The 275697-nt window shown below is 36.7% G+C and overlaps 6 protein-coding genes and 1 long non-coding RNA gene across 14 annotated transcripts; 2 read left to right on the forward strand and 5 right to left on the reverse strand.

Annotated features, from left to right (window-relative positions):
- The first annotated feature begins 1754 nt into the window (after window positions 1–1754).
- Window positions 1755–10551, forward strand: LOC109058353 (dipeptidase 2-like). Its single transcript, XM_042760306.1, has 11 exons — window positions 1755–1930; window positions 2941–3089; window positions 4387–4513; window positions 4926–5055; window positions 5995–6136; window positions 6306–6375; window positions 7129–7305; window positions 7458–7542; window positions 7615–7690; window positions 8032–8167; window positions 9296–10551. The coding sequence occupies exons 2-11, from the start codon at window positions 2950–2952 to the stop codon at window positions 9482–9484; spliced, it is 1272 nt and encodes a 423-aa protein (XP_042616240.1). The 5' UTR covers window positions 1755–1930; window positions 2941–2949; the 3' UTR covers window positions 9485–10551.
- On the reverse strand, window positions 10112–30080 carry LOC109058338 (solute carrier family 12 member 4-like). Its single transcript, XM_042760305.1, has 24 exons — window positions 29821–30080; window positions 22001–22098; window positions 21709–21840; window positions 21473–21619; window positions 19860–19914; window positions 19496–19626; window positions 19156–19397; window positions 18681–18895; window positions 18327–18491; window positions 17800–17898; window positions 17559–17616; window positions 17298–17472; window positions 16787–16905; window positions 16449–16547; window positions 16103–16222; window positions 15870–15974; window positions 14812–14980; window positions 14388–14583; window positions 14110–14279; window positions 13760–13891; window positions 13546–13653; window positions 12245–12432; window positions 11787–11920; window positions 10112–11597 (listed from the first exon to the last, which is right to left on the reverse strand). The coding sequence occupies exons 1-24, from the start codon at window positions 29957–29959 to the stop codon at window positions 11506–11508; spliced, it is 3288 nt and encodes a 1095-aa protein (XP_042616239.1). The 5' UTR covers window positions 29960–30080; the 3' UTR covers window positions 10112–11505.
- An 18016-nt stretch (window positions 30081–48096) lies between these two features.
- On the reverse strand, window positions 48097–70058 carry LOC109058357 (sodium-dependent noradrenaline transporter-like). 2 transcript variants are annotated; one of them, XM_019075559.2, is made up of 15 exons: window positions 69685–70058; window positions 64795–65209; window positions 63522–63653; window positions 62952–63189; window positions 56552–56690; window positions 56216–56350; window positions 55942–56045; window positions 54133–54257; window positions 53829–53941; window positions 53561–53689; window positions 53009–53108; window positions 51356–51456; window positions 50014–50181; window positions 49305–49376; window positions 48097–49193 (listed from the first exon to the last, which is right to left on the reverse strand). In XM_019075559.2, the coding sequence occupies exons 2-15, from the start codon at window positions 65069–65071 to the stop codon at window positions 49170–49172; spliced, it is 1857 nt and encodes a 618-aa protein (XP_018931104.1). In that variant the 5' UTR covers window positions 65072–65209; window positions 69685–70058; the 3' UTR covers window positions 48097–49169. The 2 variants fall into 2 exon arrangements, with proteins under 2 accessions (XP_018931104.1, XP_018931105.1); XM_019075560.2 differs by lacking the exon at window positions 69685–70058 and adding an exon at window positions 65455–66018.
- A 2198-nt stretch (window positions 70059–72256) lies between these two features.
- On the reverse strand, window positions 72257–86237 carry LOC109058358 (lysophosphatidylcholine acyltransferase 2-like). Of its 5 annotated transcripts, none has more exons than XM_042760310.1 (15): window positions 86111–86237; window positions 84837–84985; window positions 83764–83906; window positions 81147–81364; window positions 80727–80839; window positions 80332–80392; window positions 79476–79534; window positions 79176–79210; window positions 78665–78719; window positions 78426–78508; window positions 78184–78309; window positions 77885–78038; window positions 77619–77717; window positions 77153–77294; window positions 72257–72783 (listed from the first exon to the last, which is right to left on the reverse strand). In XM_042760310.1, exons 2-15 carry the CDS (start codon window positions 84945–84947, stop codon window positions 72599–72601), a joined length of 1584 nt encoding a protein of 527 aa, XP_042616244.1. In that variant the 5' UTR covers window positions 84948–84985; window positions 86111–86237; the 3' UTR covers window positions 72257–72598. The 5 variants fall into 5 exon arrangements, with proteins under 5 accessions (XP_042616244.1, XP_042616242.1, XP_042616243.1 ...); XM_042760308.1 differs by lacking the exon at window positions 86111–86237 and adding an exon at window positions 85445–85597; XM_042760309.1 differs by lacking the exon at window positions 86111–86237 and adding an exon at window positions 85093–85422.
- Window positions 86238–86678: 441 nt separating this feature from the next.
- LOC109047573 (72 kDa type IV collagenase-like) lies at window positions 86679–101416 on the reverse strand. The gene is made up of 14 exons (XM_042760316.1): window positions 100905–101416; window positions 100164–100390; window positions 97971–98119; window positions 97388–97516; window positions 97075–97248; window positions 96735–96890; window positions 95834–95851; window positions 95210–95383; window positions 94853–95008; window positions 94570–94696; window positions 91531–91667; window positions 90190–90349; window positions 89778–89887; window positions 86679–87668 (listed from the first exon to the last, which is right to left on the reverse strand). The coding sequence occupies exons 1-14, from the start codon at window positions 101055–101057 to the stop codon at window positions 87565–87567; spliced, it is 1974 nt and encodes a 657-aa protein (XP_042616250.1). The 5' UTR covers window positions 101058–101416; the 3' UTR covers window positions 86679–87564.
- Window positions 101417–101698: 282 nt separating this feature from the next.
- Window positions 101699–209020, forward strand: LOC122145641. Of its 2 annotated transcripts, XR_006160452.1 has the most exons (7): window positions 101699–101854; window positions 129795–129836; window positions 178257–178383; window positions 206039–206130; window positions 206987–207097; window positions 207900–207945; window positions 208258–209020. It is a non-coding gene; the product is annotated as an uncharacterized LOC122145641 (long non-coding RNA). The 2 variants fall into 2 exon arrangements; XR_006160453.1 differs by lacking the exon at window positions 207900–207945.
- LOC109073198 (iroquois-class homeodomain protein IRX-6-like) lies at window positions 150202–155370 on the reverse strand. Of its 2 annotated transcripts, none has more exons than XM_042760313.1 (7): window positions 154986–155370; window positions 153861–154124; window positions 153316–153425; window positions 152906–153201; window positions 152148–152786; window positions 151800–151905; window positions 150202–151251 (listed from the first exon to the last, which is right to left on the reverse strand). In XM_042760313.1, exons 1-7 carry the CDS (start codon window positions 155049–155051, stop codon window positions 151212–151214), a joined length of 1521 nt encoding a protein of 506 aa, XP_042616247.1. In that variant the 5' UTR covers window positions 155052–155370; the 3' UTR covers window positions 150202–151211. The 2 variants fall into 2 exon arrangements, with proteins under 2 accessions (XP_042616247.1, XP_042616248.1); XM_042760314.1 differs by having other exon boundaries at window positions 150205–151251; window positions 151791–151905; window positions 154986–155369.
- Window positions 209021–275697: the final 66677 nt, after the last annotated feature.

Below are 275697 nucleotides of genomic sequence, written 5' to 3' on the forward strand. Positions count from 1 at the left end.
CCTAGGACATATCTTTAAATGGTCTCTAAGATGCTTGTACCTGTGTGTTTTCAGGTCATGCTTTCGTTCCTAGCTCGAGCAGGACATGTCATGTCCCACATATGATGTCTGTAAATTGAAGTGGCAGTCATACCAGAAATGAGCAGGAGGGGGCATCACTGTCATTCAGTTCGGGCCCAGCTGCTGTGGAAAATACAGACAGAGCTCCATAGTCACTTCATCCATTTACATGGTACATTGAAAAATATCCACTTTTCATAGTTATTCTTCATATTTCCCTAATGGTTCTGTGGTTACATCTGAAGACTCAAAAATGAATCCTTCAAAATGTCAGTAGAGGTACACCTGCTTTTTATTATTCTTTTTAACAGAGTTTGATTATTGCTCTAAAGCTAGTCTTTAATCATACTTTAGGATGATTTTGATTTGGGTACCTATTTGAATTCACTTTGCCATATGGTGTAAATCCATTTTTTTTTTTTTTTTTTTTTTTTTTTTTACAGGTTCCCAGATTTCTTACTACTTGTTGTTTCAGTTGAATTTGTGAACTGTTCTAATATGATTATTCTACTGCAGGCAGATTACTCACAGGAAATAACGTTAGAAACAACATTGGCCATATGAATTGTTTTCTTTTGAAATAGTTACCATATTATGCCATACAATAATTACCATAAAAATGTTATTAATTCCCTTTGGCCACAGGTGAGTATTGCACAGATAATTAGAAAATTCACATTTTTATCTGACTGCCATTATCCATTTACTGGTTTTCAGGTACACCAGGAGGAAGAGATGTTTTGTCAGGTAGACTACCAGAGTAGTCAATTCTAAAGGTCCGAAACTAATAAAGAAGAATGTGCCACTGCATTTCTCAGTACCTCTCCTGACAGCTCACTGAGACCTGAGCTGGTAAAAAAATAAAATAAATAAAGAATGAAACAGTCAGTTCAAGTTGTTTGCTGGCAGAAACATTTGAAGGAAGTCTGTGAAAGTACAAGACTTTGGAAAAGTTCAAAAAGTGTGTATTAACACTATAAGGCATAGTCTGCCTTTCCCTTTGAATTTCTTGATGACACTGTTAATGACAAGTGTAAGTGAAATGCATTGTTTATTTTATTTCTTTATATTTATAAGCCCTAGTAGAATAACTGAATAAATTATTTTCTTCATAAAAACAGCGGCCTCTTATGGTTGCAACATGCAATTAGCCAAGTGTGAGCAAAAGTGCTTCCTGGTGTGTGTGTGTGTGCGTGCGTGCGTGCGTGTGTGTGTGTGTGTGTGTGTGTGTGTGTGTGTGTGTGTGTGTGTGTGTGTGTGTGTGTGTGTGTGTATGTGTGTGCTTTCTTTGAAAATCAGTTTGTCTATATCAAGCTAGGGTGGCTTTAGTGTGATGGATTTGTAAGTTGACATTTGTCATACATTTAAGCTCAAGTTCTGCTGCAGACCTTTTTATAATCAGCCTGATATATTGTGGTTTTGCATAATCTATTTAATATTTTGTAATTATTAGTATTATTTTTTGGACTTTTTTTTACTTTAATAAAGCTTTAATTAAACTATAATAAGTCAACCTTTTTTTATTTATTTATTGTAGAACTCTTTACATCATTTGTATATGTAACTGATTAATTTATCTAACATGTTAAAGCGTGTGACAAAATCAGACTGAACATTTGCTTTTCCAAAGGCTAGCGTTTTTTTTTTTTCACGTGCTTCCAATTACAGTTCATTCATGTCAGCGTTTATGTGCCTACGAAGAATACGCGGCAGGGGGCGACACTTCTCCAAAGGGCAAACCACCAAGAGTTATAAACTGAAACATACTGTATAGAAAAACACATGGGCAAGCAGAGAAAAACAGATTACTCCACACAGCATAAGCATCTCTTCACGTCCATGAGTATTTTAAAGCAAACCTCCTGACGCGGTGAGTGTTAATGGCATTTGTAATATTCTACTGTGTATTTTAAAGATGGACATTTCAGACTTGCTTGATACTAATTGACATAACAGAGTAGGGGGAGGGGGTCCGGATTTCTAACACTTTGCTGTTCACTACTTTCTTCCTCCTGGTGTTTATTTTCAAAGACAGTTAGGTTTACTGTTAGGATGCGCACACGTAACTATTACATAAATGTTTGAACATCTTTAGTCCAGGAAAAAAAAATATATAGTTAATTGAAGGCACGGTGTCTCATCGAGGCGTGTTCACATAACACATAAGAGAGAGATGCATTTGTTTGACACATAAAATAGAATGTTTTTTAACTGTATGATCCATCAGTGTTAGTAAAACATGAAAAAGATACCATCGACGTTTTTGGCAAGTTATCATTGAAGTGTAGGCTATATGCAGCCTGTGGGTTTGCTGACAATATCCTGTTGCCAGAAAGTGGTTAAAACGAGTAATTTTTGCAGTTTATTAAATCGAAATGATCCGGGGGAGTGTGCTACACCTACTACAAAGTCTGAAAGTTACTATATGTTTTCATAACATATGAAACAAATGTTTAAAATCATGGAAACAAATAAAGGGCACTATTGAAACAAGCCTTTATAGCATATATAGCCTATAACCAATGCTAGCAAAAACAAGTCCTTAATTTAAAAATTGTGTAGGCTATTTAAATAGGCTCTGAAAATGTGTGTGAAGAATAGCCTGGCTCTCCCTTTTCAGCCATTTCTCGCATTTAAAATCAACTTCTTAGTAATTCAACTAGTCAGTAACTAACTGAAATTTTCCGATTGTCATAAATATTTATATGAAATATCTCTTGATTCCTTAATTTCTTTATCTTTCATATTGAAATCTAATGTGATTAAGCTTAGTATATAAATTCAAGGTATTTTTTTAAACAGTTTTGTCACTGGTTACGCTTTGTCACTGAAATGCTTCCAATTATTTCTGATTTTTTAATTTTTTTTTTTTTTTATCAGCATCATAGGATGTTAATATATAAAGAAGCAAGCATCAGAGGTGCATGGATACGGTGGTTCATATGCACCCTTCTCTCACTTCTTCATGGAGTAATATCCGAAACCAACACAACATTGGATATAATGACAAAATATCCACTAATTGATGGGTACGACTTGCATATCACTTTCATTCATTCACACATCATTAATTAGTATTTTTAATCTGTGCTTTGAACATAACTGGTTTAAACTAGGTCTGTATACTGTGACCAGGGGTGGACTTGGGGGTTTGGGGGGCTCTGAGCTAATTCCCGGTGGAGCCCCAACACATTATGTTCTTCTGCTTTTGTAACCCTTATTCTCCTCTCTCTCTCTCATAGTTTATTTTATTGAAATACATTTTTTACCCATTTACAACTTGTCTGTGGGTTAGTAGGGCCTATAGCTAAATTTATTAGATATTTAATCAACCTGATGTTGTTTTAAAGCCGCATTTGGACCACAGATCACACACACACACAAAGAAGAAGAAGAAAAAACACTCTTGCACTTGTCCATTTAAGAGCAGTGAATTGTAACGTTCGGATTCAGTCATGTCATAAAATAATCCCATGCAACACGTCCCATATTCCAAGTGTTCTGAAGGCATACGGTAGGGTTTGGCGAGAAACAAACCAAAAATGTAATCTAGCTATTATTAAGCAAAAATCTTCGGTTGTTACACTTTCTTCTCTGAGGTGAATATCTGAGAGACAGTCAGAGGGTTGTCAAGTAAACGAATAATGTAGGCTACCTAACTCAGGCCTATTCTTTTCGTGTTAATAATTACAATGATTTAATTTACAACTAATTCAATAAATTAAAACTCAGCATTTAATCATTTTGTTATTTATAATTAATTCTTTGGCATTTACAGGCAGGCCCAATTCATGAATCAAAACACTGTTCTGAAATGAGTGATGGTGCTCTAGCCTTCATGTACACAGAATGAGGTTCCGTTATAATCAATAAAGCTCTACACTGCACAATTTACATCGTAGGCTGTCTACACTTTGTTACAATGAGAGGATTTGCGTGAGTGCACAGAACTTGATGCTTGACAAAAACTCTGGCGTTTTAAGCGATGAGTGGATTGTAACACCTTTGATTGGCCATTGTGTTCAATTAAAAAATCAGATATGTCTGTGATTGGCTGCATTGCTAAACACTGCAAAAACATTTTAAATAGAAACCTGTTTACAAAAATATGGACTGGAGCACTTAGCAAAAGTTGCAAGAGTTGCAAGATTTTCCGGGGCCCTAGGCGGTTGCTTACTTCACTTATAAGTTTAGTCCATCCCTGTGTATAACTGAGAATCCTGGACAGCAAATGGCTTCAGAGAAGGTTGTAGTTGCACCACTTGCCATAAAAATGGTGTTGTGATGTCTTTTGATTTCAGACTGCTTCTCTTTCTCTTTACTCAGACACAATGACTTGGCACTACGTCTGAGGATGCACTTTAAAAACAAACTGAGCAATTTCAGTATACACGACAATTCTAATTTTGCTACAGATATTAGACGCCTTGCCGCTGGTCATGTTGGAGGACAGGTAATTTATCTTGGCTGATCTTAATTATAATCTGTATCTTTAACTATCCTGTACAGCCTTTTGCTATTAAGTATCAATTATAATTTAAAGTCACAAACCTATATTTGTGTATACTGTAGGCTATATTGTGCTGAGCCTGACGAACAAGGTTGTTCTGCCCCAAATTCACACACAGCTTCTAATATTTTGCAGCTCCATGAGCAATATATGATTTTTAACCATTATCTTAAACTACACTCTTTTCTACTTACAATTTCTCACTAAGAAATCAGTTACTGAATTTTACTGAAACTGTTAATTTCTCCCAAAAATGGTTATTCTTAGACATTTTGGACCACAAGTGAGTGGCCAGTTTGCTGTTTTGGTACTTCTGTGCATGATTAGAGATAAATAAGTCCTTGATATTTGTCAGGTTTTTGCAGCGTACGTGTTGTGCACTGCTCAGGACAAAGATGCTGTCAGACTGACCTTGGAACAGATTGATGTAATTCGTCGTATGTGTACTGAAAACCCAGAGATGGAACTGGTCACCACAGCTGAAGGTACTATTGCACCCCAACCTCCACCTGACCTGAAGTAATTTCACTTTGCTGTGATTGAACATTTTTTATGTTTTCAACTTTATGCTGAACAGGTTAGAGAATTAAAATAATAGCCTGTTGTAGAGAAACCTTTGCTGTAATATGGACGTTTATAGGTTATGTCATCTCAAAATCTTTCTCAAAACAAACTGAGTTTGAGATGAGGGAGTTCTGCTGCAGGTAGAAAACTATAATATTATTCATTACAGTTTTGTCTTCCAATGACTGATTACTTTTTTAGTCTAGACATGTCTTCATTTTATCAATCTTTTAGAGCGTAATCAGTGAAAAAACGAAAAGCCTTTACCCTGTCATCTTTCATATATCTTCTAGCAGTTTGTTGCCTAGAGGGAAAGTTCACACAAAAATGAAAATTCTGTCATCATTTATCATGACTTATAATATAAAAAGGTATTTGGAGAAATGTTTTTTTTTCTTCTTTATACAATGCAAGTCAATGGTCACCAAAACTGTTTGGTTGCCAACATTCATCAAAATAACTATTTTTATGTTCTACCATAGAAAGAATGTCATGCAGGTTTATAATCTCATGAGGGTGAGTAATTGATGATAGAACTTTTAGCCTCTCCAAGGAATGTTTGATAATAGAAATCTTATTGACATGACAGTTCTTTCGGAAGTCCATATCCGGAGAGGATGTTATAAATTATAAAAGATTCTTGCCTACACATGTTTAAGTGAATGGAGAAGAGACTATTATGCGATCTCACAGCTATCTGCCTGAGGATATCCTCACTCAACATGTTTGGACCAGTGCTGTCCGTATGTAACACTGTAAAGCATCAAGATTGCATTTTACATATCAAAAAAAAAAAAGGTTAGGGTTAGAATTTTTTTTAACAAATGATAAACAAATATTTGTGTGTGTATGTGTGTTTGGAATGAGGAACAGTACAAAAATTGCATGTCTCATTAGTATTGAGGGAGGCCACTCCATCGACAGTAGTTTACCAGCACTACGCATGTTCTACCAGCTTGGAGTAAGATCCATGGCCCTCACACATAACTGCAACACCCCATGGTAAATACTCACTGAACATGTACAACATAAGCTTATGATAATAATGTGTACAAACAAGTTTAATACTGAATTGAGAGAGGAGCACAAATACAGCTTGTACTGCATACTTTTTATTTGTCCATTTCATATAGTTACATTATTAAACTTTCTCCAATGATGTCATGTTTAGGGCTGAGAGCTCAGCTAGTTTGTACCCAAACTACCAGCGGAAGAATAACAGCCTGACGGATTTTGGCAAGGTACGTTTTTCTTGATAAATCAATAGTTGATAAAACAATGTAAAACAGATCATATAAGAAGATAAAGTTTAATGCAAGATAGTTGAACCAAAGTTAGTTGTATTTGGTGGGAAATCTGACCTGGTATTAAAGGCCTCTTTCGTTCTCTTCTATATTTGGAAATCCCTGTCTTTTGTCCCTCTTTTGAACCCAAAGACTAGAGCCCAAAAAAATGCTGAAAGTTCAAAGACCGTTTTCTTTTTGCTTAAAAAATGCCTTTGATCCTGGAGTTACTAAAATATTCAAGATGGTGATTTGTATATCCTGTTTGCACAGTAGTTCATCATTAACATTGAATATTTTTTTTTTTCTGAGTGTATGTGTTTAAATTGCTGACAAATGACATAAAGATGTCTATTATAACATATATTATTACAGTATTGCACACAGTTAACCCATTATGTTATATGAATCAGGGACATTCAAAATCTTAAAGTACTCAATGAAAAAAAAATCATGATTATGCTGCATTTACTTAATGCATACTTGAAGTATAACATGACTATTATCAGAACCTGTTTTGTGGTGGAATTCACTTTGGCTCTGATTATTTGTGATTTACCTCAGAGAATTCACAGTAAAAATCCAAATGGGTAAAATTCTACAAATTTACCCTACCTACCCTGATTTGTAGAATTGAACTGAATGGAGCAGAACTAACTGCTTTACATGGGTAATTAATGAATTGAATCGCTTCATCATGTCTCTCCCCAGGCAGTGGTGAATGAGATGAACAGGTTGGGAATGCTGGTTGATCTGTCCCATAGCTCATGGGAGACAGCCAGATCTGTGCTGAAACATTCTACTGCTCCAGTTCTTTTCAGCCACTCCTCAGCCTATGCTATCTGTAACAATGTTCGCAACATACCTGACGACCTGCTGCTGCTGCTGGTGAGACCTCCATTTGTTTTGCTACATTAGATATAGTTCCTCCTCAATAATAATAATAAAAAAACTCCAAAATGCCAGTAACGGAAATGCCACTTATCACTTTGTGTTTTTGTCCACTTTTACCAGTATGATAAACTTTGCTTTCTTTCTAGAAAGAAAATGGTGGGCTTATCATGGTGAACTTCTACAGCAGTTTTGTAGCATGTTCACATAACGCAAATGTGTCTATTGTAGCTGGTAAGACTAGATTTCTTTATTTTTTTAAATTTGTAAATTTTTGCTTTTAATTTGAAATGTATGTTTTTATAGATCATTTTGATCACATAAAGCGGGTGATTGGAGCGGAAAGCATTGGGATTGGAGCAGACTATGATGGGGCACAAGGGCAAGTAAAGATCTCAAATACATCTCATCAATATTGACGTTACAGAATTTTGTTTACGCACACTTCTTTGCCTAACGGACCTCCATGGAATCCATGTTTGTGTAATTCTGCAGTAAACATTGTAGATTTCTACAGAATCTAAACCAAAAATAATAATTTTAAGCTACCAATATCACTGTAGTACTCTCAGCACCAGTTAACACATTTTACAATTTTGAATCCATTCCGAAATATTCATTGTGTGATCCCCAAGAATCACAAAGGAAAGCATGCAGATTATGCTTGTGGCCCTTATCTGTATGTCTGTGTGCATGTGTTTATGCGTGCCTGTATTATTACAGATTCCCTAAAGGCCTGGAGGACGTCTCCAAATATCCAGCACTAATTGAGGAGCTGATATCAAGGAACTGGACTGAGGAAGAGCTGGCAGGAGTGCTAAGACTGAACTTCCTCAGAGTGTTCCAAAAAGTTGAGAAGGTCAGGGAATAAATTCTTGAGTTCAGTTCCTACAGTAGTTTAATTATGTCAGTTAAGATGTGTATAAATCTTGGCCTCTTTAGGGGCAGTATAAATACTGCAATTGACATTAGTAAACATAACATAGCAAAATGAACGTGCATAGCCGAATTATTGTCTAAACTTTCTCACACACATTCTTACGTTTTATTCCTCTGCTTCTTCCTTTCTTGTACTACAATGGTCATCTTTATAGCCAAATGGAAATTCCTTCCAGTTCCTTTTATCTTTTTTTTAAAAACTCCTACTCCCTTTTGTCCTGCTCTCAGTGATCTCCATTCATTTATCTCATGATATTACAGCCACTATCTTCCACCTTCATCTAACCCTCTTCTTTTAAATTACAGTTGTTATTGAAACGTCCACTTCAAAAAGCACCACTACCTTACGTCTCAAATCTCTCTGACCTTATTAAACAAACAGACCAGAGAGAGTGTTTCTATTACATCAGGGCTGCCTATTCTCATGTGTTTGGCACTGTTCTCATGCCACACACCCAAAAACATAGAGAGCAAAGAGGACACTGGCAATGTGCTGACTGGTGAGACAGAGTAGGCAGCAGCGTGCAGCAGTGAGTAATTTAATTTAATTGTAGTTTATTTCCATGCATGCCGAGTAGTCAGCCTTCCTTCTTGCACTGTGTAAACAGGCAGGTCAGTGATTTGTGGTTACCCTCGGTCTTCGCTGAGTTTAGGTTAGTAACTAATATGCTCTGTAGACGACATAGAAGTAAGCTAGCATTAGCAAAGTGAATTTTTTGCACTATTGCAGCAGTTATTTTATATGACCACTATCAGACAAAATTCTGTTGATAGATTTTAAGTGTTTTGTTTGTTAGGTTTTTTTAACAAAAACCCATACAGCCCACCATATCTTCAAGTGGCCTATTTTGCTTTAAGTTCTAAATTGGTATCTTATATAAATTCTTTTATATATTTATACATGTAATTTCAAAACACAATTTTTTAAAATCAACATTCATTTAATTCACTTCTTATAGTTTGTATATTAAAAGTATTTCCCTCAAGTGTGTTTAGAGCACATATGGATATACAGTAAGTTAAATATTTCTCTCTCTCCATATGTTAAGTACGTGATGAGTTGCTGCACATTTCACCCAGTGAAGTTGAAATCTCACTTTCGGAACTAAACAACAGCTGTCGTGTGATGCTGATCCATCCAGGCTTGCCCAAAAGTAGCCATCAAAATGGAAACGCTCCATTGATGCCTGTGAAAGCTTTAATCTGCTTCGTCTTACTTTGGATCCAGTTACAGTAATATAACAAACAATTAATCAACCAACCAACCAGAGACATTATACAAAATTACTTTACCACAGACTGCTTAGCCAACAAAACTCTCAACAAGACCAGGAGTACATTTGAAGTCAATTTGCTGACCGAAACTGACACATTTATGTGCTTTGACAATTTTGGAAACTGTTATGTTTGGTAGCAGTTTATAAAGAGCATACTTTATAACGGTTTCTTAATATGCATTGCTAGTGTAAAGATCACATGAGATGATAAACTGAGGTAACAAACCGCATTGTTGCATTATCTTGCACTTCTTTAGCATATCAGTTAGAAGCATCTGTTTCTTTCGATCTGTCTGGTATTTCCCTTTTGCAGAAGTAGATATAAAAATATACTAAATATTTAAAAAAAAAAATAGTAAAATTTTTATTGAATACAAAAATATATTATTATTATTAAATTATTTCTTTCCAAACACATTTGTCAAACATTCCTCTTACCTCTTCCAGCATGGCCCCTGACTTGCTGTTTGGACTAATAAGTAGTTCTACCTTAAATTCTGATGAACTGCTCAAACTTGAAAAGGGATCTTTTGGAAGCACCTGAGAGTCATAGCGTATACTTGTATTTCTATGCAGATGACACAGTCTTTCGATAATACTAATTCATTTATTATGGGAGGGAAAAAATAGTCATCAACTTTACAATGCAATAACACCAGTTTTTTTTTTTTTCTAGTTTCTTTTTGTTAATCCACAAGGTGTGCAGTTAGAGGTTGTCTTCTCTGAGGCAAAAATAAGATCATATAATACATTTCATAGCAATTCATAGTGCACTTTATTGCAACTTTTTCATATTTTAGTTTTTAAAATGTTTTTCCTAATACTATACATAAGTCAACTGCATGTTTCATTAAGTGTTTAATCTTTATCTTTAACATAAAACACTGTACAGATGTAACACATTCCATAAATGCTGTTAGTCCGTACAGTCTTCCATATATTCTTCTATTTGTATAACAAATGTATATTGTCTGTACAGTAATCATGCCCTAAAAAAAGAATAAAGACTTTGTATCGGTATCCAAAATGTCTCAGTCTCAATGTGAGTTGTGTACTAAAATGCAGATTTTGAAAATTAATGGATCATTTACAAAGAATCTTTTTTCTCTTAAAAAAGTTATACAGTGCAGTTATACATTACAAAATCTATCCATCCCATTTCATCTCCTTTGGTTATTTTCTAAAGCTAATACTTTTAATATAACGGGGAGTTTCTACAAATAAATAAAGACAGAATAAATAAAAAAAATACAAGCACTCAAATAGAAATTTAAGTTTAGCACTTGTGTTCTGAATGGCAGTTTTATAGCAGGAAGCACTAGGTCTGTTACTTGGGCAGTTAAAAGTCAAGATAATCACATGTGCTCGTTTTTCATTAAGTCGCCCTGTACAGAATAATGTTATGCATGATTTTTTTTATATTAAAAGGATACGGAATTCTCTCCTAAATGAGCTACTGTTAACTGTTGGGAAATATTTTTCTTGGTTCTGTCCCAAGCCACAATATTTTCTGAACTATTAGCATGCTTGAAAGTGTATGTTGCTACATCAGCTATTCACATTTATCAATGGTGCCAAAACCTCATATATTTTAAAATCAGGATTGTCTACTTAACGTCATACGTAAGCAATGTTGTTGCTAGATTCATCTTGGTATTTTTTATTTTTTTTTATTTATTTTTTTTGTGTAGAAAACATGGTATAAATTCCAAAGTGATTCTGAATGTTATGGTGTGAATGTGGAAGGGGTTCAGTTGAAAAGGTACACAACCGAAACAGGCCAAATGTGCCATTGAAGTATTTAAAGTGAAATGAATTGATCAAATAATGCACTTTAGTGTAAAACCCCTTTTCATGAACTATGATATGTTTAGGCTGGCATAAGATGTTCAGTATGCATATTCTTTATATGCCACTTTTTGACTTGCACTAGATACAGTAACAAACGGTAACAGTGGTCTATGTATTGATCTTTGGCCTTTCAGGAATAGATAGTGATGACCTCACGACCTCCACCTCTTACAAGCAGCACTCTCTCTAGACCTTCAGTTAACACCTCAAGAAATTCCATATCTGAAATCGGAGTTAAAGAAACAGCGTGAGAAGCAGCAATACAATTATACCATAAATTATAGGGAATTATGGCCAAACAAGGCACATTTTCATGTTGGATTTATCTATATCTTACAAAAAAATGAAGCAAGCCAACAAAAGAAAGCTTTAATATAGTACTAAAAATATATAATTCTTTGGCAAGGATACAGTTTTCATCTCCCTCTTGGTTGCGAGGAGGTCCTGGCATGTTCAGCAGCACAAGTCTGGCATCATGCGATCTATTAACAATAACCTCATTCAGCTTCACAGCTGTGTGCATCCGCCGAACATTAGATTGGTCACTGTAACAAACACACAGACTTTTGATTTAAACTAAGGTGGATCAATACGTTTGGCAAATGTGTGGACTTTAAAAAAAATTAATAAATAAACTAAACTAGGACCTTTCAGGATTATAGGTAATACCACACTGAAAGTACACAAGCATGCACACCCACAGTTTACTTATGTAAAAAATGAAAATATCAACAAACCTCTCCTCTTTATGCTAACCATAAAAAACAAATAGGTCTATAATAAAAGCATAAAAAGTAAAACCTACTACTTTGTATCAAATACAGTTGCAGTGGCAGCATTCCAGCTCTTCTTCCTGCTTGCTTACTCACGGTTTAATGCTAATTAGTTCTCTGAAGTTTTCTGGTGCGTTGTTTCGGTTTCGTCTTTCTGCTTCCATTTTTTCACTAGTCCAGGTCATCTGGTTTTTCTCTGGTAATACTTCAATGGTTTCCTCTTCTTCATCTGAGTATAGACTGCCCATTCTTATCAGCGAGTGTCTGTCCTTCACTAGCTGGGCCTACAGTGAAGAGTAATGAGACCACACTTAAGAGAGCTGCTACTGCAGCTGTGTAACTTTTACAGTCAACAGGACATTAAATGTGTCACTAGCATGGAGCATGGAGCCTCGAGTATGACAGCCCTCATTTTGTGACATGAAATGCTGTATTTCATTACAAAATGTACCCTTTTTATGCATTTTGTAAACAGAAAGACAAAAGCCAGTTGCATGTCATCCCAGTTTGTGTACATAAATCTAAAGCACAAAATGCATTTTGTATTCATTTTGTAAATATGAACTCAAAAAATGGGTTGTTTTGATAAGGAAATGCATTTTTCCTACAAATTATACATTTCATAAATGTAATATGTATTCTGTACACAAAAGGTGTGGCCTGGATGACAAAATACTCGCATATTAACTTCACAAATAACAGTGTCAACGATCATGCCAAACACTGAGATATGCACTACATCACATCACTCTTGTTTAAACAAAAACAAAAAAAAAAACACTTTAAAAATACTTATTAAAAATGTAGTTAAAAGTTTAGCAAAAGTGCTTAGTACAAAGACAAAATGTTTGCAATATCACACCATCATGTGTCATAGTAGAATAGAAAAGAGTAGAATAGAGCAGAATATAGTATATATAGAATACAGAATACCGAATATAGTCATAGTTGTCACTGTCAGAATTTTTTATGCTTTTTTTTACTTTATTTATGATATTTTGTTTACAAAATGTACTTTGACATGCTGTCAAAACAAGGAAATTATTTCATTTGAAAAAAAAATGTGCTTGTGCTAATTTTCAATAGTTTGTGGTTTGGATTTTTTTTTTTTGGATGAAATAATACAATGACTACATTTCAGTAGACAATATATATATATATATATATATATATATATATATATATATATATATATATATATATATATATATATATATATTCTTAATACATTTAAGTAAATACTTTAAAATGACCATGGCAAGGGTCTATTGTTTGTCATTTCATAATATGTTTATGTATATATATCATTTTGCATTATTGGTAAACAAACAGTGAACATTCTGTAGCTACATTGTTAGTACAAAAGAGACATATTTCAAAAGTGAATGTCGCAGTACCTCTCTGTCTCTCTCTGCAATGGACAGCCTCATTTGTTTTAGCATCTGTGACCTCTGTTCCATCATCAGTGTCCGCTCATACGTATATGCTGAGATATCACTGTCATGCTGCAAATAACAACATTTGACATCATGAATTTATAATGGCATAAATACATTATGTGATAGGGTGGGATGTGAAGAATTAATAGTAAAGATAAAGTGTTCTGTATACCATCTCAACCACTTCCACCTCTGCTTCTAATCTGAGCTGGTACAAGAAGGTTGCCAGATCCTTCTTCATCTGAATGCTGTTATCGTCCATTTGAGCCACAGTGAAGATGCGCATCTTACATTTACGCCAGACCTGAAGTACAAGAAACCAAAAAATATATATTAGATTAAAAAATACTGTGCTGATTTAATGATTGTCAGAACAAATATATTGCCAGAAAGTATCTAAAACATAAATTACACAATAAATCTATTAATTGAGATCATTCTAATGAACTCCCATGAAGTCTTTTTCTAGCATTTAAATTACGTAATTTGTATTTTAAAAAGTATCAATGATTAATTGTTCACCTTATGTTGTTTGAGAAGGAAAGGCAGCAGCATGAGCATTCCACCATCATGGACAATCCACCACACATCAATATATCCATCAGAAAAGCGCTCATGATTGCTGGGATAGAATGATACATTTTTTGGGACCATCAGAGCAAGGTGGGCAGCTGTAGTGCACCGGACTGTATCTACAAGTGAAGGAATATGAAAGAGGAGCAGATTATTGTCCGTCTTTCTAAGTACTGTGCTTCAGTGCACATAATTCAAATAAACCTTTCCCAAACTCTTGTTCTTACTAATAAAGGTTTTCCAAGCCCGTGGGTCTTCACTCTGTCTCCAGCCATATGGCCAACCCATAACAACTGTATTATGTTTCATGCCTCCCAGACCACAGGACTGGATGAGGTGCGCGATCCCCTCTCTCACTTTGGAGGCGACCACTACTTGACAGAAGCCCTTCACCCGCTCAATCTCCATCATGTTCTTTATTGCCTGGTGGAAGGTAAACCTAATTTAGTGAAATGTTGCCTTTTACTATCTCTCAGCAAACTCCAGAGAAGCTCATGTAGAGCTGCAAAGACAGTAGACCTACAACTACAAATATTTAATATGACTGCAAGTTCATAAAGTAACCATCATTGTATTTGCATCTGTAATTTAGGATCACAGTTACAGTTATGGTGATGCTTAAAGTGTGTGTAAATCAGAAAACTTCCTCACCTGTTCTGACGCTTGTGTTTCCCCATAGCATTCCAGGAAGTTGCCCTGTATCACGGATCCTACTATGGTTAGACCTTTTCCTGCCTTCAGCTGTGAGGCAAAGGTAAGCATTCTGGGATACTTCACATGCAGGTCCTCATCCAACTTCAGAAGAACCAGCAGTTGTGGCCTATTAACAATTTCATTTTAATGAGATTGTATTGTAATTATTATTTATATATATATATATATATATATATATATATATATATATATATATATATATATATATATATATATATATATATATATATATAAATAATATAATATATAATAACTGCTTTTCAATATTTTATGCCTACATACACTACTGGTTAAAATAAATTCTTACTTTTAGTCAGAACAGATGCATTAAATTGATTAAAAGTGACTGAGATGATGTGATGAGTTATTAATGTTTCAAATAAAGGCTGACCTTTTGATCTTTATATATTTATCAAAGCATCATGGTTTTCACTAAAATATTAAGCAGCACAACTTTTCTGAACATTGATAATAATAGGAAAAAACATTTCATGATATTCCTGGGCACCAAATCAGCATATTAGAATGATTTCATTCTATCATGTGACAAAGACTGGAAGACTGGAATAATAGCTTTATAGTATTTAAATGATCAAATAAATGTTGTGTTCAGTCTTGGTGAGTATAAGATACTTCTTTCATAAACATTAGGAAATCTTACCAACCCCACACTTTTGAACGCTGCAATACTAATGTGTTACTGACAGTACAAACTCTGTTTGAAGTACGCCTACAGGAGTATGTTATTCAAACAATATCTTCTGGCTTCTTAACCATTATTTAACCAAATTAACTGAAGGTGTTCCCAGGTCATTTTCAAATGTGTGTGATTTGGAAAAATATCAACTGATAATATTTTAGCATTTATCTACAGTTTTTTTTTTTTTTTATCTAACATCTTTTTATATATTATCTTCAGTGGTTTGGTTTATATAATGTATTCTATGTACAGCAGTCATTTATTGTGGAAAACACATTGTCTGTGACAAACGAACCTCCAGTTTTTGGTGTGGGGTGGTCCAGCCTCCAGGCGAAGAAGAGAGTAACGGGCGGCACTAAGAGACAACCCGCGGATCCCGTCCCCCCATTCCTTCTCTGCTCTAAAAGCGAAAAAAATATACAAGCCAGAGATTTGTGAACTATAGATGGAGAATTCAAATGACTCTTCAAGTGTTTTCCAGTGATTTACTGTATGTTAGTTTAATGGATGTAATTGGAAATCACCTACCCCTGATACTCAATGTACTTGTAGATCATACCAGCAATGCCCATCGCTACAATGGCATAGTACCAAGAGGAGATGAACATAAGCGCTAAACACATACTCATGCCCAGAAAAGACAGCGCCCTGAGAGGGAGAGAACAGAGCATTTCATAAAAAAAGACCCATTATTTTACTCTACGCTATAGTTATAATTGCTGGAATTGTTTTATTGGAAGTAATTTTTAAATATCTGCAAGAAGTGAGATCACGTTTGACCTGAATTCAAATGTGACTACAAGAGAAGTTCTTTGGATTTGCACAAATAAGATACAAATGAATGTATGCAAACACAATTTAGATGCACACTTACCAATGGTAGTATCTGAACCGAGGCCTCCAGTTTGGCGTTCTTAAAAGTGTTTGTACTGCACATGCTAAGTTTACAAAAAGATAACACATCAGGAAAAACCTGTAAAGTGAACAAACAGATATACATATTAGAATAAGTGTTATGTAATACATGCAATGACATTTCAGGTGAATAAAAACATTTTGATATAAAATGAAACATGAATAAGCATCTTTATTTTTGGCTGGTAAAATTAATATGTGATATTCAATATAAAATTACATCTTTTTATGGAATTTTGATCATTTATTTTGTGTGATAGTGATGTATCTGTGTGTATATTTGTGCTTTGTCCTCACATGGAGAGAATAGGAGCAACCATATCCAGTGACGCAATGAGGATGCCGAGCTCAGCTATGAGTCCCGTCAGCAGCAGGGCCCAAGTGGGCTCTCCATTAGCTTTACCATGTCCAAAAACCTGTGCGTGTGCAAACACATTGACACACAGGGACAGAAAGCAGCAGTCAGCTGTTAGCATCACATATTTGCATTTTAGGAAAAACATTTTACATATGCAAATCCTTTCTTTTATTTCTTTTGTGGTTTGGCATTTCAGAAAAGGAAGCAAATATAAGGAACTGCATTTTCATGTTACTGAAATTCTTTTTAACTTCATCAGTCATGTTTTAAGGTTTAAAACACAGTAGTTCTACAGTACATTATGAACCACAGATAAAAGCTCAACTTGCTTCTATTTTATACTGTGTACTCAAATTGGTATTGTAATGAAGAAAAGCACCAGGGTGAAAAAAGATGTGGAGTGTTCATTTGATATATTTTTTTGCGATCATATATCAGGAGATCTCTTACTCTAAGAAAAGGAATGATGTTATCTTTAGCAATGGCTTGCAGGAGGCGAGGAGCTCCTGTCAGGGACTGAAGTCCTGCACCCACTGTGGAGAAGAAGGAGCCAATCACAATGACCCAGGGAGACGGCCAGGACAATGTGCCAACCACCAAGTTTTTATTGACAGCATCTCCAAATCTAAAAGGTGTATGCAAGAACACATGAGACACAAGATGCTTGTTTCCGTATTAAAATGGTGTATTTGTAATCTCTACATTACTTACTTATCTCTCAGCACCACACCCTCAATACAGGCCCCAAACAGAACCACAGAGCTGAAGTCTATCAATGGAGTCAAGGTATTCTATGGAGCTTTGAATGCTAAATAAAACTACTCTTGGAAAAAAAAAGTTTGTATAACACAAAAATACAAATGAGTCCTAGAATAACATACTGGCAATAAGAGTAATAGTTAAATTCTTGTTTTAAACATAATATCAGTACTACCAACAACAAAAAGGATACAGACAAGAGAAGTAGTTGTAATAGCCAGGATAGTCCCTATTGGTATAGACTTCTGTGCATCTCTCAGATCTCCAGATCTGTTTGATCCTGCCATAATGCCTGTCCCAGAGATGCAGAGAGGCAAAAATACTGCATTTCAAATCATTTTCCTTCAAGTAGTAGTTATATAATTGTGTAAAAAAACACAAAAAAGTATATTCAGCTGACAAAATATTTTCTCGATTATTAAACACATCATTCTCACAACTCACCACTCTGAAAACTGTTTTAGTGAGCTTAATGTCTACTTTTGTTTTGTTTGTGCATACTTTCTTTCATTTTTTCTTTCTTTCAGACAAATGGGGTCATATGTACTAATATTAATCAGGTAACCAAATGTTTGAATTTTACATGTAGCATAAAGTTGAAGACACTTCATTTTATACCTGGATTCTACGACTGACCTATCAGAATAAAGCATTACAGGGAGCTGTGTAATAAACAAATATTCTTATATTTCTTAACCAAACAGGACAGATGAGTTTTACCTGTGGCAGAAGGAAAAAAGATTCCCACCAAGAGGGTGAAGGATGTGGCGATGTCAGCAGACACATAGAAGCCAAAGGTCTCCATGGAGCCATGGACATCAACAGAAGGCAGACTTGCCTTTTCGAGAATCTGCCCTTTCTCCATGTAATCCCCCCACAAGTTTTGCACATAAACACATGCACAAAGAAATCCTAATGAAATAAAATGTGCAAAGCCACATATCATACATGTTAAATAGGAAGTGCCCACAAAAAGAGAGCCTTTAAATATATCTTGTAATTTTCTAATCTGTAATCTTTTCTTTCTTTTTTGACCTAGATGACATGCCATGGACCAAATCAGTGTCTCCCTACCTTTAATGATCCCACTGGCCAACCCAGGAATGCCCTGGATCTCTGTAACATTGTTATGGAGGAAGTACTCGTCACAATGAGCACTGCTGGAGTTCTCAGAGCTGCAGAAGTTCTTCCACAGCTGGCTGGGAACTGTGTCATTACCAACAACTACTGTCTTCCCACAGACATCAAACAAATCACGAGCCAATGTCCGGTTTCCTAACATGCAGATCCTACACAATTTAAATGAGAAAGAATAAAATCTACAAGTTCTTATCTGTATCCAATTATATTTTCATTCTGCATTAAAAGAAAACTGTGTAAAATAATGAATAAATAAGAAGTTATGAAGCTATGAATAGACTTTATTCTTTTGACATAGGCCTATTATATATATTATTTCCAAAACAAGTAACAGGCACAGTCGTTTGGCACATTAATCCACATATAACATTTTATGTACTGTTTTGACTATCAACATATTAGGACTTACGGAAACTCAGGAGGGTGGAAGATGGATTTGACAGCTCCGGCATAGATGGAAACAATGGAGATTATGACACATGCCAGGAAAAGGGAGGCTAATTTGTTGACATACTTGACCCCCACAAAGACAACCACAGCCATAAGACTCAAACATATTGTGCCGTACACCCTCATGTTATTCAGCATCGCACCACTCCCTGCATGAATATCTGCAGGATGGAATATGGCAGCCTGAGGAATCAGATATTTCTGTAGACAATAAGAGTTTGATGAATGATTATTTTCAGAGCTGGATCATTTTGGGGTTTGGATCATTGTGTGTATGTTGTCATAATAATGAGACTGACCAGAAATATTTCAATTGCTCCCAGTATGTACATGGCAGCAGCAAAGGTTGTGCCCAAATAAAAACAGAGACCAACTGCACCACCAAACTCAGGGCCCAAAGACCGAGATATCATGAAATAGGCCCCACCAGCTGCCAAAAAATAAGAACAGTAAATGAATACATTTTGGAAAATAACAATAGCTATTATCAATCTTGTCATAATCATAATTCGATCAAAAATTCAATATCTAAACTAAAATCTTCTGTACTGATATTTCTTTCTAATGTACAATATTTGCTGTAGGAACATAATTTTTAACAGTTTTCCTGGCAATGTACTGAAATGTTAATATATATAAAGGAGTACAAACATTTAAAATTACCTGGAACTACACCATTGGTGGCTATGGCACTCATCGAGATTGCTGTTAACATCGTCTGTTAAAATAAATAAATAAACAAATCATACATTTAAACATTTTAACTATATTTTGTTACACATTATCCTGATGGGGTATCTCGTGCTTTCCACATATTAAACTCAAAATGGCAGAGTTACAGAGCTCACACACTGCCTGCCTTACTAATCAAGAACAGCTACATTTGAGGGTTAGCCAGTAATAGTAGCAACATAATCTAATAAATTAAATAGATTCGTGTAATCTCAAATTAACTGAATACATGTTTTCCAGGCTAATGCATAACAGCTTATAAACATTTTCCTCCAGGTGTCTAAATATAGCATGTAAGCTTGCTATTTAAGTTAATATAAAGCTTGCATGGTTCAAAATGCAACTTATCAGATAAGATGTCTGAAAAAAAAGCATACAAATAATAAAGGACTGTACACAACCTGTGTGACACTGCTGTCTGAAGTTACCAGAGAATTCAGTTGTGCACAACCAGACTTAAGAACACTTTTTATCTACAGAGAATCAGGCTAGTGAAGAGTCATTAGTTTTTCTCCCATTTTAGCACTCTCATCTGCTGTTAAACTGACAGTGTTAACCTTTATTTACTGGCTTACTATTTTTATTTCTCCATATTATTTGACATAGGCTACTGTCATATTTTACCTTATTTCATACTCCCTGTGCAGTGGCGTCATGCACTCTTTTTAAACTATATCATGAAATAACTTGATTCTCAAATATGTATAACTAAATGCATTTTGCACCTTTTAAGATTATGTTAGTTGCATATCTATAATGGGCGATGGGCTAAGTATTAACTACGCATAAAACCCCGTCTTTTTACTTAAGTACCAAATATGGGTGACATGCCATATAATATTTTTTAATACGATTGACTTTGTATTTAATGTGAATGTAATAAAAACATTGTAATTTACTAATTATAACACTTTCATTGTACAGAAAGAAAGCAAAGAACATTTTAAGCGCTCTCAAAAACCCTCATAATCACTGAAGCTGTTTGCACTGTGACAGGAATATCCTACTTCGTACGCACATCTGCACTTTGTTGTTTCTGATGAGAGAATTGTCAGAGAGCAGAATTCCTTCAGCGAGCGAGTGAACAAAACACCGGCATTTCAGCGATGAATCCTCTGAACGCCTCTGATTGGCCATTGCATCCATAAACTCAACCGAATCGTGTGTGATTGGTTATAATGCGTAACTCTGTAAAGACGCGTCTTTCTCTGGCTCAGCGACAGCGAGATTTGAATTTAGCAGCTGATGCTGTGCCGCACTGCACCTTCTAATCACGCCTGTGTGATTGTATGAAATATAAAAAATATTATTCGGCTATTTTTTTGTCTTTTGGAAGCTGCATTCAAAATCCACTTGGCTCAAAAATCTGAGGGGGCACGTGCCTCTGTCCCTGTGTCTTGTTTTGGACAGTTGTCTATATTGTGAGTGTCAAACTGCTTTAAAACAATGCCAGACTGTTTGGTAACAGGAAAGACACACGAGGAAAAGAAAAGTACGAGTGAACCTGACGGTGTGTTTGACAGGGTGTGTCTGCAACAACTCACACAGGAACAGCACATGAGAACGATGAGGAAAGATTGGACGACACCTGCTGTTCCTACTATCCAGGTGAGACGCAGAAAGAGAATCACACCAAAGATGTTCTGCAGACATGGCAAGTACACTCCCATCAGTGTGCCCATATTTGGAGACTACAGAGAACAAAGTAGAAGAGAGAAAAGTCTTTCAGAACAACATTGTTGCAGATGTCTTGATTATAGTGAAAATAACACTTTGTAACCTTGGGCACTTGTCTTCTGGATGCATCAGCACTTTCTGCCTCTTCATGTTCTTTGGCTCCCTGAGTAACATTTGTGTAACTGACCAGCCGACTGAGAAGAGATGAGACCTTCGGCCGGATATCCAGCTCTTCCTATGGAAAGATACACTTCAGTAACAAACATACTAAAAACATATAGAAGAATTCTACATGTAACATAACATGAAAACATTCTCCTTTATTATAATATATTATAGATATATATTTAGTGGGAAATGTTACAAAGAGAAGGAAATTAAAATTAAAAATGAACCTCAAACAGGGCCAAGTTTTTGTCGTAGTAGTCACTCCTCTTAGATGCTGAGTCAGAAGTGCTGAGGAAAGGACTGTCTTCTTTATGATTGCCATGACCTGGAGGGAGGGTTGATATTTCAACTTTATTTATGGGATTTAACAGGCATATACATCATTGATATGTAGTGGGTGCATGTGGTGTCCATTAGCTTTTTATTTTATTATTTAATTAATTAAATTTTTTTTTTTATTTGAAGCTACAGATCATCATCTCCAGTTTGATTTAATTGGCTTTTATTATCCTTTATTATTTTACTATTATTATTATTACTACTATTATTATTATTTATAATTATTTGGTATATTTATTATTATACCTATAATTGTATTATCCTTTTCCATATTTTGTATCATCACACAAATATAATTAATTTTATCTGGATTGGTTTAATATTTACTGCCCATTCAACTGATGAGGGGATTTTTCTTTACCAGACAGAAAAAGAAAGAAAGAAATATTTATGCAGCCATTTTTTTCTCAGAATAACTTTAAGCTTTGCCCACATTCAGTAATGTAATTTCCTGTCCTATGCCCACTAAATGTGACCAATGCCCTGTTCTTTACCCTCTTACATTGTGTCATTGTGCAAGAACTGAATCAAATGAGATCATTTTTATTTTATAATAATATGTAAATAAAAAGTGAAACAAATTACAAATAAATGTATCAGTATGTAGTGGTGGAGTGTGAGAAACAAACAAACAAACACTGAAGCTCAATTTGTAGTCCTTTATAATTACTTCATTTAATAAAAAGTTATACTTGCTGGTCAGGTATGTTTGAACCCTTTTCTAGCATTGGCACCAAGCATTAAAGCCATTTTGTATTTATGCTTCTAATTTATTTATTATTATTTTTGGTTATTATTATTCCCTTTAATCAGGTCACTGAATCTGGACACTAAATCGTATTGATTGTTTTGTGCCCTCACACTCTCTGCTCTCACAACAAATGTCAATACTTACACTGCTAAAGCAAGGCTCCCAATACAGTGCCAGTCTTAATTACGCATGCTGTGACAGATTCCAATTTGTCAAGTTCATCAGAAATATGCAGTTTGTGGTTTATATCTGTATCCTACTTAGAAATATTTTGCACCAGAGTCTGACACCTACACTGAAAAGGCTATCCAATTATTCAGATTGTGTTTTTTGTTTTTTTTTCCTTTACAGATGCTAGAAGTCAGAAATCAGAAATTGAAAAGACCAAATTGGACGTGATATTTGAGAAAGAGATATTGGAATATATTCCATACAATATTAGTCTACATCACAGACTTCAATTAGCAATTAATCAGTTCATAAGCTCAAAAATAATGTGACCATATAGCCTATCCTTGTTCACAAATATAACATAAAAAAGGATAGTAACTGGTCTAATGTCAGGAATAAATTGAAATCTCTGCCCTTGTAGTTTGCTTGGTATAAGTCTCACTCACCTGCGTCCAGAGTTAATTTGCCAATATAGGTAGAATTTGCATGAGCATTGTTGTGGATTAGCATGTTTGTCTATGTACAGCGAGGCAGGCAGCACTCTGAGCTGTGCTCATAGTCTATATCCAGGTCAATGTGAACTATTAACTGTTACTGAGAGAGCGATGGGGATCAGAATTTACACACACACACACACACACACACACACACACACACACACACACACACACACACACACACACACACACACACACACACACACACACACACACACACACACACACACACACACCCATGCCAATGGTAAATTTGCTAAAATGTGGATGCACACACTTAACATTTACACATACACTGACCCTCTGGTTCACATAGCATCAACTGATACATCAGAAACCCTGAAACAGATTTAATATGTGATTTAGAGTGATGAACACACACACAAAATCACAGGAAAAGGCCATCCACAAAACTTTGAATCCAGAATGTTAACACAATTCAAACACTCATTTAATAAAATGCCTGAAAATGCAGAAATATGTTCTTTATTATCTGAGCTGATATTGGAAATCTAGGATCCAAATGAATCTGGGATACAGGGGCATCGCTACTTGGGGGAAAAGGGGGACAGTGTGCATAGGGCCCAGAGGTTGAGAGGGGTCCACAAAAGGGGCCCCAGGGCAAATTCAGTGCAATGGCCCAGAATCCCTAGCAACGCCACTGTTAAAATAAATAATTAGGTGAACTATTTTTTTTTTTTAATTGTTTTATTATTTTAATTTTTTTTAATGCATCAGCTTTACAACCAAACAAGGTACATAATCACATTCCAAAATAAATCCAATCTTATTCAACCTTGGTTAAGCATAACCAAAAGTAGAACAACAACAACAAAAAATAAAGCGTCAATATAAACCAAACTGAACCAAAAAAAAAAAAAAAAACACATAAAAGGAAAATAAGATTTAGTAATAAGTATTTTTTTGGTCACTAATCAAATTAGTAAATTTGTGACACTGAACATGTTCACTGCTTTGATAATAGACATGCCCAATACTATGAAATCCTGAATTTAAAATTTTACTAAAATTACTAAAATTACTTAAATAAATCAATCAATCAATCAATCAATCAATCAATCAATCAATCAATCAATCAATCAATCAGTCGTCATTAGGGGTCTCAAATCAATACCATAAAATTCCTTTAGAAGGCAACCAAGGAAAAAATGGTCAAATGCTGCCATCTAGCGTTATACGTAGACAAATACGTCTTCCCTTAATCTGTGAGATAAAATGTAGAACGTTTTTGAACACTACAAAGATGTTAACAATTTGTATCCTGAGTAAGAAAAGTTTGAAAGGAGCTGTTATGTATACCAGATATGCTTACTGGATTGTTTCCACACAAAGCCTAACAGAAATGATTTGACAGGCCCCAGAACGAATGTGTCTTGTGTAACTGCAGGTGGGGGAAGCAGGAGTTTTAGGGTGGGTGGCAGGTCCTGACACGTTAACAGGATTGTGCTAAAAGCTGCAGATCAAAGCCAAAACTACTAACCTCACACATGTGTTGTTTAAAGTGAACTGAGAGACTTTACATGCTTACAACAGCAGCATTTATCCAATCTAGTGTCAAGAACATTACTTGTACAGTCATATTTTTAGATCCTACATAATCAATCGTTTTGAACAATCTTAAAAAAAAATGACACACACAAGCTATTATTGCACAGTACAAGGGAAGACTCAGGCACATTTGCTAAACAGCTGCATAAGACAGCTCTGTTCAAACATCTGCAAATTACTGCTCAAACAATAGCCCAAAGGTAGACCAGCTTTTGTGCAAATAGTGCATTTACCTCCATAGTGGAATATACAGTACTGAATAGACAAAAACATGTTGTGTTGGAAAATGCAAACGCTGATTAACATCACAAAGAAATAAACTAGCTGGTAAGGAGGTTGTGTGAAATTGGCCGAACATCACATTTATTAAATATTTTAAGTTTTCATATTGAGTGAAAGTCATTCTGTTTAGGCTGATTTAGCCCTTTCTAGCAATGTTATGTGTTATGATGGCATACTTGCTTGCTTGATGTGATTTTAAAAATAATATCCGGTGTGTAAGTACATTGTTAACAGCAGGTGTGTGTTCACTCATGTGTGCTTCTGTCTGTGATGATTTGTATTAGTGTTTTGATTTTTGAGACTAACCATTGTGCTCATTAAGTTCTTAACTGCATAACCCACTCTGTTTGTCCGGCAAAGACACGTCACTCTCCCGATCCTTTATTACAACTTCAACAGCTCCAGTGAGTGTCTTAAGAACAGTCATATTAACATGATTCCTTTAATGCAATGTATATGATATTTGGGAAATTAGTGACTTTTACATTGCATTAATGCTTGCCATTTATGCATGTTTCATTTTAGCTGTGTCAATATCTTTTTAACAGTTTAAAGATGATGCTATTTACACAACCAAGCTTTTACCAGTGTGTTTTAGCCTTTACAAACAAAAGGGGTGGACTGCCACCCTTACGCCTTTTTCACGAAAAGAGAAGTTTGTTACACAATAGCCCATCACTGGTAATAGACTTTCAGAATTAGATGAGTACAGCTGAGTAATTCTGTGGAACATCTGTGTCAACATCTTTTTAATAGTTTAAAGATGATGCTATTTAGACAACCAAGCTTTTACCAGTGTGTTTTAGCCTTTACAAACAAAAGGGGTGGACTGCCCCCCTTACGCCTTTTCCACAAAAAGAGAAGTTTGTTACACAATAGCCCATCACTGGTAATAGAATTTCAGAATTAGATGAGTACAGCTGAGTAATTCTGTGGAATTGGACCCTGCTGGGAGAGCAGAATGTATGAAGGCTTTGATCAGTGTTAACAAGGGAGAATAAGCTGTACTGTACTGAAGTTCCAATAATTTAAAACATTAGCAAAAGATAGATAAAATATATACTTAAAAGCTCTATGAAAACAACACTGTGAAAAAGTAAAAAGTGGCAATAATGCAGTGCATTATTTATGTATTTATTTATTTCAATATACTTTAAAATATAAGTCAAATCAACAATAGGACTACGCTGAGTCTAATTTGTGCTTTTCCCAGCATGTACTGTGGCGTTAACAGTTAATATTAGTCTATTGCATTGTTTTTCTCTTTGCAGGTTTTATTTACATTGTTGAATTTGTTATGTTGGTTAGGAACCTGTTATCATGTGATGTCAGGATGAATTTGTTTCTCTATTTTTAAAAAAGCTGATTATTACCCTGGTTATGATTCATGTACCTACAGTTGAGGTGTGTGTTTGGTGTTGAGTGTTTTATAATGATTGACTATTTTTTTTTTTTTTTTTTTTTGGCTTTGAGTGTTTACATGATGCAGTCATTATTTTCAGACAGCAAACACTTTGCTCTTCACAATTTGTACATTTCTTTTTTTAACATGAGATGAAGCAGATAATATACATAAAGGTAACAATTTCTGTGTAACGCTTTTGTAAGTTCATACAGCTTACAACATCAAGAGTTACTTTATCTAAACATATAAAGTATTATACATTATAAATGTCTTTGTCACCTCTGATCAATGCATCTAGCACATTTGATTAATGCATCCTTGCCGAATAAAATAATTTTTCTTTTAAAAGTCATACCCAAACTTTTCCCAAACTTTTCAATGTTAGTGTAATTGGTATGTTGGGAGATATTGAGAGCTTGATTTGCCCCGATTCAGCACATGAGCTTAAGATGACCCGTCAGTAGGCTCCAAGGTGGACTGAATACTGCCTTTATACTGTACCTATTTATTAGCTCTGTTCCTGATCATAATATGTCCGCAAAACAATTTCATATATGAGATTATTAAGAGATAAGTCAGTTTAAGACATTCTGTGCCTGTCTGTCTTTCAACAAAAACTAATACAGGCCCTTTCAGTGGAAGAGGATGTTTCTTTCTTTCTTTTTTTTCTGACCTTGACCTTCTGTTACCTTGAGAAGCCAGAAACATTCTTGATGTTAAAGGCTGCCAGGCAGCTCCCACTCAAAAATAGCATTATGTTGCTTTTTCCGTGTCAAATAACTACTCCTTCAGGTTATAAAGAGGATGACCTCCCTGGTCATTAGTTGAGGTACACTGGGTTTGTGTTAAACCCAATCATTAAACCATAACAAAAACCTGATCCAGTTGTATTAGAAAATAATTTGTCAAAGAAAACCAGCTGGGATAACATCTTATCTGTGTAAGTATACAGTAAGAATACAGTTGTCTCTCCTCAACTAATGCTAATGATCTCTGACAGCTTATTGGGCATACTGAATAGAACTTTACATTATTTATTTCATATATGTGGAAAAAGTCTCACTTTATCTATCTTCCTCTCTTCAGCTATTTTCCTGTAAGTAATGTGGAAGTAAGGCATGACGTGGTTCAAGGATTTTACTGAGAGCTGATGCTTTTTCATTACAGGCCTGTTTCAGCACAATGACCGCAGTGTGCAGTCCTGCTCTAAACATCGCTGAGCTGACATGCTAAAAAACAAAGTTAGCAGTGTGAACACCCTCCTTCTGCTCTGCCCCTCCTAAAGTTAAATGATCCGCCAGTGTGACTGCCACATAAGACCACTCTTCTTCATCAACCTTCATCAACCTACACCCTTGCTTAGACAGAGAAAATCATACAAACTCATTTGGTATAAAGAGATCTACAGCCTCAATGACCACCCACAATTTCCGCTACCACCTTTTCTAAAGTCATGCTGTGCTGTGATGACACACACTTAAATTTTCTGAAGACTATGAGGTCAATAGGTGAGGCTATTGCTGAATTTTATTCACAAATGCAAACATATTAAGGCCATCACAGGATTTATTCAAGTCAGACCTGCCTTATCATAGACAAACACATCTTCTGCTAGGAAATGATAAACTTAGAAATAGGATTATGTAATCATACATTGTACTTCTGCAAGTTTTCCAGCCTGTCATCATTTCCATGCTCAGAAAAGTTGAGAGAGAGAGAGAGAGAGAGAGAGAGAGAGAGAGAGAATTTAAAAAGCCAGTGGTAAAGACTCCCAAAAATGCATGGGAAATGCATGACGTGAATATTATTTTGTGTATATATAGTATATTTGCATTTTTCTACTTTTCTGTGATTAAATGCCCTTTTTGAGTCTGTTTTTCATTTGGATTATATACCATTAGATTTTTTTCTTCTTAATGTTTGCTCTACATTTGAGATGATGGGGTTCTTTGTTGTTGCAATGATTCATGTGTGATTAGTTGTATAATTAATTATCATTTATGGAATGCCATAAGGCAAGAATCTGCATGTATGCATTATTTATTTATTTTTTTAATTACTGTAGTGATTCATTCAAATATTCAATTTGTTCATTAATTTTAACGTGCAAGTTCAGCATCTGCTATGTACTGATTGATGCAAGATATTATTCGTTTTTTATTTTACTTTTTTTCACAAAGCCTATAGGCAAAAACATGACAAGACTGGCTCCAGCAACACTCTCTTGACCTCACTAACAGTAAGCAATTAGTATATGGTACATTAGCTAGGCCTATATATTGTATGTGCATGTGTTGTACATTATGTGCATATCCCATTTACAAAAGCCTTGCTCCCAAATTTACACCCTTTTACTCCAGCACACAAAGGGTAAAAAGACAATTGTGTCTCCACAGACCTGGTGGTCTCTCCATAGGCCAGTTACAGCTGCAGTAAACAGATGCTGATGTCTCTTATTCTTGCCTTTGGGCAGCACATGTCTCTATCTTACAACTTGTTTCTCTCTTTAAAATGTACTAGAGAAAGAAACAAAATGGAGGAAAGAAATGCCAGTTAAACCCTCAGCTGCTGTTCTGGCACAAAGAGAGAAGGCTCCATCTTTTGTGTCCATGAATACTTGAGGCCTGTCCCGTTATTACAGACCTCCGGTCCCACCTCTGCTTTAGATCTTTATTGTTTTCCTTTGACACCAATGTGGTGTCTGGCATGTCAGTACTGTGCCAAGAGTCCCGGCTTGAGTTACTCTTAAATCCCTCCCCTTATATATATATATATATATATATACACGTCATTTTATGGAGATACAACTTTGCCAACATGATAATGCTCCTTCAGATTTTCCCAAAAACTGGGATGTAAGTGGTCAGTGGGGTTTGTCAAGAAAAATAGGGTTAAATCAAACTTTTAAACTGAATAAACTTTCAAATTCAGCTCCTGAGGTAGTTTAACCCAAGTTTTATGACTAGAGGACTGGTTTTCACAAAGTGATAAATGGAAAAAAAACAGCAACAGCAAAAAAAAAAAAAAACTTACCATCTGAGCTAACTGTGTCTCCATGTCCAGGGTATCCTCCCTGTCCTGTGTCTCTGTAATCCACCCAGTTTATTCCCTCTAGACTGTCATAGTTGGACGGAGAGTTATCCTGCACTGGTACCACGGTGAAATGGGGCATGTTTTCATCCGTTTAACATGAGTATCTGTCTCTCTGTTTTTCTTCCTTTGGCAGATAGCACGTTCCCAGCTGAACTCTCCCTCAAATCTCCAACACATTCCTATAGTCTTCCCTCACTTCCTCTCAATCCATTAGCATAGTCCCCACCTTCTTCCCCCGGCCCCTCCTCCTGTTCAGACAAATAGAGAGGCTCTGACACTTTGGCTTGTACCACAGTTTCCTCTTGCTCTTTCAGTTGTGTATAGCTCTCACTCCGACCCGGCTTAAAACATGAATCACAATCTTGACGAGGAAAATAACCATTATGTGTGATAAGTTATTTCATCTTTCAGCTGTTAAAAACTCAGATCTATTCGTGTTTGTATAAAGATTATATGCTAAAATTATTGTACCATTAATAGGCTAAAGTCTCTCTCAGAGTTTTCTGCTTTACAGGGAAACCTTCTATGGATTTTGTCTGCATGTCAAAAGGAAATGGTAAATACCTTGGCAAGACATGAGTGTACACACAGCAGTCTGTTCCAACAAGTTAATAGGTAACAGCTCAGTCACACACATTCAAAGAAGAGTAATAGTTTTGAACAAGACCAAATATATATGGGTGTGCACCAAAATTTAGACATCATACTGTAGGCATTATCAGCATATCTACTGATAACTAGAGTCTGTAACTTTGTGATTGTCTTTTCTTGCAAGATATTTGTCTTTAAGTGATACACAAGGGAGTTGGTGTCTGTCAGTTTAAACATTTACTTTTAAACAACTGCATGCAACAAGGCCACAAAAGATGTGGGATCGTTGTAGTAGTCTGTAATTAAGGTTTCCATTTTTGGTTGCCTAAAGCCAGATCCTTCTGTCGTCCTGCCCAAAGCAAGCTAAATGCATTTACATTTTTAAGAGACTATAAAAAGTATTTGTGACCCTGAACCACAAAACCAGTCTTAAGTCGCTGGGGTATATTTGTAGCAATAGCCAAAAATACATTGTATGGGTCAAAATTATAGATTTTTCTTTTATGTCAAAAATCATTAGGGTATTAAGTAAAGATCATGTTACATGAAGATATTTTGTAAATTTCCTACTGTAAATATATCAAAAATTAATTGTTGGTTAGTAATATGCATTTCTAAGAACTTAATTTGGACAACTTTAAAGGCGATTTTCTCAATATTTGGATTTTTTTTGCACCCTCAGATTCCAGATTTTCAAATAGTTGTATCATATCCAAATATTGTCCTATCCTAACAAACCATACATCAATGGAAAGCGTATTTATATATATATATTTATGACATATAAATTAAAAAAAAAAAAAAAAAAAAGATTTATGTTTTGTGATCCAGGGCCACATTTGCAAGACACTTTTGTGTTTACAGTCTTCAAACACTTATAATGTGTTTTCTACATTTAAATGTTACACTACCATTCAAAAGCTTGGGATCGATAATTTTTTTAATGTTTTTGAAAGAAGTCTCTTATGCTCACCAAGGCTGCGTTTATTTGATAAAAAAAAAAAAAAAAAAAAAAAAAAAAAAACAGTGAAAGATATTTTTAAATATTGCAATTTCAAAATAATTGCTGTGGACCTCTTTGCATTTCATGTTTGTACATATTTATTTTTATATATTTTTTTAAGTTATGATGCAATAAAAATTAATACAAGAAAAAAGTTATTGTTTACTGTTTTAAAATATTTTTCAATTTAAATATTTCTTTGATGGCAATGCTGAATTTCAGCAGTCTATAGTGTCACACGATCCTTCAAAAGTCATTCTTATATGCCGATTTGGTGCTCAAGAAACAGTGTTATCAATGTTTATTACAGTTGTGCTGCTTAACAATGCTAATGTAAAGGTTGCACTTTATTTTACAGTACATATACTTACATGTACTTATAGTGTACTTATCTAAGAAAGTTCTGGTAATACAAGGTAACTACATGGGGTAGGGTTAGGTTTAGGGGTAGGTTCAGGGTTAGTACCTAGTTATTACATAGTTATTGTAATTACTATAATAAGTACATAGTATGTACATGAGGAACAGTACTGTAAAATAAAGTGCTACCAATGTAAATGTATATAAAGTACAACTTTATATATCATCTAAAATTATACAATTGTAAAATATTTTTACTATAGTGTAGATGTGTCTACTTGAAATGTTACACAACGTAGTAGTATTTACCACTTTGACGTTTTAATTAGGGATGCATGAACTTGGAATTTTGCCAATATCCAATATTTTTCAACTCATTTTAGACAATTGCCAATACCGATATATATTTCCTTTTAAAACGACACCAAGTCTCTCCTGTGCAGAGATTATAAACAAATTTCTTTTAATTTAGGTTTGAGCAAAATAACTTGATAGGACTAAATAAACATTGTTAAAATTCTATATCTTTTTTAATGACAGTACATTTAAAGCTTTGAAAATAACACCAGTTTACTTCCTCCAGCAACCACAAGAGGGCGTTGATTGCTTAGTAGTGTTTACTGTATAGTAAACATTGAAGCACATGAAGTTTGACCCACTACTATTACATAAGGACAGATACAATCATATTTCTCATAATTTTTTATAAAAACATAATCTTAAATTATGTTTCCTACTGGACTTAAATCAATTGCTTTTTTGAGGCTGATTTTATAAAGTGCAGATTCCCAGGAAGTACAGAGGGTTCCAGGCTGTAGTCTGAAATGGCCTGTTGATCCGACAGTGAAGAACTGTCTAGCCAAAAGGACATGCTCGGCCAAGCAAGTGTGAGGCCCATCAGTTCTGTGGTCCTACGAAAGTGAGAAAAACATTTCCTATTTATCAAATTCCTTTATCACACTGTCATCTGAGTGACTTATCATGCACCTGCAGTCTTCAAATTAAGTTTCAACCTCTCTTCTCAAGTCCCACAGCTTTGAAACATTTTCTGAAATGATTTGTTGGAATAAGTCAACAAAAAAAAAAAAAAAAAAAAAAAAAAAATTATATTTAATTGCACCATAAGTCCCTTCAGGAATTTGCAGTCCTATTAATTCCCATCTAAACAGTCACTTTCACTGACAGAGTGTTATTCACTGAGAGCCAGATAACACCAAAATAAATGTTAGCTGGTTCCGCTTCAAGCAGACTTACAGACCAGCATTGTCTAAGAGTCTTACAGTGTTTTTAATAACTATCCAGGTATTAAAACGTACTTATATAATAAAGACTAAAGAGGACTAGGGTCTCTCAGATGAGGCTGTATAGCCTACATCATGGTGTGTTTGTAGAGGGTCTGCGTGTTTACATTACACTGCTGAACATCGCGCAACTCTCTCCAGTGTCTGAATTTGCTCTCTCGTTCACTGAACTATCCACAGGCTTTAACCTATGCCCCCATGACGCTTTGCGCATATTATGGTGGTAAAGAATAAACAGAAGATTTGTTCCGTAAACAGAATAATATGTAAGGGATAATCACCAGTAAGCCGTTGATTATCCTGCTTATTCCATGGTCATTTGCCAAGTTAGCCGAATAGGTAAAAATTGTGGTTATTTTCATCAGTTACGGCTCGCTAGCTCTAGCATTCTGCTCGCTTTAAATCAGAAACAGAGATGAAATAGTGTGGTAAAACTACATCTATGTGAATGAATTATTGCATTTATTTTAATGAATTATCGATTCAAGAGAGAGATGACAGTTGTGTGTGTGAATTACCTGCGTCTGTGCATCTCTTTCTACATAGGCCTACAATGATGTTTACTTCGATTTTACCTTGTTGCTTAGGAAGATATTGTAGTGATCTAGTATCTATGCTATTTTATTAATAAAAGTCAAGGGGCAGCACCAGTAAGTTACTATGTATGCGCAGTGCGATCTGCAATCTCCGACCCCTCTCACCGTGTTTGTTTAAGTGCGAGTGGTGTGTGTGTGTGCATAAATTAAATTCTTTATAAAAGTTAAGAGTCAACCACACCTACCTAAAACGGCTCGTTCTAACATGCCCCCACATGTCTACGTCACGATGTGGGAAGATTTGCATAACACTGCCCAGATGTTCACGCAAAGAAAAGAGGCGTAACTTTGATTCTCACTGTAGTATTGTTGCTGCCGCTGCCGCTGTGGAGATGCTGTGTGTTTCATTGTGAAAACGCAACTGCTTTGTTTGGCCTTTCAAAAGAGGACGATATCTGCTTCGTCATGCCTAGAGCTGATCCGTGCTGGTTGCTGAAGAAATACATCAACTTTGCACTGTGAATCACTGGATCGGCTCTCACTGTGGACAAAGCGGACTCCAGCCTGTGGTTGCCCACCGTCCGCTCCTTCGTCGAATCTACCAGCCGCACCGTTCTCAAACCCAACGGCCGCCGCTCACTCTAGCCTGCCGCATGTGACACTGTGTTTCGTTGTGAAAACAAAACTACTTTGTTTGGCCTTCCAAAAGAGGACACAACTAGAAAGCAGTGGTTAAGTTGTTTTTACAACACTGTTCCAGAACAGTTCAACCCAAATATTCAGATGTGTGCAGCACATTTTGCAGAGGATGGGGACTGTTTCCTGTGAGGGTAGCCTACAATGCCGGTGTCTGTTTCTACAAAGTCGGGCAGTTAAAACTTTGCAAGGACAGTCTGGCGCTTCTGACTCACGTTTTTTTTTTTTGGATTTAAAGAATTTGCCACTGATGATTCAGACACGAGTTTTGAGCAGTGTAGAGTAGTGCTTTGTTGTTTCTCCAGACATGGTTTCATGTTTACACAGCGCAATACACAATGCAACGTGTAAAAAGACAGTATAAGTCATTATAATCAGTAATTATGTCCCCACTGGATGCAACAGATGCCTCGTTTACAATGGGTTTTACTGTTTTTGTCTTGTCATTCCGAGCATCACAGTATGTTAAGGGGCATAACATTTCTGTCACATGCTTGAGGTATTGAGCCAATCACAACACACTAGATAGCTGGGCAATCAGCGTACACCTCGCTTTTGAGGCATAGAGGAGAAACAATCATGTACATTATGTGGAAAATAATGTGTTTTTTGAACCTTAAACTGCTTAAACACATCGCATTACACCAAATACACAAAATAATGTTCTTTTTAGCAACATCATATGACCCCTTTATGCAGCTGACTTGTTGCCTCGCTGCCTTATCAGTCGGACTTTGCAGGCAGCGTTTGTGCATGAAGGCACCTCCCTAAATTGATTTTGGAAAGGCTACTGAGGCAGCATAAACGTCTAAAGCACAAGACACACTGCATGATTTTCAGCTATCCCATGAAAGATTGGCGTCGTGAAATAATCGTGATTTCTGTGATTGTGGCTCCTAAATGGTGGTCCTACAGTATGTCTTACAGTGAGAGAGGTTCAAAGAAGGCTGTTGTCACGTCTTGAGACCAAAGATTTTTTTACCAAAGATTTTACATTTTATGACAGTGTCAGAAATTCAGCATTATCTTCGCAGTGTGTTTGCTGCTACGATATGTTGACTGACCAGCCAATAAAAATGCATCATGAAATCAACGCGGCACGATGCTAAAACATAAAACTTTCTCTTCCAAGAACTATGCATACTGAAAATAAAAGTAAACACATAAATAAAACAAAAATTTGCTTGCTTTATAACGTTTCATTGATAACACAGACTAACTAAGAGTCTTGTAGCCATGAACTAGCTCACCTTACAACTAATAGCCAAAACAGTAGCATTAGCTACTTGCATGAAAAATATAAAAACACAGACACATAATAGACATAATTTAACTTTGATGAGTTTAACTACAAAGTAGGGATTGCCGTCACAAAAATAAATGAAGTATAAAAAGTAACTTTCTTACCTCAAAATTACTTTCTCTCCTCTTAAATATGCGTTGTCTACCACAGGTCTCTACTTCCTCACATGTGGAATAAGGTTCCTTAACTTGTTCCTTATTTGATTTTTTTTTTTTTTTTTTTTGTAACTTTTTTTTTTTTTTTTTTTTTGTAACTTGAAATTTGTTTTGTGATAACTGTGTATATTTAATTACTAATTTTCCTCCAAAAATAAAATCAAAAGTTGTTAAAAAACATGCAATTACACAACCTGACCACCAACATTCAGACATCATTTTAGTCATTTTGAGATCATATGTCATGGGGGAAAAAAAACACAGGATAGTGGGATATTATAGAATACAAAACTGATCAGATGAGTCTATCTCAGTAAACAGGATGTGACACAAAGTAATCATAGCATTTGATGTGCTTCCTACCACTGGGCAGCATTTTCAGCTTTCTAACACTGTCAGGGTAAAGGGGCAACAATCACAACTATGTAATATTAACTATATTAAACATTTAATATATTGTACAAGCATAACATGTTAGTAATGAGTTCCACAAGTTTTCAATACCTTTGGTATATGATTATTAAATTTTAAATATTACTTTGTCCTTTTGTGGGATACTTCCTTATGATTGAATTTTGTGCAGAAATTTCTCACAATTTTTATTCACTGCACTACACTGCACCAGAAGTTGCAGTGCCCACAGAAGATATGTTCACACCAGGTGTAAACGGGACCAAGGATTAGCTGCTCTACCCTGTAGTACAGACAGGATAACAGTGTAACTTCCTTCTCTTGTGGCCTAGCAACAAAACTGAAGCAGCCTAGATGTGACTGGGCAAAGACAGAAAAATTCAAGAAAGTAAGTTGGAATGCAATGAGACACTTGTTCAAAGTTACAAAAGCACAGAAAGTATATTTTCTTTGCTTTCTCTGTGTTTCTGTTTGTCCCCTAAGCCTGAAGGGGTGAATATATCATCTGAATCAGTCCACCACCACTGTGGTCCCTGACATCCAGACTCCAGCCAGTTCTGTTTGTTTTCCTTTAATGTTGCTCTTTTCACAGATGTTGATGGCTTTTTCACATGGGGAAATACTCCCTGTGATGTCGCATCACATTTGCTGGTGTTTGATGATTATGTAATGACATGCAGTGTGATTTAGACATCTGATAACAGAAGTGATTGCAGTACCGTTTTATTCAAATCTCCCAAGAAAAGACCATCATTTTGGATTGATTGTTCCTCTGATGCTAGTGGTGGACTTCCCACCATCTCAGTGAATCACTCAAAGGAAACTGATTCTGAGAAGAAGAAGAAGAAGAAAAAAAGGGGTGAGATGTGGAGATAATGAGAAAGTGCATACAACATGAAAGTGCGCCGTTTCTTTTTTTCTGCAACCAACAACGGGCATTTGAGTGCTCAGAATTAACATTTAAGACCAGTTTCAAATGCAAAAACAGAGACACACCTTTTGATGGTTTATTAAAGTCAATAACATATATTAAAAACAATACAACTTTGACAATGATTCTGCCAGCAAGAATGTAGCAACTGAATTTGTAAGCTTTGTGTGAAAAGTTTAAAATTGGTTTTGTACTACAAATAGATGAACTCAAAAGTTAAATTAACAAAATGAAGTACCCCCAAATGAACCACTGAATTGCTCTTTCAAAAAAACAAAACAAACAAACAAAAAAAAGCACTCATTTCCCAATCCCATTTCTTAATCTGGAAATCAGTGAAACTATAATTACTGCTGTCGAGTTTACTCTGTGCTATAATTAGTTTACTTTGAAAGCCTCTTTAACTGTTACTACTAAATACATAACCAAGCTGGACAGTCATAGGAGACATTACACAACCTTTTAAACCTGAGGAGATGGTGACATACTTGGCCTATTTTCATTTTAGTTGTCACAATTAATAAGAATATTCACAGAAACATTTATAGAAATATTTAGATTTTTAAGGGTATTGACAAGTTGATGCTTCCCCTTGATAGATAGAAGTTGATAGACTTGATTTTTTGAAGCACACATACACAGGTTTTGGAGGAGATCTTTGTTATTTGGTGAACACCCTCCTCACTGTCAGTCTCAATGTTTGTTTTGGCTCCTGAGGGCTTCCTGAGTCAAATGTGTCTCAGGTTTGGAACAAGAACATAAGACTGCAAGTTCTGCCTTGAAACAGGGTTGTTATGTGTTTTTAGTTTAATTCCCTTCCAGTGAGCTTGACTTGCACTGTGATCTCTTGACTTATACTGAGACCAAACTGCTAGATAGTAACAGTTTTTGTTAATGTTGGAAAGTGTGTTGTTAATAGATAAATTGATATTTCATAATCACTGTTGACCAAATGAACTTTCACCCATTTTTTTCTTAATCACGTGCACTTGCTTACGTGAGAGACACGTGTCATGCCTGATGGCAAATGTCCACAATAACCTTGGGAAAAAAGTTCTGTTTATATCTCATTTCCTCTTGAGTTTCATCTCAGTAAATGTTCTTAAAGTCAATGTCATGCACTTTTGATACAAAAACATTTCAAGGCCATTTTTTTCCACTCTTTTCATCTGTAAACTTGAGATAGTAAAACACACTAAAATTAAACTAACTAAAACAGTGATGACATGTCCTTGACACTTAAGATGTGTCAACAGGCCCTCACAGCAGACAAAACACTAAACTTCTGTACCGGAAGCATGCATGCTATGTAGTTTTAAACAAACCTATGTAGTTTTGTAGCTGATGTCGTTCGCTGGCAGACAGCAAGTGTGCTTCCATTGCCAAACACTGGTCTGGTGTAAGAATGAGTAACTGTTCTACTCCCCTAGTGCTCGGACCAGGCGGATTTCCTTCTGCATTTGTGAGGCAGTTTTAAAGCAGTATATCAAAATAACCCCACTGAACAGACCAAGATAGAACATGTTATCAGACTAAACAGCTGATAGGATGTGTGATTGTTTCCTTTGGACAAGTCTGAACTACCGGAACGTCTTCATGAAAAGCTTTACAAAAGGCTTTCTGATTCAATGGACAGTTATTACGTCAATTCATGTTTTGTATAACATTTTTGTATAACTACAAATTCTCAATTGGAATATTTCTCCTTCTTTGTTTTCAGTTTGCAGTTATCCCAGTAGCTTAGCATAACACTAAAGTCAGCCTGCTAAAATCACGGCAGAGGGCCTCAGCAAACTTTCAAGGGGCCGCAGGGTGACTTTATTTTAATTAGATAAAAATAAAAATAATGTAATCTGAATTTGCATTTTCCTCTCCTTAAGTAGGAATACCTGAATCAGAATCTTGAATTATGGAATCACAAAATGAATTGTAGTTAATTGTTTTTCTATACAAACACTCCCAGTTTCTGTTAAGGAAAAAAACAACAACAACAACATTGTCATAATTACAAGAGAAATACTTAACCAGTATGAGGGGTCATGGATTATTGTGTTGGTGAAGTCAAGCCTTCAGATCATAAAGGCTGAGAACCACTGCACTATGCAATTTAGCACAGGGATAACAAGAAAAAGCATTTTGATTATCTAGAACTAAATACTTGCATTAAATGATTTTGAGTAAGCTTTAGAACAGGGCTGAACAAACTCAGTCCTGGAGGGCCGGTGTCCTGCAGAGTTTACTTCCAACCCTAATCAAACACACCTGAACCAGCAAATCAAGGTCTTGCTTAGTACTTGAAACTCCCTCACTCTCAGAAAAAAATTTACAAAAGCTGTCACTGGGGCAGTACCTTTTCAAAAGGTACACTTTTGTACTTTTTAGGTACCAATATGAACTCTTTAGGTACAAAGGTGTGCCATTTGAAAAGGAACCACCCCAGTGACAACTTTTGTACCTTTTTTTTTCTGAGAGTGCAGGCAAGTGTGTTGAGGCAAGTTGGGGCTAAACTCTGTAGGACACCGACCCTCCAGGACTGAGTCTGGTGACCCCTGCTTTAGAAGGAGCTACTGCTTGTGGCCTACTTTCTTAGTGCAGGATTTTGTTAGAAGACATGCAATTTGCGTCAATTTTTTAAAATTTATTTTAATTTTTTTTGAATCACGCATGCCACATTAGAGAGCATCAGAGTATTTCTCTTACATTTTATTTTAAATCATATATTATAATACATTGCAATTCCAGATGAAGTTACCAGCCAACTGAGTTTTATTTAATTGACTTTTATATAGACAGTTTTTTCTTACATTTGGTGCTTGTGGAGAGTTTAAATTTGGACCCTTCTTTTAATAAAATATGGGAATATACAGTAGGAATGTAGTTGTAAAGATTGTTGCCCAATCCCGTGTGTAACAGTACAACATTCTGCATTAAAGATCATTTAATCCACTATTTTACTTCTGAAGTAATTAGGGAAGACTGATCATTCAGTAAGTTTGTACACTCCTAAGATGAGCAAGAGTTCTGTGTGTCTTCTTTAGCTGGAGACTCAAAATTTCATTTGGACTGGATTACATGGACCGAATGTCTTAAAGTGATTTATGTCCAGGGATTCTCAGACAGATGATTGCAATCTTTAAAAATTCATAATAAAGACTAGAACCCAGGGCTTTACTCTGTCAAATTCAGATGCCCTGATGCACAGTGACGGTGCATCGTTTTCCATTGTTTATTATGTCTAATTGTAAGTTAAACTATTTGTTAAGCTACCTACTGTGGTAACTGTGGTCTGTGGTAAACACAATACGACAACTAGACAAATGTTTGAGCATCTTTTCTCCAAATAATTTACCGAATGCTCCATTGCTCCTAGAATGTTATTTATAGTCCAATGTTATGAGAGTCCAATTAGTCGTAGATTTTGGTTTAGTCCACAAAGTCTGTACTCAGTGCCATGTCTCCTTTTTAAGCCTCAGTGGGAGTCTATTTGATGACAAGTGTGCTTCTGTGCTGTCTTGTTTTATTAGGGCAGAAAAACAACTTTGATTGAGTGTGCTTCTCAGTTAACCATGTAACAAAAACACCCAACTCAGTGTTCACAACTTCATTTAGGCCTGTGTGTGTATGAACATACATGGGTGTCTCACTTTTGAACATCAAGATATGACAATTCTCTTTGTCTCTCTTTCTGCGTGTCTTTCTCTATTATTTCTAAATTTGATCCTATTTTTTTCTACCAGTTTACAACTGCCAATTACTTACACACCAGGGAGTCCTTGAGACAGGAAAATTCCCACAGCAATACAGTGTTTCTGATGTTATCAGTCAGAGCTTACATCTTTGTTGTAAAAAGTCTTCTGTCTCTGCTTTTAACTTGCGTAATCTCTGCCTCTGCTCTGCTCTCCTACACTCTCCAGGAACCAATGATCACATCCTATACGGAGAGATCAGCTTTCTTTCAGCAGATATTTAAACTTTGCCAGAACCCGTTTTCAAATATGCAAATGTGTTTCAATAATGTCTACTGTATGGGTTATTATTATTATCGTCAGTCATCGGCTGATATGGAGTAATATCCCACAGGCTGGGAAATGGACTCCACAAAATCCATAAATATTAACTGAAATAAAATAAAAATAAATTAATAATAAAAAATTAAAAAATAAATAAATATTTAAGCTTATTTTATTTCAGCTAGTTGTAAGAAAGAGAGCATTTCTCATTTTGTTTAGTTAAATAGCTAAAACTAAATTAACAACTAAAACAAAATAACAACATGTTAAGAAAAATTATAAAAAATGACAAAAACACAACATAGTTAAAAGAAAAGAGAAAATTTATAATATAATATCATATCACTGATTCTCAATACATGGAGCATAAATGTGTTAATGTTGAGGTAATTATATGTAATTATAAATTGCCTATCAATAAGTATTTATTTATTTAGATTTTTTATAACATTATCAGACATTAAAAAGAATGCAGAATGTAGAGTTCTACTTGTGTACAGTTTATTTACTACTAAGTGTCTCAAACACACTGTGAGTATCTGCTGCTTGTTTTGTGAGCAATATGCATCAGGCGATGAGCAGGCTGCACGTGGTCCGCAGGAGGAGGTTTGAGGTTTGAGAACTTTGTCTGAAGTCACAAAAGTTTTGGTGTTTGAGGGAGTAAACAGGAAACACAGCTGAACATCACCACCAATCTTTGCCCAAGAGAGCGGAACAGAATCATGGCAGAAAGGAATGGTGGGTAATTAAAAGCACCCTCAGTGGCCGCAGTCGCTATTACTGTAAATTCCACAGCATGCGTTGAGCCAGTTAGAGAGTTTTCTTCTGGCTGACTGAAACCTATCAGTCCTGCATTAGCTTCTCACTTTCAACGATCAGATAACCTATAATGCTAAGCTCTCAAGCTTATCTGAATCATTGAAATTAACCATACAACATTAATTAAAGCCTGAGCAACACAGAGACTCATTTCTGAGCTTGCATTTTATGTATTCTAAATATGCACAACATTTAAAATGTTTAGGTTATTAAAATGTTTTTCATTTTATTAATAGCAATTTTAATACTACTACTACTACTAATAATAAATTCTGTTAATAATAAAATATATTTTTATTAATAATTAAATTGAACATTTAATTATTATAATAATGTGATAGAATTATTATTAATATTATTATTATGAATAATCATCATTTGTATTAAAAAAATCAAACTCTGGTACTTAAAAAGTTAGTTTTCTTTAGTTGTATGTTTGTTTGTTTGTTTGTTTGTATGTATATACAGTTTTCCAGGAGACAAAATATATAACATTCAGATTGTAAATTACTTCATACATATTTAGGATTTTTTTTTTTTTTTTTTAAATGCAGGATTCGGGGAAAAAGTAATAGTGCATCCATTGTTTTGAATTTCTCCAGACAACAACAAGGCTTATCTGGGGGCTGCAGTCCTGCTACACATGCAACATGTTTGGCCCACTGCACTGGAAACTAAATGGAATATTACCATCTATCGGAAAACAAAATTTAATATCCCTCATGTTCGCCAGCATCAGTTAACTGCAATCAGCATTGCAAAGGTAACTGGCTGATCCACCCTAGCTGGACTATGGAGTCCATACTTTTACTCTCTGGCACAGCCTAACAAAAATAACCACTGGGAGTATTTACTCTGCTGAAGAAGACCATTGATTCCTGGCTTCCTCTGTTACACCCCAAATAGTCCCTGTTAAGGGAGGAAATGCCCTATAGTGACCCTGTTTTCTAACATTTAGAGATGTAGCCCTCTTACAAAAAGCCATAGCACTGGCAGATGTTATTCCAAAGGGAAAACAGTAATGGAAGTCAACTGCGTAATACTGCTGTTTAGAAATCTAATACTATGTTCAGCAGAACCTGTGACCTACTATTTGATGATAGAAAGGAAGCAAAAAAAATGACCTCTTATCAGTATGGTGCACCTGGATTATCATACAACATATTTTGTTAATTTAATTTTCTTGTAGTGTCAGATGCTCACACTCGGTCATTCACTTATTTACATATTCTGAGGAAATGCTCACATGGATTCTAAGTTGATCGTTTGTTAGTGGTGCTTAAATCGAAAATTCATTTACAGTCTTTGTGGAAAATTGTGATCTGTTAATTAAAAATAATGAGAGGAATTACTGGGAAATGATTTACCACTAGAAGCGTTTCTTGTTGTCAGCAGAGTTATTCATTTTTGCTTTTGCTAAATGTTGAATTAATCTTCTTTGGACAACAACACACTCTCTGTCTCATTTGCCGGATTTAGGTCTTCTCTGGCTGTCGACAGAAAGTATAGATTTTATCAATGCGGTCACATGGATTAATCTTCAGCGATTGGATTACGAGGAGAGAACAAGGCCCTCAATATGAAGAGAACCAAAAAACTCTTTAATTGCATTACAGCTGCAGAGAGTCTGCAATTAGCCTGCTGTCTGCGGAGAGCCGGCTTGACTTTTATTGACTAGGCAAATTTGATGAAGGTTTGTGGTTTTGACCTTTTTGGTGCATTGAGCAAGAACACAGAGCAGACCACAGCAGATAAGATGAATAAGAGTGGGGGAAGAGGAGAGAATGAAAGACATAAGCAGAAGGAAAGAGAAAGTGTTATCAGTGCTGAAAATCTTCCTGTATCAGAAGTGCTGGGAGAACGGAGTATGGGAATTCAGAACAGGTCATCTCTCTCTCATCAGGGAAGGACACACAGACCGGAATAAATTAGTTTAGGAGGATGACCAAACCACGAATAAAATAAAAGATATCCTGCAGCTGTATTCATGTTTATCCTTAGTTAGTTTTATCCTGGGAAACACTACACTAGACATCCTAAAGATTTGTAATTGATCTTGTCTCTGCTAACAAAGTTGCTTTGGTTGCTTTATTATAATTCATAGAAATTCATTAAACAAACTGTTACTGTACCATTCACATCTCATTCAACCCTCAGCATACTCTGGAATGACCTAAAATAATCACGAGGGAATAATTTCGTCTATCAGAAATACTGACAATTAATGCAATTCAAATAATTCTTTACATTAAAAATGCAAAAGGTCTGACAAATAATCATAATTATATTTAGCAAAAAAATCAATAAACTTGTCTTAAATCTATTTGAGTCAAATTTAGTCAGCATATTGCAGCAGTTTTCACCCAACAAGATCACCCTTAAATAATGTTAATCTTTTTTTCAGAACTGTTTATAGCTTGATTGGAGTTTTTACTCTCAATACACTCTGATATTGGTTGGTTCTTTGAGGTTTGTTCATAATATATATATATATATATATTTTTTAAATAATGTTTTTCCTGTCCCTTCAAGTCTGCATCCATATCTGTGTTGCAGAAGCTTGTAATTTTCTCTCCTTCATTCCTTATTTTCTTTCCCAAGATAAGAAACTGAAGCAGAATAAAGCGTCTAATCTCCTTTCAGGCACTTAATACCTGCTGTCTCCTGCTCATGTCTGTCTGTCTTTCAGACTAATTGGTGTCGTTCCCTTATTTTTATTTTATTATATATATATATATATATATATATAATATATATATATATATATATATATATATATATATATATATATTATATATATGCAATACCCCATAAAGCCTTACAAAATTGTCAGTTTTTTTATTTTTATTTAATTAATTAATTTGTAAATGGAACACTTGTGAGTCATATAGTATGATATATCGAGCTCATACTTAAGGTGGGGAAAAACTCCTCAGTTTTATTAAGCGGCCCAAACATATGCAATTTGGTGCAGTTGCTGATAATTATATGGCCAAAAAATAAGACAAAATTATGATAGCTTACAATGCAAATCAATGAGATCTTTTAATAATATAGCAGACATAAAGATGATAGTTTTATGATTTATAATTTATAATGACTGTAATTTTAGAATTTATAATGATATAAAGTTCCTTCAGTCCAGTAGGTGTTGATATTACTAATAATATAAAAGTCATTCTTAATTTTACTTTGGAAAAAAATAATAAATATTTCAGAGCAAAAAGACTGAAGGGGATTGTTTTTAGAATTACACTAAAAGGTCATTTACTTGCTAAAAAAGTATCAAAACTATCAATCAGACAACATTAGGCATATAGTAAATTGTGCCTAATAGGTTTTGATCACATTGATAATTTGGAAGCCTTAGATATTTGTGTATCAAATATGATACAGTAGGCTTTATAGGTCTGATTAAGCAGATAATGAGCATATATATGCTAAAGAGGGAGTAATAGATTGTCAGTTAAAAAAAAAAGAAATAATAAGATTGGTTCATAAAAATGCTTGGTCTAGTGTCTGTACTGCAAAGACTCATTCAAAACAATTTAATAGACTCTGTTAAGTGGAAATTATGAGTCCCACTATGGATCAGTCAACCCATCTAACCCCAACTTTCATTGAATGTACTGAAAGAGAAAAGAGGAGAATCTTCCAGCTTATGAATTAGTGTTGTGTGGCAGAAAGGGGACACACGGTCGGCATCTGTGTAGCTAAGGCTCGTTGTACTGTACATCCGGCAAAAAAGGGTAAACAGAATGCACACAAAAAGCAGAATGCTATTGAGAGAGAAAGAAAACAGCACTGTCAGCCTGTGCTCAGCAGAATATAACACTTTGTAGTCTATTTATCAATATGACCAAGGGTCACAAAATGATGAGCACTGTCACGTTTGTGTGGTAAAAACAAAATCTCAACAAAAAATGCTCTAATAAGAACAGACAAAACACTGATTTTTATCTGTGTGTGTATTGGAAAGGACTTTATTGTTATAGTGTGCATACTGTATTTGAACTTTTTCATATATATTGGTCACTCACAATCAAAAGGACAACTTTGTTGTACACATTATTCTGTAAGCATCACTCAGAAATGCCAGAGCTGCTCCATTTACATTCATGTGGTTATGTCACCCCTGGTTACACAAAATAATGCTTTTCTGAATATTTATATATTTATCGACATTACACAGCATGATATAACAGTAGACACTTTGCTTAAAATATAATACATTCACGTTTTATAAAGAAATTGATACATAGAATATTAGATATATAACAAAAGAATATATTTGTGTCTCTTTATATTTCATAACCCACATATGTTGTTTGCTTCCTACCAGTGAACAAGTATTTTTTTTTTTTTTTTGCATTTCAAATGATTCTTCACAAATAAAACACAAACCAACATAACAGGAGTTGATTTTGACACTTTAAAATGTTAAAACATTTCCTTCAAGCAAAAAAGCCACAGTGAACCACAAAATGTATGCGTCATCTTGAAACACGGACAACTGCATAGACCACTGATATTGACTGGTTTGAAAACCTAAGAATCCTAATCTGTTATCTATACTCGCACACAGACACACACATCCCATACAAGGCATGAAATTCTCAAAGGGACCACATGATAATGGGATTGTACCACAAGAGCTCAATTAAATGAATTGTCAGTGTACAGTGTAAATAGATTTTCAATGTTTTGTCAAACAGTATTTAATCTAAATAAGCTAAACCGCTGCCTAGTGTATTGTAAACACTGTGAACATTGCTGCTTTACATGGTCAACTGGACTGTCTTGGGTTTAAAATATGATGTTCTATGTCTTTGATATGTTGCTTTTAAATCTATAACAAAATCTTTCTCTTGAAGGGGCAAAAACATTTTTGTGCAAGGTATTCAATATGTCATAATAATAATTGTTGCTCTGATCCAAGGGATGCCACAAGTAAAACTTAAAATGTTGATCCATTGACTCAATACATTAAAATCCCTCAATCTCTCAATGGGATGCTTTAGTCATGTAGAACGTCCCTGCACTCTCTTTATGAGGATGAGTTGCTTAGTGATGGGAAGTTTATGGCTAGGTAAGGCACTCACACAGCGGTGTGTCTGCTTTGTGAGGTGTGTCAAAAAGAAAAAAGATGTGCTTTTAAAAAGTGCTTGGTGGACCCTTGATATAAGCCAGCTGTTGCAAAGCCAAACCATTCTTGGGAAACAAGGTAAAAACTCACAGCTGCGCCCTATCATATACTGTAGCAATGGCTCAAAACCTCCAAACCTGTTACATGGCATGAAAGATTTCTTGGAATATCAAGGGGGTTTCCATTTCTCAGTGTGTTACCTAAACCTCTATAACTTGCACTATGAAATAGGGTGTGAGTTAACCTGTCACACCCACTAACTCCATATAAACACACACTGAACTTCCCAGCCATACAGGATAATATAGCTTCAGAATGATTTTCTGCTTACATTTTCACAAACAACGAGTTATTACCATAACAAACAAAACTAGGACAAAAAAATTATAAAAAGTAAAATACCTGTTTTACCCAAAAACTTAAGTATTTTGAGGTCTTTTGAGAGTTTGGACTAAAACCTAAGGGTATGATTTAAAAAGAAGTACAGGCACAATATTTATTTTGCCCTATAATATAAAGTGGGTATAGAAAAGAATCACCCCCTTCAAACTCCCCTATATAAATCACAATAAAATAATTTTGTTGCTTTGCAGCCTGAAATGAAGACAGATAGTCTTTGTTTTATCCAGCTGTATTTTGACTTTCATCTGTGATCAGCTGTGGTCATTTTGATTAGCTCAGCATGAAAGAGCTTTCCTGGAGCATTTCAGTCCTTGGTAGTGTAACTGAAACAAACAGTATTTCAGCAGTATTTAGTTAAACCACCTTTTGCTTTAATTACAGCCTTTACTCTGTTGGGATGTGTCTCTGTCTCTACTAAATTTGCACATCTAGACTTTGCAATATTGCCCACTCTTCTTTGCAGAACTGCTAAAGTTCAGTTAAATTTGATGGTGAGTGTTTGTGGACTGCAGTTTTCAAGTCATTCCACAGATTTTCAGTGGGGTTAAAGTCTGGGCTCTGACTGCAAAGACATTCACCGTTTTCTCCTTCAACCACTGTGTGCTCAGTTTTGCTGTGTGATTTGGGTCATTGTCATGTTGGAAAGTAAACCTTCTTCCCATTGACAACTTTCTGACAGAGAGTAGCAGATTTTCCTTAAGAATTTGATGGTATTTTTCCTTCAAGTGCTCCAGTCTCTGCTGTAGAGAAACACCCTCATAACAGGATATTACCACCTCCATGCTTTACTGTAGGAATGCTGTTATTCGGAAGCTGAGTTGTGTTAGATTTCTGCCAGACATATCATTTGGTGTTGAGGCCAAATTAAATTTTAGTCCCATCTGCCTCTGAAACTTCAACGTGCATTTTGGACAGATGTGACTGCACGTGGCCTGTCTTGAGGAGTGGCTTTTCCTCCAGTTCTCATCCAGTTTGGAGTGACGTCCTGATCCAGGGAGGGTCTGTGTTTTTCCAAATACATTCCACTTCTTAATAGACTTCACCGTACTTCTAGGCATTGATGAAACCTTTGAATTTATTTTATTTTATTTTTTGTATCCTTCTCTTGACTTGTGCCTGTCCACAACTTTATGCTGGAGATCTTCTGATGGGTGCCCATAGATGATTGCTTCCGTTGCACTACCAAGGACTGAAATGCTCCAGGAAAGCTCTTCATGCTGAGCTAATCGACATGACCACATCTGATCACAGATGAAAGGCTTTGTGTGCCATTGAGAAGGTGATAAGCTACATCTATTCTGTTTTTTATTTGACATGTTTGTTATATATTTTACTTGGATTTTAGATGTTGCACTAAGTAAACACAGCTGCATAAAACAAAAACTGTGTCCATCTTCATTTCAGGCTGCAAAGCAACAAAATGTGATTACATTAGGGGGGTGGGGGGTATTCTTTTCTTTACCCAAAATGTCAACCACTGAACTCATGGAGCAGACTGGACAGTACAGTGTGTGTATTGTTGGGGAACACACAAAGCCAACACTCCACTCTACTCCACTCTTCTCAGGGGACACTTTTCTCTCTCACGCAATAGCATTTGATGGCACTTCCACCTGACCCCTTCATCAGATGGATAACCAATGTCTGAGCTGGAAAAACAAGACAAAATGTACAATAGAAAAACTGTGAGGATTTTTCACTGTGACATGTAGTTATTTTAAAATAACTGTTGGTAAACACTACCTTTAGCATTTTCTTACCTTGAACTGCCTGACATTACCCTCTTTCACCAGGTGATGTTCATGTTCTGGAGTAATGCCGTAAGCTATCCTCTGCAATGGAGGACATTAAAAACAAAAATTTGGTCTAGCAGAAATAAACACTCAGCAATAATGAACCATAAATTTAAACAAAAACCTAATTATCGGCTCAGAAACAGATGGCAATGTGGCATTTTATTCTGCATATGTTAGATGATTTCTAAAGCCATTTAAGATAGCATGCTGCTTGTGGAAAATATGAGTGTAAGCACTGAGCCAGATGTCAATAGCATGTTTGTGGCTTTGGGAAGTGACGCATTTAGAAATGAAAACATCTCTCAGTTTTAGGACCACACAGAGTCATGAAGCAGATTTAAGTTATGGACAGATTTAATGAGGGCATTCAATGTATGATGAGATAGAAACAAGGAATCTGTTGGAGGTTCTGCTAGAAGTTATATCTGCTGGAGTGAAAATTTAAGAACTGGACCTAAGAGCTACTGTATATATGAAACAGTGAGTCTGAAAATGTATGTATATATCTTATTTTTTCTTCTCTCTTTTTCTGTTTTCAACTATAAATATGCCTCTTGCCAATGTGTGTCTGTGTGTACCCATAGCATTAAACCATATTTTTGGGAAACATTTATAGCATTTATAACTTGCTGTATGTAAAAACAATAGAAGTCCTTATTTAGTGTTTACTAACCTCCTTGAAGGTGCCTGGCAAAATAAGCAGTTTGTAGATGGCGTAGATTGGTACAAACAGCATGGAGGACAAGGCTATGGACCAGCCCACCATATTAGACCAGCGAGGGAAAATATAGTCATCATATCTCAGGTCGCCGGAGGTAACAATGCTGGCAATTACCGCAAGCTGCACAGAAAAGAAGTCAGGAACTACAGAAACAATAAGAGTGATTCACTATTCTATACAAAGGAACCAGTTTTGTCAGCATAAGAAAATAAAGCAAGTTATTTTTACTGGTTGAAACTATTCCAATTGTTTCCGCTATGTTCCAAGCACAACTGACCTATCGGTAAGCCCCGCCCCCCCTTAGTTACTGTTGCTCACTCGGACAAATAAACGGAGTTGCTCACTGTCTTACAAGGACAGCTGTCAGTGAAAACCTTCTTCCGAGGTGTTTCTGATAAAATTGGGACACAGATGGACCTTCAAGTGGGACTTAAATATGCAATGGAGGGATATATAAAAGATATTACAATAAATATGTAAAAATACAGATCAAAATGCAAAAGGGATAATTATGTTACTGTCGTCATGATCGCAATGACAACATCCCAGATCAACACCGTTCATATACTGCAGAGTAAGATCAAATTAATTTACATTTAACCAGATTAATATGGAGAGGCACTCTCATATAGACCTTCGTTTATGTGTTTTTGACTTTCACGGCAAGGTATATTACATGAGAATAGTTCGCTATTTAGATTTGTACCTTAGCATGGACTCACTAACTTTAACGCTAACATTAGCTAGTTTCAGCCAGAGATACTTTGCTGAAGCCAAGATGACATTAACGTTCTGCTTGAGCAGCTGAAAAGTGTAACTTAATGAGAGTATGACAACAAAAAAAAACATTTTTGTCTTCATTGTGATTGGGGTTAAACGCTTAGGGACATTTTGCTCAGTTTTGTTTGGGTTTAGGAAATGTATTAAATTCTATTGCCCATCCTCTTAGGATACCTGGAATCAGTGTTACAAGTACCCTAGGCACATCGTTTTTCCATTTTTTTTAGCATAAACACCATCAAACCGATGAAATCTTCGGATCTTCTAATGTTTTTATATGGCGCTGAAACCTAAAGATGTCTGGGTTCTGCTCCCCATGCAACTGATACTTGACTGCCATTGGCTCATCTGTGTTTGAGGGGAGGGGCTTACCGATATTAATTGAGTAAATTTTTAGGTTAACGGACAAAAAAGATTTAAAGTGTAATCTAATCAGGGGAAAGACAGATCAAGGACACATTCCTTAAGAGTCAAATTGAATCAGGTGTTATGTTTATACACCCGTTTCACTCACAAGTAAGAACGCTGGACTGACGAACTTCCAGCAAAGCCTCCAGTAGATCCCTGGTTTGAAGCCCATCATGCGTTCAATGTCCTCACTAAATCTGTCCACGCCTATGGTACAAACGCACACACACAAAAAAATGGCATCATCTGGACATCATTTTAAAATAAAAGTACCCTGAGACCTTTCTCTGAATTGAGGCTTCGTTTATTACAATATTAATGATGATCTGAACACTGTGTACTGTAATCTTAGACAGCACTGTTTTCAAAAGTCATATAATACAGTGTAAAGTAGAAATTAGAAGTTTTGGATCTCAGGAAGTGATGTATCAGTATGTAGCAATGATAATCTTGACATTTTAAAGTCCTGAGGCTTTAAACTATTTGTTTATGCTTGCTCTTTGGGCGAGGCAGGGATACTTCATATTCATGAAGTAGCCATGGATCTTGCATGAGTAAATGTATGAAGAATATTAAAGACAATGTTTTGGAATGTACAGTATGCAAAATTTTTTTGTTTGTTTGTTTTGATTCACAGAATACACAGGAGGACCATAATAAATGACCTCCCTCTCTTTACATGAGATGTCTTGCAGTATCTAGGACTGCATATGCTTTGGAGTAATTACAAAAATATATAAAGTTGAGAGAAATTATAATTTTTTGGTCAGTCTTCAGGCTTTCATTGTCCGTGGGTTCATAGCTCTAATCTTACTCACAATGTAATGCATTAGTGTGTTGAGGCTGAGTTACAGACAAGCTAAAAAAGCAGTGTTTCTCAGTCCTGGTGGAAGATGTATTAGCTCCACTGATAACTATTCAAAAGTAGCTGTGTATGCATGATACACACTATGTGGACAAAAGTATTGGAACACCTGAATATTACACCAAAAGGGACTTCTATGACATTGCAATTTGGAGTGTCTTTCCACAAGAATTTAAAGTGTTTCTGTGGGAATTTGTGTCCATTCATCCAGTAGAGCATTTGTGAAATTAGGTGCTGATGTTAAATGAGAAAGACATGGCTCATCATTTCTGTTCCAATTCATGCAAAAGGTGTTTGATAGGGTTGAGGTCAGAGCTACACACGTGTGGGCCAGTGAAGTTGTTCCACACCAAACTCATCCAACAATGTCTTCATGGACCTTGCGTTGTGTACTGGGGCAAAAATCATGCTTGAATAGAAATGGTTCTTCGCCAAACTTGTTCCACAATGTTGGAAGCATAGCATTATCAAAAATGTCTTGGTATGCTGAAGCATTAAGATTTCTCTTCACTGGAAGTAAGGGGCCTATCCCAACACCTGAAGAACAGCCCCATACCATTATTCCTTCTCCACCAAACTTTATAGTTGGCACAGTGCAATCAGGCAGGTAACATTCTCCTGACATCTGCCAAACCCAGACTCGACTAAGTCCTAAGACTTAGGAGAGTAAAGAGACCTTTCTACTGAGATTTATGCCTATAAACTGCTAGTGTCTTAAGGACTGTTCCACAGGTGCATGTGGAATAATTATTTGTGCAAATACGAAATGTACTAAACCTGTTACAGATTGCAGAAAACATTGATTTTACTTGTAGAAGCAAGAATCTCAGTCAGTAGTGAGTCAGGAGTGGAAGATGATCTTTAAAGACGAATGTTTGTTTTATATCTGCTCACCATAGAACCACGATACTCCAATGGCCTCAATCAGCACCCCAAATAGAATGGACGTCCCTGCAGCATACCTATCCAACAGGGTCAACACGAAGATCCCTCCCTGTCATGACCGAGATATGACAAAGACAAAATACTGCTGAATAAAGGACTTCTATTGATTAATTCATAATTGTATTGCTTGTATGTTAATTTGTGAGTATTCATCCATTTTCCCTGTTCGTGATATTAGTAATCCAAAAAAAAAAAAAAAAAAAAAATCTGCAAAGTGCTGTCAATAAATGTTGAAATGCTCCACAGTGTAGTTTCAACTGATGGGATCACATGCAAATGGATCACACCACTGATGTGGAATAAATATTATACAGTAAATACAGCAAAATATACAGTACGATACAATCCATCTCAAAAGCAAATTAAATAGGGATTATATATATATATATATATATATATATATATATATATATTATATAGATTTTAGTAATTTGATGTTTATAATATAAACAAGTATTTTCATATTGTCACGCTACTAAAAAACAGACCCAACAAACTTACATTTGTGATGCACAGAAGGGCTATTAGGAATGTCCCAAATGCTACAGCAAATGTAAATAATTTTCTATTTCTCTTCAGGATTTTGAAGTCATCTGACAGCCCAGTGATCACTGCCTCCATGCCACCCATCTAAACAGGACATTACATTAAATAAAGGGAATATGCTTTAGAATCCTAGCATTTTTGTTGAAGTATCAATTATTAGCAATTGCATTGTTTTTGTCTATTAAATTTTATGTGAGAAATAACAAGATTACTTTGTACTCACAGAACTGTCAATTCCAAGAGTCAGAAGCATAATGAAAAACACTATCGCAAAGAATGTGGATCCAGGTAGAGTTGAGATTGCTTCTGGGTAGATAATAAATACCAGTCCAGCTCCTGCACACAGATATAAACAATCACCTCACAGATCAGCAAAGGGACACTGTACAACTCCAGAAAAATAACATTGGTTAACCACAAAAGAAGAAAGAATAGTGCATGATGTAAAACTGAGAAACATGAAAAGGTTGAGTAATACACAAAGGTTCAAATAAAAACAGGACAGTGAGGTTGTAGGAGTCACAGACCTTCAGTGGCCACGTCCTTTATGTTGACATGATGCTGATGAGCCATATACCCCAGTACTGAGAAGACGGCAAACCCTGAGAAGAAACTGGTAATGCAGTTTATAGAGCTGGTCAGAATAGCATCCCTGCAACAAAGCACAAGATAACAGTTTACAATACACCAGATGTCTCAAAACTGCTTGAACACTGCTTGAATCCACAATGAGTTGATGCCAAAGCTGTGGCTTATCCCCACTGTGGATATGCTTTGAGTTCTCATTTAGACAGTTCCTGTGCAGAGGAACTGTGCATTGTAAAGCTGAAGTTTGGCATTGTTTTTTGAAAGCTTGTTCCCTTGTTCTCACAATGTTTGCCAGATGCAATGACTAGACATTACAAAAGCCTAGTTCATAACCAAACAATTTATACAAAAAGTGGATCCAAAAAGAAAGAATACAACAATTCACGATTTTAATCATTTCAAAGTGTGTCCTAGGGTGGAACCATTCAGTGTAGTCTGTAAAGAAGCGCATAAATCTCAGCAACCATCTGCTTGCAACATATTGTCATGGCGGCCAAATGCTGAAGAGGTGAAAAACCCTGCTGAATATTACACTTAAATTACATTTAAATGTAAATAATGTGAACATGAATATTTCAAACTGACATTTTCATTGGTTTTCTTTATTTTCTGTTAGAAACAAAAGATAATATTTTGACATGACTGTAGATTTGAGGTCTTAGTAAGACATCTGTGCCCTGGAGAGCAAAAACCTGTTGGATCAGTAGGGTTCCAGCTTTAGACGTCAACATATTGTGATGTGAAATCAACAGTGCTTACTGTAAGTCATTAACATGCTTTAGATGTGTACATTAACAAGGCATCAAAAGAAAATGGCAAGCATGTTTGAATATTAATCTACTGTCATTTTACCCAAAGTAGGCATTGATTTTAAAGTGAATAAATGAATCAGACTTCAGTCTTTTGCCTCTTTATACCTTCAAAACACTTCATACATGAAAGGAATCACCTCATCCACTTCACCCACTTCCAAATATGTAATTTCCATCTCTGCAATTACTCAAAAAATGACAAGTTGTGTCATTAATTGTATGATGAGGTTAAATGCTCAGTGCACAACTGAACGAGTGTTGAAACATCTCAATCTACAGAGACACTAGTTGACAAGAATATTGTACTATAACCAGAGAAACTTTACAGACTGATTTTTTGACTATTGGGATACACAATGCCCACAAGGTGACTGCCACCTGCTGGCCCCACTAACAACTTTTTCTAACTTTTGATCTCTGGAAACAACATGCTGGTTTTCTCATGAGAACTTTAACCCATTAGCAAGCAAAGCCACAGCTTCACCGCATTAGCAAATTGAAATGTCTATGGGTTAACAGATCAGGCAAAAACTCATTCCAAGTCTTCAAGTAAGCTATTGCTCACACTGGAACCTGTTTGTAGTAAGAATCGTTCCATCATATAATTCTGAAGAGATGTTATTATTAAGGCCAATTCACACTGCACAGACAGACGCAGACCAATGCCTACGGTCAACAGATTACAATATGTCACTTCTCAGACGACATTCTCAGACTCTACAAGTTCAATCGGCGAAATCAAGCGCCAACTAATGCCAACAGATGTAACACACAACAAAACATCTTTTGGCCTTGGTTGGCGCTTGAATTTGCTGATTGAACATGTAGAATCCAGCAAAACCTGGCGAACATTTCTGTTGCCGTTTGTCTGCGTCTGTCAGTGCACTGTGAACAGGCCTTTAGAAAACGTACAAACTTATGAAAGATTTGTCATACCTGTAGCAGTTATTGTCAAATTTATTGTAGCTCGCAAAGGCAATGAGGACTCCAAACCCGGCTCCTAGAGAAAAGAAAATCTGAGTAGCTGCATCAATCCATACCTGCAGCAAAAAAAAAAAAAAGAGTGACAATCCATCTACAAAAATAAAAGTATGTATGACTACTGTACTGTATGTATGAAGTATGACTACTTTTTAAAGATCCATGATATAAAGGTATATATCTGGAATTAGTTCATAAAATAGGTCGAGCCCTATTAGCATGAACTTACTTGAGGATTATTGAGCTTCTTTAGGTCAATGTGGAGATATGCCCTAATTCCATTCATTGCACCAGGGAGGGTGATGCCTCGAATCAGCAACACCAGCAGCACTATGTAGGGCATAGTAGCTGTAACATACACCACCTGAACACACACTCACACCCACACACAAATAAAGAGCCATTCATTTTTGGTCCAGTGCCTTGAGATTGCTTTTCAATGACAAATGCTATATAAATTGAAAATATTATTAATAATCACAGATAAAAATGTGTTTAGATTCAACATAAACAGAATGACCAGAAACAAATACTATCATTTGAGATTTTAGCTGGAGTTTTGCACCTTTCCAGAGGATTTGACTCCCTTCCACAGGCTGAAGCAGAGGATGAAGACGACCAAAATAAGGCAGAGGGTGAGCTCCCAGCGAGGAAGACCCAGGTCATTGATGCCTTTACTCTCATGAATGTGCAGCACTCTGCGCCTGGAGGAGGAGAAATGGTAAGTGAGATTAAACAACTACTTCAATGCATTGTGTTCATAGTCACACTGTCTGAATAGAAAAAAAATGTTGAGAAATGTTGTGTTGTGTGCCTTGTTCAAGTAGTAGCAGTAGTAAAGGAAGTGTCCTGGGCCACAGTCCTCCTGGAACCAGGAGATTCTTTGAAGGGTTTTCCTCATCAAATTATGGAACACTTATCATTGAATCTCCATCCATCCATTATTATAATGTTCTCTATTCTTAGTCGTGCTCCAAGAGCATAGTGTAAAAAAAAATTGTCTGCACACAAAAAGTTTTTTGAATAAATATATGCTGCCACTATGCAGAGTTACAAACCACTGAAATTCTAGTTAGACTCTAGGGATTATATAGGAGCTACCTTGCCACTTGACGTCACTGCTCTTATGATACTGGAAAAGGGGTTATGTATCAAAATAAAAGTGATAAAAGTCAAAGTATGATAAATCCTTGCTCCAATAACTGAAGATCCTATAAAGAATCTACAACTACAGAGCATTTAGTCCACTCCAACTCTGTCTAGGGAACTGTATCTTGTTTTTATAGCACATTCTTACACCCTTTAATGTGTTTATATGTTATGCTTACGCTCACTCTCATTTTACGGCTGTTTCCACTAGACTGTCCACTCTGAATTGATGTTTATTATATACTAACTCTAACCTTATGTTCAGAGAAACTTAAATAGATTTGAAGAAAAGCATTTGGCTTTAACTAGTGTAACAATGGGAACTCAATAACTAGTGTGCACTGGATTCAAATGTAGTGTCTGTAAAGATATTGTTTTAAAAGAAAACAGAAACAAGAAAACAGAATAAGATCATCAAACAATGTTACTGTGTAGAGCTGACAAAGAGCACTGGAAACACACTGGGGTTACAGCATATACATAAAGCCTAACTGGATATGGGAACAGGTAAGAACAATCACGAAAAATACAAGAGGAAAGAGGAAACCAGGTACAACTACAAACTAAGAGTCCACATAACAAAAACACACAGACACAGAACCATTACAACTAGTAGAGCTAAACCAGTACAAACACACAATCTCAATACTGTATGTGTCACACCCCCTGCTGCGTCAATTGCTTCAAAAGATTTGCCAGATTGTAGATTGCCCATAAAACCCTTTTCCCCTCAGGTTCTTGCCCCCCAAGAGGGATGACCTTTGCTTTTAACATATAACAAGGTTGAATAATGGTTACGACCAAAGGTTTCTCAACCATCCAATGATGAATATTATTGCTGGTTTCTAGCAAAATATCTGGATACACCCAGTGAAAAGAGTCTCTGTAGAATGTGATCTAAATGATTCCTGTGCTGCACCTCCCAGTGAGTTTCAAAGAGCAGAAACAGTACAGGCCATTGTTCTTATATTATAAACAAACCCTTAAAGCACTGCCAGAACATTGCTGTAGTCTTTCCTTCTGAAAGACGTATCTTGTAAAGGAGAACGAATGCTGCTCTGTTTGAACACGCTTTGAGTTTAGAAGCCATGATGTGAATTAAAGCAGACTTGATCCATGTCTATTTACTTTGAAAACTATTTTAAAGACTCAGAATATTAACCTTAGGACAGTTGTCAAATGACTAAATGTCATTCCCACACGATTCCTATTTCGAATTTCTGATCAGCACAACTGATTAATCTCCCATATGTGTGATAATTCATATTTCTGTGTGTTTTAAAATATGCCATAGCATTATTTGATGATGTTGACATCAGTAAAGTATTAAATCTGGATCAGATGCTGCAGGTTTGGTTTTGCAAACATTCATACTAAGATGCTTGTATTTAAAATGAAAATTTTAAAGCTGGAAAGAGCTTGAGAATTGCTTAACTTACTCATCAAACAAGTCATTTGGTCATGCATGGGAATAAGGGAATAAACGTGAGTGTGAAGTCTACAGAAACATGGATGTTGAAGCCATCGTGGCTGAGTTAATGAAGAGAAGGAAAGCCAGACAAACCCTCAGGGCTCAAGAGACGGGAGACAGTCCAATCCCGTCATCATTGCCAATAACATCACACCGGGACCTGTCCACCCGCCTGTCCTGCTACAGTTTGACCTTTAATCCACTCTCTGTGACATTTCAGTTGACCCCTGGCCCTTTAACATACCTACATACAAATCTCTCGGTTTATATCAGGCTGTCATGACAATAAGTACTTTTACAAATAGCTCACTCACATTTGATTATTCATTTACTGGAAGGGCTTTTTCTCTAATCCTTTAGTAAATAAAGTTTTGACCAGATCTTTAAGAATTACATATGTGTGTTGCTATAAAGTAAAAGTACAGGCAGCAATTCTAACAGCGCACAGATTTTAATCTATACGCTGAAGACAACAACAGTGCATTAGGGGGTTTCCAAAGTCATCTTTTGGCTTGCTCACCAGGAACTATTCTACATAAAGCCGCTTTCAGAACAAAATGTTATTCAACTAAAACAGACATGACTTGACTAGTGCAGTAGACTACTGGTAAAATAAAACCTTCAACGTGACTATACAATGCCTACTGTACATACTGCACTATTCAATAAGCACAAGCAAAAAAAAAAAAAAAAAAAAAAACATTAATACGACTGAATCAGGAATGACTTCTATGGGCACTTTTTGGTTATTCTTTGACGTTGGACTTTCACATGCATTTTTATTATGCCTTGTGAAGAAAACTTAAACAAAAATTTACATTTTCTGAAAATGTACTCACCTTCAGGCCATCCAAGATGAGTTTGTTTCTTCATCAGAACAGATTTGGAGAAATCTAGCATCACTTGCTCAATGGATCCACTGCAGTGAATGGGTGCCATCAGAACGAGAGTCCAAACAGATTATTAACATCCACCAAAATACTTGTTTAGTACTGTTTTGGATTGTATTCGCTTATAAACAGGGCTTGATCTGTGCATAATTCTGTCCTGGTTCAGATGACACAACTTTTTTAAAGGAGAAAGCAATATAGAGGAATTACCCATCTTAATGATGGATTTGTTTCTTACAAACACACTGCTTTTTGTTTTAACAATATATTAATTAATAGATTGGATTTGTGTGGGTTACTTGTGGATTATTGTGACATTTTTATCAGCTGTTTGACTCTCAGTCTGATGGGACCCATTCACTGCAGAGGATCCATTGGTGAGCAAGTGATGTAATGCTAAATTTATCTAAATCTGTTCAAATAAACAAACAAACTCATCTCAGCTTGACTTGAATGGCCTTAAGGTGAGTAAATTTTCATTTTTGGGTGAACTATTCCTTTAAAGGATCCCATGCTTTGTTATTTGCCAATGACAAAATTGGTTACTGTTACATGACAAAAGTAACTGCCTAAATACATAGTCCAAAAACACACAAATAGAAACTCCTGGACACTTCAAAACCAGACATAACCACTCCTGTCATTCTGAGGGGAAGATCTTGAGCTTGAGCTCAGTCTCAGTGACAGCGGTTAGGTCAGGACAGATGTGAGCACAGCCTCCTCTAATTGAATAATTACATTTAATTGGCGAGTATCTTGACAAGCATTCCCTCTAGAGCTCTTCGTACATCTGATGTCCTGTCCTTGCCAAGCTAAATCCAAACACCTATGATTTCACCATATCCTCAGCTATGTACTCTGATCCAGACAACGGTCACAGAAGAGAACTCTGATGGCATGTGGGGTCTCATCACAGCTTGCTTAACTCTCAAGCAAATTCTATTTGTTTTCATAACAGGCACCAGAATGTCCTAAAATGTGTTTGTGAAACCGCGCATTCGTTGTGGTTATGGACCCCTCTGGCTGACACGAGTTCAGCCCTGTTTATATTTTTAATATTTCATTTCCTTCCTTTTATTTTTGGAATTATTAAAAACAAACAAGCACCGCAAATAAATAGCATCTGTAACACTTATAACCTTCATTTCACATTTTTTAAAAGTATTTACTAAAACACAACCATTTGGCACTTTTAATAAATCATGATATAAAAAAAAAATTCAAATAAAATAAGCACGCAACAATGAACCTATATTCTAAGGGTTCACTATTATGCTTGTTTGATTTATTATTTTAATTACTTTTAATGATTATTAATTGAAGGCCCAATAAGTATGGTGAAGATCTTTGTCTCGGCTTTTCAAATGATTATATTTTTTCCTCTAAATCCACTATTTCTGTCTTCATGACATCAGTCTGTTTTTAAATCTGAGACTGTGTGTTATGTACAGTAATAAGATTTCAGTAATGATGGAATAATTCGATTTAGGACACCCGCTGTGTAAAACAATACAACGGAGCAGTAACGGTTCATTAGTCTCAACAATCAGTGATTGACTCGAAAATGTCAAAATTGGCAGAGACAGCGTATAGTCAAAGGATATGTGGGTGGCAAGCTGATGAAATTTGCTTTGTTGAGCTTGTCATATTTTGCTTTTGTCTGGTTGTCGGTTGTTTTAGAAAGATGTGTGGCATGAAGGGTTCGTGTAAGACCAATAAACTTGACTGGGTTTTTATCAGGGGCTTCTGGATTGACAGCTGCTGGTTCAACACCACGTTCTGTGATTGGTTTCTAGCTCTCCCCATCATTTTAGCTATTCTGAGCAACACACTGCTTAATCTAATATTCAGTGTATGGCATACCTGCTGAGCATGTGAGTCTGCTGTATACGTGACAGTAATGAATATCCTCTAGTGCTCTGTGTGCTGTCCCATGATGGCAGGATTACTGGTGGCCGAAAACTATTATAATAGAGTGGCATGAGTGGGGAAAAGCAGAGGAAATGACAGCTTTCCACATCCCCTCACACACAGAAGATAGCTGGGGAAATGACACTTCAAAGCATTGCTGGTAGCATAGGAGAGGGAAAAAGTGAGAGAAACAGCTAAACAGACAGTGAGAACAAGACAAGCAGAGAGTACAAAAAGCAGTAGATCACCAAGAAAGACAGGAAAAGGGGTTGAGGGTAGGATTAATTAAAATATATCATATATTATATGTATATATACGATAGATAGACATTTGGATGCACATCCACATTCCACAGTGATGTTAGACTCTTTAAGAGATTTCATAATATACAAACATGCATAAGATGTGAGCAATAAATTTAAGGAATAAAGACACGGAAACCCTCACTAGAATCTGATGACGTGTCTCTATGATTTTGTCCATAACTGATTGTAAACAAATCATCAAGTGCTGTAGGTTCTTCATTGTTCCACACATTCTTCTGGTTTCCCTTGGCACGAGGAGCCACATTTTCCCTTAGACACGGAAAAAGACTGCTTTTCTTTGAAGTGCAAGCGGCTGCCTCTCTTTCAGTCTACATCAAGAGTTTCGAGTGCCGCATACATGTTTCAGTGATTCTGACCTAATTTTGAGCATTTTTAAGCAAAATTGTTCACATCAGATTAGCTAATAATTTTGCATGTGTTCTACACCAGAGCAGCAACAGGGTACAATACAATATTTACTCATGATTATCTCATGATGTTCCAAATCTATATACTTTACTCATCTCTGTGGAACACAAAAGAAGATATTTTAAACAGAACCTTGAAGGTTTTTTTCTTTTTTTTTTATATACATTTTTTTTTTTAAATAAAACTATAAATAAAATTACTCAGAATATCTTATGTTCCACAGTAGAAAGAAAGTCCTACAGGTTTGGAATGAAATGAGGGTGAGTACAAATTGAATTTGTAGGTGAACTTTTAGAAAAAATTAAAGATCTCAGCTGGGCTTGAGGGCCCCCAAAACTCTAAGCAGCGAACAGGGATAACGGAATGATTGCTCCATTAGGCGCCATTTCAGCAAGACTCCATAGGAAGCAACCAGTAATTGGTACAACATGACAAACTCGAACAATGTCGAAAAACATCACAGACATTGTGACGCATAAGGAAACACCTGACTAGTAAAACAGCTGAATCATTCATAACTGATTTAGTAAGTGGAAATGTTAATGTGTTTGGGACACCTATAAGACAAAATACAGTAAAAACGTTTGTTTAATAAATGGGATATTCATACTTTTAAGCAAATCTCGAGCGAAACGCATGCAATTAAATAGAAAGCCTATCAACTGTCTGCCTGAATTCTTTTAATTGACACTAATATTACGTCAGACTTTGCATTCCCAGACATTTTCATGATACTACTATACAACAACTCAAGTACAAGGGCAAGGCCACAGAGCGAAAAAAACAACAAAAATAAATGTAAGACTCACTCGTAGAACTCTGCAGCCGGTGTGTTCTTGTACTTGGCATAGGATGTTCTGTTTCCCAAGAAGGTGCCATTGATGTGTTGTGGTTCTGTGCAGTTGGGGCTGTTCCACGGGTTATCACAATTGAGCCAGGGCAGCTCACTTGTCAATGAGGCAAATAAGTAATACAATGACCAAGCTATGATGACATTGTAGTAAAAGCCCACATACAAAGCTATGATGATCACAGTGTAGCCAACACCTGAGGAGGAATGTCACAAATATTTTGTTATTATATGTGAAAAAGTTTTGCTTTATCTGTTTCTGGCCTCTCTTTGCTTCAATATATGAAATTAAATGTGTGCGCACTAACTTCAAAGTCCCAACAGAGTCACTCTATAACCTAGTTCACTGCCCCAATGAACACATTTGTTGGCTTTTGTTGGACCATTGAGTAAACCCTGTTTGTGTTTGTTGAGTCAGTGTAAAAATGAAACATCCAGAATGGGCAGTGAATTAATTAAATGTGTTGAAATGTGAGAACCTGGTACATTTCATCTCAGCATCTTTTATGTCTACAAATTTTGTGCATACCTTTAAATATAGGGCAGATCTTCCAAACTGTAGCTGCTCCTTCTCTGTTATACTGACCCAAAGCAAGTTCCATGTAAAACAGGGGCATCCCAGCAATGAACAGGAACAGAACGTATGGGATCAAAAAGGCACCTGAGGAAACACATTAAACAATAGGCATTTGTCACTGTATCTGCTAACATAGTGAATAGTCAATCAAAAGTGGCGTTAGATCCAGTTTGACATGGCCATAGTTCTTAACTCCGGCTTTGCATTATAATGTATTCAGATATAGAAAATTCTTCATGGTTAAACCTGTACATAGAGGTGAAAAGTCAAATGAAACTAAAATGTCACGTTACCTTCTCATGAAAGTTTCTGGCCCCATGACCTTAAGTATGTTTTCAAAATCAGAAATCTACCTGATCCCTGCTATATTTGTCTTTGCTCATGAAGTTTTTATACTACAGTTTTAATTTATGAAAAAAAGTGGTTTATTTTACTAAATATACAGCAGGCTGCTGAATATTGTAATGCATTTAAATTAATGCATTTTTTTTTCACAAAAACAAACTGTGAAAAATGTTGCAGTCATAAACACATTTCTTTCTCAAACCTGAGCAACATGTGAAAAAAAAAGTGAAAAATATATTTTGTTACTCATAAATTATAAAAGATAACAAAACTTCTAAACAACAGCCCACTAGTAGTTAATGAGTTCGCTGACATTCACATCTAGTTTAAGAATGACAACATTCAAAAGTCCTGGCAGCTCCAAACTGTACGGTATGTGTCATTAAATCATATAATGTTGACTGAAAAGTATATGTAATGCTTTGTTAAATATATAATAAAAATAATAATAATAAAAAAATCTTTGTAAACTATAGAGTAATTCATATTTTTACAGCTAAAAAAATATATAGATATATATAAAAAAAGTATAATCTTTCAAAATATATTTCTTTATATATGTTAAGATACCAGTTCAAATTAACAGACTAGCATTTTTGGACTATTGTTTTCTTTCATATATGCGCTCACTCATAATAGATTCAACTCAAAGAATTTCTAAATCACTGAATGTGTTTTAGTAACAGTTTGAGACTTAATGCGTATTGTACAAATATGCAATTCAAATGAATTTCAAAGGCAATAACAGCGTATGTGAGTTTGTAAGCTACTCCCCAAAATAGTTATATATCGAGAAGCCCACATTTTGTTCATCCGAGTTCGTATTGTAAAAAGCAGTGTAAAGGGTAAACCTCAGAATAAAAGGAAGAACCGATCTTACCTCCTCCATTTTTGTAACACAGGTAAGGGAACCGCCACACATTGGCCAGGTCAACAGCGAAGCCTATGACAGAGAGCAGAAAGTCCATTTTCTTGCCCCAGGTCTCCCGGACCACATCCTCACCGGAGCTCGGAGAGGCCACAACAGAGGAGTTCGTGTACTGGACCCCGTTCTGCTCCTTCACCAGGATCAGCTCAACTTCCTTTTTCTCCACGTTAAACTGTTTCAGCGGGGCCACCGAGGACAGTTTGTGCTCCGGCAGGACTTGGATATTCATCTTTGTGGAGCAAGTGAGGTGCGTGCCGCTCGCGCTGACGATAATGATGCTGATGATGCTGCTGCTGAGGATGATGATGAATAGGAAACGCTACAGTTACTCTCCCGGTAAGGTAGATCGTCGCCCACCTTTCATCAGCTGAAAGAAAGAAGAAATTAAAGTTTACTGTTATTGTGAGACATTAAAGCATTCCATGCTCCATACGGTTAACCAACCGAGCGCACAAAACGTTTTACAATGAATGTGCGAAAGCGGTCTGTCACGGTAAACGAGGAAAAGGAAACTTTATTTCCGTTGGACGCAACATACTTCATGGAGTAACTGTATATGTCTGCATAAAGTGTTGCTTTTCGAGTCTGTAATATATAAAGAGGATTCTGTACTTGTCAACATGAGGGGGTCCTTCCATGATCCGTTCCTCCTGCTTGATCAAGAAAACGGGAGAGTGCCGCTTCTCACGAAGTTTTACTCTCCCCTCCCTTTCAGCTGGAGGCTATAAATTGTTAGCATTTAAACCAACATCCAGTTTCTCCACACGTGATATTTTCTACATGATCATCATCATCCTTGTCTTCTTAATATTTTTTGAAGCTTCCTCTCCGCCCCGAATGTCACAGTCATCTTCAAAAACGCGGTGCGCCACCGCTGGACTTAAAAAATGAAGCATCTTACGCGGTGCTTTTCTTTCCTTTTCTTTCCTTTTCACCCCAAAGTTTTTCATACATATATTCGTAATGAAACGCAGTATATTATTGAATTGTTATGTAATGTAGCCTATACACTCCCCGCTAAGAGTGTCTATGAGCAAACAGAATATAATAATAGGACGTTTGTTCAAAGTTAGTTAGTTGAATGTTCGACTAGCGTTTTTAAACATTACTACTTTTTCAGAATGTTCAGAGAACTTTCAGAAGTAACATTCTCGTAATGCTTTTGAATGTTGAGAGATCGTTCAATAAAGTTTTCATAACTTAATGGGAAGATTAGCAAAACGTTCTGAGAACATATTTTTTTGTTAGCTGGGACGACGCCCCTTAAATAACTCTTACCAGAACATTTTTGTTGTTGTTTTTTGCTGGTGACATGTACATAATATACAATAAAATAATAAAGACATAAATATACAATGTCATATTGCTAATGTGTCATGTGCAATCTGCAAATGCGTTAAGATCAAGCAGCATGTGCCACATGCCTCTCTGGATCTGTCTTTGGATGTGCCACAACTTCCAAAGGCATGTGCCAGTGGCACCAGTGTGTAAGATGCCACTAAATGTTACAATTCTTCTCTAAAAGGAATGTTTACATAGAAAAACAATTAAACATTGTGCAGTGGGAAATACAATTTTTTTTTTTTTTTTTTTTTTTTAAAGGTGGTTTTTTTTTTTTTTTTTTTTTAAAGGTGTATAAGCAGTTGTAAATGTAAAATATGTTAGATTTATGTCGTATGAATCATCATCTTATTAAGTTGTGCATGATTTTAAGCATATGTTCAAAAATACTGCTCACTTTCCCCCTACAATTAGAAGGGTCAGATCACACACTGTGTAATTTGTCAAAAAGACTTAAAAATATTACATCTATGTTTGATCCATCTCCCATCACTTCTACAATTTTTTTTAAAAGTCTGTTTTTATTCGCCCTTGAGTTGCCTGTTTCTTCTCTCTTCTTCTACATAGATTCAATTAGTTGTTTTCTAAGAAGCAGTGAAAGCATTGTGTTCCACGTCTAATCCAATTCCACACCTGCTTTAGCCAAAGGCGACGATTTCTATTAGATATGGGCAATCAGTTCATCCCATTAAAGTCAATGGATGTCCCCTTAAAGCTCTTCAGCGTTTCTTTTATGAAACGTTTACAGACCTGTTTTTGTGCAGTTTTGTACATATTCTGGTTCAGATTAGATAACAAAAGTAAGGAGCAGGGTTTTAGAGGCCGATTTATATGTTCCTTAACACATTCTTCCCCCAAAGGAGCTGGAATCTCTAATTTCTATTTCAGTATGTTGCCATACATGTGGGAAAGGGTGATGCTAAAGAAGGTCACCTTTAGAGCAAAGCAACCTTTCCTTGAAGCATGAAGGATATTTGCATATTCTGTATCGATATTGCAATTAGTCTCCATTTGACAGGAGTAAGCGCTGGGATTCAGGGTAAAATTCATAAATATTATTTTTTTATGAAACCAAACCAAATGCCAGACAGTGCCAGGGCTCACAGTAAAATATCACTTATTGCACCAAATAAAGACCTTGATGTCAAGATATTAGTATTCCTGAATTCCCCTAATTATGCCATTTCCAGTTCTGTGACTGATCAATATCTTGAACATGGGGTCATGTGTGTCATTCAAGACTGATGAGCTAGGTTAGTTTTACCCTTTACGTTTTCTAATGATTGTATTTACATGTAGACTGGATATAATCTTGGATCAATAAATCTACTTTTCAGTGCTTTACAAAGCATATATTTGAACATTAAAAACATATTCACATTCACTGAGAGAAAATATTTGATCAAAAGCAAAAGTGAAACATTCAGAGTATTAATTAGTTTTACTATTACACATATTTGTGATCTAATAAACAGCCTTGGGGAGCATAAGAGACTTTTCAAAAACATAAAAAAAAATCTTTTAAACACTAGTATATATATATTCAGAACAATATAATGGAAATTTCTTAGCAAGAATAAGTTATTAACGCCTTGTCACAAGGAATCTACTTAACTTCACTGCATTGGGCACTATATTACTGTACATCATCTTTTTATGAACAAAATACTACAAGTCATACAAAAACAAGAACAGGTGTGGTGATGATATGCATGAAATTGAATGTTGTGCTTTGCTTATCCTGTCTGAGAGGATAGACTTGTGCAAATGAGCATGAATTCACCCAGCGGTTGGTGAAGGTTAAAGCATGTTTTATATGTGTTCTCACTAAGAGGAACTTTAAGATGCTTCTTGCCAAGGTCAGGAGAGAGTTAGCTAAGGTCTAAGGGAGAGAAAAGAAAAAGGAAAGATGCAGTATGCTGTCTCCTTCTAAGGGAAAAGTATTTGCTGTATACGTTGTCTACACATGCAATGGGAGTGAAGGGTCTGCGATTTGCAGCTATTTTGCAACCCGTCAATTAGCAGTGTAGCCTGTCGGCATTGACCTTTTCAGACAAGCCCCCGATCAGCCCCCTCATCTATTCCAGCAATGATAGCCCAGCCAAAGCCCTAACAGCTAACTCTTGTTTGGTGTTGTGCAAATAAAACCCGATTACTTGAGCTGATTGTCCACAATTTGACTAGGCAGACTCACCTCAGGCTGAAATAAAAATGAATGCTGCAATATTGTGAGCAAAAGAAGGGAGAATGATAGCATGAGAGCAAGAAGGACGGACATGGAGAGAGCAAAAGACGGAGAGAAAAAAACAGTAACAACGTGACTTAATTGATTCCCTGCAATCTCAACAACTGTGATTAAAATGAAATGCCCCCCTCATGTTTGAAAAGGTTAAAACAAATTGACGGTGGAAATCACAGCTGGTTATCACAGCGTGTGAAGTGAGTGTAATCCCATCCTTCATCCTGCTTTATCGGATGAGAGAGAGAGAGAACATTAGCTTCCCATAAGACATCATCATATCATCGTCCCAGACCTGCCCTCTGATGATATTATATTGTCAAAAGCACTCTGTAAGTCACTCGCAGAGTACGCTTACTGATTAACTTGGTTTTGATATACTGCAGCTCAGCACAATAGAAGGTACCTTACAGAAGCCACTTAATGATGAAATTGTTTCTCCTTTACCAACCTCCTTTATAACATTAAAAAGGACAGATATTTCATCCTATGTTGATGATAAGACGTTGGCAGGCACTGTGTTTGACTTTATGCTAAATCAATGTAATTCTAAGGCCCTGTTCTCAATGGTGGTCTGGCAATGGCTTCGTCCGTAAGCTGAAAACAGAGTTAGGAAGGAAACAAGAAAGATCTGAATCCTATAGTGTCTACTTAGTAAACTTCATTTGCATTGATATTTGAATGCAGCATAGATTTATCCATCACTGTCTATGATATTACTATCTGTAACAGGTGAAAGGTCTGAAAGTTGCAGTTGGTGGTTAGTTTGTGTAAATGTATATATTTTTGAACATCGTGAACTACTGATTTCATTTATGGCAAGAAATTATTGTTGTGGATAAATATATAATTAGTTATCACCAAAGCTCTCTCTATTTTTCTATTCACTACAAAACTTATCATTAAAAATTATGCTGTCTTAGAAGCTTGTCGTTTTGTGAGGTAACAACGTGCACAAACGCTGCCTGAGAAATTGCTCTCATGTCAGCGAGGCAAAAAGTCAACTGCCCAAGCATTTAGATGCAGAGACAGGGTGTCCTGTCATTTTGAAGAAAATTAATATGGGGAAGTTTCACTTTGATGCTTGTGAGGGGCACCCACTGGCAGACGAGCCACGAACACTTTTTTATGTTCTACATTTCATATATTTATATAACATATATTCGACATAAAATAAATAAATAAATAAATAAATAAATAAAATAACAAACAATAGTCAAAAAAAAACAAAAACAAAAAAAAAAAAACAACGAAAAACATACCTAATGCAGATAACCGCCTCTTAATCCGATTTGCGTAGATGACCACTGTCTTTCTTTCACTAACTCTTCTTTTCTGGTAGTTTTAAAGTCAAATCGTTCTCTAGCTGTCCTGTACCACTGAAGATCGGAGACAGATTCTCCTTATAACTGAGAAACTTTCTGATGTAGCTGAACCAGTGGGCTGCGTGAGTGCAAACTGCAAACTTCAGTAGTCATAAAACGTTTGGACATTCGTCCTTCCGTAGCATACTTCATCTTTAAGTTTCTCAAGAAGAGTAATCGGCGATGCGATCGCACATTTCACAAGCCGAGGGTGACTCTTAAGGCTTGCGTAGGCTATGCATCACACGCCACACTCAAGCCTATCGCTTCAAATCGCCGGAGCAATTCAGCCAGAAATGACTCAGTCCACCACATTTTATTAGCGGGTTTATAAAAAAAAACCCAATAGCGAATATTTGTTAACTTGCTTAAGTTATTATTGGCTCTCGTTCAGCTCCGCCTATGTGTCAAATGGACGCTTTATGACAACTATGCGCCCTCAATGGAAAGTTTTCCGAGACCGCATTGATGCTGACTATACTGCGGACTTCTACCTTACAGTCTGTGATGTTATGTCATCAAAGTGTAAACACTGATAACAATGGCTTATGCTGCTGGAACAGGGCTGACTGACTAACAGCACAGCAGGTGAACCCCTCTCCCCAGACCTCAATTATATGATATTTTATAATCACTTTTTTTTTCTTTTCGTTTTGTACGCATGCATTCTGAAACTCCTATCCACACTCTCAAAGACAAAAGCAGGAGTATATCCACTTCTATAGATGCACATTCACAGAATTTGCACATTTACTAAAGATTTGGAACAATTTCTTTAGAAACAAGGAGCGGTTTATGAAAACGATCAGCTTACTGTATATACTAGGAGTTGCTGTCCCCTAGTGGAAGTTTTCAGTATGAAAGTATTTGTTAGCAGGCTGCTAATCAGCAGTTTTTCTTTCATATCTCCTGATAATTCACAAGAGTGTACAAACTCTTCTAACAAGTGTTCATGCACTCAAACATAAAAGGGACAACAAATACTAGTTAAAATTCAAAGGATTTTTTAAAATTGCACAAATAAAAAAAGGCAAACTTTGCTGTGTTAACAAATTCATAATTGCATCCTGCATTGATAAATAAATATCACTGCAGTGGGATAATTTGGAACCAAGCCCTGTGGTGCATGCTACTGTGGGTGTGTTGCCTGTTTGCTCACAAATTGGCCTATTTTCAGTGGATGCAACAGAGTATTAGTCGAAACAAGCAGCAGGGACAGAACGCTAACTCAGCAACATCCCCTCTCAATGGGAATGCAAATAAAAACAAGATGCAAAGAAAAACCTTTGATTCCATTCACTTTATGTACCAAAGTCCCCGAGGAGAAATGAAAAATATATATATATAAAAAAATAAAGAAAAAGAAAGGGAACTTTGTATTTGTATAAGAATCTCTTTTGTAATATACACCGCATTCCAAATTATTAAGCAAGTGATATATCAATAGGATTTTGGTACAATAAAGAGTCAGATTTTTGTTTGTGTGGTTTTTCACATCTTTTAGGATAACTGGTATCAATCTCAGACAGATTTGTTCAATAGTTTGCCAGGCCTTCTTAGGTAAATGGAAACCCTGCAAATTATTAATCAAGTCACAGTTCTCATGAAATATGGTGAGGAAGAAAGATCTTTCTGAAGATGGAAAGTGTGAAAAAGGCATCAAAACAAACTATATTTTACAAAAATCAAATAGAAATTATTGAACATTCAAAAGATTAGTGAGTGACTTAGAACACAGAAGATCTTGGTCAGATAAAGATTTATTAAGGAAAGTTTCTGTCAAACAAATGAACTGTATTGTTATACCAGCTGTAAAAAAGCCACTGCTGAGCAGCAGACAGGTGTTTGAAGCTGGTGGAGTCTAAAGATCCTCTCCATGCAGACTGACAGTTGTGTGTTAAGCTGCGTTTCAGTCAGTGCTAACCAAACCTCACAAAGAGAAACCTGCACAGTGGCTGTAGAAACATATTTTCAAACTGTTTAGCACAATGGTATTTACGCAGCATGGGATAGTGTGTTGTCCTACATGAAAATCCTTTTATTTCTGAGAGCACTATTCTTCATTTTATACCACAGCAGAAAACGGTCAGTTATGAACTCCACATATCTTGTCTTTTGACACCCTAAAATGACCTTACATCTCACTTCCCAATATTCCAACCCAAATCGTCACCCACCGCCTCCTTGCTGATGTGGCAGTCTCATTGGAATAGGATGGCCCATCATCAACTATCAGAAATCCATTTATCTGAACCATCCATTGTACTGCAGTATTCGTAAGTGAAGAAAACTACAGCCACTGTGCAGGTTTCTCTTTGAGGGGTTTGGTTAGCAGTCACTAAAACACAGCTTTACGCACAACTGTCAGTCTGCATTGATATATCATTTGCTTAATAATTTGGAACACGGTGTATAAGAATAATAATAAAAAAATAAAAAAGGATCTCCAATATAATCAAAACTTTTCAAATGAGATTACCAAACAGTATATTTTATTAGACTTCATACAATAAAGTGAATACAAAACTGAGTTGGGATTATAAGTTTCATGTCTAAAAGCTGAGGGGTGCTATAACAACAAAATGATTTTTTTTTTGCATCAGAATAAGAAATATTTTAGCATGCCTATATTTTTGTAAACTCTGATCAGAAAGCCTTTAAATAAACCAGTCAATAGTTCATGAGATACTTGGTGGTGTAAACAGAACACTGCTGACAGGGCATATGACTGTGTTCAAAAACCTTCTGCCCAAGCTTAAGGCAGGTGTTCAAATGGCATGGCAGAATATGAACCTTATGGCAGCATGCTGTGTCAGTCATCTTTCTTATCAGAGGTACTGTCCTCCTGGTGGTTATGAGAAGCAGTACAGCAGTGAGACAAACTGGCCTCAAAGTCTGGCTCCTCCCCCTGGAGACCCTGGTAACGCTGTAGCTCGAGGTAGGTGGTGAAGAGCTTGGCATACTCCGGGTGGGTGAGAGCGAAGGAACAAAACTCATCTGAGACAAATGGAGACACTAAAATTACTAAAGATTTATTTACTCAAAGACAACAAAAAAGAAACAAGTAAGGCACTTGGCGGGCAGCAATGAATGAATAATAATGTGAATAATAGCATAAAAAAGGTTAATGTTAAATAGCATATTTATATAATACACTGTGTGAAAACAACCTTGATTTAAATGGGTCATATGATGTGATTAAGTTTTCCTTTCTGTTTGGAGTGTTACAAGTTGTTCGTGAATAGATAGTCTATTACATAGTCTCAAAACCCAAACAGATATTCTTAACAAAAGTTAAGACTCGTCCACGCCATTCTAAAACGCCTTGTTTAAACGCCCCCACGTCTACCTCACGTTTGCGGGAAGATTTGCATAAAGGGCTTTTCTTCTTTAAATATCCTAACCAAAACACAGTAAACTAGAAGGAACAAATATGTTGCTAAAACAGTAACATGGGTATTGCTCATGTTCAGTCTATTCAATGCTACATTCAGTGCAAGTGCGTGGCCCTCTATTCTACATTTGACTTGCTGTTTTCCAAAACATAATATCACCCGCCCCCAAGCTATCATTAGAGAACCTGTGTTCACCTCATGCTGCAGGAGTGTGGCGGGGTGCAAGGTCTGTATTGACCAGTGGATGGAGATCTCAAGGCAGTGCCCTAAATGCAGATCTGAAGATTTTGTCATCACAGAAGTTACAGGCCTATCCAAAGTTTTTGAAGTCACTAAGAGTGTTGTGTAACAGTATGCAATTTCCCACTTCCTGCAGTAACATCTAATGTTTTAATGTTCTTGAAGCCACTAAGAGTTTTGTGTAATTCTGTGTAGAACCATTTTCCACTTCCTGCAGTAAAATTTGTTCAGTTAGTTAGGTTCAAGCAGGCTGTGCGCAAATGTGATAGTTTTCTAAAACATTCCAGTTTTGTTTGCAGGTTTGTGAAGATTAAATAAAGTTTTTACAGATTTCATTGTCCGTCGTACTTACTGACGTACACCTCTGCATGCAGACACCTGTACAAATTAATTTATAGATTTAAAACCCAGTCCTGAACCTGGAAAACCATGTTCTGCAGAGTTCAGTTCCAACACACTTGCTTGGACATTGCTACTGATTCTGAAGACCTTGCTTAGCTTAGGTGTGTTTATTTGGGGTAGCTAAACTTTGCAGGACACTGGCCCTCCAGGAGCAGGAATGAGAGCCCTGACATTAGCTCTTTTACATACATTGCAGGTGATTTATCAACACCTAGTACATCTTAAAATACACAGCTCATGAAAAATAAAAGTTGCAGATTGACAAATATTAAATGCATAAACCAGTGTGAATAAACAATACCTTAAAAACAAATGTGCAGGTAGGTTGAAAAAGCCAGAATGGGAAGTTTTAAGTAGTTGTACAGCTTGAAGTGTGAAGTTAATTCTTGTACACAGATATGGCATATTCATGGCACTACACATGAAATTCATGTATTTATTTTTAAACTGATGTAAACAGAAAAAGAGTAGATTGGGTTTTTTAAACCTGTCGCCCCCTCTAGTGGACATTAAGTATTAAGGCCTTCATTGCTCAGATAACAAAAGTCAATAGGATTTTTTGGGAAGGTGAGTCTGAGCAGTTATACAGCAATGAGTCAGACGAGTCTGAAGGTCTGAGCTGAATTTGGTGAAACATTAAAGTTCTAGTCTGTGACAATTACTCTCTTAATAAATAATAATAATAATAATAATAATAATAATAATAATAATAATAATAATAATAATGATGTTTAAATATATGTTGGCTTTCTCAAACCCAACAAAGACTACGTAATAAAACTAATAAAATTATAAGGCATGAAAAATAGGGATTTTATTTGCCCTAAACCCTGTTAATTTCTGTCAGTACGGTGCGTTCACTGATTCTACCTTCTCTCTTTTCTATCTCATTCTTTTCATGTGAACTGAGTTTGTTACACATGCTTACATTCATAAATGTAAACGTTATTTCTAATTTATTTAATAAATTTAACTTTATTAATTTTCACATTTATTAATGTCACACACATATAGTGCCTTTTGACTTAAAAGACGAGAGTGGTAAATGTTACAGATAGATTATCATGGAACTGTTCAGTATATTATTGATTTTTATTTCCACTTCACTTTTATTCAAGGAGACAGAACTAGGCTATTTGCACTGTTTTTATCAATGGGACAATATTTATACAATACTATAATCCAGAAATAATTTAAAGGGGTCACTTTCAAGTCGCAGCAATACGAATTCTGTGCCCAGCAACACCTGACTCAAATATTACGCTAATTAACAGTGAGTGGTGGTTTCAGACATTACAGTTCCACACTCGTACTGACTCTTATTCTGCCTGAAAGAGTGAAAAGGCCGTGCTGAAGGCGGAGCGATTCGACCAATCAGATGAAAGGAGTGTTTCAGCGCCGCCCACAAGTGCGATCAAATATTGAAGCCATAAACCAATTTGTAAACGTCAAATGAAAAATGAGAAATCTAGCCAAAATCTAATTTTCCGTTTGTTAAACTAAACGGAAAAACGAATAAACGAGCCATTTTTCCATTTCTTATATTGCATTCTAAATAGGAAATGAAATGATCAAAACGAACACGGACCGAGAAGAGGATGCCGAGTTCCTGTTATATTTGGTATCTGTGAACAGATTTATTCTCTCACATGTTCTTAATATAATTTTATAACAATAAAGGATGTTTATGACGAAGCAGTGTGGCGTTATTTAACAGCCTACAAAGAGTGCATGTCTGCCTATTATAGAATCAAAATCAACTATTGATCACAATCGGAAGTTATCACAAGCACTCGATGGTTTATAGTGGGTTTTAAGCTAAAACAAGAAAAATCACATACATTTTAAAATGTGGCTTGATGCTAATTCTTCTTATATTTATTTAAGATGTAGCCTATTCTTCTAAGCATTATAGATAGTTTATGTTTCTGCTGTAGAACCAAACTTTATTTAGCTATATTTAATGCTGTATATTGAGCAGTGGACAATGTTAAATCTATGTATGAGATACATAGTTGAGTAAAAATGCATTGCTGGTCGGAGGCACCACCTAGCGTGCAGGCGTGAATTAGCAGAAGCCAATCAATCGTTTGGTGCTTGGTGTGAAAGCAACGTTCGTCGGCAATTCGCCTCACTTTTTCGCTTTGCGTTCAGTGAGAAACGGCCTTAACGCCACCAAAATGTTCACGCAAAGGCGTCGTAACTTTGATTCTCGCTGTTGCTGTCAGCGCCATGTTGTGGAGACGCCGTTTCGTTGCGAAAGCGAAAATACTTTGTTTGGCCTTCCAAAAGAGGACACAACTAAAAATCAGTGGTTAAGTTGTATTTAGCCTACAATACTGTTCCAGAACAGTTCAACACAAATATTCAGATGTGTGCAGCACATTTTACGGAGGACTGTTTTCTGATCCTGAGAGAATACTACAATGCTGGCTGTTCTGACTCACAGACTGTAAGTAAGTTTACATATGTAGAGGATTTGCCACTGATGATTCAAACGCCAGTTTTGAGCAGTGTAGTGTAGCGCTTGTTTGTTGTTCCTCTAATCTCAAATACAGACATTGTTTTATGTTTACGCGGCACGATGCAATGCAACGCGTAAAAAGAGAGTTTAAGTCATTATAATCTAATTATGTCCCCACTGGATGCAACAAATGCCTTGTTTGTTATGGATTTTATTGTTTTTGTCTTGTTGCGCGGTGTTCTGACCGGGACACACACACACCACAGTATGATAAGGAGCATAACATTTCCGTCACACGCTTGAGGCATTCGGCCAAATCACAACGCACTGGATAGCTGGCCAATCAGAGCACATCTCGGTTTTCAGACCAATGAGCTTTGTAAAAAAGCGACGCGTTTCAGAAAGGCGGGGCATAGAGGAGAAACAATAATGTACAGTATGTGGAAAATAATGTGTTCCTTGAACCTTAAACCACAAACACATTTCATTACACCAAATACACAAAATAATGTTCTTTTTAGCAACATCATATGACCCCTTTAATTTGGCATGCAGCTGATCGCCTGAAATCAACTCACACTTCATGACAACTTCCTTAAATTATTACAAAAGACCAGCCACCGTCATGATTCAACCTTAACAATAAATTAGATAAATAAAAAGCCTTCACTTAAAAGTGTTCATGACTCTACACAAATATTTTCCAAGGCATTTACATACACAGCATGGAATCATGTGGTGTTAACCATGATGATTTCATGTGCCAACATTTATTGAAAAACAAAGTATTCTCTGAATGATGGCACTTCTAATATGACTGACAATCTTATCACTGTGGTAGATGCTATATAGTTGGCATACAGACCATAAGTTATGTGTCCTGATCCATCTGCATCAATTTCTTTGAAGAGGCTGTGGACCTCAAGATCACGTACTCCAAGAGCAGAACGTAGCAAACTGCTAAACTCCTCTTGTGTGATACAGTTGTCCTCATCAATATCAAACAGCTGTAAAAGGAATTCACAAAAAACTAGACATCTATCCGCCTCATTTTTTAAATATATACATATGAACACTTTGACAAGAAATCATACAGTAGTAGTCCCCCATAGTAATGTTCTACTGTTGACATTGTCAATTTTGAGATTTCTTTTGTAAACAACCACTGACACTTCAGTACTAATATGGTTTACCCTCGTAACCACACCATATGATGTCTTCTTTAAATCTTTATAAAATGAAATCTTTTCATTTCTGCACAATCACATTCTGAGAATTCATCATGATTTTTTTTTTCACAATAACATCAACGCTATCTGTGATATCATTACCTTAAAAGCAGTCTGAATGACTTCCTCATTATTAGCTGGGCGGCACAGAACTGTGACACCAATGACATACTCTCTGAAATCAATGGTGCCATCGCCATTCTACAACAAACAGACCACAATGTGAATGAAATATAATGCTGTTTCATTCATCCAGTACCACAGATTTAGATGTTGCTTTTGAAATATGAAGACTGAAAATACATTCAGCTTCTTTTCTGGATCTAAGCAGTGCTCTTTTCCATATGGTTAGTTATGGACATACTCACCCTGTCAAACAGAGCGAAGAGCTCCTGTAGAGCTGGGCTGATGGGTAGTTTGAGAAAGCTCGAAAACTCCTCAATTGTGATCCTGCCACCTTTGCAAGAACAGGCTATGTTGGCAAAACTCTCCAATTCCTTCTTCACACTGTCCCATTTTAATCTGAATTTACAACAGAAACAGAGATTAAGTTTAAACTACAATACACTTAAAATATTATGTGTCATGTGGGCTACCAGTCTCAAAACGTTTACTAATACCAAGGATATGTTTTTTTTTTTTTTTTAAATACTATATACAGTCATACTCCAACTTCCTGCTGATCTTGGTAAACTCCACGAGACCTGCCTCCATGGGCAGGGTCAGTTCTCCTGCTGCAATCATCAGACGACAATCTTCGTAGGTGTGGTCTGTGACCGGCAGGCCCAGAGACCTAGTGACAGAGTGAGAAATTGTGATACAGTCATTAACACTGACATCGTATTGTGCACACATTGTAAATATCAGTTAAAATAATATAAAGAATAAATAGCAACAGGGCATGCTTACTCTGCCATCACCGCTCTCACTGACTTAGCAAACTTGAAAGGACACTTTTTCTCTATCTCAGTGGGAATTTGAGGGGGCAGAAACTAAAACACAAACACAATACATACTGTATATGGACTATAATACTTTACTTTTTGGAGATTAGTTATATATAGTGTGGGATTAGGTTTGTCATATTTTTTCAAATGGTGCAAAAAGCTGAAATATCATCATGAAATACACAAATGTTTCTCACAGACCTCAACCTCCACTGTAGTATAGAGCTGACAGAGTGTGAGCAGCAGTAGTCTGGCCCTAAAACAGGAACTGGTGGTGAGGTTCCAAACCAACAGCATTTCAGGAAGCACTGCTCTCGTTTTTATGCATGACTGTGCAACTGCGTTTCTTGTATGACATACTACAAAATGGTCTTAAAAACAAGCTTATCTTAGAAAGCGATATACAACACTACACATGCAGAGATGTCTGAATGTGTGAGGCGGAAGATGAGAATCTAGTCAGACAGCACGCTATTTTCCCTTTTTATTCGAATATAACATTTATCTGTATTTGTCTTATCTTAAATGCCAATAAACCAATGAAACATCCTTTTTGGCTCACGGAGTGTTTCTTGCAACATTATATGCAATCCTGGCATGTGAATCTGAATTATGAATTTGTTGTAACAGTAATTGGAAAAGGCCTAGTTGTGGAAGCAATTCATTAGCTGTGTAAATACTTTTGGCTTCGTTTATGCTTATCATTACTTACGATTTTGGGCCCTGCCAGGTCCATGTGACTGTGTCCTGTAAATATTAAAAAGACACTTTTGTAAGAACTCTTAAAGAGGTATGAAGATTGAGCTATTCACACTGACAGAATTGCAGAGCCTTTAGTTTGCTAGGTGGCCTATGCATTTGTATGCTTATTTTACAGTTTACAACAGTACTCTCTGCTCTGTTATTTATGGATTTGCATTTTACAATTTTCATGTTACTCCATTGTGTTTTCATTTGTCACCACAATTTGACCCTTCATAACAACAGTATAGGACCTTGAATTCATACTGACCAACTTATTTGGGTATCTGATCAGAACAGGCTGTACTGGGACCCCTGGGACAAAGGCACCTTTGGAGGTAAAGAGAACAGCACATAAGCAGCTTTCATTCATTCTCGTTCTTTTTGTACTGTGCAGCTACATTCATACCTCCTAAAACACTGCTCAGTACAACAGTTCCATCGGTTTACTTTGTGGAGTCATACACTTCAGTATGCAGTTAAAACCCTGTCTGACACTCCATTGATAATACCATGCCCTACATATCAGGTCACAGCTATTTGACTGGTTCTCAAGTGGACAATCAATGAAGCAAACTCTGTCCTAATGATATGACCTTAATACAGGAGAAAAAAAAAAAACTATAAAAACTAATCGATTTTACATACAAAACAACAATAAATATCACTCTGACCCACTAAATTAATGAAGCCTATACTGCAAACTGAGTTCGTTTTTATGAAATATTTAAATAAATGTCACAGACTCAAAGATAAAGTATTAGTGGTGTGGATAATACTTATTCATAGACAACACTCCCTCTCTTATGTGCTGCTGGTTTTGCTGGCTTCAGTAGACCTCATTCTACTTTAGTACACCAAAACAAACTGTATGCTTTGGAAAGCCCTAATACCACAATAGTTTCTTTTTCCCTTCTCTTGTAAACATTTGCATTACGAAAATGAGTTATCTGATAACAGACAAGATTTTCATATGGTGCTGTTCATACACAACCCTCATTATATACTGTATTATGAACCTTTGCTTACACACTATTTTTACCTTTATCTTAAAAGTTAATCAGCATTATTATAGTGTCCATATTATAATTAACATCTACATTAACGAAAATAAACAATCTGCTTACCTTGTTTAAAGGTAATGAGACATGATCTGTTTGTACATGTTCCTTCAGGAAAAATGAGTACCTAAAAAAGAAAACACCAGTGATATTTCAGTGGTACCATACTATCAAAATCACAGATCCAAACATACTTTAGGAACCGGACATGTTTTATTGTAGCTGAGGAAGTACAGGTCTAAGAGTAATTTCGTCCTTTTAAAAGGGGGATACACAGTTTACTTCTCTAGTTTCACATTGTGAAATTCACAAGGTATACTTTGTTTTTATTTTTTAACCATTTTAAAGACACATAAAACAAAAGTTAAATTAAATACTGGAGTGAGGCATCATAATCTTTCATGGATAATGTAAAAGCTAATTTGGGGTTTTACAGACCTTTAGGAAGTGGAGGCACTCACCTGTGGCCAGTGTCCGCCTGACTTTGCTCTGCGCTCAATCTCAAGGATAGTATTTCTACGAGAGTCTGGATCTTTGCGTGAAACAAGCACTGGCTGCACACAGCGCAAAAACCCTGGGGAACATAACATCATCTTACCCACTGAAGAACAAGGGAATGATAAGTAATGATAAGTCATTACACATGCAAAACATAACATCAATAATGGATATTTAATTATTATTATTATTATTTTTTTTTATCTGCCCTGATTTCATTTTGGTTTTTTTGTGTTGACGGTGGTATTTGTTCACAACTTTGCAGTAACAGAAACTAAACTGATAAACAAAGCACACATATTCAAAGCTACTGGAAAACATTATGAAACCATTTGGCATACGATTTTGGTTGTGTAGACCGATATTTATGCAAATATCCATACTGCCAAAGATTGGTGCTTCCAGGGACTCTGAGCGGGATACAGTCGAGGGTAGACCAGCTTCAATACAGACGATGGCATCAAAGAAAGAAGAGTGGGGGGCCACAGCTAGAATGGGGGCCTGTACACTGCTGGCCTGCTTCCCCTTCACCACCACCCTGAAGCCCATGCCAAAGAAATACAGCCAGCCTAGAAAGGTCATCACTCTTTTGTGCATGAACCTGCCCATTAACACACAAGCAAGCACACAAAACATGAGGAATCATACTGGGTAATGACATCAATGAGTCCATCATACTGACACATGCACACACACTCATAAGCACAAAAAGCTTTCTTGAATTGGCTTTTACACCGTGTCCCCATTTTGTGTCAGATCAGCATGTTGTTCTGCATCATTTAGGAGAATAACCACATCCCTGCAACAGCTGTCCTACCTCCTACGCTAAGACTTAATTAATCTGATCTGTGTGGTCAGTCTGAGAAGAAATGAGTTACAGCAAAATTTGCAAGAAAACATGTGGCCTGTTTGACAAGTGAATTAAACAGAACGGAAGGGCTCTGTAATGCAGCAAATGTGTATAACTGCTGATATGCAAACCACAAATTTCACATTACCAACTCGCATCTTAATACAGAGGAAACAAACACACACAAAAATAGACATTTCCACACCTACCCCACCCACAAAGCTTTTTTAGCATGTAGCAAAAGGAACGAATCAAGAACTTAGACAAAATTAAAATGGTCAGAGGTAGCGCTATCTGTAAGGCTAAGGTTTAAAGGGGTCATATGATGCGATTTCATTTTCTCCTTTCTCTTTGGAGTGTTACAAGCTCTTGGTGCACTGTTCAATCTGTAAAGTTCCAAAGACTAAAGTCTCAAATCCAAAGAGATATTCTTTATAAAAGTTAAGGGTCAACCACACCCCCCTAAAACGGCTCGTTCTAACACGTCCCCACATGTCTACTTCACGATGTGGGAAGATTTGCATAACGCCGCCCAAATGTTCACACAAAGAAAGAAGACCTCTGTTACCGCTGCTGCCATGTTGTGGAGTTTCTTTGTGTTTTGTTAAAATGAAACTTTGTTTGGCCTCCCAAAAGAGGACATGACTAGAAATCAGTGGTTAACTTGTATTTCAACACTGTTCCAGAACGGCTCAACCCAAATATTCCGATGTGTGCTGCGCATTTTATGGAGGATGAGGACAGTTTCCTGAACCAGTAGCCTGCAATGCATCTGTGGCACAACGGCTGTTTCTATAAAGTGGGTCAGTTCAAACTTTACAAGGACAGTCTAGCGCTTCTGACTCACAGACTGTAGGTGTGTTTTTTTCTATTTAAATTTGCCAATGATGATTCAAACGAGAGTTTTGTGCAGTAGAGTAGGCTTGTTTCTCAGATCACAAATGTAGACATGGTTTTGTGTTTACGCAGTGCGATACGCAATGCGTAAAAAGACAGTATAAGTCATTACAATCAGTAATGTTAATTATGTCCCCACTGGATGCAACAAATGCCTCGTTTGTAATGGGTTTTAATTGTTTTGTCTCGTCTAGTGACGTCAGGATCGCGTATGAATCTTTCTATGTAACAGGATCTTCTTAGTGAACCAGTCGAACCAGTTCACCAAATCGAACTGAATCGTTTGAAACTGTTTGCGTCTCCAGTATGCACTAATCCCCAAATTACTGAAGTTATTCGGTTTATATACATGCCTTACACTCCCTCTGACGCAAAATAAACAAATATCCCGAGTTGTTCAGTTACTCCTAACAGTACATTGACTGAACTGCTAAAAGAGAAAGAGGTGGAAGTCGTGGCCTAGTGGTTAGAGAGTTTGACTCCTAACCCTAAGGTTGTGGGTTCAAGTCTCGGGCCGGCAATACCACGACTGAGGTGCCCTTGAGCAAGGCACCGAACCCCCAACTGTTCCCTGGGCGCCGCAGCATAAATGGCTGCTTCGCTTGTGTGTGTGTGCACTTTGGATGGGTTAAATGCAGAGCACGAATTCTGAGTATGGGTCACCATACTTGGCTGTATGTTATGTCACTTTCACTTTCGAGAACCAATGATGGGATGTGCACGAGCAGAGCAGCTGGACTGAGTCTCGTGCTGCTGGCCTGGGAGACACCATAGTATGTTAAGGGGTGTAACATTTCCGTCATACGCGTGAGGCATTCAGCCAATCACAACACACTGAATAGCTGGCCAAATAGATCACACCTCGTTTTTCAGGCTGATGAGCTTTGTAAAAATTGACACGTTTCAGAAAGGCGGGGCATAGAGAAGAAACTATAATGTACATTATATGGAAAATAATGTGTTATTTGAACCTTAAACCGCATAAACACATTGCATTACACCAAATAATATTCTTTTAGCAGCATCATCTAGCGGTCAAGTTTAGTCAGTAAGCAAGCAAGTAAAATTTATAGATCACATTTAAATTCAGCTTAGACTGACCAAAGTGCTGGTCAGTGTAAGCTGACCTAACAGTAGGCCAGGAGAATAAGTAGCTTAAAAAAGGTGCACCTAAAAGGTGCATTTGGCTTGTGCTGAAATTTAGCAGGTGGTGTGTATCTGTGTGTAACGAGTGATCAGGGATCAGTATTTACCTTCTCCAGCCAGTCATGGGCTCCACTGCTCCTTTCAGAGGCTGTCTGAATGTTATCATGACAGAAATTGGCCACATGACCATGAGAACGAGAAGCAAGAAAATGCCACGGAGCGGCACAAGGATGATTCCTAGAAGAAAACACTACACGCAGACAAAAATAAAAAAATAAAAAATAAATAAATAAATAAAATAATGTAAAATATACCTTTTAAGAGAAAGGCTGCCATGTAATTGGTTTAAGGGGAAAAAAGAATTGTGTAAAGCAAATCATCACAACCTCCAATTGTAAATGAATAAAAAAAAAAAAAAAAAAAAAAAAATTCCAACAGAATATTTCATGAATACAGAGACCTGTTTAATACATTTAATAAATCATTATTTAACATACAAATAACCTAGCACAACTTCCATCCTCGGCTGCAATGTAAGTATTATGTGGACATGTAATGCAGTCAAGACCTGTCTGAAAGTACTTTAGCCATGTGTTAAACAATTATCAATCAATCAGATTCATGCATTCAGTAACCCTAAAGTAATATATATATATATATATATATATATATATATATCTATATATATATATATATATATATATATATATATATACACACACACACACACACACACATATACACACACACCAATTTTACAACAAATTTATAACAAAAATATTAATAACATTCTCTCTACCACATGTTGTGAACTGTGTGATTTTCACTTATTACAAAAACGGTAACACACTGTTAAATGGTAACATCAAAGAAGTAATATCATTTGAACACTCTCTGCAGCAAAAAGGCAATTGTAATTCTCATTTATTTACTAATCTGATAAAAAAAAAAATCTTTACTAAATTTGCGAATCCTGTTCCCTATTCAACCATGTTCCCCAATTTATTGTAAAAATGATCAAGACTAACGGAGGAAGAAAGAGAGCATGCAAAAAGTAGATGGAAACGAAATATTAGGCGAAATCACATTAAATGTGGATAAATGTATATACGACGAAGAATCGAATGACTTACGTGAATAATAGTACTAATAGGCATGTCATAAATAGAGCAGGACTCACTTTGATTTTATCGGCTTTGGTTAACTTAAGGTCGTGCACGAATGGGTTGATGACCGCGGGCAGCAGCAGGGAACGCTGTCTGGGCAGTGCGTACTCTTTCTGCGGAGCCATCTTTACTCATCACAGCAGCGCTTCAAAAGTGTCCAAACCTGTCAACGAAGAGCTTCCTCTTTACACACACACACTACAAGCACCACCTCACACATGACCCGATCTCTAGCGGTCTGCGGATGTGTTTCACAATCAAGTGAGCTACCTAAATAGAAAGAAAAAAAAAATCCTATGCGCTTTGCAACTTTGGGCATCCCGGGAGTCCAGACGAGTTGAAGTCAAAGTCGAGTTTCTGTGTGTGCACTGGCTGCCTCGAAATGCGCTTATAGTGTTCTGAAACGCTCTTTAACTATAGGGATCTCAGCTGGTTATTGAGACAAAGCCTGTGTGTTTACACCCCACCTCTTACGGACATGATCCTATTAGCCCTGTACAGTCTACATGTAGTGTTATACATTGATAGTTTACACCAATGGCGTCTCAAGCCCTAATAAAATCTTACTGACACATCATTGTTCAACGAAGGAGTATACGGGGCTGAGAAACAGTTTTCTGACCATAGGCTTCTTTATTCCATGATGTTCCGTTGGCTGTTCGGAAGCAGTGATGCTCGAGTCGAGAATTCAAGGAATCACTCGTTTGAGCCGATTCTTTTTAAAGGGATTAAGACAGGGATCCTCAAATCTGGACCTCGAAATCCACTTTCCTGCAGATTTTAGCTCTAACCCCTGATCAAACACACCTGAGCATGCTAATCAATGCCAATTAATGTCTTTGGGATCGTTAGAAAACCACAGGCAGGTTACTTTGATCAGGGTTGGAGTTAAACTCTGCAGCGCATTGGACCTCCAGGGCAAGATTTGAGGAAGGGCACACTGTTCACACTATAGCCTAACTAAGGTTCTAAATATCGTTCTCAATATTAAAGAATAGCAGAGTTCACACCACAACGGTACAGAGAAACGATATCGTTGGAATCACTTTCAGAACGATTTTTTTTTAATTGGGTGTCGATAAAAAAAATCGACACCCAATTAGAACCAAACGAGCTGAAGAATTTAAAGTGGCAGGCATGCGTGCGCTTGGAATAAACAGACGATCTCGTCTGCTGCTGTGGACGTATTATAACTTTATCGTTCTTGGTGGCCTTGCGGTCTAAACAGTTCAGACACGAACTGTATTTTTAAGCAAACATAGGACGTAAAATTAAGTATACAATTTACCTGCAACCATTCACACTAAAACTGCATTCTAGATTTAGACCGTGTCCTGGAGGTCCCCCTGCCCTGCACCTTTTGTATGTCTCTCTATATCTAACACACCTGATTCCACTCATCAGAGTGCCAATTTAGCAAGAGCTAAATTGGGTGTGTCTGATTAGGGAGGCATATAAAAATGTGCTGGGCAGGGGGTCATCCAGGACAGGTTTGGGAAGCACTGGAATAGACGAATTGCTTTAATTCAACCATGCATTTCTGTATTGCAGCTAAATATATTTTTCACAATAAAAAACAAACACTACCACAACAGCATTTAAGCTATTAGAAAATACAATTAAAGGTATTTTTTTTTAATTTATTTTTTTAACCCATATAAATAATTAAGAGGGGTAGGCTGCTACTGTACATAAATATATTGAGAGCTCGGCTTTTTATACAATAACCACTAGATGTTGTTGTTTTTTTTATTGTTGTTAGTGGTTTTTTAGGGGTTTTTTATTGTGGGAAATATATATAGGTTTTTGAGTACAAACTGTGTTAAAACTGAAAAGTTAAATGGCAAAATTCCATGTAAAGGATAGTTAATATTTATTTTGAGACATAGTGACAAAGTGCACAAAGCAAAATAGAAAATAATAAAAAATAAAACATTACAAATATAAACAGATTGCATGTCAATTAAGAAAAAACTACAAAAAAAAAAGAAAACTACAAAAAAAAAAAAAGAGTACAAATGATTATTCAGTAATTTCATGATATTTGCTTGACATGAGTCCATCATGCAACAAACCCTATACAGTCTTCAGGCAACCCGTGCCACGAATCTCTCTGTACCATGAGACCAAAGAAACAAGACTAACAAAAATGATATGTTTTGACAGTTGTTTGGTCTCTGTTTTTACACAATTATCATGTATAAAATGTGTCATCTTATTAAAGGCAGGATTTTTGTATTGGGTAGTATTTACTACAAAATAAAACATGAATTAAGTCTTTCATCTTTGCATATCAGTACTAGGAAAATTTGTGCTTTTACATACTGCCTGGATGAACTTATTCTGTGCAAATTTATAAAAAAAGGAGATACATCTCACTGACACCACTACCACATTTACATGTAACTGGGAAATGTCATAAGTCCTTTTAAATCTGATGATATACATGTAGGCTATATTAAGGGGTAGGAGCTAAATGAACAAAAGATATCACACAATGACAAAACAACAACAATTACAGTCTTTTCTGCCTATGTTTGGCATGCAAAGATGGTCCAGGCAGTGAAGGCTACCAGGCCTCTCTGGTTAGCCAAGGATAGGTTATAATCTAATAGGCTCTGACTAACCAGGAGGGGCAGAATGGTAAATTTGAGTGCTGTCATTTGGCAAGGTAATGCTGGCCTTGTTTATCTCATGATGAAGGTCATCACAGAGTGCCAGGGCTGAATGTTCTGCTGATGTTCAGCAACGTAGCCAGTCCTTTTTGATCTCCCCCACTTTAACAATTTTCAGAGTGTTGTCATCCATTTTGAGATAGTGGGAGTCTTTGAAGAAGTAGCTGTGACCTGAAAATATTTAATAAGTGTAAATAACAAGTGAAAATTAACTAAAGGTTAAAGTTTAATGCAGATTTACTACTTTCATTCCAAAAACAATCAAAAGTTTGGGGTTGGTAATATTTAAATGTTTTTTAAAAGAAGTCTTATGCTCACCAAGGTTAAAAATATTTCATCAAAAATACAGTAAAAACAGTAAGATTGTGAAATTAGATTTACAACAAATGTTTTTCTGCTTCTTTCTATTTTAAAATGTAATTTTAAAAACCATTTAAAAACCATAAACCATTCAAATATGCTGGTCTGAGCTTCTTTATATATATATAAACAGCATTTATGCAACATATATATATATATATATATATATATATATATATATATATATATATTTTTTTTTTTGTAGCAATGTAAATGTCTTTGCTTAATAAAAGTATTCATTTTTCTAACTCCAAACTTTTAAAGGTAGTTTAAAAAAAAGAAAAAAAAAGAGGTAAATTAAATTGTGTCTATTTAATACAGTTTAGTTAATCAATGACTCAATTTATCCATCAATCAGTGATCAAATAATTATAAGTTTTGAAGAGTGGGCTCTAATTCACAACATAGAGAAGCTGTTTTTACTTGCTCAGCTCCAAACAGCCTAATTAAAAACAGAGGAACCTTTCAGACACCACACAGACCTGCTCTATGAGGCATGTACATGTGTGTGTATACCTGTATGAGTGTAAATGTGTGTTAGTGGCAGCAGAGGAAAGAGCTGGGTGGGTGTAAAAGATGTATGTTAAGTAAATTCCAGTAAACCTAAACAAAACTAGAGCACCTTGCGTAAAACTGTTATAAACCCTTAAAGGGTTAGTTCACACAAAAATGAAAATTAGCCCATAAATTACTCACCCTCAAGGCATCCTAGGTGTATATGACTTTCTTCTTTCAGACGAATCCAATCGAGTTCTATTAAAAATTGTCTTTGATTTTTCAAGCTGTTTAATGCCATTCAGCAGGTGTTGCATGCATCAGTCCAAAAGAAGTAAAATATAAAGCACACATCCGTAAAAAAAAGCATCTCACATGGCTCCGGGGGATGAACAAAGGACTTCTGTAGCGAATCGATGCGTTTTTGTAAGAAAAATATCTATACTCAATACATAATAATCACTTTAATGTGGCTTGCGCTCACTGTTGTACATGGAAGCTGTTCTGGGGGAATTACGTGTGAGGTCCGCTTGGCGCATGCGCCACTCTGAAGTGTCGAACGTGAAAGCGCAGCGGAGAGATCAAAACAAAACAATGGTCACTAATTAGTACAAAACAAGGATTTGTAAAGAAGAATGTCAGATGATTTCAGTATAAGCCAAGAGGAGACTGGTTTTCCTTTGTTTCCTCTACTCCTGTTAACAAACGTTGGTTTTCACGAGACTCACATTTTGAATATGGATGGTTTTCTAACAAAAACACATCGATTTGCTACAGAAGACCTTTGTTTACCCCCCGGAGTGAGATGCTTTTTTTAAATGGATGAGCACTTTTTATTTAACTTCTTTTGGACTGATGCATGCAACACCAGCTGATTGGCATTAAACAAATTGAAAGATCAAAGACAATTTTTACTATTACTTCGTCTGAAAGAAGAAAGTCATATACACAGAGGATGACTTGAGGGTGAGTAACTTATGGGCTAATTTTCATTTTTTGGGTGAACTAACCCTTTAAGCTCTCTCTCTTTTAAGCATTTCTCTCGTTTAGAGGTTTTATGTGCTCTTTAGACAGAGGCTGTTACTGGAAAAAATGCCTCATTTTGAGCAGGGGGAACCATATAGCTGGGTTTTTTGTTATTGTTGAAGGCCTAAAGCCAGCAGTAATTGGGTTGGAGTTAACTGCCAAGAATGCTCTACCAGGCTCCACTTTGGTCCAGTTCACTCACACACATTGAGGACTAAAATGCAAGCAGTTATTGAAAGAAATCAGTAACTATATGTGAGATCTAACAGAATGTAGGTGAGAGAGGGGAAAGGAATGAGATGAAAGGTTAACTCATGGTAGAGGTCAGGTTTTCTCCGCAGAGAAATACCACAGACAAAGCTTGATCTGAAGCCAGGTGCTTGGCCATTAGTCTCTTACCGTCACTATTGAGACTGAAAGCAGTATCTACGTCATCAGGGATAGCACTCCAAGAATCTGCAATAAGTTTAGGGAAGCCTGGATCCATCTTTTTCTTGGCTTCATTGTATCTGAGAAGTCATAGAAAAGTGAACTTTATAATCAACATACTTCTACTTTTCCTTAACTTTGAAATTCCCTGACACTCCTAGGTATGTAGTTTTAAAAGTGTGTGTAAATTCCAGTTAATCTCAAGGATATAAGTCTGAGTTCATTTATATATAGTCTTGTCCTTATTATATCCAGTATCATTTGGCTTAAGTGGAAAAATACTTTAGTGAAAAAAGGCTTCTCAAGAATGTTGTGCACCTACTTTGTTAAGACATACTTTATTAAGTTCACAGATGCTGAGAGATATTTAAAAATAGATTACCTCCAGAACTTGCTTCCAGCAAATATGTAAGTCTTCTTGCTCTTGTGGAAGGAATAGGCAGCATCAATTCCATGCAAATCTGAAGGAAGACCCATGCTGGAGATCTTCTTGGGATAATCTCTCTCCAGAGTACTGCCAGAATATACCCACATCTCGTCACCTAGAGAAACAATTCAAATATTTTAAATACAAATTGTATTTAGAGGACACAGACTGACAGACACACACACACACACACACACACACACACACACACACACACACACACACACACACACACACACACACACACACACACACACACACACATCTACAATATTTTTCACCAATTTACAAAACCTTGCTTCCTAATATACCGACCCCATACTTTTGAAGGGATGTGTAAGACTTTTGAATGTTTTTGCTCACTTATGAAAGAACTTAGGCTCCCCACAGCTGCATTTTTTAATAAAAATATAAATATGATTTATTTGTAATACATTTCTTTATTAACCTAAATAGAGTACAACACTAAAATAACTGCTTTCAATTTTAATATAATTTAAAATGTAATTTATTTCTGTGATGGCAAAGCTGAATTTTCAACAGCAACTACTCATAACACATGATCTTTCAGAAACATTCTAATAAGCTTTCCCACTTGCTTAAGAAACATTTCATATCATTATCAATGTTGAAAACATCTGTATTGCTCAATATTTTTGTGGAAACCATGATGCATTTTTCAGGACTCTTTGAGGAATAGGAAAGTTCAAAAGAGCAGCATTTATTTAAAACACATTTTTGTGGTCACATTATAAAAGTCTTTGTCACTTTTGATCAATTGAATGTATCCTTGCTGAATAAGTGTATTAATTTCTTTCCAAAATAAATGAATAAACAAACAAACATACTGACCCCAAACTTTTGAACGATGGTATATATTACTCAGTAAGTAAATAAGTACATTTTATACACAAGAGACAGAAACATACCCACATAAACCTTAAACTTCTTTATTATCTTATTCTTCACTGGATTTGATTGATACCAGGTCCCAAAAGCATTTTACAATCTCAAGTCTAACAACTATATATATATATATCTGTTTATAGTAGCAGTATGTTAAGAGTGCGGGTATACAGAGATAGATAAAATATATAAATGCGTGAAATTTTAGATTTGGTAGTGGTTCTGTGCTAACTTAAATTGCTAAAAAAAAAAAAAAAAAAAAAAAAAAAAAAATTCTGCAACCTGTTATGATTTAAATTGGATTAAATAACATGTCTTGTCATTTCTGACCATGTAATTTTGGATCCACTGCCATCAAACACAAGTGTCACACCCAGTTCTGTCCTTTACCTGCAAAGAAGACCGTCTTCCCCTCTAGAAGATTCTCATAAGCTGCATCAATCTTCTCTGGAAGTTCACTCCAGAATGTAGCCACCAGCATGGGGCCTGTTGGCTTCCTCCTGACATCAGCAGTCCTGAAGAGGAATCTGTAACAGGAGGGGTTAGAGTTAGACAGGGCAACAACATGTTTGTGCACGTAAAAAGAAAAAGAGTGCAGTTCCAGTTTAATATTTCTAAGATGTTATAATATTCCATTCTATTACTGTGATGTTCATTTAATTATTATTATTGTTATTATACAATAATTTTTTATCTTTTTGTACATGTATACTAAGCTTCGGCAATATTGTATTGTTTACAGTCATGCCAATAAAGCAATTTTGAATTGAATGGAATTGAGTAAAAGAGGGAGAGAAGGGAGATAAAATAAGCAAGTAAGATAGAAAGAGACAGCATGTACTGAACTCTAGCTACAATGAGGTGATTCACTGAGCAGATGTTTCTTATTATGGCTGAAGAATGACTTAAGAGGCATTCGGACATGTCCAAACTTGCCTGCTGCCCCAGAATAAACCACAAAAACAATACCAACTACCCCAGACCTTTTTCCACTGACCTATTTTTCAAAAGGCTTAAAGAGTTCATCCTCAGAGAAGAAGACAGAGATCTCAGGTCTTTCAAGTGACTACAGCTCACTAGAGTGAGGAAAAGCTTCTGTGAGCAGCACACAGCCTCCGTCAGCAGTTGTTTCACTTTATGTTAAACTTCAGATCACAGCACTAGGTTAGAGTTGAACTGTAATCAAACATTTTTGCCTCAAAGTTCCACTTCTTCTAGTGCAAACACTTCTGGACATCCCTCCCCCTTCTCTGCCTATGCAATTAAACACGTAAGAACAGAACACTCTTGTAGTTAAAACACTAGCTGAGTTCAGCTTTTATTTGCAGCTGTCTTAGAAATGAAACGATGTGAGACAGAAGAAGAATTCATTTTATCAAATGCCTCAGTTGTGGCTTATAAATCTGAGCCAAAGATTAGATAAAATAAAGACTTTCAAGTCCAGCTGAATAAACAAAACATTAGTGAACCTTTTAGGGGTTCGCTCTGTGGCCTTACTCTCTACTTCTCCCTTTTTCTCTGTGAAATGTCTTAAACAGCTGTTGCATTTATCCAGCTGGGTGAATATCTGAGATCTCAAGTCATTTTGCCCACACAGTAAAGTGAGACTTGCAGCTCCAGGGAACCTCAGATTCACAGTAATTTGATCATAACTCTATGATAATGACATTTCCACTGCTGAACTATTTGACTCCTTGCCTGCACAGACAAATAATATTTATCAGTGAAAATAAGGAGAGAGGTTCAGACACTTGGAGAAGATTGATTTTTAAGCTGAACTACCACAGGCAGGAATCGCCATGATGCAAAGTTATATCAATAATTGGACTGATTGAGCCTTTTACTGTTTTAGAAGCATTTTGTGTTATAAATCTACAATTAGAATTTTAAGACTTTTTATATTCCTATAACAAACAATTATAATAGTTGGATATTTATTTTAAATAAACAAGCCAACAAATAAATAAATTAGTAGATAAATAGTTTTAAATAAAAGCATTGGTAAAACGAATAATGAGATGAAGGGGGGAAATGAGAATATTACATTTTCCCCCATTTTCCGCTATCAGAGAGAAATATGACTGTAAATATAAAGGAAAATACAGGCTTTATTTAGATTTTTGGAATCAACATGTTCTGGATACTTTAGATCAGTATTTCAGGATCTTGCTTAGAGGGTATAAGAGCCCACTGAGTGCAATCCAGACATCCAGCATGTGTGTGGTCCTGTGAATGATCACTATAACTGCAGCGCAGTCAGCTTTAAAACTGGAGGTGTGTGTAGAATAGTGGGTGGTTGTTTTTCGTTCCAGAACTCCTGACCCCTGAGCATGTTGCTGAAAACCAATGACAGCACTCTTTATACTCTCCTTATATTTGCTTTGGACACCCCTCCAAAATATAAACATGACATTTACCTCTGATTACATAAGTAATAAGTGTGGAGCATGGATAATATTTCAAAACTAAAAAAATACAAATGAGCAAATTCAAACAGTAAATTATATTTAAATGGACGTAATACATGTGTGTTGATTTATTTAGATTGTTTCTCAGGCATCCACATAAGCAGTATGACCCAAGTATCTTCAATACTGTAGTAGAATGGTACTATAACAGAGATTCTTGACTAATTATCAGTTGAGAGTTTTAAGGTAAACAATTTGTTATGTCTGTAGTCAGCGATGAGGAAAATGTTTACTTGGTCATGATCATGTACTACATTAAAACAGTCAGCAAATTTAATCTCCCACCTAATCATCCAAGAAAAATTCAGCCAGACAAAAACAATGTGCTCAAAGGAATAAAAATGCCCCCTGATATGGTAATGACTATGCTGCGGTATTTTGATTTTGGGATGTGGGATCAGATTTGTGGACTTTCCCTTGTCTACCCATTCTCGCCACCATTTACTTTGTTTGAGTTCATTTGAATTCTGGACTAACAATCTGGCTAAAGCATCAGCACGATTCTTCTCCTGTTTAAATCTTCATCCTGTTATTTCAACCACTATAAAGCCATTACTCCCATCCATACTGATTTCAAAAAGATATGCTGAAGTTTTTTAATAGGCAGATAAACTGGGTCATGAAGTTTTCCTCAGATGGCCATGGGGCCATTTCCTGTGCATGCAAGCAAAAAGTTTTTGAAACCACTGAAAACAGATGAACTGAGCATTCCCTGTCAGCAAACGCTAAAATGAAATAACTGCTACCCACAGTTGTGTACCTGGTATTTTCTGCTGCAAATCATGATGTTCTATTCAACCGGTCAAATTATTGCATAGATGTTTTGTAGACAAAAATCCAAAAGTAAGAAGTACTGTGATCCTGCTTGAACATACCCTGTTATTTTCTATTCACCTCGGAAATAAGGTTAACATTAACAACATCATTCAGGCCTTTCTCTGAACTGGGTGCCCTTAGTTACCTGTCCTTAAAGAAGTGGATCTCTCCTCTGATCTGGGCTACAGCATCAAATATGATGTTTTCATTGCAAACATCCATTGGTGTGACCGTTGGGAGTTCAGTGGGTAATGGTTTGTCTGTTGGTACACCTGTACAGAGAGAAGTATTAAGAGGAATAAATAAGTAATACTTTAAATATGAATATAATCATCAGAATAAACAAATATGATGAACTTAATGCAAGTACTGAATTGCATAGGTTGAAGCTGATAATTTCAATATTGTCTTTCACACTTCACACTCACCATAGAGGTCCTGGATGCCTTTAACATCATCATCAGACAACCTTAAGGTTTTGGTGAATGTGTACATGGGTGCCATGAGAGCTCCAGGGTCGTCAGAATGCTCCAAACCCAGGGCATGGCCAAACTCATGGGCCGCCACTAGGAATAGACTGTAGCCTGAGAAAAATAGAGAGAGAGAGACCAATTTATTAATCTGACTAAATTATATAACAAGTATAGCATCACAACAAGAGATAAAGAGACAGGAAGTGATGTGTGAGTGCAAATCTAAATTATTTATTTTTTTACACTACAACAACAGAATATATTTTGCATGCTACAAATTATACAAATAATGACAAAAAATCTCTATGCCACCTTGGTCAGGACAAAAGCCCCACTTGCGGTCATCATCAAAGCTTTTGGTGACACCACACCACATCTTCCCATCACTGCGTCCCGACGTGGTGCAGGAGTCGTAAGTATTGCCCAGAAATTTAAAGGGGAAGACGCAGGGTGCACCTTCTGAATTTCCTCCGACTGTTGACATGGCTGCCATTAAAATAAATAAATACCAAAAATGTTAAAGGTTGATAATGACAAAATTGCTGTAATAAAAGAATTGAGGGCTTAAAAAATATGAATCACATTTGATTTACAGCCTTCTAAACGTTTAAAAGGGCCGAGTTTGTGACAGCTCTTGATTAGGCCAAATTAAATAAATAAATAAATAAAATCTTACCAACAGCTACAATACTAAGAGAGGCAAAATAAGCAGTGATATGGAAACTGTTACGATTAAGTGTGCGTATCTGTTATATGATGTCACAAGCTATAACACAAGCTGTTGTTAGTGGTAAACCCACATATTAGATCAAGGCATTTGAACCTAAAGAAAAACTACATGAGCTAAGAGAAGCATCAGGGAGGAGTCCTTCTCAATTACACAGACTCAACAGTCTGAATCACTCTGAGTCGACAGACTCAAAGTGAAGGTCACACCAGTTTCATGGCATAAACAGAACTGTGTTTCATTAAAGTTCAGCTAAAGTATGGGATTGTATTCCAAAGCTCTTATTTAAAGTGATGGCTTGCACCACTGGACTAGATTTTGTGACTCTTTTACTCAGTACACACACACACACACACACACGCATGCACACACACGCACGCACACACACGCACGCACACACATGCACACACGCACACACACACACGCACACACACACACGCACACACACACGCACACACACACACGCACACACACACACACACACACACTCCCAGGGAATTACAACCAGATGAGGAGTTCTGTGCTCCTGACTTGCTTATGCCAGATCGGTAACACAATGGAAAATATCTCGTAATAAGAACTTTTACAGTCTGCAGAAAACTGAAGAGTGAATGGAGAACTGATTTAAAGCCTGACTGGCCTTAAAAACCAAATGCGTAGACAGACACATTACTGATTTAAAGTAACTGTAATGACTCCCAACAATTAGTTTTGTGATTGTGTCACTGTGTGTCCACTTGGATGAATGGTACAACATCTCGAGCATCATCTAAACATCTGTTGTTTTACATGTGTTTTTCCCTAGCCACTGTCCCCTTTGGCTTGCTTACAACAAGGTTTGTAAGGCACTATAACATGTTTTGAAGAGTATGCATTATTTTATATATTTTTTTAGGATTCTTTGATCAATATAAAGTTCAAACTAATAAATAAATAAAAGTATTAATTTCTTACAGATCTCATCAAAATATACATTTCTTAAAGACCCCAAACTTTTGAACAGCAGTGTAAGTTATACTTATTTTTGGCTTTCAAAGAAGTCAAAATAAATATTTCTCTGAATTGGAGATTTATAGAAACTTATATGTTGAATTGTCTATGTTATTAATATATATTTCTTGTTTGTGTCGTAATCTTCGGTAGTGGCACACCAACGGTACCCATCATCCCGGCCTGAGGTGGTGCAACTATCATATTTTTCCCCTTGGAATGTGAAGGGGAACTTACAAGGAGCTCCATCTGCATTTCCACCCAATGTAAACAGGACTGCAACACAGGAAGAAACAAAACTCAGTGAGTCAGTGATTGTGACATACAGTATTACGTTCACAATGCCACATTTCTTCCCCAAATGAAGTCTGAGACATAACGGCCTAAATGTTGCACCACTTTGAATGGGAAGAGTGTCAAATTATACTGTACTGTAAAACTTAGCATAAAGGACACTCACGTTCATGAGGACAGAAGCCATACTTTCCATCTTCATCAAAGTTGTATGTGGTGGAGCACCAAAGGAACCCATCATCTCGACCCTGAGAGGTGCAGCTGGTGTACTCTTTACCCATGAACAAGAATGGAAACTTACAGAACTCGCCCTCTGCATTACCATACTTCACCTTTACCACTGAATCAAGAGGGAGAAAGAGAGATATCACATTTGATAAACAAATTTTGTACTTTTCTGAGTAAAACTGTTACAAATCAAAAAACAGCTACTTGTTTAAAGAGGTAACAAGTCACCAGAAGCAAGAAAACTGACATACCTTGTCCCTCCCCCAATGTCCAGAGCTCATCATCATCGAAGTGAGAGTCTCCCCCAATACCAGGTCCAGGAGCGAAGGCATGAGCCAGAAGACCATCCTTCCCATCAAATGGGTAACCATCACCATGTTCTGTAAGTAATATAACACATTTAACTCAAATATTTGTTTTAACCCAATGCACCAGGGTTAGTGACTTGAGTAGGTAATTGCACGGTTAATAGGTGACTCAAGCATAGTTTAATTTTCTTTCGATTTTGTCCACTGTTTGTCATCTACAGCCCGCTCAGGAGAGATTTACACTGTGAGAATACTGTTGGCATTTTTTGTAATTTCCTTGTGCAGTCATGATGGTATTTCCAAAGACCACAATGAAAATCAATCTATGGTGCAGAAAGCTCCATACTAAAGATTTTCCGGAGTGACTGTGGTTAGTCTGTGACTTAGCAGTTAAATGTAAGAGCTGCGATTAGGAAAAGAAAAAAACCCGAATCTGAGGTTTGTACATTTACACCACAGTAGTTTAGAAAATTTTGTACAGAAACATATTACTGAAAGACATAGACCAAATGATTTTCTTAAATACCATTTCGGCCAAAGTTAACCATGATGTCAGCTTCTCCATCCATGATCCTGGTGAATTTCAGAGGTGTGACATCACTCCAGACTTTAAATGCACGATAGAAAGCATCATCAATTGTTTCTTCATCCAGATCTGGGGTGTGCCCTAAGATCCTGCGGAAAAAGAAAACAATATTGCCTTCTTCCCAGTTGATTATTCCATATTTTCAAGAAAATAAAGTAAATAAATATTTATTATGCCCTGTGTTTTTACCTATTTATGTATCTTTTTTTTTAAATCTCTATGTAACTCATTTACAGAATTGTTTGTCATATTGTTATATTAGATAAGCGGGTACTGCATTTGCTTTTTTCCTCATGACTTGAGTGGCTCAAGAATACATATGGTTAGGAATACATAAGCCCAGGCAAAAAGTCATCACTCATCATGTTTCACAATCGCATCATCTAACTCAAGTATAATATGCAATAAACCTTTGGATGCTTCCTATGCTTCTTTTGCCTGCCAATGGTTTGCCACCAACTCTTTTTTCATCACAAAAAGACATAGGGATGTCCAAGTTCCAAGTTCAATCCAATCATCATCAAGCTATTCACTCACACAGTGATCAGAGGACTGCGGGTTACACTGATCACCTGCATGGTCTGGTTTCTTTCTCCTAAGGAGGGAGCTCCGCTTCAAACCAAAACCAGGACTGTCAAATCCAAACCTGTTCTGGCATTACAAGGCAGTCTGAAATGGTCCCTACAGAAAAATGGAGCAACATCCAACATACTTGGCAGGTGCTAAAAACTAAAAAGGTTTTCTACTAATATTCAGTAAGAGAATCTCCAAAGCTCTTCAACAGTCCCAGAACAGCAAGGGGTGAAACACTGTTATGCTGACCACCCTGGGAGACACTGCTAGCGTCTGACAAAAGAAACAGCCTTTTACAATGTACAGTAACAACAGGGGCTGAATGCTCATCACAGCTCTCGCCAAAGTTTGGCAGCCTAGGTTTTATATTTAAATGACAAAACTTCATTAAACACTTAATGTTCTTTGCAGGTGCACACTTATTAAACCAACTAGCAAATGCTGACTGTACTTGTGGTGGATAATAGAGCATGTATCTTAGACACATTCAATAGTAATGTTATGCTATTTTCTAGTGCCAAACCACAGCACAATATTCAAGGACAATGGCATTCTACAAGGCAACAAGGGATAGATGTACAATACAAACAGATGAAACAGATGAAACACTAAATATTTGTTTTTTCCAAAAAACTTTCCAGTGGACAAAATAACTGTGGAAAACATGAGTTGTGAATGTGACCTCAATACAGCACATTCACATACTGAAGGGAGCATCCTGAGGTTTCAAACAGAGTCACAGCTGGTTACAACTTCACATAGTGTATAGAACAGCACACCTTTCGGCAATGATAACTGTCTGCAATGGCAAATTAATTGTACATTTTTTTTTAATTACAATTACTATTGACATTGTTTGTGCTGTTTAATGTTAATTAACATTTAATGAGGGGCTAGGCTTAATATAAACTTCTCTAAGAAAGCTCAATACTAAATCTAAATATCTGTTAAATTAGTAAGGCAGAGACTGGCAGGAAATCTAAGGCTGAGCCATTTCTTCCACAGATCTGTGTATGAGGTCTGAAAACTTTTTACTGGCAAAGTAACAGATGTGGTCATGACTCACTAAACACCGTCAGGACATGTTCGCCAGTAAATATCCTCAAGATCCCAACTCTGTCCTTTTTGTTATAAAAGACTATTGATCACTTATTTTGTGTTTGATTGTCAGCCAAGTCTTTCAATGACAGTAAATATTCTTTCATGGCTAAACATTTCCTGCATTTCCTGTAGTCAGCACAACTTTATAAGCTAATAAATTCAGATTTGTTGTTCCTTTTTAAGCTCCACCTCCAACATACCCACAAAGGTCCTGCTGAGAACATTCTTTAAACATATATTGATGATTATCTTAATGACCGACACAAATATGGTCCCTGTTTCTTTTTATAAATCTTTTTGTAACTGCAAAACTCTCACTCTCAAACTACAAAAAGATCAAATTTTTTATAATATAAAGGATTATTTGTAATAATAATATAATTTTTTTAAGGGTTAAAGTGACTGACAAACAGTAAGGAGAGGTACAGTAGCTCAGCACTGTTTGAGGTAAACACACACCTGTAGGTAACGTTCTTCTGTCCCCACTTGGGCTTCCTGTGAAAGAAATTGTAATTGGCCACATCAGGAACTCCACATCGTGGTTTCTTCATGATCTCTACTGTCTTCTGGTCAATCTCCCCTGTCTCAGGTAAAGCAAAAAAATTCTGCATCTTCTTCAGTGTGTCCTTCAACACCATCAGATTACACCTGTCTTTTGGGCAGCCATAGAACTTATTTAAGTAGTGCTGTGAAAAAGATAATTAAGGATACAATGAAAGAAAGCAAAGAGAGAGAGAGAGAGAGAGAGAGAGAGAGAGAGAGAGAGAGAGAGAGAGAGAGAGAGAGAGTGAGTTATGTCAACTTATCTGGATCTGTTTAACACATTAAACATTTTCCTAACCACCATATAAACATATGGTGTATTTGTGCTTTACATTTTCCATAGATATTTCAACAGTGAATAAAGGCCAAAAGATAAATACTGCACAAATAATTAAAATAATATAACTGTGTTAATATTAGTAAAGTTCTGAGGGATCTAAAATTAATATATAGAAAAACTCCCATCATATTTTAAATGTTAAATAAACACACACACACACACACACACACACACACATAAATATGTCTACGTAATATATATATATATATATATATATATATATATATATATATATATATATATATATATATATATATATAAAAAACACTGCTTTATTCTTTCATGAAAAATATTAAATGAAATGAAAATACACTCACCAGAGCCACTTCTTTGTCTGTGTAAGAAGCATCATCGCCTGGAAACTTTATGATGGGTGAGGGCGCAGCAAAAGTTTGCAAGGAAGCAAGAAACTGTACGAGGAAAACTTTGAGGACAATATGCCTACAGCTGAAAAACTTAAAGCACATCATTTTTGGTCTGGTTCCGAGATGCCCGTGTGTTGAGAATAGGTTGACAAACAGGCCTTTACGACGTGTTCTCCGAGCTCCAAGTTTCTGCGACTGCACTGCAAATGTTCTCTTTTCCTCAGCGACACATCTTGCTTTTGTGGATTATGGAATTGGTTCTGCTTGCACACGCACTTTTCTGATGCTGGGGCTTGAGCTGAGACTGCGCAGCCTCCGGATCAAAGAATTTGGGAGAGCAGTGAAATAAGAGACGCCAGCGGGAGCGCTCACAGATATATGTGAGTGCACGCGCACCACGGAGACACTCAGAGAGGCTTGAAGTTTTTGAATTAAATCAGGCCTGTCGGTTTTAAACACTTGAACCTGTGTTCTTAACCCTGTGTTTTCTTGTTCCATGTTTCACACTGTTCACATTTTACCCTGGGCTAATATTAAACCCCTGGTTATTCTCAAGAACAGTTGCAAACAGACTTATCGTTATGCAGATTTATGAGGTCATGACATTGACTGTTAACAGTATCTGTGCAAAAGTGGCAACGTTTTTCCTCAGTTTATAGCTACAAAGAGAATAGACCTCATTTCAGATGTGACAAATAATAACAAGCCGTGAAGTTACAGCGACTACCAATGGGAGTGCAGAAAGTGTTTTACCAAACAGCACAGCGTCCTCTAGTGAGTTCATTCCTGTAAATGCATATAGCAAAACAATCTGATTCCAGCCGTTTCTGCCATTCTGGAAACTAAACAGCGCGTGAAAGTGCATCTGATTGTAATAAGAAAGCACGTGAGCATTTAGTGAGGTAAGAATTGTATAGTTTATGATTGGTTTTCTGTTGCTAAACAACAACTGTAACCTTGTAGTATAGAGTTTGCTTGAGAAATCATGATGTGGCCTAAACGTGGACCAAACGGTGCTGAAAGATTCTCTTAAAACAAAACTAACCAGATTAAATCTCAAATGTGTATTGACACATATTTTAAAATTTTCGGTCTCCTGCATTATTAGCTGTAGAATTATGGCCTTTCAATTTTGCATATGCTCTACTGAAGGCCCTTTGTATTTTGGAAAGGTTTTGTAATCTGAGGCTACATGGAGGATAAGGCCATGGTGGAGGGATTACATATTGTGTAAATTATATTGAGTAATGTCAAATATACTTGGTCTGATTAGCAAAGAGGACTGTGGGGTAAGATGTGTCAGTGAGTGTGGCTGCCCCCTTAATCTAGTAAGGGGGCTTTGTAAATACCATATATTTACAAAGGCCCCTATGATTAAAAGTGAATATTTTAATGAAGAGAACGTTTTTTTTTGCACGCTAAGTAAATTTATCACATGCAATATCAATCATATTTTTATTTATAAAAGTTAACAAAGTTGTTACAATATATATATTGGTAAATATAAGTATATTTGTTTGCGTTTGCTATATGGTAATTACACAAGTGTTTAACGTTGTCATTTTATATGTCTATATTTTTTTGTACATTCTAAAAAAAAAAAACATGTTTTTTTTAAAGGTACTTAACACGTAGGAACAGTTCTCTTTAGAATCATATCATTATCCCGTCTTTTGTTTTTCAAATCTGTAACTCTCAAAGTAATTTTCAGCAGTCGTGGCCTAATGGTTAGAGAGTCAGACTTGTAACCCAAAGGTCGCGGGTTCAAGTCTCTGTACCGGCAGGGATTGTAGATGATGGGGGAATGAATGAACCGCATTCTCTTTCACCTTCAATACCATGACTGAGGTGAACCCTTGAGCAAGCCACCGAACCCCCAACTGCTCCCCGGGCACCACAGCAATATGCCTGTGGTCACTTCTGTGTGTGTGCACTTGGGTGGGTGAAATGCAGAGCACAAATTATGAGTATGGGACACCATACTTGGCCACACGTCACGTGCTTCCCTTCCTTTCCTTTCAACGTCATTGTCGATTTACTGGGATTCAAACATCCAACTGCACAGACTGTCAACACGCTTGCACCAGGTAAATTATTTCATTCTTAAAATACCTAAGAATTTTACTTTTCAAACTCTTAACTGGTTTTCTGACAATCCTTTGTTTGAAACATTCACTTTTTTCTCTTTGTATTTTATTTATTTATTTATTTTCACAGAACATGTAAGTGTGATCAGCTCTGATCAGCCTCCCCTCACTAAGTAACAAGATCCATATTGTTAGATTTTCGTTTAAATAATTTTCACTTGGCTTCATGTATAAACATAACCACAAATACTCATTCATGACTTTATATCACTTTCACATTTTAACATGGTACAAGGCTCACTTACTGTCCATTTTGACAACTTTTGACTTTCATAAACATTACTGTTTTTACATAAATGGAAGAGACACACTGTAACTCTAAACTCAATTCTGCATTTCAGATGCGGTCACATCCAACAACCTCATCATCTGCAGAGAGAAATTGCCATTCATTTACACCAAAATACACACATAATGATGGACTTAAGGCATCATAGAGGACTGTGCACATATTACACTGGAACTTTCTTTCCATTACATCTTTTTTTATTTTCTATTTTTTATTTTGTGTTTTACTTCAAGCATTTATTCATGTTCAGTGCCAATTGTCATTTATTTAAGTATTCAGCTTAGAATGGTTGTTAAAGCACTGACATTTTTGCTACAATTTCACATTTCAATAACAAATAAAAGTACCTAATTGACACAACATGCTGTTGTTATTTTTTTTTAAATGTAAATCCCTAATAGAGGCTACAAGATAAGACCACAGAGGACTATATATACATATTATATTAATAATACTAATATTGATAATACAAATAGACACATATACTAATATGAATGAAAATAATATTATTAAAAAGGTTACTTATAACACGATTAAAGTCCTACATAGCACTTTTAAAGTATGCTTCTTCATAGGACCTTATAAAAAGGATTCTATTTAGCAACAAAAAGGTTTCTGCCGTTGCTCCATCCAAAGAACACTAATGTTGTACTGTTTATAACCAGTTGTTATTAAGATTGTAGTATATATATATATATATATATATATATATATATATATATATATATATCTGAATAGTCAAAGTCAATATATTTAAAAAATATATATATTCTTAAGATTGATGTTAAAAGATATTCCATCTCACCTTTTGTTGTATCTCCTCTGTTGCATCCTCTGATGTATTCAAACAGTTTGGTCCTGTATCTCTCTCTGGACACTTTTATCTGTATAAGGTGCTCTCTCCTCATTGGTTAGCAGTTCATGACTTGGTACAAGACCTATCTGTTTCTTTCCAGCCCACAGTCCTAGTTGATGTAGCTGACTGTACTTGTGTAGCTTGGTCAATGCTATTGTAAAATTTACCATATAGGCTTATGCCCTCTCTATTGCAAATGACACAAATTAAAGTCTGACACTCGTATTTCTCTGTGACCTTTAAGTCTTATGAGCTGTTGATTCATTTGTCTTATGTCTTTGTATATAGCAGCTCTTTTTGTATTTACAGTCTGTCTGATAGGCTACTGCTGTGCACCACATTCATAGTTTGTGGTCATCCATAATTTGCACCTGAAATGTTCTGTTACTTACCAGTAAATAATGGTCATCGTAGGATATTAACACTGGTAGTAATATTACCAAATCAGTGTCCATAGAGGCGTGGGGGATTTGTTTTTATCTGTGAATCAAAACCTTAGTAAGTGTGCCCTCTGGTGGTAGACTTAGGCCTTCGCATACTTTGATGTGTCCTCAGTGGGGTTTATTGAGCTTCAGCAGGCCTGCAGTTCGCCCCTGGATTTCCTTTAACTCCTCTTGACGTCTCTGTTTTCCTCCAGTGCAGGGATTAAAGTCGACAGTATATTGATGTGGGCTCTTTATAGGAGAAAGCTGGAGGACTTAACATTGAAATCGAACAGTCTGAATGCTCTCAAAAGGGATTTCTGCTGCATATTTCACCTGTCAATTCTCCTTGCACTGAGAGGAGTTAATTTTTTATCGCTGAGTGTTTGCAGATGGAAAGAGAGAGCATAATGTTCATTTACCTGTGATGCGCGAGTGTTCATCTCATTTCATGCTTAGGACCGTAAACAGAAAGGAAACCATTTTTCACTGGTCTCGTTCTCTCTTCATTTCTTTCTGTCTGCCTGGCTGTGCCTCTCTCACCTCTTTTCACTCCTCCTTTTATGATGAAATTGACATTCGGCCTGTATCAGCGAATAGAGGTGTCCTGTTCTCTTAGGGCTCTGAATGCATCTGTGCTTATGAATGCACAACAACAGGCATAGGGAGACTGAGATGATAAACTTTGATTTGTATGCAGATTGTTTCTTTTGTTCTGCATTTGTTGGCTGCCAGAAATATTTTACTTATAGCTTGCTCTCTCCTTTTCTGTTTCTCTCTCGCTGATGCTCCCCCCTCCCCGAACACACTTCCTCCACCAGAATGCAAATGCACAACTGATTCATCTGTTGGTTGATAAAACATTTAATCAACATCCCGGGCAGAATTTAAAACTAAATAGGCTACATTCATAAGATGACTCTGTAGGAGTCGGAAAATCCTTTGACAAAGTGAAAACATCATATTTCACTCTGTCTGGCATTTCTCTTTAGTAAGTTCCTCAGGGCCAGTCTGTGTGTCTGTTCAAGGGCCATCTCGCTCTCTCTTCCTCTCACATTCTCCGTGTTGTCACTAGTGTAAGGGGAATGCTACATGAGGCTGGTGACTGTCCTCGTCCCCTCTTTCTCTCACATCCAGCTGGCCCTTCCTTCTCCTCTTGAACTAACAGTGTGATTTTTGACTCCAGACGTCCCAGCTGGTTGAATCAGGCCAGTCAACAGGCCCAGCTGATTCTGAGGGGCTTCTGAGGGGCTACTGCAGGGTGTTGGGGATTCATTTGGGTCATGTCAGAAGATCTGTCGACACATCAGTCCGTTTGGGACATGTTCTGTCCGTGTTCATATGTGCCACTGAGCTGTGACCTGCCCCTGCTGCATCGGACATTTGTGGTCCTGTTCCAGTTTGGATGTAAAAGTGTACAAGTGCTCACAACAGAGTGAATACATTTTTCGATGAATGTCAAGTGTACAAGTCTGACCTACAAAGTGAATTTAAGGGCAGTTCACTCGCAAATCATGTCGACAACAAGCATTTTAGGTTAATAATGCCATTTTTATACAGCATAACAGTGCATGTACACATACAGTTTAATGTTGGGCAGAGGCCTAAATCAGTGGTTCTCAACCTTTTTGACTCCCCTTTGTCCATGATAAGATTTGAAGGCCCCATGACTTTTCTAGTAACTTGTGGTTTACTGGATTTTAAATTTTAGATTTTTTTTTTCTATTTCTACCTGCTAAAATTGAATGGGTAACTCAATTTCTATACCTGAAAAAATATACAATTAGGAAAAATATACGAAAAAAAGTATGAATTCAAAGCCTAAAGATATCCAGGGTATTTTAAGATTTTATTATTATTATTATTATTATTATTATTTGCGTATTTTAAGTAGCCTACCTTTGTCAAGCTAATTTCGTGAATGCCGTTTCATTTACATGACATATTAGAGCGCAGTTTTAGAAATACTAGGATGAATTATTGATCATAAACCCATTATCTGTAGCATAATTTATTCATGAGCGCATTAACAAGCTACTCAAACGCCTCGGAGTGATTGTTTCTCTATTGTTGTCACTATTTTACTCTCAAAAGCAAATTATGAAAGGATGATTCCACGGGCTTTTGTTTGATTGGCATTTTGTTGAAGAAAACGGCCCAGAACAGCATTTGTGGAATTATTTTGATTTAGTGCTTCTTTTCCGCGTGCGTGTTTCTTTTTGAGCGCGAACTTGTAAACACTGATGGAATAACCCGTTCCATAACGACAGAGCGGGCGCGCGGAGTGTCTCCGGTGGCGTCTCTCCGTCTCAATAATAGGTCAACAGCTGTATTTAAAAAATTAATCACACTTCTTGGCAGTCGCAAAGGTTAGCTCGTCGCGCTTGGAGATGCAATCGGAGCACTCTGATCGGTGGAAAATCTCGGCGGAGATGTGCGGAGCTGCCTTTGATGAGACTAGCATGTAAAAATGATTTGTGTCTTTATAGGACACGCGTATTCTCCACCGGCGTGAGCGCGCTCGGCGGGCGCGTTTGGAAACAACTTCGACTGATTGCTTTGCGTTTGCAGTAAGTGCATTTGTTCGGAACGCACAACGTGCACACATACACACTTATCCATCACTGAGCAATCAGACCGGAACTGACATTTAGATTAGTAGGCAACAGTAGCCTACTTCATCAACAGTTTTTCAAATTCAGACATATTCGTATTAGAGGATACACTGTTGGTGTGGATGGGTTTACCATCCCCAAACATATAGGCCTTAAAAAACTGTTTACCCTTTACCAATTTGCCTAATGTTTTCACAAGCTTCATACAAATTACTCTCAGAGATATCAAGATGTGTGTGATGAAATATTCACGTGTATCTTGAATTGCTTTTAGTTACTTTAAAATATTCACACTAGCCTATTTTGTTTCCCCCATCATGCTGACAGAACAGATTGACTTCTGTTCATATTCATCACATCATATAAAGATGTGTGCAAAGTGAAAACTATTCATGTAAATTTGAATATTTAACCCAAATGTACAAATGTTTCTTTAGATTTTAATCTATTAATTGAACATAATTCAGTAATGGCAATTAAATAGATGGAGCTGAAAATCTATTTGAAACCATTCTTTAGTCTCAGTTCATTCATTCATGGAGTTAATGCTAGCTTTGACAATATTGATAATCAATATTTGACACATAATCTGACAGTGTTGACTCATTGACTTTATATATTAATACTGAAATAAATGGAACACAATTCCTCAATACAAACTTATATATTTTTTTATTTAAAGATTTTATAGTTTTGTATGCTTGTCCGACACTGTACAAAATAAATAAATAAATAAAAATAATACTAGTAATTTTCTGCCAGTAATTTTATGGACATCTCTGTTAACCCTAAAATACAACACAGTGAAGTTCAAAATTCAAAATACAGATAAAAAACAGTAAAAAAAAAAATAAATAAATAAATAAATAGAAAATTCCATTATATTAATGTTATATTAACACAGTACATTGTGCACTATTTTTTATGGATTTTTTTTTTTTTTTTTTTTTTACAGTAGTACTCAAGAATCAATGAAAGATCATTTTAAATGGGAAGCAATGTCTAAGATTCTAGAGGCAGCACCATGTCAGTCCATCCATCCTGATTCTCTGTTTCCCATCCCTTCTGTGTGTAACTGTAGGGATGGCTGTGTGCTCTGGTGCTCAGAAATCTTTCTCTCAGCATGTATTGGAGGTGTGTTTTCTCTCAGCAGGGACTCTGTGCTTGTTCTTAGCTGTGACTACATTAATGTCTATACCTGACATTAATACCTACCTGGCGTTTAAATATTCACACATGAACTGTATATGTTTATGTGTGATATTAGATTAGTCTGCAGCACGTTTGTCTCCCACACAGATTAAAATGTCTTATTTCTGCTTCGTCCTGCTGTCCTTGATTGAGGGCTGTTGTAATATGTTCAGGTAAGCACAGTTAATCAGCTTTGGCTGTGTGCTTGCAGTAAGAGCTGAATTTCATTTGATATGATTTGTATCTGTCACGCAGATGGCCTTACACCAAAGAGCAGATTTTCATAACTGTACAAATTTGGATTTGACATTTAAGTACATTTATTTATTTCCTTGTGTCTAAACCAGTAACTATTTACTCCTCTGATAATTATGATAGGATTAAACACAAAATGCAGATTGCTTGATCATACTGCCACTCAAGTTTAGTTGCAATGTTTTCACAATTACCTTGCTTAATGTAACTTGCTTATGAAGAAATATTTACATGACATTGCACACAACGTTTTTTTTTAAGCCTAAGCCTTATATACATTGCACAAAGAGAGATACAGTAATAACTGTTGATCACCTTGGTGAAATAAACAAATATATAGAACAAATGGGGAAAAATAAACAAACAGAAATATGCATAAATATGCAGTCTATATTTATTTTTACATTGACTTACAAGACTTAATTGAAAAAAATTAATTGAACATTGAACAAAATATATATGCTTCATATATAATTCTACAATATTCTATTTTACACATTTGAATTCTAATAGTAGATAATTCTTCATCAAATCTGATCTGTAACATGTTAGTTTCTGCTTGGCAAGTCAGAAGTCATTGAATTGAATGATAGTGTTGCCCCCTAGCGGTACATATTTAGTTTCTGTTTCTTGGTTATCAGTTTATTAGGCAGATTTTTAATGGGACCGGACTGAGTTCTTGTTGGCTGTTGTTCCATATCCAGCCCAAAGGCTGTAGTTTAGGTGCTTTTATATTACAGAACTGAGTCAGTCACGCTAGTGGTTTCCGTGTGGACTGAAAACAGCAGTGTGGCGTCTGCATAAAACCAGCACCTCTGTTGTGATGTGTGCATGTGTTTAGAAGAGTTAGGATGTTGATTATGCAAGCGCAGACGTCTTGCTTCCCTTCATTCCTGTTGCCTGTGATCTAAATGGCCTCCTCGTTTTTTTTGTGAGCATTACCTGGCACGCCATCTCTCTCCCTTCCTCTCGCTCTTGCACTTTCTCTTGATTTCTCTCTGTCTCTCTCACTTACTCATAGACTTCTCTACCCTCTCCTTCTCTCTTCAAGATATTGAGAAGGACCTTTGGCAGGAAGTAGAGGCCCATGGGGTATGGGGGGGTGGGGTACAAAGCAACACTAGTGGATTACATTTCAGAATGTAGGTAAAACAGATACACTTTTACCTTTCAGACCGCAGTTACCAAAGACTTTTGGATGAAACATTGTAATGAGAGGTCTAAAATAAAGTGTTACCATGTTTTTTTTTTTGGTCTGTCTAGCATGTTAACGTAAGATATTTATTAAATGTTCATTGCAATAATTTAACACATTTATAGAATTCAATATTACTGATTTTCACATCAGTTTTGTACATCTAAAAATTAATAATGATTCAGAAAAAAACAACACGTTTAAGACAATACCAAGTAATATTCCAAATAATATTTTAATAAATTGCTTTAGTGCAGAGATAATATAAAAGGTAATCATTTTATTTAAGGGACAACATGGTGTCATTATAATATTGCACACAAGTTTGCGCACACAATATAAATGGGTTGTTGTACATAACAATATGTAGCTGCCTTTATATTTTAGGAAAGTCTTCCCTCGTTATGGGATCATCATATTTAAGGGTCATTGCCATCAAAAGTTTGAAAACACTTGCCTTAAGCAATTTTGTGTTTTCTACTAAAACTATATTTACTCTATTGAAAATGGACTTCAATAAATCTCAGTTCTCAGTGAGTCTCCACTGATAAGACACTGTAAGCAATGGCAGTAGATCAGTGTCACTGCAGCATCTTAGATTTAGATCAGTAAAGTAAAAGGAGATCAGTACTTCAACTGTAATCTTTCTTTGAAAAAGGCCCCTGTTATGAGCTGTGCAGGGTGTTTCCAGCATTAAAGGTGTGTGTGTTTCTGTGCTGAATAAATAAATGTTGTGTTCCGAGCTGTCAGATGTTTGTGTGGCAGCTGCACGAGGATCTGACAGCCTATGAATCAAAAGCAGCCCTTCACCAGCAGCCATTAATATGCAAACATAGAAGACGGCTTAAGTTTAATTTATATAATATTCCCCAAAGAATCATTATTATTCTAGGATCTTGCCAGCAACATTTGGCCTATAAAGAAATTAACTTTGTCTCCTTGTTAAGTACACCAATGCATCAAGCTATAATCTCAGATGAATCATATTTCATATTACACAAGACGAATGTATTCACATTTTTCTAATTTTTCCTGTCTGACCATCTGTATGTATTAAGTCTCAGTAAGATTAATCTCTTGATCCTATTGGAGTAGGAGGCAGGTGTTTTTCCTAATACATCTATGAGTAAATAAGGCCTAGTATCAGGACATAATCCCCTGCATTATTTTTTATATCTCACGCCAATGTCACAATTTCTATTGTGTGTGTGTGTGTGTGTGTGTGTGTGTGTGTGTGTGTGTGTGTGTGTGTGTGTGTGTGTGTGTGTGTGTGTGTTTGTGTATTTGAACAGTGGGGGTAGCATATGCCAAGACATTTCTTAAGAGCACCATTGTGAATATCAGTGGTGTATGAAATTGCTTGGAATGTCTCCAGATCATAGTGCTAAATCATTTAAAAAGCTCCTTCCCCTTGAAAGGGGATCCGTCTTGACAGGAAAGTGTGCACACATGTACGTGTGCATGTGTGAGAAATGAGGGGAACTGGAAGTGTTTAAAGAAAGAAAGCAAGGGTCAGTGCAGTTGTGACCTCTGTCCTTTGTTGCATTACCAGGTCCTCTGTGATTAGCAAATCAACTTCTCATTCATAAAGTGATTGAGCAACAGCATAAGTCTGGTGTTAGTCAAATCTCTTATCAGATGTCATGTGTGTATACTAATATTCACATTGCAGTTCGCAGCTCTCAAAGATATACACGTCTTTTAGAAAGCACTTCAGGCATACTGATTAGGATGGCCATTTGCAATATGAAAATGAATTCCTGAGCCCTCCAATTCTTTTCATCTGGGACTGATCTCAGGTCAGGCCCCACAAGGCTCATCTCAATAATGATAAATTTGTAGCCTTATGAGTAGAGATGTATCAGCTGATGGAGCTTTGGATGTTATTTAGGAAGGGTTTTGGATCACTTTTGCCCTCTAATCCTATGGATAATTAAGGGGGGCCGTCACCACAGGATTGAATTGTAATTCTTAAGAGCAATTTACGGTATGTACTGTAAGACATACAGCTATGATTATGTGGTGCAATTGTTTTATATAGGCTATATATATATATATGTATATATATATATATGTATATATATATGTATATATATATATATATATATATATATATATATATATATATATATATGAAAGTAAATTATATGAGTCTTCAATCTATCTATCGATCGATCTCTCTGGAATAATTCTCTTTTTTATGTTTTTGGAAAAAAAGTCTTATGCTCACCAAAGCTGCATTTATTTGATTAAAATGCTGTAAAATATGCTGTTATATTCTGAAACAGTTTTCTTTTTTAATACATTTTATGTAATTTATAACTGTGATTACTCCAGTCGTCAGTGTTACATGGTCTTTCAGAAATCATTCATATATGCTAAAATCTTAATTATTCCAAACTTTTATATAATTTATAATGAAAAGTGTATGTAGCGTATAGGCCTAATAGGTTTAAGTTTACAATTTTTTTTTTTTATAATTGAAGGCTATTTATTTATTTTTTTACCCTGCAAAATTATATTATTCATGCGAAAGTAGACATAATTGTTCTTTGTACCTTTAATGACTTTAAAATGCATGTCCTTAGGTTTGCTGGAATCTTACTAGTAAGTTTAGATCTGGCCTGTCAGGCTAATTGATGACTACTGGGTGCATTTCGGAAGCCGTGGGCACGGAAACTCCTCAGGAAAGTCCCTGTTGCGTGTCTCTTGGGCCTCTCATTGAACGCTTGAAAGACTGGCAGGGACACTTCAACCCTGCATGAAGTGACTGGGTAACACCCACCCTCCTTCCTTCCTCCCAGCATGCATATGGCTTCCTTATGAGCAACAAGGTTAACACTTGTGTCTTCTTGGGAGTGGCAGTGCCTGCTGTCTGTCTGTCTTGATTCACACGTGAATCCTTTTTTTGTGTCTTTGTTTCTCTCTCACCTTTATCGTTTGGAAATCAGACTAAGACCGTAATCTAGTTTTCTTTTTGCTGCTTGTAATAAGTTTTTTTTAAGCATTTGGGGCCTTCATTTTCTTACAGACTTCATGGTAAAGTGCTTGTTTAAACATATACACGCACACACACTTTTGCCCAGATCGTGACTCCCGGCTGGCATTCATTAAGGCTTGTAATTGATTGCACATGGCGGCTGAATATGTGATATGTTTATGTTCCCTCACGCGAAAGGTGCGGAGGGGAATTGCCTGGTCGTAGCATTGTTAGCCGTCTCCTGGGGGACAGATTTCCTGTGCTTGCTTTGCACGCGTGGCATGCTGTTGGCCAAGTGACAGACCAGTGGTGAAGGAAACACCACGTGCCAGAAAATACAATCAAAGCTGACAGTTACGCTTTGGAAAAAAAAGGTCACAATCTCCATGTACATAAGAGAAAAATAAAAAAACGGTCACTTGCTATCTTTCCATACTTTTTCATACCTATAAAATGAGTTTAAGCAAAATCAGAAAAGGTGAAAAACAAAAAAACACTGGCTTTTCAGAGAGAAAGTGAGGCTGACAGATCAGGTAACTCCTCATACTGGACATGTGTATGCAATTACGCCGCGATGTACACAAACTCTTTGTTGTCTGTGAGATGACGGATGGCTGTAAGTAATCACCACATCTGAAATTTGATCTCCAGAGTTCTTTTGAAACCACATCTGATCTGTATGTCAAGGGACTATCAAAAGATATCAACACTTTTACAGATGTTTTTGGTGAAATCAGATTAGATGTGAATGTGATGGCATGGTAGAAAACTATTATCTTTAATAATAAACCAAGAAACTTTGAAAATAGCCACAAAAAAAGATATTGTGTTTATTTGTAATTTAAATACTTTGATCGTAGTATTTTTTTTATAGAGCCTCACACATTGCATTTGGAAAGATGTATTAATCATGGCCATAAGTTAATACGTTGTAGAAGCAAATATATAAATTGCCATGTGTAGATTTTTTCTTACCTGCAAGTCATGTGCAGAGCTCCTTACTTTTCCACAGACATTTCTGAAAACGTAAAAAAAAAAAAAATTAAATGATGTTTGTTTGTTTATTTTCATATCCTATCCATGCCCAAAGCGATTAAGATGTTTCATTCCAGGCAAGGAGTCAGCAATATTGTGTCCTAAAGCTATTTATGTGTCTCTGTGCAGTGATTAACCAATTGACTTGTCACGTGAACTTCATCGACCCTACAACAACTGACCACAACAAACCAGTGTTGGCTGTCGCTTTCAAATTCCTGCCTGTCAAACTCCAGAGTGTTATTTATAAACAGCTGTTGCCATGTGCAAATCTCTGTTTCAGTTGTCCATATGCATCATGGAAAGCAGTGTTTTGAAAAGTCTTGGCTTGTTTGTGACCTAAAACACTGTTTATATGTGAATGGGAGGCCACAATGCAGAGAAATGTCATATTCTTGTGGATGGGGCCTAAATCATACATAGAATGTGCCATGAAAAGTGTGTGGACATAAACTCAGGAAGTGATATCAAACCCAAATGAATATGAAAATGTATCTCGTGGATGTCTGTGTGTGAGTTTTCATACAGTAGGTGAGAATGAATAGTTTTCAGAACCTGTAACCTCTCTTCCCCTGCCAGTAATCTCCTCAGAACCCTGTAATCCTGGCCGCATGCAGATTTTATTGCTGTTCATATTCTTAATCTGCTCTCAAATGCCTTTCTGTTCCCCTGACGAAGTGCCCCTGCTCGCCTTCTTCTGCGGGGAATTAAGTGTACTACAAAGGGTTCATGCAGAGGTAGACATCCCGTCTCGCTCTAAAATCCAGCCGAGAAGGAGGTCGCGATGGAGCTTTAAGGAACAGTCATGCTCATGCGAGGCCTCTGATGCCATATTTCTCATAAACAGAGCATTTGAAAGTGTGGAGGTAGAGGGGAGAAAGTCAAGGAGGAAACAGAGTTTTTCTCTAAGGAGGAGTAAAGCTGGTTTAAGTTGACCTGGTTAAGCTGTGTGCCCGTTTCATGTGACAGAGAGAGACAAGCCTGCACACCTCAGTGAGAGGCTGAATATTATGCATTAAAGGCTTCTGTAGACAGGTAGACAGATAGAAAGACTCAAGCAGGCAACATGCAGGGCCTTATCAGTAGGTAACATATCACGACACAGCCTGCTGTACAGCTTTGAGTCTGTTTGAGAACCTTTCCATTAATCACCCTTATGATTTTTATGACATATTAATATATGCACAGTAATGTTAACAACATGTGTTATGTTAATCTGTCTAAACATCCTGTTTATTATAAGCATGCATTGCAGTTTTGTTCCCTTCTGCTTTAAATGTTCAAGCTCAACGATCGTTCCTTTGTGTTGTTATCATTATAGCTGTGATGTGAACTCCCCTAATCTCATAGAATTAGAATGATGATTAAACTTTTTTTAGCTATCATCTTTGCATGCAGTTGTTGTGTTTTGTTCCTGAATCAATCAGTATTTTTGAATGAATCATTCAAGTTGAATCATTCAGCAGCTTACTCATGGAGAAAGTCATATGTTTTGTTTCTAAATGAATCACTGTGTTCGAATGAAGAAGTTGAATAAATGATTCATTTACTCATTCATAAAGAATTTTTCGCCTAAATTATCTACTGGCGTAATAATTGTAGCATCCAGAAAGAGTCTTTTTTTAGCTTCTTTAGCCTTACATGTTGCAGGCAGATTGTTACAGATTGTCCATCCTCTAGTTTAGAGTTAACAGTAAAATTTATCATTTCTAAATATCTGTTAGAGGGCATTGAGGTTATTTTGTAAATGTTGTCAACCAAAACCACCTATGGTTTATTTAATTTCTTTATTTTCTTTATCCACTTTTTATGGATTGAGCAAGCTCTTGTGTAAATGCTGCCAGTCAGTGGGTGCTCTGTGTGTGTGTGTGTGTGTGTGTGTGTGTCAGCAGGTGAGGCCTGCGTACCAGTGGAGTGTAAAATGTGCCAGTTGGATTGACACCCGAATGACAGATACCAGTGAAACTCACTCTTGCCTCAGTCACCTGAGATTATTCTCAAGGAGCTGAAGCTATACAAAACATTATCAATGGCTGCACTCATGGATTCCCATCCTTTGTTTTTTTTTCTTTTGTGTTGCCATTTCTGCCCCACCCCCCGTTATTCAGAAAAACATGGAAGAAGACTAAACTGTAGCGAAGATTTTTCTGTGCTGTTTCATGAAGAAACACTCCCTCAATTATAAATGTATTGAGAGAAGCCTGTTCAACTCACCGAGCGGAACTAGGGGGCGATGGTGTGTGATAGAAATTCATTCTTTTGAGATGACATGCTGTACATTTGCATGTGATGCTTTTGTGTGAAAGGGTGTGTGTGTTAATTCTTCTTCTTCTAAAAAAAATCCTCAGCCCTGCAGAGCTAGTTCAGTGAACAGTAAATGGAAAATGGTTGGTTTGGTTTGTGTGTGTTTTGTTTATATTGGATGAGTTTTATTTTTTTCCTCCCTGCTACGAGCCAGACTTCTCAAGTGCATCCACTTAATTTTCTCTGTCCCAATTTCAGCGCCTCCCATGGAAAATGCTGATTAGTCTATTACTTTCTATCCCCTTCTTCAGGTCACCTTGTAAGGAGGGTCGTCTGGCGGGCGGGTGGGTGCGTGTGAGGGGGGGGTATGCGTGCCACACACACTCCTTAAGACTTATGAGTGCATCATAACCTTGACCAAGACAATCTGTTCAACGACACTTAGCGAAGATTCCTCATGATGTGCCTCAGAGCCGCTGGGACTTGGCTCTTCTCTTCATTCTGTGCGCTATCTGCTCGGCGCCACATCGCCACCCGCACCACTCAACGGCCATTACTCCATTTGCAAGATAAATCTGGACTGCTGTGTCAAATCAATCACAACTGTCATTTCATCCATGCAGACCACAGCACTAAATTGAAGCCTTTTTGCCCATATGCATTCCAAATAGTCATCAGTTCTCCGCTGTACATTCATTGTTTGCTTTGACAGCTGTGGGCAGGTAAGGAATGATCAGGTAGCTTAATTTTGAGAAGCTGTGGGTCGGCTCGGACGCTAGGCGGCAGTTGTTTGATAATACCAGGCCATCCTTTTTCTGTGCTGTGATTGTAGATCTCTGCGTGTACACTCCATCTTCCCCTTAGCAAGAGGGAATGGTATTTTATAATTTTTCTTTTTTTCTTTTTTTTTTTTTTGCGTGGTTGTCTTACATATGTCGACATTGTCCGTTAGCAAGTGTCTGAAATGTGTAGCAGGGTAAATATTTGTGTGTCGCCAAGGACATGGGTAAGAACAAACAAGTGTTCCTGTAGGCCTTTGGTGAGGGACCCTACAGGCTTACAGCATGTCTACAGTGTGAATACAGCATGAAAACAGTCGTTCTGTTCTGAGGCCACGCTTCTGATCCCTGTCCTCTTTCTTGTTAGTCGGAAATAAACATCGCTTGTCCCCTAAAGGATGACATGGAAAGGAAGATTTAGTCAGCGGCTGCCCGGTTTATTTTTTTATTACTTATATGTGTTATTTCTTTTTGACATTGGATTAGGGATGTTAGTTTAAATAACATGTATTTTCAGCCGATTGGGGTCACTGTGGGCTGCATGGCAGACGTCATTTGTGGGACGTTGGGGAAAATTCCACAAACGTCGGCGATTGGCATTCGAAAAGATTTTTTCCTTCTATCAAACGTATTGTAAACAGCAGATAGCACAACATATTTTGTAAACGTATCCTGACACTGGAAGATAATCCTCACCCATGTGACTCATTTACAAGTTCTGTCGGTTTAGCTAATGCAAAATCAAGGTTCAGTTTACTTTCTCAGCTATATTTTTGCCTCTCTCGCTCTCTCTTTCTGCCTTACCTTGCCAATTGTATTATTATGTTGTACAGAGATGAGAAATGAGGGGCTTTCTGTGCTGCTGATACCTGTTATTTGATATCACAGCCTTGCATCAATTCATCCTAATGTGATGTTTAAAGCATTTGTTGGCTCATAATGCATTGATATTAGTTTAAAATATTGCTACTTTGCAAAGCAGCGCAGATGGGCCGGGCTGATGCAGCAGGCGTGAGGGAACGGGCTGAAACGCTCAGATATGAGATGTATTAAATTCACGAGTGATTCTGATGCGTTTTACCGTAATTGATTCTTTTCAAAAGGTGTCTTCTCACTTTTCAGCACCTCGCTCACTTTGCAGATCTCTCTCTCTCTCTCTCCCCCTCCCTCTCTATATCAATCGCACCTTCTCTCCCGTGTATTTTTACGAAGCACTGGAGTGTAACACTGTTTAATATTATACATTTGCCTATTTCTTTAGGTTTTGACTCCTTATGGCTAGTTAAAATGAAAATGCTGTAATCATTTACTCACTGTCATGTCATTCCAAAACCTGTACTTTCTTCTGTAAAACACAAAAGAAAAATTCTGAAAATGTCTGTGTATTTTTGTCCATAAATAATGAAAGTCAGTCAGGTCTAGTGCTGGTATGGACTCTTTTTACTTTCATTCTGTCAAGGAAAAAAAAAATCTTTCAAAATATATTTTTTTTTGTTTTTTTTACAGAAAAAAATATTTTTATAGGTTTTTTGTGATGTGATGATGATTAGAAAAAAAATATTTTTAATACGTTTTGTTTGTTATTGTACAAACATTTGTTTGATGTTTATGCAACATTTTTACAACATTTTGTGTATTACAGTGCGTGAAATGATCATGGCAAAAGACAAAAGAATCATTAATGTAAGTGTATTTACAGTAAGTCCTGGATCAGTCAGTACTCACTAAACTTTCCATCCTCTTTCCCAAGTACAATAATATTTCATTTTTTATCTACAGTGTGAAGGTTTTTGCTCACCAGCTCATTGTTGTTGTTAATTTTTCCAAGTTTTTTATTTCTTTTCTTTTTTTTTTTATTAGTGTCAATGCCAGGGCAGAAAGTGGGTGTTGTCTGTATAGTGTAACAATGTGAAATACAAGAAAAAAATTATAATAATCCAGAGCCATTACCTACATGCATTGTATTCATAAACACGGCACAAGTTATTTTAGAAATGAGGTAATTAAGCAGTTTCAAAATGAACCCAGCCCCCGCTCTGAGCGCTGTCATTTGCATGCCTTTGAATATGCTGTGTGTCTCTAAGGGGGTTTCCTGCTGATGAGATTCTCAACACCATGCCGTCTTTGTTTTAAACACTGCAAATAAACAAACAAAAGTATTCTGGATGCCAGACTGCTCTTTCTCGCTCTTTCTCTTGTAAATGACCTACTGCCCCAATCCTGCCTGAAAAGGACATTTCCCTTGTCAGAAAAAACAAAACCTTGAGTCTTGCTCATGGTGATTAGAAAAGAAGAGACAAAGGAAAAACAATAGAGAAGTTGAGTCACAGATCTTTTCTTTTAGTCTTAATTAAAAAGACCATACATCAGCAAGGCAGTGCCTCTGTTCATCCAGCTGATTGGAGACATGACAAATGAATAATAGAATAAACAGGGTGTCAGCGGAGAGATGGATGACTTTTGTTCTGAAGAGAATGGAGAGGTACAGTTAACCCTGGCTCTGGGCCAAGGCCTGTAGTCTCCTTATCTCTCACCTCACCCCTCAGGCCTAACTCAACCTGACACACCCAGCCCTGGCTCCTGACCTTTCCTCCACTTCCATTTATTAGAAAATCAACACCCTTAAAGGGAAAAGCACACATAGCTTCATCGCTATGCATCACGTACCTTCAACCGCTGCCTCATTTAGCAAAAGGGTGAGCGAAATAATAAAATCGTCATTTACAAGCTATTTCAAAGATGGGTTTAATTACTTTTTTTTTGGACCTGTGCTGGATGTAATACTCCGAGTTCAGATGAATGAGTGCAAGAGAATGTGTTGCACTTGTTGTGAAGATGTAATTATGAATTAAACATCGGTGAAAACAGCTGCCATATTTGAAGAGAGTCGATTAAAGGCCGATTGCGCACAATGCTCCGTTAAATTCAACCTGGCTCCTTTCAGAAGCTAGGTTAAATTCAGGCTCATTCAAGTGTTTCACCACGAGTGAAAGAACCAGTGAGTGAGAAGGAGAGAGAGAGAGAGAGAGAGAGAAGGAAGCGCAGAGATTGTGAGATCATTGTGAATTAAAAACTATTAAAGACTTCAAAGGAGATATCATTTAAGATAGCACTACTTTTTCTTTCTCTGAAAACTGGGTGCAAAATATGCAGGCTTGAATGGTGTAATGGAGATAAATAGTTCATTTTTCTTTGTAATTTTACAAAGATTAATGTGGTTCTCCTTATCACCTTTCATTTATCCGTTTATCCACCCTCCTTTCGAGCAGACTGGCTTTCATTAGAAAATATATAAATAAACAAATAACAGACTGAAATAGTTTTTCAGTTACTGGAGTCGGGAGGCACAAAGATATTCTGGCAGGAACCAACCAGACAAGCGGAGATTATACATTACCTCAATATGTGATTTAATAACTCACATTTTCTTTTATTGTTTTTCTATTTTCATTCTACTCCTTTCCAGAGCTAGGGCGCTCGCTAGCTGTTTAATAGTCAGAGAAAGATGTGCTTCTTTCCACAGTCAGTGTTAACAAAGACATCCAGAATGAGGTCGGTGTGCTAGCTGCAATACAGAGAATCCTCAATCAGAAGACTTGAAATTGGATTCACAGTTCACTTCATGGAAAGCAGCAGAAAATATTAAATAATTTTCTTTATTGGATTAAATTAATTATGGAGAGACTGCATATTAGATATGGGCTAAAAGGGCTTTTAATGTGCTCAATAAGAGCCTTCAGCCTTTCTTGGAATAGGCATAAATCTATCTTTACTGCTTATTACAGTCTGTTCCTTTCCACTGCCTGCCTTTATTTAAAGTATTAGTCATTTTTCCAACACAATATATGCCCTTCAAATTCTTAATCTAGCTTCCGTTGTTCTCCAAACAGAGACAAATATAAGCAGACATACGTGCACACACACAGTTTTTCTTTATTTACGTGTTGGGCTTTAAACTGAAGGTGCAGTATGGGTGGTCACACTTTGGTCACACTTGTCACTGACCATTCTTCATGTTAAATTGATATTTCTTAACATCCTGAGCAAAGCCGGCACTGTTTTGGTTGCAGTGACCATATCATCTTTTGATGTAGGACTCAAATTGTAAATCTCATGCTTAGGGATTTGTCAATGATGTCATCACAATTCAGTTGCTGAGGGTTGATTGACGAGCATAACAATCTGTGCAGGTAATTAAAATGCCAGTCACACTTAACCAGCAAGAAGAAAAATGGTCAGAAGAATTTTTAGCTGAAACAAAATCCAACCAGAGGGATTTTAAAGCGAATCTCCCTTTCACTAAAATCATTAGAGAGATAGATGACACCTTGTGTAGATGTGCATAATAAAGGAAGAGAAGGGGGAAAAGGTTTCATCCTGTCTGTGATGTCATAGTATCAAACTGTCAGTACACACATTCTAGACATGCTGTAAAAAGAACCAATGTGGCAGCAGCTAGTTGTAGTATCATACCCAGAGCTCGCAGAGAACTAACACACACACACACACACACACACACACACACACACACACACACACACACACACACACACACACACACACACACACACACACACACACAAAATCCCTTTGTTGGAAGGAGGAAGTTATACTGACTAATTGATTCTCATTCTTCATTAAACTGTAGTCAAAGTTACACACACACAAGCACTATGAAAGTCAGATTAAGGCACAGAGGCAGGGCATTGATATAAATCTGTCATTTGAATATTCCCCATGGTGCTTTGCTCCTTAGTGCAACTAAATAACCTCTAAGCCATCTGGGGTTAAGACCTAAACATGTTTAAGGTTTTTAGGCAATCAAGGCTTATTTTCAGAATTTTTTTTTTTCTATTGGAGAAGCAAATTTGAGAGGACATCTGTTCTGTTATGAATTTCACATAAATCTTAAGCTTTCCGATGCTTCAAATGAGGCTTCATTCAAGCCAAATGAATGAAACATGATGGTAAACCCCTCACGCGCTGGAGGTTGTCATGCAATATTGAGTTGCGTATAATCACTGTGTAATCTGTCTGTGTGCCAGGGGAGGGTGGAGCGAAATCCCCTTATACAACAATATCACGCCAAGATCACAAACTCTCTCTACTTTCTTTGGTAACGAAAAGCTGCGAGGTTCTTCTGTGAATGTCAAGCCATTGGTCTTTGGCAGACGAAGACACAGAATTGAAAGTGTGATGTTTGCTCCAGTTTCGAAGAGGAGCACAGTGCCTCCATTTAGATGTTGTGATCACAAAGTGTGTTTGTGGTTTTGTTTGAAGCTTTGTACATTTGTCTCTTGTCATTCTGACATCTGTAAAAACCTCATTGATGTGACTGGAGAAATTTAGGTGTGTATCACTGTGTTTTAGAGAGTTTTGAGTGTTGGACAGCCTGCAAATCAACTTGTTGGGTTTATTATATATGTTACTGGTGGTTTTACTCAGTGGAGTGGCACTATAAAAATTTCCTGTTAAATTTATGGTGAAAATTCATTCTTCATATTAATATAGTACATTGTGCTGTTTATGTATGGATTTATATATACACTGCTGTTTGTTGTGTAGAAATGAACATTGACGCAACATCATTTAATAATTTTGTTTCTTCACTGTTATAGTTCATTAGTTTGTAGTTCGGTTAATTAGTTGTTAGATGTAAATCGTAGCCATTTTTACCTGTATGTGAAAATGATTTGCATGCTCTGAGTTGCATATTGGACTGTTTGCCTCTGGCATATTGATGTGATAACATCAATAAATTAATAAGCACCATTAGCTAACTTTTGGTATAGATTTCTGCCCCTGTCCTGGTTCAGAGAATGAGCACCCATCTAGAAAAGTTCACAACACCGTCTGAGGCTCTGTGATGTCTTGAGAGAGATCTCCACTCTTCTCTTTCTGTTTTTGTTTTTATGCAAAACACTGAGATGGGAGGAGTGACACACAAACACATCCAAAATGGGGAGAGACCTCAGTATTGTACTGCCTCACCCATGGCCTAATTAAAATTCACACAGAGACCGTCTCGCTTTTGTTCCCTTAGTACAGCAGTATTGTTCCTCAGGAGTGAGCGGCTCCAGCAGCGCTATACTAACCCTGCTAGCGTTGCACAGCTGCCCTCTTCTCTGGAGATTTAGCCTACTTTAGCCTCAGACTGACAGAAATAGGTTGTCTCTTTCAAAAAGGGAACTATCATCATTACTCTATTGAATGGAGTAGCCTGTTGTTATTCAAACAACACAGATCAAACACACACACATCGCCTTGAATCAGTATTTGTCTCCTGCCAAAAAAGTGTCATATCCACAGAAATCCCTGGAATTGGACTATATGGGTTAATTACTTGCCATTTCCTCAGAGAAAGCTCTTATTTTCCAGTGTAGAGCATAAGATATTTCTCTCACTCTTTCTCTTTTCTCTTTCTCTCTCTTTCTGTTTCTTGTCAGATAATTCTGATTCTCTTGTTGTGTTTTTTGGTTTTGCGTATGTGCGTTAGAGAGAGAGAATGGAGTGGAAGCACGGTAAGAATGAATCAGACGTCTAAAGTAGTCATGGATTCACCGCTTGATTCTCATTCACCTCTGTATATCTGCGTCAAAACAAACCGACCTTTTAAAGCCTCCACTGGCTTTGAAGTGATTGAATCGCTTTCTCTCTCCCTCTCTTTGCCTTTGCCTTACTCTCACGCTACGAAATTAACAACCATGCATTGCCCGCAGGCCTCTTTGATGTCTGCTGATTTTTCCCTGTTATCTTGGTTATATTGGACAATGTGTACTCCTGCTCTCAGATTTGCTCACATTATCTTTTAGTAGGAAGCTCAATTCACTTCAGTGAGAGAGGGAAAAATAATATAAATATTTAAAAAAAACAAATTGTATATTGTTTTCTGATTTTTGTTTATATTAATACATTGTTATTATATTATTTTGTATTATTTTTTAGTTTATTTGTCAGTATTTTATTCATTGAATTACTTTTATTTTAGTTTATTGTTTATGTTTTTAATATTTTAATTAATTTATAAAATATGCAAAAAATAATTGTAATTTTTTAAATCTATTTTATTTAGTTATTTATTGCACATAATGCAACTTTAACTCTCTCAATGTGACTTTGTATTCACATGTGACTTTGTAATGTAACTTACATTGCAACTTAAACTTTAACTCACAATTGCCTGATTATGTCTCGCTCTAATGTGGAAATAGGCTTTTGGACAATAGAAAGACCAATTGTGGAATAATACATTCATTAACTTGTTGAAAAAAAAGAAAAAGTAAAAGAAAAAAGGACTGGGGTTGACAGTGTTTGTAGTATCATTCATTTATTATCATATCATTTCACCCATCGTAATTTGCAGGGACAAACAAGTTCTTATTCCAGTGCTGTCATATTTATTCAATTTGTAATGAAGAAATTGAGATGCAGTTCAAATGTACAGCACTGTCTGTCTCAATTACTGGAGGATGATGTTCCCTGTCACTGTGGTCCCTGTAAGGGGAGCTATTTCTAAACAAATGGAGAAAATCTGAGAGAGAAGGATGGATAGAAACACAGATCCTTATTGAAAATAATCAGGAATATTAACCACACAATAATACCAAGCTCTTCCTCTTGATTTAATCTGCCCAGATTGTGGGTTTGTGTGACTTTGATTAAAAGAGAAGGGGGCATTAGATCACTAAGCCCAGGGGAGCATCCCTCATTTTCTCCCAGTGGCCTCCTGTGACCCCTACCACACACACGGAGCATCAGGCTGGTGTCTCCAGACGGAAAGTTTCAAATCCTTCGCAGGACTCCTAATCCTTGTGCGAGTGTCTTTTCCATTTCTTCATCCTCTTCTTTTACTTTGCCACTTTTACTTTCGTCTCAGCAGATTGCGGAGATGACTGCTATTTTAGGGTCAGCGTATAAAAGAGCAGCTGAGATGCCATGTGCTGAAGGACATACACTTCCACGGAAATGGCTGAGGCCTTCATTCAAGATCCACCAAAGTTTGTTGGTTTAACGTACAACATATGACCTTAACCCAACCTAGGATGTTGAAGATGGTCACCAGTATGTTGTTGAGTTGACTAGAAACTCATCTTCAAGTGTACACCTATTAAAGTACAGTTCAAAAATATGTCATCATTTAATCCCCCTCATGTCGTTCCAAACCTGTATGACTGACTTTGGTGAATTGGTGAATTTTTGAAGAAAACTGTGGCCACTAATGTGACTCCCCTAAAGCTATACAATAGATTCATCTGAAGAACAGGACAAGGTTTAAATATTTATCTAAGTGCATTTAAATCTATTTAAATAAGTTCAATTTTAAGTCACTTATTTTCAGAAGAGTTAGAATATACAGTATCACTTCTTGTGGACCAAGTATATTATGCTTTTATAAATGTGTGTGTGTTGTTTGTCCTTATTCAAAAGACTGGCCATGATATTCTTGAAAAATGTACCTTTTGTTTTTAACTGAAGGATGAAAGTTACATGGTTGAGTAAATGATGACAGAGCTTTCATTCTGGGGTGAAATATTAATTTAATTCACTGTCATTCAGTGTCTCCACCTCTGTGTGCATGGGAAGCCTGAGCACTGAGAGACATCAAGAGACATGTTCCTCTCTCGCTGAGAAAACTCCCTTTTTTCCTCCTCCCAGGATTCTTTTTGTCTTCTGCTCTGTCTTGTCTTTCATTAACCGTTCACCAAGAGAAGTGTCACGGTTAGCAGAGCTTTGTCCTCGTTTGCCTGGAGGAGGGAGTTCAGTGCTATCACAGGACACCTTTTACATGCTCACTGACTGCAGTCAGTCAAATCAGTGTGTGAATGTCTGTGCATTTGCATGTGTGTGTACATTTACTTCCAGAAGATAGGGAACAAGTTAGTGAGAATGAAGAGGATGAGAGTTAAACTACAAGTATTGTAGCATAAGTCAGGTGAGGTCTTCTGTGTACTTTTTTATATGGCATCCAAAATATCAAACTGTGATGATCTATTGATTCTATATAATATACTTTCATATTGTTTACATTTACATTAATGCAGAATCACTAATAATTTAACACTATTAAATAATTTTTCAGAAATCTGAAAATGAACATTCAGATTTCATACTGTACATTATAATGTTGTGATGACTAAATACACTTGTCATATTTAAAAAACTGATTTTAGTGTTTTTTTTTTGTGTTATTTTTATTGGTCATGACATGAAAATAATTATCAGTATAAACAATTACATTTGGATAATTATGCACAGAGGCCTATAGTATGTTCAACTATTTAAAATTTTATCCTGATTATCTCTGCTGTGATTCCAGTGAAATAAATCAATTCACCCTGAGCCTCGTAAAGGCTGCAGTACGAGTTTGCTGATTAATGAGAACTTTTTCTTGAATTTATTGTTGTGAATATCATCTGACATACTTCATAACATGCTGTTCTGGCATTACGATTTCTAATCCCTGTTTTAATTATTTCTAAGTCCAGCCAAAATGGTCAATGGTCACAGTAGACTAGATCAAGGCCAAGATCAGCTTAAGATTCTCAGTTGCTATGGCCTCTATTAAGATTTGATAAATTTCAACAACAGACCTTGTGTTTTAAGCTAATGCCAATCATTATTTTCCAGACGCTGCACATTTTTATTTTTATTTTTTTCAAGAAACTTGGTTAATTTGATATTATAAGAAATTATGTCCCATGAACTGCTGTTATTACACCCTGATATGATGTTTATCCAAGAAGAATACTTTGGATAGACATTAGAAAGGAAACTATAACCTCAAAAGCAGAGTTTGTATGTTAGTCCAGATTTATGTGTTTGCTGAGCAAATAAAAAAAGGAGTGAAGTAATGCAATGTAAGTGCAGAATAAGGAATAAGTCATGACAGACTTCTGTGAATGAGAAATGTAAGCAATTGTTTTCATAAATAAAATTAATTAATGAAGAGGATTTCTAGAGGATCTGATGGTGTGCATGAGTGAACAATGCCACAAGTGTCTCATTAAGAATATGTTTGAAGAAAATCAAGTGGGCTCAAGTAGTCCATCTTAGCTGCAAATACATACACAAACACATTTTACAGATTTATGCAGATGTATACATATAAACAGATTATATTCACTCATGCCTCAAGTATTCTTCATCTGTACCAGCAGCCCTTTGTCAAATAACCTCTTAATTTTTTGTAGACATTTAATCAGAACTATTGTCCCTCATTTGCCATTCCTGCCTCCCCATTTTAAGTCACTTTCTCTTCTTTCAGCACACTCGCCTCTCTTTAGTTTTTGTCGGGAATTGTCGCTGTAAACATGTTGACAAATGGTCCTTTGAAAGCCCAGTTACAAATGACATTTATTCAGCAACAAAGCGGTTATTTGAGTGGCCTCCCTGGGCTTGCTTTACACCCACTCTAGTGATCAGCTGTCTCATGGCCAAGCACCTCAGGCTCTCGGCCCACCCATGACGGCGGTTTCATGTAGGACTTTATTTAGAAATTCAGCTGAGGTGAGCTTTTCAAGAAGCACTGCTCCCACCACCCTTTTTCTGTTAATGATGCTGTGCTGGCATTGGATATTGTTCCTCCATAACATGTAAATACAATTTGTCTTGGCATTCTGTAGTACTAAAAAAAAAAGCAAACTTGAAAAACAAAATTGGCACAGCCCCGTGTCCATTGGGTTTTGAGTTGCTGTGCCATATATATTTTCAATAAAAAGAAGAAGGCTTGAAAGAAAAGATGTAATTATTGTGTGTCCTTCAGTGTCGAGCTTCCTATTCATGGCCTGTCTTTCTGTGGCCCTTGTTGAAAAACTTGATTATCAAACATATTTAACAAGAGAAGATAATCTCTAACCTGGGACATTTCTGCCCCAGCAATTTTAGCCCATTTTAGCCATTAAAAGTCCTGCTGCCTTATGGTGTGTTTGTACTTGTTTGTAAGAAATTGATTATGGAAATGGGTTCATAAATTATTATATTTGTTTAATTCTTGTTCTTCTTCGTTGTCTTCTTTTTCTTCTTCTTCTTGTCATCATTAGTATAATTTTTTTTGTATATGATTACAGGATAATAATATCCCTAAAAAACACTGATTGTTTATATAATATATATTTATAGTATATAACTAATATAGTATAAACTATATAAGATTAAAAAGTAGGCCTATGTATGTGAATATTTTTTATTATTTGTAGTAGTAATGTCTTTTTTGACCACATGACAAACAAGCTGAATAACTTTACAGAAATCAATGCAATTACACGCAGTGATGAGACTATAATACATTACAATAATTATCTGCTTAGCTTTAATATTGCTTGGCTTGTGTTGAGTTTTTGGAGGGTTATGATTGTATTTATCTGTAGAAAGACTATTGCCATACTGCTTTAACTGCATCTGAGTGTGGTGACACCAGTGGACTCTGTCTGTTTGATAGACTCAGTTGTTGATCAACAGAGGAGTTTGTGTGTGTGTGTGTGTGTGTGTGTGTGTGTGTGTGTGGAAACTGGAGATTCAGTCGGTAAGTGTGAGTGTGTCTTAGAAGCCGTAAGAGCTTCAGTGATTTAGTTTGTGTTTGTAGAGGGGATATACTTTCACTAAGTGTATGTGTGTGTGCTTAAGGAGATTTGGTGACTGAGTGAAGCCCCTCTTTAGTGGAACATTGCCTGTGTGTGGAGTTTGGTTGTATTGGATGGCTAGTCCAGGACAGAACAGCCTTTCTTTCACACCCAGAGTGGGGCTCCAACCTGCAATAAATGAACATTCGATCTCCTTGAGTTTGTGTTGCGCTCTCACTTTGATTCTCTCTCTCTCTCTCTCTTTCTCTCTCTCTCTCTCCAATTACCCACTTTGTTCAGGATACAGGTCAGATGTGCATGCATGACCTGACGTGTGGATGGAGAGAGGAGAAGGAAAGCTAAGAATTCAGAAAGAAGTGCAGTGCATATGTTCTGCAGAAAAAGAAAAAAAAAACACTACATTTGGACTTTTAGCAGACTTTAGAGTCAAGGGTGCTTTTAAAAGTTTAATTGAAACAGGTCTATTCACCGTGAAGTTAGTGTTTTGTAGAGAGATGGAGTAGTTTCTGAAGGATGAAAAAGAGTTGCTTGTTTATATCTGATTATCCCCATAAACGAGCAAAAGCGTGAGTCTATTTGGCCTGGGGCAGAATCATCCTGCCTTGCTTCCTGGTGTGTGTATGTGTTTAACACATGACACTGACGGAAAACTAAAATGTGTTTTTCTGTGAGTGCCACTTTTCTTCTCTGTTCTCCACTGGATTCCCACTGTGAGATTGCTTGTATTATTGTCAGCAAAAAGAAAGCAACACATGAAATACAATTATTACATCTCAAACAGCATGAAAGAAAAAGCAAGGATAACTAAAACTGATTAATGCTAATATGAATGAAAAAAGTGTTAAATAACTACTGTTTAGACAGACACCATATTATGTTCATAATACAAGTGTTTTTCTGTACTGTGAGATGCAGGGAACCTAGCTATAATTATACTTAAAAAATAGAGATGCATGATGCTTTATTGGTTATTGGCTGATATTAGAGATTTATTTATTAATGTTTTTTTTTTTTTGCATGCTCATCATGTACCTTTGCCATCATCTAATGCTTGATTAAAGTGAATCTAATGCTGTACATTGTGATTTTTGATGCTTATGTTCACTTTATTTAAAATCATCATAATAAATATTATAGGATTTACTTGCCTAGTTTCATCATGCCTGTTTTAACCGTACCAGTCTGTGTAAGTGTAAGCCTGTGGCAGCTTTAATGTTCCATTCTTTCCTGATGGTTTTTCCTCTTCCTATTCTAGGAACTGACATGAAACTGGCATACAGTGATGCTGAAAGTGTATGTAAGTGTTTATGCAGAGCACACAAATGCACTCTGACAGGGGAAATGAAAGTGAATATTGATCCCACGCCAGATTCAGTTGCCTGGCACCCCCTTGTGCAGCCTGTTAAGACCCTCTGTTCCCCTTTGACACTCAAGCAAAATGCTGGCAGGATGTTTGCTGAATACTGAGGAAACTGTTCTTGAGGTGGCCCCATTAAAAGTGTGTCAAACGAGTGTGTGTGTGAACAGAACCGGCTGTTCCCGTGGCAATGATCCTATTCGAGGTTTTTGGATCCATACGTGGATGTTTCTTCCATGTTCCATGTTCCTTGATGGAATGCCAGGATTCACAAACATGCAGTCTGTGTGCTGGCTCGTCCAGGCCTCAGCCCAAATCTCTCTGTCTGTTCCACTGGATAGGATCAAACTGTGGTGGTCTCTCCATAATCAGTGTCTTTTCTCACAAGAGCTTCCCAGGCTCTTCTGTGCTGTCTATATGTGGAACAGAAACTTTACAAAGTGAATACCGATAATTATTACCACAAGACATTCACACTTTAAAATTCATTTTTTTAATATATATATATATATATATATATATATATATATATATATATCTTTAAAAACTAATTATTGTACATTATAATACTGTAATGCCTAAATTCATGAATTTGACAGTAAATGAGCACAGAATATTTATTTTTTTGAGCAAACTATCCCTTTAAGTATGACAATCAGTTCTGAGAGCAGCCTCCATCCTTAGCATGAAAAAGTAGTAGACCGACTGGAGAGGTGCTGTTACTGACTTTCTGAAAACATTTTACCTAATTTACTGAAAAGCACAATATGTTTCTTGAATTGATTCCTGCAGATCCCTCTCCTTCATGTTTCTCTTCCCTGTTTAACAGTTTTCTCACCATCAGTCTCTTTGATCCCTCTCTCCTTATATCTGGATGATGTGCTTTTGGATGTGCTCCTTTGTTGTTAAAACACTCTGGAAGAGAAGAAATTTAATGCTTTTGAAAAAGCCAATGTTTTGAAACAGACTAAGTGAAGTGATATTTCATGTGAAAACTCATTGTAAGTAGCCTATTTGTGGAACACCTGAAAGTTTTAATATAGTACAGAACTATGCTACCATTCAAAAGTTTAATACAAAGTGTTTAATACATTTATTCAGCAATGATGCAATAAATGAGTGATATACTTCGGAACTTTATATTTATCAAAGAATCCTGAAAGAAATCTATAACACTTTCATCATCTGTTTTTAATGCTGATGATGTTGTTGTGAAATGTTTCTTTAGAACCAAACTAGTATGTTACAATAATTTCTGAAGTATGATGTGACACTGAAGACGAGTAAGGACTGCTGAGAATTCAGCTTTGCCACCACAGGAAAAAATTACATCTTAAAATATATTAAAAAACCAAACTTATTTTGAATTGTAATAATATATCACAATATTACTATTTTCCTGTCTTTTTGATCAGATAAATAAATGTTGAGCATACTATTTTTATCCAGCTTAAAGTTTAAACCTGAAATAAATTCTGGTAGTATGATTTATCCTGCTTGTTTAGCTGTGTGACAGGGTCCTTTTCAAGTTGTGACCTTTCCTAAACAAAATGCCGACATTTCTAAAAGACTGCTGACATATGGCATTTTTGTTAACTTATAAATGTATTGCTGGCTAATTCAATATATTTTCTTTTTCCAAAAGGACTCTTGGGATATGTGTAAGTGTGTGTATGTGTGTGCGTATATGCATCTTCATAATTAGTCCAGTGGGCTGTTTTGAGGGCGAGCAAAGGTACCAGATGGATTTAGGGAGGGGGGACTGGCATTAAGACAAGCCAACAAAACCAGACAAAAAAAGCAAAGACTGAGAAGGAACAGAAGAAGTGTAGAGGGTACAAACAACCGGGCACATCTCCCCCCCCTCCTTCCTCCCATCTCCTCTCCTCCTTTAACCCTTATTACTTCATCACACTCACTGAGATGAATCTGGATATCCAGCGGAAGAAATGCCAGTTACACTTGTGCTAAAGTCAGTTAGTGTTCTTATGTGGGAGAGAGTCGTAATCCACTATTAAGCTCGAGAGCCTATGTTTGACCCAACTATAAACACCGCCCACACTCCCCCTCCAATAAATTTCCAAGTAAAGAGGCTTAAGAAAGAATAAAGAAATGAATTACTTTGTGTCTTATAAACACATTTAATGTTGTTTTTTGAGTCCTCATATGCTGTTTGATTTGATTTGCTGCTGTTGTTATTTTCGCACTTAATCTCCATGGATTTCAAGTCTTGAGGATAAATCTATTTTTTACTGTGGCTATTTGGCTAAAGTACTTTACAGATACTTTGTTGTGGTGTGATCATAATATTAAACTTTTATCCCACTTGTTTTTCTTATTTAAATTACAGTTGTTGTTTTTTTCCCAAAGACAAAGTAGCTTAAACTAAAACATATTTTGTATTGTCATGTGCTGTTCTTTAAGTCTCTAAACGCAGTCTTTATCTGTGTTCTGATATATTTTCACGAGGTCTTGCATCTGTATAGCTGTCCTTAACTTGCACTTCTGTTCTGTGAGCTGAACTGTGGCTTGGGAAATACAATTGAGAGTACGATTAGGTTTTAGGTGGGCATGTTTTTGAGACATGTTGAGAGACAGCGAGGAGAGAAATAAAAGATTTCCTCCAGAGAGATGCTACAAAAATGGAACGCATGGTGAGAAACGGGCAGAGAGGAAAAAAGAGATCAGCTTGCTAAAAAGAAAGAATGAAAGAAAGCAAGAAGGCACATAGGAGGGGTTTAGCTCCCCAGAAGACACCAGACTTTGACTCCTGCTTGACAGGCTGCTGGGTCTCGGACCATACGGGGCTGTCTCTTCCACTATCAGCCCAGCTGCACTCCCCCTCTGTCCCCACACCTGACACTTTGACACGGGCACAGCAGTGACAAATAGCTGGAGCTTTCACCTTCTGTCACCCTGTCTGGACTGTGCTAAATCAGCCCAGTGATACTGTAGCCTGGCCCCACTGACAGGTCCTCTGTCACAACACGCCACTGATCGGGGTCTCTATGGGTGGCTTAGTCCTGCAGAGGAGGGGGCTCTTCTCTTCATAATTCACTGAGAGTCAGTTAAGCAGCTTGTCAGTTGTTGTGGCATAGAACGGAGTCGAGGAAGAGAGAGAGTTTGCATGAAATGGGTGCAAGTGTGTGACAGTGTTATCCTCGAAAGTAAGCCAAATCTGACAAAATGTCCTAAAATATTATTTTAGAGGTTGAGGACTAGCAGTTGAGATAATCGTGATGATTAGTGGAAAAATTAAGCTTAGAAATATTATTGACTAGCGATAGAACTACATATTGGCCAGGCCAAGTATACAGACAATATTTGGCCATTTAGAGATGACTGGCCCCCATTATATTTAATTATTTTTTATTAATTTAATAAAAAAAATTAAACATTGTATTAAGTGTAAAATGTGTTGGCATTATAACATCCATCAGTTGACTACTATTGTTGAACATGATTACAAAACAGGACATGCAAAACTTGTTTCCATCTTATTTTTTAACTCAGACATAAGCTATTTCCTGCAGTGTGCGAGAGTTCCACTTTATAAGGTGCAATAGGTAAATATAATTTTTTTTTTATTATTATTATTATTGTAAATAAAACAGATTATTGGAGTATGTATTACAAATGTGTTGTTCTACTTAAAAATTTGATGTTTAATTTAGTGTTTTACTTGCTGTTGTAATTATTTGTGAAATGTAGCAGCAATTTTGAGTAAAAACGTTACTACAAATATTTTTAGTGAAAAAAAGAAAGTGCAGCGAACAATAAAATTAGTTGCACTACAAGCCAGTGTGTTAATGATTATGATAATAAAATAATATGATGGCAAATAACAGTTTGCAACTTCAAGCAGCATAACATACTGTTTTTGTACAGCTAAAATAACTGGAAGCGACTAAAAATGGTTGTACACACTCTTACATTAAAAAAGGGGTAACACTTTAGAATAAGGTTCCATTAGTTAATGTTAGTTAATGTATTAATTAACATGGACAAACAATGAACAATACATTTATTACTGTATTTATTAATCTTTGTTGATGTTGGTTAATGAAAATACATTTATTCATTGTTAGTTCATGCTAATTCACAGTGCATTAACTAATGTTAACAAGCACAACTTTTGATTTGAATAATGCATTAGTAAATGTTAAAATTAACATTAACTAAGATTAATAAATGCTGTATAAAGCTTGTTCTTGCTTAGTTCATGTTAACTAAAGTAGTTAACTAACATTAACTAATGGAACCTTATTCTAAAGTGTTACCCCTTTTTTATGTGTCTCTGTACATGTAAGTGTGTGCATTTGACTTTTTGCAATTTTCATTTGAAATAAAAATATTTTGAGAAGATTAAGACTTTCTTGTACCAAACGTTTTAAGTATTCATTATTTATTTATTATTTAACAATTTTGACTAATATAATCTTTATTTAAACTTGGAGTTCAACATGTCTTGAGAATACCTGTTAGAAAGGCTCTATAATGTGTGGAGGGTCGTGCTAGATTATGATCTACCTGAAGACAAACAGAGAGAGAAACCAACAAATAATAGATTATTTAATATCTCCTGAATGTAGGACCCACCATTGCCCGCAGCGCACTTGTTAAATTCATGTCCCTGTTTCTCCCTTTCTTTCATATTTTTGCTGTCAGTCTGTCTCCCTCCCTCGATCCTTCTTTCGCCCCCCTCAGGCTTTAGGGACCAGATGCATCTGAAAGCACATTTAGCTAAACTACAGTACACTGAGTTTTTTTTTTTTTTTTTTTTTGCTCCTTCCTTTCCCTTGCTCCTCTTCTACTCTTCTCCTTTTCTCTTATAAATCCCATCCCCCTCTCTCCCTTTCCTCCTTCCCCTATCTCCCACAGCTGAAATGGAATTGGATCAAAGAAGGGAGGAGGAAAAGGGGGATAGAGAGAGAGAGGGAGAGAAAATGCTCTCATTGGGTTTTATTGAAATATTTATAGTTCAAGGTTGGCTGGCTAAATTGAATATCTATGCTGATCTCACTCGCCTGTTTAACTTGTGCTTAGGCAAATATGTTTCCTAGGTGATAACCTTTTATGTACAGGTCTGACTTCATTGAAATGCATGAAGATAAAAACGTGTCACACTCCAGAGAGGCTCGGGTCTGCTGTGCTGCTGCCTCGATTATTCAAATGATAATTGACCCCCACCTGTAGCTGGCTTATTTTCTCTCCTCCATCACTTCATTGACTTTTAAGATAAGGAATAAATACCATTTTTGTCATTTACATTACAAACCGTCATAGAATGTCAAGCGCCCCTGGAAGGCGATGAGAAATATATGGCCAATTATTTTTTCCAGTCCTGTAAATAATGTAAACTGTAGTGATACCGAAGGTATCTTAAGCATTCAGTGCTGTTCAGCTCCATTTTCCACCACATAACAAATATGTTGATGTTTATCATCATTTGTATGGATCATTTTTCAGCTGGAATGCTGTATAGCAGCTGGTTGTCAGCGGTGATGAATTGACATCTAGTGTCAAGTCGCTTATTTAAATAGGCCGTGTTATAATATATCATCCACTTTCTCAGGCTGAAAGGAAACTTGTCAATTATTTGAACGTATTTGTCAAAAGCATGTGTGAACAACCACACCTTCATGCTCAACAGTCTGACTTCTGCTTTGTAATTTGTGCCAAGTATAAAGCCCTCATTTTTTACTAGGCCCAAAAAAAAAGAAGTGTTTACTTTCTTGTGCAGCATCCTCAAAGGACACTCGTTTTTGGATGAATTGCATTTTCGGGATAATTTTAAATAACTCATTAAAGAGTAATACCTCCCCATTATTAAATGTGATTGACCGTACGCTTTGATAGCCCTCTCCCTCTGCTGTACAAACAAATGGCCGCAGTTTAGCTCCTAATGAGCAGGGATGCTAAATGTCCTCTTGCTTCATTAGCGCTTGCATTAACCAGAGCACTGATTTAAAAAGAGCTCTAATGAAAGGCGTCGAGCGTTTCCCACTTCACTGCCGCTGCCTGTTTGCTCAGAGCCAGCCAAAGCTCCAGAATTAGAAATGTTTAATTATGAAAATGGTTACTGTAGAGAATTTCAAATACGCTCCCTCCCCAGATCATTAGTTATGGAGTGAGGTGAAAAAAAAAAAAAATATATATATATATATATATGATAAAAAGAGAAAAAAGATATAAAGGAGAGAGAGGGGAAAATTTGAGAAGAAATGCTCCCTGCAATGAAGGGTTCATATTTCAAGCTTATAGCCGCTAAAAGGGTGTACTCAGAAAATCAATTTTATGAAAGTCCGCTCAGCACTAAAGGGAGCTCTGTGCAATGGAGCAATCTTAAACTAACATTCAAAACGACGGCATCGGCTCTGATTCATGCTGGGTATCATGGACATTATCCTCCAACTTGAGGTCAAAGGTTTCATCCTGGTTTAAATCAAGTCATGGTTAATGCATGTTTGTTTTAAATATTTTTTGTTGTATAATAAAAAACAAAGATAGTTTGTCTCATAGTCTGCCGTCAAAATGAAGACCAAACTTGCAACTCACTCTCTGCTGATTCATACACACACACAGAGAGAGAGAGAGAGAGAGAGAGAGAGAGAGAGAGAGAGAGAGAGAGAGAGAGAGAGAGAGAGAGAGAGAACACACACCACAGCTTTCTGTGTCTAAATGACATACGTCTGCTTTTTCATCTGTCTGTTTGATGGACCCCCGCTTGGAGAGAGTCCTCTAGGGCAGACAAATGTGGCAGACACATGTGGAGATCTCAGCTGAAACACTGATGCTCAGAAACATTGACATGCTGCATGTGTTACAGCAGGTCCTGTTATTTTGCTGGACATAACTGAGTAACATGTGTGTCAGTTGTGTATCTGTATAAGGTTTTAGGGTTAACATTGTCTGAGATTTCTAGTCTGTGCAGTGTTTTGCGGTTTGTCATGGGGGCTTTGTTTGGTCCTAAACACAGTTATTGGATGATTTGGTGTTTGTAAAGTTACTGTAATTTTATATGTTTGTTTATCCAGGCATATGCTAGTATTTGTTAGTTCATCAAGAATGAACTTTTGGACTTGTATATTTAGGCTGGGTGGGTGCACTTAAATAAGGGCTTGGGAAATGATTGTTTATATGTGTGTGGTTAAGCTGGGAGGTCACTGAGATTGTACAGCTGGGTAACTCTGCCCACACTCCTCACCAGGGATTCCCATTAGTTAGATTGATTGGTTCCTTGCTGTGCCCTTTGATTCATGCATTACACACAGCCCTAATCAGTACACTGCCTTATGGTGCCGTGCATCTGTGCATCTCTACATCTCTACATCTCTACATTAACACACACACATTTACGTTGCCATCTAAATGAGGAGGATGTACCACAGACTTTTTTTTTGATATGCTATTGTTCTTACAGCTAATTAAAATGATCATAGACCAACATTAACCCTCAAAGAAAGCATGGTATTTTTTTTTTTTTAATAGAAAAACAATATATTTTTTCTAATTAAGGATATGTAAACAAACACACACACACACACACACACACACACACACACACACACACACACACACACACACACACACACACACACACACACACATTTATATACACTCATTTGAAAAAATTATTAATTTACTTAATATATTTGCTTTACATTGATAGTAATTTACTTAATACTTAATATAACATATTTAATTGACTAATTATATTATATTATATTATATTATATTATATTATATTATATTATATTATATTATATTATATTATATTATATTATATTATATTATATTATATTATATTATATTAAGCCGTCATTAAATATGACATTAATCCTGTCTGTTTGGTTCCAGTTTGATATTGATTTGATATTTTTATTTTGAAATGTAAAAATGTAAAGGTCATATATTCAGGCTTGGTGAAATAGATTAGTGAGTCCTTTTGTCCTTCAAATGGTTTAAACAGGCAGAAGTCAGTATATTACTTCTGCAAAAAGTGTGTATATTAATTTAAATGTATTTTATTATGTTCCCTCTGGGGAGTAAGACTTTACTTCTTCAGCTTAATTTGTCCTTTATGGCTCCAGACACTTATATGTTTCCCATCATGTTTTATCACGTATGAGGACTGATGATGATGATAGCAGCAATGGTGTGAAACTCTATAAAAAAATGAATAGTTTTGCATGAGATGCCAGATGTTCCTCTACAGACTGGAACTTGGAACTCTAGGATGTCTGGTTTTAGAAGGCAAACTGTGGTAAGCACAGACACAAACCTACCATGAATACATTATGTATAATACATTTCATCATCAATTATATATCAAGGCTGCCTTAAAATAATAGTTTAACATACACGAGCAACCAGAACTAACATTTTTGTGCAATTCAATAGCATTTCCCTTGGCATGAGTAGAAGAGTTTACATGCTGGAAAAAGCTGGAAATGTCTGTATATCTATCAGCCTGCTAATCCAAAGATGTCATGTTTACTCAAAGGAAATGTAATATATATATAATTTGGCTTCTCTCCTAGAATACTACAGGATTTCATTGATTTTAACAGGCTCCCTCCAACATTAATATTTAGTATGAAAATATTTTGTTTCAGAGGGAAGAGTTTCTCTCTCTCTCTATATGTGTCATGTTTTAAGAAAACCAACATGGTTACACTATAGGACAAATATACATCAGGCTCATTTCTTATGTACTGCCTGGGAAACAAAATAATATTTTGTCATATAAATCTAGACAAATATGTATGAATATGTACAATACACATGAACACACATAGCGGATGAACTGTGGATAACAATGAATGGTGTAAATGATCAAATAGATGAGAAAAAAGGATGCTAAACGTATTAAACCAGCGATTGCTTTGTGCAGGGGTGAATTTCGGTGCACTGAGATTTTGGGGTGGTTAGGACAGTGTGTGCATGTGTGTGTGTGTGTAGTGAATGAATGAGACTAGCAGGTCTGTGCGGGACTGCAGGTTTACCTGAGTCTGTTCTCTCTGTGTCACTCTTATGGGCTGTTGCCAGAGCTGTCAGGGTAAGTAAAACTCCATGTTGTGCCTGGAGAGATTGGTCTCTAGAGGTCAGTGCAGTTCCACTAGTGACAGCTGCACTCACAGACCTGCTGTAGAGCCAACATGGCTGCCCAGACACTAGATGATCTTGGTGAGGAATGGGGGGGCAAAATAATTAAAGCAAGGATCAAATATGTTTCCCTGACAAGCAGTCACATTCACACACAGACAGACAGACAGATAAACAAACTCACAGAGGAGTACAGCCCTCTAGGGTCCCTGACCTTGTCTCTAAAAATGTTTCTGTGTGTGATGGTGTAGAGCTCATGAATGAATGTAAATGAAGGACTGCTGTGTGGTTAATTCAAAGCTCTGGAATGCTCTGTCTGTGAATATTATAGATTTGAGTAACTGATACAGTATATTAGTTAAACAGTATTTATGTTTTTCCCCTATATTTGGAGTATCTGATGTCTTTACATTTAATAATAATAATAATAATATAATAATATAAATAATTGTTGCAGATAATCACAAATACAGCTAAATATAACACACACACACACACACACACACACACACACATATATACAAATATAGCTAATTATTAAATTATTGTAATAATAATAAATAAAAATAGTTGTTGCAGATAATCACTAGTTCAAATATAACTTATTAATTGAATTTACTAAATCAAATGTATTATTGTTATTGACAGAAATAAATAAAAGTAAATGTTGTCAATAAACACAAATACAAATATAGCCAGTTAATTATTATTAAAATAGTAGTAGTAGTAGAAATGAATAGAAATAATTTTCAACATAAAAATCAGCCAAATTATTATTGCCATTAAATTAAATGCTTTATATTTTATAGTGCTGTCAAACCATTAATCACATCCAAAATACAAGTTTTTGTTTACATAATATATGTGTGTACTGTGTATATTTATTATTTATATATAAATACACACACATACAGTATAAATTTTGTAAATATTTACATGTATATACATTTATATTCTTAAGTTTTATATATATTATAATTATCATATATAAATATATTTAATATATAAACATAACATATTTTTCTAAATTTTTTTGTATATATATTGTTTTTTTTTTTTTTTTTTATTTATAAATATACACAGTGTACACACATATTATGGAAACAAAAACTTTTATTTTGGATGCGATTAATCGTTTGACAGCACTAATATTTTGTGTATTATTGTTATTGTTGTTATTATAGTATTATTCATAGTAATAAACTAGTTTTATTTGTATTAGTGATTATTGGCAACAATTATTTCTGTTTATTATTATTATTATTATGAAATGCATGAAGCAACTATGTCCTGTTTTACAATTTTTGAACTAATGTATTTTTAAAAAAAAGTCTTACAGAAGAGCACTGCATGGATTCCACCACCTGTATTTGACAGAAGTTTAAAAAGTTTGGCCACTAATTCCGTAGGATTGCAAAATCCACTCTTCCATTTCTGTCTGGGTTTTAAACAGCACATTTTTTTATCTTCTGCTGAATTGCAAGATGAGAATAGGGCGAATGTACCTCCATCCCTTTATCGTAATGTCATTATGTCCAGTTAGTTTTAAAAAGCCCTTTCTTATAAACATTTACAGTGTGGGGCACAAAGGGAGCTGCTGTTCCGCTTGCTCTGTTTGTATTGTGGTTTTGGTCACGTTGGGCTTCAACTGACGTATCTACAGAAAACGGGTGGCAGAAACGTGGCCTGCTTTGCCAAGTTTTAAAATTAGTAACAAATTTAATATGTTCTACGCTAGCATCCCCTGCCACAGAGATTGCGAAAATGCGTTTCTAGTTTGTCGTGAGGTCTCGATGAATGACCACAGAGAGGCAGAATCTGAGAGAAATGCATAACAGATGTGAGAAGCATCAGGAGAAGAGAGGGTACCGGCTAGATCTCAGGACCACCAAATACGTGCTGCTCCTAGTGATCTAAACACTTCCCACTCCACCATTCTTAGTGTGATCTGAATGACAGAACCATGCTCCCATTAATGGCATAATAGTGATTTATCGCTCTCATTTTGAGGATTGCTATCCCCATAACTCCTAATACAGAGGGAAATATGTATTTTGGATAATGCACCCCTGCCATAAGGCCTCATGGGCAGTTAAAGCATGGGAAGGAACATATTACTGTCATAAATCTACATCTCATAACCTGCTGCATGAAAAGACATGGAGATATTAGAATTAGGAATGACTGGGAATAAGAAAAATGAAATATGAGAAATAGAGTTGACACACATTGATACCAGGCCGCTAACTTTTATTTTACAGCTTTTAAGCAGTGTTTTATTAATGATTTTCTGATGATATTATCTTATTTTCACCTTTTACCCTGCCATTCTTACTTGCTATTTGTATTAACTGCTTCTTTTTCATATTTTTATGAATAACATTATAATTTTATCATATATATATATATATATATATATTTTAAATGTTAGTTGCAATGCAGTTAATTGCAATTTTTAATGAAGGTTGACTTCAGCTAGATGGTTTGAATATGTTATAGGGATTGTTTACACAAAAATGAAAATTGTGTCATCATTTACTAATCATTTACTGTAGATGACGCAAGTTTTGCTTGCTAGAATGTCGAGTGTCATAACTGATTTTACACACATTTACACAATATTCCTTTGTGAGATTATCATCATTATTGCCTCTTTTTTTTCTCCAGTATTAGGAATGACTACCTGTAGGAGGTAGAAGCTCATGTCCTGTTACCGTGATTGCAGTTAAAACTTGAACCAGTAGGGGGAGTGAGCCGCTGATTTATTTCCACCATTTTCACAATGAAAAACCTTTGCTGATAACCCCTCATTATGCATGATGCTGAAGAAATGTGTCACTTATTGTTTTTGGCCAGCCACATCAAGGGCTTCTACAAAGAATCATTTATAATGTAAAAGATAAGCGTGTTCCAATAACCGATGCCTCTCGAACAGCTCATGAGAGCTGATTATATGTGACTTCACATCAGGTCATAAATATTTGTCAGCCCACCTTTGAAACAGGCAAGCTGTGGCGCTGTCAGCCTGCCCACATAAAAGGGTGAATGGAAACGTTTAGGGTTGGGAGCCGAATCAGTCATAGCTGGAATGAGATGGCCAATAAAATGCATAATTATGATGCTCTGTCATTGGCCTCAGCCCAGAGGGGTTTTTAACTAGGCGAAAAATCCCACACGCGCATAATGGGCCTTTTTTATGGTAGTCTAGTCTAAAAGTGAGCTGTGACAATGTGTGGTCTGCATTCAGTGCCCAAGGCTGCTGCAATATGCTGTTTACCTAGCTAGAACAGTATGTAGGCGTGTTGCAACGGCCCCTGTTAATTACACAGTGTTCTGGAATACATGATTCTAAAGCAGTGTCATAATGCCATGCTACCAGAGTAACCCTTCACTCTCACCTGCCTCCTTTGGAAATGTTGCTTGCTGTGAGTTTCAGAAAATTGTCACCAGTTAATGGTAAAGTTTCCAGAGGTTTTATGGAAATGAGGGTGTTGAGAACTGTTTTATAACTTCACGAACTGTTACTTCTGCAGAGAGAGAGACTGAATATCATTACTGAAAAGTTTTGGATTTCTTCAATGGAACAGATTTGCCTTCATTCTCAGCCTCATCCTAATAAAAGTTGATGGATGGTAAAGGTAGGCAGAGATTCCTCTCTGTCAGAATAGTTTGTGTTTGACTACCTTGCGCAGTGAAGAGATTCCCACAGAGCTGCAGACCCCTAGCAGGGAGAGTGAAGGGAGGCATGTAGGAGCTGAACTGTAGCACAAACCTGCTGTGAACTACCACCGATTAGGCCTGAACTATTCTCTCGAAATGGTTCTTATCTGTTAGACATTGTCGTTTCTCATTTGAACACACTGTAACTAATTACAATGGTGGGATTTTGAGGTTTTACATTCGTAGGATAAAGTTTGGTTTGAGATATTTTGGGAAGTTATATGCATGCTGCATAACATATTCTGGGGAAAGGCTGCAAGAAAAAAAAAATCTCTGAATATCATCCATAAATTCTCTACTCCCTCACCCAACTCTTTGGCAGCTAAATGTCTGCTAGGGGTTGAAAAGAGGGAGCGGCTTTCTTTCTGTCTTATCATACAGGCATAAATACACATAAGGTACAATTATGTAGAAAAGGCATTTCTTAGTAATTACAGTTCACAGTAATGGAAAACAGAACACTCTGATTTATAGATATGTATAGTCAGCATTTATAGATATTCAAAAGTTTTGGGTGAGTAATCAGTGAGGATGCATTAAATTGATCAAAAGTAACAGTACATTTATAATGTTAAAAAGACTTCTACTGTATTTAAAATAAATGCAGATATTTTAAACCATCTATTTTTATCAAAGAACACTGAAAAAAAGAAAGAAAAAAAACCCATTATGTATATATATGAAGGAGATGTGTATTGAGTGAGCAGTGAGCATTATGACAAACCTTAGCAAACAGAAATATGTTGGAAGGTGATTAAACAAGATTAAAGACAAGATTTAGGCCTATGTGATCGTCTGAACCCAGGCGAGTATGCAGGATGAAAGCCTTTTGTGCAGCGTTGCAGTGAGGATGATAGTTTGTGGCACCCTACAAAATTAATTTTGTCACAATACTTGAATTTCTAACTTCAATATGATACTTTGAAAAGTATAGATATTCGGTACAGCAGTGAAGAACTTTAGAATATTATTGTAATAATGATATTTTAAATATTATTATTTTTTTTGTCCATCAATGGTGGCAATCAGTAGGCTTATTTCTAATGAAGAGACCAATTTATATGACAGATTTTCATGTAGGCTTTTATTTATATGTAAACATTGTTTAATTACCATTAAAACGAGCTATCTCACAATTTTTTGCTCACTCAGTGTATTTTTTGATTTTACAGTGGGGTAATTTTGTTGCAGTAGCACAATATTGAGTTCAAACTTTGAATTGAATAAAAAATGACAAGTAAGCAGTAAGCAATAAAATAAGAACACATAACTAATGATAGCACAAATATATAAATGGCTTTTTAGTTTTTCAGGTAGGTCTAACAGTAGAGCTATTAAGTTTTTTTTTTTTTTTTTTTTTTTTTTTAACCAATTATATGCAAAAAAATATTTAGTCCTATTATTATCAGAACATGTGAGCATAACATCAATGATCAATGAATGAGAGGGCAGCGTTACCAGAGTTGCCCATATACCACATCAGATGTTTCCTGTTGGCTCGATTTTTGAGTGGACTTTGCTGTTCTGATGAGCATGAACATAAGCATGAACTAGGGACCTATATCACCCCCTGCCACATGAGCTTGAACTATGGGCCTATATCACCACCCGCCACAGGGCCGGGTCTGAGATTGTCCTTGTGCCCCTCGATTATCCCCAAGATACTTAATTTTTGAGATAGTTTTGTGATTATTTATTTATTAAACTGACCAGAAATATATAGCCTAGTGCAGTTGTATTTTTTTTTGTGCGCCGCGCTCACGTCCATCTCCCCTTCAGAGCCCTATACTCAAAATACACAAGCTGCGTAGGGCCCCGAAACACCAGGGGGCCCCCTTGCTCTCAAAGATGAATTAAATTTAGTTAAGTTTTTGAATTTGGCTAGCGGTTTCGAAAACATGAATGATCATTTCTTTTAATGTGATGCACTGTCGCCCTTTCTACGTGTAATGTGAATGTGGTACAGTCTTACTCGAGACTAAAAAAACAAGCCTACAGAGCCGCAGAAGAAGTTTCTCAAGCGCTTCTCGTGAGCGCGATTCAAGATGGAGTGAAACATGGACAAATGCATTGCATTCATTCATTCATCATAACCACTCATACCCCACTTCAATCAGAGTCTTATCTCCCATTCCCTTTAAAGGCAGTTGCGCTTGTGCCATGGCGGATTTGCTATTTACACGGCGGAATTTGCAAGCGCAAAGACAGAATACATCTCCAGAGATGAAACCTATGTAGCCTAATTCTGATACATGCAATGACTATCCATTATAACATGTAGACATTTTTATATTAATGTAGCCTGCACAATAATAATCTTTTATTAGTGCTTTCTGTGAGCTCGATCCAAGATAAAGCACGGACAAATGCATTTCTTTTTTTCCTTCGTATCACTCATAACCCAAAAGCTATAAGCTACAATCAGTGATGTAGTCTGCAGTGTATGATGAATAATCTCTTATTTATATCACATGCACATCTGCATTTTGTTGTTTCTGAAATCACAAAAGCACAAATATATATTGGTTCGCATGTTTGTATGTTAATCTATAAGAGTTTGGCCTGTTGAGCATCACACCACAGTGAAAGTGAAACCTGAGCAATGAACTAATTTTTGGCAGCCTGAATTTCGGTGCATTTCTAATTATTGGTGACATCAGAAATGGATATTACACAATATATATATATATATATATATATATATATATATAAATATATATATATATATATATATATATATATATATTTTACAGTTTAGCAATTAAAAAATCTTTAAAAATATTTTTTTTTACACAGCACCCCTGCTCTCGACAGACAGCACCCCGGTTTGGGAAACACTGGTGTATACTATATGCTGAAGCTAGAGAAGAGAACATTCAGATTATGTTTGGATATTATGACTATTGTCTCATGCCAAGTCAAGATAAGGTTTAGGTAGAAGTAGTAGACTACTAGTGTGAGATCTGTCTAGTTCAAGGTACAGTTTGAGACCAGTGTTATATCCTCTACATCAGGCAGTACTCGTTTATTGCAGGACAACAGCCCTCAGCCTGGAGAGGGTCAGGTCATTCGGGTCAGTCAGAGTGCAAGGGGATGAAAATGCACTGTCCACACACAAGGCACACAAAGCTAGCTTTTCATCAAGCTCTTCGGGCCACCGTGAAGAGCCCATAATTATCTTTGACAAAACTCATTAGCAAGGACCTTGTAGCAACATCGGCGACCAGGAATTCCATGAGGAGAGACATGCACAGAAACAAAGCCCTGCACACATTTCACTGCGCCCTTTGACAAAATTTAATGAAGTGTGTTCGTTGTCCCCCTCATCAATATTTGAACCCTGAGCCATCATTACTGAGACCCTCTCTCATATGCCCTCTGTGTCACTGTGTGGGACACATCAAATGGCACCTTCACTTTAGCTCTTTTGTCTGGATTTGGGCAAATTGTTGTAAGAGATGTTGTTCTTGTTATCATCCTGGGCCCGATTAGTATACATTGACCATTGCTATTCTGTCAGAACCAGTTAGCTGGTTTAACATCACAATCATATGCTCTGTGAGCAAACAGTTCGAGGTGAGAGCAAAAAACCCTCATGTCGTTCCAAACCTGTAAGACCTTCATACCTTCATCTTAAGAACACAAATTAAGATATTTTTGATGAAATCTGAGAGCTTTCTGACCCTGCATAGACAGCAAGCAAACTACCACGTTCAAGGCCCAGAAAGGTAGTAAGGACATCGTTAAAATAGTCCATGTGATCTCAGTGGTTCAACCTTAATTTTATGAAACTACAAGAATACTTTTTGTGTGCATAGAAAACAAAAATAATGACTTTATTCAACAATTTCTTCTCTACCATGTCAGTCTCCAGTGCAATTCATGAGAGTACCATGACATGTGTCTGACGATTTCGACAGAGGAGACCACTTGCAATTTTTTGCCCAGCCTTACTTATTCAAACCAAAATATACAGATGATGAACTAAGAGAGATAGACTTTCTAGTCAGAACGCCGGCTCCTGCGTCAGCAGCACCACATGCATGTGTCGTGCTACTATCGTGAACTCAGTAAAGAGCTCTGGCCTTAGGGATTTTTAAAATTGTTTTCATAAATACTATATCTGTCTGCTTTTAAACATCATAAAACAGGAATATATTTCTTTTTGATTAACCTTCCCTTCAATCATGATATAATATTAGTATGCACATTTATATTTCTGTCAAACATTTGAACAGTTGAACATTTTATCGCCATGAAGTATTATGTTATGGTCTGAGGAGGTAGTGTTAGCTATGTAGTGTCATAATTTTTATAAAGTGAAAAGAAAATGAAACATTTGTTTCGGGAACGTTCTTGTGATCATGTCTGCTTAATGTGGGGATGTTGCTGCATTAAAACCTAGCAGATAGATAAAGTTGTGGCAGTTAAATTAGTAATTGAATCATTTGACACAAGTCTTGCTTCCACATTAAACCAAAAATGTTCTTCTGTGGGTCACAGCATCTGTGCTCTGTGGTCATGAAATATATTCATTTTGATCATCTACATCAAAATACTTTGCTTCACATAGGCTATGTTTCAAGATTCTTTGCCAGATCCCACCTTGGCTGTGGATATCATCTGCTAAATGCACTTTTAAATCGACTCTATTCCTTGAATTAACATTCTAAAGATTAATATTGGCTAATCAGTCCACTTTATTAAAATCTAAACCATTTAAGACACATTCCATAATCCATAAAATTGATTGCATCAAGAGTCATTCACGGGTCATAAGATGTATACTGACAACCATAAAGTTATATGGATGTGAGAATAAACTGATTTTATTTATTTATTTTTTTTTTTTAAACAAGTCTCAGTTGCAGTGTTGCTCTAAATATAAGTTTGTGGTTATAAGGCTTATTGCATAGCCTACTCACAATTTGTGAGATATGATAATGATTGCAATAGATTTTACACAGATTTGGTCATTTGAATGTTTTATAAAAGCCAGATAAAAACACTATGGTGGACTAATTGTTTTGCATCACCTTATTTCTTAACATGAAGTAGCCTACTTGCCGCGATAAAACTTGAGTGCGCGCATTATAAAACAATGCTGTCTTTTATGCTGCGGTGTTAAGCATTTTTGATTAGAATGGAAACGTTGCTGTTTTGTCGCGTCGCTACACGATGCGAGGGGGACTGGGCTGGAAAAGAGCTAAAGAGCAGAAGAAAGAATGCCAGCGGGAGGTTTGACGGCACACTTGCGGATCAGAGCTGTGTGTGTCAGGCCCGGTCATGACAGAGGACGCGCCTCATCCACAAACAAAAGCGCGCCCCTTCTTCCGTCATGGTGGGCCATTCCATTGACTTATTGTTTTGTAATGAACCAAGGATATTTTTTCTATTCCTTAACCTTTACACAAACCTTTCTGCAAGGCATTAAACTGTTTCCCCGTTAAGAGCTTTGTACTGGTCTCCGTAGTAAGCAAAACCTTACCCAAACATATTTCATCTTCACGGTTCAAGTGACCAAATTTAGTGCCCCGTTAAAAATGACACTTGATGGCCTAGTCCTTCAGCTTTTTTGTTTATCCGCCATGCGGCGTCTTTATTATTGGAGATTAGCGGAAATCTGTTTTGGATTAGGCCGCTATCAACAGCCCGTAATTAAACAAGCACATAGAGCAGTGAGATGACATGACTATAGCCATGACACTGTTTTGTGTTTATATCTATCTATCTATCTATCTATCTATCTATCTGATAAAATTGTAATCAACAATTTAAATGTTTGGTGTGTTCGGCGTTTTCAGTATGGATCATTATTGTAATGTCATTTACATTCAATGCACTCTGCATAATGCATAGCATGTGTCCCCATGCACCCATCCATTAGACTAATGCACAGTCTTAACAACAGACACGTACCCACAGAATCAGGGATGCAGTTCTTTGAGGGGAATAACAGGACATACAGGACACATTTCCACTGTCCCTATTTTAACGCGAGAGCACATTTTAGTCTTATTCTGTCCTCACTGGTCTAGATTTAATATGGTGTAAACCTGATGTAAGACAGGCTCTTAATTGATCTATTAGTTGCAGTATGAGCCTAATGCTTTGTGGCAGGAATCCATGCTATTATTGCCGGCTCCCTCAGGTATAGCTCTACCGCACTAATCCCATTGCACATGCATCATTACCTTCAATAATGTTTGGCAGCTCTTCTTTACAGCTCCCCTTTTAATTACCTTTGCTTTAAATATTTAACACGCGGCAAACGTCGTGCGGCCGGTGCACAAGTGTGGCACCTGTCAATTCAAAATCAGCGCTAGCAGCTTTTATAGAGAGAAGCAGTGTATAATTCACAGTTTTTTTTTTCTCTCTCTCGTATGATTTTGTGTTGCAGGTCAAATTATTGATCATATGTGGGGCAGCAAGCTGAACTTTGCTATTAAGCATTACACAACGGTGTTTAAAATCTTTCAAGTTACTCTCCATCATCCCTACTCTCCATACATGCATTTTTTTTTAAAATCAAAACAGTATTCCGAATATGATTTTGAGAGATTATATTTAGGGAGATTTGTAGAAATAGATCTCGCCTGTTGGACAGATTACTTGGTTTTGGAGATCCTGAGGGATAATCCAAACGATAGTCCGTTGACCTTTAATAAACAAAAATATTGGACTAAGAGGCAAAGCATGCCACCTGCATAGTGTCAGGCCTCTGATATATTTTTTAAGCAATACATCTGTTCTACAGCTTTCAAAATCCCCCAAAATTTATTTTTTACAAGGAATGAAATGCAAGCATTTATGTTGTCATATTATGACGTATTTGACTATTAGCCTATTGTTGTTGTTGTTGTTGTTGTTGTTGTTTTGTACATTTTAAAAAACGTATGGACTGGCTCATTATTTATAACTACATGGTTTTATGGCTGTCATTTGCTGACACAAGATCTTAAAAAAAAAAAATAAAAATCCTAAGTAAACTCGTGTTAATTCTTAGCCTATTATTAATTATCGCGATATTATGACCATCTTTGTCAACCCTAAATTTCCACTGAGGAATTCTGCGCCGCAAAAAGTGACATCGACAGTCTGCTCGACCTCTTTTCAGTTCGACCACAAACTGACCACAGCGCCTTTGAATAAACATAATACTCTAATACCTAATACATGCCTTAATCTTTCAATCCGTCCTGAAATAATGTCTCTTTCGACGGCTTAATTTACTGAACCCTGACCAGCAGGTCATCACTTCAATCGAGTTTTTATTGTTCTCTTTTGCGTGATCGCGTTTTTCTTTAACAAAAAAGTTTGAAGAATAGAGCTTGTTTTACTTTTTCACTAAAGCAACTACGCGTTATCAATCTTGACATACGAATTAGAAGCGTGATAGTGTGAATTTCTTTTGCTTATTTTTACATGCCGAGTCATTTGTCTGCTCCACAGGGAAATAGTCTAAAACTGTAAATAAACGAAACATGTTTTCTCTGTGGTTTTTAACCACCCCAGCCATTGCTTTACAAGTTTAATTGGGTGCTTAAAGATCTCCTGGGATGCCAGTTCGAGCAGCTGACTGATCAACATCAAAACACTTGATGCGCGTTTCATGGTATGGCTGCTCCCGCGTGACCTCGTTGTTAAACTCCGATCTGGATGATGATGAACCTGCTTGCGCGCGGTGGAAACAAAGCTGCATTCATAACCAGTTCCTTCCTCTCTATGAGCCTAAACAGTAACAGTGTTTGATGCCAATTCCGATTAAATAATGACAGTGTGGAACTGATGTACCCTTTCTTCACACCCTTGCTGAGTCAATTCACGTCCACGTCTGAATTTATGACCTTCCAGCAATGCCTCGGCTTAAGGCATGGAGTCAAGAGGATAAACCGAACTGTATAGAGCTATCTGATTTATTTATAAACAGAAATCATTAAACAAAAATGAGAAAATTACTTCTTAGAAAATATTATATAAATAACAACATAACATTTATTCACAGTTTCTTGATATAAACATAGCACACTCCTCAGGAGCACAGTATCACACCTCATTTATTGTTAATAGGTAAATAAAAGTAAAAAGACTGACTGTAAATTTTACACCAGCTTCCAAAAAAGTAAATCACACAACATTAAGCACATGACCACAGAGAAATAAATGAAACACACAACAAAACCTTGAGAGGACACATGGTAACAGATAAATAAAGCAGATGGATAATCAAACAATAAATAGATAAATAGAATTACTAAACTACGATTGCCAATGCAAACATACGAAATCACAATTTATTCCCATACATACACAAAACATTGCATAAAGTTATTGACACTATCAAATCATACTGTGCAAAATTATGGCTGCCTCCAGTTTTCACAGTTCCAGAAAGAGCACACATTTTCATTGCGCTGTTATTTCAAGTGTATGTTGCCATGGGCTTACAGTTCTTCATTGACTCCGTTCCATAGTGCATAATGTAGATCATAAAAATGTCCCAGTGTTTATTGGCATTTCCACAGTGCTAATTCAGAGAGAGAAGGAAAATGTATAAGAACGATGTGATATTGAGAAAGTTAGACTAGGTGAAAATGACAGGTAATATTGGATAACTGCGTAATGAAATCCTTGTGACACAAAATTACAGAACAAAGAAAACATGTATACCTCATTACCTCAAATCACACACACAAATAGATACTAAATGGAAAGAGACTTTTTTTTTTGTGCAATATAGCTGAAATAACCAAAACAAGCCAATAATGTTCATCAGTTTATCTGATGGCTGCACATCACAAATCTAAGATACTTTACTAGAGAGTATGTGTAATAGCATTACGCAAATGCAGACTGTGGGTGACAGATATTATATAATTCTACATGATTGGAATTATTTTTTAGAAAAACCTGTAACCATACACAATAGTTTGCAGATACATTCTGTTCTGTGCAGATCTTTCTTATTTTCTTACATATTAAGTATGCAATGTGTTAATTTTATTCTGGTCATAATGGGTTAAATAAATGTATTTGTTGTGTGTGTGCATATTCGCTCATGCTCACCTGCCTCACCTCTTCATCACAGGTCTGAATGCAGTGGTTTTGACATCCTGGATTGTTGGACAATTGTCGTTGAGCTCACTGGATTCTGTCTCTGTCTTTCCTGCACTGGTGAAGCCTGTAGTACACATGCACAAGAGATCACAACTGTCAGTAAACTACATAAACAGTACTCAAACATATACAAAAAATGTATTTAATAATTTTTTATTTTGCATATCTGTATGTAGTTAGAAAAAAATAAGGTATTTGGAAAAATTTAAATATAGCATTTAGAATTCCAAACATCTAATAATTTAACCTTGCATAACTTGCTACTTGGTCCTGTTATATAGCTCTGTGAACAGAGAAATGGTGTACCTTCCATTGAGGAATACAGGCAGGATTCTGTCAGTCCAGGATAGGATGAAGAGTGGAGTTGGAGGGTCTTGTAGCTCCCAGTACTGTATGCCTTGTGTATCCCCTGCAGTCCTTCTTGGTAAAGGCTTTCCGTATTGCTGAGGCTGGTAGGGTCCTGAAGGCCCTTCAGCTGTCCACACTGCACTCCTCTGACTGTTGGCAACCTGACTCCCTGCATCTGACAGTCCACAGGCCCAGTCCGTACATCCCCACCATGCTGCGTGCCTAATACAACCCCTGCGGCGGCCGTACGTGCCAGCGACCAGATCCGGGGCTTCTCTGATGACTCAAAGTGAGAGAGTGCCACAGTGTTGATAGAGGTGGCCTGAGGTGAGGGCTGTTGCTGCTGTGGTTTGGAGCCCAGAGAATCCAGGTAGTCAGAGTTCAGAGCCCCCAAACTCTTTAGACCACAGGGAAAAGATGGAAAGTTCGAGTGGAGAGGGAGGTCAGGGTTACAGTCCCTCTTTGGAGGGGAGGAAGTTGAGAGGTCATCTTGACCTGATTTCTCACAGTCACTGTCCAGCTTGTCACAGTCCTCATCCTCTATGTCATCCAGGTCACTGAACTGCAGGTCCCGCTCATCCTTATTGTCTTTGGAGTCTGTGCAAGAGCAGTAAGCGATACTGAGTGGGCATGCACATGCATTTACAAACAAACACAGTCTAATACTTTTTAAATTTTTACAGAATTTAATTTAGCTGAGAAGTGTTATGACTTACCCTTGGTAATACTGTCTGGGTCACTCTTATTGAGGTCTTCCTTCCTGTCATCGCCCGCTTTGCTTTTGGGGGACCAGGTCATCTTGTTCTCTTTTTTTAGTCTCCTTCTAGCATTGGCAAACCAGGTAGACACTTGTGTGAGAGTCATTTTGGTGATAATGGCCAGCATGATCTTCTCACCCTTTGTAGGATATGGGTTCTTCCGATGTTCATAAAGCCATGTTTTAAGAGTGCTTGTTGTCTCTCGCGTGGCATTTTTTCTCCGGGTTGACCCATTAAAATCAACTGTCCCATACCTGAATCAAATGAAAATATGACATCTTTAAAATGGTTAACAGAATTTGTATTTAAAGCAATATATTTTATATATCAAAATATCATATTAGAGGTGGGAGAGATACAAATCTCACCTGTCATACTGGTACTGGCCCAGTGAGTGGTCATATGGATAGTAGGCAGCGGGCTGGGTTATAGTGCCATGAAGACTGCCTGACCCCTCTTTGATTTCATATTGTGGGTTCTAAAGATAAATAATAATAATAATAATAATAATAATAATTATTATTATTATAAAATACATTTTAAAATGTGATACAGCTGTCATATTTTACTGGCACTAAGCTAAGGACATTTATTAGTTACAGTGGAAACAACACTTTATCTCCTTACGGTCCTTAAATTATAACATTATTTTATCACTTACATGATAATCTATACACACATTTCTCTTTATTTATTCCAAATTAAACCAAGTAGGGCCTTTTACAACAAGCAGATGACTATGTCGCTTCATTCTCTGTTTATTTCTTCTGATTATTCAAAGTTATTACACCCGACAGCTTGACATCACGGTCCTCTTACCAAGCCGAAATAATCAATAACAAGCCGTGACTTGAATGAGTCGATCGATTGAACGGAGGACCCGCGCTATATCTGATGAGAGGGATACACGTACCAGGCTGGAGTAGATGGCAGAGGGGTCGGCGCTGTACGGAAAGTAATTGGCGTAGTTCTGACCGGCTGCGGCCGCTGCTGCTGCGTAGGGAGAGCCGTACATCCCGAGCGCGGCGTTGAGCTCGGTCCGCGTGCTAGCCAGCAGCCGGTTCTCATAGGAGGGACAGCAGAAGGAGGCTGCGGTCTGAGACGCGCTCGATCCTTCCGTCACCGACCTGGAAATCGTATCGCAGCAAGTCGTACTGGGATTTGCTGAGACGAAAAACTGCATGAAGGAAATAGTGGATAGCCATGCCATTTTATATTTGCGTTAGAAAGCATGCGCCCTGTTTCCTTAGTAGGCTAAAACAGAAAATTAAGGTAAGATGAAGTTAAGAAGTTTTGTGTAGAGCTGAACTCGCTTGAAACCGCTTGTATTTTATTCTCATCCATGCGTTTTATTAACAAAGATAAGAAGTGTACTTTAAAATGACTTAACTGAGACTTTTATTGTACAAATTATTGAAACATCCATAAACATTTACTTAAAAAATTAGGCGAGCATTATTTCTTGTGAGTTGATTTATATGTTTGGTGTAAAAATAAATATAATAAATTAAACATCTGTTTTTGTCAAAGCTGAGAGTTAAACTTTGTTAAGTTTTGAGTCAGTATCAAAGTTAACCAGCAGCAAGCGCGGCTTCTTTTAACAATATAGCCGTTTTTTTTTTGTTTTGTTTGTTTGTTTTGTTTTTTACATTAAAGTACAACTATAATTGACTGGAAGTTATGTTGTCAAAATGATCTATCCGTTAGGCTATCTGTAAACAGACGACAAAGGCAACCGGCAAAGGGAGGAGTCTCGTTCTCACTCAACAATTACACCGTAAAGGTAATTTACACGTTTACCACAACACGTGAGGTCATTTATAATTCAAATAACCCATTACTATAAATATTGACAAACCCCACGATATCGCCTAACTTTACTTTACTTAGGACTTAGTGACAGAACAATCTGCTGCTACCTAATAGTGTTAGTTACTGAGGTCCAGAGATTATGACAGAATGTGAGGGGAAAAACACCCTATGGTGTGCGCGCTCATTAAGTATCTACATGAGAAAAATATACAATTTTCATGCTTACCTGAGAAGTTGCATTGTAAGGATATCCAAACTGAGAGAAAGACATAGCTGCTTCTTTTGTTACCATAAGCAATATCCTTCTCCTGCTGATCGATTGAAACCAAATCTACTTCAAATCCACCGTCTTACACACATTTCCACACTCGGCCTTTCGCTCAATAATAGATGACTGCACTTATCTGGGAAGCACTGAGGATGTTTACGCCAGCCCTAGTTTTATATGTATAGATAATCCCCTTAAGGAAATGAGAAATTAGAGTTAAGCTTCATCAAGTGCAAAAACTATTGTTGTTAAACAGCTGTAGAAAGCTTAAAGGATAACGTAAGACTTGCAAGATATGAACTTGTGGTTGTGCTATTATTTGTGCCTCTATAGTTCTTTAGAATTCATCCATGCACGGGTAACAGTGTGACGTCATTCTAATCCCGGGACGGCGAGGATAGAATGATGTCTTTGCCAATCACGTCATGCTTCGCGCTTTTCTTGAGGTGTGTTTTGCACACCCCTGTCCCCTCTGTGTTTTTTCCTTTTCTTTTTAAACATTAGTGTATTCCAAGACTTAGATCGCAAAAAAATATTACTGGGTTTGCTAAAAGCGATAGAATGAATAATAAAAAAAAAAAAAAAAAAAAAAATATATATATATATATATATATATATATATATATATATATATATGTTATTTTTATTATTATTCATTCTATATTCTGCTATATTGCCAAATAGCGTGTTATTACCTGTTAGATATCTGTGCTCTCCTTAATGTCCCTGTCAATATTTTCAATATGTCCAATAATTCAATAAAGACATAAAGATGTAATCATAACTGTAATTATCTTTTTATCGATAGGCCTATATATATACATATATAAATCGTACAATATATTTATCTGTCTTTCCTAGATAAGATTATGTTCTCGATTCCTCTCTTGTTTTATTACATATCAGACACTACCCCGCTGATGAGCAAATGAACTGAGGAGGGATCTGCAGGACCCTTGCTTGCATCTGTCTGACCGATCAGAGGTCCGACCTGATGTTAATTGCGATGATGTTTCCATCTCTCCCTATTAGAGAGAGGGCCAATCCCGGCAGACGTGAAGAAAACCTCTGGCAGGTCAACAGAAAACTGATTGATGCGTGTCTCGGGACCTACGCGACCATTACGAGAAATGCGTAATTGCATCAATTAACAAATGGATATGGCCTTGTTTAACCAGCGAGTTACACCGTGAAAGTATGCCTTTGAGGTGAAATTAGACGATCAGAATGGAACTGAGACAGAGATGGAGAGAGGGAGAAATTAGCTGAATCTCTCAAGTCTAATTATACGGCAGAAGTGGGAGGCGACGGGAACAGCATTCTAATTGAAGGATGCGTACTTGAAAGGGATGGTAGGAATAACGCTCCCTCACGCAGAATAAGTCTGGAAAGGGTAATAAGATAAGTTTTATTAAATGTTTTAGACAATATAATTAGAAGATTCCCTCTCTGTCTCTCTCTCTCTCACACACACAGGCACACACGTTTGTTTTTCTAACATGGTGGGGGACATGACTTCTAGCCTATTGTTTTTATCCTGAGCGAATGATCAGATGGTTATTGTAGCCCTAAACCCAACCCTCCCATAAACCTTTTAGGCATTTTAGATTTTCATGAAGACATTATTTATCATGTTTGTTTATCAGTTTTACTAGTGGCCCAAAGAAAGTTTGATTTGATTTCAACCCTGTGGGAACATGTGGTTCTAACAGTGAAGATAAATTAGCCAATATCATGAACCAGTGAAAAAACTTATTCAATTAACTGTGAAATTTCAAAACTAAAAGAAGCAAATAGTGCTGGCGCGTCATCATCCCTCACGCGGTCACTGCCAAGCGCTTAGGAACCCGCGACGATCTCCTCTCATTTTATCCTTTTCAGGGATAATATAAGAGGAATAGTTCAATGACCTTGTCCACGAGGATCTCTGCGATTACAAGCACACTCTTCGAGAGGCGCCAGAGAGCTGCGAGTCAGTGAACGGCCCTGATGGAGCCGCTGTGATGACGGGAGCGCGCAGTGCAGGCCCATCAAGTGCCACGGTCAGTTCAAGTCACCGCAGTATTAACATGTTCTGTGCGAGCATTTGGAAAACAAAGAAATATAAATGGGAAGTTTTTTTTTTTTTTTTTTTTTTTTTTTTTTTGCAAATATGTTTTATTCTCATGAAGGAAATAAACTGTCAATGAAAGGGATTCTTCACCAAAAAATAAACCCACAAAACTTCCGTCATCATTTACTCTGTCTTATGTCATCCCAAACCTGTATGACTTTCTTTTTCTGTAGAACACAAAAACACAATGGAAGATATTTTAAACAATTTGGGAGCCAGACAGTTTTGGTGAACATTGACTTCCACTGTATTGGAGGGAAATGCAGACATTTATCAGAATATTTTCATTTATGTTCCATGGAAGCCAAAAAGTCATACAAATTCGGAATGACATGAGGGTGAGTAAATGATTACAGAATTTTTGTTTTTGGGTGATCTCTTTAACCTTTATTTCTATAGGATATTTTGTGTCTTACTAGGAAAAGATAAACAGACAAGATACTACTGTGAAAAGGTATGCACATTTATGTAGGTTATAGTTGTAGCCATTTTCTTGACTCCAGTGAGTATTTTTCAGAGTATGTTTTTTATTTAATTAAAATAGATTATTTTAAATAGGGCATACTGTCACTTTGTATGATTAGGTTGTCACAATGGAACCTGCTATTACAGTGTTTTGGCAAATTGAATGTTTTGACAAACAGTAAAAACGCACACTCATGAAACAGCAAAACTATATAGGTTAATGCATACAAAACAATTTTGCCCAAAAGTATTATAAGTAAATTTTATAAATAAATAACATTTAAAACACACAAACTTGACCCAATAAAATTGTGCTTTTCCTGACTGACATTTGTGAAGAATAGAGTTTAACCTTTTGGTTTAAAAAAGTACCTTCATTATATATCATTCATGCAGACTTTTTGTTGTGTTCACACAGAAGTCAATGAAAAAAATAGGATATTGAATTTTTTTTGTCTGAAGATCAGAAAATGAATTCTAATTTAAAAGGTTTCTTGATGTTTGAAACCAGTATACAAATCCACTATTAGAGAAAACACGTGTGTAATTTAGTCAAAACCCTCATTACTTTAATGTTGTCCATGTTACAAGTAGCTTGGGTCTCTCATATACATGGTTATACATTACCTTGTAGGTTAGTCATCAAAAAGGTAAACAAATATGTCTGATTATTGAGGATTTCCAAAAACCCCCACATCCCCATCTCAATATGTTATAGATCAGTGATCATCCCACAAACTTCTCCTGTTACGAGAGCACAATTAGAGAAAGAGGAACCAGTTGAGAGGAAGGTCAGAATATTCTATGCAGTAGTTTACTGTGGTTTCTCTAAAGCCTTGTGCAAGGGCACGCATGATAGCCCAAGTGCATATGGGCAGCCTCATCCATAATGCATGTGGAGCAGCGCCTGATGATCGGTACTGAGGGGTGGAGGGGGGTCGTAAGTTAAATCAACCTTAATTAAAGAGGTAGACTCTGCTGACCAATCCTACACACCTATCACTTTTCATCCCTATTGCTTTCATTGCTTTCAAGATCTTGCAAGCTACGGAGCTAGTTCCTGATGATACCATCACATCCATTTCTAGATTTGATGGATTAGATTGATAAATTTGATGTTTTCCAAACTTTGAATAATAGCATTCTCTGTGACAAGGGAATTTGTATGGTCTCTTCGTTTACATTTGTGTGTGTGTGTGTGTGTGTGTGCATGTTTGTGATATATCAGGACACAACTTTGTATAATGACATGGGTATGACACAGGTATTACAAGGAGAGGGTGACTTATGAGGACATAACCCATGTCCCCATTTTTCTAAATGCTTATTAACCATACAGAATGAGTTTTTTTGAGAAAGTAAAAAATGCACAAAGTTTCCTGTGAGGGCTAGAGTTAGGTGTAGTGTTGGTGTAGGGCGATAGAATATACAGTTTGTACAGTATAAAAACCATTACGCCTATGGGATGTCCCCACTTTTCACAAAAACAAACATGTGTGTGTGTGTGTGAGTGTGAGTGTGTCTGGGCCTCTGTTAGCCTTGCAGAGGAATTATGGAGGCTCAAAGCCTCACAGCAGAAAGGTTAAACCAACAGCCAGCTTCACCTTCTCATTTAATACATTTCTCAAGCTGCTTTAATGAATTTCACAAAGCTTTTCTGCTTTTTCATAAGACAGATCAGAGCTTTTTTATGAAATAATAATAAGGCACTGCTCAGAGAGGGGCAGAGCGAAGGGGAGGGGACACTCAGGATCGAAGCAGAGTGATATCTCATTAAACAAGTCTGATATTCCTGATATATTCAGATGAATCCCAGACATACGAGATCCTGAATTATTGCTCACTGTCTCTCCTCACTTCATTTCTGGCCAGGTATTAACACTGCTAAATTATCCAAAAATTCAAAAGAAGGTAATAAATATTCTAATGAGAAACCCTCACATTATAATTGATGTGGCCATAACAGTGCCCAGCATAATCCAAAACAAACTTCATCTAAGTAGATGGATAAATTGACCAGAGTCAGGAAGACTTTATTCTTCAATTATCTTTGTCTACTAGAGAGGTAATAAAGTTATCAATCTAGCTATGTTAATAAAAGCTTTGCATTTCATGCAATAAAGTAGGAATTGCTTTGGTGTCTGTTTCTCAATGTTAAGTTTGAAATCATATAATTGCTCCATTTTCTGTAAATGATTAATTACACATATATTTGCTGATTAGATACATTGTTTTAAAAGGTGGTGCATATACCTAAACTACAGAGTTATTTTCCAGGAGTATTTTACATTAATGTTTTAATTAATACCCTTGTGAAAAAGATGTTCCCTTAATTGTATTGAATGTGCACTTGTAGTGTATTTAAAATCAGTATATATATATTTTTAAATTGTAATAATGTGATGTAATAAAACGCCATGTAAGTGTACTTAAAGAGTACACTTTCATGACAATTTCTTAACACACATACAGTAAGTACACTTTTAAAAATTTCACCTTGTAGAAATTATATCAAATTAAATGTTTTACTTTGTTGACTATCATCACATGCAAAATACTTATAATTTAACATAATTAATAATCATAAATTATCATAATTTAATCATGATTTAACTGTAGTGTGTTATTTGATAATATATTTTTATATATTTTAAATGTGCTAAATTTTATAACTGCAGGTAGCACTCTTGGGGTCAGCACATACTGTACAGTATATGAGCTGCTGGCTCATGGGGACCAGGGTTCGAATCTGGCTTGGCTCTTGTTCTGATCTCCTTTTTTCCATCTCTCTTTCTATATTTTACTATAAGGGGGAAAAAAAAATTAGAAAATAAATAAATTAATAAATGATTGGCAGTACCCTTCAACCATACATAATAGAAGTAAACAATAGAAGTAATTATGAAATTGCATACAAAGATGTACTTAAGTCCTTCTTGTAAGTGGGTCAAAAAAGCACTCTTAAGTTCAACTAATTGCATTTAATATAAATTTAAACTATAACATACATTTTAATTTTATTGCAGTTAACATTTGTGTCTGACAAAAATCACATTTAATTCCCTCTTTTTTTTTTTTTTTACATATTTTTGTTGTTGTTGTTGTTATTATTATTATTATTATTATTAATTAAATTTTAATTAACAACACTTAAAATCTGCCACTTATTATATTTTCTCAACTTAGCGAAAAATGACACTGAACACAGATGAATGTGTGAGTTTATTATAATTTATAATGTACATTTAGGTTCGTTCTTCACTGTTTTGTTGAGTTTGTGTGAACAGGACTGATTAGCTGGCAGCAGCTCTAAATGCCCCAGTGTAATTTAATTAGTGTTTCTGTGCTGTTAGGGATTTGTAACTTGTTACATTGAGATTTAACTGGCAGATACTTGGATGACTCAGTCAGTGTCTCTGTGTGTTTCTAAAAAGGCCCTCTAGTAAATTTGTTGAATCTGCTGCATATGTGTGTGCACATGCATATAAGTTATCTTGGTTTATTTGTGTTATGATTTTTGGAAAACAAAAACAAAGTAAACAAAAAATGTGGTCTCTTATGCTCACCAAGGACAAAAATACAATACAGTACAATAAAATAACTAACTTTATTTGATTTGTATGTTATGTTTATTTATTTGTTTATTTTTTTTTCTTCCATTCCTGTGGTGAAAATGCTGAATTACTCCAGTGTCACAATCTTCGAAATCACTCAAACATGCTGATTTGGTGCAGAAGAAACATTTCTTCTTATTATTATCAATGTTGAAAACAGCTGCTTAATAGTATCCTTGCTGAATAAAAGTATTAATTTCCTTAAAAATATCTTACTGACCTTAAACTTTTATACTTTACTGTTCAAAAGAGATCAGTGAGATCAGCAGAAGAAAGTAAATCCTACAAGGTTGGAATAACACGATGGTGCATAAATGATGACAACATTTTCCATATTTAAAAGTGTGCATATGCATATGCAATGCTTAGAGTATGGCAACTAGTAAAAGATGTTCAAAACACACACATACCAATTCCATTCAGCTTGCCAGTAAATTGTGGGGACAAATAAGTCCAGTGTTACATTAGTGTGTCAATAATTATAACCCTTCACCATGATCTGTGCAGATGACAACATCTTCAACATCTTGTGTGGTTCTAAAACGTCTGCAGCTTTGCAGTCATACTCTCCTTTGTGACCCCTCTCTCTTCCTCTTCCTCTTCCTCTCCCTCTCCACGCTTGTGGCCCCCTGGAAGAGGTCCCATCTGCAAATGCTTGTGGGTGGTTAACCAAACGCTGGTGCCAAGTCATACAAATAGCCATGCTTGGTGTTTGTTTGCATAAACACTTCTGTGAGACTCCACTGTTTTGTAGCTGCTTTTTTACAGTTGGTTGGAGGTTGAAGAGCTGCGACAGAGACAGGGTGGGGATATGGTTCATTGCAAGGTCCCAATCTCCAATACTTCAGTCTGGATTCTGAGACTGCGGTGCTTTTGGTGCGCCGTGCAGGACAGTAGGTTACGTCTAATTTTCTGCAAACATTAAAGCAATCCAGGCTGTTGTGATGTCATATTTACTTTTCCACTTGTTCTTACTTCAAAGCCTCATCTTGGGCACCATGCAGCATTAGTCAGGAGAAGTCCAACTAATTGAGAAGTTTTCTTTCACTTTTGATTTTACTCCTGGATTGAAAGAATGCCAGAGGAGGGAAAATGCTGAGCCGTGTAGGGCGGGAGAATTCAAGATTAAGTTACATGTACAGGCAGAAAAGAACATTCATTTATCCCCCATTATGACCGCACATTTTAGTTTCAGGTTTTCATCCCTGGGATTTAGGAGCAACTGAAAGTGACCAATTGGTAGTCATCATCACGTAACTGTTGTTATTCTGTAGGTTTAAGAAAATTGACCTGACTGCTTTTATCTTCAGGTGAGAGTGTGCCGCTCTGGAGGTAAGTGGGAACAGACAGGGGCTGTTGAATCCCGCTCTCATGCCCGTGAACAAAACGGCCTCTCCTGCAATGACAGTTCAATTGCTGAGGCCTCTGGTCCTCATTTGCAGACCAGGCACTGGAGAGGTTTTTCTTCTCTGTACTCGCTCTCAAACGTAAGCCAGATGGCTCTAAAAATATTTCCTCCACACGTTTTATTTTCATCTTTCCCGTCGAACCTTGTTGTGTCAGTGCTTAATGGTGCATTATTTCTGATGTGAAACCAATGTTCCCAACCAAGTAAAAAAATCATTGTCCTAAATTAGCATTTCTTGTCATTTCATTTTCTTTTCTGTAGATAAACATTGTTCTTTACAAAGCCATTTCATCTGGGAATAAAAATTATTTGTGATTGCAAGATGAAAAATATGAAAGAAGTGAAAGCGCTACACTGATGTATTGTTCATCATAATTTCTGTATTTCCTATTCGATATAAACTTAAACTGAAGAACAAAAGAACATGACATAGTCTAACCAACTTCCTTTGGTTGCAGAGAGATAGAGTATTGTTTTATCCCAGACACAGCTTGGATTCACTCTACTCTCATGTAACACTCTAGGAATGTCACCCCGTACTCTTTTTACAGTGTTGTGGATTTTCATTTCCAGGACAGAATACTGTTACTGTGGATTTTTTTTTTTTTCAAATTGCATGCATTATAAACCTCCAGAACTGACTGAGGTTATTTTCCCCAAACTGGAATCTGGATTTCACTATAGCAGGCCTATTGGGAAAACATTTTCCCTTTGCGGAACATAAAAGCAGATGTTACATAGCTGCCAACATCAAATGCTCTTGTTAACTGTACAGAAAGTGAAATTAAATACCTTTGATTGCTAAAGTAGCTGGTTATTATAAACTAGTTCTCAACATGGCTCTTGCATAACCCTTGACCCTGGCTTTGCCGCACATGCCTCATCAAATTTCAAAACCAACTGCAGCTTTTTGTTGTTACTGCTAATTCCTGATTAGCAGATTGTCAAGCTTACTTTGGGAACCGAGAAACTTGGATCAGCCCTTATAGGTGTTTCCTTTATTGTTTTAGAGTCAGCTCTCTAAGTAAACACAGATTAAAGCAGAATGTTTGGTGCTTGAAATGCAATATAGTGCTTTTAAGAGTTTTGCCTGACCAGCAGTTTTCTCTCACATAAGGATATCAGGTTCAGTTGCTCTAGTCAACCATGTTATCTTAAGAAATCAATGCAGAACTGTTTGTAGTTACAATCTGTATTTGTTTTTATTATTATTCCTGTCATCAAACATTTCAGTTTAACCCAGAAGGATTTTGAATTTGAAAATCGGCTTCAAGTTAATTCATTAGTATGAATTTGAATTAAATTTGCCACCCCCACAGGATGTGGGGGAATTTACTGAATTAAACAAAATTCAACAGATAATGGCATTCTGGGAAATATAGTGTTCTTCCACCCTGTTCTAAATTAGTCTGTCTGTAAGGCCTATAAAATCTTCAAACTTAAAAAAATTAAATAAAAAATCAAACAATTTGGAAGGTTTTCAAATGCAGTAAATTTCTACATGATAAAATAAAACAATTATTTAACTTCTACTTCCTTTGATTTAAATTCAAATTTAATTCTACTTCTTGCTTGCTACCTCAGTTCAAATTAATTTCAAATTCAGAATTTGAATTGGAATGCAAAATGCATTCCTGTTTCATGTTTTAACCCTGTAGTCCAGGCAAAAAAATGAGTATTACACTCTGTTTGTCTGATTTATTCCTTTGCCTGAACTAAATTGCCTTTTAAGAGATTAAAAAAAGTCACATTATATTGTGCTGTATTATATGTTATTGCATTTCTATGTAACAACATTAGAGCATGTTAAAGTATGTTTTTAGACAATTTATTTTAAGAAGGCATGGCATTACATGAATACTGGTGCCTGATGGTAAAATTACTTATTCCATGTTTGGTTGGCTAGGGAGTAGTGCTCAATTTTAGTACTATTAACGGCACGTTTTACATTTAATACCATTTGAAATTTAATCAAAGGAAGACAATTTAATCTGAAACAAATTGTACAAGCAGTTACAGAAATGAATGATAGAAATGTGTGAAAGAAGTGAGAGAATAATTCGCACCTTGTCAAAAAACGTAACTCACCAGCAACTTTAGATGATAGAACAAATAGATTTTTTTTGGTCTAGTATTCTTGCCACTGCTGACCACAGGGTTTCATTTGGTGATTCCAGTGAGGAGAGATTCAGTTTGAAATCCTATTATATCTATCTGGTGTGTGCAGTGTGTATTGTGTGTGGTTCTCTTTCTGATTGTTGAATTTGGGCCCACAGAGGACAGGAAGAGGATGAATAAGTGAACAGTGGAGCTATAGCAGAGATGTAAAGATTTTTTTTAGAGGACTGCGTTTGAAATCTCAGATTATTGAGTAGCTCTTTGTTTGATGGGCTGACACCCCAAATGAATGCACTCAGTCCCATACAGTGAATATTTTACGCTTTGGTGGATAGCATAAAACTCATCCAGCCTCAGAAAATAGAGAGAAAGAGAAAGAGTGTAAACTCTCAATCCTTTTTAATTTATCAAAGCACCTTCTAAATGAGGGGCTCAGTTAAACTTTCATACCCAACGAACAAGGCAAACAGCAAAGTATTTTCTTTGGTATGCCTTTCTGAGATTCATTAGGTTTTGAAGGCATGGGCTGAAAGGGGTGAGAGGTAAAAAGGAGAGCAGACAGAAGAGAGAGAAAGAATGATGACTGTTGCCTCTTTTGACAGATGGTATGTGAACCACATAAATTCTTAGGTTCTTGCCATTCACTGAATGATTAGATTTCATGAGCTTTTTTTATTTTTTAATACTTTGCTGACAAACTCTCCTCCAAGGCCCATCAGATCCACCTCCAACAGGCAGTCTGTTTATTTCCCTGCCCCAAACATATTTTTATACTGATTGTGTAATTACATCAATCCATTCCTCAGTGTAACATTTATATTACAGTGTTTACAGGAAGTTTTGGAGCATCCACCGAACAATCCAGACAGGTATTTTTGTCCAAAAGCACATTTTTATGTCATCTATGGAGGCCTGTGTCTGCATCAGCGTAAAAATAAAAATGGTGCATATTAAATTACTTTAAAATAAGAAATAAAATCTAAGATATACTGTACAGTATACCTTGAATGCACTGTAAGTTCCTTTGGATAAAGGTGTCTGCCAAATACTTAAATGTAAACAATTCAGAGAAATAAAGTTGCAATTGTGATATGTAAAGTCACATTTTAAGATATACAGTAATGTAGTTTGAGAACTTTGAGATTTAAACATTGTGATATAAATTCACAATTACCTTATTATTATTTTTAACTCTGAGACAGAAATGGTTTTCCATACTGATGCATGTTTGCTGTAAGTAGAGATATATTCATGACTCAAAGTTTCTCTTACAGTCAAGCAAACTTTGTACTGATATGCACAGCACGCTATGTCTCACAATATCAAACCAGATCAAGTTGTATTTGAAGAGAGGAGCCTTATCTGACCTGTTACAGGAAGGTTACATCCAATAATGTCATTTTATATTTTTTTTACAAACCCATCAAACATATTTTATCGTACATAAATACGATAAAAATGAGGTTGTTAACCACAAGCACTATACAGTCCCATCTTCCTTTAGGAAGCCCTCACATATTTTTCCTCTTTTCTCGGTCTCTCTTCTTGTCACATTTCCTGCTGCTGTCTGAGTGTGAGCAGGGCGCAGGGGTCAGGTAGCTCAGCGCCATGATAACCCCTCATAAGAGCCGCAGCACGGCTGACACTCACCATATGGCCCTCTGACCCTGTCTCCTTGGGAACAGGACATGGCACAGGAAGGAGAACACTGCTGGAGAGATTTGTACTCAGTGGAGAGGAATGGAAAAGATATGAATGGAAAACTTAGAAAAACTGGGAACATGATGATAAGCACTTTCGGAAAGCAATGTGGATTGTGTTAAAGTAGTTCACAGCTGAAACGCTTGTTGATTGACGATAAGGACTTTAAACAAGGATAATCAAGGCTGCTGTTTGCAAATGCATGGAGCTGATGATGTTCATTGTGGGAATTAGTCTTTTATCTTTGAACCTGTGATCAATAGACACACACGTGCACAAATGTTCACGCATGCAGACTATCTGGACGGTTCCCTGGGGTTGAGGGCGTGAGGAGGGGAATGTGCAGTCTGGCCTTATTAGAATGCTCCATGTGTGATGAGAAGAGAGGAGCAGCAGCTTTCCCAATGCAGACCCCACGTCACATGCAGGCAGCAGCACTAGACAGGGGCCACTGCCCCCTAACCCCCCTTTCCTCATGGGAGATAGTCCAGGTCTGCTCTCTGTCATGGTGTCTTCTACACCACACCCCAGGGGGCCACACGGTGTGGGAACTCAGTGTTTTAAACCCCATCGTTCTGTGAGGGAAATGGAGAGAGGAGAGAGTGATATTTTCCCTGAATCAGAGACTCTTTCCCTTTGTCAGTTTGCCATTGTCTGTCTCAGCCTCCTCCGGTATGCTCCTCCTTTCCCTCTTTCCTTTAGATCAATAGTGTTAATTGGTCTGCTCTGTCAGTCCTGCATTGATTGTGACCACTAATAAAAGAGATATTGATTGGCAGTTTGTTTAACATTGGCCTGCGCACTGCACACTGCCCTTTAATGCTATTCCTACAGCAACCTTTTCCTGTTTCCAGCACTTCTTAACGTCATAAATTATGCTGGTCGATTAGGGATATTTTTCCTTTGTTTTTTTTTTTTTTTTTTTTTTTTTTTTTTAAAACTTGGATGACAGCCTAATTTTTTATGAGGATTTTTTTTTCTAAAATATTTATTTTATAATTTTATAAAGTGTATTTTAAACTGTAAAAATGCTATGGTGTTTTGTTTTTGGTGTTTGGTAAAAAATGACCATGATTTTAACGGTAAAAAACTGAAAACAGTACAAACTGTGCTACAGTACAAACCTGTTAAATGGTTAACAGTAAGTTCCTGTAAAATTTACAGGGAAAAAACGTAAACTGACGTTCCCAGAATTCTCTGCGTTGTATTTCAAATTTTGTTTGAAATTGAATTTTTTTTTTTTCTTTGGAATAACTATGTTTCTTTTTCCTCTATGTTTATTAGGGTTGCATGTTATATAATGTTGTTAAATTAATGTTTATTGCATATTTTAGTTTAATGAGTCTCACCATGATGGTGTTTAGTGCTTGTGTGAATGACACTGTGCACTTTCTATATATGTTATTATTTAAAAGCTGCTTGTGATGGGCTTTGGTTCATCACGTGACTTTCTCCTCACCACCTGCATTTGGTGGTATTTAGTGTTTTATATTGTTTAAAACATCAGTTTTTTTTAATTGAGGAGGTTGGTATATTAACATTATATCAGTTAATGAAATTATGGTATTTAACTGTAAATTTAAGTTAAAACCGTAAAACCTAAAATGTTGTTACTGTATTTTTTTATGGTAGAATTCCGACAACCACAGCTGCTGTTTTTTTACTGTAAATTTTACGGATTTTTTTTTTTACAGTGTAGAAGTATTTCCATGTTTTATGGACATTGATGATTAGCTCTGATTCATTATGTGCCTTATTGTACCATCTATTTTGGTGATTTTCACTACATTTTACAAGGCAAAATGTTTTTATAAAAAAGTGATATTATTAAATATACGGTTATAAGCTGCAAAATAGACAGGCACCAATATGCCTTTCTGTAATATCTGAAACAATGTCATCATTTTAATTTATTTTATAGTGTACTTGTATTGTACAGTATGTGTTAGTTTGCTCTTCGGGTTTTTTTTACGGATCGTACTAACACTAATTTATACTCCATGAGGGCATGGTGAAAGTGAAAGTCCTCTGTGTGTCCCCTGAGTCTGTGTGAGGACTTCAGAAACAGTCTTAAGTACTGTACTTCATAGATTTAATTATCTCCATTAACTATTCAGTGATCAATAGAGTTAGTTTTATCCAATCGATAGGTGCCCAACCACCAGAAGGACAATGTGCATAAGTTAATATTTGCATTTGAAAGTGGCTGATGTCACATTCCCCATTGGAAATCCATAGCGTTTTGTGCAGCTGTATCTTATGTGTCTGTGTTTATGGCTGGCCATTATTGATTCAGCCCGCTGTATTTACTGCCGGGACGGTGTCGAAGGTTTTAATTGTCAGAATGTTTTAGACCCATCACACAGTCTCTGCTCCTCTTACCTCACTCCTCACAACTCTGTCATCTACATCCTCTCGCTTTCCCTCACTTCTGCCTTACTTCATAATTTTCTCTCTTTTTCTGTATATTTCATCCTGTCTGTTCTTATTTCCTTTTTTTGTTTTAGTCCCTGTGGTATGGGAAAACTGATTTCTACACAAAATCTCTCTTAATTTGCTTACTCTCTCTCTCTCTCACTCTCTCTCCCTGTGTGTGTGTGTGTGTGTGTGGAAGAAAATCATTGAGTTTTATTTAAATGGATACCTCTACGAACCCCAGGGAACAGCTCCAGTCACTTCTAAGTGTGTGCAGCTGCTTATTGAGGCCTGTTCCCAATGGATTTCTGTTGGTTTACTAACTCATTTTCTGATGTAATGTTTTTTTCTCCTGATCTCTCAGACCGGCAGCCCTTCACATTTGACATTTCAACATATGTTCAGGCAAAGCTTTTGCTTTGATTTCATAGCCATACCTCTATTTTGATATTTATACATTCAGTGGAAATTTTCAAATGATTGGAGTTAATCAATGTATTTACATTTAGTTAACATTTCTTGTTTTATCCAATTTTAAAATATAATTTAATATTAGTATTTTACATTTAAAAGATTTGGTTCTATAATATTTAATCCAATCAACCTGATTGCAAAGGTTGCAATTAAAATAATTTTTAAAAGTCAGATCATGTAGAAATAGATCTTTTGTTTTTCAGGGCGATGTAGTACTTAAAGTAATAATTGTGGATGAAGCATTGTTATAATTGATGTGTAGGTAAAATATTGATGTGTAGGTAATAGATTATATGATGTCATATATTGTCTTATTGAGTAATTACAGTTTATGATGGTGGCATCAAAATGTATCGATCAGAAATGAAGTTAAATGATCCTCCACTGTAATTTTCTAAATTGTGTGTAATGATTGTGTTTGGCTTAGTCCAAAACTGAAGCAGCTATTGATTGTCAAATTGGTATTGACATTTTTGCGGAAATGCTATGGTGACAATCTCTCACAGCCCCTTCAACTCAGCGTTTTGAAACACATAATATTGGAAAATGTTTTCACACACTAACATCTCCCTGAACTACTCTTATAATGGCATATATATATTTGTGTTGGTCAGACAGATTCTCAGATATGGTTATGTTGCTGGAATAACATTAGTTGGAGTGGCTAAAGACACTTTGAAAAGTGAGTCTAGTTTAAATTGCTCCCTGCTGTGTTTTTAATCTGCTAAAAATCAATAGAGCTTTTACTGTCATTCTGAATGGGAGGCAATGTGTATTGATGTCCAGATGTCATTCGGAAAGGATTCAAAGCCTCTGTTCCTCCTTCTCTCACAGGGGATGGTGTGAAATATCTCTTCATCCTGTTGTTTATTTTTTAGAGAGTTAGTAAAGCTTTCTGCTGTTGGGCCTTGATAGCATCTCTTTAACGTGCTTGGTTTACACAACAGCACTTATTTTAAAGCCTTTTATTGATGTCCGTCTCAAAGAGAGCTATTTAAACGAATGCAGTCTTAATGGGTTATCACTGTAAGCTCTTACACGTAACTTGGCTCGCATAGGATGGAGGCAATTTATCTGGCAATTCAATCAGAGGAGAGTAAGTTTTACATGATTTAATAAGTCTTTCCTGCTGGCAAGTCTCTCCAAAGGAACGGTAAGGGAGAAAGACATGGGAAGGAGACAGAGGAGAAGGAAGAAGGGAAGAGGGATGAATAAATGAAAGTGAAAATAGAGTGTGTTTAGTGGAGTTGTTCAAGTATGGTAACCCATACTCGAAATTGGTGCTCTGCATTTAACCCATCCAAGTGCACACACACAGCAGTGAGAAGTGAACACACCATGAACACACACCCGGAGCAGTGGGCAGCTATATCCAGCGCCCGGGGAGCAACTGGGGGTTCAGTGCCTTGCTCAAGGGCACTTCAGGCATGGGTATTGAGGGTGGAAGAGAGCGCTGTTCATTCACTCCCCACCTACAACTCCTGCCAGCACCGAGACTCGAACCTGCGACCTTCTGGTTACAAGTACAAGTCTCTAACCATTAGGCCACAGCTGCCCCCTAATGGAGTAAGGACAGAAGAGGATCAGTTAACAAGAAATAACCACATTAGCATAAGCAACACAAATATAGAAACTTACATGCACTTTTGTTTGATCAAGTTTGATTTCAGTCTAAAGCAATAATTAGACTTTGTGATGAAAATCAAGTTTTTAACATTGTTTACATGTCTGGTGTTTTTAATATGCAAGCAAATTCATCAGTCAACACCACTCCTGAGCATATTGTCTATTAAACTGCAGCGTTAACAAAGACAATCTCAAAAATGTGGTTTAAAATCGCCTTTCCTACCGTCACAAACATGTAACCAATCCCGTCAACTTGTGGGGCGGGGCTGGTCATAGGTTTCTATTTACAACCTGTTTTTGCAGCAGTGAGTAATGTAGCCAGTCACTGACATATCTGTTGATTTCATGAACGCAGTGGCCAATCAGAGGTGTTGAAGTTAGTCAGAAAAAAAGCTGGAGTTTTGTTCAGTCCTGAGTTATACAAGTTCACAGATCCTCTCATTAGAACAAACACAGTGTAGATGTGATGTAAGCAAGAGATTAATTGTGCAGTGTAGAGCTTCATTTACTACAACAAAACTTTGTGAGATTGTAATGAACTAAAATGAGACAGCTTTTTAGTGATTATAAGGGGAGCGCCCTTTGTGCGTATTCTAGGCTATAGTTCATTGAGAGAATTTGAATAAATGCACTCACTGATTCACTTTCAGATACGCATGTATCCAGTATTCTCACTTGCTTTTGTGTAGATTTTATTGATTAAGATATCCGAGTGAAAGTGAAGCAGGTCCAAGCTGGTTTGATTAGGTGAGAAGGGGCGGGGACTAATTAGCATTTCCATGTTTCTTCGTATACTAAATTAGGTATTTTAAAAGAAATTATTTTCATGGGATAAAAACATTTAAATATGCCATTTGATTATCAAAGATTTTAAAATGTCATGTAAATGCTTTAATCTGACATTATACTAGTCTGGTGTTGTGAAGTTGGACTACCAGACCCAGAAAATGATTGGTTGGCTTCCTCCAACATGTTAATCAGACAACAACAGGACAAAATAATGATTGCTTAAAAATACAGAGATAAGGTTTATACTGGAATAAAAAATAAATTAATTAATAAATAAAATGGTGGAGAAACAATTTTCACTGAGACATATTCAGACATGTTATTTCAAAAATAATTACAAAGAAACAAAGTAACACTTTTAATTAAATGACAAATGTTAAAGTAGAAAGACAAAATAGTACTTTCATAGTATTTTTGTCAAATATACTCTAATAATCTTTGTTTTATTTACAACCTTGAAAAAATATTTGATCCTACAAATATTCAATTATGCATTGTGTCATAGTTTTATACAGAGATTAAGACTACATCTTTGCAAAAATTCTGCTGTAAATCGATCATTACTGTAAATATGTTAAATAAGGAATATTAATTGGAAGCGGAAAGCTGGGAAGAGTAAGTATGAAAGGCAGAGAAACAAGGATGATGTGAAGATATACAGACATAGATATACATAAACTTCCACTTCTCTCATTTTTGACTCTTCCAGAGCACAGAGCATAATTGCATGGCTGGTTGGTACTTGGAGGCCTACAAAACAGTAGCTAAGTCTGCCTGGATGGGCTTGGCCTGTGGGACTCTGCTGGTGGCCCTCCATCTCTCTCTCTACTCTACTGAACCTGCTGCCTTTGTCATTATTTATTTAGCCCTTAAGTGTTTAAAACGGAAAGGTCTGGGGGGACCAGGAATAGCTGATGATAATATTCCCAGATACACTGCAGGGCAAGAGGGAATCATTTATTTTCCGTTCTTACTTGAATCTCAACAAAATAACCAATGTGAATGAAGCATGGATATAGATATAATAATGCTGTGTATAAATTTAGCAATGTGTCATACAGAAACTAATATGACAGGAGGACGAGATGAGGGGTCGAGAGAGTATCATATTGTCTGAGTGTCTGTGTAATGGGAGATCCACATGAATAACTGATCTTTGAGTGGAGGGTCCCCAAAGGGGCATCACTGGCCTGAAGCGATTGGCCTTTGAGATAACATCGTCATCAGACACCCTCAGGTCAAAGTTGACCCCAGGGACCAGGGGATAGGCCGCTGCTTTTGTTAACCAGTTTGAGTTTGGATGTCTAAGAAAGGTCTTATCAATCTTGTCAGAGCTGTGCAATGATTTATTGTCTGTTTATGTTGGAGCATCTAAGATCTAAGATCATTACTCTTTTACTAGCTCTGTGTTGTCAGTTATTGAAATTTGCTATCAAAAGTGTCATACCTTTAGCATTTTGATAACATCTTACAATAAGGTTCAATTGGTAAATATAAGTTAATGCAATAGGTATTAAGATCTAACAATAAACTACACTTTTTATAGTATTTATTAGATCATTCTAAATATGACATTTTTCATTGTTTTAATGTTTTTTTTCCCCTACTATTTTAATGTTAATTTACACAAGTTAAATGTTAGAAATGTATTAATGTATAATATATACAGGAATTAACATAAAGAAGATTAGTAAATGCTGCAAAATGGACACTGTTAGTTCAGCAATTATTCATAATGCAACTAATTAACAAATTGTACCTTATTATTAAGTGTTGCTAATATTTTGCATCCTGTAAGATTTTGGACTGTCACTACATACACACTACCATTTAAATATTTTGGGTTGGTAAGATTTTTTAAAGGATTAGTTCACTTCCAGAATAAAAATTTCCTGATAATTTACTCACCCCCATGACATCCAAGATGTTCATTTCTTTCTGTCTTTAGGTTTTTGAGGAAAACATTCCAGGATTTTTCTCCATATAATGGATTTTAATTGTAGCCAACGGGTTGAAGGTCCAAACTGCAGTGTCAATGCAGCTTCAAAGTGCTTTACATGATCCCAGCCAAGGAATAAGGGTCTTATCTAGACGCTATCTACTTTTCTTAAAAAAATAACGAAATGCACTTCTTGCACCAGCTCTGAGATTCGCAGCGACAAATTCACACATGACATAATCACGTTGGAAAGTTCGCATGCGGTTAGCTCTCCGTCTGTGTACTCTGGTTCAAAAGGTAGGATAGGGTAAAAACTCATTTTCTCCTCCAACTTCAAAATTGTCTGACATTGTTGTTTTACCTTTTTTTTAGTAAAGGGCACTTGACTTTCTTTGCACATTCCTTTGTAAACACTGGGTCGGTACTTCCTCCTATATCACACGTGACCTTTCCAACGTGACTACATAAAGACCCCGATATACTTCAAATAATATCGAACAATGAACTGATATGACATAATTTTTAACAAAATCAGGCCAAAATGAAATTCGTTTTGAGTTTCTTTCGGCAGTTCGAAACAGCTGACCAAAGCGAGCTTTCTGGGGGAGTTCGTTTTGGCTCCTAAACACCTTTGAGCTTCCACTGGTCCATGGCGGTTACGCAATCGGTGGGTGTGTTCTGAAACTCCACCTTCTTTGACATGCGATTATTTTTTTTCACCAGAGGTCAGGCAAGAGAACAACATCTCCTAGTCACTAGCAACATAAATACAGTGTGTCAAATAGCTGAGCTGGCACAAATATATCCGCACCTGTACGATCGCTCGCGGACAGACTTTAAAGATTCAGAGAAAGCATTTAATTCCTAGAAAGAAATTGCAAGGAAGCTTGGTGTCGACGACCCGGAGTTATGCAAAAAGTGACGCAGAGAAACATCCGAGACAAGTTTTCCAAAGCCATGAAAAGAGTGAAAGGAAAGAGTAAAGATGTAAGGTAGCAAGTACCAGATACATGTGTTTCAAAGAAATGTTACACCATACTGCTGCTGCTGCTATTGTTGTTCTTTCAATAAGCAAATTTAAAGGGTATAGCCTACAATAAATGAAATGCCAAACGAGCATACAATAATAAACCTTTGTTTTTATCAAAAGTAAATCATGACACCACATAAAATATAAAAAGCTATAGCAATTTATCCAGTTTAATAAAATAAATGAACACTAATAAAATAAAGTAACAAACTGACTACAATATTTTTTTCCACATCATGGTAAAGTTTTCAGACTTTGAGTCATTCACATTTCCCATAAAGGACTGATTATGGAAATAGAATGGTTCGTTTGTATTGCAAACATGATGCTTGACTCTGAACTGCTGCTAATCATTATTCTTTTGTCTATAATATTCTGACCATTGGGGCCCATCTCACACCTAGAGTGCCTACACTTCATCATTTCATTGTTGTTGTGTTTAGGGGATACACACGAGTGTCGCGACACATGTTTACATTAATCCACATCCAGCCTCCAGCAGCACGGTGGTGTCGGAATGTTTGAAAACAGTATACCATCGCTCAGCCTTTTCAAACTTCTTTTTGCCCCCAAACGAAGAACGAAAACTAACTTCGTCTGAAGTGTACCGGGCCTTAAAGCCTTAATGCCTAACTAAACACAAAACAAGCATTTGTGGTTAGAAAGTATATACATTTAAATAATTTATTTGATGCTTTTATTTGATCAACAATACAGTAAACATCACTATTGTGCAATATTATTGCAATTTAAAATAACTGTTTTATATTTTAGTATTTTTATATGTACTGTTAATGATATAATTAATAATGTCATTTATTTCTGTGATGGCAGTGTTGAATTTTCAGCAGCCATTACTCCAGTCTTCAGTAACACATAATCCTTCAAAGATATATGCTGATTCGGGGCTTAAAAAACATTTCTTATTATTATCAATGCTGAAGACAGTTGTGCTGATCAATGTTTTCATTGAAATCATAATACATTTTTTTTTTTTCAAGATTTGGTGATTAATAGAAAGTTCAAAAGAACATAATTTTTTACAAATAAAATTATTTTGTAACATTATAAATGTCTTTACTTTTACTTTTGCTTCATTTGCTGAATAGAAACAACATGCACACATGCACAACTTTTGCACAGTAGTGCAGTTATTTTAAACTAAATCATTATTCAAAATAAATGATGTATTTTTGTGGCTATGATTTTAGGATGTTGTGATGTAATACAGGTATAGACAAAATTGCATCAAACATGCATAAACTGCTCTGTTCACACGTAAACTAAACCATTTCAAGGAAGCGCTCTTCAGTATTTTTCAGCATACTCACAAATGGGTCACAGACCTCAGGGATGCTGCTAGTTTCCCCTTTCACACTCTTTTTCAGTCTGATTTTTTTTTTTTTGTCTTTTACTTTATATTGATTTTGTATTGTCCAATTTTGGTTCTCTTTGCCCTCTTTCTCTCATCTCTCTCTCACTTCTCCTCTCAAGTTTACAAAAGCCGGGCCTCAGTTAGAGCATCTGTGAGAATAAAGTGCCCCGTCAGGGAATCACACTCACTCATGAACCACATCAAAAAGATGACACAAACCTGTACTGATCAAAAGAGTTTTGAAGTAGTCTGGCCTTTGTGTGTGCATGGATGCCAACAGAGATTTTGGTGCATTGCCTCCACTCCGATCAGACAGAAATAAAATGTGCTTAACATTGATTTAAATGAATTTTTATTTCCTATTGCTTATGGTTTGGCATGCAAACAGGCCAGTTACAGTACACAAGTCAGTGAAACAATATTAACCACTGAGATCACTCACTTTTTATTGCATTCTAGAGCAGAGCTGACAACGTTGCACTTCCACTTCAGCGTCTCATGAAAGACACATTCAGTCAATAACCTTAAATCTGTGGAGAATTTAGGCTAAAAAAATAAAGGAAGTCAATAAATTGCATTGCAGATGGGATATTTAGATTAAACTGTACTTAATGCAATTTCTACACAATACAGTGTTGTGGAGCCCCTTATGAATTGCCCATTTTTCCAGTTCTATATGCTAGGCTAAATGGCTTCTGTCATATCCTGCTAAGCCTAACCTGGTAAAGGTTATTAATGGGAGCAATAAAGGGCAAATTATGCTCTGAAAGCAATGAAAAAATAAATATCTCGAGTCATAATGTGCATTTGTTTGTTTACCTTTAGTGGTTATTGCTTGTGCTTTGCGCTACTGGTAACTTTCTGAGATGTGACAGCAATGTTGTTTTACTTTTTGAAAGGCAAAAGCTAATTTTCATTATCTTCGCTTACTTTTTACTGGTGGATGTATATTTGTGGACACCAGATGTGATGAGCCAAACATCAGAATTATTTATCTCCTCCATTATATCTCCTCCATTATATCCTTTCATTCCATCCTTAGTTTTTTGTAAACTAACACTTCAAACTTCCCATCTGTCACACACACACACACACACACACACACACACACACACACACACACACACACACACACACACACATCCATGCAGTACAGTATATACTCTGGTCTTTAATCACATCCTCCCTCTCTCTTCTAGTGAATGAACCTTATCAACAGCCATTCTCCGGGGCAGACACAGACACAGCAGTGTGTGTTATTGATTCCCCTCCTTCTCCATAATGAACTACTCAGCACAGCTTTATCACAGGGCCTGTTCCGCCATTGGCTGGTGGTAATATGAAATTAGGCAGCATGCAACCAGCCTGTCAGTATCGATTTCCCCACCCAGATTACTTGTTACAAAAGAATAGAGCTGTCTGTGGCATAATTGAACAAGTTAACTTCGTGTCTCATAAAATGTAAGCCAGCATTGATTCACAGGGACCTGGTTTTCACACAGGATAAAAAGAAAACGGCTCTGTGTTTTATCTTGATGAGATGTTCATGGAATGTGTTTTCTTTTTCTCTGTCTTATGTTCCTTGATTCTGGCTTTCTGTGTTTTTCTTGCTGAGTTGCAAAAAACGTAAATGGGATTTTATTTGGTGCTGTAGGTCTTCTTTCGGCTTTCTATCTATCTATCTATCTATCTATCTATCTATCTATCTATCTATCTATCTATCTATCTATCTATCTATCTGTCTATCTGTCTGTCTGTCTGTCTGTCTGTCTGTCTGTCTCTATCTAATCTTTATTTCTATATGAAGAGTTCAGATGCAAAACCCTCTAAAAGCCATCTGAAGTTTTCTTCTGAAATCAGCATTTTTATCAAGCTCCTGTGTTTATATTAAGTTATTTCACTTTAATGGCAATGATAAGAAACTATTCAATGACATTAAAGTGAATTTACTGAACATAAACACAGCAGCCGAATAAAAATGCTAATTTTAAAGGAAATTTTCAAATGGCTTTTAGAGGGTTTTGCATCTGAACTCTTCATATATATCTACCTAATCTTCTAATTAAAAAAGAGTCTTATTAATTTCTTTGAATTTCAGTTCATTTTCATTCCACTTCCTTACATTGAAATTTAAATTGTTGATCTGCATTTTGTTTACCCAGTTGAAAATCAATTCAATTTGGAATGGTCGCACAACCCTGATTTGAAGAAGAGCAATGGAAGGAAGGTGTGGAAACTGAAACAGAGGGAGAGAGAGAGAGCTGCAGCCCATAAAGCAGCTCTAAGCAGGTGAAGACTTTTTCCACACTGTTACTCCTGCTAATTACAGAATGGAACCCACTCAAAGGGAAAATGCAGTCTATCTGAACAAGCACTCCAGAATCAGCACTTCAGGCCTCACACTAAACCACTTCTTTTTGTACAGGGTGGGGGGGTCAGCGGGCAGGTTGGGAGGGGGGGATGTAAATTGTTTGATGAGCGTATGTAGCTCTTGTCGCTAGTCCAGATGCAGGCTAGATACAGTGTTTTCCCTCAGCGGGGTTAAGGGTTAATGAAACGCTCCCTCGCTACCTTGATTCTACTCTTCTCCTCCCGGCACAGTGATAAGTAGCTAACCAACGGTGCCTGTAATTACAATCTTACAGAAACTGGCCAGATCTGTATATAAATCTCACCATCCAATTACAATGTGTAATAACTTTGCACTCAAGCTGGTAATGAGCTCTAATACTGCAGCATGTGATAATCCCCTCTGGATGCTGGCTTGATCAGATGTTGGCTTTGTAATTAGACTGGCAGAAAATCATTATTTCGTGTTCAAGAAAAAAATGAGGTTGGTGGGAAGTTAATTTTGCTAGTGTTCTCTGAAGCGTAGACAAGAATTTAATGATTTAATCATGATTGTTAGCTATTTTGCAATCAATTTGTAATGATTGTGTCAAAACAGAGGGCTTTGCAGGGAGAAAGACCTGGAAAGTGTCGCTGATATTGCATGTTAGTGTGGGGGTAAGTGTGTGTGATCATGCCAGTCATAAATAAATGAGGCTTTCTGTGATTTTTACATAATACAGAAAATTGTGTGAGGGAGTGGCATGACAAACAGCCAAGTATGGTGACCCATACTCAGAATTCGTGCTCTGCATTTAACCCATCCAAAGTGCACACACACAGCAGTGAACACACACACAGCAGTGAACACGAACACACACACACACACACACACACACACACACCCGGAGCAGTGGGCAGCCATTTATGCTACATCGCCCGGGGAGCAGTTGGGGGTTCAGTGCCTTGCTCAAGGGCACCTCAGTCATGGTATTGCCGGCCCGAGACTCGAACCCACAACCTTAGGGTTAGGAGTCAAACTCTTTAACCATTAGGCCACAACTTCCCCTGTTGTTAGTAAATACATATTTGATCTTTAGAATTTTAAATGAATTTGAATTGTTAAAAACCAGTGAAATAAAAATTAAGGGGAAAAAAATCTATGTAAATAATCTTAAAAAATGAATAAAAATAAAATAAATAAATTACATTGCTTTCCAACATACAGTAAAACACATTGAAAATGCCTCTTATTGCATTTATAACCAATATTATTTAAGCTGATCTGTAATTTTCAGACAATACTTTAGCCTGAGATTCTTAGGAGCATGTGATTTCTGTGTTCTTTGAAGCAATGTGACGTGAGCTGCTTGAAAATATCTTCACTCACTCAGTGCTTCTTCTGAGGGGGCTGTGTGCGTGTGTGTGTGTTAGTATGAGATAGCACTAGATTAAACTATCCACTGCTGTTATACTCTTCCCTTATCCTGATAATCTCGGGTGATTTGCACTGAAAAGCTTATTGATGCAGGACTGGCTGCTCTCCTCAGAGGCTCTACTCCATAATTGATACTGTTTTGAAGTTTTCTCCAGAGTCACATATTTTTTCAGCGAGTTGGTGCTTTTTGATCAATTATTATAAAGCGCTATCCTCAAATATTTGAGTGCACCCAAAATGTTATCCTGTCCGTTTAGAGTACTCCATATTCAGAAAAAAACTGTCTGCACTGACCAAACTTTCGTCGAATCACATTTCAGATGGACTGATTTGGTTAAAACACATTTGAATTTGGTTTATATGGCTGTTTATGTCTGTATGTGTGCATTAAATGTTAAAAAAAAACAGATCATAGTGCATCAGTTTTGAGATCAGCTAGCTGCTCCACCTTCTCCCCTGGAGAGACTCTCCTAAGAAAGCAGGAACCAAACAGAGAGTAGAAGCAGGAGGCCCTTGGGTCTTTCCAGTGAACTGAGAGTGATCTAGATCTCAGTGCGCTGCTCCTCTCTTGCTCTTCACATCCCACTGCCCACCTGCTCAATACCCCAGAACAGCTTTCAAGTGTTCTCCGAAAAGAAATTAAAAAAAATAAAAAGAGTTTGTCTTCCTCTCATTTCTCGATAGTTCCATCCCTGCTCTTTTGCTGTCTGTTCTTACTGGAAACACATTCTGGTTGTGACTTTTGAACTATTTAAAGTTCAGCATTAGATTAATCATTAGGCTATAGTAATCTACTCTCATGTCACCTTCAGTTTCTTGTATTTGGCTATTCCAACACAATGAATAAATAATATCTCTGTTAGCTCTGTCAGTCTAGAGACAGAAATTGCTGTGGGCACACGACCTGGCACAGATCTGCTCCTCATAAATCTCTCCAAATCATACCCGCCAGGCACACTGGCATGGGCCCTTACCCAACTTACATGAAATATTACTGTCAACCTATAAAGATAATTAGGCCGGTCTCGTCTTCTCCCCCTTTACAATTAAATATGACCCCCTTGTGTTTTATGAGCTTTTGAATAAACCTCATACCCTCCCAGGACTCTTCAAAGAATATACTAGGGACAGCATTGTGCCAGAGAGAAATTACATTACACAATACAGTAGATGATACAGTATAATGTCTTTTGGGGGCCGTTGTATATGCTTAAATATTGTAGTTAGCAGGAATTCATTATCTGCATCTTTTTGATATGACCGGTTTCACATACATTTGTGTCTAGTAGAAAATCCTTACACAATACACACACATCAATGACAACTCTTACAGCATTTGACCAAGCATGATCTTACAGCAACTCATTTGCCATTACAATACCTATTATATAGACACATCTATTAGTAACGTGATTTGGATTTTCTACTCTGTTTAAGTTTGTGCCATTCGGGGTTTAGAAGGCCTTTGGAAAGCACTGATTCATCTCTGTAGCCCGAGGCCTCTAATACTCCGATTTAGCTCACACATTCTGCTCTCCTCACTCTCACCATGAAATATCAGACTGTCATTTCAGTTTTAGACTCTCTTATCTACTAGCACATTATCAGGGCAGAAGTAGGTCAGGACTCAATTTCCCCTTGATCCCCATTATTTACCCTTGTATAAAACATATGCCCACTCTGCAACGATAGAAAGGCTTATTATAGGCTTGTAAAATGGAGATAAATGTGATGAAATGACTGAATTGGCCCAGTACAATGTGACAGAGCGAACATCAGATACAGTTATAACCGCTTTATCTCACTAGTTTTTCAACAGTTTTCAAAAGGATGTAACTTTTATGTAGTTGACAACAGTGACATGAAGCAATACCAAAGTCACACTATATACAACAGTCTGTTTGTGTGTGGCCAGGGAAGTAAATATGGTTGTTCCCTTGCAGAGAAGTATAAAACAGAACAACATAAGTATGTTGTGGGTTGTCTTGACAGCATCAACAACAGGACCAGGTCTATTTCTGCTCTCAGACATCTTATTTAGTTCAAGCTGCACATTAGTGTTGGGTGTGCACCATTAAATGCTTCCAGTTTGCTGTTTATGATGGTGCAGCCACACATTGGAGTTGCCTTGTCTGAATGTCTCTGGATTTATAAATGTATCCACAATTTTGTGCATTTCTTTGGATTTTCTTTCACTGAATGTCTGACATAGTCTGTACAGTATATGTATGTTGTTGGTGCGATGATATCAGTCCACTTAAACTTCAGTTTGAAGCTTTATTTATCAATCATGCAAGAAGAGAGATAAAAAGAGGTTTAAATAAAGATGAGAATTGAATGAGTGATTTTGAATCAGGATCAGATCAGAAAAAGGACAGAAGAATTAGGAGAGCACGACTGAGACTGAGAGAGAAAGAGAGAGCAGAGGAGAGATCAGTTGAAGGTCAGAAGCAGACAGTCTTCCATTAGCAGAGTCTATGTTTACTCTCTGCTAGACCTCACCAGGGATTTGGTGGCATATGCTTGTGCCCCCGGCATCCCAGAAACGGCCCATTTAGCCAGGCAAAGGCAGGGGGGCAGGCTGGGGCCATGTCCCAGGGCACTGCTCCTGGGCAGCGTCATTTATCTAAAACCCTCCCTCACTGCCAAACACCTAGGAGAGCCTGCAGGATTCCCCTCTGCCCTCTGTTTAAGTACCATTACTGTCTGAATGTGTGTGTTTGCGTGTCATCAGTTTATTTATTCAATCTTTTTGTTTTCTTGTTTTTAAGCAGCATTTGTCTGTTTCCAATTTGTTGCAAATTTATTTTCAATTAGTTTTCCAATGGGAATGACAGAATAATGCAAAACCGATGGACTGGTTTTCAATTAAAAGCAAGTGATGCACATCGCTGGGGGAGAGGGGTACATTTCTCTTGTGGATGTTTGGGTCTGCTTTTCTCATTTCAAAATCATATTGTTGCATAAATAGTTTCCTTTTATGCAAGGACGTGTTCTTGAGACAATTCTTGAAGTTTGTATTTTATGATATGGTCACATTCTTGAGTCTAGAGTCATTCTGTAAATGACTTCTTATGAGTAGAGTGTATCCATCCTTTCATTTATTGGACTATTCATTGTTAGCTTCTGGTCTATCTGAGCCCCTGGAGAACCGTTATGGAGACTGAATGCAGTGAAGACTGGTGCTCAAGACTTCATGACAGCACAACAAGGATTCTCAGATGTTACCCTAGAGGCAAAGCTATATCTGTGTTTACTGTATTTCTGCTGAGGCTGTTAGCTGCAGCAAGGCTGTTTATTGTTACTGTTTGGCCAGTAACGCTGTCACTTTTTATTAAGGCCTTAATGGACATGTTTTGTTGACATGTTTGTTCAGCTGTGCAGCTTTCATAGTCTTTGTTGGCATAGTCTTTGTTGTGTGTGATACATATTTTCCCTTTGTTATCTACTCTTAGATCCAAAAGAAGCTGATACAAATAAACAAGTAAACAATTAATTTGTCACGAGGTGTAACTTAGCGGCTTTACTGTTCACCAAGTAAACATGCCATTTTATCAGATTTTAGTCTGCACTACATATATATATATATATATATATATATATATATATATATATATATATATATATATATATATATATATATATATATATATATACTGTATGATGCTTTAAAGGGGTAGTAATTTGAAAGTTTGCCCTCATGTTGTTCTAAAACTGTATGACTTTCTTTCTTCAGTTGAACATAAAATAATATATTTTGAAGAATACTGGTAAGCACACAGTCGCTGGTCCCCATTGGCTTTCATAGTGTGGATAAAATACTTTGTAAATCAATAGGAACTGTTTGGTTACACATATTCATCAAATTATCTTGTTTTGTGTTCAGCAGAATCACACAACATGGCACAACATGAGGGTGAATAAATTATGACAGACTGTTCATTTTTGGGTAAACTATCCCTTCAAAAATATAGTAGGAATCATTCCAGACTGTATTCTTCTCATTTGTTTGGGCGTTGGCGCATGCACACACATGCACACATGTACACACACACACACACACACACACACACACACACACACACACACACACCCACAAACAAACAGACAAACATGCTCACACACAATGAAAAGTTTTTAATTGAATTCTTTAGTATCATCTATTTCATGGCAGACAGCATCTCTTTTGACATATACAATAAGTCATGCTGCATTATGTCAGTCGAGTATAGTATAAAACACAGTCTTTGGCTGTTTCCATCGATTACATGTGCAATACATCATACTTTTTGTCTTCATTTCAAAGTTGCACCTGTTGTATATCGGGTGAAACTTCCAAAATTTGCTGTAGGTTGTTTGAAATGAACATTTTGACAATGTGTGGCATTACTGTATTTCTGTTTGAATAGTGTAAATGCAATAATTGTGAATTGTCAGGATGATAATGGCTGAGCAGTGTGAAGATATTTGAGAGAAAGTATTTTAACTCATTTTCACAGCTTAGTGTCCTGGGAGCTGAAAATGGAATATGCGGGCAATCAATGGGCATAATGCCTTACTTTGGTTCCTTGATCCTCTCTTGAGAGTGTAGTGTTGTAAAGAGGTTACTGGGCAGCATAGGCTGGACTGGCAGGCACAGATGAATCCGTGTGTTTCTGCAGGATGTCTGATGTTGAGGGGGTTTGGATCCCAAGTCTCAATTCAGCCTCTCTAGAGGGAGAGTTTAAGACCATAACCCTCAATTTTCAATTTAGAGTGACGCACAGTGGGAAACAGCTAGGTCCCTCTCTTCCTCTCATAACCTTTTATTTCTGTCAGAAAATCTGTGCTTTTTACAGCCCTCCTCAAATAACAGTTTTCAAACTGAGAGAAAATTAGGCTTTCCCATCAGAGAAATAAAAACCATTTTACAATAAATTGTAATAATGATTTACAATTTTTATTGTATTTTGACTCAAATAAATGCATCTTTGGTGACCATAAAAGACAATAATACTCACAAATGCCACACAATTGCTTTTAGGTTCAAGAGACAAGATGACTTTTAGTAGCACTGAAGTTCTAATTATTTCTTAAGCATTATATAACCTAGTCCCAAATGACAGATGTGGACTTGTAGTCTTTGCCTATGTGTCCATGAAGTCCACAAGACAGCAGGATGCCAGTTCTGTCATTTTCTGATTCAGAAAGGTGCTCAGGAGCGTTCCCTTTGTCTACCCAACAGTCTGTGTGACGTTACAGTACATCATCAAAGTCTAGACTTTGACGATGACCACAAGGGCTGAGGGTGTCATTTGGGACAGGGCATATCTGATTTTCACAAGAGATGCTCTGTGATTAAACTCGACTAACCGTTGATTGCTTTTTTTTTTTTTTTTAAACGATGTTTTAAAACAATGACTGTTTCATTGTCTTTCTAGACAGACTGGGCTTTAAAAGTCTCTCCCCTGTTCTTTAAACCCACATCTTTTTCTTTTATTATTATTATTTTTTTTTTAAATCACTTCATTCTTTTTCTTTATGGCTGCCTTCCATTTGAATGTACATCTGTCAGCTGAGAGGTAATTTTCGTTGACCTCTCGGACAGCTCATCTTCCTGTTCTAGGCTCTTTTAGTCTACATGAAAGAGGAAGAGATGGTCCCAGTGAGGTTGTGAATGTGAGGCCAACTCATTTGCCTGCTTATGTGCCTGAGTTTTGCCTCTGGCCTTTTCTGGAACCTTTCTACTAACATCTCTTCTGCTTAACACCATAGGATTTTATGTGTTAAGGTAAAAGTCAATATTTGGTCTTGGTGTGCATAACTGCAGTTTTCTGGAGGCCTATAAGTGGCTGTCATTTTCTCAGGCATACAAATAAAAGGCTGTCTATCATGCGTAATTGAATACAGCCATAACTCAAAGTCTTTTATTGCATTTAAAAATTCTAAAGTTTGCATTTCCAGCTTTCCAGCTTATTGTTGTTACCCCAGGCAAAACAAATGATAAATCACTGATCTAAGACACTTTAACACTTCTTTGAGTTGAGCTAGAAATATGACTTATGGACAATATTGATGTTTTTGAGCACCTTTTACAAAGAGAAAAGATGATAAATACTGCAAGAAATGTCTGAATTATGAATTCTTGTTTTGACTTGTTTCAGATGATCACTTAAGACTCAGTCTGAAGAACATGCTCGAACTTGAGCCAAGGTTGAATGTACCACCGCAACATAAAACAGTGGACTGTTCCCTGTGCTTGTGAGTTACTGCGGTATCACTCGCCTTTGTTTTTATTGAGTTTGCTTTTGTCAGGTCCTTCTAGAGTTTCACTGGAGAGAATCAACATGATCAAAAATGGATTCACTTATTTTCAGCTGCTCCATAAAAACTAGAGGCCTGTCAGTCAGTCACAGTCAGAAAGAAAGAAAGAAAGAAAGAAAGAAAGAAAGAAAGAAAGAAAGAAAGAAAGAAAGAAAGGAGATGGTTTGAGGCCTGTTGCACAGATTAGCTCTCCCTGGCTGTGTTCCCACAAGTTTGATGTTGTCAGGACTGTCTCTCTCTCCTGTCTGACTCAGTAACATGCAGTACCCCTGTTTATAGGGATATGATCATGTGTGATGCGTTAGGATGTTGGAACTGAATTCGGGTGGGCCTGTGGAAATGTTTTACCGCTGTGGTGATTTCTGCACTGCAGTATGTCCCTCAATCTGTGGATCTAAGCTGAACAGAAAAACAATCAAATATAATTACAGGCAGAGTATGAAAGTGAGAATGAGAGGGAAATATAGTATCAAGATTCACAAAGAAATGTAAGAATTTGTCTCGCTTTTTTTCGTGTTCTCCCTCTGGGACTCAGCAGATTTATTCACGCACCCCCTTGTGGTAGACAGAGTCATTACACTCTCCTCCCCTCACATTGTTCCAGTCTCTAGCTAGAACACATTATGTTCGGACACTGTGCCAAAATATTGCTTCTGGAGTCTTGTCTAGCTATAAATCAGGGATAGGCAACTCCGGTCCTGGAGGGACACTATCCTGCAGAGTTTAGCTTCAGCCCTCATAAAAACTCACCTGCCTGTATCTATCAATAATCCCGAAAACACTGATTGCCTTGTTCAGGAGTGTTTAATTAGGGTTGGAGCTAAACTCTGCAGGACAGTGGCCCTCCAGGACCGAAGTTGCCTATCCCTGCTATAAATCATGCAGATATCAGTGTTTAAGAAAGGCACAGGCCAAAGAGATGCAGGCTGTGAGGGCATCTGTACCGGCTGGCACACTCATTTTCTGATGGACAACTGCACCAGATCCATAAAATACATCACTTTGACAGGGAATTAAGGCAAATCATCTGGCTAATCGTCTGGTTGAGTAATGTTTAAAATATATATGTGGACTGATAAAGCATAATAGTGAATTGGTAATAAAAACAAAACAGAAAACAGGGCTTTTCTCAAGCCCACTGTTACCTTCTTGTCCAGTCTCTATTTTACAACTTGATTAGATTAACTGTACTAAGTACCAGTTTAAAGCTAATTCTTGAATTGTTGACTCATCACATCTAACTAATGTACTGTAGCAGAGTGATAATATCAGCTTTATGTTTGCGTTTGTGATGTTCTTTAATCTTTCACTCTTATTATTTGACACACAAAATCTAACCTCAGTACAGCCGTAGCTACCTAATTAACCAGCAATCTAGAAGAACAATTATTTTTATTTATTTATTTTTGTTTATTACCATTTGCCTTATGTATTTGCATTGGCCATTTTGGCCATTTCAAGTTTGAAGATGTTGTACAACAATTCAGTAAGAGTTAAATTATTATTTGTTAGCATCTTCATACAGTACGTTCCAATGCATCAATTGCATCTGAATTCAATTTACTTTTAAACTTGTATAATTTTAGGCAGACACTTTTATTTAAAATATTTTGATTATTTTAAGCAACTTGCACTGCATTCAAGGTAAACATTTCATTGCGTTCATGCATCCCCTGGCAATTGGTGTCATAAAAAAAAAAAAAAAAATGTGTGGGTTGTAATTATTCCTCCAGTAATAGAACTTACTATGTGACAGTTTTTGAAAAGGCAAATCTTCATAAGACAATCTTATTGTATGCAGAAAGATTTAACTGAAGGAAGGACACTTTTGCAGCCAGCAACATCTACAGAGATTGTTGGGTTGAAATCTTATGACATGCACACACATCCACATGTGTACATGTGCATAGAAAAGTAAAGCATGCAGGTAAAAAATAAAAATAGCTTTTTGGTGTATTACTCTTTTGCATACAATTGAATACATACAGTATGCAGAATAGAAGATGCACCCAGAACAGTCACTGTTTGAAATGTAAATTTGTGTACGTTCATTTACTATAGATATTATTAACTAGTCCAATAGTCCAAAAATGTATATTAATACCCTATAGACATATTCCAGTACCGAGTTTGAGTGGCTTCATATTGTTCTGATACAACTCAGGTACTTTTGCTCCACGAGGGCGATGTGGATTTCAGCCTATTAAAAGCATGACAAAAAAACAACAACAACAAAAAAACAAACAACAACAACAACAAAAAAAAACAACAGATGTTTTGAGTTGGCTAGCAGCCCATGTCTGTGGAACTGCATTTGACAGTGTTTGATTCATCCCATTCACCGTATAGGTCAGAGTGAACAGATATCTGTGTATGTCCGTGTAGGGGAATGTTATGCAGCAAGATCTGTTTGGAGCAGAGCGAAGTGCTTCCTGATGTGGGCTGCCCTGTCAGAATTTAAAAGGTAGCATCAGTTTTCGCTTGGACTTTGTATTTGGATTTCTTCTTCTATTTTTATTTTTCTGTCTCTCGATCTCAGACTCTTTCGTCTTCCTTTATCACTTCTACCTTTATCTCTATAAAATATCTAATCCATCTGGGTCTAATGCTCGGCCAAAGCATCAGTATTCATCTTGCTCTCTCTACTCTTTCCACCTCTTCCCCTTGTGTTTGTTTTTATACTATGGGGGTATGATATGCGTTTAATAATTCATTTTTAGAGTGTATACCCATGCAATGAGAAATTCTGATTCATCCTTAGAGTTGCCGGCTACCCACTTCTTGCATCATTTAAGCTTGAGTGTAAGCCGTAGCTTGCTAGCACTCTTTGGAGTTTAGCAGTCTCCTTTTTGTTTGTTGGAAAGTTTGCTGTGGACAAGCATCTAGCAGAGTCAGGGGTTTTCCTTCCTTTCTCTGACGACATGCCATTTTAAAAACAGACGAGACCACAACGGCCCCTTTGATCTGTAAGGAGAGAGAGAGAGAGACAGAGCGAAAGAAAAAGAGAGCGCACTGACCAATACCAGCCTTCTCCCAACTGTGGTCTTAAAGATTAAAGGGGAAATATTCTGTGAAGGCATGTGTGTGACTTTGTGTGTGTGTTTGAGGTAGACTTGTGGAGTATGGCTAAATGTGGCTGTGTAATTGAACAGTTTTCCTGGTTGTGCTGTGCTGTGGTCGCAGTACCTCTTTTGAAGCATTGGTTAGCTTATTTCCTACTTGTTTCATTCCCCTAATCCTAAACCTTAAACATCACACATAACCAGCTTCACTCAGCAAACACTCATGAATTGCCACAGTCCATCATCTTTACATATTACCCTGCTCGGTTTCCAACAGTGAACCAATTAGCAAGACACATACATTTTTAATATGTTAGTAAGAGTAGAAGGTATAGGACTATGAATCAGATAAAAAAAAAAAAAAAAAATAATAATAATAATAATAATAATATTTATTATTCTTTAATTATTATTTTTTACATTTTACAAAATGCTGACAATATTTCTTCTGTTAAAACGAGTTTATTATTTAAGCTGTAAAGTTGTTTTTTTTTTTGTCATGGAAATGAAGTTACAAATGGATATGACTACACAGAAAAGGTTAGTAAATAATTTGTTAATGCCAAACATTATTTTACTGTATTTTTTTGTCTTGTGGCTATACTATTGTAAAAGCAAATATTTAATTGTTTACATATATTGGCCCTTTTAACTTCCATAAATGCCTGTCTGTAACTTAGAATCGTCCTTTTTTTTTTTTTTTTTTTTTTTTTTTTTTAAGGAAAATAAGGAATGAGCTTTTTTTTTGTGGATAATCAACATTATTTCACACGGGTTGCTTAACCTTAACCTAAACTGAACCCAAATTATTCCTTTAAATAATATAATGATTCTGTTTACATTGTTGGGAGATGCATATTCCTTATTGTTTATTTATAAATATGTCTGTGTTTAGCATCTGGCCGTGTTTTAAGGGCAGGAACGAAGGCAGTGCAATATTTAATCCTGAAACTGTTGTCTGTATTGTCCACCTCTTTTAGTTTTGGTGTGATCAGTCCATGTTTCTTGGGTGGCTTCTGTCAAAGAGGGAGAGTATATATAGTCCTGGAATAAACCATGAATACATGGTTGGGCTCAGAAAATCACAGTGGCACAATGCCACAGAGAGGGACATGGCCTTGTGTGGGTCTCTGACAAACAGCACATGCCTCAGGGTGGAAACAGCAGCTCACACACAAACATACACTGTTGCATGAGCGTGTTACCCAAACAGCCCAGAAAATAGCTGCTCCCTGCTTCCACTGAGGGAAAAATTGCTTACTCACCCTCCCACATGCCTCATTTCCTGTTCTTATTATGGAAAGTAACGGTGGAAGTGGGCCTTTGCTGGCTCAGCTGTGATCAGTGTTGTTTTTTGTGTCTGATGCCTGAATGCTGATTGAAATGAAGAGGTATGTTCCAAGAACAGCACAAAATGATATTTACATAATGACCTCAAATGGATGAATTTAGTGATTCGGCACATGCATAAAACACGTTAACATATGAATCTTTATAGCAATAAATTCAGTATGCAGTAAACGGATAAATAAATCTTAATGAATGGGCAAAAAACATGGGACATGATCACTAAACCTATTTTATCGCTAGTTTCATGTTTCTAAATATGTTACCATAAGTGTTGGATCAGGATGTCCATGCTTCATCACGAGGACATCACAACCCCTTTTATTCCTGCACTACAAACCATTCCAAACTTTATTTCCCAAATTTAATATAAACAATGACATTCAAAGTTTGGGGACAGTGAGATTTTTTTTTTTTTGAAAGAAGTCTCTATGTTCACCAAAGCTGCATTTATTTGCTTAAAAATACAGTGAAAGCACTAATATTGTGAAATCTACTGCTTTCTATTTTAACATATTTTTTTATATTATTTTTTACATTTGTGGTGGATAATAATTTTTTTTATTTTATTTTTTTTTCTTTGTTGTCATGATCCTGCTGATTTGGTGCCTAAGAAACATTTCTTGTTATTAGTGTTGTACTTAACAGTGTTTGTGGAAATTGTTTTTTTTTTTTTTTTTTTTTTCAGGATGCTTTGATAAATATAAAGTTCACAAGCATTTATTAGAAACAAATCACTGTAACAATGTTTAAGTCTTTACTTTAACTTTTGATCAATTTAATGCATCCTGCTGAATGAAAGTATTGGTCTCTCTCTCTCTCTCTCTCTCTCTCTCTCTCTCTCTCTCTCTCTCTCTCTCTCTTTCAATAAATAAATAAATAAATAAATAGAAATCTAAAAATAAAAACTTACTGAGCCTAATGTTTTTGAACGGTAGTGTATAGTAGTATAGAAAATAAAACTCTGGGTTTTTAAGTTTGGGTAACTGTGGTTTAGATTTTCTGGAATGGGCAGGAAAAAAAAGGGAAACAAAGAGACAGAGAATGAGCAATAGATTAGAGGGATAGTTTACCCCAAAATTACAATTCTGTATATTTTTTTTACTCACTCTCATGTTGTTCCAAACCAGTGTTTAATTTAATTGTGTGAAGACATTTCTCAAAATATCTTCTCTTGTGTTCAAAAGAAGTCAAAACGTTATACAGGTTTGGAACAACATGAGGTCTAGTAAATGATGACTGAATTGTTATTTATGAGTAAGTTATGCCTTTAATTCAATAAAGCAGTCCTGCAGTGGAAATGATTAGGAAGGCAAACACACAGTTTTACAGTTATTGAAGTTTAGGATATGCGCGCACACACACACACACACACACACACACACACACACACACACACACACACACACACACACACACACACACACACACACACACACACACACACACACACACACACACACACACACACACCTTCAATGGCATGAAGTCACTTAGTAGAGTGAGAGCTTATTCATCGTCAGTGTCAGGGTTAGTGGTGGACTGGAGCGGCAGATGTTTTAGCCTCTGCATTGACAGCGTGTGTGCATGAGCTCAGTGCTTAAAGGTGTATCAATGGGAGATTGGCACCCTAACATCTAACACACAGCTTTGACCTCTGCTCTCTCTCTCTCTCTCTCTCACACACACACACACCACTGGGCCAAACTGCAGTCTCTCAACATGCCAGAATGGTGTGTGTGCTGGCATGGAGTCCTCTGTGTGTATGGGTAACAGAGATATTTCTCCGTGTGTACAGAAATGTTTATAATGTGTGAAGTGTGTGTGGATTGGGTGTCAGTGAGGATATTCTCTTGTGTGTGTGTGTATATGCACATTCCACTTTGCTTTGTGCCGAGCTCTCAGTGAAGCACCTGGTTGCTGACGGCTGATATCTTTCACTTTCCCCTGTGAATGTTTATGTGTCAGCTGACAAAATTCCAGTCCTCATGGAAACTCCTTGGGTGTTGGTGCTCTGAATGGCTCCTTTGTTTTTGCATTCCTGTGTTGTGTGAACAGTGTATTGGTTTCCCGAGCTGATAATTGCTGAAGCGACAGAAGGCTCTGCAGCTTTCCTGCGCCGGCTGCTGGGCTTCACTCTCTCAGCCGCAGACCAGACACTGATGCTAACTCCTCCTGACAAACACTTAAGCACAGTTCAAACACACTTTTGGTTAAATTTGTCAAACTTTTAACTACTTTGATTGCAAGAAGGGAGAAGAAAAACAAAATCTGTAGACGTTTTTCTTTGTTTTGTTTTAGATAATTTGAAACATGCTGGATTACTGAAGGTGTCTACGTGCATTTTGGAAGGCCTTGGATTTTGAGGTTGTTATTTTACCATCAGCAGACAGTTTGATGGGGTCATATGAGATATTTACACAGTGTGAAGTTCAGCCAAAGTGTGAGTATTTCATGCTAAATTTGAGTAATTAGCATGGTTGTTATTCTTACGTTCAGCCATAATGGTGAATGTTTAAGATTCTTACTGAAGGCTGTAAATATCAGCATATTGTGGTCAAAATTCAAACGTAATTACTATCTTAGATTTCATGTGCTTTTCCTAACTGCACACAATATGATCTATTCAAATACTGTGTTATACACTAATTGGACATGTAGCATGCATCCTGAACTTCTGATTTTTAAGTTAATCAACTTAAAAATATTAAGGCAATCAGTTGGCTTTATTTTTTTAGTTCTGGTAACTGACATGGGTATAAAACGTATTATTATGATTCAGATTTTTCTGTTATTATTCATTTATTTAATCTTTTGTATTTTAAAGTCTCTATGCTCTTCAAAGCTGCATTTACAATGGATATAGAAAAAAAATCACTCTCTTTAAAATAATCACATTTTGTTGCTTTGCAGCCTGAAATGAAGCAGGACATTAACAGTAACTTTAACAAACAAGCACATACCAAACTGCCATACCAAGGGAGACACTAAAGGACTGCATATAACTACTATACGGATCCATTCAGAATCACTAAACAAAGCAAAATACAAATGAAAAATAAAAACATTCTGAATGTGTGGAAACTCAGCAATATGAAGGCGGGTCGACGTCATCAGTGAATAGTTCCTCTGTCAGAACAAGCGATCATGTCTGTGTTTGGAGCATCTGTTGCCTGTATGTACATAAACACCACTGATCCTCACAAACTTCTCCAAAACATGCTTCTTTAGCGAGCATCCGTTATAAAACCCTCATTGTACATTAATTTTGACAACAATGCGAATATACTAAACTGAGTCGAGAACTGTAGTTTGCTTATCATATGCTCGTGCAGTGGTCGGGTGTTTTGAGCCGCTGTTCAGTCTGTTTAAAAACAACAACAACAAAAAAAATTTGGGCCCAGTGAGTCATTTCAACCCAGCATTTTTGTGTTCGGTGCATCATGTTAGCTAGTGTTTTCATTATTCATCTTCTACACAGTGTTTTTAAACCATAAATATAGCCAAAAAGACAGAAATGTCATCATTGCACCCATGAGAACCCAATGAATGGTGTGAGTGTGTGTGTGAGAGTTCATAGCAGATCCTGGAATTGTTGAGCTGCACAGTGAGAATTGATCCCCTGTCTTTGATGTCTGTGAGGCCAGGCTTAGCCACCCTCTCCCAGTGTTTGCTTTGGCCCGTGCACCAGCACAGCAGCATTGGGCCCTGGTAGCTCCCTTTAATATGATCAGTGGGCCAGTTCTTTTCATCAGTCTGGAGGTCTAATGCCTTTAACTGGCTTACGCTGACCTCTTCTATCCCCCCTTAACACAAACACTCTCTCACACACACACACACACACACACACACCCACCAAAACATACACAGAGCATCACTTTATCCCCATCCTCTGTTCCTGCCCTAACGGCCTCTGGGAGTCACTGTGTTGCTGGGGCGTGACGGTGGCAGAGGCTTCTGGGTAACAGATGCGTGGATCACCAGAGGGCTTGTGCTGTACATGTCAATGCACCTGCCGTGAAATGACTACATGGGAAAACAAGAGCATTAAGAAGGAGATTATATTTTGCAAATTATTATTCATGCTATAGGAACAAGGGTAACTGAATTGCTCTCCTATTGAAATGTCCATTTAGATGTTGCAGCAGCCTGTAAGGGCTCTTTTAGGGCAAACCAAATACTAATTTAGTGATCAACAGCAAAGAATTGTTTGAATAGCTTAAAACTCTCACTGAAGTGAACTATAGCTGAAAGCTGGTGGTGACAAGTGTGAAAGACAAGAGAAGTGGAGTAAAATGGTCACATAAACTAAAGAAATGGATCCAGAAGTCAGTAGAGGAGCACTCTACTCCATTAATGTTTTTAGGGAGTTGGATGTGATAAGAGGGTGTTATTTTAGCCAAGCTTTTATCACAACTGTCAGACTGGAATGGACCAGTGAATATGGCAGAAAGCAGTTCAACCTGCACTGTACTGATGGAGTGTCTGTCTATCTATCTATCTATCTATCTATCTATCTATCTATCTATCTATCTATCTATCTATCTATCTGTCTGTCTGTCTGTCTGTCTGTCTGTCTGTCTGTCTGTCTGTCTGTCTGTTATTCTATTCTCTCTATCTACCATTCTATGGTTCTATCGTTCTATATCTAATATTCTTTTATCTATTGTTCTATAATTCTATCTGTCATGCCTGTTATTCTTTCATTCTATCATTCTTTCTATTTTCTTTAGTTTTAGCTATTGTTCCATCTATTATTCTATCCGTGATTCTATCTGTTGTTCAATACCAAATGGCCGTTATGTGAAAAATTAATGATCCTTTGTCTCACAGTTGAAACTGCTGTTTGGGGATTTAGATTTTATTCTATCTATCATTATATCTATCTATCTATCTATCTATCTATCTATCTATCTATCTATCTATCTATCTATCTATCTATCTATCTATCTATCTATCTATCTATCTATCTATCTATCTATCTATCAGTCCATAATTCTATCTATTGTTCTGTCTAATATTCTATTATTCTAGCTCATTCTATGTTGTTCTATAGTTCTGTCTATAATTCTATCTATCGTTCTATCTATCGTAGTGTTCTCTGTTGTTCTTTCTGATATTCTATCATTCTGTTTATTGTTCTATTGTTCTGCATATCATTATATTTATTATTCTGTCATTCTTTCTATCATTCTTTTTGTTTCTTTGTCTCTCTGGAATTTCCAGAGATTAATTCCATAGAAAGAACATTCTGCTCTTTGCACGTACTACAGTACATTATTTATTTTGGCATTACTCATTTTGAAAGTAACATTATACTAAATATAATTAAGCAATGTATTTTAATCAAATTTTTATACCACATTTCTCATTTAGTTTATTTTCAGTATTTTCATGTTCTTTTGTTTGATGCAAGAAGGGTGCAGAACTATATATATATATTTTTTTTTATCAACTTCATTGCAATCCTTCTGCCATTAGGAAGAGTGTCTTCCTTGTCTGGCAAAATTTAAATATGGTTTCCAAATTCTGTATTCATAAGGCCAAAAAAAAAAAAAAAAGAATCTTTTCATAAGTTGTTTTGAATTGCAAATTTGTCAAAATCAGCCATCGCAGAGCAGGCCAGGCCCATGGCGCTTATCCTCAAAACCAGTAAGCCTGGCGAGGTTGGAAGCAGCACACACACATACATGCATACACACAAACACAAACTGTCATGGCATAATTATGTAACCCTAACCTCGGCAGATTATTTAAATGTGTGCTGGAGGTGTCATCCTCAGTGTGCCCATGGCTGGTGAGTAGTGTCACATCTCAGAAGTGGAATGGGTGAAATAGACCCCCCCACACACACACAGACGTGTACACACAACTCTGCCACGGAGGTCTAATCCAGGAGCAGAGTATGCGTGTGTATATTTTAGCACATGTGTGTTAGTACTGTATGTTACCTTTGATGGGTTGGATTAAAGCAAATCTCCACTCCTTTGGTGCAGTTCAAACACACAGGGACAATACTGCACACCACAGCCCAGCTAATGAAAGATAAACCTGAGCCCAGGAAAGTCAGCGACGACACATCAACCTGATTAAAGACAGTCCCGTGCATTCCCTCCTTTCCCAACTCTCTCTCTCTCTGCCATCAAGCATACATCTAATTCCATCCCTCTCTTCACCTTTTTCTTTGTTTATTCCCATTTCTTTTGGAGAGCATGGCTTGACAAAGAGGCCAGCTTGTCTTTAGTGCTGTGATGGGCTGTGAATGTCTTTCACTGCATGTAAATGAAGAGCTTTACATCTTTCTATGTGTCTCTACAACTCACTTAGAGGGGCTATGCGTTATTACAGGGGTTGTTGACTCTGCAGATTTAGAGCTGAGCTCTCTGCTTTGTGGTTTGATAGCTTAATTAAACATGCAAATCTGCTATCTTTATACATCACGCTCGGGGTCCCCCTCAAAGTGCCCCATTCACAAGCATCTCTTTCATCTAATATACAGAGCTCTACATATGCAGAACTGCCAGAGACAAACATAACAGCAGTGCCATGTTTTTATATAGTTTTTATATATTTATTTTTTACAAATTCAAAAGTTTTTAAACTTAATTTAAAAATAAAAAACATTATTTATATCATATATTTATATTTTTGCAGTATTTTTATATTTTGAATTAACACTATTTTTAATCTATTTTATTTTTTGTCTCTCTCTCTCTCTATACAATATCTATATATGTGTGTGTGTGTGTGTTTGTATGTGTGTGTGTGTGTGTGTGTGTACAGATGTACAGTGGGGGAAATATTTATTTGATCCCCAGCTGATTTTGTAAGTTTGCCCACTTACATAGAAATGAAGGGTCTGTAATTTTTATGATCGGTTTATTTTAACGCATAGAGCAGGGATAGGCAACTCCGGTCCTGGAGGGCCACTATCCTGCAGAGTTTAGCTTCAGCCCTCATAAAAACTCACCTGCCTGTATCTACAGTATCTAGCAATCCCGAAAACACTGATTGCCTTGTTCAGGTGTGTTTAATTAGGGTTGGAGCTAAACTCTGCAGGACAGTGGCCCTCCAGGACCGAAGTTGCTTATCCCTGGCATAGAGACAGAATACCATGATTGCCTTGTTAATGCAGAAAAAAGCAAATTATATAAAGGTTAAAAATTTGATTTGCAGTGAGTGAAATAAGTATTTGATCACCTACCAACCAACACAGATTAGTCTTGTCACTTTAAGTTACTTCTAATGTCAGCTCGTTAGGTGTGTAAAAGACACCTGTCCACACAATCTGTATCTTCCATTCCAACATTAATTTTAGTTTAAGTTTTAGATTTTTTTTTTATTCTTTTTTTTATTAGATTATTTTTCTTATTTTTCATTTCAGTTTAAGTCATCTTAGCACTTCATCTTATTTTATTTTAGTTTATTTTACTGTAGTTGCAAAATGTCTAATATTTATATTTTATTTCATCTTTATTTCAAATAATGAAAACCATTTGTATTTGTTTCTGTTTAAGTTAACAATAACAACACTGTTCTAATCATATTATTTTTCTAACATTTAAAAAATATATATAATAATAAATATAATATGCTATGCTTAAATCTCCCATTCTTAATTCCAGGACTCATTTATGCTCATACATTGTACATTAACCTTATAAGCATTAGTGTTGTGATGTTGGCAAAGCGAATATTTTAAGACACTGAATGGAGATTTTGCTTTTGGTAGTCTTGCAAATGACCCCTCCAGCTCTGATACTGATCTACTGCTGCGTTGCTCGTGTTGACACAGCTCCACATTCCCTGGGCAGGATGATGAAGCTGTCCGGAGGATTTGAGATGTGGTAATCCGCTGCTGAATTAGCACAGGAGGATGTCTCAAGGCGGAGACGGTGTGGTGCCACTTATGTAGGATTGAGTAAGTACCCTCTGGTCCTCTGGCCTCCCGTCAGAGGAGCCGCCCCTGGGCCAGGGAACAGATCTCAGCCTCCTGTCTCTCAGACTCCTCACAAAAGAAAACAGAGTGCTGACACAAAGAGACACTCTGACATGATCTGATTTTAATAAGCTCAGTGTGCTGAGGGTAGCTTGTTTGAGAGGGAGGTGAATGGAAGAGTGTTTGTAAACGTATGTGCGTATGTTGAAGGTTTGTCTTGGGGGGTCAGTGGTCGGAGAGACCATGGTTGATTGCATTTGTGTGTGTGCGTATGCTATTGGTTTTGGGGTGAGGGTGAGACTCCTGTGTGGCGTGATCCCGGTGAATCTCCTCTTTGAAGCGGAACAGATGTGGATTTGCATATGTGCGGGTCCCAGGCTTCAGTGGAGATTAGCGGCTGGTTTTGTGGAAGGTGCATATTTAATAAAGGCTTGAAGCGATGCCGAGCTCGGAGCAGACCCCAACAGACACGCAGGACAAAAGCCGAGGAGAGAGAGGAGGACCGGTGACAAGCAGAAACAGACCTTAGACCAGATTGGACCGGCTTTTGAGTGCGGGGCTGTGACAAGACTTTAAGGGTTTACAAACAGAGAGCGAGTGAACAGGAGAAAAGGAAAAGTTAATAAGAGGGTTTATAACTTGTTCAGTCTCATCTGCAAGTTTATTTGTTTGTTTGCACTCGTCTTTTGATGAAAGGTTGTGAAAGGTTGTGCTTTTTCTCCTTTTTCAATGCTCTTGAACTTTTTCTGTTATAATTTGGGATAAGGGGGTGGGATGGGAAGCAGAAATAAGGGATTTAGTAGGGAATATTTGGAGATGAAAATAACTCCACGCATTTCCCATGGGGGGTTGAGTTGCAGCAAGGAAAAAACAAAAAGACCCTTGAAACTGATTAATGAATATGAATCAGTTTCATCAGTAGTGAAATCTATTTACAAATTATATGACATTTAAACTTAGTTAAACTCTTGAATGTGTTTTATTATGGAATTTAAATAATATTATAATGTGTATTTATAAAAAAAATATATACACAAATTTGCAAACCATTTTATCATTAACAGCTGACCTAAACATCAATTTATGATGATTAATGAACTGACAATTGATGTCTTTACTGTTTTAACATTCTTTTTTTTTTTTTAAATCAGTAAGGTTAAAGAAACAAAGAGGCACAGAATTCATAGTCTTGTTTCTCAGCGAGTTGTTCTTTATTCATCCACTGAGATCTATTCCACTGTTTATTTTCAGGAACTGAAAATCAAGTAGTTTTTAGGGGCACTGATTTTCTTTTCCTCTCTCTTGTGTCTTCTCTCCTTTTTCTTTCTTTCTTTCTTTCTTTCTTTCTTTCTTTCTTTCTTTCTTTCTTTCTTTAGGAACTCGTTTCTTTTTTTTCTTTCTTTTTTTCTTTTTTCTTTCTTTCTTTTCTTTTTTTGCATTTGTTATTTTCTTTCTTTCTTTTTCTTTCTTTTTTTCTTTCTTTCTTTCTTTCTTTCTTTCTTTCTTTCTTTCTTTCTTTCTTTCTTTCTTTCTTTCTTTCTTTCTTTCTCTCTTCGAACTAAACCATTGAGCTCTGAGTGAAAGTGTTAGTTTGCTTCATTTGAGAAAGATTATAGATGAGAATCAATATAAACTTATATTTTATTCTTTTATATACACTTGCATTCAAAGGTTTGGGGTTGGTTATATTTTTGTAAGAAGTTTCTTATTCTCTCCAAGGCTGAATTTATTTGATCAAAAATACTTGTAAAACTGTAATATTGTGAAATATTATTACTATTTAAAATAATTTAATTTAATGTATTTTTTTTTCTGTTTAAATATATATGAAAATGTAATTTATTCCCGAAATAGCAAATCTGAATTTTCATCAACCATTACTCCAGTCGTGAGAGCCACATGATCCTTCAGAAATCTAATATGCTTATTTTTGGTGCTTAAGAAACGTTTCTAATTATATTATCAATGTTGACTGTTCTGCTATTTAATATTTTGTGGAAACATGCAGTTTATTTTTATTATTATTTTTTTTTTCAAAAGTTTATCGTTGATTTAAAAGATAAATATTTGTAGCTTTATACAGGTCTTTACTTTTTCTTTTTCTTTTTCTTTGTCTTTTTTTTTTTTTTTTTTTTTTTTTTTTTTTGTTTTTTTTTTTTTTTTTTTTTTTTGCTAAATAAATTAATTTCTTAAAAACAAAGAATGCACTGTAGACTTTACATAAAACATTGTCCTGAAAAGCATTTGGCATGATTAAAACAAAGAGTGAGAGAGAAGATGAGATGGCCTGTTAACATCAGAATATGAGAAATACAGAAATAATCAATTAGACAGAACGATGAAGGAAACAACACAAGAGAGGTGATAGAAATTATGTTGTATTGATGTTGTTGTACAGAGATGCTGTATTTTTGAATTTCTAAGGCGTTCAAGAGAGAACAAAGTCATAACACCAACATAAATATTTCAGTCTGCTTTTTATCTCAGTGCTAACATGATAACATCACTCTGTGGTTTGGGTCAGGCGTGACAAAAGAAGCGGGAGTAAGAAGAAAATAAAGAGAAAATCTGAAGAAAGATTTTAGTAGCTTTATTTGATCTAGGTTCCTAGAAGATAAAATGAATGATGAAGGTTTACCTTCAATCACTCATGTGCATGAGCAAGAACAGTAAAGAATGACAGAAACCACCTTGACATCATTCAGTTGCCTTTTTAATTGAATTATCACACATTCCCCCCCCCCTCAGAGCATCCTAATAAATGGAAGAGGCCATCCATAAGGAAGAACAGAAACCGGGACACTTAGCCATGCCTATTACAATCACAGACATTTAATGCACTTAATATCTCATTTGAGAGGAAATGTGTTATTTTTACACCTCCCAGGGGGACCAGCATAATCACCTCTCATGTATTGTGCACATTACTGTAATTAAACTATTACAAAGGGGACGTTTTTGATCAGGTGAAACACAGGAGGGCCCTGGACACAATAGCACGGGCCTCCCTCAACACTTCGACTCTCTGACAGACATTAATTGATTCTTTGTAGAAGTAGATGAGGAGCCGAGAGCTACCTGCATCCTGCACACACCAGATTAAACCCTGTGATGGGGGTCATCAATGTGTTGGTGTGTGTTTGCATTTGATGTGCCTAAAGGAGTTTAGGAGGTGCGTGAGTGTGTGTTTGTGGTGTGTGTGTGAGGGCACTGATCTGTTAAGAACCACAGAGAGGGAAAACGCAGGCCATCCTTTATTTATTTGTGTGTGAAATATTTATCTGTCACAGTGACGTGGAAGAATGGGGCTGTCAGTCTCCTCTGCGCAGTCAAGAGTGTCGACAAGCTGGCCTCAGAGCCTGGACCAATCTCCTGTGAATAATTGCTGGAATTTCCCTTTTGGGAACGCCGACTCCCCTTTCGATGCCACACTTTCTCTGTGGGTGTGTGTGTGTGTGAGTGTGAATTGCAGTGTGTCTCTTTTGCATCAAGAGAAAAGGTAAAATTCTTCAGGACATCTACCTTCAAAAAAATGGACAGATATGTTAGGACTCAAATAAATTATTCATATTGTTACAATGAAAGGCCAATCAAGCTGAAAACCAAATCAACCTTTAAATGAGAGCGCACAAACACACACTGTTGTAATATACATGTTTACAGATGCTCCTGAGCTCCAGTTGTGTGTGTGTGAGTGTGTGTGTGGTGGTGGTCTTGGATCAGAGGAGAGAGATGTAATTCAGAGTGAGCAGCGTTTAATTGTTTTAGCACTCCTGTCTCTTCAGGGAACTCTTCGAGTCCTCTCATGCAGATAAACACACCGCGTAAACAATAACAGGCCTAACGTGTTGGCTTAAAGCACTCAGGGAAATTTAGCGTTTATGCGGGTGTCAGGGAGAGAGCGTGTTTTAAGCATTAAGCATTTGTTCTTTATTTTAATGTCTCAGGTTCAAAGCACAATTACTCTTCGGAAGCATTGTAGGATTCCCTGAGTGTCTGCTTTTACCGCCTACAGTCATGGAGTCATATTGGAATCTAAGCAGCAGAAAATGCACCATTGTGGGCTGTACATGCAAATGGAAGTGTGTGTACATGACACACACACACACACACACACACGCCACGCACAGTTTAGTACCTTTTTATAACAAAACACATAATAACACACACACACACACACACACACACACACACACACACACACACACACTGATATAAGTGCACAAATACACACAATGAAATGCAAGGTTTGTGGTCTGTGCATGCATAATTGAGGTGTACCTTGCTTTGGGAGAGTGGCTGTCATCTCTGGATGCTCATGCCACATTCCAGCAGAAAGCATCTTTGAATAATGAAGAGCAGCAACACACATGCAAAATGCAGAAGGAAAAGAATAACAGGGAGGAGAGGAGAAGGGGGATAGTAAGGCTTTACAGTTTAAATGGCACAGCTTAAACATCATTTAAAATATTGCTGACTCCTATATTATATTATATTATATTATATTATATTATATTATATTATATTATATTATATTATATTATATTATATTATATTATATTATATTATACGCTATTATATTGCAATTTTATTATTTTATTTTATATTATAATATATTAAATTTTTTATTTTTTTTTAATGTATTTAGTATTTAATTTTATCATTATTTTTGACTTCATCATATGCCATATTAATATAAGTAACTACTGCACAAAATTCTCATGATAATGTTCAAAGAAATTTTTATGGTGTAAAAAATATTTATGGTGTTGTGGTATTATTATATTCATTGGGCAAATTAAATTTCAGTTTTTACATTTTTTTTTTATTTCATTTTTTCTTGAAATCTTGAAAAAGAACAGCAACAGCACAATCTGCCTGATTTTCTAAAAGGGTGGCCACTTTCAGCTTTAATTTAGACAATTACAGTTTCAGTATAAATACAAAAAACTCCTTGAGTTTTTTTTTTTTTTTAAATATATTATTCTTAATGTTGCTGTTTGTGGTAGTTGTGTTTTAACTGTTTGTGGTAGTTTTGTGTTTTGCTTTACAAACGCTGTTGTGTTTTAGCCCCTAGGGCCACACTGTAGGCCTAATGTAATTGCAACAAGAGTTGGTCTGCTCATTTCTATTTAGTTTACTCTGAAATCATAAAATGGTTTGTTTACATTTAATTATCTTGGACTGGTTTAAATACCCCCTCAAATAAAACTTAAACAAAAAATTCTAAATCTAATTTTCACAGGGCATAATTTAAAGCGGTCTAAATGTACTCTACATAACTACTAACCTCACATATAAACAGTGATTTCAATCAGCATAATTCACATTTTCTCTTCAGATATTCACCAATACAGCAGGTCCATGTGTAGCTTCCTGTGTTTTGGGTGTTTTTTACGTTACTTCCCTCTGTTCAGAGAAGTCAAATCAATGCGTATCTTCAAAGATAAAACAAGCTAAAAACGAAAGGCTAGTATTCATGTCTTTCTTTTTTTCTGTCCACCTCCTTCTCTCACTTTAAAGGACCACTGGCCATACAAAAGATTAAATAATAAATTAGAGTGTGGTCATAGAGCACGCCGGTCAGAGTGGGCTTCACAGCCAGACTCAGTGAGGAATCAATTATTTAGAGGCAGGGCCGAGATTAAACAAACGCTCTAGCCATGAGACAAACTCCTCCACGTTAGGGCCCGGGAATCATGTGTGTTTGTGTGTGTAACAGAGTGTATTTGGTGAGTGTGTGTGTACTGCAAGCAATTCTAAAGGGAAGGGAAGGTAGAGGAGCATTGGGCTCAGAGCTGAGAAAAACGTCGCTATGAATTAGTAAAGTGCAAAAGTAGCTAACCGTGTTCAGAGGCCAACTTTCAGAGGTAACAGTATGTACCTGGATGTTTGGTGTGTGTGTGTGTGTGTGTGTGTGTGTGTGTGTCTGCATGGTTGCGTGTACTGTAGACATTAACCCTTGTGTGTATTGTGTGCACTGATAGACAGCTTGTCCTCGCAGAAGTGTCAGTTTTTACAGTTGTTATTTTACCTTCAAATCTTTTCATACCTGTATGCCTTTTTATTTTTTTTGGACCATACAGAAAATCAGTGGGGTCCAGTGTTGCTTTGGACTGGGGCCCCACTGACTTTTATTGTATGCACAAAAACAGCTGAAACGTTCTTCATAAATTATCTTCTTTTGGTTTCAGAAGAACTAAAAAGACATTCATATTTGAATGGAAGCTTGTTTCTGCTATGGGATAAAAAAAATAATAAAAAAGGTAACTTTGACTTTTAATCCCACAGTTCTATCTTTTTTCCTCACAGTTCTGAGTTTATGTCTCACAATTCTGGATTTTGTCAGAAAAAAGTAAAAAAAAAAAAAAAAAAATCAGATATAAAAAGAAGTGTGAGGCTTAAACTCTGAAAAGAAAATCTGAATTTTGAGATAAAATTTGCAATTTAATTTTTTATTACTTTTTTATTCAGAAATTGCAAGATTTAAACTCAGAAAAAAAATCTTGTGACTCTTTTTTTTTTTCCACTGAATACTTCTTGAGGAAAAAATTTGAATTGCGAGATGTAAACTCACAATTCTGAGGGGAAAAAAGTCAAAATTATGAGATATAAACTCACAACTGTGAGAAAAATTGTGGTATAAACAGTTGCAGTTACCTTTTGTGTTTTTATTCCATGGCAGAAACAAGTTACCATAGTTTTGTAACTTGAGTAAATGATGACAGGATTTTTATTTTTGGGGAAACTATTCCTTTTTTCACATTGTGCTTTTTATTACAGTGTTCCTTAAATAAAGAGCTGTTTATTGTCTTACCATTTAAAGTCAATAATGATCTAAATTAGAGGCAGAGTACAAGTGGGACTAATTTCATGCATTTAATAAACTTGAGTGTGGCAGTCAGTGTCAACAGTGGCTTTATCCTGAGCACTATGAGGCTGAGGACCCTGGTGGGTAAGACAGTTGTAAAATTCCATGTGTGGCATCATGTCTTGCTGGTTTAAACTCATGTCAGTGTTGCTGGGACAAGTAAATGACAGAGTGACTGTGGTCTCAGCTGTGGGTGAGATATTTTAACTCACAGGGGAATGGCAGTGTAAAATGTGCCATTTGATTTCATTTTACACGGGGTGCTGAGTGTCCATGAAGGGGGGAAACTCTATTCTCCCCATGCAGGCCCCCTGCCCAGCACGGACCAATATCGTACCTAATTAAGTTTAGAGCAGCGTTTTCATTTGTTAATCACTTAAGTGCTTCCAGGATAACCTGATCTTCAAAGGTCTGGTCCCAGTAGCACCCAATGTCAAAATGCAATTATATGCATGATTAGCTTGACCTGTTTCCAGACCCCCACCCTGCCCCACTCCTCCTTCTCTCTCTGTCTCTGTCAGTCTTTGCTCTCGTTCTCTCCTTCCATCCTCCTCTCCCTCTCTCTCCGCTGATTTGCATGTTGAGAATAGTTGTATAGGTGAGTGAGTGACCTTGTACTTGTGTGTTTGTGTGGTAATATCTCATTATATGTGCAGCAGGGCACCCCCGTCTGGTGGCTGCAGGAAATGATGTGGCGTGTGTTTGAGTCTGGGTTATACATTGGCAGAGGAGACAATCATAGATAAAGGTGAGGCAATCTTCAAAATCAGCTTCAGTGAGTTAAAAGGAGAAAATAAATAAATGCGAATAAAACAATTTATGCTGCTTAAAGGATAATATGATCAAGAATATTAATCAAATCATCTTGATCCTTTCTGCTTGTGCTCTGCAGTGCTTAGCAACGCTTCAATCCCTCTCTAATCTGATTGTGTGTAGATAAGGCAGCTTTAGTGATGCCATTGTGCTGCACTGACTTGTGCCACTCAACTATGCACATATACACACACCTTTTAGTGTCTTGAGAGTTAAAAAGCACATACATACACAATGTTCTTGGAGGATGCTTCTTGGTTTTTGGTAGCACAATTTCTCTAATTCTGTGTAATGATGTGATTTTTTGTTGTGATTATTTTGTGATATTATTTTCTGTGTGATTTTTTATTTTTTTTTATGATTGTTGTTCGGGGAATGTTGTGTGTGTTGTGTAAATTTTATTATTATCATTATAACTATTAATTTATAATAAATATTATTATTATATTTAAATATAATTATAATAAAACCTACAATGAACCTACTGAAATGTATACATTTAAAGAAAAAGTGCATATTTTAGATACTATATTATTAAAAAATGTCTTTGTGGTTTTTGTCCAAACATTCAATGTCAATGGGGTCCCATTTAGAATCTGCTGACTTATTATATGGACAAAAACTGTTTAAATATTCACTAAAATATCTTCTTTTGTGTTCCACAGAAGAAAAAAAGTTATTCAACTGTTGAAAAAGATGTTATCCCCCCCCCCACATCAAACAAACACACACAAAAAACTTATGTTTACAGGGATTGTGTAGATTTAATGTTATGACATTTTTTACACCAGTGGTGCCCATTTTGATGATCTTGCCCAGGACCCCACCACAAAGACGTAGGAAGCAGAGTAAGAGTGGAAGGGAAGCAGTTTTCGGTGCTGCTGCTGACGTTGTGAATCTGTGTGAGTAGATTTACTGTCAATAAAACTATATAGGCCTGTAATGTTTCAGGTCCTGAAGTGAAAAGGCAGCAATCATCAGAATAAAAAAGAAGGGAGATGTTAATAAAGACAGAGTTTTTTTTTTTTTGTTTTTTCCTAATGAAATTAAAGTAGATAGAAAATCACAGGTGCATCGCTGCAGATCCTGCACACTTTGTTCCCATGTTTTTTTTTTCCTTTTTCATTCTCCGCTCCATCCTTGCGATATGTTGAGGGCCTGTGTCAGTGTGTAATTATTGAGACTGGGGGGAGGAGTTAATTACATTTAAAGGAATATGCGAATAGGAGGTCTCATGTGCTGTCTGACATGCAGTCACCCTCATACACACAATGTGCGTCTCTCAGGAGGGACAATCCAGTCCCTAGGTGCACCATTAGACAGATTTACAATGAAAGAATTTGGAAAAGGAGGTGTGAGGGGTGGCGCTTGGCAAAGAGAGCATGTATGCAAGTCCTAGAATATTCACCATGCCTTGTGTGAGTTATTCTCAATACAAACACACACACACATTCAAACTCATTAAAACAAAAAAAAAAAAAAAAAAAAAAAAATTGAAAACAAAGACTGTGCTCTAGCTCCAGACTTTACCAATTGTTTTCGATCTATTGTGAGATTTGTATGCTCTGTTTGGTAGAGCAGCCACACTGAACACTAATAAAACATCTTTAATACTGTCACTATCTCTGTCTTGCTCTATTTCTCTCACTCACAGCAACTGCTCTTCCACACAATAGGTGATTTCAGGTTTTTCTATCCTTGTAGGGACATTTGGATCCTATAACATAGGCCAAACCTGATCCACACACAGGTACAGTCAGAAACAGTTTGTATAAATCAAAATCATTTCCAACTGTGTATCCAAAGATGTGTCTGACATGTTAGGGCAAACAATTCTGAGTGACATTACTCCATAACCTCTAACTGTCCATTTCTGTTGCATGACAAACCCTAGTAGTGCAGACACGCTTTTTCATCAGCACTAACTGGTTTGATGCGTTCTGCTGTAGTATGGTTTTGGAAAAAAATCTTTGTACTGAATTCAGTAGAAAAAATGTTTTATTAATTGCCATATGTTTATTGACTTCTCTTTCATGTCTGTTCTTTTGTTCTTTCTTTGTAGTGGCAAAAGATCTCTGTGCATCATCGTTTGGGAGCGATCTGAAATGTCAAAGGTGTCCTTTTGATGTCGGGTATGGGCCTCATGCAAGGCAGCACCTGTGTGGGACGCCGTCTGATTGTGTGTATGTGCGTGTGTGTGTGTGCGTGTCATATTCACATCCAAACTGTCAGGCTGCTCCTATGGGAGCAAGGGATAGTGAACAGATGAAAACAAACTGGGGTTGTGCTATCACCTGCTTTCTCCCTCTCACTGTCTCTCATTTAGTAAGAGAAGTGATTGTTATAGTTTGATGGGTATTGAATGTTTAAGATGTAGATCTCTTTGATCCTGATATGGTACAATCTGGCTTACACTGAAACCCTTCCCAATGTGTGCTGGAATGCCTGTTTTACTATCAGTCCAACCATCAAAGTCCTCTCCACAATAAATGAATGAATGAATATGTGTGTGTGTGTGTGTGTGTGTTTTGAATTTGTGTGAACCTGTGTACCATACCATAACATATGCGTGTTGTGAATATGAACTCTTATCCACTCCATCTGCTGGTCAATTAGATGAATACACAGCAAAATTCCCAAACCTTACAGTCTTACAGAATAGTCCTTTCACATTTTTAAACAAATCTAGCTTGTTTGTATGAAACTACGGTACAAACAAGCAAAATGCAAATTGCAAATACAAAATAAAACATACAAATACAAATGAGCTTTTAATCATGCCATTGGTTTTACTTTCTTATAAGCCAGTCCAGCAAACAAGTGAAAAATACCTGAAGGAATTGTATTAATGTTCTTAATGAAAACAACCAGCAGCAAAACAACATGTTGTTAATTCTCTTGGTCTTCGTTGTGTTTTACAGCACATGCGTTCTACACAGTGTCTGTGGAGAGTTCTATAAAAATGTGAATGTGAGAGTGTGTGTTGGAGGAATGTGGAGAATAGAGTAGTGCCAGCAGTGCACTATGTGTGTGCCATTTCCTGTCTCTTGAGGAAGGTCGTTAGCTGAGGAAGTGACATAGACATTTTCCATTTTGAATTCCACTTTTGGATATCACTATTTTTCAGCTTACGGCACTTCTTATTCTTTCCTGTAAACGGCGATTGAGTGTCGCACATCTCTGACTGAAATTCAATGACGTCAAGGCTGTAATGTGATTGGTTATTAAGGCACACGTGATCCAAGTTGACCGTTATGCTTTCTCTAATAGTAATACAGACCCTCGTATCTCCCAATAGTAGAGAACCAGAAAGAACTTTGTAATTATATATGTATAATATCTATTATATATAATATATATATATATATATATATATATATATATAGATATATCTATATACACAACAGTTCTTTCTGGTTCTCGAATCTGATTGGCTGAAAGGAGTGCGATATACTAGTGTTATCAGAACTCCAACTGTTTCACTGTTTGTATCACTTCGTTTGTGGTATATTTCTCACAGTGAGTGTCATGGCTGACACCAAAATCCACTATAACTTTACAAATAATAGTGTTTTTATGTCACAGAATGTGCAAACCTGATTCCAAAAAAGTTGGGACACTGTACAAATTGTGAATAAAAACAGAATGCAATGATGTAGAAGTTTCCAATTTCAATATTTTATTCAGAATACAACATAGATGATATATCAAATGTTTAAACTGAGAAAATTTATCATTTTAAGGGAAAAATAAGTTGATTTTAAATTTCATGGCATCAACACATTCTCAAAAAAGTTGGGACAAAGGCCATGTTTACCACGTGTGTGGCATCCCCTCTTTCTTTTATATAACTTATGTCTGCAAACATCTGGGGACTGAGGAGACAAGTTGCTCAAGTTTAGAAATAGGAATGTTGTCCCATTCTTGTCTAATACAGGCTTCTAGTTGCTCAACTGTCTTAGGTCTTTTTTGTCGCATCTTCCCCTTTATGAAGCGCCAAAGGTTTTCTATGGGTGAAAGATCTGGACTGTAGGCTGGCCATTTCAGTACCCGGATCCTTCTTCTACGCAGCCATGATGTTGTAATTGATGCAGTATGTGGTCTGGGATTGTCATGTTGGAAAATGGAAGGTCTTCCTTGAAAGAGACAATGTCTGGATGGGAGCACATCTTGTTCTAGAAGTTGGATATACCTTTCAGCATTGATGTTGCCTTTCCAGATGTGTAAGCTGCCCATGCCACACGCACTCATGCAACCCCATATCATCAAAGATGCAGGCTTCTGAACTGAGCTCTGATAACAATTTGGGTTGTCCTTGTCCTCTTTAGTCCAGATGACATGGCGTTGCAGTTTTCCAAAAGAACTTCAAATTTTGATTTGTCTGACCACAGAACAGTTTTCCACTTTGCCACAGACCATTTTAAATGAGCCTTGGCCTAGAGAAAATGCCTGCGCTTCTGGATCATGTTTAGATATGGCTTCTTTTTTGACCTATAGAGTTTTAGCCGGCAACGGAGAATGGCACGGTGGATTGTGTTCACCAACAATGTTTTCTGGAAGTATTCCTGAGCCCCCCCCCCCCCCATTCCTGAGTGATTTCCATTACAGTAGCATTCCTGTATGTGACGCAGTGCCGTCTAAGGGCCCGAAGATCATTGGCATCCAGTATGGTTTCCCGGCCTTGACCCTTACGCACAGAGATTGTTCCAGATTCTCTGAATATTTGGATGATATTATGCACTGTAGATGATGATAACTTCAAACTCTTTGCAATTTTTCTCTAAGAAACTCCTTTCTGATATTGCTCCAGTGTTTTTCGCGCCGCAGCATGATGGGGAATTGGTGATCCTCTGCCCATCTTGACTTCTGAGAGACACTGCCACTCTGAGAGGCTCTTTTTATACCCAATCATGTTGCCAATTGACCTAATAAGTTGCAAATTGGTCCTCTAGCTGTTCCTTATATGTACATTTAACTTTTTCCGGCCTCTTTTTGCTACCTGTCCCAACTTTTTTGGAATGTGTAGCTCTCATGAAATCCAAAATGAGCCAATATTTGGCATGACATTTCAAAATGTTCTCACTTTCAACATTTGATATGTTTTCTATATTCTATTGTGAATAAAATATAAGTTTATGAGATTTGTAAATTATTCCATTCCTTTTTTACTCACAATTTGTACAGTGTCCCAACTTTTTTGGAATCAGGTTTGTAGTTTCAAGAGTCTTTAGGTGAGAATGTAATTGTTTACACTTTAAATATGCAGTTTGTTAATAAAGATAACTCCCTTTAAAAATAAGCTTCAACACTTTCAGAGATGTGAGCTCTAGGTGTCAGTGGCCATTCAGCGCACATGATCCCGCCAAAAGCAGCCTCACCTTGGCCAGTTCTTCTGGAATATGCAGCTGACTCTGATGTGGTTAAAAACATATACTATAATTCATTTTGGGTAATGCTAATGGGCAGTCTTTGGTCCCATTCATTTATTATTTGTTCCAGAGCAAATAGTTTTGTCTCAGTGCAAAATATTTGATGTAACTTTAATGCTCTATATCAGAGCGCTGCCTTTGTACTTTTGATTGAATTGCCTAGCAACTTTTAAGATGGCTGTTGTTGTTGTTTATGAAATAGTATTATTCAGTAAATAATATTTAATCTAAATAATAATAATATTTAATAATAGTATTTTGTATTGGAAAACAGTGTGTTCGTGATGGTGGTTATTTTGTTCCGCCTTTAGATGGTGACAAGAGACTGTTTTTAGTCAGCAGTAAAGACGTTTATATTAAAAAAGATTGCAAAAGGGTTGTAAACAAGGAACTTCTTTCAACAACACCTCCCAATGTGCCTACTTACTACGCCCTTAAAGTATGTACTCTTTTGGTGAAAAAGTACACTTTTGAGTGTGTAGTTAGTAGAAGAGTATGGAAGCTTTAGGACATACTGTCTTGTCAATGTCATATAATTGCCTCTTTAACAGACCACTCTGTGGCATTATGAACCCGTCGAGAGCAGCCTCACCTCGGCCAGTTCTTCAGGAATTTGCCGCTGGCTCTGATATCTCTCTAGTGGTTAAACATGAGATGCAATTTGTTGGTAAATCTAATGGCCAATCTTATTTGTCCCAGAGCAAATAGTTTTGGATGAGGGAATTCAGGGGAAAGATTCATAGCTTTATATTTTTATATAACTTTCATTATGGCTGTTGTTGTTTATTAAATATTATTATACAATAAATAATAGTGTTTAAAAATAGTATTTGATAGAGAAACTGTGTGTGTTCATGATGGTGATTTTAGATACACTGTCCCGCTGTTAGATGGCGACAAGAGACTGTTTTTACCAGGATTTTAAGAGTCCGCAGTAAAGACTTTTACATTGAAAGAGACTGAAACACTGTTGTAAACAAGGAAGTTATTTTATTTTCAACAACACCTTGTAAGATGCAGCCAACAAATGCAGTGAGCAGTGCTGCCATCGGAAAACACCCTTAAAAGATGAAAGGATACTACATCAAAAATCGATTTCCTCAGCGGACATTTAAACTAATGTTTTATTGTGAATATGAGATGAAGAATGAATGCTGTATCAGATGCAGGTAATCACACTCGCTCAGTCAATCTCTCTCTCATAAAACTCTACATGAGCTTTTAAAACAATAATACAATAAGCTTTAAATGAAGCAACTCAATGTTCTTGGGGGGCAAGAGCAGAATGAGGGGTGGCTTGCCAAGTAACACAACTATTATGAGGGATGTTTGGTATAAATTGGTATAAAAAAACAACTAAACTTGACAACAATAGTTCCTAAAATAATTCCCTATATACTGTAGCTGTTTCCTCGGTAACCGTAGTACACACAGCAGCGCAACACCTGACTTTTAAACTGCAGCATATTTATTCAGTGAAAGCTATACATGTATTTGATTGCATTTGTGAGAGCGGAATTGCATGTTATTTGGTCCTGTCTGTGCAATGTCTCTCTACTTATAATGAAGCTGTGTGTTTTAATTACTTCAAAAACAAATGAATATATGCTATAATATTTCCATTTCTAAGCTGTTTAATTGATCAGGACAGCACTGACAATAAGTATTGTTTCTGTGTGTGCGCTATCCTGGATATGCAAGCTACTGTCTGTATGTGTACGCGCGCTGCCCCAGTGAAATAAAAAGTACAGTACATAATCCACAATATCACTTTCTTCAGTGAAAAAAGTCAATTTCCTGTTGTCCCATAACATCAAAACCCATCAACATATTTCTTATGTACTGTTTTGGACTGTTTTCACGTGTAAATGTTGCATCTTCTCCCCATTCATTCATCACCACACTATTGTCAATTGACAATAAACCAAAATGTCATTAATGTAAGTTATGCAATAGTTTTTTTTTTTTTTTTTTACCTATATATTTTATTCTGACTGAAATCTAACTTTAAAAAAAAATGTAAATGTTAAATGCATATAAATGAACTGACTGAAAGAGAGATGGTGGGACACACCGTTATATACTGTGCTATTTGATAGCATTTTGGATTAATTAACTGTGAGGAAATAACTGGCTCCTAACAAACGTTTATGTCTTGGAAGAAATCGAATGATAGACAGAAGAAATCAGGGGAATCCAGTATATGAAGCACTCTCTCTCTCTCTTTATAGGAAAAATCAGATTTCTGATGGCAGTTTGCTGACATCTTTGTTGATAGATCCCTATAGATGAGAGGGATTGTTCTCTGTGATTTACTCAGCATCAATTAGTAATGGGAATATGGATAATTACTTTTCATTTATCCTGCTTATTTCAAAATGTAAACCCTCCTGATGATTAAATGCTGTGAAAATGTGCTTTGCTTTGTACTTGCTTTGTTTGGCCCATTTTTCCTTTTTGTACCTGTCTCTAAAAAGCATTGGTGTCTAACCAACACCCCTCCCTCATGTTGTTTCCTTTGATTATTTCTTGTGTTTACATGTTAGTCATTTGTTTTATTGAAAGTAGTGCCAGAATGATTTGGACTCATTTTGTGGACACACACAAATGCACTCGATCACTTTGCTTGTAGTTTTCCTAAACATTTCCAGGGAGAACACATCTGAATGGGTGAATTTAAGGTTGTGTGTCACGCTGTATATTGGAATGAAGGAGTGCTGTTAGATTAGGATGGATGACCAGAGGTGAGGGGTCAAAGAGAGGGGCCGTTTGAACCTTTGTCTCTTTATAATAGTCAGAGCTGAAGGTCAGAATAAGCTTTGCTCTGAGAGACATGTAAAACTGCTGTGTGTTAGAGTGCAGGAGGAATAAACAGAAATGTATTTGGTTAACCTGACTCAACTCAGACAGGTCACACAGGTCATTTGCATTAATTATTTCTAAGAAATGCAGTTGTTACTTAGACATTTTATGGTGATTTTAGTCATATTAATGATGTTATATGATAGTTTCTCTGTGTGGATATTTGTGTCACTTAGCATCACCATGTACTACTCACTATTCTAACTAACTATTTCTGATTAAAGAGGATTTATTAAACAAAACTGAGACACTGAAAGATTTTGCAAGTGATTTGTGACTACATCAATTATTAAACACCACATTTGTAAGTATGGAATTGTGATAACATGCGTTTCATGCCTCTGTCATTTGGATCCTGAAACTGAGGAGCTGCAGCTGTGTCTTAATTCATCAATATTTCATATTTAATTATTTTCTCAAGATTCTGAAAATCATTACTTTAGGGGAATGTAAGTGACTGTTCTTCTTCTTTTTCCTTCTTTTTTCTATTTCAGGTTTTTTTGTTTTGTTTTGTTTCCACAAATATGAAGTAAAAAATCCCATTGAACATGTTCTCAAGATCACATATATATCATAATACATACACATATATAAAATAACCGCCCCCCGCCCCCCCACAAAGTTGGCAATATCCAAAATGATTGTCCTTGTGAGGACATATTTTAGTTGTTATGAGGAAACAAGCTTATAAGTTATAAATAATAAAGTTTTAGCAATATGAGATTAAAGTCATTATACTTTGATAACTGAGTTGTAGCAAGGCCAGTATATTGTGTGAATAACGTTAATTAATGTAAAAAAAAAAAATCCACCACCTTCTCCACAATAATAAATAAATAAATAGATAAATTATAAATAAAATTAAATTAAAAACAGCAATAAAACATTCTAAAGATTGAATTGGACTCCAACTCGTTAACTTAAGTTATATTGTTGTCTTTTCTGAGGTAATTAACGTTAAGTGACTATTTACAAGCTGTTTTTTTTTCTTTCACGGTATAATAAATGATTGGATATAATATTTCACGTTTTCAAATCCATTCATTATTTGTTGTGCGCCAGCCATCCAGTAATTGCAATAAGCTTTGTGCTATGTTGCTTTTAATATAACAGCTCAGCTTTCAAATTCTGTCACTTTTATCACAAAATACAAATTATAAATGTGTTTTTCCTCTTTATTACAAGTTATTGCACGATATAAATGTGAAGGAACATCAGAAGGCATGAAAAACAGTATAATTAAATGAAATGAATGTCTCATTGTAATCGAAAGATGATTGATTCACATGCCACTTGATATGCGGTATGTCACGCCACATTGAAAAGTGCGAAAACACATTATTGTAAGACCTAATGTTTATATTTCACTATATAACTGACAGAATTTCAAAGCTGAGAATAAGTTTTATATTAAAATTACCAAAAGCACAAAGCTTACTGCTATTAGGAATTTTTCCCGGTGCTTCCAATTCAGGCCATTTGCATGCACAAGGCTATAGGCTACTTTCAAAATATATTGCAATTGCTACGACTTAATTCTAGTAATATTCTCAAAATATTGCACCTTTATTCTCAAAATATTTTGACTTTATTCTCAAAATATTTTGACTTTATTCTCATAATTAAAATTTTATTCTCAAAAATATTTTTACTTTATTCTCGTATTGCTACAACTTTATTCTCATTCTTATAAGCTTATTATTATTATTATTATTATTATTATTATTTATTTTATTTTATTTTTTTAATTGTGTGGCACCAAAACGCTGTGCAATCTGTGCAATACACAACCCCTCCAGATTATGCCATAGCCTTGTAAATTTCAAAACTAATTGAGATCTTTGACCTTGAAAACAGTTACTTGAATAAAAACACCACAGCTGTGTTGTTTTAAGAGCCTTTTAAACGTCCTCATTAATGGCATGAATGTGGTAATTGACTGACAGATACAATCTGAACTATTATCTATCACTAGCCGATTGTATTGCTTTTTGGGAGGAGTTTGATGTCAGTAATGGCTATAATCAGAGCGATAACAAAACAGGCCGAGTGTTAATAGTCTGATTGTGTGTGGGTGCTGGGGTTAATAAGACGATGAAGGTGTTTGAGAGTTCAGGGGTCATGAGGGAGCCAGCTGCAGGCCTGAAGGCCTCAGTGGCCGTCCCAGACAAGGGCTAGTGACCAAGGAAAGCCTGAGGCCACCAGTGTCACCCTAGGACCCTGTCTGCTCATGCTAGAGGAGTGATGGATACTCAGCCCGGAGGGATAATGACCCCAAAACGGCCAGCTATGAAAACACTGGGACACAATATTGCATGTTTGAACTCTGTTCCAGCTTTGTTGTAGAGAATAGATAGAGTATTGGATGAATAGAGGACAGCCTGGATGGATGGATCAGTAACATTTGTGATGATGAATCACTGGACATGCAGAGATCATCTGAAGCCTCTTCTAATGGCTGTGTTTAGTCCACTATTGTAAGTGTCTTAACAAAGGAAATCATCGGGATGCCTAAGGCCACTTACGCTCCTCTCCACTGCTCCTTCATCTGTGCTATCCATCAATTAAACTAACACTAATTATAATTGTGTCTGAAAGATAAACTCAGACCTCCAGTGCTGTAAACATTGTTTTGACCCTCATGTTTTCCTTGGGCTAGGAGAGACCTCAAGGCCATTTTAATAGTTCAAAAATGTGCTTACATTTTAAGCACAAAGTTCATTCTTCATGACTTTTCCCAATATAATGAGAAAGGAACGTTAACAAAATCATAACTTTATAAGATGCTTCAACTGTCCTCCATAAATAATGTGACATTATCTGGGTCTCAGAGAAGTCTTGGAAAAGTCTTGTTTTAAAGGGGTTATGAAATGAAATTTCAGATTTTTATGTTATGTTTCTTGAGGGTAGTTTATAAAGGTTGAAAGGTTATTTGCACCAAAAAAAGGTCCAATATGAGTATTATCCATCCTCATTTTCACTCTCTGTGAAACACTTAATTTCAGTGGGCATTACCTCTTGCAGAATTGGAAGTGCTGCGATTGGCTAACTTCATTGCACTATATTGCATGTCCTCATTTCCAGCATGTCATGTGTTTTGATACTCGAGATGGCAAGCGCTATGACAGAGCCATATATGTTCGAGCCCAAAGCAGAAGATATTGAAACACAACCATTTGCAATGACAGAACAGCATTTGAGATTGATGCTCTTGCTCAATGTCTTTATCCAACACATGCTCCATTTCATGATGCCTTAAATATAAATACATTTTCCATATTGATTTTTAACTGTTTTAACAATATTTTGAATCACGCATTACATTGTGTTGTGTTTAATAGTTAAATGTCCTGGCAGAAAATTACCAGTACCTGTTTTTTTGTTTTGTTTTGTTTTGTTTTTTACAGTGCACAGTTTTTGAAAGTCTCTTATGCTCACCAAGGCATTTATTTGATCAAAAATTCAGTAAATACCTGTAATATTTTAAAATATGATTACAATTTTAAACAACTGTTTTCAATTTTAATTTGAAATGCAATTTATTCCTGAGATGGCAGAGCTGAAATTTTAAAAATGCCTGTGCTTCTTAATATATTTATGGAAACTGTGATACTTTTCTTCAGGATTCTTTGATGAATAACAGTTCAAAAGAACAGCATTTACTTGAAACAGAAATCTTTTGTAACATTATAAATGTCTTTACCATCACTTTTGATCAATGCAATGTGTCTTTGCTATATATCACATATTCTTTTTATATTTAAACCATTGCGGTCTCTGTCACCCCAAACATTAAAAAAAAAAAAAAAAAAAAAAAAACATTAACCTCAATGAGCCATTCTCAACAGATCTGCAGGGCTTGTCCCTCACAGAAGGAGGAGAGAATTGCTCTTCTCTAATACATAATCACACCAGCAGTGTACCTATACTCTCTTTAATGTCAATATTCGTCTCCCTTATAGCCTTTAACACTGGGAGGTATGTCTGCTCATTGGAACGTCTGTGCTGTAAATGCTTTTAACATACCCGGTAATTATACCATCTTGTTGCAGTGAAGATTTGCATTATTACAGATGTCAAAGAAAAGGGTGTGAGGGTGGGGGTGAAGCACTATTATCATTATTTAACCTCAGTGTGTTGCCCAATGCATAACTGTATCATTATCATTAAATTTTAATCATCCATGCAACCGCCTCAAGTGTGTGTGTGTGTGTGTGTGTGTGTGTGTGTGTGTGTGTGTGTGTGGGTGTGTGTGTGTGTGTGTGTGTGTTTTTACATGTTTTCTGGGGTCTGTTTAGTTCTCTTTATTCGCCTGGCCCTCTTAATCTTGGAAGTGTTTGCTCTTAAAGACTATGTGGCACACTCGATTACATTCTCCTTTACTAATGAAAGAATGTGATAGAGGCAGACTGTGGTCCAGAGAGGCAGCAGGGGGGAAGAGACAAACCGTGAATCACATGACCACTCAGGACTGAGTGTGAGCCGCCTGTATTGTCATGAATGTGTGAGGAGACGTGGAGAAGACACCTTCAGATTCTCCAGTTCACTTTGAGATATTTTTTATAAATGTAGAAGTCACACAAAACAAAATTTAGATCCCGCAGACATAAACATCCAGCCTCTATTACAAATTGTTTAGTTTTGGATTTGTTTCAGGATGGTTTTGCTGTGGTTTCCGTCTTTCTCGTTCTCTCGTGTTCTCCCGTCATGTGTTCCCAGAGCACAAACAGCACCACGCTGCCGAGCAAAAAGGAGTAATAAATCTAAAACGTGCTATAGGAAGTGCAGCAAGAGGCACGTCAGGTGAGCTTTCAAAAGTGACAGCAAGATTTCAATGTGGGGGCGAGAGGGGAGCAGCGACAGTCAAAAAAGCAAACCTGTGCTGGGACATTTCCCTCTACAAAGGTGTACAGATGAACAAATTAAAGACTAGAGAATGACAATGCGACTACAGATGTTTGCTCTGCCCGCATCTCTTTTTGGATAATCTCAGTTAAGGAGAAGGTAGAGAACGAGTGCGATTAAAAAGTCCAGGTTTTCAGAAAACAGTGGGTTGCTTATTAGAGAAGCTTTGATCGTGGAGCCTTTGATATCTCAGTGCTCATCAAGAATTCACTTTCAGCCATAAATATAGGTAGCTCAGAGAAGTGCTATGACACACACACTTATTCTCTCACAGACACTTTAAGTTATCAGAAGCATTGCAAAATATGAAGGGAACTGTGAGGGAGGGTCTAAAAGAAAACGAGGGGAAGAGAAAGACTTGGGTGGCAGGTGAATTTTTTCACTTTTATTATTCAGAAACAATATATATATATATATATTTGTATATATTTGTATCTAATAAAATAAATACATCTTAAGCATGCAGAATAACATAAGTGGACTTTGAGTTAGATATTTGATTGATTGTTTAACCGTAGTTCTAAAAAAAAAAATTTGGAGTAAGTTTTACACGATAACACTATTTTACTTGTTTATTTCAAAATTTCACATTTAATATAATGTTACTTGCCAATTCTTTGTAATTATTTGTGAAATTTACTGTCAGGTTCTGAGTAGAAATTGTTTATACACCAATTTTCTTCAGTGTATATGCATATTTATGAGTCTCTAAATACAAAGTGTATTTGTGTAATTTAATAATATCTGAATTTACACTGAATAGTAAATTTATAGTAAATTATAGTAAATTTGAAATGAAATAAATAAAGTCGTTACATTGCATAGTTTTTTTTTAAAATAATAATAAATATATATATATATATATATATATATATATATATATATATATATATATATGAGAAGAAAAAAAGATATAAAATATTATTATAAGATAGAACAAATATATAAGAAAATAAGAAATATGTTGTTGAGGGTAGTATACATTTGCCTAGGGCTGTTTGAATGTAAATTTGAAGAAAAGAGCTGTTGGTCTATGACACATGCAGGGACATCTGATCTGACCTGATCATTGGTGTGCTTAGCAGGTCATGACTAAAAGAATACTCTGTAGAGTGGACACAAATACAAACGGGGGGGAAAAAAAGATCAAGCACAGATTATTATTTATTTATTTATTTATTTATTTATTTATTTATTTATTTATTTATTTATTTATTTATTTCTGTTTGTGTTCCATCTTAATTCACTCTGATCTAGTAAAAATCTTCTCACTGATTTTTCACACAGAAGCCTCCACACACACACACACACACACACACACTAAGCTACATATCGTACACATCCACATGTTTAGTAGAATTTTGTCCTCAAGATAAAAACAACAAACAGACCTCAACACAACAAGAAAATATTCTCAGCTCATGTATAAGTTTCCTTAATTGGACTTGTAATCCTATCGGTGTCAAAAACATAGCGAAACCCCCAAAAAACACTGTCCTCATTAAAAAGTACAAGCCTGCTTTTGAGAGCTCACACATAGAATTGATTAGAAAGGTAACGCTGGGTGTGATTTTCATTTCTTTCATTGTTCTACTCCCAGCTCAATGAGACAGGATTTTTCTCCCTGCATCCCAATTACAGCACTGTAGATCAAGCAAGGTGCAAGATTAACTAGAGAAGCCTCACTAATACAAAGAGAATTCCTAACTTAACAAGGTGTCATTCCTCATTGACAGAACCCTACACTGTCTGTCCCAGAGTAATTATAAGACGTGCATTCGGATGTAAATACATGCACATGGACCTCTAAAAACAGCAGTACTGTATTTAAGATACCTTTCTTCTCTAGACTGGAAGCCATGGGTTTTCCCCAATAAACTTGGATACATATTGTGGGTATGTCATTATTTTTCTCAGAAATAGAAAAATTCAGAAGTTTTATTGAGAGCATATTGAAGTTTTAAAGTTTAAACCCAAGTTGAAATTATAGAACTCACTTTGATCAAAGGGATCAGAGAGTCTGATCAGAGGGAGAGTGGCAGGATCTCAAAGTTTGTCGGCTGAATACTTAAACGGAGCTTCTCTAGGAGGAGGGAAATGCATTGGAATGTCCATAGCAGCCATACCTCATCATTCCTTTTCTTATCTATAATCACCACTGTGAGCTATAAAAGAGCAATTTCTCATATTCCAGTATTAATTTCTAAACATACACAAAACTTATTTGATAGTATGTGATATAAATATATATTGCTCTCTGAATATCTTCATTGATTTTTATGCTCATTGTCATCTTCAAAGACGACTCTTCTGGATTTGATTGTCTTCATTAACCTCCCTTTAGTCTGTAATGCTCATGCTTTTCATCATTGCTGGATATTTTATGCAATTAATCCATGAAGTTATATTTGTGTTGAGAACAGAGTGGGAAAAAAAGGTGCATGCACACACACATCAATAAGCACACTGCGGGAGACGATTAATTTTTCTATTTCTGTATTCAGAAGCTGCTCATAAACTATTTAGACTTTTCAGCCCTAATGGAGATTCTGGAGGCACAGTGGGGCATCTTTTATACATCAATAAGGCCAATTATCTGTTTAACTGAGAAAGGCCGTGTTGCCAGATTTGCCCTTCCCTACTGTTTACACTCATTCTTTTCTTCCTCAACAACAGAGGGCAGCCCTGCACACTGACCCCCCAAGACATACCCCAAGGTGGGGTTGGTAGGGTGGTGGGACGTGGGGCTCAATCTTTAAACCCTAAAAACCTCTTTAAGTAATCTTGTAATGATTATCTGTTTTAAATACTGTTACATTTTTGTGATGTGTACATACACTTGTATAGTTTTTAAATTATTTTACTTATTTATTTATTTGTGATTTGTTTTACATTTATTTTAACGAAATAGTACAGAATTTTAAATATTGCCGAATTATCAGCATGCACATTATTATCAGCCTATCAGTATAGGTTAGAGCATTATAGTGATGAATCGCTAATTTTCTATTTTAATAGAATAGAATCCCTATTTTAATGCTTTTAAGTGTTTTAGGGTATGAATTCAACAACCCCTTTGAAGGCATGAGACTGCAGAAAAAACTACCAAGAGACTGCAGAAAGTCAAACATTGGCTGACCTACTCGTACAATTCTCTTCCAGACAGGGGCTTGTCATGGCCCTTTTATCCATTGTAGCCATTCCAAGGCTAGGCTTGCATTGCTTGTCCCAGTATCCCTCATCTCAAAAGCCAAAACACAGCCATCCAGCTGAAGCTTTGCCCTGTCTCTTCTTTATTCCAGGATCCTGCCTCATCGCTCCACGGTTGACATGCCAACCTTCACCATCCCTGGCCATGCTCAAACTTTGTCTTCATGTGCTCTGTGTTCTAATCAGGTTCCAGAAGCACAGACAGGTTTTTGAGCACATCAGCTGTGTGTCTGTCCTGGCCCAAGCCTTTAGCATTACATTCCCACAGTCCGAAGAATTACTTCACAACATGGAGGATTCATACAGCCCAGGGCTTTATATTTGTAACCCACACCAGCGTGACCACGGCTGGTCCATCAGCAGGCCTCATTAGCTCTATACCCAGAGAATGTGCAGCCTGCCTGGCTCCAGATGGGTCCGAGCCAAGCTTTTGCTGCCAACAATAGGCTGCCAAGCAGTTGTTCTGACAGTGGAAGATGGGATGAAAAGAGGTTTGCCGGATTTGAATGTTTCTAGTTGGTGTGACTGCAGAGTTATATGAACTGTGTATTTTATTGAGAGGAGCACAGATGGATAGCAATGTGGTGTTCATATAGTCAATGGCAATCCAAGTGCCAAAATAAAAGCCACTCAAAAGCATGTTCTTCACAATTTGGCTCGGGTTTAACATATTCATAAATTTCAAACAACGGTTCTTGACTGGAATGCACTAGAATGGTATAAGAATTCAAGCAATGTGATAATTAAGAAAAACATGGCGTCTCAATCCTCAGTGGCAGTGTATAATTACAGTGTGGAAAGTCTGTGTTGTCTGATTCAACCTCACCACTTGCCACAACAACTTGACAATGCTGATTTCCTCACATTGCTCCGTGTTCAGGACAGATTAAATACAGCTAAACATCAACCGTCATGCTCTTGAGAACCCCGTCTTTGTGTATGCATGTGTACAGTAGCTTGGCATTCAAACTAGGAAAAGTACGCTCGTAAGTGCCAGCTCAAACTTAGACTAAACCGGCACAGCCACTTGGGGTTTTGGGTCGCCCAGTGATGGTTTCTCTGCGGTGTTCTCCACTGAAGAGAATTAATGTGAGATTTTTTAAATAACATGTGGTCGCTGGTAGATGGAGTAAATGGCAAGACTTGTCCTGTCACTCATTGCTGTCCTCTGGTAAGCAGCCCTAGAAAGCCACAAAGTTGCCGGGGTGGATCTGTGGCCCGCTCTGACTGCATAGAGAGAGAGAATAACTGCTGCTGACACTTGCTGCTCCTGCTGGACAGATGATGTCATTTTATGGGACCTTAAACATATGATCCTAAATGCTTTTTAAAGCCGGGGATGATCTTGAATGCATTGTACATGCTTAACCTTTGAGTTATTCCTAATGTGTTTTATTATTTAACTGGGCCTCTGAAGTATTTTTGCCTTTGCCAAATGAAAAATCCTTTACATGGAGGAACATGGAGTTGTGGTGAATTAAGCTTACAGAGGGACATGTATGGGTAAAGTCTGAAGCCCGTAAAAATAGCATGATTAGACAGGCACTCACTCAGCACCTGCTCTTTATACTGGACAGTTATGGCATTATTGGACAGAGCACAGATGTCACAATGACACCTGTGGACCCATTTCCCTTACTAACACATATGCAACATGAGCAGAATGAATTTATGAAAAAATCATTCATAAATCTGTTCACACATACATTTTCCCTGTTGAGTTGAAGGCTTCGTTTTATGTAAGTATGGTTTTATTCACAATTTACACAGAGATTTGTCATGCTTGTGTTTTATGGATAAGGCCCAAAGGTTGTATCGACCATGACCATAATTATTCAACTCTCACATACAAAGTGATTTTGATACAGTTTGGATGGGAAAATTTTGTGTGGGCGATAGAATTTTGTGTGTGTGGGGAAGCATGAGTGGCCCCTTCGACCTAGTTTGGGTCTCTCCCAGCCTTTGTGGCTCCTCCAGACTTTGGCCAGTGTGTTAGCCGAAGTCCAGGACTCTCACAGTCTGCAGCAGTGAGGCTGAGATTTGAGACAGAGTGAATGAGATCAGGTTACGGCAGAGATAATCCTCTCAAAGCTGTTTTCTCCTACCACTATAGTGCAGGATATTACTCTGGCAATAAGTGATTTTAATTGGTTGTCTCACATTACATGCAGACAGGCGCGTGCCTTTGGGTAATTCCTCTCTCTGTATTGGCCACTTTGCATGCCTCAATTTTCAAATTAGAATGACTGAGCAGAAATGGTTTTGTAAGGTTGCTGGTTGGTTCGTTGACGACTGGGGGCTTCTGATTACAGTTACATGCATACGTGTCTGGCCTTTTGTTTAATTTTCCTCCTCATTGTCTGGCTTGTGGGTCTGGTATTCTGGACAGTGATAGTCTGGCCATCCATTAATTGAATGCCAATCTCCCCAAATGTTTTTGGATTGCCTGGTTAGTATTGTAGTCTTGCCCATCATTGTTTTGGATAGTTGTAATTCCAGTCAGTGCCAGGACAGCTGCGTAGCTTTGCACTGCACCTTGGGCTGGGAATGGCTCTTGACTCTTTTTATAAGATTTCTAATAGTCAGGATGCTCCATATAAAAAGACGTAATTCATCATATATTATTACATTATATATAACCATCTAATGGTTAGAGAGTTTAACTCCTAACCCTAAGGTTGTGGGTTCGAGTCTCGGGCCGGCAATACCATGACTGAGGTGCCCTTGAGCAAGGCACTGAACCCCCAACTGTTCCCCGGGCGCTGCAGCATAAATGGCTGCTCACTGCTCCAGATGTGTGTTCACGGTGTGTTTGTGTGTGTGTGTGTTCACTGCTGTGTGTGTGCACTTTTGATGGGTTAAATACAGAGCACGAATTCATGGGTCACCATACTTGGCTGTATGTCACTTTCACTTTTTAAAATTGTATGTTGTTTTGCACTTTTTTCAGTTGATTGTTGATGTCATTATTAATTAGTCACTTTCTTTATTTGTAATTCCCTTTAAGATGAATAATATTATCAAGACGTTAACTTGATAATATTATGAAGAAATAACTAACCATCAGTTAACCATCATAATATGAAGAAATAACTAACCATCAGCTTTTTGGGGGAGGAAAAAAAAAAGAACAGAACAGAACTGAATTGAATTGAGAAAGATTTTTAACTAGTTGCATTATAATGTTCTTATAATGTTACAATGACTTATGTGTTACTTCATCTCATTGTCACTGTTTATTGTGATTTCACAGCAATGCCAGAAACTTAAAAAAAAAAAAAAGAATAAGAGCAGAAATAGGACAGCACACCCAGTTTGGTGAGAGCTGGTAAGAAATGCAGATTTTGTTGTTTCATACCCCTCTTCTCCACAACAGAAGTCCTCAGAGCATTGGTTTGACATGATTTCACCTGATGCTTGGAGAGCCAGTTTAAGTGCTGGAATTCACTTGGGGTCTCATTACCAAAGCAATAGGCCTTAAATTATTTTTACAATATTTGCATGGCTTGGGTAAAGAAGCTAATGGGAATGGTAGAGAAAAGCACACACACGGGTTTCTCGTTCCATCAGGGACTCTGCCTCTGGAGTTCTGGAGGGAGGGAGGAGCTGCATCAGTCTCTCTCTCCAGGGACACACCTCCTAATATGGGTTCTCCTCCCTCTTAGTCACCCTTTGGCCCTGAGAGCCCTGGGCTAACTCTGGCACTTTTACAGCCTCATAATTACTGAGATCATAGACTGACACAACCACTAATGAGACGCCTTATAACTGCTGGAGAGAGAGATCCAGACACTGTGCCACTGTAGGCAGGACTGAGGGTGGAGAGCAGGCCTGCTATCAAAAGCAGTTTCCTTCTCAAATGATGACAGATAAACTCTGTGTTCCAGTTAATTGAGGTGAGATGTACAAAAATGTACTTTAAACTCGTCCCGTATCCTTTGGTTTTGCTGTAACAAAAGGTGACACGCTTAAATGTACTCTCCGAGTCAACAGCAACAACAGAAAAACACATTTTTACAATTATTAACTCAACATGTCTTGAGGGCAGAGTTCGTTGGCTGCGCCAAGTTACATAGGGAACAATTGAAGAGATGGAAGTAGTTTGGGATAAAAGTCTCATGAACAGCTGCTTAAGCAATGGAGATATAACAGCATATGATATGCAGTCTCCTGGCTTCCTCTGTGATTTCTGCAGATGCCAGTTCTCCGATTTCAAAGGGAATACCCAAATGGTGATATCACGTTAAATCAAGACAAAGCTAAGGCGTGACTTTTATATGTCGAATGCCACTTTTATCCACGTTTGAGCTATTTTGATCTTGACTAAAATCAAGAATGTAAAGAACTGGGGAATTCATGTCACCACACCAAAAATGATAGGACAGACAGATGGCGCTCATTAGGCCTGTGTTGAAGGGAAAGAATGGCATTAAATGAGATCATCTTCCTTCCTGTGTCATTTTATGCTAAACTTCTATATTCTTTTTTTCTTTCTTTTTTTTAATGCAAGGAAAAATAATGGACAGATCACACAATATGACTGAAATGTGACATCATATCCCCTTCTTTCAAAGACATCATTCAAAACCTTGACAAGATGATTGGTATAATTAGCATAAGTAGCTATAGTAGTACTACAATATGGTGAGTTTTTTCATTCCTTCTTGTGTGCTTATGTTTTACATTTAGATATACATATCCATGTGTACATAATTAAGACTTTTACTGTAAAAAATGGCTATTTTCACTGTACTAAAGCTATGTGTGTGTATGTACAGTATAATATATATATATATATATATATATATATATATATATATATATATATATATATATATATATATATATATATAAATATATATATATATGGTCACCGTGATTTTGCAAAGTAAGACGTTCCTGGATCAACATCTTTTGATGATCCTGGATCAACATTATTGTCCAAAAATATAGACTTAACCCAATCCCTACTCCTAAGACATATGCACACGGCGGCCATTGTAAGTCTGCAAGAGCACAAGTGCACATGAAGTGTGCCATTTGGGACAGGGCCTAGGTTGCAGGCCATTCAGTGGAATGAACAACAACTCCTCTGCATTCTACTTTAAACGGGTCATATGATGCTGCTAAAAAGAACATTATTTTGTGTATTTGGTGTAATGAAATGTGTTTATGTGGTTTTAGGTTAAAAAAACACATTATTTTCCACATACTGTACATTATTGTTTCTCCTCTATGCCCCACCTTCTGAAACGTGTTGATTTCTGAAAAGCGAGGTGTGCTGTAGTTGGCCAGCTATCCAGCGCGTTGTGATTGGCCGAACGCCTCAAGTGTGTGACAGAAATGTTATGCCTTTTAACATATTGTGATGCCTTGTCTGGCCGGAGTGACCACACATAAACATAAAACCCATGACAAACATGATATAAACATGATTTCTAGTCGTGTCTTCTTTTGGAAGGTAAAAACAAAGTAGTTTCGCTTTCTCAACGAAACAGCGTCACACACTGCAGTCTTGAGTGAGCAGAGGCCGGAGGCCTAGCGTGAGCCGCTTGAGTGAGCAAAGGCGGGCGGCTTGAGGCAGATTCTACGAAGGAGCGTACCTTGTGCTTGCGGCAACCACATGTGAAGTCCCCGGGCTGGACTCCACTTCATCCACGGTGAAAGCCGATTCGGCGATCCACAGTGCAAAGTTGATGTATTTTCTCAGCGACCAGCACGGATCAGCCCCAGGCATGACGAAGCGGATATCATCCTCTTTTGGAAGGCCAAACAAAGTAGTTTTGGTTTCTCATTGAAACACACAGCGTCTATACAACATGGCGGCAGCGGCAACAATAATACTACAACGAGAATAAAAGGTACGTCTTCTTTCTTTGCGTGAACATCTGGGCAGTATTATGCAAATCTTCCCACATAGTGACGTAGAGATGTGGGGGCGTGTTAGAACGAACCGTTTCAGGGGGGCATGGACGAGTCTTAACTTTTATATAGAATATCTCTATGGATTTGAGACTTTAGTCTTTGCAACTTTACAGATCTTCTTTATTCACCAAGAGCTTGTAAAACTCTAAAGAGAAAGGGAAATTTGAAATCGCATCATATGACCCCTTTAATGGTGCACACTATCCACTTTCCCCCTACTTCTAGCACTCAGGAACCATTTCTGCATATCTTTTTTTTTTTTGGCTTCTCATCGGACTTCTTCATCAGATGTTCTTAGCTGCTATTGATGTCAGTGCTTCCGACAGAAAGGCTCGGCACTGCAGTGATGTCTGAGGATCAGTTCAGCCTCCTAGAGCCTACAGACCTAGGTTTTCACTTTGTGTGTTTTGGGTTGTGTCACTGCAATTTCACATCTCACATCTCATCTTTGTTTTGAGTTGTTTAATGCAGTTTTCCCTGTTACTATGAATGATTAGTTTTCCTTATTATTTCCTTCAATATGAATCACACACTTTCATAATAAGGCATAGCAGAAGTTCCATTTCTATTAGAAATAATAACTCTGAAACCTACTAGATATAAAAAGTGTGAGAAAAGAGAATGCAGCAAAAAAAAAAAAAAAAAAAAAAAAAACAGCAAGCCAGACAGACAGATGGGTAGGGTGGTATCAGATAAAGGGAAGCTGGGAAAGGAAGTGCGAGAACTTCAGTTTTTTGGCTTGTCTTCCTTTATCGCATGAGGATCTGAGTGGTGGAAAAGAGGGGAGGAAGAATCACTGTGCCACAGACAGAATAAATAAGAGGCTTCTCTTGAAAGCTCTCACTTGATCTCAACGCTGTGTTAGTTCACTGGCTCCTCAGCATGGCCGCCAATGTGTTGAGGAGAAAGAGAGAGGTCTTTGAAGGGGAATGTGGGTGTGAGTGTGGGCTCCAGTATTGTTCCAGACCCTCCCAGGGATGCCTACCACCCTAACCCCCGCTGTCACTGCTCGATAAGGGGAAAGGAGGGGGAAGGGAGGCCTAGTACCCAGCAATCTGTCAAACAGAGGGTTTTCATAAAGGTGAGTGTGAAGGCAGGGAGGGGAGGATGAGAGAGAGAGAGAGATATCGAATGGAATTGTGACAGGGAGATGAAGATGAGACTTGACAGTTCTCTCTGGGTTTCTGTGATTAATTGGGATCAGGTCACCTCTCCAGTGTCTGGACAGTAATCATATGCAGTTTCATATGGCGATTTACATAGACACCCTCTGTCTCCCTCACTGGGGGGAATCTTGTGAAACACACAATGCTCTGTAGCGCGCTTGTCACCTTATTTATATTACTGCTATGAATGTGACGAATGAATGCGACCCAAAATAAAAATTTGTATGCTGTGTTGTTGCAGAATTTTTATTTAAGGCCATATTTGGATAGTAATCTTAAATAATACATCCGCTTTATTTATTTCTTTATCTTTCCCAGACTCGGCTTAGATGTGCAAGGTAGTGCAGGATATCTTTTGCAAGTACTGCTGCTTAGAAGGTGGTTGTCATTGCTGCTATAACTTTCCCTTTCACAAACTCTGTCTCAAAGCAAAAGGCCTTTCAGAAGCCTGGATGGGTACCTAGACAATGGAGGTGCAGGTAGTGAGAAAAGACACAGGATGGTGAATAATTTATGGCAGAGAAAATCTAAAGGAAAGCATGTGAAGCAAGAGAGTGTAGACAGTGGTAACATATCAAGCAACAATAAAGACATAGACAGACAAGAGGAGAGAAGACACCGGCGAAAAAAATCCCACTTCAGTGTTTGTTGATGTTGAAAGGCATGGCCACTTTTTAAAGTTGTGATTCTGCAAGTTGTTTACGAGACGCCGCACAGCCCTAACAGGTAGAAGTTCTGCTATGAATTAACTTTTTTTTTTTTTGATACCAGGCTTTGGCTTGTACAGACACATGTATAGCCATGCAAAGCAAGACTTAACATTGCTGTATTTTAAAGTAGAGAAGATTGAGCGGCATTAGGCATTCACTGTCTCTAGATTCTTTCTGTCTCACTTTTTATACCTTCTTGTTTATACACAAAACTTTTCAAATGAAGTTTCTGATGCAGTGTGCACAGTCCCTAGAGTAATATTTTCTCAGAGAGCTGTGTCGGACAAAACTTTTTCAGAGTTGGATGAATTATTTTGTTAATCTCTCTCTCTCACACACACACACACTTACACACACACACACACACACACACACACACACACACACACACACACACACACACACACACACACACACACACACACACACACACACACACACACACACACACACACACACGTTTACTTAGCTATCTAAATGAGGACATTCCATAGGCGTAATGGTTTTTATACTATATAAAATGTATTTTCTGTCACCCTACACCAACACTACACCTAAACCTACCCCTTACAGAAAACTTTATGCATTTTTACAATTTCAAAAAAACTTTGTTTACTTTATTTTTATGCCAGTTTTACAAATGAGGACGTCCCCCCCCCACACACACACACACACCACACACACCACACCACACACAAATCATTAAAGGAATACATTGGGTTCAATACAAGTAATAGATTTGTGTTAATGTTAATTACTATTAAAAAAAAAAATCTTAAAAAAAACAAAAATCTGGGTTACGGTGAGGTTCTTACAAAATAAATGAATGGGTCAAATCTGTAACATTAAAACACTCACCGTTTCAGTAGTATAGCTGCAACATGTAAACAATGTGTGTTATTTTAGAGTGTAAAAATAATTTAACCTTTTCTGTGTAGAGTTATATCTAATTCAATTCAAATTAACTGAAAAAAAGTGTTTTTATAAAGTTATAAGCTTTTCATTTTTGCCTTTAAATCCCCTAAACATTGGCCCTATTTATTTACATTGCAAGTGCCTCACCGTAACCTCCATTTTTGCATTTTGGTAAAGACAAAGAGGGACGAAATACATTTTTGTGGTAATCAACATTATGCCGCACATGCTGTTGATTGAGCTTGGCTTGTCCTGGAATATTCCTTCAAGTGAACAGCCATAGCTTGTAGAAAAAAGCTGAGTGTGACTTTTCATTTGAAATGACCAGGTGTCACCCGTGCTGCAGAAGCCAAAGTGTTCATGTTGGTGCTCAGATCAGTAACAGCATGTCATTACGGGGTTGCACAGCGGGCAGAACAGGTGAACCAGACATACGTCTGACACTCAAGCACCAGAGATCCCGTCCCACAGACAGCTGCCCAGACGCCCGGCGAGTCCCAGACCTGCCAGTCCGGTTCCATCGGCAGTTCTACTGGTGACGGCTGTGACATGCGAGAAAACTGTCCGTGCCGAAATCCGTCACTTCCTTGCTACTTTCATCCCCCGCGCACTTCAAAACGTGACATGTGTCATCTGTAAGAAGCTTAGAGATGCTGAATCCCCCCCCCATCTGACGCTTTGATGGTGATTCTGCCCAAGGCGTTTGTCATACATAACTTAGTCTGTAACAATGAGAAACGGAGGCTGGTTGAAGGATGGGGATAGAAAAAGTGTGTAAGAATGCATATATTGTAAAATCCCTACTATCACCATGGGGCAGGAAATCAAAGTATGCAATGGAAGTGTGTATCACAGGCTTGTCATCGTTCCTCTTGTTCGCCAGTGATTTCAGTGGCTGCCTCTGGTCTTAAGGCAGAACATGGCTGTCAAAGACTCCTGTAGTGAATGTCGGGGCATCTTAGTCCCAATTTTACTGCAGCAAATCTTTCAATCCCATTGATACTTGATGTACTACACAGCGGGCAACCACTGTGTCAGAGAACCTCTGCTTATGGATGGATAAAATGCTTTACATTACATTGGCTGATGTCTTTCCATGTGTAATTCTGGATTATAGTAAATATGACAATTCATGTCTGGCCTTTGGAGTTTGAATTAACAGTAAGAAGTTACAAATTATGACTATAACCTAAATATGGAACATAGGCCTGTGGCAGAAGAGCAAACATGACTATGTTCTTGGCAGAAGATGCCTATGTTTGTGGTTCAGCTAATGTGTCCCTCTTTGGTTTGGATGCCTGTATTTCTCCCATTTTCAATCTCTGTGTGTGTGTTTTGTGCTTTGACTGTTAAAACCCTCTGGAGTCGATTAACGCGTATACGCGTTTTGGGGTATTTTCTCCTGATAACCCCGAAAAGAACTTAAATTACACTTTCAGTTTTGATCGTACAGAGAAGAGCAATACATCAATCGAATCTGTAAAGGGTCTACTTTTTTTTGTATACAGACATAATAACAACAAAACTTTGTGCACTTATAAAATAAAGATAACAAACAAGGAGTGCTGTCTGCAGCCTTTGTCTGCGCTGATCTTCAGTTACAAATGCGTCATTAAAATGAACTGTAACTCAGTGAATACTCAACGAAGAGACATGAGAGAGATATCTATAGAAAGCCTGACATGTCTACTTTTAAACTAAACGAGTGCTGCTGAAAACAAATATTCTGTGATAAAGTAATCCATATGAAAACAACCCGATGTCCGTTTTTCACGTCTTCCTTCATTATCTTCTAATGCGACCACGCCCCCCCGCGCCGAGCGCGCTTTTGAGATTCAAATGTTTCACTGAAGCGCGCGGCTTTTGAATACGCCCACACAACAGAAGACAACGCAGCGAGATTGTTCTTCAAGTTTTTATTATTTTACTGTTTGCTTCGCGAGGAGAGGAATAAGACATAATTCACCCCAAAAAGATGTGATGTGGTTGAGGATTTGAGATTTGGATTTCCTCAGAAAAAAGAATGAAGCACTTTATTCAGCAGAGATCATAAACATGAGTAAGTCTCTTTTTATTTATTTATATACATGTACTAGTTTTCACATAACGTGTAAACATTTTACTAGTTAGACTTTTTCCAAAGACTTTTTCCAAACTATAATTCCTGACTAAATGTATAATCAAGTGAAATATTATGAAGTTTCAATAACAATATACACTACTATACCATTCAAAAGCTTGATGTACATAATATAAATGTAACAATAAATGTAACTGTAACAAATGTAACAATCATTGCTGTTCTTTCAATTTATCCCCCCTATAAAAAACCTAAAAAAAAAAATTCTCAGCTCTTTTCAACATTAATAATAATAATAATAATAATAATAATAATAATAATAATAATAATAAATAATGATAATAACAATAAATGTTTTTTTAGTAGAAAATAAGATTGTTAAAAGGATTTCTGAAGGATTGTGTGACTGGAGTAATGATGCAAAAAAATTCAGTTTGAAAGTCAGCTTTGATTGTTCCTAATAAACTGTTTAACTGCACTCACAAGTGAATATTAAATTATGTTGTGGGATAATTAAATATATTCTAAATAAACTACAAACATAAAATTATATACATTTATTGTGTCCTCACATTCTTTCTTGTAACTCACCCCTCTCAGTGACACAGCTGACTGAATGGCTCATTATGCAGCTCATTATGCAGGTCTTTGTCTTCTCAGGTGTGAATTCATGATAGTTGACGCCTACTCGCATATGACTTTTACCAAAAAAAAGTGTCTTAGAAAATTTAAATCAATATATTGTTTTCTGTAAGTGAGTAAACAAGATGATTTTCACATCATTTAGAAAAAAAAAATTCTAGGCTACAAGCTCCAGTTCTCCAAATTCCTGGGAACCAATTTTCTATATGTGTTTTATTGCCTTATTCAAGTGATTTAACATTTTTAGTTTTTCACTAACCACGCATAACCATTTTTTTTCTCAAAAACACAATCATGTACATACATGCTGCTCACATATTATTATAGCCTAGTTTGTGCTGATTACAGTGAGATTAGACTTTAGCCATTTAGATATTTATAAGAAACTGAAAAAAGCACAAATGTCAGGGCATGACAAAACTTCTCCAGGCCCCAAAAATACCCTTAGACTCCAGAGGGTTAACCTTTGGCTAAACCAGTCCCTGAGCTAACATCTGTGTGATTGAGATGACTGAACTCCAGAGAGCCGAGGACAGAGCTGTTCCCGTCTCTCCTTATTAAGACTGCCTTTATGAATGTTTCAATTAAAGGGCCTTTTAAGCTTGTATCCACAAATATGCATGTATCCAATTAGCACTGGTTGCCCACATGACCTCATCTGCAAACGATTTGTTTTTTCCTTCACAGTTTTCTATATTAAGCCACTCCACAAAATGTCTCTCTGAATTTGAAATCATACTGGAACACATTGGTCTTGTATTAAATATACTCAGAAAACCTAATTCTTATGCAAGTTAAGTAAATGTCTAAATAATGTTTATTTGTTCATTAATAATACTCTGAAGAAAGATCTGAGTCAGATTGGGGTTTTATTTTTTTATTTTTTTTTATTTTTTTTCAGGAATACCAGAACCTTTAATTGAACAATTCTTAAAAGAACTGTTTTTCTTAGTCTGAGGAACTTTTTAAAAATCTGAAGAATTGCTGCAGTTTGTTTTACAAAATATGTGCCTCTGGCACATGTAATGTAATCCTAAATGTTAGAATGAGTAAACATTTTAAACTCTGGACAATATAATTTTCTCTAAGTTTTACTAACATTTTCTCTTCTGCACTCTACCTCCTTTCATTTTCTTTTCCTCTGCATCACTCAATTTTTCATTAATAATCATTGTAGTGACCAGATGTATCACATATTGAAAAAAGAGAGGATGCATCTCACAAAATAAGATAAACACTGAGAAATAGAAAAGAGAGATTTCATTCACATCATTATTTACAGTGATTTTATGGATGCGTGTGACCCACATAAAGTACATATCAGAGATAACACTATTTGGTATTACAGAGTACACATTTCTAAAATGATTTCTAAAAGCAGCATGACCAGCATTAAGATGCTTTTTCTGCTGGCAAATCTTTAGGAGATCTAAGTTTCATTCTTAGCGCTGTCACATTTTCAGTTCACATTTGAACAAGTGGTGTAATAAACAAAAACAGCTATCTAATTCAAAGATTTTCTGGTAAGTGTCAAACAGTTTCACTCACACAGATGATAGGGAATTCCAAATGAAAATGGAAACAAGGGTTTGTATTATTGGAGTGTTATCCAATACAAGAATTCAAACACACTTGAATGACAGCTCTCCCACTGAGTGCACTCTTTCCACGTTGAGCTGCTCAGTCCAAACGTCACTTTCCCAAACAGCTAATCAAGTTCTCTGGGAAGTCCAGGAGAAGGCTCAGAAGCGCTCACTTCAAACCCACAGGCCAGCACACTGATGAAAGAAAAGACATCTACAACACACACACTCTAATTTGAGTTGCAGGAATGATGACAGATCTATCAGTCAAACACATCAGTCTACAAATAAAGATAGAGAGAGAGAGATAGAGGGAAAGCATAAGAATAAAAAGAAGTGAAAAAAAAAACAATGAGAGGATTTTTTTGTTGTAAAAATAAAAATAAATGTATATATATATATTTATATTTTTATTATATTATTTTTATAATAATATTATTGTTCAATTAGTTAATATTATTTATGTGAAAGGGGCAAGATAAGGACATTGTCACAAGGATATTGGCTCAGTAACTATAAGTTTTTGAGTCGAAAGTTTTTCTCAGTTTTTGTTTTCAAAGCTCTAGTTTAAAATTAATTTTGAATTCTGTCCTCCAAACTAACATTCCAGTCTCTCTCTCTCTCTCTCTCTTATTAAAACGGCACTAATAATTCAGACAGTTTTAATAAATGCAAATTTCTAAATCAGTGTATTTTCCATTTTCAGTTATCATATGTTTTAAATATCACGATACATTTAGACTTATTATAAAATGTGATTGGCAAAGAGCCCAGTTTGACATTCTAATATGTTATATTTTGCATTTTAGATGTTTAATGAATTGTTTAACTTAACCTATGAAATAAGGGAAATGATATTGTGTGAAATGTGAAATATTGTATATAGACGTGTCCTCTGGATGTTGAGTGAAAGAAAAAAAAAACTATAGATTATTATAGATTGTAATATCAGTGTGCGAGAAAAGTTGAGTTTATCTTGAGAAAGATGTTGAAAAAAAAAATAAAATGAAACATGGTTAATGTGGCCTATATTGTATTCTATTTTGGAATACATTTGACATCAAGCGTTGAACCAACACAGTACCAAAACTGTATAGGCTACAAAAGTAAACAAAATATAATAAATAATAAACATGTCATTTTTAATATAAAAAAATTATTTATTATTTAATATTAATATTTTAATATTACTATATAGCCCCAAGAAAATGCTATATATATATATATATATATATATATATATATATATACATATATATATATATATATATACATATATATAGATATATAGATATATATATATATATATATATATATATATATATATATATATATATATATATATATATATATATATATATATATATATATATATTTTTTTTTTTTTATTATTTTTTTTTTTTTTTTTGTAAGCAAGCAGCAGCCACAGATGGAACACTGGACCAAATATTCTATTAGTTTGTAGCCTGTTAGAGTGTTTTATTTGTTTTGATTTATTTATTAATTTATTTTTGGTGTTAGTCAACCTATTGAATACCACTGATTTATGTAAATATGTTTGTTGCTGTTGTTTTCCTATTTACCATACTGAATAAGTTCTTGGTTTGCAACAAGCTTTGTTTGCAGCATATTATTCTGTTGATCAGCCTGCCTGATCATAAGTTGAATGCTATCAATGGGGAAAGAAAGAGAGAGTTGTGTGTTAAATGAACATGTTCATGTGTACGGTCTTCATGAACAATATTTTGGAGATCAAGGCTCTGGCTGCAGTCAGTGTCTTAAAAACAATCTAGACAGAAGAGATTGTGATATGGATTTACTGATCAAGGAGGTAAAACTATCTGTCCGTAGCCTCATTCACCTCAGTAGTAGTTGCATTGCTGGTGTAGTTATGGTGTCTACCAGCAGGTGCTAAATGTCGAAGGTAACCAGCCCAATAATGGCCCCATATTTTTTGCTAAACTCGGATTATTGGTTAATAAAGACTTATTTTCATATTATTTACTGTTTTATTTATGCATGTTATTTATTAGTCATTTCATGCTGCTGTGGCAAATTTGCAATAGTTATATTGTTTTAGATTTATATATAAGGAACCAAGGATTTTGGTTATGTTGTTGTATATTGTTATATACTGATGTGTTCATTAACGTTCTAGAACAATTGCTTTTTTTAGTCAGAAGTATCTGAGAGTGGAGGTATTTTATTAAAGGGCCACCAATAAGACATGAAGTTTAATTTCACAAACCACAGTGCAGAACATAGCACCATTCAGAGACTGCTGACCAAACTGTAAGAAGTAATCAAATGCCATTTAGACCTTTAGCGCAAAAAGACTGCTGCTGTTTTGACTATATATGTAAAAAGAGGCACTGAAAAGAGATGTGTATATAAGCAGTGTCTTTGCTTGTTTTCAGCTCATAAATTAGAGTGGATGCATGGAGCTTGTTTCCATCACACTAGAACAAGCCAGCACTGATTGTTTCTTGTTTCTCTGCTCGCGTAGACGATGTCAGGATTCTTTTTGAAGTGGGTCTATTGTGTCCAGTTCCTGGGCTTTTGTTCCAGATGAAAGAGATTCTGCATGGTGAGGATTGGGTCGGTGTTCTCCATGGAGGAACATGTTTTCATACATGACTCACTATAGCACAGACATGCAGGCTGCTCTGTTTTGCTTTTGCTCAGAAATTTCAAACTTAATTTTAGAGAAGTATGTCCATAGGTCTCTGACGGCAGTCGGATGCTTCAAAAGGCATGTTGGCGAGTTTGTTCTTTCTTTGTTTCTTTCCAGCAGATTGGAAAGAAAAGAATAGACATTTGTGAGAGGATCGAAGAGGAGAGGTTTTTGCATATGACAACTGTCATATTAGAAAGGCCTGTTATATATTTTTACACAAAGTAAAAGCTAATTCTCTTGTGAGATGTTCGGTCTTCTTTCAAGTTAGTTTGACAAGGGATGCAAACATATGTTCTCTCAGGTACAGCCTTTACTCTGTGGTGTGGATCCTCTAAGGGTACACCAGGCCTAGGGGTAGGGGCCTTGTGCATGTGACATTGGATTCAGAGCACACACACACACACACACACACACACACACACATTCCAGGCTGTGGCGCTGCATATAATTTCTCACACTCTCTGTGTCCCACATCTTCAGATTCGGGCAGGGCTAATGCTGAAGCAGCAAACACACACACAAACACACACTCTCAGAGAGCAAGGGCCCAAGTCCTTGGATTTTCTCCCCTCAGAAGAGTTTGGATCTGTGTCTCTCAGAGGTGCAGAAGACAGGCAGAATGTTCAGAGCTCCTCCAGCTCATTTCTCTTCCGGGAATACTTGTCCAGAATTTTTAAGAGATTCCTGCTCCTATTCCTTTGCTCCTCTTCCAGATGTGAGCCTAATTCAAAGTCATGCATGTCTTTTTCCACATACTGGGCACGGAATAGTTCAGAGAGCGAACACTGAAATGTGTGGCAAGTCTTCTGTGGTTTTCGAGGAAGTTATCAGACAAGTTTGGTGTAGCACAGTGTGTATTTTATGTCAGCACTCTAATTTTTACAGTGTTGTTGGCTAATGAAGTATTAAGGCATTGGGAAGTGTTGCAGCAGGCTTTATCAGAAGCACACTTCTTACGGAATCAGATAAAACTCTGATAATGAGCGGGGAGAACAAACAGGACCTGCTGCACCCTTGAGAATGCTTGCTGCATATAAAGCAGTAAAAGCATCCTAATATGCAGCCTCTTAATTTTTCAGTGGACCTGATGAACTGAATTTCTGACTGATGTTTCCTGAAAGTGGCAACACATGTCCCCTATTTACACCCCTATCACCCTCCACCAGCCCCCCTTTCCCCTTACGCCGTTCCGACTCGACTCGGGCAGATGTGTCGCTTGATGTTCTTGTCAAATGGCACCGAACCGCTTAATAAAATATCACTCCCCCTTCATCAGCCTGCTTTAATTGAGTCCCTTGTCAGTTTTATCAAACTGTGTGTTATCGTCGCTTTTTTCCTCTTCCTCTGTTTCTTCTTTCTCTTTATCAGCCCCCCTCTCTCTCTTACGGAATAGACTAGCAGACAGATCCTTAGTAACTTTGTTTAATGGAGCGAGAGGAGTGATCCTCAAAGGCAGGCTTGTCATTGGATCCATAATTCAGACCCGTGATTTTCATTTCCCTCTGTTCTTTCAAAGGGAAGTTGGGTTTTTGGAGGCAGGCTGATCATTAGCAGGCGAACAGCATAGTGGATTAGCAGAGGTGTAGTGCCAGGACGTTAAGCTATACACGGCCGACATGGAGATGTGCCAAAATGAAAGTGACAACATCAGCATGAGAAAAAGCCGCGTGCTCTCTCAAACGGGCACAGAGAAAACAGATGCACACTTGCATCCCAACTTTGTTTACAAATGGAAAAAGTAGACACGTTTTTGCTCGGGTTGCAAAACGGGCTTGGAATGTGATGCTACATAATAGGGTGCTAGCAAAAAATAAAAAACAACAACTTTTGCCTGTTCGCCCGCTTATACTCCCACTCATACACTTTCTTCATGAATAAGTTATGTGTCACCGGAAGACAGAAGCATAAGGCAGCATGGTCAGATCAGACCATTCTTACTCCTTAAATCTCCAAGCTGAGTCTGACATTCCCCTGTCCCAACCTCGCTGGTCCCATTGTTGGCTATTCTGGTAGTACTAGTTGTACTAGTGTACTGGTGTGAATGGAAACTTCAAACACAGGCTGTCACCAGGTCCCCAGTGAGGCCGCACTCTGATTGGCTGTGCAGACGAGAGTTCTTCTGCCTGTGCCACTGTCCCCATGGAGAAACTCAAGTCCTGCCTCTTCCTTTGAAGTCACAGGAAACTCCACTCACAGCAGTATGATGTTTTGATGTTAGTCGTATTTCTTCTTTTTCTTCTCTTGTTTTCTTCTCTCTCTCTCTCTCTCTCTCTCTGTAAAGCTGAGGGTCTAGTGGTTACAGGATTCTGCCGCACCACTGTACATTTCAACATTGCATTTGATCTTTAATTTATCACAGTTCCAGCAGTTTGTTTGACAGGTGCAAGAGCTTTCATCTTGAAGCTACACGGCTAGTGCATACTCCTCTCACTCTCTCTCTTTGTGTTTGTCTTTTTGCGACCTCTATGGGATCTATTGATTCATTCATTTTTTCACTATCACTGTGGTGTACATCGAATAATATGTGGTTAGATGCTGCATGCTTGGCCCCCTGTATGTTGTTGTATTAAGATGGAAGTTTAGCAGATGGTGATTACAGTGACTGGTGGCTCCTGTGGGATTTAGAACTGTTGTTGTCAGGGTTAATCCAAATTTGAGAAATATTAATGAACAATCAAAATATATGGGTTTTCTTCAGATAAAAGCACTTTTGTTGTGGGGACTTAAATAAATGTTCTTAAAACACACTGTTCACACTCTTTATATATATATTATACTATTTAATTTGTCTACTACACCTAACACCTAACACTGGATATACATCCATAACAGCAACATTCTTTCCTTTTTTTTTTCTGAAAGTCATGAACATTTTCATCACAGTGTCAAATCATGTTGTTTACCATCAGTCTGTCATGTAAATGATAATGGAAATGACGTTTTAACATATTAAAATCTATAAATAATAATAAAAAATTTAATCTGAAACAAGTTTTAATAAAAATCAACAATTAGGACAAAGAAATGACTGAAGTTGAATAGCCATACAGTATATTAAAAATACCATTTGTTGTCTTTATTTAGCTTTTTTTTTTCTATTTTGTTTGTGTATTGATAGGTTGTTGGCATATGAAATCATATTGAAAGTAATTTAGCCTCTTTTAAACATTGATAAATGCTTTCCAGTGGACAGAGGTAAAATAAAGAGAACAGAAAAGATAGCAGATCAGTTTGGATATGAAACACAAACACTGCTCTCGTTTTTACCCAGATGCTTTTGGCACTATGCCTTGTTCGCCAAATTCATTGGACAACATAGTTAGTTCTTTATATTGAGTTCTTTAGGAAGAGTGTCCTCAGCTGTAGCCACTGAGGTTACAGCAAAACTAATTTTCCCCTCTCTCTCTTTCACTCTTTTCTTATTTCCCTCTCAGGGAACAAGCCTCACCAAGGCACCTCTTAAAACAGGAACTTCCACGACTATTTCAGCATCAAAGCTTGGCACGAGGGGCTAACCTTCTGAAGCAAACTTGTGAGGAAAGAAGTCGGAGGAGGAGATGGGGAAAAGAAGAGGAGGAGAGAAGGCCTGCGTGTGCTTTAAGTCTATAGGGGGGCAGTTGAGAGAGTAAGCGAGGGCTGTTCTAAAGGGAAGGAGGCTCTCTCAGGGTGCTTGGAATCAAATCCTCCCCTGGTGCCTCAACCAGGATGGAAATGTGCAGCTTCTGATGCTTTGCTGCAGCTAATAACAGTTCTGCAGTTTCTTTAAGGTTTAAAATTCTGTCTGACTGGGGAAAACTTTGTGGGATGATGGAGCTTAGATTTGGATTTAATAATGAGTGGAGGGTTCATTGTGGGCTGGACATATGATCATAATGCATCTGTACAAAGAGCATGCAGCTGTAAGCCCATGAATTAGACAGCATAGTTGAGATTCCATCTGGATCACCATTTTGCTTTTTATGAGAGACACTTAGTTCCTACATGCATTATGGCTGTTTTAACACTTTGTTTGGTTGCTTAGTCCGATTTTGATCCATTTAATAGAGATTCATTCAGAGGTTATTTTAGTCTTCTTTGAAGAATGCATACATTTTCATTTTTAATTTCATTTTCATTTTATTTAATTGAGTGAAAGTTTATTTATTTGCATTAAATGTTGCATTATTTTATTTAATTATTTTATTTAATTATTGACACATTTACCTAGATCTCCACAGCTAAGATCTCTTGGTTGACTCATATAAGACAAAAGCAAAGTTATTAGTCAACCAAGAATATATTGAAGTTATCTACTTGTGAGATCTAAAGTGCTCTAAGTGTGTTTACATAGTCATAAAGACAGATATCTCAACGTGACTGGTGTTGATTAAAAGTTGACATTTCAACACTTGGCAGCCATGATGAAACAGAACTTTGAGATCAAACGTGTACAGTGATAATCGCCCACTGGCTCCTGTCTGCAAACACCTAAAAAACGCATGAACGTTTAACTGAGCATGAGAGTGATACGGCTCACCACAAAATGTCATCAACACAAAAATGCAGCTGTTCAGTTCATCTGCTGCCAACTCCTTTAAGTTATTCATTTGGAAAAAAAAATGCATTCATCATTGTATTTTTAATCACAGAGACGAGATAGAGAAAAGGAATGCCTTCGGGAGGGTGAGGGGTGTTATGCTATTCCCAGAACTGATCCGGCATTGTTGCCCTGCATCGCCAAACATTCCGCAAATTGACTTTGAATGAATTTATTTTTAATGTGATGTTGCTGCTGCTGCTGCAAAAAGTGCATAGAGCGAGTGAAAAAGTGTGAGTGTGTGTAGAAGAGAAATTGAATGAGAGCAAAAATAAATAAATAAATAAAAATGTTTTTTGCTGTAGTTAGGCCTTTGAGTTGATTTGGTGTATAGAAAAATGTATGTTTAGTGTGCTATAATTACTCTAACCCTGATATGTGGTTATATACAATGTACGTTCATATGCATGTGCGTACAAGTAGGCCTATCTGAAATATGATGCATGTGTTTAATGGCCCAATAAGAATTGGACCATTCTATGTCCTTCCACATTTTAGAGTCCTTCCCTATCTCTGGTTTCCACTGTCTCTTTGTTCTTTTCTTCTGTGTCGCTGTCAGTCCGGCCCATACAAAGCAGCTCTCTCATCACAACATCCTGCTCCAATTGTAATTATTAATAAATTAATTATCAGCCCTTCTCTGTTCCAGACTAATTGAGTCCCATTGCAGGTCTTAAGTAGGACACACTCCTATCAGACAAATGGAATGATATCCAGGGCTTGTTCCTCAGGGTACAAGTCTTGGCTTCGTCCCACAGAATGCACACTGCTCTGTTGTAGCCTCAAAACTATCATGCGAGAAGACTGAGATGTTAACAAAAACCACTTTATGTTATAGAAAGTGATGAGGACAGTCACATCTGGGGGGTGGGTAAACTTATTTATGTTCACCATTATAATAATAGTGTATGTCCTGTCCTGTGGTGCATTTCCAAAAAGCATCATTATGGTTGTAAGTTCCATTGAATTCTATTGGTATCAATGGAACTAGGAACTATAGTTTCTTTTGGGAAACGCATCCTGCCTTCATACCAGTTTGTCATTGAGAGACAATATCAGACAGAACAACATTTGATTCAACGTCTTAAGATGATTTTTACTGTTTTTGAAAGGTAATTCATATAAAGTAGTCTATGTGATGTATTGATCTTCATCCTATTTTAAAAGTATTTTCAGTCAAAACTTGAATGTGAAGCATTTGGGAGCAATCATTCCTTTTGATTAATTAAAATCTGTTACTGTCCTGGAATTTTAAGAGCATTTTTTAGTGTGTGTGCTCTCTATTGAATGTAATGTAAGGGTTGTTGCAAGACCTCAAGGATGATAGGAGAAACTATGATGGAAAAAAAACATATCAAAATTTATGAATGAGTGATGAAACATACATCTGTGCCTATGTTTTTTTTTTTTTTTTTTCCTCTCTCTGTAGTATAACACCACAGATGAGCTGTCAGTGTTCAAAAGAGAGAATGATGGATTTGGATGAGGCCTTACCTACTGTACAGTATGTGGCAAACTTTAAAATTAATATTTTAGCAAATGATGTGAGTAGGTGGTGAGTATATTCACACGATGCATGCATCAGACCCATTTTAAACCTGTATTTATTGCTGTCTGCTTGAGATTTGATCAATTCAGATGGATGTTAATATCAGGTGTATACATACATGTGGCATCTCTGGGCATTTGACTCAATGGGGATACACACCTAGCTGAATAGAATAAACAGGTCTTTGGAGATGTTTTTGGTATAGCCATCTGAAGGGAACAGATTCTGAAAACCATGTTGTGTATAAGGATGTACTTATGGTGCTGGATGGGATTTGGCAGCTGCTCTATGAGCTTCATACACTATGTACATACACAGAGGGTACCTCCATGATTCTCCAGGGTAGTGGAAGGTAGTTGGAGGACTGTTGGCACATGTCAAGTCTCTGAAAGAACCTCTGGATGATCATTACCCTCAGAAGAACAGGTCTGTCTAGAGGGAAAAAAGTTGGTTATAACTTTTGTTGATCCATCCATTTCCACTATGGTGAGAAAAATGAGGTGGAGACAAACAACTTTGACATTACCATAGAAGGGGTTTATTATTCATCATAATGAATATGGTGTTGAATAAGTAAATTTGCTGGCTTGGATTTTTAAGGCTGGTGCAGACTGGGGTGTGGAGTGAGTTTAGAGATAGGGAAGAGGGGTTATGAGAGAAAATCAGATTGGAAGAAATTAAATGGGCAATAAATAGGGCCAGTTGATTTGTCCCACTCATGCAGGCAGATGTGGTTGAGCAGGGGAAGGTGGAGGAGGGAAGCCTATAGCCTAATGCAATCACATTAAATTTTAAATAATTTTATGCAGATAAGAAATGACATGAGATGATCTCTTTGGGATGCTGAAAGAAAATGTCAATTATAGTTCCAATAACCTGGAATATAATGCTTTTTGCATTTGCATGTTATCTTGGCAAAGCTGAAAAAAAAAAAAAAAAAAAAAAAACATAAAAATTAAGAAACTAAAACAAAATTGGTTAGTTTGGTGTTGAAAAAGAGACTCTCCATTATAACTAATCAGTGGTTAAACTGAATATAGCTTTGAAAAATGTCATGATAAAACTAAGGTTCAGAAAATGCAAGTAATGAATATGTGCTTTACAGAAACAAGGCCATGACAACCTCTCTTGAGCCTCCTGTTTTGCAGGAATTTTAATTCGCTGGCCATTTGCAGACAACAATGATTTCCCTTGTGGCAAATTGTTAATGAAATGACAAAAATCATACACTTATGAGCTTTTCAATTAATGCACTTCTTTCTTCCATTGCCCAGAAATGAGAGTGTGTGCTGTGCAGGTTTCCTTCAATTTCACCGTGGGCAAGACTCAGGCATTGAGTGCAAAGGTGCCAACTTCCATATTTAGTTAGCGGATAGGCCATCCATTATTGAGCAAACAGAGAGCTGTCTGTCTCGCTGCTTTGGGCCAACAATTAAATAAATCAGGCCACATGTGGAGGTGTGGTGTGGATGGGTGGAGGAAAGGCTCAGAAGAACAGGGCAGATGCAATATTGATGTCTTTAATTGAGGCTTTAAGTAGTACATGGTCAATATTTCTATCTGTGTCTTCAGCACTGGAAATGCTTTGTCTGGGGTGGTTTGGAAAGGTTGTGTAAATTACATGTTCTACATTGGTAAATCTGTGTAATGGTAATGTTTTGGGTGGATTTAGAGAGAGGCATAGCCAGGCACAAAGGAAGCTCAGTCAGTGATACAGAGGAATATATTGCATACATTATTGAAAACCCTGGATCTGGATATAGTCTGTAATGTATTTCAGGTCTAGCCTCTATTTGCATAGTAACTTTGACGGTTTTCGTGGATAATATATATATATATATATATATATATATATATATATATATATATTATATATATATATATATATATATGATTGCAAAATAACTTTGCATAAATATACTTAGATAAACAACAATTACTACTGTTATTGTTGTTATCATTATTGTTATTAATAAAATAGTCACAGTGCTTTTTTATGTAGTATGACTATTTTATTAATGTAGTGCTTATTAAATGTCAGATAATCACACACACACACACACACACACACACACACACACACACACACACACACACACACACACACACACACAAAAATCATCTGTTTTGGTATATGTTTATTTTTATAACAGTAATGATATAATTTAACTTCCCCTTCCCATCTTTCTCTGTCATATTTCTCTAGCCAGTGTCCCTCTTTCTCTCTTATTTTTCTTCACTTTCATTGCACCAGTTCTCTGCATATGGTGGTTTTAATTTGGTGAGAGAAAAACAAGTTGAGAATATTGATTTCAGAAGACCGCCTCTGCCTTTAAAAGCAGCAGCATGGCATCCTGCAACCTTCAATTGAGGCTGAGCATGTAGGTGTGTGTGTGTTCTCATTCAGGCTCTGTGTTCACGCAAAATGATACATTAAAGGCTATATTTTACTTCAGCCAGACTGAGAGAAAATAAACGAACACAAGCAATGTCTGTTCACACATACGTAGGCACACAAGTCCGACAGAAAGGCCTAATTTATCTGATCATTATATGATTGTTTTCTTTTCTTTGAAAAGTTTAACTTTCTGACTGCTTGAGGATGTGTAGCAACACTATCATCAGGGTAAGGGATGAACAATTCCTAATGTGGATGTTAAGTTAGATTGGCCACACATTAGTGGATTTTGGGATAGTAAATTTTCCTTTTTGAAAAGTATCTTACTGTATGTTCACCAAGGCTGCACTGATTTGATAGCAAATACAGTAAATCCACTAATGTTGTGGAGTATTATTACAATTTAAAATAACTATTTTCTATTTTAATATATGTACAAATGTAATTTATTCCTGTGATGGCAAAGCTGAATTTTCAGCAGCCGTTACTTCAGTAACAGTCTTCAGTGTCACACGATCCTTTAGAAATCATTCCAATTTGCTGATTTGCTGCACAAGAAACCCTTTTTATTCTTTGATGAATAAAGTTTTAAAAAAAAGCGTTTATTTGAAATATATTTTTTATAACGTTAAAAATCCCCTTACTGTCACTTTTGATCAATTTAACGAGTCCTTGCTGAATAGAAGTATTCATTTCTTTAAAAGAAAAACAAACAACCAAAAAAACAAACTTATACTGGCTCCCGACTTTTGAAAGGTATTTAAACAAAATAGGTGTCGTGTATTTAAACTAAACAGGCAGCATATCGGTCTGCCTTTTAGGATTTTTTAACTTTTCTAAAAACTGTCAAACAGAGATTCTGTCAAGCCAACATTCAGAATTTGTCTTGCTGTTCTAGTTAAAAATTAAACTTATATGCATTTCTTTAAATGTCATCATATTATTTCTTCTTTTCAATCAAATTCAAATCTGTTTGATACCTAATTTCTAAATTGAATTGGACAAAAAAATATAAAAATTGTATAATGAACTCAACTGGTAATATTCATGTTTAAATCCAGAAGCATTGAGAATGGTGTTGCTTGTTGACATCCTTAGTTTTATTCATAGTCACTTGAGTACATTTGTATAAACTCTCTCTAAGCGTCTGAATCTTTTCCTCTTATAGACATATTACACCTCTTTAATATTTTCATCTCAGTTTTTCCTGGCTTTGCCTTCTGTCTTTTAAGTCAGGAACAAGCTAACCACAGGTTGTGTGTATACATATCCCACAAATCTCTTGCTGCACTGGCTCTGATCTGTGGATTACACTCCGAATACTCCTCACTGAGAGGATGGCACATGTAGAGTTGACACACACACACACACACACACACACACACACACACACACACACACACACACACACACACACACACACACACACACACACACACACACACACACAAAGACAATCATTCCCACAAAAATACAGAGCATATGTGCCCTACCTTCCATGTAGCTTTAAGAAGACAAGTATCTAATGCAGATATTACTAAACCCCTGCCATCATAGCCACAGAATGACACCACAGGACGCTGAGTGCTAACGCCTACAAAGCTCTTAAATATCTTAACATATTTAATGCATAATGAAAGAAGTTGCTGCACTTTGGGTGAAGTATTTCCAGGCAGTTTGCACTAGCTATCTGGTGGGAAACCTCAGACTAATACATTCCATAAAACAAAGTTATGTTAGTCGAGTGGTTTGGAGAGACAGATAGAATGATTTCTGCTGTATATCCAAAGTATGTTTAAGAGAACACTTTCTGTATGTTTGTCTCATATGTTTAAGATGCATGTTCATCCTGTACTCACATGCTATAGGAAATGTCAGTGGGTTGAAGAGTGCCTCTAGTGGCGAGCAGAGGTGCACATCCATGTCTTTTTAGTGTAAGGCCTCTAATGATCACTTAAAGTTGATGCACATTGAGGATATATGATTGTTCTATAAAATTTCATTCCATAATTTAATTGTATAATTTTTGTGGAGGGAAAGCACCTTAATACAGCAGTAATGAAAAATATTGCTAAACCATCAGGCTGTGAATAGCATGCGGTGTAGTCAGTGTGAGTGCTCTGCTTTATAGGATCTCCATCTCTGCCTGTCTCAGGATCCATCATGTGTAATCCAGCTGATTGAGATGCATTTGTTGTTGTTCTCACAGGTCTGGACTGAAAGTGGGAAAGATCAGAAAAGAGCACCCCATATCGAATAGATTCTTTTGGGATTTATCCAAACACTTTGTGTGACCATTGTTTTCATACACAATATATATATATATATATATATATATATATATATATATATATATATATATATAATTTATTTATTTATTTTTCTTCTTTTTTTTTCTTTCAAAGTTGTAAATAAAACTACTATTTTACAATACTATTTTAGTCTTTCCACTTCAAAAATTTTTGTTTAATTCAATGTGTCACTTGTGGTTTTAAATGCTACAAGACAAATGATTTTAAGAATCTTAACATTACAATGTACAATATGAAAAATTAATATTCATTATGAGATTTACTAAAGATTACAAGTAAAAGTTTACCTAAAAATGACAGTTCTGTCATCATTTATTCAACTACATATCATTCCAAACCTGAAATATGTCTTGCTTCTGTGCAGCATATAAATATATATAATGAGAAATGTCTCCTTTTTGTTGCTGTTGTTGTTTTCTCCAAGTCAGTGGTCACCAAAAATGTATATATATATTGCTTTCCACAGAAGTAGGTAAGTGATTCAGATTTGGAATGATAAGTGGGTGAGTAAATGATGATAGAATTTTACATTTTAGGTGAACATTATGCTAATCTAAATGATCTAATCTAAATGAAATCTCAGATTTTGACCGATACCACTAAATTAAACAACTTTCAGAATGGATTTTGGATATATAATTTAATAAATGGGAATATAATTTCATAAATGTCTAAAGTGCCTACCATGCTTCCCTGCTGATTCTGCATATACAAGATATGAATGAAATACAAGTGCATTTGCCTCTGTTTTTTTTTTTTCCTCACAGAAAGTAATTTTTCTCACGTAGCGTAGCCGATGATAAGGCCATGATGCCTGCTTATCTGTCCCCCTTTAATTTCTCCTGATCTTTAAGTGTTCTTAAAAGGGGCCTCTGAGGGTGGTGATGAGCTTGCTCTAAATTGATTACCTGTTTCAGTGAACGCGCTGTTGCCTGCAGATTCTATCAGCTCCGCTGTCAGGACCCTCGCTATTTCAATTTGATCGGATTTAATGAGGGTGAGGATGGGAGTTGTGTGTCTCTACGTGTGTTTACATTTAAGTGTGTGTATATGCGCATTACTGCCTAGATACAATCACATTTGTCAGCATGATCCTTTTTAAGTGCATTTCAATTAGAGAGCAATTCACTTGATTCTATTACTCCCAACTCTTGTCGCCCTAATGTGCATCGCTGCTGGAAAAAGCCACGTCTAATGTACACTATTTAATTTCCTTAATTGAGCTAACGTGCTTTTCATATCCTAATTCCTCGAATAATCTTTGATTTGTGCACCGCACATGCTGGGATGTAATGAAAGGGGGCAGCCGAAAACATCTGTTAGAGCTGTGATTGAATCAGCTCAGTAACATCTGCAGTTATGAGGGCGTTAGCAGCCAGCCTGTCGGTTTTTTTTTCTTATTACTATTATTATCATTGATGACTGATTGATTAACAGATATTAATATGGATGTATTTGAGGATCTGGTTTCCTGAGCCACTGTAAAGCTTTGTAGAAAGAGTTGGATGTTCATTACATTCTTTTCTAAGACAGAGGAGAGTGTTGCCTGAAAATCCTGATTAAATTTCACAAAACATTAGTAGTTAATTGATTACTCATGCAATGAAATACACCTGCAGCATATACACAAAGCATTTTGTATTCCTTTTTATTTTATAATGTAATATAATATATTGAATTGAAAACTACTTTTTTTTTTTTTTTTTTTTTTTTTTTTTACTACTACATTACAATTATTTCTTGTAATGTACGTCCATGTGTGTGTTTTCTATACCAGACATCCTAAAAGAGGGCATTGGTTGAAATCACAAAGCCTTGGGATGAAATTCCCTCATAGTAGGTTATGGAAGGGCCCATTGGTTACTGGCTTCAGCCCAGGTCTCTGAACAATGAACCCATTTTCCTCCTTTTGTCGATGGGCCAGAGTTGCCCAACAAACAAACATGCAGCAATTAGTCTATCAGCATTCTGTTGGTCTAGACTTTCAAACTAGTCTGGAGCAACAAACACAAACTAGTCTAGTCTCTCTCTGGTTTCATATTAATTTGGCCTTCAGAGAATCTTTCTTTGTCTATAGATCAGTCTTTATCTTCATGACCTCTTTCTCTGGGTTTCTCCTCAAATATTGTCCGCTGGCATCGCCTACTGTCATCACTGCCCTCTTGCCTGGATCAAGTAGCACAGACTGTGTACTTTCAAACATACAGCTGTACATGGAAAAGCCTAATGTCTTGCTTCTGTATAAACTTATACTTCAAATGTGGCACAGACATGGCTCTACTGTGCATTTCTTTTGTGAAGAGAATATGCCAGACATGGCTTTGCATATTAGTGCAGTGATGGAAATGTATTGGCAAAGAACTCTAAGAAAAACTCACCACCAAAGGAAAAAAGTTCTTCCCTCTCTTGTGGGATAGTCGCTCTGTTTGTCTTCAAGTTCGCAAGTTCACTTTGGAAATAGAAGCAGTGGAACAGAGGGCTCACCACCACTGTTTATTTTATTGTAGCTCACAAATGTCATTCATTATCCTGGTGTGGGAAGCAGCCCTGGTGCTCCTCTCCATGCACCCCAGCTTTGGCTAATCACTTCTCTATTCCCATCATCTGTAAATCCAGACTTGTGGGTGCACTGCTAAGCAGCCGAAGAATAAAACTCATATGCATCTACACTAGCTCAGTGCTTCATGTGGCAAATGTAAGATTTGTTTCTGTTTATGAGACATAACTGTGTTTTTCTCTCTGCTTCTTTACTGTGCCTGCATGAGTTCTCTCTTTGAGTTTGTGTTTCTACATGGCGAGTTAAGCTGATTCAAGTGTGTGATGAAACCAAGAAGCCTAGCATTCCCATTCATCTCAATGGCACTTGCTCTGCTTCTACAGACCTTCCCAAATGTACATTATTTTGGAATCTACCAAAGATAAAGGTAACGTAAGTTTTAATATATCTCATTTCGAACAAAATCAAATTTCATTTGAAGTTGGTGGTTCGAAACGTCTTGCCAGTGCGAACTTTCTGGAAAATGTCTTTACATTCCTATTAATCCATGTTGATTGCAAAATATGTAGGTGTGCTCTAGGGTTCCACTTATTTTTTGCTGTGGAAATATTTTCAGGTCAATTATTTCACATAGTTTGTTGAGGTCAGACATAAGAAAAAGCATCATCATATGATCAGATGCTTTCATAACTTTTTGCATCGCTGTCATTTTTGTTGTGTGTTAGTTGCATTTGTTGAGAGGATATCACATAGCATATATTTAAATTCTCATCTCCTAGCTGCATTAGCAGCGTCAGAATTGTTTGAAAACAGTAGACCGTTACTCAGGTATTTAAAACGTATTTTACCTCTAAGCTAAGAACAAAAAAGAACTTGCAGAACTCATTTTCTCTCTAACTGAGAGTTCTACAACGCCGTATCCTACTATTCAGCACTGTCAAGCATTAATCGGATTTCTGTAAAGGACCCTCCTTTGGGCATGATTTCTGCCCTTGCCTTATTCCATATTTGGCTAATGTTATTTTCTATTCGCACAGTAAAGGAATAGACAGTAGAGTGTCTGTGCTACAGTATCAGTTTATACAAAAGCAATACATACAGCAGTACATAATGGAGTTGTCCTAAGTCTGATACTACTGAGTCTGTGCTACATGATCTGGGCAAGAGGGCAGTGAAAGCAGCGGGTTATGCCAGTGGATGATATTCAAAGGTAAAGCCAAAGAAGAGGTCATGCCCGGGCCCACATGGAATGTGCAGATTTTGAAATCCACCCACTGTTGAAGAGCTCAAACATTTAAAGTGGCAGATGACAAAAGCTTAGAATAACAAGAACATTATTGTCCAGTGTTGTGTACACTAATATAGTTACCAAACCTGCATGGCTTTTTCTTTTTCTTCAAAAGAAGATATTTTTTAAAATATTTGAGCTCTTATTTTATCCATATTGCTAAGAAATAGTTCTTTCACATTTGAGATGCATGTGTGTTGGTCAGTGATTTGATTTAAGAGTGAATAAAGGATATATTTGAAATGACTGCAAAGCACATAGCTCACCCCTTGCATTTTTATAGTTTGGCTGATTTGATTGTTTCAGCTAGCAATAAGAGCTCTTCTTAACACATTTTACCATGTTTAAATCCCCCATCAAAATCTCTCTCTCTCTCTCTCTCTCTCTCTCTCTCTCTCTCTCTCTCTCTCTCTCTCTCTTAAAATCATCTCTGGACTTCAATGAATGTGGCTAAAGTACATCACTTGCTTGAATCTGATCTGAAAATCCCATGAAAACAAGTTGAATTTAGCTCCCTCTCCTGTTTCATACCCCTCCAAACTTCTTTGATCCACTCAAAAGAGAATTCTTTTTTTTCCTCTTGATATCTATGTATGTTTCTCCCAGTGAAAAAAAGAAAGGCAGAGACTTAATTCATTTAGGGGGTCTCAGGAGACAGAGCTGGTGTCTAGACAGGCCTTTACTTTAATGTGTAAAATGCTCTTTCTCTCTTCCTCCAGCTCTCAGTGACACCTGTGCGAAGTCCCCACCTAACCTCCCCCATCCTCAATCCCCACCTCTCTCTCTCTGCTCCGGACACTGCTCTTTCTTCACTCAGAGGATGGGAGCATGGGCTGAATCCTTGACCCTGCATCGAGCTGTCCTCTCTGGGCAATCTGGGCAGCGCTCTCCCTGCCTGACATGCCGAGTCCCTTCTGTTGTGCTATTATCAGCTGAGTGTTATTACCCCTCTTTGCACAGGAAAATCTGCCCTGATTTTCACTGACCCGTCCTGAATCAATGCTTTTAAAAATCTTAGACACCTTTTACTTAAGAGCAAAAGCATGCATTTTATGTTTTGACATGGTAGTATTGATCCGGCAGGCGGCAGAGGAAAGAGGGGTGGGGGCTGGGTTAGAATGACAGTGCTCTCCTTCCTCTGTCTTTCTGTCTCTGTTCTCTTCGTCTCTGGCTTTTCTGTTTGTCTTTCATTCACTTTTTCACCCCCCCCAACCTCTCCGTGTCTGGTAATGCTGCCATCCTTAATGGCTTTCTCCTGCTGGTTCTTCTGGTGTCCCCAGTGTTCCTCTAGACTTCTTAACTCTGATCAATACCTCCACCCCCCCCATTTGCCCTCTGATAAATTATGGATGTAGCTCTCACATCACATATAAAATTTCTATTGTGTTTGTCAATGGCTGATCGATATTCCACCTCCGCTCATCCTCAAAGCTCCTTTCCCCCCTTCTAGCTCTTCGTCTTTCATCTCTTTTGCCATCCAGGTTTGTTAGTGTGCTTGTGTATGTTTGTTTATGATTTATGTCTTTTTTTCTAATCTGAGGTCTCCTGGGCTAAAGGCAGAGCTGCAATATGTAACAGACAACAGAGACTACTGTCAAATACGAGTATCCACCTTCTCGCTCCCTCTGCGCATTCCTTCACCCTTCATCCTTTCTTTCCAGCCTTTCTTCTCTCTGAAATGTCGTTAACATGTGTAGACAACAGTTTCAGACAAAATACTGAGTTTTGGAGATGCACGCGGCTTTTCTCTAGGTGTGTGGATGAGGGGTCCCATTTGACATGAACCGCAGCTCTCTCTCATCCCTGCAGGCAGCGCTCTGGCTCAGCCCACCGCCAGGAGAGACTGCTGCCCCAAATAAACAGCTACAGGAGAGATGAAATAAAAGAGTGGATTACAGCGAAGGGAAAACAGGTAAACTTGCTCAGAGCTGTCGTTTGTGGGAGAGGCCACTGATTGATTCTCTCAGATCTAACATCTTGTGGTTGTTAAAGAGAGAGAGGGAAGAGATAAAGAGAATTTCAGAAGAGAGGGTATGGCTACAGTAATTTGGGTCGTATTTATACACATTCAGCACATTTCTGCGCCATGAGGCATACACCAAATTTTTGGGGAGGAAAATGATTTCAAAATGTCCTCAGAAGTTTGCATAAACTGATATTCTTAACTGATATTCTCAAAAAGTGGTTCATAAATTAAGCAAATACTGTTTTCTTTTTCTTCCGAAAATGACACAGTTGGTGGGTTTGGGTTGTACTTAGTGTATAATAATTATAACTAGCTTTATTTTGAAAACAATAAAGGTGATGAGTTCCCATATTGAGGTAACTTTTTATTTGTTTTTGTCTTTTTCATCAGTTAACGACTTGTATATCTCTGAGACATTATATTTTCATTCACTGGACTTAAGGGCCGTTAACAATAACACCAAGGATGATAACAATTGCTATAAAGTTTTAATTAATGATGGTTCTAATTCTATGAGAATATGGAAGTCCACACCACATCTATAATGATAATGGCTCAGAGGAGTGACGTTGTAAGAATCACTCAGAACCAGATTTTTCCCAGCTGATAACAAAATCATTGAAAGCTAATTGAAATTGAGGCACTGCTGAAGCATTTAAAGTGGCAGATGACAAAACTGCAGCTTAGAGTAACAAAAACATTATTGTCCAGTGTTGTGTACACTAATATAGTTACCAAACCTGCATGACTTTTTATTTTGTGGAATACAAAAGAGGATATTTAAAAAAAAAAAAAAAAAAAAAAAAAAAAAATTAAGCACTTATTTTATCCATATTTCCTCAACTAACATCAAACCTCAGTAATTCTTTCACATTTGAGATACATGTGTGTTGATTTGATTTAAGAGTGAATAAAGGATTCATTTTCTATTTAATCATCATACAAAGTGATCAGAAAATTTGGAATATACCTGTTTAGTTATATAGATTATTCTCACACTTCAAAATATCTTCTTTTGTGTTCAACAGAAGAAAAAAGGTCATATGATTTTGAGACAACATAGAGTAAGGGTGAGTAAATTAACACAATTTTGTACTTTTATGCATCTGGCAGACATTTGTAATACTTTGGAGGATTAGAAGATTATGATTTGCATCCTACATGTTTGTCTTTTTCAAACAGATGGTTTATGCTGCTGTTTTGTACAGGTAGAATGTTAAATCATTCTGGGTTTCAGCCACAAGAACTATGAGCCTATGGGCGTGTGTACTACTACTGATTTTGTTTGGATGCTGTCTCAGAGTGTTCTTTGAGGGCCGCAGGGGTACAGAGTAATGTGATGAGCTAAAGAGACTGGCTGATACTCAAAGAGGATTTTCACTCTGCTCTGCAAGTGCTGGTGAGGTGAGAGGTCATCCTCACGCTGATGTGAAGCACAGAGGAGCAGACAGACAAAGAGCACACACACACACACACACACACACACACACACACACACACACACACACACAAACAACATATTATAATTTATCTTCTCTTTCACTCTTTTGTTTTATGATTCCATGACTGTCCTTTGTAACATAAGTCTTTTGTTTTCAGTTAAATTTTTATTGAATCATGAAATTTCAGTGAAATCCTGTGCAGATGTTAGTGTGTCATTCACAGTCTGTTCCTGTTCGCCTTGTTGTGTAGTCGAGAGCCTAATTTCTGAGGGAAACATAAATGTAGTTAAATCCTTAGTGTTGCCTTGCCGTCCTGCCTCGTAGCCATGATGAATAATTCAGAGAGAGATCCACTCCGCTGGAGGAGAGGGACAGTTACACACATTCCTGCTGGCAGAAAATCCATACTCTCTGACATCTTGCTTCAAACTGCAATTAATACAGACTGAAGCCGGATCTGTTTGAGCCGGTAATTGTTTTTAAGATGAAGTGTTAAATGTGTAATTGTTGTTGAAGGTTAATTTCTGAAGAAGTAAAAATGGAAAACAGAACAGAAAGGAGGAGTGTGGTGTGGTATGTAAAAAGTAAAGGCGAATTTTTCAGGACAAGGAAAATGGTTAATCTTTTTCTCTTCATCCATTAGCCACACACACACACACACAGTGATAATGCTCAAAACTGTGATAATGGGGTTCATTCACACGTATTTGTATCGTCAGCTGACTTCAGCTCTTTTAGCAGTGTATGTTTGCCTTCTTATTGAGGACATGTACAGACCTTTTTGCCAGGCAGGAGGAGCCAGTGAGGATCTGTATGCTGACACAGTGTATGAAGTAAAAACCGCAGACACATTGAGACATTTGAATACATGATGAATCACATGGACATAGAGAGCAAATAGAGACCTTTGCTTAAGTCACCAGCATAAAGGCCCAAGTAATCACACGTGTCTCCTCTAGAGTTTCAGAAGAGATTCCTCAGACTGCCATTTGATTATGACAAAACCAGCACTGTCAGTTAATGATGAAGGATGAGAGGGTCATGTGAGCCCCGCTAAGCTGTGGAACTCTGAATTTGTTTGAGTCTAGATGGACTTTGGCTTAATGAGGTGTCTGGATTTCCTTGGTTGTACACACAAACACACAAACACACATCCTTGCAAATACACCATGTTACACACACTCATGCAGTGACATTCAAAACCTTTTCCTAAAGACATATTCACCAATATAAGTAGTCCATATCTCTTACAGACCCTCTTCATGTGTCTGGTTGTCTCTTTCCTGATGGCTTCTAAAGGAGTGACAGAATTAACAGCAAGATTATTTTTCATGTTCAGACGCCTTTCTTAGCACACTATGGCTAATAATATGTCATGATTTGGAGACATTAGACACACAAACACACACACACACACACACACACACACACACACACACACACACACACACACACACACACACACACACACACACACACAGCAAATCTGTGCATTTATGATGCGTGTGAGGTTGCCCTCATTTCTTCTCTGCTATGGGAAGATCGGTTTACTTTCTGAATGGTTTATGTCAGTTTGAGCACTTGATGTATAATGAATTTTCACTTGTGTGTGTTTTCTTTTTAAAATATTTTATGGCTGTTTAATATTGAGCATTCAGAGTTCGTCTTTATGACAGAATGAAAGTGGTACAGCAATGATCAAACACTCACTCTTGTTCCAGGTCAGAGTAGAGATGAGTCTGTGGTAGTGTGACTCCTGAGAGAGATTATGAGAGAAATGGAGAGACAGAGATAGAGGGAGAGAGAGAGATCAGAATGCAGTAGGGCTGAGGCACCCGCATAAACAGTCCAGCCTTTTCTATTTTTGTCACTGATTGTTCACAACATGTCAAAAACTTTAGGCTTTCTAAATGTAGAATGACTTGCCTCTGATGTGCAGAAGTACTTCTGAAGCCGCAAGAGACTTATCAATTCCTTGATCATTTCATTAAAACATTATTTTTTAGTATTATTTATTTGTATTTGTATTTTGTTTTTATTATCACAAAAACCAAATGTTCTAATCACACACACACACACACACACACACACACACACACACACACACACACACACACACACATATAGAAGCTACTGTATATGAGAATTTGAATTTTGTGGTTAATTGTTTTATATATAAAATTTGGTGTTGTATTTACTTTTTTTTGAATTGATAATAAAACTTTCATACACTTTATTTGGAGTAAAACAGAACACTATATATTCAGTGCCCTCTCTCAAAGTTTCAAAGCAAGAAGAACTTTTCTACTTTTTTTCTGTGTGACCAACTCAATTTCCTGGCCAGGAAGTGCTGCTCTCTCTCTTCCTGTTGCATTTCCATGGGGCTTAGTCTGCATGTGAGCTTCTGTTCCGATGCTCCAGTTCCGGGTGTGATGTATAGACCTGTCGATCCAGCACTCAGCCTAAGAAAGGCTCACTCCAGGGTTCCTATTTCAGTGTCTTTCCCTGAGCTGCACGACCACTGATATGAGTGCTGTCTTAGGGTGCAGGGCTCGATTCTCTTCCTCATACTCCCATTGAGAGGCTCAGAGTGCAAGGCTACTAGAGTGACAACACAGGTAGAACTGCTGTCTGCTCATACCTGTAATAGGTGAGATCAAGAGTAGTGTATTAGTGTCACCGCTGTCACCCACAGGATTTGCGCACATACACCCACACTGAATTTTTAGCTACTATTTGAGTGTCTTTCTGAGAAGCTTGTGGGTAAGGCATGTCAAATGTGTGTGGGTGATTATCATCATGTGGTGAGTTTAATCTCTGAAACTTCTGCGCTGTGTGGGTGTTTCACGTTATCATTGTGGCTCAGTCTGAGGTGGACTTGACAGTCACACCTAAAATTACAAATACATGGGGGTTTTTACATATAGTAAAAAATAAATGTGTACAATACAATATTTGTTGATGCAAGACATATCCTGATATATGTAACAATATTATGTTTCTGAAAAAAATTCAAAATCTTTTTCTGAAAAAGTCGATGTATGTATATTGCTGGAAAAAAAAAATAAGGTTTAGTTATAGGGCTGTCAAATCGATTAATCACGATTCATCACATCCAAAATACAAGTTTGTGTTTACATAATATATGTGTGCACTGTGTATATTTATATGTATATATAAATACACACACATGCATGTATATATTTAATAAATATTTACATGTGTGTGTGTATGTGTGTGTCTGTGTGTGTATGTATGTGTATATATATATATATATACCCAAACCTGTCCTGGAGGACCCCCTGTCCTGCACTTTTTGTATGTCTCTCTTATCTAACACACCTGATTCCACTCATTAGCTCGTTAGTAGAGACTGCAAGAACTAAATTGTACAAAATGTTCAGGGCAGGGGGTCCTGTTTGGGAAGCACTAAAATCTCTTGAATAGGACCTGCCTGACAAAGTGAAGTAGACCAAAAGATCCTCAAAAGCTAGACATCATGCCGAGATCCAAAGAAATTCAGAAACAAATGAGAAAGAAAGTAATTGAGAGAGCCATTTTTCACAAAGGGCAAAAACATGGAACCGTGGAGAACCTTCCCAGGAGTGGCCAGCCGACCAAAATTATCCCAAGAGCACAGCGACGACTCATCCAAGAGGTCACATAAGACCCCACAACAACATCCAAAGAACTGCAGGCCTCACTTGCCTCAGTTAAGGTCAGTGTTCATGACTCCACCATAAGAAAGAGACTGGGCAACAACTGATGATCCCCAAGACGAGACAAAAATGTAACTTTTTGGAAGGTGTGTGTCCTATTACGTCTGGCGTAAAAGTAACACCACATTTCAGAAAAAGAACATCATACCAGCAGTAAAATATGGTGGTGGTAGTGTGATGGTCTGGGGCTGTTTTGCTACTTCAGGACCTGGAAGACTTGCTGTGATAAATGGAACCATGAATTCTGCTGTTTATCAAAAAATCCTGAAGGAGAATGTCCGGCCATCTGTTCGTGACCTCAAGCTGAAGCGAACTTGGGTTCTGCAGCAGGACAATGATCCCAAAACACACCAGCAAGTCCACCTCTGAATGGCTGAAGAAAAAAAAAAATGAAGACTTTGGAGTGGCCTAGTCAAAGTCCTGACCAGAATCCTATTGAGATCCTCTGGTATGACCTTGAAAAGGTGATCCATGCTCGAAAACCCTCCAATGTGGCTGAATTACAACAATTCTGCATAGATGAGTGGACCAAAATTCATCCACAGCGCTATTACAGACTCACTGCAAGTTATCGCAAACGCTTGATTGCAGTTGTTGCAGCTAAGGGTGGCCCAACCAGTTATTAGGTTTAGGGGGCAAACACTTTTTCACACAGGGCCATGTAGTTTTGGATTTTGTTTTCCTTTAATAATAAAAACCTTCATTTAAAAACTGCATGTTGTGTTAACTTGTGTAATCTTTTATATTCATACATTTATATTATTTAGAAATATAAATATATATTACACATATTTTGTAAATATATACATGTATGTGTGTGTATTTATATATATATACATTTAAAAATACACAGTACACACACATATATATTATGTAAACACAAACTTTTATTTTGGATGCGATTAATCTTTTGATCGCCCTAGTTTGTTAACATTTTTAGTGCATGAGACGTAATGTGTTAAGTAACAGATTAATAATTTTCTCAGCACTGATTATTTTAGGTTAATTTTATTTTATACAGTAAATATATTATTGTTTATGTCTAAATATATATCAGTATATATATAGAAATTAGAATTAAACAAGAAAATTATTAGTTCACAATACTGCATAATACCATATTTATTTATTTTTAAATTAGCATTTTATAGTAATTGTATTAACAATAAGACCATGTTACATAAACATATTGTACTGAATTTGTCTGTTTTGAGCTCCTTGAACAGACTTCATCTGAGTGTTGTATTTATATGCCATATCATATCATGCTTTGCTTTTTTGCCTCTTCAATATAGTAATTCTAGTCCATGTCTTCATGCAGGTGTTAAAGCTGTGGAATTACACTCTTTATATAAACGTGAAGATGTTGGTGCTAATTCGTAGGTGATTGTCCCTTCTGGGCCTGGATGCTGGGAGTCTTGGAGGAGCCTAAGCTCAAGATCATGGCAAGTGCTAATCTTCTTATACTTAAGGTATCAGGTTCCCCTTTGATGTTTCAAAACATGTTGACTTCTATCTCGCCCAAAAAGGCAATCCAGACACAGCCTTGAAACATGGTTTCTTTCTTTCTTGCTCTCTTGCATTACCTTTCCTGATGTTGATTAATGTTGCACAAGAAAGTCTGTTTTAATTACGAATGTCAGAAGAAATGTCCTTTGTTAGTTCATTTCTCACCATCATCATTTTAATTAATCAAGAAAAGGTGTAAGGTGTTTATTTAGTCTTTTTGTATCTTGACTATGGGGCTGGACATCATTGTCATGGGGATGCCATCAACTGTGCTCAATGAGACGAGTAATTCTCTGGACATCCATTGGAAGGTGGACCATAGCCCACGGGTAAATGGGTAGGATTACTAATCAATCAGTTTCAAAAATCAGTCACACTGTTGTAGTTTTTTCCCCGCAAGGTATCAAAAAGGATGTGGAAGAAATGTTGGGTGTTGGTTATTAATGAGAGTAAACCATCTTGAGATAATTGACAAGCTCATGTTCTCTAAATCCCTCTTGAATATAAACACATTCAACACAGAATATTAGTCTACGTCCTGTGTAATTACTAAGTTTTTGATATGTACACCTGTCACACACTAGTACTAGACTGTAGCTCTTCACACAACGCAATCAAAGATAAATGTCTTCTGCATGACCTGGAGGGATTCCTCTAAAAAGCATCTTTGATGCTTTATGTGGGAGTTTAAGTCGTAATCGTGTTGATCTGTACGAGGCTATAGACAGGTGTGGAGCAAGGACATGTTTTATCACTTTGACTATGTCTCTCAGCATAAGAGGCACTGCTTGGAAAAATAGGATATATATTTTTTTTTTACTTTAAGACCCACAAAGTACTTGAAATGTTTTCATCTTGCCTAAGGATAAGAATGTTTCTTTGCAGGGGTTGGCATTTCTAGTTTGACTTGCCAATGTAATTCAGAAATGCTATGATTTGTATGATCAACCTTTCTGTGGTTCAGCATTTGGTATCAAAGGTCACATTTATCCAATCTCATGCGCAGATGTCCACTCTACATTTCAACCCATAAATAGTGATTTGTAAGAGCAATAAAACCGATCAATAGTCATGGGGCATAATTATCTTGCATGCATATCAGTGTTTTATAGGAAAGTAAAGGACGTGACGTGTGGCCAAGTAATGTCCCATACTTATCATTTGTGCTCTGCATTTAACCCATCCACGTGCACACACAGCAGTGAGTAGTGAACAAACACACACACACACACACACACACACACACACACACCCTGAGCAGTGGGCAGCCAATGCTGCGCCGCCTGTGGAGCCGTTGGGGGTTCAGTGGCTTGCTCAAAGGTCTCACCTCAGTCATGGTATTGAGGGTGGAAGTGGGTGCTGGATATGTGTATATTTTATATTTACATTTGATCATATTTAAAATATTAACTTCATTTCCAATATTGCAGTAACTGAATTTCTTTGATTCTTTCAAATTCCAGCTCATATATAGAAAGGGAGCAATTAGGAAGCAATTATCAATTTTGTCCTGCTTATAAAGGAACAAATCTGAAGTTTTTACCATATTTAAACTTCTAGTGTTTAAAAACTGTTAAAAACTGTTAAAATAACTAATTTGGCTAGAATTCTTCTTTATTGCTCTGCACAACTGGCAGCGTACGTCTTTAAAGCCAGACACTTTGAGCACATTAGCATAGCATTAGCTTGGTAATGACAGATTTACCAAGCTGAGTCATCATGTAGCTACATGACGCTGCTCTCATGTAGAGAGCTGAAGCGCTAGATTATATTCAGAGAAACAAATAGCTCTCCTCCCTGAAGAGCACTTGTCATTATGGAGAGCGGGAAAATAAGTTAGGATAGGAGGGTAATACCCTGCAGAATGAACTTAAATGCATAACGTAAACCATCAGAAAAGCCCAGTAATGGTTTAAGGCAAGACTTGAGTGCTCCAGGTTTGATGCTATCTTAAACCTGTGAATTGCATTTGGGGAAAAGTCATGAAGAATAAAAGATACTTTTGTGTGCGTGAGTGTGTGCATGTGTGTGGTTTTACAATCTAACCACGGTCTCTGTGCAATTGCATTATATTTCTGTATTTATGTTGCTATCTGCAGAGTGTGTGTGCATTTTAGAGCAAATCTTTCTGAGAGCGCTATGCTTTTTAGTGTGTGTTTCTGTGCGTGTGTCTGTGTGTTTCTGTGTGTTTTGAGTGATCTCACTGAGAGCCTTGTGCTGTTGTGGTGTGTGTGTAAACTCTGTGGTCTGGTCTGTTTTCTTACTCCGGTTTCAGAGCGCAGCCTGAAAACGTTCATATTTTTCATGGCAGCTAAGAGAGAACCATAAATTCACAGCGTGCGTTAGTATTTTTATCCACCTTACATAATGAAAGTTCCAGAGTATGTGTGTGTGAGAAAGAAAGAAAGAAAGAGACCAAGAGCAGGGTGGGACGTGAGCTTTGGGTTAGTGTGAAAGGGTGGATGTCGCAAGAAAAACAAAACTAACTCTTGTGGCAATTTAAATGGCTGTTAAAAATTTGGCACTTGAAAGCAGTGTTTGCTTTCACATGAAACTCAATCAAGGTTTAGGCCTGAGTGCTCCCGACAAAAAAAAGAGAACAGAACAGAACAAAAAAAGAACAGACTCAGACTTTCAACCACACATTACATGCCTCGTGACAGCTCTTATTGTGTAGCGCTCCTTCGAACAAGGCCAAGGTAAACTGTCCAGACACCGTCACAAAATCACTGGAGCCAGTCAGTCCAGACATTTCAATAGTGCCACCTGTTGCCACGCTGCTCTGTAACACACACCTTTTCTTCAGGTAACATACACTTGAAGGAGATACCTGAGAGGCAGGGCAGCCGACCCATATGGACACATGGTGGTGGGCAAGTCTAAGACTCCCATTGCTCACACCTGAGAGATATTGTGAGAACAGTAAAAGAGTGCAGTCTTCGAGTACAATTTTGAATTTTTCAAAATCGTAGCTTCACCAGAATGGTACGAAACTTGGTTACTTTTATGGCACTTGGTATGTAAACACACACACACACACAAAAATGAGGGCATGATTCGAAAAAGCTGTGGTCGTAAAAAAAAATTGAAAATACAGAACATTTTTTTGTGTTTGTACAAATACCCCACTATGCAGGAAAAATAATTGCACAGCAATGAAGGGGTGAAGCTCTAAAACATCTAGAGTGCAAAATCAAAACACATCAACACACTCACACACACACACGCAGACACACGCACTTGTACACACACAACTACAGTACAGTATGAACTGGTGTGACTGTAACACTGCAACTATGTAAAATAAAATCAATAATTCAACTACAATGCGGTAAAAAAGTGGACAGCAAGGAAGGGGTTACACTCTAAAACATCAAGAGTATAAAACAGATATATCCACTCACACACACTCACAGACACACACATACAGAATTATACACCCTCAAATGAATTGGTATGGCTATAACCATATAGCCAAAATGAGTCAGAAGACTGAAATAAGAGGTTAAAATCAGATCATACCCAGAATGATCTGTTGTTATATTTTTATAGAATTTTAATGTTTTTGCAACAAAATGCTTTCCATGATCAGGTCTGAATGTAGTAATAATGATGCAAAAACCTACACTTCAGATCAACATTTAAAACAACAAAAAGTATACAAACCTTGACAAAAAAGTAGTCTTTGAGAATGCCTCAATATACATTTAAATCCACAACTTAATAAAAGTAAACTATTATATATAAAAACAACTAGGGAATTCACAAGCCTCTCTATAGAGTCCTATACAGGAATTTAGTGGTTACACCATGAAATTACGGTTTTTTTTTTTTTTTTTTTTTTTTTGCTTTCACCAGGTGGTGCTATTCTGCCTTCAAAAATTGGATTTTAAAGGCGTAGTCTCTATTATAATCTGAAATACTGCATTAATTAAAAAAATATTTTTTTATTTTTTATAATATATATATTTGTTTTTACTATTTTCAATTGGAAAAATTTTACATAATTATTGCATAAATATTAATTAGTACTATAAAATTCTCTCAAAATACAAAATAAAAATTATTTTTAAACAAAAATATATTAGATTTATTTTGCTGAAGAAAAAAAAAAAGTTATATTTCAGGTGTCCGGTCCCTTTTGACCACGAAGACCATGAGTATGACTCCCAAATGAGGAGCGCACGGGATTATGGTGTTGCCTCTAGCTGCAAAGCTAAATTGGACTGCTTCAGTAACTGATACTAACTGATCAACTTTTCATCTCTCTGAGTCACTGATAGCCCATCAGTTCCTGTTACATGTTCCTTTGTGTGCAAATGGAGGTCTTTTTTTCTGAACATCCCATACTGTTTACATGTTTACTTGCACATAAAATGTACAGTTTCTGTCTAATCCCCCCCCCCCCCCCCCCCATTTTAAAACACTTTAGTGCAATTGAAATTGTACTTTGACTGTCCAATCACAGATATAGATAATGTGATTGTAGCTCAGCCTTGTCCAGCACGTATACATGTTATTCAGACAGCAGTTGGGGTCTGCGTGTGCACTTACATAAACTCTTAATATGTATATATATTTGCTATTTTGCATTTTTCAAAATGTATGTGTCCCTGTAGCTTCACCAAAGACAACTGCAAAAATAATAACTTTTAAATATCTAACTTTTAAATATGTTTGGTAAAGATGCATTAAATCGATAACAACAAAGACTTTTACAAAGAAATATACAAGAAACTTAAATTAACATAAAAAAGTTTTATTCCAAATAAATGCTGTTCTTTGGAATTTTCTATTCATCAAAGAATCCTGAAAACACTGATAATAATAAATATTTCTTGAGCATCATGTCAGCATATCAGAATGATTTCTGAAGGATCATTTGACACTGAAGACTGGAGTAATGGATGTTGAAAATTAGCTTTACCATCACAGGAATAGATTACATTTACAAACCCGATTCCAAAAAAGTTGGGACACTGTACAAAATGTGAGTAAATAAGGAATGGAATAATTGACAAATCTCATAAACTTACATTTTATTCACAATAGAATATAGATAACATATCAAATGTTGAAAGTGAGACATTTTGAAATCTAATGCCAAATATTGGCTCATTTTGGATTTCATGAGAGCTACACATTCCAAAAAAGTTGGTACAGGTAGCAATAAGAGGCCGGAAAAAGTTAAATGTACATATAAGGAACAGCTGGAGGACCAATTTGCAACTTATTAGGTCAATTGGCAACATGATTGGGTATAAAAAGAGCCTCTCAGGGTGGCAGTGTCTCTCAGAAGTCAAGATGGGCAGAGGATCACCAATTCCCCCAATGCTGCGGCGAAAAATAGTGGAGCAATATCAGAAAGGAGTTTCTCAGAGAAATATTGCAAAGAGTTTGAAGTTATCATCATCTACAGTGCATAATATCATCCAAATATTCAGGGAATCTGGAACAATCTCTGTGCGTAAGGGTCAAGGCCGGAAAACCATACTGGATGCCCATGATCTTCGGGCCCTTAGACGGCACTGCATCACATACAGGAATGCTACTGTAATGGAATTCACAACATGGGCTCAGGAATACTTCCAGAAAACATTGTCGGTGAACACAATCCACCGTGCCATTCGCCATTGCCAGCTAAAACTCTATAGGTCAAAAAAGAAGCCATATCTAAACATGATCCAGAAGTGCAGGCGTTGTGTTGATGCCATGAAATTTAAAATCAACTTATTTTTCCCTTAAAATGATACATTTTCTCAGTTTAAACATCATCTATGTTGTATTCTGAATAAAACATTGAAATTTGAAACTTCCACATCACTGTATTCTGTTTTTATTCACAATTTGTACAGTGTCCCAACTTTTTTGGAATCGGGTTTGTATTACATTTATTTATATATATATATATATATATATATATATATATATATATATATATATATATATATATATATATATATATATATATATATATATATAAATTTATTTAAAGTTGCAAAAATATTTTGTAATATTACAATTTTTACAATATTTCTGATCAAATAAATGCAGCCTTGGTGAGCATATAAGAGATTTTTTTCAAATACAATGAAAATTGTTTTCCAAACTTTTGATTGGTAGATGATGATGATAAAAATATTATATACTGATTTAAATCAGTATATATTTCATACCATTAACATTGTATTTATCTTGAAGAAAAATTCTTCATTTTGGTCGTATACTCTGCCATGCATTCATGGAGAGAGGAGGAGAGAGAGGGAAAGAACCTCCTGTGTAGAATGATTTCTGTGGTGGAGAAAAGTGGAACCAAGCCTCTTAAAACATGAAAACATTCAGCTTCAAACCACCATGACTTAAGCGATTAGGCTGCATCCATAGCAAAACACTCCTATTTCCTGAAGATATTTGGGGCGTTTAATTCTTAAACAATATTGCTTGGTGTGCGGTGTCTCTCCCTTTTTTGCAAGTGCTTTTTATTGCTATTCTCATGCTAGTCACTTGAGCAAAGTAAATGAGTGGTGTAGTGAGGTCTTGACTGAATAGATTTACAATAGCCTTATTTTCACAGCCGTTTCTGTTATGTCAACACACATTAAAGGCAGGAAATAGAGAGAAGGAGGGCAGGAACATGGATGCTACTCCATGCGAGCATGGCACGGATGTGTGGCAGTGGTAGACAGTGACATAGGATGGTATGCATATTTCATACACTGCATGCATTTTTTACTGGGTGGATTTCATGAGTGCTGTGGCTTTGTACTGTGTCTGTCACCGTGGCTTTGGGTGTGAACGAGCCACGGCCGTGTACAATTTCACTGTGATGTATGCTAGGAAAAGCATTTGTATTCTATTCCGCTCTTTGGAGGCTAGTCAGGGGGAATCAGTGATAATGAGGTCGCCAATTGAAAAATCGTCCTTTGGTTTCTTTTCACTCTGTGTTGAACATATACATGGAAAGCCACCATTTGACAGGCAGTCAATGTGTTGTAAAAGGATATTTTTTGAGGATTAGGCCAATGGCAGCAGCTCAGTACTGGGGGATTTTTTCCCATGGTGCCATTTAAATGCTAATATTGTTGACGGATTGATACCGCACACACAAATACAAACACAGACACTCTTTTAAAATGTAATATTGATGTGTAATTAAGCTGGGTATTGGCATCATGTTAGGCCTGTCCTCTCTTCTGATTACTGGTGGCAATTTCCTGTAGTACTGTTCCCAGACTGCGGTTAGATGTCTGATTATACTGTTCACAAACTTTTTTTTTAATATATGCCTTCACCGATGACATAAGAACCAGCAGCAATCAAACATGCAAATGATCAGCAGGCCGATAGTGTTTGGGTTAATGTAGGGTTTGACAGAGATTGGACAGTGTTTCCAGCACAAGCCTGGAGAGATCCGCATTCACTGTAATGATTGGCAGGGTCCTTAAGCTGGAATTTAACAGCGGGAGGAGGGAGCCGTGGGCACCAGCTGGGTATCCAGTGTTGTGTCATACAATTGCCTAAATTTGAAAGGTTACACTCCCCCTCTCCCTCCATTCTCAATGGTAAACCTCCTTACCACAGACAATGTCTCCAGAGCGGCTCAGACTGTATCAGTCTGCTGTAATTGTCTGGGTTGTGTTGGAGCTGGTAATGGCAGAGTGCTTCTGTGGTGTGAGGTGTCTCTGCCTTGTTTTCAGCCTTTAAAAAGTTTACACATAAACACAGGGACAGTGGAATTCACTCAAACTTTGACCTGCCCTGCAGACAGAAATCAGTCTGCTTAATGTTAGGACTGGGTGGAACTTGAGACTGTTGACAAGTCGAAACACAGGTGAGAGTCTGTCTGTGTGTGTGTGTGTGTGTGTGTGTGTGTGTGTATGAAAGAGCTATTGTTGCCTTGCGAAAATGGTACAGAAAACACTCTGATTTTTCTGTCTTTATTAGGACTGGGTAAAAATATTAATTTTCTGTTCAATTTAAAAAAAACATAGTCTGGTTTGTGAGCAAATGACTCCTATGAGCGAAAGACTCTAAAACTCAGGACTCTTGAGGTACCATTTGAGCCTGATTAATCCTTTACTAAATTAACACACTGAAATCATCAGGTCTGCGTTTCCCAAAAGCATTGTATGCCAAAGTGGATCATAGAGACAGTTGGTGCCAATGGTTTAGGTGCTCTACTAAGACTTACATTGTTGTTGAGAATCACAGCCTAAAACAGCTAATAAATCAGCACCAAGCTATCATTATTTTCAGTGATGAAATATGGAATATTTTAATAAAATACTTTATAATATATTATATAAAATATTTCTATTTTATATTGTAGCATAAGGTATTTTTCCTGTGTTCTATATTTTTAAAACTAATGTTTTTGTAATGTATTTTAATAAGTTAGAAGGCTGTCTACATTAGGTGAGAGAGAATTTATTTTACATGTAAACAAAATTAAATGAAATGTAATTACAATTCAGAATCTAATTTGAATCGAGATCTTGTAAATCAAAATCAAATTATAATTTTTAGAAAGCTGCATTATAAACAAACAGCAGGACTCTGCTTCTATAGTGCAGAGTGAATTTCTGAAAGGGCTGTAACTCGGATCCAGGCAACATACGAGTGATGGGAATAACCAGCAGGTCATGACCTCAGTAAGCTGAAACTAATCTCTCTCTCTTTCTCTTTCTCTGATGTGTTCTTTATTGATTACACAGCATTGCCTGCTAATAGGTCCCCCTGCAGCTGTGTCAAACATAGGTACTTTGATAAAACTGCCAGAGAGAGAATGAGAGAAAGAAAAAGATGCACATATCATAGTACTAGTAAAATTTTTATCCATGTTAATGTAACTACAATAACATATTCAATTGCCTTCTTTTCCCCCGCAACCATTTAAAAGTATTACTGAAGAACAAACAAAGTTACGAGTCTAATCTCTGAACACGGCTCACATATCATGGGCTTGTATTTCTAAAACAGTTGAAGTTGTTTGCACCTTTCCTCGCAAACGTCGCTCTCTCTTATCCTCTACTTCATCTGTGTAAGAGTTAAGTTGGGTTGAGAGGGAACATAGAGGTGTCATTCTTGCTGTGTCTGTCAAAAACTCACTCAATGAAACACTCAAAACCTGCATCAGATGTGAAAAGAGTGTGTGATGTAAAGGAATTTTCCAGAGGGCTTCCTTGTTCAGGCCTATCTCCTCTGAAGCCACATCATCCTGCAGACATCCATGCTGGCTTCATTGAATATTAATTATTCTGACAGCCAAGCTTATTAATAATGCTTTAAGCAGTATGGCCTTAGAAAACAACAGAAAAGATGTCTTCACAATCTTACCACATGGTTTGCAATGTCTTTTAGATCAGGGTGCACGTTTTTATAGTCAAAAAAATATGGCTTCTTTCTTTCTTTCTTTCTTTCTTTCTTTCTTTCTTTCTTTCTTTCTTTCTTTCTTTCTTTCTTTCTTCTTTCTCTTTCTTTCTTTTCTTCTTTTTCTTTAAATTTCTTCCTTTTCTTTCTTTCTTTCTTTCTTTCTTTCTTTCTTTCTTTCTTTTAACACTGCTGTCTTGTATCAAACTTTTTTTTTTTCATTTTGGTTGTGGTGATTGTATGATTTCCCATGATTACAAAATTTACCAACAACATTTTATTTTTATGCTGTGCCTTATTATATATATAAAACAAACTTATTGCAGTGTTACCATGAGAGATGGCAATGATATTGGAAAAGCTCTTGAATGCACATCTCTGCACATGTTGTTTCTTGAAGGATGCCCTTGGGGAGACACCAAGAGTCAGACAGATTTGAACATTGTCTGCATTAAAAAACAAACTGTCTCACAGTACGTGAGACAGACAACCAGACAATCCCAGTGTGTGTGGCCTTTGTAAACACTGACTGTGTTTACATGAACTGCAAAAACCTGACTACTGTCTTTTTTTTTTCTAAATATAAAAATATTTTGAGATGCTTTCATGGGTTGTCATTCATATTCTCTGTACTTGCAGTGACTACAAAAGTGTTTGGACACATTTATACTCGCCATATGCATATTAAACAGCATAAAACATGTCAGTTTAATCGTAAAATACTGTTTACATGGCACATTCTACTTTCTATTTTTAGCCCCTAATTATTGATGTTGATTATTCTGCATGTTTTGGTTTAATCAGAGAACAGTTAATGTGCCTGGTGGTTTTTTTGTTTTGTTTTGTTTTGTTTTGTTTTGTTTTGTTTTGTTTTGTTTTGTTTTGTTTTGTTTTGTTTTGTTTTTTTAATTTTTTGTTTTTCTCTCTACACATCTGTCCACTATAGTTAACACCATGCACTAAAGGATATTTGTATTGGACCTAAAATGTCCTTTTATTAGACTTATAGAATTATATAAAAATGTATGCAACTTTAAATTAAATATTTGAATTAAACAATTTCATGCCATATCATATATACTTTGTGTAATTTATTGTAGTGCTTTTTATTTTTTATTTTAACAACAATTGTATGCAGTAATGGTTATTTGTATCTTCTTTGCTTCCCTTTAAATTGCTATTGGCTTACATTACAACCCTTAATGCATTAGTGTCCACTATTATCAGATGTGTTACAATATAAAATACAACACTGTCAAGGATTATATTCCATTTTCCTTTTTGACTGAATAACTTCTGCATCATAGGGTTAAAATGAGTGTACAGCCTGTCCTCTGTCTCTTGCTCTGTATCCTTCTCTAATGTAGGTGACATTATCACAGCTCCTTCAGGGAAGGGCAATGATTTCTGTATCCGATCGATGACCAGTGACATACAAATCATATGTATTAATCATCATAATCATTGTTAAGAATATAGGGCAGACACTAAAATCATATGCTCTTAGTCTTAATAGCCCACATCAAAGCAATTAGGCACCCAAACTAAGGCCGACTCACCATATGCATATTACAAAGCCTAATACATGTTCAGTGATTTACCCCCACAATCTGGCCCATAAATCAGCCAAAACCTGCACCGTATTGAGCTGTTCATTTGATGGGGTTTGTGCACATGTGTTATGCTGGAGATCTATGTTTTTTTATATATATGTGTCAATATTTGTGATGTATATATTAATGTCTGGCAAAAATACTAATGAACAAGCTACATTTGGGGCGAGTCAGCCTACAGGTTAAGGACAGGGGAGAGATGTCATTATTTCTACAAGTAATGGATTGTGTGTGTGTGTGTGTGTGTGTGTGTGTGTGTGTGTGTGTGTGTGTGGATGTGGGTGTGTGTTTGGGGTTTTAATCTCATCTAAATTAAGCAAGAACTGAATAACCATTATGGTTATTATTTATAGCAGCAGATCTTTCTTACCAATGGGCAATAAATTGTATGTTTATAGCTTAAATAAAGCTTAAACGTATTTAATATAGCTTAAACCAGCAACTATAGTCAAACTCAAGTCATTAAAAAAAGTTTTAAATTCTCGTATTTACATTTCAAATCCTACATTTTAAGCAGAGAATTGTTCCCTTGTAGCAGACTTGTTTTGTATTAGAAGTTGTTGTGAATTTTGACACAGCTACCGCTGAAGAGACACACAGCATTAAATAACACTGCTCATATTCTCACTGTTTGGAAAATTGAAATGGATTGTCAAGCAAAACGCTTACTTAAAATGATCATTTTTAATGCTATGTCCCAGTCTGATGATTCAATCTTTAATAGCCACACTCCTTTAGTCAGATTAGGATGTTTATTAACAATTTATTTGAATTGGCTGCTTATTCAGATTCCCCTGATTAGGTTTCTGTCAGTATGTGAATAAAAGTAAAAGAATGAAAGCAATATCAGTCTGTGCTTAGTAAGTCTTAATGTTTTCTCTTTCTTCTTCCTAACTTTCTCTTTCTCCGCCTCTCTCATTCTTGACAAATGCACTTTATATCCACCATCACTGTGAATGAGGTTATCATGATCACAATCTTTCTCTGTAGCGAGTGTCAGTATAAAAGGACCAGACTCTGGAGCAAATTCATATTTGAAAAGATGTAAGTGCTAACATTTACCATTAAATGCAACAGAAAAGTCTGTAAAGTTAGGTCAATGTAGATACGATTTACAGAGAAGCTGTTTCCACCACCTGTGTTTTTGTAAAACCATCACATTGTAGTTGCCAGTTTGACAAATTGATGACACCGATATTGGAAAAATAGCACACGTAATAACCTGTGCCATGCGACTCTTTTTTTTTTTTTGAGCTTATTCAGTATCATATTTTACACTCATGCAATAGTTACATATTCCATCCATACATATTGCTTCAGTAATTGCTTTTGCTGTTTATTGCTGTTTGATGCTTAGTGCTTTGGCATATTTAAAGCACATCTAATTAGTTTTATTTGTAGAAATAGAGGGAGGGAAAGAATGAGAAAAAAAAAAAAAAGAACTGTGAGCCAGAGGACCGATGGGGAGAAAAGGTGCATTCTTGCCTTTTCTTGGTTGAAAGTAAATTAGAGAATATAGTCTATATGTATATATATAGCTTTATACATAAAGCATAGTAAGTTTGACAAAAATTGACAAATTTGATTTTTTTCAAATTTAATTACATTTTCAATTCTGAAAAATTGTAGAGTGTCTTTGGGCTTTGGAAAAGTTTAGTAATAGAAGTAGAAGTAATAATAATAGATGCTAATAATAGAATAATAGACACTTTTTTCAGATTCATTAATATTTTTTGTTTTGTTATAATTAATGTTGTTGTTCTTTTTTAGTTATTAATTATTATTATTATTATGAGAAGTAGTAGTAGTAGTATAACACAGGCTCCGATTTGTGTGAGAGCTGATAGAAGGGGGCACAGGAAGGGTGAAGGGATCATTTAAAAAATATGCAGAAATGCTTTTGATCCTATGGCAACCTCTTACATACCCTGCGAAGGTCATTAATCATTGTTGGGATTCAGAATGGCTGCTTAAATGAATAAACTAATGAAATATTTCTTATAATATCCTCCTTTTATTTCACAAAATGATGTTTTGTTTGTTTTTGGTTTTTGTTTTGCTGCTTTTGTTGACTTCAATTTAGTATTGTCTTTTGCCTCCTTGTCTTTTTTGGGCTGTTGTTTTTTCAGGGAGATGGTTGGCAGAAAAGGGTGTGAGGGTGAAGAGAGAGAGAAAAAGAAAGAGAGGGGTGGATATCTGATTACTTCTGTCTTTTCCCACACACTGATCAGAGACTGAAAGCTGAGAGCATGTGTCCCTCAAAGCAAGTTCACTCCTGTTTCCAGTTTAACCTCCTATTAAACTGTCCTTTGTCTTGCTTCTCCACTGGCACAGGCTCAGTTCCACACATACTGACCTAGGGTCAGATAGGTTAAGGGGGGTAAAAACTAGTCCCACTGCCCATCCAAGAATGAAGACAGATCTATGCAATGTGTTATCAGAAAAGAAGTATATACTACCACTGTTTGATGATTGGTGGAGCAATAAATTCATTTATCATTATTATATGCCTCATCAAACAAGTTCCCAACCCCTCCATGGGAGTAGCAGAAATTAGCTAGTGAAAAAGTGTTCATTTTAGTTGGGGCTAGGTAAGTGCTTTTTGATTGCCTTCTCCAACAATGCTTCCCCTGACAAGCTAATAAATCAGATCCAGACAAATTCTGAAGTGCTGCTGCAAGGGTGAGCAACAGCCTCAACTTCAGCTCACACACACACAACATTCAGAAATGTTCAGTAATAGCTACTTGCAAACGATATTGTTTTGTTTGTTCATTCTTTATAGGGATAGTTCACCCAAAAATGAACATTTTATTGTTTACTCACATTTCAAACCTATGACTTTCTTTTCTTTAGTGGAACATAAAAGAAGATATTTTGAAGACTGTTCATACAGTTAAATTGAGTGGGGTCCAAAACGTCATTGAGAAAAAATAAAATAAAATAAAAAATAAAAAACATTGAGACATTTTTCAAAAATCATGATAATTTCATTTTTAGGTAAACTATCCCATTTATCAAAACCTATTTAAAACATTGCATGTGGATCTGTGTTAGCCTGAAAAGAAAATGTACCTCAAGAGCACTGTTGTTGTTTTGTGACCATCACTGCCAGGGCTCACCTGAATGGTAATCAGACTGAAATGAGCTTGTGTTGAAA

Source organism: Cyprinus carpio, chromosome A7 (genome assembly GCF_018340385.1).
Source record: "Cyprinus carpio isolate SPL01 chromosome A7, ASM1834038v1, whole genome shotgun sequence".
In the NCBI taxonomy this organism is placed as follows: Eukaryota; Metazoa; Chordata; class Actinopteri; order Cypriniformes; family Cyprinidae; genus Cyprinus; species Cyprinus carpio.

Excerpts from the sequence above, each read along its gene's own strand:
- LOC109058353 (XM_042760306.1), top strand. The coding sequence starts at position 2,950 with ATGTTAATATATAAAGAAGCAAGCATCAGAGGTGCATGGATACGGTGG. Across the intron at positions 3,090-4,386 it reads AAATATCCACTAATTGATGG|ACACAATGACTTGGCACTAC; the intron begins GTACGACTTGCA and ends CTCTTTACTCAG. Across the intron at positions 7,543-7,614 it reads AAATGTGTCTATTGTAGCTG|ATCATTTTGATCACATAAAG; the intron begins GTAAGACTAGAT and ends ATGTTTTTATAG.
- LOC109058338 (XM_042760305.1), bottom strand. The coding sequence starts at position 29,959 with ATGCCCCATTTCACCGTGGTACCAGTGCAGGATAACTCTCCGTCCAAC. Across the intron at positions 22,099-29,820 it reads AGACACAGTTAGCTCAGATG|GTCATGGCAATCATAAAGAA; the intron begins GTAAGTTTTTTT and ends CCCTCCCTCCAG. Across the intron at positions 17,473-17,558 it reads GGTGTGGTGCTGAGAGATAA|ATTTGGAGATGCTGTCAATA; the intron begins GTAAGTAATGTA and ends TACACCTTTTAG.
- LOC109058357 (XM_019075559.2), bottom strand. The coding sequence starts at position 65,071 with ATGAATATCCAAGTCCTGCCGGAGCACAAACTGTCCTCGGTGGCCCCG. Across the intron at positions 56,351-56,551 it reads GAGTCAAATCCTCTGGAAAG|GTGGTGTATGTTACAGCTAC; the intron begins GTGCAAAACTCC and ends GTGTGTGTTCAG. Across the intron at positions 56,046-56,215 it reads AGAAGCTCAATAATCCTCAA|GTATGGATTGATGCAGCTAC; the intron begins GTAAGTTCATGC and ends TTTTTGCTGCAG.
- LOC109058358 (XM_042760310.1), bottom strand. The coding sequence starts at position 84,947 with ATGGCTCCGCAGAAAGAGTACGCACTGCCCAGACAGCGTTCCCTGCTG. Across the intron at positions 78,310-78,425 it reads GTGAGAGCGGTGATGGCAGA|GTCTCTGGGCCTGCCGGTCA; the intron begins GTAAGCATGCCC and ends CTCTGTCACTAG. Across the intron at positions 77,295-77,618 it reads TCATTCAGACTGCTTTTAAG|CTGTTTGATATTGATGAGGA; the intron begins GTAATGATATCA and ends TTCCTTTTACAG.
- LOC109047573 (XM_042760316.1), bottom strand. The coding sequence starts at position 101,057 with ATGATGTGCTTTAAGTTTTTCAGCTGTAGGCATATTGTCCTCAAAGTT. Across the intron at positions 91,668-94,569 it reads ATCCACTTCTTTAAGGACAG|ATTCCTCTTCAGGACTGCTG; the intron begins GTAACTAAGGGC and ends CTCCTGTTACAG. Across the intron at positions 87,669-89,777 it reads TTTCAGTCTCAATAGTGACG|GTCACAGCTACTTCTTCAAA; the intron begins GTAAGAGACTAA and ends AAATATTTTCAG.
- LOC109073198 (XM_042760313.1), bottom strand. The coding sequence starts at position 155,051 with ATGGTAACAAAAGAAGCAGCTATGTCTTTCTCTCAGTTTGGATATCCT. Across the intron at positions 154,125-154,985 it reads CTTACAATGCAACTTCTCAG|TTTTTCGTCTCAGCAAATCC; the intron begins GTAAGCATGAAA and ends TCCTTCATGCAG. Across the intron at positions 152,787-152,905 it reads CCCAGACAGTATTACCAAGG|ACTCCAAAGACAATAAGGAT; the intron begins GTAAGTCATAAC and ends GCTCTTGCACAG.